Genomic DNA, 288,358 nt, shown 5'->3' with positions numbered 1-288,358 from the left:
GCAACTCAGAAATAATAGCTCTATTATCATGAAGCTAAGGTACCACAATATCAGGATATCTGTATGTTAATTGCTAGGTGGAAAGAGTAATAACAGTTACAGTTTCTTTTATCCTTATAGTTATGTGAATTACTGCTAATGAAAATATACAAAAATAATAATATTGACACCATTTTGAAATGGTGTCATTACATGGTAATGGACAACAGTGGAACATACTTGTCCTTCTGGTACTTATTCCCATGTCCTTTTCTCCTGGTATCACACAGGTCTCCAGTTCTGTGCCTGCCTGTGCAAATTTAGTCTGGTTAATAGAAGAACTTAGTCTCTTCAATAACAGATGGCACAGTTCATATGCATTTTATTTGCTCTTTGCTTGTATAACAATGAAAAGGGGTGGACTGGTGATCCAGGAAAGACAGTGATCAAGAGAAGGGTAACATCACTGCTGTCTGCTGCATGGCCTACAGCAGAGTTCAAAATTTCCCAGGAAACAAATTTTGGAAGTAGAGGATAGATCACATGAACTCTCCTGGCAAGTTGCCTGAGGAACTCAGCCTGTAAACTGAGAATCCTACTTCAAAGAGCAGTGCCTTTTCTAAAATAATGTACATTCAGAGTTCCTGAAACTTTCCATCATCTACAAATATAACTACTTTTCTCCTATACTATCTGCAGACCTGCTCACAGCCTTGTCACACACAGGGGAGCTTATCCACACCTACAAATTTTTATGCTAGAGCAGTATAGGTGTTGGGACTATGTGTCAACCTGCCAAATCTCTCTTTAATTTTGCTCATGTTTGGATAAAGTTCAGAAACAGACTGTCATAGCACATTTGACAGATAGCTATGTATCAGCAGAACAAAAGGAAGATTTTAGGAACTACTGATGCAGTCGAATAAATCCTACCTCTTTCTTCAGATTAGTTTGTGTAGTTTCTGTAGTGGTCACCCAAGAAGCAGAAAAAGAAATAGAAATAAAATCTATATATACTCCATTTTCCCACTTGCATTTTATTTTGTCATTAGCAACTCAGGTCATGCGGTCAGGATATTTCTGAGATCTCTTTATCTGAGTAGATTGGTCAAAAGATACTTTGATGCAACTATGTACATATTTTGAAGGAAATGGCACACTGTGGATACACTATTACATTTTCCGTACAGATAAAATAAAAAGCAGTAAGTGCAAATAGAGTAATACACGCATTTCCTTGACACTTCAAACATCTGAACACACACACACACACACACAGAGAGAACATGAGCACTTGAGAAACAGGAATGAGACTGACTGTCAAGGGATAGGGAAAATAATCACTTGGAGTTTACGTTCCAGCCAAAACAATATATAGAAAAAAATAAATACTAAGATAGATGATGTCATTTATGCAGAGCATTTGACATTGTGCCGCATGACATCACTTGTCTTTAAATTGGAGAGACACAGATTTGATGGATGGACCAGTCGTTAGATAAGGAATTGGCTGGATGGTCACACTCAAAGGGTTGCTGTCAACAGCTCAATGTCTGCATGGAGGGCAGTGACAAGTGGTATTCCTCAGGGGTTGGTATTGGGACTGGTGCTGTTTAACATCTGTGTCGGCGACATGGACAGTGGGATTGAGTGCACCCTCAGCGTGTTTGGTGATAACACCAAGCTGTGTGGTGCCGGTGACACGCTGGAGGGAAGGGATGCCATCAAGAGGGACCTTGACAGGCTTGAGAGCTGGGCCCATGCAAACCTCATGAGTTCAACAAGGCCAAGTGCAAGGTCCTGTACATGGGTCAGGGCAATCCCAAGCACAAATACAGGCTGGGCAAAGAATGGGTTGAGGGAAGCCCTGCGGAGAAGGACTTCATGGTGTTGGTTGATGAGAAGATCAACATGACCCAAAATGTGCACTTGCAGCCCAGAAAGCCAACTGTTTCCTGGGCCACCACAAAAGAAGTGTGACCAGCAGGTCAAGTGAGGTGATTCTTCCCCCCTACTCCACTCTCGTGAGACCTACCTGGAGTACTGCATTCAGTTCTGGGGCCCCCAACAAAAGAAGGACATGGACCTGCTGAATGAGTCCAGAGGAGGGCCACAAAGATGATCAGAGGGATGGAGGACCTCTCCTGTGAAGACAGGCTGAGAGAGTTGGGGTTGTTCAGCCTGGAGAAGAGAAGGCTCTGGGGAGATCTTACAGAAGCCTTCCAGTGCCTAACAGGGACCTACAAGAAAGCTGGAGAGGGACTTTTTACAAGGGCCTACAGTGACAGGACAAGGGGTAATGATTTTAAACTGAAAGAGGGCAGATTTAGATTAGATATTAGGAAAAAATTCTTTACTGCGAGGGTGGTGAGGCACTGGAACAGGTTGCCCAGAAAAGCTGTGGATGCCCCATCCCTGGCAGTGTTCCAGGCCAGGCTGGATGGGGCTTTGAGCAACCTGGTCTAGTGGAAGGTGTCCCTGCCCATGGCAGGGGCGTTGGAACTAGATGATTGTTAAGGTCCCTTGCAACTTAAACCATTCTATGATTCTGTGACAACAAAGCAGATATTCCACCCCCCCACCCCCCACCCCCACCCCCCCCCCCAGGTCTTTCTAAAGACCCTGAGTACAAAAATAGAGACAGAAGTGAGTATGTGCAAAGTTGCTGAGTATTGCTGGTCTGATCCACCTTAAACTGTCAATCTGGTCTTTTTACACCTTATTCATATTTTACCATTGCAATGAAGACTAAACTGCAGTATAACTAAAGATTGGGCTGACATAGGTTTAGAAGCATAGTCACCAAAAGCAAACAATTTTAGAGTACATTGCCTCCTCCATCACCATACTGAATAGATTTTTTATTTTCAGGTTTGGTGCTACTGGTCTAGCTAACAATCCTGCACCATACAGCTAGTGTCTAAACTAACCAGTATATGCAAAATATTTTTTGCATAAATTTTGGAAACCAAGCTTTTAGAGTTCATTGTTAAAAATGAAAGAATACACTTTTCCTTGGTAACTTACTTTGTTTATATAATATGTTACTTTAAAGTAGCAGGTTAGAACTTCAATTAGTATACAAATATGGGTATTATCACAAACACCCTGTTATTTGATATGTAATGCTGGGAACACCTGCCAGTATTTTCATATAAGCCATGGGATTCAGGTCATAAATAATTTAGAAAAAAATCAAGAAAGCTTAAACACTACTGAAGTAATCAACCTTCCCCTTACATAATGGTTTTCTAATACTGCTTTTGATGCATTCTGTGAATTTAAGATCCAGATCATACCTTCCCTGATTCAATTTGCAGATCCATCCATGGACTGAAGTTTATACTACTTCTTCCTCACAAGTCTCTGTCAGAATCACACCAGTTGATTCTGCCCAGTACAGACTTCTACAAAAATATACAATCCAATTTCCTTTTGCCAGAATAGTCTTCCATGTGTTCAGTCTTGACACCTTCTAAAAAGACGTAAAAGCAAAATAGCATATTGAACATACTTGATAACGCCTTTGAGGAACTTATCTCTACTGAAGGGAAGATATGAGTGTGATATAAGCACAGAAAGTAAAAGACAAGGAATACAAACACCACTTCCTCTAAAACTGTCTAAATTATGTTTCCCATTGCTCAGGCTGTCCCAGGAATAGCTAAGACATGTATCTACCACTCACCAGCAAAAAAGTACTATAGTATAAAGCTTTGTCTGCCTGCATTGCAAGACTGTATTGCACGTCTTCTTTTCCCCCATCTTCCTGCCCCAAAATAAAGATGAAAGAACTGAGAAGATGAAAACAGAGGGAAAACACAGGAAAAACCCACCTATATGAAACTTTGGGCTCAGCTGCATGAACATGAGTCAGTTAACTGAGCTGAGAAATAAGTGAGTGACAGAAATCAAGACAAAAGACAGAGAACTTCGTGCTCAGGAGGAGTAACATTACCCTGCAGATAAGCTGAAGCAGCTCTCAGTGTTACAGGCTGATAACACTGTGTGCATTAAAGACCTCCTCTGAAAGAGAAAAACAATGTCAAAATAGAAGCACATGCTAAGAGCAGAAGCAGCATACTAACAGTAAACCAGGTGTGGTCTAACTGTCCCCATGGTGCTAAAAGTGCTACAGAAGTAAAATTCAGAAATGCTAATGAACCATTTACAGTTAGTCTAAGCTATAATATTCTATAATGCTCTTCACCAATTTAAAATAAACTGCAAAGTTTAAGCTTGGCATATACCTTCTATATTATTCACCTTTCAGGATATTAATATGTGCCTGTGCTCTGAAATCCTTCACTGACTGTCATTTATTATGTACTCAGGTGAAGCTCTCTGTGGGACAGAGAAAGGACTGAGATATTCTTCCCTCCCTTCCCTTTAGTAGAAACTGTTCTACTAAAGCACAGGAATGTGTTAGAAGCTCAGTGCAAGAGTTACTGTATGAAATTATAAGGCTTATGTTATACAGGAGGTCAGACTAAATTATCATAATGGTCCCTTCTGGGTCTTAAAATCTATGAATAATCTGTGTTTCCATCCTAGTGTAGACTGCTACTTCATCTAGTCATCATCATATTTCTAGTAGAGGCTAGCAGCTAAGATTTCAGTGGAAATCAAATCCCCTTTCGCTCTTCTAATGTAACTAGCTAATTACACAAGGCCAACTCTGCTAGCAGCTAAGATTTCAGTGGAAATCAAATCCCCTTTCGCTCTTCTAATGTAACTAGCTAATTACACAAGGCCAACTCTTGTAGGCTATCATACTATAAATGACACTAAAATACTTGTTTCCTTTCTGCTGTAAAATATTTTAACTTGTTAAAAAATGTATCATTAAAGTATTGTACTTCGTAAGTACACACGCAGCTGCATCCAGTAACCATTTAGTTGATACTAGTGGGCCATTTATGAACCAAACCTTAATTGGGAGTTTTATGATGGAGGAAAATTTTTAGCAGAGAGGTAGCCAAGAAAAGTTCATCCACAGTTCATATAATCCTTCCACAAATTCATATTAGAGCACAGCTGCACAGAGACAGCAGCCTGAATCTGAAGAAGGGTATCTTCCCTGCTGTATTGCAGTGTCAGGAAAGACTACACCAAATAACAATGCACAGCTTTGCTGTAAATATTTGCGTATTCAAGGACTTTTTCATTTTCACTTTATTTTTTTATCCAGTGTTGGAGTGTTGCCATATCACACCCTCAAGATGAAGTATGAGAGACACATGCTGAAGTGAATTTTAGCATTTACGAAAATGCAAAGATGGCAGTGATACAGTGAGATCTGTACCCATAAAAGAGGCTAGGAAAAGGTACAAGATGAACTACCAAACTAGTCAACAAAACAGGGAGAGAAGTGGTCAGCCAAATTAAACACAACATCTTCAACCCAGCCGCATCTTTCTACCATTATTTCAAGACAAATTAAGGACAGGCAATTAGCTGTGCAAAGCCCTTAGTTATTCTCTCAGCATGTCTTGACCCCAGGGATTAAAAATTATATGAACCCAGTAAGCTTGTTCAAATTGCAGAACCCCAAACATCAGAGTTGCAGTGCAGCAGTTCCTATTTTTTCCTGGATGGAGCCTTCTTAAAGTACCCTGATCTGCTCAAACCACTGCTACTGTTTGAGGGAGTCCATTCGCTATGGTACAAAAGGAACTTATGACACGTGTGCTCTGTTAGAAACTCTGGTTTTGTTATTCTTTGTCTTCCTGTTTCTTATAATGCAGTACCGTTCAGAGAAAAAGCGTTCTCCTTACATCTAGAATGCAAACTTTGGGTATAACTGAAATTGCTTCTTTCACTTCCCAACCATTTTTGCTGGATCCACTGAAAAATCCATGATCTAGAAACCACAGCTAAACACATCTACTAGGTGTCAGGAAATGTAATTGAACTGACACCTGCACACAAAAGGGACTGGAAGGTAGGGATGAGATGAGGGCAGCCATCTGGACAGGGAGAGCCATTTCAGTCTGTGTATAAAAGCCTGTGATGTTAAGTCACACTAACAATTCCTCAATTCATAGTTTGGTGAGATCTGACTTCTAACATCTAGAGCACATGTTTATAATTACCACAAAGAAAGCATTTCAATTCCATAGAATCTGCAGAGCTGCACCAGGAGACAGGTCTGAGAATTCACGCAGCTACAGGCTCCTTTAACATATTTCTGTTGCTCTCTGTGCACCTCCAAATGCAGGGTAAGGGGTTCTAACCACACCTTTCCTTTGTGCAGACAGGGTGATTATGACAATGGAAAGAGAATATCACAAGAAAACATATTTATAAACCTAAAACTACATTTCATTAATCTTCAATAATATATACACTTTTCGTATGCCAAATGTGGGCTTCTACCATCCAATTACTTTTCTTTTTCCAAAAGAGTTCTGAAGCTAAACATTTCTCTTCAGATTCTAATGATAGTAAAATGTCTCATTTTCTCCCAAAATCTGTAAGAAATGTGAAATTACTACAATTTAAATGGACAGATTTGACAGCCTCTATTTTTTTCCCCTTGGACTGTACAATACAAATAAAACTTGGATTACACATCTAAAAAAATGTATTGTCTGTATGAGTGTGTGTATCATTTCTTTATCTGATACATATTCTAATAGTGATTTAAGGTATTTTTGGAATTTATATTGGAAAGATTCGTTGTAAGTCATTATAAATACTTTCATATTTTGAAAAAAATTATATATGAAAGCATCAGTATTTTCTCTGTATCAACATATGTATGAAAATATACATCGATACTGACACACATAAACACAGTCACACAGATTAAATCCATGTTTCCATAATCTCCTTGACAGAGCCCAGAAGAAAGTACAGGTTTACTAAAAAAGAACATATTTAAAGGTCATTTAATAGTGATGTATACAGTTTGGATATTGATAAATTAGTGTATTTTAGTGTGAAAAGCTGCCTACCAATATTCAAGAAAACATAGAATAGAAGCACCTGTTCTTTCCCATGTAAAGAGAAGTAGTTCTGCATTCTTATACGCCCAAACTGAGCCAGACCACTTCACTGCAAAGCACCTCTGAAATGCTCCCTTCTAACAAGTGTGTACAATGAGTCATTGAGCTGATCATCTTAGAAATCCATATGTGCTAATGGAGAAAAAAGACCGGGATTTAACTGGGGAAGTGAGAGAGATGGCCAAGAAAGCACAGCTGCCATGAAATATGTAGTAGGGAGCTTTGGTCTATTCTGGAAACCACAGAATCAGTGTGGTTTCTTTCTGCTTTCAGCCCAGCGTTCTGGGAGAGCTGCCAAAAGCAAAAAGAACTGTGGGATGATAGTGAGGCTGACTGTAAAGGAGGAAGACAGTTAAAGTAAAATGGGTTTTCTCTGAGAGGGAAATCTGCAGAGCACGTAACCTGCTGGTAGGGTCATCAAATGATGAATGAAATTTCTTAGGCCAATAGGGCCTCTCCTCCCAAATGGAAACTGGGGAAAGATCCCATTTCCTCCCCAGTAAACAATGCCCAGAATTGTTGATTTTCTGGGCTCTGTCCTGGAACCAGGATTTGGCAAAAAATCATTTTGGAGAGGAAAAGCTTGGGATAAGGCTCTGGAATAAAGACAGCCAGGTGTTGGAAGGAGTACTTCAGGAAAAAGAACTGGAACAAGGTGCATTTGGAGTGAACAGCTGCATCATAACTGATCATGAAGACTTGGATGAGATGTGTGATGGACAGACCTCTTGGCTGCTGAGCGGGGGGTGCGCTGCTTCAAATACACACCCCGTGTTAGAGGCAGTAAACCTCTGCATGGGAAACAAGGAATTGTGAGGAAAGGATGTTGATGATTAAACGTTCGGAGAGGCTGTAGCTCCAAAAAAAAGGCAGAACGAAATCTGCGTAACTGAATTAACCATCATAAGACAGGTGATTAGTTCAAGTAGAGGAATGCAGGCAACGGCTTCATTCAGCAGGTGGAAGGGCAAAGTGCCTGAAACACACTGAGCAAGATGCAGGCCATAAGACTACTACAACTTCTACAGCACTTCTCTTCCCAAATGGCAAACTGGGAAGGTACTGCACTTCCATGTTAAGCGGTGCTATTTGGGCTCCCCTGGAACCAGGTTCTGGCCAAAAATAAGACATTAAAGCAACAATGGAAAATAAATGCTATTAAACAGCGATGCTGTTATGTCTATTACAGAGGTTCTTAGGTTCTAGAAGGTGATTTAGAAAACACGGTAAATGTTAATTTTTTTTGTATCGTTGTATATATAGGGGCAGAAGGGTCTCCTTTATTCATATTTTTTATATCATTCCTTACTCCCAAGACAGGGGCTGAATCACAACTCTGTAACAAATTGTGCAGCACTGTAAGACTGAATCTGCAAACTCTACTCCAGAAGCACTTAGTATGTGCATACATCAATGTCTTGTCTTAAACAAAAACAACCTTCTGTGCTTCACTTGCAGAAGTTAGATTTGAATAAATTCTGCAGAGCAGGATTTGGAGGACAATTCAGCTGCTAACAAACAGAAGAAATATTTTTAAATAAAAAATAATGAAAAGCATGTTTTATTGACTAATACAGGATAGACCATAGGTACTCTTCGAAGAAAAAAGCAGATACATTTTAAATAATAATTTTTAAATAACCATACCTGAAATAACTGCCAGATTGCTGATTTTTGAAATGTAGATAATGGAAGTGTGTGAGTAGGAGCAAAACCCATTAACTATAAAGAAATAACTCTGATTTAAAATAATATTAAAGGAAATTAATACTATTGAGTACCATTATACCTGATATTAAAAATGCTCATAAGAAGTTTTCCTCATTCAAAATTTCTAGTAGTTGTAGCACAGTGGCAGTACCACTCCAAGCAGAACTGCTGGCAGGGAGACAGCAGAGGAAAGTAGGATGGACCTGCAGGTGACCTTGAAGATGGGGGCTTTTATCAGTCAAGTACTTCTGACAATCTTTCTTTGATATGAAACTTCTCTAAAAGCACAAGGCTCTCTTTTACTGTAGTGCTTGTCAAAAGAAATTCTGAACACAGGTTTTTAGCAGCTGCATTGGCTAAATTAATAATTTTAAAGTGTTCTTTTAAAAATCAAATACTTTCTTAGTCCCAACAATCCAATACTCACTAATTTCAGTCACCAATCTCAGTTATTTATTTCCAATTGTATAACAACCAGCAGTGCTCTTATCTTTACTTAATTAGCTTCGATTTCTAATGTTAAATTCCTGCATTAGATTAAAAAGGCCATGGTAAGCCACATGCTGTCTGTAAATAAGACGAGTCTGTTGTGAAAGGTTCATATTCAAGTGCACACTGTTGATGACTAGGAAAGCTACGGGTAATCAAGGCTGTAAATCTGTCATTGCAACATACAAGTAGTGCTTAGCACCACACTTAGTACAAGGGCAAATATGAAAGTGGAAAACTTGAAGATGAGTATTGTGACAAAAACAAGCAAATAATGCCAAACACTAATTGGAGAGCTCTGGTTAGTTTAGGGGAGTTAAACCCTGCATCTGAAAATTACCATCTTGGATTCACTACAGATACTGAAAAATTCTGTGATAAACCATTTGTGTGTTGAGAATCACTGTCAAAATTGATACTGCTAGATAATTATCTCATCAGAATGAGCAAGCATTTCAGTTGGACAGATTGGACAGATACTGAAATGTATTTTGTATCTGAAAATCTTTGCAAATGGAAGGAGTGAATCTGATAAGATGATATTCATGAGTCCTTTTTATTTATGACACATGCACACCTGGGCTGGGAGAATGTCACTGTTTTCTCCATTTTTGTGCTTGAGATAACTGCTATCTTCTTCTGCCAATCCTACTAGTTTTTAAAGATATGAATACTTATTCCCAGATTCCTCAACAGACTGATCTGATTATTAAAGTTTCTGCAATATAGATAGAGCTGAGTAGGGGTAACTAGAAAGGCCACTTCAGGCCCTGTACATGCCACATAACCACATTTATACATTTATATGAGGTCATATTCAGTGGCTGAATGAACCACACAGTACATCCTCTGTTAAAGAAAGTAGAGAAAACTGATATTTGTGCAGAGTGAGAACCTGCCATTCTCCAGCACACTGCTGTATTTTATTACATGCCTTCCATAAAAGATGTTATGATTTGGTATATCATGACAGCAGTGAAAATCCTAGCAGTAACAGCCACTGAATCAAGCTGTTAAAGCTGAAGTTTTATGATACCACAAGAATTACCTGTACTCAGGTAATCAGGCAAATCACTGAGAAAGGCAGAATTAGTGGCACCTAATAAAATGCTTTAATGTCAACCTACCTCTGGCCACCATATCCTTTGAGGGTATTCTCTAGTCTTATTTTACTTTCTGGCACCTTTCAGTTGCTTCCCACGTTCACACAGGACTTTTTGCTGCCATCCAAAGGCAGTACAAAGTATCAAATAGAGATAATACAAAGTACCTACAAAATAACAAATGAATAAAAAAATTAATTAAAAAATCCATTCCCCTATTTGTCACACATTGTCTATACAGATACAAGAGGAAATTACTATGGAGTAAATGCTGTAATGCCCATGATGAAGAGTATCTCATACCTTGACTAATTTTATTCATCTCAGTGTGACTGAAGGTCACAGTCTCAAACTACCTTTTTTTACTAATGCTATCTCACATGGTCAGTTTTACCAAAAACTTGAGTGTGCTCATATTGTTCTTGCTTCAAAATTAGTGGTCCCTTCATAATTTTGTAAGCAAAAGAATAGGAAGAAGCTATGAGTCATTTTGCATTTGCAGTTTTGTAAACAGAGAGAAGAAATGTCCATCGAGCATTCTCTATCCAGCTTTTGATTTACTTGAGAAGAGGAACAGACATTTCTAGGCTTTTAATAAAAATGCCAACGTGATTTGAATACCACATGCCACTCATACAATTCTCTAAAATTGCAGGATTGGTATTCACATTGGAGAGAGTGCATGGAATGACTTGCCATTGAAATATTATTAATAAATACTTCTGCAGTGACTCAGTTTTGACTGTCTCTGATGATTCATTACATTGATGGATATGTAGAAAGCAAGAAATAGGTCAGAGTCAAAGCAGGGCTGTTCTAAGGAACGAATCCTGCATGTACAAAGGAGCATGAATTTCTTCAGACCAAATAAGCATATGAGATTTCCACCATACTGACCATCTGAACTAATCAAATTATAATTTTTGTGCCCATTTCTGAAAGCAGTAGTATTGTAGGCTGAGCTCTTGGGATAACCATACTGAGATTAATCCCATAACTAAATTATCTCAGATCTGACAATTCAACGATCAGGTCTTCCTATCTCTGCACATCTGTCTGAGGAAGGTACTTTATTATCACCAAATGTTATCTTAGCCTGTCCTGAGACTCTGACTGTACTTAAGTGATACTGCTGTTTACAGTGTAGTTGCATCCCTAAGACAGATACAAAAGAGTGAAACGACAGATCAAAGCTCTGTGGAAGTTCTTCAGGTAATGTTCTTAATCGCAGCCTATTAAAAAAAAACCCAACAAAATCCTGTCTGACTCATGGAGCAAGTGACCTGTAAATGATGCTGCCTCGTGAACTCTATGGACAGTTCTCTGTTTGCCACACACCTTTTGCTTCAGAAAATTTAGGTCGATTAGCTTTTCAATTTTTTTCTAGCAGATTAAATTGGGTCATGTTCCTAGAGAAGTGGGTCATTTTTCCCTGTAAATAAATAGTTTCATGCCTGCACATCTTTAGTTCAAAGGCTCTATTGTTTGTACTCAAAACTGCACAATTCTTTTGCTTAGCCAAGAGGCAGGGATTTGGTTTTGGTTTTGTTTTTTTTTTTTTTTCCAAAGGGCAGTCTTTAGCCTGACCCAGTAAGACACATGGTGTTTTTCAGTATGTGACAGTGAAAAGTGTCCCTTTTCTGTCTTCCCATCAAAACACTGACTGGGGACAAAACCTTTAGCCAGTATTGATTGATTTGCTCCACTGACTTCAACAGAGCTGTTCTGATTTGTATCATGTGGGAATCCGTGCTAAAAAAATCAGTGTCCAGTGCATAAACATAGAAAAGTTTTTGTCAATTTTCTAACACAACACAAAAGATTTTTCCCACATACGTTCAGGTGAAAATAAGGACCTTTAGGAAGAGAACATGGTGCAACTCTCTGACAGGGTATTCTACCTGTAAAAATTCAAGCCAAACCAGTGATTCAGCAGACAAGGCTTAGTTGATTTATACAGGGTGGTTCAGTTAATTGTTATAACAAACAAAAAATCTAATGAGGATATAATCTTCTCTCCTACTTCTTTTTCTATATTTAGGCTTATCAGTGACATTATCATTTATGTCATCATGAATGAAAACATGAGAACTCCCATATTCCTTAGGTAAGAATTGCATACTTGTCTAATGACCATGGATACAGCCAGCTACTTAAAGGCCACATATGTGAATATTATGTAAGGTCATTCTTAAGCCAACCCTTCCCCAATCCTTTGTGCTCTTTTTCACAATTTTTTTCTAATGTCTAATGTCTACAACAATTTTTTCTGTGTTGTTAGCCTTTCACTGTATATCTCACAGAAAACCCAAGGATTGAAACATTCCTTTTTTTAATTCACAGCTCTCTTTCTCCCAAACTGACATTACAGTCATGTGCCTAATAAACCCCAGAACATCTACTTTTTACAAGTTAAATTCCTCTTCATATTATTTCTTCATTATCAAAAGAGGAATGGGTTCACGTTAAATATAAACAAATCCAAGTTTATTACTACCCCAAATATCTGCAAAGATAGGTAAATTAAGCACTTTAAAAGAGCATCAATTATTGAAAAAGTAACTTATTTTTTATCATAGGAATAATGTTTTTTAATTTTTATTTTGTGGAAAATCTAGTCCCACATTGTTGATACAATTTAATTTTTTATCTTCTGTACTACTTTACATGCTTCAAGAAAGACTATATAATATATTTAAACTGTAACAGCAACAGACATAAATTATATTCTTACTCTTTAGTCACAAATTTAGTCTACTTTTAATAGCTGATATAATTTCCATATATATAGCAGGCTCACAGAATCTGGTTTTCTGTGGGTTTTGGAATCAAACTTTTGAATAGAGACATACCAACACCTGCTGGTTTGGAAAGTCCTTCCAATATGTCCTAGAATTTCCCATCTTCAGAGATACTCCAGAGGGAACTCACCATATTTTCAAGATAAATGAAAACTACATCCAGATTTGACATCATTTCTTGGTTTGCTAAGATTTTGCCATAGGTATCTTGGTATCTTTGGCCGTATGAACAACAAAAAAACCTCTACTGTTAGCAGTGTTTTCTAAAAGAATTTGAAAAAAAAAAAAAAAAAATCCAGCAACTGCACTGTGTATTTTCAGCGATTTTACTCTTAAAATATTTGTTTAGCTACTGTAATGGACAGGAACAGAATAACCAACATCAGTGAATCTCTGCTTCTGAAATTCTTCTAAAGATAAACAAAACCAAAATTAGCTTTATTCTTTGTCAAAAGAAGGTTGTAGAATAATAATGTAATAACCAGTCTAAATTCAAATGACTAAAAGAGTCCTTTTCAGATTAGTTTTATGATACCCATAATCTTATTCTGGTGATTTTTACTCCATTTACTATGGAAAGAGGAAAGGTGGCAACATCTGTGAACATAAGTAGCCTGTGCGGATTAGATTGAAGAGAAGTAATTCTTCAAGAGGAACACAGCACATCCTGCAGAGATATGTACTGTGCAGCCTCAGGTGATCACCCAGAAATACAGACCAGAGCAGCTGTGTCCTCAGATGAGGTCCTCAGCAAGTGTGTTTCATGATATACCTTTGTTTACCTTGAAAATGTGGTTCTGTATTAGTATAAAATGGAATTTGCAGTTTTGCAGATAATAGCATTGGACATTCTCATATCATGACTAGATTACATATCAGATGTGTGATAAACTAAATGAGTCAAAGAAACCAGATCTCATTCCAAAAGTATACGAATCAGTATTTTTATCTGAAAAATGACAGTGGGCACCAATATGAGAAAACCAAAGAAACAAAAATCTGCACACAAAAAGACAGAGATGGAAGCTGCACAGTCCTAAAGGCTAGCACTGGATTGTTTCCCAAAATTAAGGGTTGCATGCATCTATTCACGTAACTAACAACCAGCAGATTGAAAAGGCATTGATATGAAGAAACCAGCTCTTCAAATGGATGCAGTGAAATAGAATCTAAATACAGTCAAGGAAGGAGATGTAAAGATAAAGTGTGTCAAAATGAGAACCCCAAATTTGGCCAAGATTTTCTTCTGTGTTTTGGTGGTGATTTATCAGAAAGAGGAATATAAATTCTGAGACTCTCTTCAGAATGAAATTTGCTAGAAATGAAAAAACCATAGTAGTGGGAGAGAAAAGAGCTAAAAAAAAGGACTGAATTAGACATACTTATGAAACTTTAAAAAGTTCTTAGAATTCTTTTTAAATGGTGGATAATATGTGATAGGAACTAATGGGTATGGGACTACATATGCAAGCAGATAAATCATGACTTTGTTTTCCCTTGTGCTTTCAAAACTGAACAAGAAAGGTAATAGAGTAGCCTCAGCATATGAAAAAAGGAAAAGGAAGAAAACATAGAATTGTATAAAAAATTATCAACAAAGCAAGAGGAGATTGAGGTATCAAAGGAGCAAACTGGCTTGAGCATGGAGCAAAAATTTCAAAAGGATAGTTTAAGAGACAATACTGCTGGTAACCTTAGAAATTGAAGAGCTTGTATAGGAGAGATTTGGTATCTGTGTAACTACATTCCCAATACTGAAAACGCACCAGGACTATCCACCACTTTTGGTAATATTTGTGAGGTTTATGCCCCCATCAACACTATACAGCCCAGTGTTGACCAAGACCACTATTAGCCAAAATCAAGTTATGAAAATAATACTAAATCTCTATTTAACAGCCTGTCATAAAATTTATTTTAATAGCACTTTTAGTCAACAGCCTTATCATGCTTTTACCAACAGTGTGATCAATATGAGCATTATATCTAGCCTACAATTTCACCCACCACTTCAAAAGCTTCATAAATCATCAACTTTTATAACTTCTTGATTACCTCTTAATGTTCATACAAAACAAGGATAAAAACAAAAATCACCCTCTGATGAAAGCATGCTGAGCACTTGAAAAACTTTTATTAAATGATATCCAGTTAGCAACACCCTGTTGGGCCATCACTGTGTAGTGATGATTATGGAGTGCTCTTTCGCATAAACTGAATAAATCTCATAAATTGTTGATGGAGGTGCTTTAAAATATCAGCTATTGACCAACTTTACCCCAGCAACAGAAGAGAATTGATTTAGTTTGCCTCTCTTCTAAGAAATTTTATCCCTAGCCTGGGGCTTGGGGATTGTACAGCAAACAGATCAATCCCATGTACTTTCAAGGGCTGGAGAAAACTGTTCACTCCATGTCTGGGTTTCCTGAAAGGTCTGCATCTTGCTACCTGATTTAGTGATGCTTGCCCACAATATGACAAGAAAGGGGGATGAGAGTAACCCATCTTTAACATCAAAGAGAATTTAGATAGGAATGATTAAAGCTAAAATTGTCAGGCCAGTTTTTATGATGAAGATGTCTCTACAGTAGACATGTAATGGAATTCTAGTTCCACTCCAGCCCCATTTCTCCCTGTCCCTTCTCTGCTTTGCCTTGACTGTTCCAGGGAGTGTGCAGAAACAGGCAGTGCTGCACGACACATGGGATCTCTATGCATACAGACAGGCTTCTTGGGCAGTGCAACTACACCCGGATTGCAACCCGAGGACAGAACAAAAACAAAACGGCATTGCAAAGGAGATACTAAGACCAGAAATGTCTTATGTTGCTGTTCCACCTCTACAAGTTTTGTGCTACAGATTTGTTCCATAATACTTTCTGAACCTGCATAAGGTATGGGAAATGCTTTTGTTTGCCCACAGCCTTCAGTGATTTAAAAATGCTACCAGCATTTTACCCCAGTTCATGTTAGACCTTTAAAGAAAAATCTGGTTTTGCCACTTTTTAATCACTATTGCAGATGAAAAACTGAAATGTCTCTAGAGATCTTCAATCTATTATGCCTCTATCTTTCTCACCTCTGTGAAAGCTACCACCTTTGTGATGCTGCTTTGTTAACATAGCATGTCACCATAGTGAAAAAAAAAATAAAAAATGCATGGACAAATACTACTCAAAAAAAGTTTGCTGTGGTAAGATAACTAAACAAAAACAGGTGAATTCAACTGCAGTAAGGAGTCTTATGTCTCATCAGTGTTGACCTTCCAATAACATGACGTCTTACATTTGGGTAACATCTCACGAATACAGAAGGAAAGCCATTTTAGACATTAAGCCTATAAGCACATGTGACAAAGACCATTGGCTTCCTTGGGACTGCCAGTGCATTTGAAATTAATGGACTTGTAAATGAGACAGGGTAAAAAGATGGAAGTCATCTAATACTTGACTGAACTGTCTTTTGAGCTCTGAAACAGGTGCTGAGGGACCTCTGTAAAATGCTTGAGTAGAATTGTTTTCTTTATAATACAATCCACAAAAGTCAACTTATCCAGTAGAAAGACTCCTATGTGAAATAATGAGAAACACCTTAATAAATGCCCAGATTAATGAGGTGCACATTGGAGTCTCTCATGGTTGTTTATTGATCCAGTCATGGCATTGCCTGGAGACTTGCAACTCCAGTCTCACCCAGCTTGCGATTTTCCTTTCGCTTCCATCTGATCACAGGGGGTGGAAATAGACTTGAATTCAGCCTTTCAGGCCTGTAAACACACAGGAGCATGATTTTCAGGATTACCTTCAATTTTACTGGAAGTAGAAACAATTGATCCTATTTGAAACTTATACAGAAGTAACAGTCTGATACTGTAAGGCGGTTCTTTCATTCAGATAACATTTTTAAATAAAGTGGCATCTCTAATATTATATTGTCTGATTGTTTCTTTCTACATCTACATCAAAAGAGTTCTCATTTAATCAAAATAATTCATAGCTGGCAAAGGTCTTTGGCTGCCTTCCTACCAGGCAGTTTAACATCCAGAAACTCTAAATCCCCATTAAAATATACTTGGAAAGGGAAGAAAACCAGCTCTATTTTAATTCAGGAGTTCCCAGCTAAGGGAGTAACCCACCAAAGAATGAGTTTTAAATTTTCTGTACTCCTTAAGCTAGGTCTGCCTCCCACTTGGGAATTAATCCTTCTTCTCCTCCATAAATATGCACCAGGTGGCTTAGGAGGGTCTTAGGAATGCCTGATAGGGCACACTACAGAAGATCTGTAGTGTCACATTCAGGAGGCACTGAGTACTCCTTTGTGAAACCTACTGGCTCTTCCAGAAACTACCTTAATGTTGTGTGGGAGGCTGGAAAGGATTAAATTGACTGCAAGTCAGTAAACTATGTTGTGAAATGACATTAAGTGAAAGATTCTCACATAGCTATACAGCTACACTCTTAGAAGAAATGGAAGACAAAAATAAATGTTATACTGACCTGATGGCAAACAGGTCTGATTCTGAGTATGTAGAAGGACTTAAAACATGGTACAAAAAGGCATCAGCCACTTTTTATAGTACAACCGCACTCAGAGAGAAAACAGACAACTGACAGCAGACAACAACAGAGAACAGAGGCAGAAAGCATATTCTTCCAAGCACAATTCTGCCAAAGGAACAGCATGCTATTTGCCATGGAAATGCTGCTTCCTTTCCTCTTCTCTTAGAGAGACTTCTTTTTATTTCTCTCAGTGTAGCACTATGTCTAAGGCATATTTCCTCAGCTATTTGTAGATGTCTATGACTAGTCTCTTTTATACTTGGAGAGGCCATAATATCAAGTTCCTAGCAGGATCACAGTGAGGGAAGACAAGGTTTCAGGTTTAACAGGAGGCCCAGGCATATGGGGAGAACATGAATGTATCTGCTGCAGTTTTGTTACTGCTTGCCAGAAGCCACCTAAGCCTTTATTCTCCTTATTGTAGGCATGGAAGGAACAGAAGCCCAAAAGCTTCCAGTACATCTCCAATTCAGAGGCAAGAAGATGCAAGTTTTCAGCTTCCAAATTACAGCCAGAAGTTGGCTAATAATTTACAGCTAGGTACAGTTGACAAACCCTGAAAAGATGGGGTTCACCAATGCAAAATATAATGGCTAATCCATTTTTTTACTAGTATCATCTATACCAAATCCAGGGTTGTTCTCTCCTATTATCAATAAACTGGTTTAAATCCAGAATCAGTTTTAAGAGTTCTTAATGGAAAAGAACAAATCAGAATGAAACTTTAGCATGCTACTTTTAAAAAAGACAACAGTACACAATATAGTCTGAATCAAAATTTCTCAATGGCAAGTACTGCACTTCTGTGCTTCTGAGAAAATCTGCTTTTTCTTTTCAGTATTTGAATAAGAGCCAAATTCTTTGGAAAATTTATTAGGATATTACCTTTCAAAAGCATTAATCAACTCTTGTTTATAACATTCATCTAATGAGCCAAACTGGAAATTATAATTTGTCTGAATACTTTTGCTTTAATACCTGCACACAGCATGTAATGGTTAAGTCATTCCCTCTCTTCTTTGCACCAACTGGTTCAAAATAAGTACATGCCTTCCTACACTTCACAATTTTTCAAAGCTGTTCACAGATATCTGTATACATATACAAACTCCATTAACAGGTAAAAATGTATGCAAGTACCATCTACACACTCCTTAGAAAAATGCTTCTCTCTTTAACTTAAGAAGAAAGGGACGATCGCTGTGACAAGAAAAAAACTGAACAACAACAAAAAAAAAAAAGGCAGCCTGGATGATGCTATGTTTCAAATGTAAGAAGGATATGGGTCACATAACTTATGTGTAGATAAAAGTTTCCCAGAAGTTATGATTGGTTTGGGTAAAGGCCAAGGAGGTTCATATCTGAATTTCCTCAATGCTCAGAAATTTTAGAATCAATAGTTTGGGATTGGTCCATTTTCTTTTAGTGCCTTCATAAGCACTATGTGTCATATGACAAACAGGACATCACTGCATGCTCACATCTTTCAGAAATAAGCCTAAAGGCAGAATAAGTAGTCCTTCAATTGCCCATGTAGTAAAATTTAACTGTGGGATTTTCTATTTCTTAATGTTTTCTTAACATGAGTTCTCATTCCCAAAATTACTCAGAGCTGGTCATTTTATCACATAAGATTTGCTCTATCAGACTTGCAGATGGTAAACTGTAAATGCAGCATGAAGTGTTTTGATCTGTTACTCTACTTATCCTTACAGCCTAGTGAGAGTGCTAAAGGGAAACCATTATCTGAAAAGGTGTCAGGTCAGTGCAGAACTGAAAAAGAACTGCTTTGAAACTTGTATCAGAGAAATGTGATGCTTAGTCACAAATTTTTTTAATGTACACATGACATTCGCCCTCTGGATTCATATTGGGAATGAGGCTAACTAAGATTTTCTAAACATTCCAGAAACTCTTTCCAGTTTACTTCATTGCAGAGAGCTTGTTCAGGAGGGAACAAAACATTTTCTCAAAGTCTTTGCCTGGCACAGCACAAAGGAAAAAAAAAAAAAAAGAAAAAAAAGAAAAAAAAAACCCAAACACCACAACCTAAAACACAGCCTTAAAGGTCAATACTCCCATCTTGTGGCTGATGAAGAAAATGCACATATCTAAATAAAAATGAAAAAAAAAAAAAAAAATCCTGTAGATAGCTTATAAATAAGAATTTACTGGAATGGAATTTTTCTTCCATGAGGTAATTAAATTTGGATCTTAGAACTGTCAATGTTCTATTCAGAGGAGGAAGGATGTGGGATTTTTTTCATCCACACTTAGTCACAAGATGGAGTTTCTGTAGCAAATTCCTAAGTTGAGAGGATGAAATCCACTTTTGCCATACTTTGAATTCAATGGCTCCTGATTGAAGGCAAGGATGTGATGGAAGTCCACAGGCCAGTGGGGCAGTAAGTAGTACTAGCAGTTAAGGATACATGATGGAGCAGAAAGAAGCAGTTCGTTCATGGCACCTCGATGCAACTCTCATTTCTGCAATTCTACAAGCCTCAGAAGCAGGGGTATGTCTCACTTCTCCTAGGTCGTCCAAAGGATTTTTTTTCTTGATTCATTAGCTATCTGCATAAGGCTGAAATGAAGAGTGTGTGGCTGATGTGCCTCATTAAAGGTCCTATATGGGTCCTATGTTAGGTACCCATATATCCTACTTACTTATACAAACAATTGCTGAGTAAACTTGTTTCCTCTATCATTTCACTGTCTCCATACAAGTCCTAAGGCAGTACATATCCTGATCCTAGATTAGCATCATAAAAATAGCGATAATGTATAATGTCTGCTAATGCCAATATCAATGTGAGAGTGTTTCTGCTCTGTTTGGAAGACACCAACACTGAGTTATTTGCTTAATGTTTGGCAAAGCCAGATCCTGGGAAATGCCAAACATACAGTTTCAGAAGATAATGTTCTCAGTGCAAACACAGGTGGAAGCATGGTTGTAAAGTTGGAATGGATGACAAACCAATCATAACAAATCATGGATTTGAACATCCTTTAAATATGATCAGTCACATAATACAACTAAATATATAGAATGGGAAGATGTAGGGAACATTAAGGCTCAAGCTCATAAAGACTATGTTTTATTCTCACATACTTCCCAATGTGACTGAAATGACACCAAGGCCCAGTCTATTGACTTAGAAATGGGACTACTTGGAAATACGTGAACTGTGCGTGTAGTAAGGGGTTCTGTCTTACCAAAGTGGAAAGGGTGAAACACAGGGAGCTCTCCTGCAGATTAACAGCATTGACAGCAGGTGAAGCTGGCCTCGAGAGCAAGCTCAGTGCTCAACAGACATGGTAGATGTAACATTTCAGAGCAAAAGATTCATAAAGTGCACTTTCAAAGACAGCAACAACCAGTCAGGAGGGCTCTAATTGTTTGTTAACAAGCCTGCTGGCAAAAATGTCTCAACAAAAGTGCTCAGCTATGGTTCCCAACCCAGGAATTACAAGTCCTCAGGTGAATGGAGTTCTCTGTCTGCAAATTTGCTTATAAACCAGACCCCCAAAACAGTGTAAAATTATGAGGGAGCACAAGACTGAAGTCAGGGCATGTCAGCTTCAGATTAATGAAATGCCATATTCATGGGATACAGACCGTAAAAAGGGAGAAGAGACACATGAAAAGCAGCAACAATAACAACATCTTCAAATCCCTACACTTCTCTGTAAGTACACAAGCTAAAACACGTTGAAGGGATTAGCAACTTTGTTTAGTGTTTTGGTTTGTTGGTATGTTTTAGTTTGAGTAAAAAAAAGGAGTCTTCCTTTGACACAGAAGCTGTTCAGCGCTTATTGAAAATTGTGGCTGATAACAACTAAACTGGGCATGAGGGATGTTAACATATTTAAACATGAGTGAGGACTGTACCCTTACAGTACGAAGATGAAACATTTGCTGGGCTGTATTAACAACAGTGTGGCCAACAAACTGATGGAAGTGACCATGCTGCTGTACTAGGCACTTGTGAGCCTGCATGTGCAGTACTGAGGTTAGTTTTAGACACCTCACCCTGTACAAAAGAGATACTGATAGACCTGAGAGAATCTAGAAGAAAGCCAGCCACTAAGATGATCAGGGACTGGAGAACATGCTGTTAGAGACACAGAGGGAACTCTGTGTGTGCGTGAAGAAGAGGAGACGTAACTGCAGATTCCACTACTGGAAGGCGCATTCTAGCCTTCTCTTCTGAGCGATGTATAAGAAGAAGAGATCGTGGTCAGAAGGTGCAACACGGGAATTTATAATTGTCCATGAAGAAAAAATTTTTCTTCATGATAGTGCTGAAGCACCGGAAGGGTTGCTTGCAGAGGGTGTGGGACATCCATCCTTGGAGGCTGCAAAACTCAATTGGACAAGGCCCTGCACAACCTGACCTAATCTTCACATTCATCCTGCACTGAGCAAGAGCCTGAAGTGACAGGAGTCTGCACTGAGTCCTGCACTGAGGCCTGACATGCATTCTGCACTGAGCAAGAGGCTGCAGTTGAAGACCTGTAGAGGTCCCTTTCACCTAAATTTTTCTATGACTGCATATTTTAAGAGCTCAGGCATAATGCTATAAGAAATATTGTAAATAGAATAGAGCTTAAGTCTTATCAGGGAACATTGTAAATAAAAGTCATTGATGGGTCTACAATGTAGACACAGCATCCTCAAAGGCAATTTGCACAGCTTCTCTGTCAGTCTGGTCTAGTCTCATGTAAGATCATCAGAAATCACGTCAACCATATCCCAATCCAACATGGTAACCTCAGTCCAATGTGATAGATTGGTTAGAACCAGATGCCCTGGTTTCAGCTGGGATAGAACTAATTTTCTTCCTAGTGGCTGGTGTAACATTGTGGTTTGGATTTAGTGTGAGAATAATGTCAATAACGCATTGAAGTTTTCAGTTGTTGCTAAGTAGTGTTTAGACTAACTCAAGAATTTTTCAGCTTCTCATGTTCGGTCAGCAGGAAGGCTGGAGGGGCACAAGAAGTTGGGAGGGGACACAGCCAGGGCAGCTGACCCAAACCGGCCAAAGGCGTATTCAATGCCATGGGACATCATGTCCAGTATATAAACTGGGGGGGGGGGGGGGGGGGGGATTTGGCCAGGAGAGGCAGATCGCTGTTTGGAAACTAACTGGGCATCAGTGAGCAAGTGGTGAGCAATTGCATTGTGCATCACTTATCTTTCTTGGGTTATATTCCACTCTCTTTTTGTTATTTTCCTTTTCATTATTATTATTATTAATTATATATATATTTTAGTTCAATTATTAAACTGTTCTTCACTCAACCCATGAGTGTTACTTGTTTTCATTTCTCCTCATCCCAGCAGGAGGCAAGGAGGAGTGAGCAAGAGGCTGCAGGGTATTTAGTTGCTGGCTGGTGTTAAACTACAACAATGTCAAAGATAAACTGAGGCTAATCATTTACTTGCTGACTACAGGCTAAGAATGCTACCTTAATAATTAAAACCCACTTTTATGGTCAGCAGAACTAGTAAAGTTTTGTTTCAGAAGAATTTATGTTCTTTGCTCCCTCGTACTATTCAACACACATCTAGCATATCCTCACCAGGGAAAGAATCAGCAGTACTGTGACTGGTCTGAAGGACTAGCTGGCAGCCATCTGCTGCCAAATAAAATGTGTAACAGTTGAGTGCTGCCTCCACTTTGTTCTGGGGATACAGTGACCTGGGTTCCACTCCCCTATCCAGCTGCTGTATTTGTAAAATTTATAGAAACACACTTACTGTTGAGAGTACTTCCCTCCTCTAAATGTGATTGAAATTAGCTAGCAATTTCAAATCTGAGGGTGTACAAGCAAACTGTTGATTACATAAGCCTTGTTTTCTAGGCTCAATACAAAAACTTGTATTAATATATATTTAATAATTTGAATCATAGCATTCATGCAATAGAGGCAGGTGAAAGACAGCTGAGAAGACATTTTGACCATGATTTTTTTTCCAATTAGAAATCAGAACAAAAAACAATTCTGCCATGAAACAGAATTTTTCAAAATGTTACTTTGTGTCAGACAAGCTGTATTTTTATAGCCTGTCACTTATTTCAAGTGACAAGTAATTTGAACTAAAGAAGACTGTGTTTCATTTTCATATTGCTAGGAAATACTGAAAGACCAGAGAAAGTCAGAAAGCTTTAACTCCCTTTAAGCAATATTTACAAATTTTTTGTCAGATTAATATATTCCTATAGAAAACATAGATTTTCATGAAACGTTCTTCCTGTAGAAAACTTTACATCAGAAAAATACTGTGCAACTCTAATGTGCCCAAATAAATGGATCTTTTAGGACATAACTGTTGTTAGAGGTAGTAAGTGCCACGCTGTAACAGTGCAATAGATATAATGGTCTTCAGACTGAGGCAGCTCCTGAGGTCATATCTTTCTACTCCAGCTATTGTTGAAATATAGATACCCAATGGGGATATACATAATTACCAAATTAGCACACAACTGTCTCAAGTACAGAATTCCAAAAGGCTTCCTGCTTGCTGAATTATGTTACTAACTTCTCATGCTAAGAATAGAAATAGAATTTAATTGCTAAGTAATACCATAAGGTTTCAGATCTTCAGGTGCAACATGAATTCTACATTACTAAACAGGAGTGTTGATACCAACACACACTGTTAACTGTATTACAGAAGGTTACATAGATCCTATAGAGGCAGATCATGCTTCCAGGCAAAACATGGAAGCAAACCTGATCCAATTGCTAGATCACCTGCCTCTTGCATATCAGTTATGAAATCAGGGTCTTAATAATTCAAAGAAAATCTTTTGGGTTTGGTGAAATCTTCAGGTCTATATTCTCCCTGTGTGGATGTTTTTCTTTTGGTTTTGTTTGGGATTTTTTCCCCAGAGGAGGAAACAAGTGTATTTGGTAGAACTTGAACTGACAACTGGCAATGCTTGCTCCTCCACAACATGTTACTGGGGATTTTCAGGCTTGTTCTCTGTTTGGCCTGACATTCCATAAAAAAATGAAATGAAAAACTGTATGCTCATTTGCTTATCTGAGACAGGCTGGTTTGGGTGCTGAAAGCAATATGTCATACCTGTCTCTCTCATAATCACACTAGGCAAGTGTTTACTAGGTCAAGAAGTTTCAGTCCATCAGAAGTTAAGAATCTAGCGACTCATTTTTAAGTATGACACTCACAGTGGCAGAGTGTCAACAACAAAACTGAAAGCAGTTTTCCACTATGCAAAGCTTATCATCTGCTAATGAAGAGACTTCTTGGGAAGCGGGAAGCCTTCAGGCAATGCATATAACTGAAATGAGTACCCTAAGTAGGCAGCATCCTAATAATTGACTGTTGGATATTTTAGCTTTGTTTTTTTACCAAGTCGTGATTGTCGCTTCTCTTTCACGTTTTGTTTTTTGACAGGTATATAAATTTAGCTTTTCATCTTCACGGCTTTGTGTTTGTTAACAGTAACGAAAATGGAAACAAAATCTTTCAGGTGTGATTCATTTCACCTCACTTCAGATTTCTAACACACAGATTTTACATCTGAGCCTGTCCTTGTAGGCTCTCCCTATAGGCAGTGCAGAGAAACAGACGCTTTTAAAACAGGATCCATCTGACCAGCTGTAGACACCTATTTCAGAATTACATTAACCACCACATTCCTCTGTGGTCATGTCACAGATCTTAAGGTAGCTTAGATGAAAATACATCTACCTGTACCCAGATGAACCCTTCATGCTAAGGAAACTTTTGGCTAATAATTTCCATTATCCATGTGAACATAATATTCTTTGGATGAATAAACTTGCATTATTCAATGTAGTAATGGGACTATTATTATCATACACTAAATGTTTGGGTTTATTACTGCCCAACTGAGCCTTTGAACTGAAAAAAATGACAGTTTGCAGTGTTCTACCCTTATGCCATATGTGGGCAATCATAGTGTGTAGTTTCTGCATCATTGTTAATTGTATTTATGGCAGTGCCTATGTAGGAACAAAACCAGGGCCATTCATAGTGAAAACAACACTCTATACCACACAAGTCAAGTGAAAAGCTGGAGAAAAACAAATAAGTAAATACAAGCAATATGCACTGTAACACTGCAGACTGCATACACACTTTACAGTTCAGTGGTTAGGTAGGTTCAGCGGTTCAGAAGGAAGAACCTAGACCAGCAAAGGTGGACTAAACAGATGAGAAGAGAGGAAGGTATGAAGGGACTGAATCACCAAGCTGATCTGCTCAGCAACTTGTCAGAACTCTAGAAAGCACTATTAGGATCTTTTTCTGCTGTATTTAAACCTATGTTAACAGTTGTTTTGCCAGCTGCTGTTTCTTTCCAATATCTTATCTGCCAGACTGGGAGTATTGTCTGGGTACTGGTTTCATAATGATGTCCAAGACTGCCCAGACAAGACTGTATCTGTATCTGAGGGATATTTCAGAGCAGTGGGATGAAATCATGCGGTCTCCATTTCAGCTTTTTTTCTCCCAAACTCAGCAGTACAACCTCACCAATTCCAGCAGCCACCTGAACAGATTTTGTCTTTAATTTCAGAGTGCATTACAAAATGACCAAAACTCAAATATTCGCAGCCAGTTCTATATAAAATAGAAGAAAGCTGCACTCTGGTCAAGAAATCAGCTGGCCAATTCTTGGCCATTGATGGCACAGGGGCAAAGAAGGAAAGTGGCCTCTCTTGCCTACCATCTGCTTAAAAAAAGTTAGAGACTCTTTTTATAAGCAAAAGAAAACCCAGACTGACTGGAAATTGTATAAATACATCTCTCATAAAGTAATGCTCGTAGCTGTAAAAAACATAAAAACAGAAGAGTTTGCTTCTATAATAGTCACATAACGCAGTACCACAGAATTCTGGAAAATCTTTCCAGATACTATATTGTTCTATTCCTTATCCTACATAGCCAAGGAACTCCTCCATCTTTTAGGGGAGCAGGTCCTTCAGATGAGAAGGATGGGAATTTTTAGTAGCAGTTGTGCTTTTTCCCTTGCTGAAGAATGAGGACTAACTTGAGGAGAAGCCCATGAGCTACAGAGAGAGTCACAAGTCTGAAATAAATTCACCCTTTGCATCAAAATATACTTACAATCAAATCCCCTCCATTTGGAAATCTTAATTGATTTTAGCTGCTTTAGTTGATCCACTCATGAAAATAAAAGAAATCAAAGAGAAAGCTCCAAGCACCAGACAGTTGCAAAGACGTTAATAAAAAAACCCAGTTTTCATGACAGACTATGTATGTAATTAAAATAATGGGAGCTGAAAATGAAAGAGCTTTCACTCAACCATGTAAAGATGATTCCATGTATGAAGAAACAGCTGAATGCAGCTGCTGTTCAGCTACTTAAAACAGGATGTATGGGAAAGCTTGGGTGAGAGCATTTTCTAGGTCTCTTTCTTGTGGTGGCAAAATTTTAATCTATGATTTGAGATTTCCATCCAAAGAAAAACTATTTGGCCATCTCTTTTTGAATACATAACTTTCATACCTAGCTCACACTCTTAAGCTTTGTCCTATTATCGTCCAATGCCATCCACGCAAAAATAATATTCTGTCTGCCCTCTAAGAAACTCTTGCTCTAGACTGAAGAGAGAAAAGTTATAATTCTATGTCAAAAATTAATGAGGTACATAAGATTCTGTACTAACATATCCCATCAACCTAAATGGGATTAATATACATACTAAGCAGTTTTTAATCCAAGCCACCCAGAAGTCATGTTTTAAGGAATACATCTATTTTGACATTTTTGAAAAAGCAGAGTTTCATATTCATGGTTTTGCTGTGTTATCATTCCTGTCTGAGTATTTCTGGTACCCTGCCATTATGAATGACGTTAGGGCTACAGTTCTTGTATAAGAAAAATAAACAAGGTATTTTAATTTTAATTGTAGAGTTTTGGCCACTTTCAACATTACTGATAATAAATAACTTTCTTTGTCAACATGATGTAGCTATTAAGAAAAACTTGGTATGTAATTTGATCAATGGCAGTAAAGACCGTATGTTGATTTTGTACTAAATAATGTACATGCCCCTCCCCTCTAAGATTTGTTTTCTATAATGCAGAAGTATCTTGCCACTAAAAGTAAGCAGTGAGATAAATTGTGAATGAGATTCGATAGCAAAGTAAAGCCTATACTGTGTACTTGTCTTCTACAGTAAGATGAAACAATAGTTTGTACACCAGCTGAACATTTCCTCAGTATAAAAATATAAGAAAATGTTTACAAATTTATATTCTTGTACAAATATTGTGTTCAGTGACTGCCCGTACAAATCTGCAATTATTTGCCTCCTGGTTTACATTATATTGTCATTCCATACCTAAATGCCTTAGTTGTAACATGAATGGAATATTTTTTCCTTTTTTATCAGCAGCTTCCCCAGACACAGACACTTCCTGAAACAACTTCTGCTGCATAATGTTTCCTTAATTTCTCACTGTCTGACACTGACCTGTACTTACTTCTGTGTTAAATGTGCTTCTGTCAATAGAGAGCAGGACTTTGCCCTTCAGTTTCAAAAGCAAAAAATTGGTCAATGTTTAAAGTACAAAATAGTACTGAAACGAATACTTTGGGCTTCTAATGGAATTTTGAATTGATAACTCAAAAATGAATGTTTTTTTCTTCTCTTGTGTTAAACAGAGATCTTCTAAAGCTCTCTCTTTCTCCAGCATGAGCCTTGATATCTCTTAATATAATACAAACACTTGCAGGAAAACACTGTTGAGAGGTTTAGTTAATGTGTTTTTATATAAAGTACAAGATGAAGACAGTTCATCCAGCAAATCTGATTCAGTGCAACACAATGTGGAGATTATGAAGGAATGGCTTCTCTGCATATTTGGAATATCATAAATAATAATGATTCATTGCAGTAATTTATGATTAGTGTAAATATTAGCATGAATAAATTACTGCTCTAGAATATGGCTTGAAAATTGTTATTAAGATGCTATTCTGTCACTATTTTACACTACTTTAAAAGCTAATTGACTTATTTGAACTGCTCCTGTTAAGAATAGCTACAAATACCAGGACAGATCTAAAGCTGCTTTCAATGAGAATATGTCTTTTGAGGTCATCTGAAGATGGACTAGCGAATAGAGCTATATAAAGTATTTCTCAAAATACCTGCAACAGAATGGGATCCTGGATATTTGAATTATCTTACTGTTGTTATTATGGTTAGACTGAGGCTAGAGACTATCTCACTGTTTCTATGCTATTTAAGTATTAAGTCAGTGATGCTTTAATACCAGCATATCTGCAATTGGACATCACAAATTGGGAGTTCTGAACACTTAGGAATTCAAATAACATTTGAGTAATCTGTTCAAAATTAGGTAATTAGAAAGGCCCAGAGATTCAAAGTCGCAGCATAGTAATTCTTATGATAAGCCATTTATACTAATTTTAATTAAGTCAGTATAAGAAAAGTTTCAGTTAAAATGGGTTATGCTGTCTCTTTTTACTACTAGACAAATGTATGTCTGGGCATATGATGGACATCACACTACAAAGCCCTCATGTAAAGAGAGAATAGGCTAATGGAGAAGTTCAGCTTTCCAAAATCACATCTTTCTCATGCCTAAAGGTCCACAGGAAGACCTTTCTAGAATGTCTCAAAGACAGCTATGGGTCAGTTATTCACATAGACTGCACAAATGCTTTACACTGTGCATTGCCCAAGAACTTTGCATTGACAAATAAGTATGACACACATGGTCACTGTAAGTGCCTAGCAGGCGATTCCTCTGAACTAAATGCCTTTTTCGTTTCAAGAAAAGTAAAAAAAATATTTAAAAGGAGGACATGTAAGAAGAACTAAGGTAGGATCTACGCAACACTGAGGCACATAAAATTCTGATCCTGAAGACATACAGTTTCTGTGACATCTAAATATTAATGTTGTCACATTTTTTGGTTCTCCAGGATTATGTATGGCATTCTCAGTTGTCCCTGGACTGCTCTCATCAAAGTCTGAAATATGTTCAGGCACCAGAACAGCAGCAGTGCAAATTTCCCCTCCATATTCTGTTTCTGTGCTTCAAAAGTGAGACAAATGAAGAATGAGGAAAAGAGAATTTATCATCTCTGACACTCAGCCTCTGATACAAGAGGGTTATCTCTTCACTGGGGAGGGGTCTAAAATCAAGTACAGTATTCTGGATGCAGTTTAACAAATGCCAAGTGGAATGAGTATAAATATAATGGGGAATTTTATAAATTAAACCACTAAGGAGATGATATTTCAAGTTACAGCCACAAGGTAGCAGAATAACTTTAATTTGAGACACCTATCTAATGTAATGGATGTCCAAACAAGTAAGAAAAGCATATATTAAAAAAACAAACAAACAAACAAAACCCAAACAAACAAACAAAAAAAAAACGAACCACATAGTTCCCTCCTCCCACCCTGAAAAAACAGCCCCCAGACATTCCCTAATGACATAACGGTAACATTTACCTGTGCCTAAAGTTCAGTGATGGGAAAATTTCACAATTCATGAACTACAGTTCTTTTTCTCTCTTTAAACTCTTAAGAGGGAAAAACAGATTTTGGACCTGAATATCATTATCATTCAATTATGTTCTAGACTTCTGAGGAATTCTAGGTGTCGTACTGTCTGTGCTTGTGCAATATACTGCAGAGTGAAAAATATTTGTATTTAAGTTGACATATTTTTTTGTCTCGTTTTGTTTGTACTTTTGTCTTGGTTTAACTCCAGTCAGCAACTAAGCATCACGCAGCCACTCACTCACTATCCCCCCTGCCCAGTGGGATGGAGGAGGAAATTGGGAAAAGAAGTAAAACTTGTGGGTTGAGATAAGAATGGTTTAATAGAACAGAAAAGAAGAAACCAATAATGATAACGATAACACTAATAAAATGACAATAGTAATAATAAAAGGATTAGAATATAGAAGTGATGCACAATGCAATTGCTTACCACCTGTCGATCGATGCCCAGTTAGTCCACAAGTTGCAATCCCCCTCCCTCCCCCCACTCCCCCAGATTATATACTAGACGTGACACCACACGGTATGGAATACCCCGCTGGCCGGTTTGTGTGAGCTGCCCTGGCTGTGTCCTGTGCCAACTTCTTGTGCCCCTCCAGCTTTCTCTCTGGCTGGGGATGAGAAGCTGAAAAATCCTTGACTTTAGTCTAAACTCTACTTAGCAACAACTGAAAACATCAGTGTGTTATCAACATTCTTCTCATACTGAACTCAAAACATAGCACCATACCAGCTACTAGGAAGAGAAGTAACTCTGTCCCAGCTGAAACCAGGACAACTTTACATTATGTTACTATTGCATTTCAAGATTAGGCTTCCTCCTTGCCTTGCTCTGAGGCAATTCAGATCTTAGATGACAGGAATCACATTCTATAAGTATTTAGAGAGAGAATTTAGCCCCCATACAGAACACTTCAAAATCCTTCATTTTCATGGACAGAGGACAGTTCTGCAATAGATCCATTAAAATTGTAACATTTGATACAGGATTCTGGACTTTTAACTTGTAAACTTGTTAAGCTTTTTTTTCCCCTATTTTACTAATTTCTTGGAATCTTCCCCAGTTCCTGTATTCTGGAAGTGAACAGGCAATTAGCTTCTGTCTGCTACCAATCTGTACAGGGTCACATGAACCCCTCACCTAAAGGAAGTAAGAACTGCTGAGATTTTTTTTACTGATTATTTCTTATCTGCAACTTCTGGGCATAGCCAGATGGGCCCATCCAATCTGATCCTTGTGATGATGATATTTTATATGAACTATATATAGCATAAAAATCTTTGCATAGTATTTGGGCATGAGGGCGAGCAAAGACATGGCAAGCAGAAGGACAACAGAATGTAATTACAAATCTCATGTGAAATCAGCTCAAAGAAAAGTAACAGGGAATTAATTTTTAACTTATTAAGTCTGTAATATTAATTAAAGCTGCTGGCAGATTTTCATGCAAGAGATCATTTTAAAAGATATTTTATCTATCTTTGCTTTCAATATAACCAAATTCATGTCTGGTGTCTGATTACAAAAACAAACAAACAAAAACAACAACAACAACAACAACAACAACAACAACAACAATAAAGACAATTACATTTCTACCTTATAAAGAATTACCTAGATTTCAATGTGAATGTCAATGGTTTTGTGGCTACAAAGCTTGTCCAGGAAAAGGGAGACTTCTTTTCTTTAAAAAAAGGCAAAAATTTCTTTCAATTTTATATAGTTAAATCATTGTTTCTTCATGTGATCTCCCACGGAGATATGAATTGCTTTTGATCCACTGTTACATGGAAGAGCAGATTAAGCACTTTTGCCTAGGGCAGGGAGGGGGACATTCAATGCTGAGGATTCCTTAATGCAAACTCATGAGTCAAATGACATGGTAAATGTCATTGATATGCCAGAAACCAAGGAAAACACTGCTTTTTTGCACCTCTAATTACCGCAAGCTGAAATTAATACTTGAACTTAAAATTAAATATAGGTAATTATTTAAACATTTTCATCCTATTCTGTGTTGCTGAGTCACTCCTGCGCCATGCTGTACAAAAACATCAGAAAGCGTTGAAAAGTTTTGTCTAGTCATTCACTTTACTTATGTTATCACTTCTTTACAGAAAATCATATATTTCATTTTTATCAAGGTTGGCCAAAAAAAGAGAGGAGAAAGTTAGAAATCCTTCTTTTATTGCCTGGTTGGCAGGGAAGGGAGATGAAGTGGTGAAGTGTTACACTAAGCAGTCTAGGAAATGGGGAAATAACTTCTGATTAAATGCAGATGCTGAACTAAAAGTTGCTGCTAATCATACCCACTGGATCCTGCTTTAAAGAAGGAAAGAGTAAAGACATGACCTCCATCCACTTACCATTTACTTTACTGCCACATAATTCCTCATGCATAAAGGCTACGGTGAAATAACTTCAGTCTTCTACAAATGTTTCTACACATAAGCAGGGTATTACAAGGACAAAATAGAATGACCATTTGTAAGAAGAGGATAAATCACAAATAGATAATAAGGGTCATGAAGCAGCAGAACCCTAGTAGACATTAGAGATGAATTACTGAAGAATAAAAGGAATCCATTTAAACATGCAGAATGCAGAATAAGCATTAAAATAAAATATATTTTAAAAGAGATCAATATGATACTAAAGAACAGAGTTAAATATAAAGTTTTGTGCTAACATGGTCTGATTGAAAAAGAATCCATCATTATTTTGTGATGACTAGAAGGCTGATCCAAGACCAAGGAAAATCAAATCAAGGTTCCCATTGATTTCAAGGAGTTTGGACCAGGCATCAGAAAAGAATCAAATTCTGGATTTTTTTTTTATTTTTTTTTTGTAAGTTTTAAATATTAAAACTTAATTTTGTAATGTTTCAGCAAAACAAACCAAAGGAAAAGACACACAAGCTTTTCTAGAATTTGTTCTTGCATATACCAAATGAACAAGTACAGGTTACTCCTTTGAAATGCTCATAAATCAAAGAATTCTCACCCTGTAACGCATGGCACTGTTTATCATATCAAGGCAGAAAAATTGCTAAAGGGGTTATGGGATACTATCAGAAAGACATTCAAAATGATATATCACTGACCACATGTTCCATGTTTGGAAAACCTTCATTGTGCTACTCATGAAGCTGGCGGGGTTACATATTTGGAATCCAGTCCCACAATTTAATCTGTCTGGGTGGACGCTTCTGCTTGCACTGAATTTCACTGTAAGGCACTTGGGGTTTGTCCATGTGTATTTCATCTTAGGCTGGGAAATGTTTTCTTTTAGAAAAACCATACATCATGTCACCAGAATTCTCTAATGATTCTATTTTAAATGCCCCAGTGAAGACACCTGGTATTCAGAAAACTCTGATTACCCACTCTGGGCAAATGAAGCCACTACAAAGCAGAGCATTGGAATTCCCATATGAAAATCTTACTTCTAAGCACCTTCACTTTAAGGTGAACACTTCCTGCTAATTAAATTATGGCTCATAGACAGACAGACAGTGATACAATGAGATCACTGTTCTTTCATAGAATCACATCAGAAGAAAATGAGTGATGACACATATTTGTGGTGTGTATTTCTTTTTAAGGTAAGGAATATTTCATATATTTATATTTTATATATAATGTTTGGTAAATTAAAACTATTTACTGCATTCAGTAAACATTAAACTTTTATTCCTAAATCATAGTAACATTAGAAAGCCATTCCAGATGACAGCAAAAGTCTGCCAAACCCTGAGCCTGGTCTTTGGTAGGGATCACAGGCAGATGCCTAAGTATGAGTAAGAACAGGGCAAGGATATACATTGTCTCTCCCTAAAACCCTCCAGCCTTCAAGTATTTTCAGCTCTTCATGAGCAAGAAATGGTTTCTATACATTTAATAATCTTCAATGAATGTCTATTCCATTCAATTTTCCATTTTCCTCTTGAATCTGTGTAGATTTTTACTATCCACAGCATCCTTTGGCAGGGTGTTGCACTAATCAGCTACCTATTGCATGAAGAACTACCTCTTTTACTTGTTTTGAAAATGATTCCAATTGGTTTTCTCTTGATCTTCTCTCCCTCCTTCCACCATCCCCCTTTATCCTACAGCATTGTCTACAGCATTACCTACAGTCTACAACATTATCAAAACTGAATTAATAATACATAACATAGCTGCAGCACAGTATTTTACTACATGTCTGCTGTTAAGGACTGATTGCTCTCATCTTTCAGAGGTAGAAAACAAGCTAGCTAAACTTTATGCCAATGTAAATATATGAGCATTGTAACTACCCCTAAAATTGGCTGCTTCTTAATCTACAAATATATATCGATTTGTAAAGTCTATATGAAGAAATGACACATCCCCTTTGACAGGAAACCTTCCGGCTCTTCTTCACTTATCACAAGAGAAATGTAAGTGAAAATACTATCTGAGAATTCATTTTGCAAAAACATAGCAATTCTGTGAATGATTATCTTGTTCCTCCACCTCAATCATTTCTAGGAACAGCACTGTATGAATCAGAAGCTTGAAAGACATTAATTGATGTGGTGAAGTGGGAAAAACTCCAAACCGAAAATTACAGAGCTTGATAGCCACTGCAGAGGTTGGATCCTGCAAACAGTAGGACACTGAGCCAAAGCATACCATCCAAAGGTCTATGACCATTCAGTTTGCTTCCCCATAACTTTGTGTTGCTATTTGCATCAAGATTTTTACCGTATTGTTGCACAAGAAATAAATGTACTGAGGCCATTTCAACTATAAAATGTGCTTAACATTTTTAACAATTTTCCTGATGTCTGGAAATATTCTCCATTGTTTTGAAGGCCAACAAATCCAAAAGATGTTTTCTATTCCAGAAAACAGCATTAACAGTGTAAGTGGGGAAAGGATAGCGTTACACACAAGAACTGAGAGGAGAGGCACAAAAAGGAAATAGTTTGTCACATCACAAGGGTGAAATGCTCCTCCCTGTTTGGCTGTATTAAAATTCCCCAAATATACCAACAGACATCAACTTTCATTAACATCTGCCAGAGTGTTACTTTGAACAACAGCAAGATAGGATTTGAGACTAATTTTACTCTGGGTTGATCCCATTTTACTTTTTTGTATGGTTTTGTCTCTGTTTTACTATATTTTGCTCAGTGCTGGCCATTTAAAACAGGTTGCCTTTTTCTAGCACATCTAGATTAGAAATCTCTTGGTTTGATAGCATGTTTAGCAACTGAAACTAGTTGATCTAACAGTGCTAGAAAACTTAATTTAAAAAGCAGCAAAGATGAGCTAGTCTGCTAGAGAGATTAGGGGCTACCTTCTTACACATAGCCTGTTCCAACTCCCATTTGGAGCCAATGGGAACCTTTCAAATCACTTCAACTGGAGATTGATAAATTTTTCTCTCAAGCATACCATCAGCTTGGGAATCTGTGCCCAAATATGGACTTCATGATGAGAAGAATGTCTCTGAAGCTGTAATCTGACCAAATTCTCCCCACAGATAGAAGCAGACAATTCTCAACAGTCTTTAAAAGACCTAACTTCTGAGACAGAATTACTGTCATTCAAAAGCTTTTGTATTTCTATTAATTGCTTCTGCTATTCTTTCATTAGCATGTAGTTACTTTCACAATGAGATTTTTGTCTTGGCCTAACCCAAACCCACTAAAGCTAATGAAAAGAACACCCAAGTTCTCCCCAAAATTCCAATTCGCTTTTAACTATATTTTGTATTACAAAATATTACTGCATTCTGAATTATTTGGGCTTATATACGGTACTATCTGTTGTCCTGTGGAAGTATTTCAGTTTGTTTACTACATTCTTTTATTGCAGTGCAATTTTGAAACCTGTTTCTGTGAAAATAATTAATGTGAAGTCACTGCAACAGTGATACACATTTTCACAATGCACCTATTGCTTTCATAAATAGAAGTAACCCCTCAATTTTTTAGCAGAAATAATGTCTCTCCAGAAACCTTCAACTCCAATATGAATTCTAAGTGTTCTCTGTGACACCACTGATCCTTAAAATAACCAAAGCAATTTTCAGTAAATCACCTTATTATTTGTATTCACCTTCCGTATTCCTTTATATCCAGCATGCTTCTTTTTTACTTCATTACTTTTCTTTTTTTTACTGACTGTAGCTGTTCCAATTTCCCTTGCAGAAAACTAATTGTAAGCTACTATGTGTCACCTCAGGATACTTACTAATTTTAATAAGTTTGTGTTTATCATCTCTCCTTTATTGCTTCACCCAGGATATTCTGTCTTCTTCAATAATTCATCACACTCAGATGCTACGGGTTTGTTAGCCTGAGATGTAACACAATTAGATTATTAACCTCTGCTTTAAGACTACCCAACAGCTGCCTCTCCAAATAATCATGTTATTCAAAAAGAAGGGACCAACACACCCTCAGGCCAATTTGGCCCTTGGGTAATGTTAATTGGGTCAACAAGGTTGTGTCTCAGCTATAACTGAGAGCAGAATTTGTCCCTATGCAAATGTACAAATTAATCTGGGTTTACATGCCTATTTTCTTTGTATTTGTAAATACATTTTCGTATCTATGAGTGCCTGTGCTAAAGTTCAGTTTACCTTTTCAGCTGCAAAATTTGGGGTTAGGGAGCACCAGCTCCAGTCCTCCCCAGAAATTCCATCAAGAAAGCAAGAATAGGCACTACTTGGTAGACTACAGGGACACTTCACAAACTCTACATGCTTCTTGTGATACTGACAGCATTGTGCTGCATACCGTGTACCTTCCATGCAATAAGCCTACTGGATTCATTCCTACTTTGGGGCAGCCCTTTGTCACAAACTCATATTTAACAAGGTTTCCTCAAAAGAAAGAAAAACACAACAAAACACTAAGAGCATTCTATAAGAATCTTCACAAAGTTACTGTGGGACTGTTCATCGCCCAATTCTTCCTAAGGGTATCCAGAAAAACACAGCTGGCGTTAGAATTAGTTCTCACTAGTCAGAAAAGAGAATGACCAAGTTCAATTCTCTGAAAAATGTCTATTCAATGATTGGCTGAGGCACAAAATAAAATTTTTAAAAAAATACAAACAAACAAAATAAAAACAAAGTTAGAAAAGAAATGGAGAGTAAAGGAGAAGCATCATTATGTTAGTGAATAAATGAATGCTGTATCCACACACAAAAAGTATTACTCAGTGCTTGCTTTAGTTCCAATATTCCTGAACTAAATGTCTTTGGTGGCCAGTCAGAGAGATCTAGGTTACGTAGATCATGGGCCTGATGCAGAATATCAACACTGTTGTATCATCGTTTTATATACTAAGATCCCCCACAGAAATGCTTGATCAAATCTCAGATAAATGTTTCCAAAGGAGGGTATTTGCATAACTGCATCTTAACATCTGTGTGCCACCAAATCAGATAGTTTTGTAACTTGAGAAATAGTCCTCTGTGTAACACAGTTCATACCTGCTTAGTGTGTGTGCTTCATCTGTCACTGATAGTTTACCATCTTTACATGTTTTAGATTTAGCTGCTGAACATGTTTTCCAGATTACAATGCTGTAAAACACGATTAGTTTGCTGCTTTTATTTTGAATACCAAGCTACAGTAATAATGGTTTAAGTCTTTGGTTTTTCCACTTTTTTCTTTGCAAACTCCTTTGACTGTAGCAAAAAATCTCTATTATTATTACTCCATTTATGCTACTTCTTAATTGATTGCTTAAGTACTCCATGTTCAATTTAGTTAATTTCATTTTCCATGTTTTCTTTTGAAAGGCAGGCATTTTAAACATTTTCAAATATTGGTGCTCTTAATTGCCCAATACCTGTCTCTACTTTCTGATTGTTCTTCCCTCAAAACTCTTCTTTCCTTTTTTCTTTCTTCCTAGATCTGTGTGTTTCACTACTTAATAAAATTTTCTTTCTGTCAAACATTTGCTTACTTCAGACAATTCTTCCTTCCTATGTTCACTCATTGTATATATTACACCCTTAGGTCTTCACTTCTTCTCCCATTAATTAAAGACTACCTGCATAGATTCCAGCTATTATTTATAGCACTACATAACCCACTATTTCCATTCAGCTATTTCCGTCAAAATAATTCAAGCAACTCCTAAGCTACATGTCTGTGATGTCAAGTTGGCCATAAATTCTTTTAGTGCAGCTCTTTTAATTTACTCATGTTGGTAATGCCACTCACTCTATTTAAAAAATGCAAAAAAAATTAAGAAAAATATTTAACATCTTCTCCATTAAACATGTAGTCATCCAACACAAGTATTTCCACCACATGCACTATTTTGTTGTGCTTGGTGCTGTTCCTGGTTACCAGGGCTCTTTAAGAGCCCTGCTGGAGTCCAAGCTCTACGTTGTTTACAAACACAAAAGAAAATTACAATCCTGGATGAAAAAATGTCTTGCAGTCTACAGGAATCAACAGATGGAAAGAGCCAGATGAAGCAGTACAGGCAACAAAGATACTGTCTTACTATCTCAAGCAATGGTCTGCGTGTCAGTAACATAACAATTGCAGATGCTCTTCACAGACTGCTCCAGCGTGGGTCCCTTCCACGGGCTGCAGTCCCTCAGGCACAGACTGCTCCAGCGTGGGTCCCCTGTGGGGTCACAAGTCCTGCCAGAAAACCTGCTCCAGTGTGGGCTCCTCTCTCCATGGGTCCACAGGTCCTGCCAGGAGCCTGCTCCAGTGTGGGCTTCCCACGGGGTCACAATGTCCTTCAGGCATTCACCTGCTCCGGCGTGGGGTCCTCCCCGGGCTGCAGGTGGATATCTGCACCCCCATGGACCTCCATGGACTGCAGGGGGACAGCCTGCCTCACCACGGTCTTCACCATGGGCTTCACCATGGGCTGCAGGGGAATCTCTGCTCCAGCACCTGGAGCACCTCCTCCCCTTCCTTCTTCACGGACCTTGGTGTCTGCAACAGTTTCTCTCCTCTCTTCCAACACCAGCTGCCAATTTTGGGCAGGATTTTCTTCCCCTTCTTATATATGTTATCACAGAGGTGCTACCACCATCACTGTTGGGCTTAGCCTTGGCCAGTGGTAGGTCTGCCTTGGAGCCAGCTGGCCTTGGCTCTATTGGACATAGGGGAAGCTTTCAGCAGCTTCTCACAGAAGCCACCCCTGTAGCCTGCCCCCCCCCCCCCCCCCCCCCCCCCCAAGACCTTGCCACACACACCAAACCATGACTGGTTAGGAATACCATAAGTATTCTTCATGCTCACTAAACTGTGAAGTATTCTCAGTGCAGAGGCATCATATGTTCCTGAAACTCTAACAGGTCTTAGGAATCCATATGCTTCTCCTATTCTGTAATCCAGAAAAGAAATTACTTTTTTGCAAATCACAGTTCTACAAGAGTTAGGTTCATTTGCTGAATTTTCTGCCTGCAATCCCATGGTGGTTCTTTTCATAGCAATTTTTTTCTTCCTCTCACCATGACTCCAGTATTAGCAGCCAGATAGCAGCTTGTTGTGTGTGCAGGTCATGGTCCAACAAATTGTATCCTATGGTTTCTCAGACAAATGTCCTTCAGAGTGTTTGAACTGGCAACACTGTTCTGATATTCTAACAATCAGAAACAATTCCCCTGATGATCTGTTTTGGTTTTATTTTGGGAGGGCCTTGATGTCATTTAACATTTAAAGCTTCCAAGGGCTTTCTTTCATAATGGGATTATGTGTGTGATTACTCCCGAGGCTCCTCCCCGGCGATTATCCTTCGTGCAAGTTTGTTAGTTACCTCCATGGCTGAATGGTTTGCTCTGCAGCTGATTGCTTGGGATCACTCTGATGTCAGGCTGTAGTTGATATCCACAGGAATTTGCTGCGTCCCTTTTCAGGAGAGCAAACCTTGCCTCTTCCTCTCGCCATTTGGAATGACTGAGAAGAACCCTCTAACAGAGTTTGCAGAGATTTCTTTATCCATTATGCTGCACTGCAGGTTTTCCTATAGGAGGGGTGCTCAGACTCACCTCTCTCTGTCTTTAGTCAAACCATCTGTAACAACAGCAGAAATTTGATTAAATAGCTGAGAGTGGGGAATGACTGCTGTTTGTTTAGTTTTCTGGCCTGTTATACTACTTCCTGCACAACATTATCCTTGTTTCCAAGATGCGTAATACACAGCACAGCACGATCATGTAAGCACAAACAGTTTTCCCACAAGATGTTCTACTGGTATCTCCAGAAGATCCAATCTGCTTGCTTTCAACTTTTTGTGTGTTTGGTTGTGCTGAAAGAATTCAGCACCCTCTAATTCTGGCCTCTAAAATCTCAACTGCAATAGAGAGATTCTTGAACAAAAATAATTTTGAGCCTCACACCAGCTGCTGTCAGGACTTGGAAATGTGTATGAGGTGGCCATATAGCAGCTGCAAACTAGAACTTACTCATCTGACCAGTAAACTGTAAAAGACCAATACCCCACACCCCCAACCTCTAGAGGCTCTGCTTCATTCATTCTGCTCCCAGCACTGTTATCTAGAGTCCAGCCATACCATAGGCAAGTGTAAATGGAGCTTCCAACCCTCTCTTAACTTTCTGTGGATTGGGACCTAAAATATAACCTACCACTAAGCCAATACTGGGAATGTCTTTTCTACCACTCTCTACACTTCAAAATCCATCCACAAGTCTAGGTGTTTCACACGGTATCAGATCTTTGTTTTCTTGTAAAGTTGCTACCTAAATAGTAAGGTCTTTCGTATCATACAGAGAAGAACAAGAAAGAACATTCCTTTAATTTGACACCTTTTTCTCTTGAGATCTTTTTATGGCCCAGGCAGTGGAGCATTTTGGAGTAAGACCTTATAGTAGCCTTCTACTGCTTAAAAGGGGTCTACAGGAAAAATGGCGAGGAACTCTTTAACAGGGAGTGTAGTGATAGGATAAGGGGTAATGGCTTTGAACTAAAAGAGAGTAGATTTAGATTAGATGTAAGGAAAAAATTCTTCACTGTGAGGGTGGTGGGACACTGGAACAGGTTGCCCAAAGAAGCTGTGGATGCCCCATTCCTGGAAGTGTTCAAGAACAGGCTGGATGGGGCTTTGAGCAGCCTGGTCTAGTGGAAGGTGTCCCTGCCCATGGCAGGGGGGTTGGAACTTGGTGGTCTTTAATGTCGTTTCCAACCCAAACCATTCTATGATTCTATGATCTAAGTACTTTTCTTTTGAAGCTGGTTCCATTTTTATCATGCTTTTTCCCCTCTTTTTTATGACACAGCCTTATTAAACTTGATCTCAGCCCTTACTATAGTGGCTGATGCACTATCAAGGAGAAAGGAGTTCTTAGGCAGCCATACTATCATGACAAAAATCAACCTTAGTTTTTAAGCCATGTTCATTGTCACAGTTCCAAAGTTCAAAGAAAATGGCTAGACAGATGCAGCTAAAATCTTGGTCATACAGTCTATAGTACAGAGTACAAAGAATAGTTATTCTTGTGCTTTCATATATTGAAGTAATAATTTTGTAGTGCCTGCAGAGTTATCTGAAGAACTATCTTAGGGCATCATTTCTTGATGCATGACTACAATAAAACATAAGTTTAGTTTATGAAGTAATACCATTTTTTTAGATTTAGCAGTGTCACACAATCTAAACATAGTGAACTTACAGCAATTCTTAATTTGCCAGGTGCAGTTTGGAAGGAATCTTCTCATTAAAATGACATCTACTTTCATTGGAGTCCTGATTACTAAGATGTGCCTAAAGTTTCCTTCAGTAATGTGGAGTATGTGCAGCACACTGACATCTTTACTGAGAAAATATCTGAGCCAGTTGGAGGCATGTCCGCACTCGGAAAGGTCAGCCAATGTGAAGTGTAACAGCTATTATTTTGGGCTTTCAAAGACTGGGAAGTCTGTACACTGTTTTTTCCCTTCTCTCCCTAGAGAAAGGATAAATACCAAATGGGCCCAGCTGAGATCTGTAAACTTAACAGCTAGAGATGGGGAATAAATGATCTCAGATCAGCGGTCACCACAGATTTTTGCTTCAAGACTAATTTAAGGGCACCTCTTCATGTGGGCCTGTTTTCCTTTCTCTTTTTCCCCTCAGGAATATTCAGCTATGGGATTGTATGTGGCCTTTTGCCCTGCGTTTAAAATCATCTTTCTTTTTTAGGTTTTTTATCAGAGAAGTAGCTTTACATTCCTTCTATGTCTCTACTTGCAGCCTTTCTTGTAGAGGCTTTCTAGCTATTACACTGAATTAACACATCTCCTACCCCAGTCAAGCCCAGAGACTGGCCTCAGTCTGGGTCTGTGGTAGCTGTGACTGCTCTCAAGATTCTATGCACATCAGAACACAAGATGTATCTTCCTACATTCACATTGTACTTATATTTGTTGAGCCTTCAAGTGCTCCTGTCACAAGGCAAATCTTGAAAGGTATAGCGGAGGCTGAGCACTTTCATTATCTCTTGCTATTAAAGAAAAATATTACAGTAGATGGTCCTCAGTCATCATTTTGGCATGCCTTTATGCAGATATTCTCATAATGCTTGCAGCAGTAGTTTACTATGGAGACATTATTTTAGCTATACATTTGCTTGTAAACACAGGCAATGTATGTAATGTTGAACCAGGTTTGCAGATGGGATGGAGAGCTTTTGTTCTTTTTCAGTTGGGTGAACAATCCAGATGCAGAAGGTTCGTTTTTGTGTCATTATTTAGATACAACTTCCAAGAAAATAAATAAGGAATTAAGATTTTGCTGTGTAAACTACACCTCCAAGATCCAACAAAGTGCCATGAAGAAAATAATCAAGTTATTATATCCAGGTAAGCAAGGTATATTCAGTCTGAGAGAATGAATACATTAATGAGTTTAGGCTGCTGCCAATAATCCCCTTTAGCTGTGTCCACAGTGCTCCGAACTGGACACTGACTTACAGCACAGCTTTGTTTTGTTCAACACTTTTGCAAGTACTGAAATAAAGGATCTTCTTAAGGTCTGACCTTCAAATTTGTCCCTTTGCCACTACTGAGATACAGCTGAAGAAAATATGTTTCAGGGAAGGTATTTCCGGAAGAGAAGGAAAATTCATGTTTCAGTCTACAGTGGAAAAGATGTTCCTGATTTAGTGGCTTAAAACTATGTTTTCCATTCAATTCTTCAACATTCTGCCAGTATAGTACTGCCTACTTGAGACTTTTAACTAGAAAGTTCTTGTATGACACAAAGACTACTGTTGACTCAGTAGAATTACCAATATACTTAACATTAAGCGTATGTATGAATGCTGTTGGGCAGAGATGTTAATATCTTATCTCTTGAAGATAAGCTTTCAAGCAGAAGCAAACAATGATAGAAGTAAGCAAGGGCTTAAATGCTACATGCCTATTATAGGGGGTTTCTACCCTATGTCACCACCAAGCTGGTATTTCATTCAATTTCTTTAAGTTTTGACACATAAGCTACCCAGTGACTTTTATTTTCTGTCACCTGGAAGCCATTGCATAAAAGGCATTTCTTCTGGGAACGTCATCACATGAAGGAAGCAGAGGTTATTGCCGTTAGCACAGATAGCTTCCAAAGGAGCAGGAAACCAAGACAGCTGTGGTTTCCAAATCCCCCACAACCATCCCTACAACTGTTTGGCATGTTGAGGGAAATGGCATGCGCTTTTCAAAAGCACAGACTCTTGTACTGCAGCAGTGGAAAATTTCTCTCTGCATAGTGCACAGGTAGTTGTTATGAAGCTAAATACTCACAATAACTTTCTAAAACAATTACACTGTGTCATTGTTACCAAGTGACTTCAAGGATTGCAAAGAATAAGAATGAAAAAAACTTGCTCAAATGCAAGCTCAATCACTTTTTATACAAAAGCACCCTCGGGAAGAACACAATTTATATTCATATATATTTTTTACCTGTTTTACCCTAAGCTTGATGGATGTCAGAATACTACATTTTTAGTAGACTTGCAATTGCTGGGGAACTTCAAAACACCCTATGATTATATGCTACAGGGCTGACAGCTGACATGCCAAATGGCCATTTGGCATTTAAGTCCTTCCAGTACCTAATGGGGGCCTACAGGAAAGATGGGGAGGGACTCTTTAACAGAGAGTGTAGTGATAGGACAAGGGGTAATGGCTTTAAACTGAAAGAGAGTAGATTTAGATTAGGTGTAAGGAAAAAATTCTTTACTGCGAGGGTGGTGGGACACTGAAACAGGTTGCTCAGAAAGGCTGTGGATCCCCCATCCCTGGAAGTGTCCAAGGCCAGGCTGGATGGGGCTTTGAGCGACCTGGTCTTGTGGAAGGTGTCCCTGCCCATGGCAGGGGGGCTGGAACTAGATGATCTTTAAGGTCCCTTCCAACCCAAACCATTCTATCACACTATGATTCTATGATTGCAATGCTCCTGGCAACGCTATTCTCCCTTTGTGGCAGAAATTCAGGTGCTTGTCTTCAGCTGCAATTAGCATGTCATGTTCAGAATAGGTTCTGGGTTCTCTCTTTCCCTCCCTCTACCCTTCTTTCTCTCTTTTTAGGCCTATTAATACAGTCAGAACACTGCATAAATTATCATTTCAGCCAGGCCAGAAAGCAGGTTTCCTACCACATTATTTGATGTTATAGAATTGCTGATTCCTTTTCCATTAAGAAAGGGCATAGCAAACTTCCCAAACTCAGAACCTTAGAAAGTTATCCAGGAAGTACTGGCAATGTATACATAAGAAAAAGTGAAATTAATATTTATGTAACTAGCAGGGCAACATTATTATTACCAATAATGGAGTGACTAAAAATAAAATGTCGCAGAGCCTTAAAGCCCAGATTAAATATATGTTATAGATACACAGTTATAGTAAAAGTGACAACTGTTTCCTCCTTACAACTTCTGAAAAATATTACATAGAAAATGTACAGAAAAAAAATAACTTTTTTTGTTGTTCATATGTAAAAAGAGAACCAGTAGATGGCAAAACAAGCATCTGTATTATCTATGTATTTGTCTGTGGAGATATTACATGGACCCTTGTAACCTGTGGACCAGGATTACTTTCTGATCTAGCAAGAGCTGACATGCAACTTCAGGGTGACCAGAAATGTCAAGTGCGGTTCTGCTGAACAAGCTATTTTGTACTGCAGTGATATATATTACAAGGCATACCATGTACATGGATGTCAGAGCTGTTCAAACAGTTACCATTTGGATAGGCACTAACTAACTCTAGAAGTTCCACTCAAAATCTTGTGCACGTTCTTGGAAGTTTCATACCCCATATCAACTTACTAAAACCTTAACAAAATCAGTTACACATCTAATTTGGTATGAGGCACCTAAAGCACTTTAACTAGATGGCACTTAACAATAATCAGGGAAGAACATGTCTAACCAGAAACTCAGCACAGCATTTTACTGTTTGCTGGTCTGACAGCATAGTCTAGAATATTTTACTGCTCCTGAGAGCACCTGTAACTTGTAACTAATGATTTCCTAAGCCTAGGCAAAACACAATAAACTTAACACCACCTTGATTTCTTCACCACTCCAATTCTTACTTTATTTTTAATGGCTCCAGTTTTGGAAAAGCCAATGAAACCAGTGCTTTATAGAGAATGACTGTTTGAAATACAGCTGTCAGATGTAAAGGAGAGACTACTAATGTTAAGAATTAGTTTTAAGGTTTGATCAGACATAAATAGGCAAGAAGATGTGGAGAGACTTAATCACCAATCTTCTGTAGGTTTTATGTATCCTACTTTGAACCAGTTTGTTTTGGCTAAAGATTGGACAGTTACATAGATTCTGTGGAGCACTGGTCTGATTTAGCAGGGTGGTTCCCACATCCATTTTCCTGGATAATTGAAAGGCTGACAATAGAAATTGTAATAGTTCCTGGGGATCTGTATAAAAGCAAACACAATGATGTATGACATAACAAATGAGGGCCCCTTCTAACATTTCAAATAATAATTGCATTTTTCTTGCAGAATGGGATTCCCATGTAGAATACAAGAGATCAGACAGAATCTAAGAAATATTAGGGTATTTTTAGAGAAATTTAAAAATACTTCAAAAAAGAAACTATACAGTAATAGCAATGGTCTAGCATTGACATTGGATCAGGCAGAGACATTTTTTGTTAGATTCTATAACCTTCATCCAAAAAAATCCCTGTTGAAATTGATGTCAATATGAATAAGGACTACTGCAGGGTCATTAGTAATAGTTCCACTATCTTAATTCTTTTCGGTAGACACTGTGCATCAATATGAAGCCTAGACATATTCAATATTCCCCAGACTACTTCTATTCAGGATGTTCTTTATTCTATTCCCTTTTCAAAGTAACTAGACAATCATGTAAAGCCAAAAGACCAATAAGTAATTGTGTCATATCTGTCATCTCCTGGGTTGACATTTTCATGGAATGATTAGCATGATTCCTGAATATATTATTTCTGTGAACAAATTACAAATCACAAATCAAAAGCAAATAAAATCATACCAACCATTACACAACAGTACCTGAAAATCCTATACCAAGTTGGTTCCTGCACTTTCCTGTCTGAAAAGCCTGCTGCTGCCCATGGCTTGCATCAGCAGCGCTGTGTGTAACAGTAGGTATGGGAGGCAGGAGAGGAAAATATCTAAGTCATATTTTCTACAAAAAACAAGACTGTGCCCTCACAGCCACGGAGGTTCCCCTTATACTAAGGAGGATACATTGATCTAAAGGCATTTAAAGACAAAAGGACAATCCATCTATACTATTCTTCTAGGTGGTGTGGCAGCTGTATTTTCTTTGCATTCCCAGGAAATGAAACTTGAATTCACATCTAAGTACTTTCCTGCAGACAAGGCACATGATGTGATTGCAATTGGAGCACTGAGGTTATTTAAAAATGAGGGCAGAATACTGAATTAGCAAAGCTGACATGCACACATTCTAATATCCACACAACTGGAGGTTTAGGGTAGACCTCAGTTCCCCCACTGCCATTCCAGGGTAATGCAATGCCACTGAAGTGCCAATCCACTGTTTTCTTTTGTTTGGTTTGGTTTTTAAATCTACAACTCAGAAAGTTTCTTGCAACAGGTAAAGAAGAGGAAGCACAAACTACTGTAACTGCAGTCAGTTTCTGTGATGTAAAGTGTGGCAGAAAACCAATTAAGAATAAGCATACTTCTGAACACTCTTTTCTGTTATAGATTGTAAAAGAACTAAAAGAACATGAAAAGAACTAAATGGACCTGGCTATTTACAACATAGATCTCCACCTTTATACTACACTTTAACTCATTTCTCAAGGAGACATATTTTGACGTGGCTGCAGTGAAAAAAATGTCAAAAAATCCCATGAATTCCCGGTTATATTAATAAGATTTAGAACAGGTACCATGAACATGGGAGTGAGGACAGGCTAAACTTCCATAGTACACACTGCCTCCCTTATAGTGTTACTTCTCTCTATCCTTCCCTTCTTTGCCATTTTTAAAATGTAAGCACATAGCTTTGGATCCATCACGGTGAAAATTCACCTTTTGCATTCATCTGTTGATCTCTTCAAAGCCCAGATAATACTGAACAACTGTGTCCATACACACTTGAATAATGTTATACATAAAGCATTTCAAAAGGTAACGGAGGACACTAAATATCTTTGCTTGCTTATTGTGGCTGGTGTGCAAAGTTGACCATGGCAAAGTTAATCGTAGTTATTTTGGAGTGGTTAGCAGACCATGAATAAATGTTAGCAGAAATTCTAACCTTTCCATGTTCAAATAAAAAACCTTCAATAAATTATTTAAAGTAACACCAGCAGCAGCTCAGACATGAGATTTTTCATTTTTAAGTTCATGTCAAAGTACTTTTGATGCATGCATCACTATTGTAGGTTCATCATAGTTGAAAATGACAAAGTAGTAATAGCATGATATGAAGTTCGGGAATTTACGTATGCTAGGATTTGATGTCAGTGTTACCTTAACCATATTCTTGCTTTTGTTATTGAGAAAATACATTTGATCAGCTTCATCTCTTGACATCTGAACATGCAATCTAGATTTTTTGGTTTAATGTTATAAGGGATGCGCCACTTGACCAAGTAAATGCTGGTGAACAAGGCAAATGGGAAGTCAAAGGGATAGCCTTAAGTCTCAAAGACACAAAGTATCTTTTCAAGCTGTGGCAACATGATTTTTCCCTATCTCTCAGTTAGCAAAGTAGTATGGGTGGTGGAATATACGAAGGACTAATTTCACTCATCACAGAAAGGCAGCAAACTCTGCTTTTAGCAGCTTTTTAACAACACAGAGGAACGCTGTACTACATTGCCTCTTTTGGTTTTTTTCATTCATTCATCTTTTATAAAGGGAAATGTTTGCTTTATCCACTGTAGGTATATAATCTCACATATGATTAATGTCCAAGCAAGATCTATATTTTCTGTAGTTCATTTGCACTATTTTTTAGGTTAGGGAGACATTTAGCAGAAATAAGGAGATGCTGCTGGAGTGTTTTCATGTATCTTAAAATATTTTACTCACTACTCTAGATCTCTTTAATTTTTACAATGTTGCATACAGCTTTGTAGTCTTAAAATACCTATTCTGCCTGTGCTTCATTATCTTTCTATTCTTTTGTCCTGTTCCCATGCTAGTTTAAATGAAGCTTTTACTATTCCTCTCCTTTTATATCAATCTGTTTTAATAGTTTAATATTTGAATGAGTTTACCCACTATAAATAAAAAATGGCTGATTTTATTACTGGTATATATCTTGAAGACAAAGATTTTGTATCTCCAAAAAATATTTCTCTATTAAGGAAAATATCTAGAGGACGTTACTGTCCAGCTGATGAACAGCTTCTGATAAGCCTTATATTTCTTCCTTTTTTCCCATTCTCTCCAGGATGCAAATGGTTGTCTTCTATGGAAAGTCCATTAGTGTTCCCATACATGTATTATTACCACAGTAAGCCAGCTGAATGTAAGATCTTATCTCCAGTCTTATATTCAGTTTGCCACAGCACGTAGCAGCAGACAACATATAGAAGAAGCCTCAAGGGGTTTCTCATAACCACTATTCTTCCACATCAGGAAGACTTCTCAACTTCAACATTAAGGACATTCTGCAGTTGCTTTATGCAGTCACGTCAGAGTCTGGAGTTCTGACCCAAAAGGCACTGCTTCTTAAGCGAGGTATTTTGAACAATAGCTGGGTATTGACTTCTATTCCTTAGAGTGATTCTGGTTATGAATTTTTAAGGAGTCTTTACTGATGCAGAGAACTATGTATGTCCCATTGAACACTAAAAGAAATTGTATTTTTTAGATTGGGGATATGGCAATAGTTGTTGTAACTCCTGACAGAGTTCCCTTGTCTTATGCTTTCCAGTTAATGGAAGCCAGGAAGCACTTGTAAAAAATGTAGCATTTCCTGCAGTCTGTGAACTGTTATTGAATCCAAGTTTTACATTCCAGCATATCGCTGTTTAAAGCTTGGTAATGGTCTAGCTGAACAGAACCAGTCTCCTGCTCAGCAGTGCAGTATTTTTGTACAAGTAGCTGGGAGGGGTCCAGGAAGCTCTGGAGGTGGGAGGGAGCCTGGGAAATGTCAATGGGAGTTTTAGCAGGTTGGAATAGTTCAGTGGAGGTCAGGGTAAAGAAAAAGGCTGGGAAGGCTTGAGGGAGCCTCTGGGTGCTCAAGATGCTGACAGGGGACAGTAGGATTTCAGAATGTCTCCCTAGAAGAATGAGGAAGAGCAGAAATGAGTGAACTGGGGTTTCAGAGAATGAAGTGGGCTTTGTAGGAGTTTCAGAGAACACTGCAGGCATCATTCAGTGTTCAGCATTATTCACTGTGCCTCAGGCTGTCCATCAGAGGGACAAAAGTTGTGAATTAGGTAATACATTACTATAGGCAATAATGCACTAAAACTAATGTTGCTGTTTAAGACATTTGTTGATTGTTTTCCTAACAAATTTGTTGTTCATACTGGAATTGAACTTTATCTAGCAAGTGAGCATAGAAAGTCCTAGATTTTATAACCGAGGCTAAAGGAAAATGAAGTTGTATGTGAAATGAAGATAACTAAGTAATGAAAAATATCTTTGTTTATAAAAGCCAACTCTCCTGCTAGCAACCAAAACAAGAGTTAGTACAACTCAGCAGGTACTCACAGTGACATTATATTCCTCTCCTAAGTTATAGTCTTGATCCAAAAGCCCAGTTGGGGTAGAGGGGAGAGGGAAGGGACAGATTCCCTAGATGCCAGCAATCTTGGTATCAGGCCTACTATATTGTTTTATTTTTCTGGGAATCCTACTGACAACAGAGAGTGAAGAAGAAATATTGAAAGAAAAAGAAGTTTGGCTACTGTGTTAGTTTACCTGGAGACATACTTAGATTTTCATAGCAAAATTGGAGAGAGACAAACCCACAGAGGCCATCAATAAATATACCCCACATTAATGTCACTGATTATTAAAGTTGTCTAAGAATCTGGCCTGAGACCACCTTGAAGTATCAAAAATATTTGACTTGCTATAGACACTATTGTCATTCTAACAGTAATGATAATAGAGTAATTTTCCCCAATTTATTTAATGGATTTTTGTCCCTTAACTCTCTGCTTCATTGACATCTACATTTTAAATGACATTATGTATTATTATACTCAAGTAGTATATTTATGGTTTAAACCAGCTAAAAATAAATAGATACTTCTATTAAAAAAAAAAATAAATCCCATCATTCAACACTAAATCTTGCCACTCCAGCTTATGTGAGCTGTCATTACTCTTAATAGCAGCAGTGGTCCTGCTCAGGTTAAAAAATCTTGTCTTTCTGCTAGATTAAAGCACTTGTTATATTTCTCCTGCTGCACAATCCACACACTGGCTTTTTCTTTTTTTTTTTCCTGGTTCACAGAGCATCTGGGCTCTGAATCTTCCCTGGGCCCAGAAAGGAAGCATTACTGTTTCTCCTCGCAGCCTGGCACATGTTCCTTCACAGAACTGGCACCCCACAGCCTTCAGTCAGTGCTTGCCTCCCTACTCAGCTGAAACACACTCTTCCTCATACAGTCCACCATGTCAGCACTTTGCATTTACACTGTAATAAGCAGGGGCATGAGGTAAGTATAGAACAAACCTTGTTTAGGATTCTAAAACAAAAGTATATTTATACATAATTTACATTTAATTTATATTTTAAAAATCTGACAGTAACCCATTTCCGTGCCTTTTTTCCACACCATGCTAAAAAGAAATTGGAAAAAAACAAACCAAAACAGTTGAGTGATACGAGGCAGGCAGGATGTCACCATGCATATGGCATTTGCCCAGAATTCTGGGCCTCTCCTCTCTCTCTCTGCCTTTCCTCCCCTACCTCTCCCCTCGCCTTCCTGCTTCTTCTTCCTCAACTCTCCATCTGTCAAACAGGAACATCTGAACATTTACATCATATAGCATCCCCACCTCTTCCCTTTCCCGACCCAAGCACATACTATGGATCACAGAGTCATTGCTGATCCAACCAGACTCTGGTTCAGAAAGCCTTACATCAGCCTTTTTCCCTGACTTGGGGATTTTCCATTCTGCAAAACTATCTTTGCAGAGAAACATGGTTGGCCTAGCTCACCAAATCTTTAGCATTCTGTTGTCCCAAGGCATTTCCTCTAGATTAGACAATTTTAAGTCTTAATGATTGACTTTTTATAGGCACATATAAGAGACTTGTCCATTCATAGTAGATTTAGACATCGAGGCACTTCTTAATATCTCTGTGTCATAACATCAAACACAAACTCCTGACAGAGCTCTTGAAAAGTAACAGGTTACTTTAGGACAAAGAACAAAGGATGGAAGCACTATTCATCTCTGAGCTGAAGGAGAGACAAGGAGAGGAAACAAACAGCCTTTCTAACACCCCTACCCAGAAGTATGGTGAATATTCTGCAACACAGACTCCACCCAAAGGAATGGACCTGGGCTTCCACCACCACTATTGGCACAATGGCTGTCCTCAGGCTTGGTACCTGCACAGTTCCTCATGGGAGACAAAACACTCTCTCCTCTATTAAGAGTCGTATTTTTTGGACAGATATTTGGCAAACGACAGAGGTAGAATAGCTTTACATTTTTATTTTCTTTAGAGCTAGCTAAACTAGAAACAGCCTGGCTGTCCTTTAGCTCCTGATCTGTTTCCTTGGGAGCTAAATCCTAGATTTATGATTTCTTCTCATTAAAATGGCCCTCTGTTTTTTATCAGCAATATCTAGAGCTGTGTATTCAGGTCTGAAAAGTTTTACAATGCTATGAGAACGGGAATGGGAAGACAGGGATTACTACTTTGTTTCAAGTTACTGCATAGCCTTGGGAAGCAAATATAAATGGTATATTACATATTTCTTCATTTAATACATGTATTCTTCACTAAGATGATGCTGCCTGCCCTTGCAGTTAGTTTCTGAAACACTTTCAATTACAGCTTCCATCATTCCAACTGTTGCTGTGTTATTTCTGCCAGTGTCCTCCCAGAAGTAAAATTGAGTCTTCAAACAGCAAATAGCATTATCAATGAAGCAAACCACTCACAAAAAAAACATAGGAAGTATACTATTCTCAGAATAAAAAAAAAAAAAAAGAGGAGCCAGCATCCTGTGTTACAAGGTTGTCATGTACAGAGAACTCCAGAGAGCTTACTTTCTCTGTTCTTCCAGCAACCAAATTTTATACACAAATGAGACTTTCATGCAGTTTTGTGGTACATATCTGTCAGGTAGCTCATGGTGAACTCGGCTTAGGCAACACTCAGAGAATTGTTGTATCAGTTCTGTCCCTTGCTAGATCACACATCAATACAAATTTGGTCAGAACTGCACAGCTAGCAAAATCAACCAGTCCTGTCTCTTGGGGGAGTCACCACGTCTCCTGGTACTCACACTGCTCCTTGTTGACAGTGCCTACTGCAAGAAGTAGAGCTGGAGGTCCAGAATTGAAGACATCCCAAATGAAATATCCATTTCCATTATCTCATCCCTCACTCTCTAGCTTCTCAGTATATCTGCATCAGGAGTAGTATACCCTTGTCTAGGTCTCGTACCTGCAGAAGGCATGGTCTTGGTGGAATTGGAGCAGGCTTTTATAGTGGAAGGCCTACTATTACTTCATGTCCACAAGCTACTCCAGGTCTGTCTGTGTGTGACAAGGATTCTCCACACAATGCACTCCGGTATTCCTTGGTTCCTTCAGGTTCTAGGCTGGTGGGATCAGAAATTACATTTTGGAAGTGGCTCTACATAAGGAAGTGGCTTTGCATAAGGACTCTGGAAAGAAGGTAACCCATCTGACAGTCCTCAAGGTCCTGTATATCCTTAGGACACTGTATCATTGCCCATAGCTACCAACTCTAATCCTAAGAGCAAAACTGAGCAAAGCAAGCGGAAAAGCAAAGGCTACAAAAGTGGGAAGATCACCAGAGTAGGAAAAACTGAGGGGGGGGTGATGTACACTTGAAGCTTACCCCTAAGCACTCTCCTTACTTGGAGGGCATGAAACCAACATGCCAATGGGCATTAAAAAGCTGATTTGATCACTCAGAATCTCACAATCCATATTCATCCCATTTCATTACAAGCTCATTTGGGATCAAAAAGTAGACAGTGAGTGTCACAATTAAAAAGCAACCTCTGCTATTTGGATAGTTCTTAATTGAGGCTAACTGTGGCTGATAGTGCTTCACTCATAGACAAATTCTGCTTTAGGTCAGCCAAGAACATCTGTGGTTCCACTTGCTCCCTTCAACTTGTCATTGTGTGACCTGGACGTTACAGCAGAGGTGACTAGGGAGCTCCAGGAAGCATAATTCAAGCAATGACTGACAAAGTTCAGCTGCCAAGGAACATAGAATGGAAACACACTCCTATCAAAAAAAGTTTCATATGCAAAATCTACCATAAAGTTGCAAAAAAGAAGCAGCTAAAACAAGAAATGGAGAGGCAATAATGTATCCACAGAAGTGTCTGTTGTGGCATTCAGGTTACTGCATATTCTGAACAACTTTGTTAAGGTTCCTGGCTCCCAGAAGCTCTCCTGCCTCTTCCCTGATTTCACTCCTTTTGACTTTTCTGCTATAGGTACTTTTTATTCTAGTTTTCCTCAGTAATCCCAGCACATGAAAACTGGTCTCAGAGATCATCCCACATTCTTCCTCATAGAAGCTCTGGTGTACTCCAGCGTGATGTCAGTCTCCCAGATTTAGCTGTCCCTTATGGTAGAAGGGGGTCTGTTTTGACTCCAGGATGTTCATTATTGCCTTTGGCTTTCTTCTAAACACAGGGCCTGAATTGATTCAGATAACTAATACCTCCAAAATACACTATTTCAGCTAGACCGCAAAATGACATGTGTTCCTAAAAGTTACTTTCCATCCAGATATTCTTGCCCACATTGAATTATATCTATAGTCCCCAGCTGGGATCATGAAAAACACTTGGGAAATGCAAGTTACTACTCTGTAGGGTCATAGAGCTCAGACTTCAGCTCCAACTGAGCAGCAATGTTTTTTTGTCAGCACTGCTGAATCCAGCTGTTGCAGCTGTTTGTTATCGGGACTGAGGTGGACAGTAGCCAGAATCAAAGAAATGGAAGGCCCTTCCACTTCCATGCCCTACTGAAGATGTGGGATAAAAGCAGTCTGAACAGAAGTGGTGCTTTTGGGTAACATATCAGAGAAATTGTCACGGGCGGGGCAAGGCAAAGTCCAGGTTTTATATGTACTCAAACCATGAAACGGGACATGAATCTAAGCCAATCTATATAAGCGTGACATCCTAAAAAGGGTTTATTAGAATATTTGGCTACAGCTTTTCTCCTTCATCCTTCGTAATCTCCAAGATGCAATTTACAGACAATTAAATTAATCTTTGTGCTAATACCTAAGCACCACATACATTTAAATTTCACTCAGTACAAAAGAATTTCATAGTAGTCTTTATAGCCACATGAAGAAAAGAGTTAGGATTCATCCCATTGTTTATAATGTTGTCCTCTACCTTAAATATGGATATAATTTTGTGGGATGAAGTTAATAGGAATCAAGTCACATTGCAAGTTGTTTTATTTCTTCTGGATGAAAACAACAATATATGAAAGTCTTTGTAGCAAACACACAAATCAATATGTAAATGTGAGAAAATCTGGTTTACGATCCAGAAATCTTGAAATGTTAGTTTGCTTCAATAATCTTAAATTAATCATTGATTTATATCCTGTATAGATCCAAACTAAGAAAAATATTTTATATTTGGAATTCAGTCCTGCAGTCTTTGATTACTAAAACAATATTTACTCGTGAATAAATCCAATTGATCTGGAAGGACTACTTGCATAAGCAAGAAGTAATTCTTCCAAGTATAAATGCTCTGAGCACAAACATTTGTTAATTACACAATAGAAATGACAAGGAAGTATATTGTTGTTGCAAGCTTGGAGGCAAAATGTTTTTTTCTACACTAGCATTGCAAAAATTACCTTGATCTATTATGAACTTTCTTGTTAAAAGGAAACTAGAGGTCATTACTTGACTCAGCAAAGAGGATTCCCACGCTGCAGTCAGCAGTCAGCTAAAACGTTCTTGTTGCTTTTAAAGTTCATATGCTATTTCAGATCACTCTTTTTGAAGAATGTCAGTATTTTCAACTATGTAGAAAGAGATTATTGAATTATTGTTATAATTATCTTGAATAAAAGTCCATTTAGAGCTGAAACAAGATCTCTGCTTATTAGCATACCCATGTTCCTAAGGATGTGACTTAACAGGAAGACTGAAGGTTTTTGTTCAGACCTGTAGTGTCAGTCAAAACCAAACAAACAAAAAGGAGTCAAAACAAACAAACAAACAAATCCCTATAATTTTGTATTGCAGTGGTCCTTAAACCCACTGGAATTTCCTATCAATCCCCAGAAGAAATCATCAGGTAATCATCAGCCAAGCTGTAACATATCCAGACGCTTTTCCCTCCACTTTTCTAAGGAAGACCACCTGAAACAGTGACAGCCAATGCAAGCTATTGAAATAAAACCTAAACCACATATTTCTTTGCAGTAATATTACAACAGAAACTGGCACAGCTTCTGAACATGGGGCACAGCCCACACTTGGTTGCCAGAGTGGAAGCAAGTCATAATTTCCTGAAAGAAATATTGTCTATGGTGCCAGTCCTGAATCCCTACTTACATTAAGATGGAGATGGAGGTTTCTTTGAAACTAGTGTTCAGGGACAGTAGTTTTCTGTTCTATTGGGTGAGAACCCTCACAGACAGGTATTTAATCTCTGAAATGCACACTGATTTCTGAAAATCTGTCAGAGACTGTAATGATACATGAATCTCCATACTCCAGTCAGAGAGTGACATGATGAACACATCAATAGGAGTTTCCTACTACATAGTTCTCCATGGAACTATTCACAGAGGGAGTAAGAAAGTAATTACCAATCTAAAATAATATTTTAGAAGAGCCATTGGCAGTTTTCAAGGAAAACAAAGGACACGGCTGTCACCAATAAGATTCCTTTATCTCTGAGGAGAACTCCTCTAAGGGACTGGGTTAGTCTGGGGTCAATATTTACATGTATATTTACATTTATATATCTATATTTACAATATTTACATTTCCTGAAGGCAAGGGGACGATTCATACTGTTATAATAGGGGCTAGAGCTTTGGGGTGTAACTAATCTTACTAAGTGTAGCCATCCATATGTTAGATGGCTAGTTCAATTCACTATTTAGGCTCCTTCTGCATTCACTTCCAAGAGAGAGCTTCTCCAGAGCATAGGTTCTCATAACACCTATTGTAAGATAGGAAGAATCAGTTCCTGGAGAAACTTTCCCTCTTCTTTAAGTATAGGGGAAGCCTAAAAAACTAGCTTTCACCACATTCTCAGATGTCAAAAATTAGATAAAATCAATCCCATTTTTGGCAAAATATACATGAACCCTTGAGTCAGTTTGAGGCTGAACAAACCTGAGGATTAAGGAATGTAGTATTTTACCATATCAGTGTCAGAAAAATCTTTTCAGATCTATCCAAGAACTGAAGCAGAAAAGACAATATTGCAAATTCTTGATGTTAAATTAGGAAATTCCTTTAATTCCAGTTCAGTTCTCCTGCTTAGCTGCTTGAAAACCTCTCAAATTCTCCTACAGTACATGATTCTAGGGTAATCAATTTTCCTACCACCCATGGATTAAATTATAGCTGCAGGCAAAACCTCAGCAGCTACACTTTTTATATTATCTCATCTTCAGCCTATTTGCCAAGCTAGAAATCTGACAGTAAATAAGGTTCTGTTTTTATTTTATAAATCACTGCAGCTCTACGCCTGGATGACAACCAATGAAATGTTTTTGCATCCCTGAATGTTGAAGCACCTGGGAAAAGGTGTGAACTGTTTTTATCCTGAATGCTCAAATGTGGAGTTATTCACACAGTGCTTTTTTAATGGTTAACAGCATGTGTTGTATCATTTCAAGAACTTGCCACATCATTTATTTTGGATGGGAGGTTCACTCACATTGTGTTGAAATCATGTTAGTTTATTCAAGGTCATGCATTGTTTAGATACTTTCACTTCCAATTTAATTAACTTGAACAAAAAGAAACACACCCAAACTTATGAACAATTTCCAAGAAAACATTAATCAAATTTTGCTACTGCAAAAGGGATTTGAAGAGGAAAAAAAAAGTGCTCCAAAGCTAGGGAACTAGAGGAGGGGGAAACAAGCAATAAACAAAAATGCCCATACGTACCAAATCATGATCTAGCTAATACTAACGGATATCTTCCCAATAACAACAATGGTAACACTTCCATATTACATACAGACATAGAAAGTTAACAAAAGGTAGACTTCAATTTCCCTACCTTTAACTATTTAAATGTTATATTCTTAGCCTAAGACAGCAGGTAGGCTCCCTCTAGAGTTGATGAAGAAAAGAAGGTGCAGGAGAGCTACTGTAGCCGTTCTGAGAAAAGTAAGACTAGATATGGGTAGGGGGGTACTTCATTTCACTGACTGTAAAACAAGCCTTGACAAATGGCTTAGATTAGACAGACACATTTTAAATGCAGAAGATGTATCTTACCATAAAATGCAGTGGCATGACTTACTAAGGAATCCTCTCCAATACTGAGTTTCAGGGTCAGGTCTCTTTAGAAATGTAACAGAAATTTAGATCAAAAACCCTGTACTTGATATGCACTGTATTGGCACTAGATTTCATCCAAGGCTGAATCTAATTAATTTGTGTCTGGCTTTTAGATTTTATGTCCCTTTTCCAGCTCTCAGAGGATCATATTTTTATTTTACTTGGTTGAATATGAGAATTCTTGTTTTTGTCAAATAATTTTATCACTTCAGATAAAAATTAACCTAGATAGATAAGACTTTATAACAATCAAACAGTGCACATTTTAGAGATAACTGATTCTTAAAAGGTAAAGAATTACTTAACTGTTCAATAGAATGAGGACTTTTAAAACCTAAACCACCATTTTGAGTAAATAAGATAAAAAACGTTATCTGACTCAGTAAAAAACAACGCCAGGGAAATTTCATTAAAATTATTTTATCTCTTATGGCAGATATTGTACAAACTTAATTCAGGAAACCAGTTTTTATATTCCAAGCAGTATGAAAAGCTTGAACTGTCCAGTATATGAGGAGCATGAGATGCAAATAAGATTGTTCAGTGGTCTGTCTGAGAAAACAAATTCCACCAAACTTCAAGACACTCTCTGCATTGACCTCTACACATTCTTTTAAATCTACCTATCTGTCATGTAAAACTCCTCAGAGATTGTTATTTAAACAAAAAAGATTAAACCTTGACCCTCCATTTGTCCAAGATAACTAAAATCCTTGTAAATGTTAGACCTGGGATAAAGAACTGTGGTTTCAGAGGTATCATACAATGCATTGTCAGGAAAAGGCGTGGATAGCTCACATACGAAATTTCCTGAAAACAATGTTTACAAGGAATTTGCTTTGTTATAAAGCTTTTAAATCCATTCCATTTTTTATTGAACACTGTTCTTTGGGGAATATACAACTCCCAATGTATTTGCTTCCTACAGCAAAATATAGTATATGGTTTTCCCCCACATATTTCTGTTACATTGCAGATAGAATTTAAGCTAGTATGAAAATTTGCATTGCCTTTCATAAGTGGGAACATATCATCTATTAATTATTATAGCATCTGCTTTTATCCTGACCTCTGTAACAGGAAATAGAGCACAAGCGACCCAATAAAGCTGGTGATAAAAAAATATAAATAACAGCTTGCTTTTTTGCTACTGTGTTGGCTTTTCTGCAGTTCTGGATAGCCTGTGCCACAATATAACTCACACAGTCCCACTGCAGAAAGAGACTGGAGGAAATCTGTGTGTTTATGGGCAAGTTGCTGGAGAAAGAAGCTGTTAAGCTGGACCTGAAAATTAACTTTACAAAGCTACTTCATCAGCTTATTTTGATAAGCAAATAGTATACAAATATTGTTTAGAAATATGATACAACTCTTCACATTATATACAACTATGTATTTGACTAATAACAAAAAATACATATTATAGTTATACCTCTAATTATAGATATTGTACTGCAATAATAAAAGTACTTCAAATTCAAATTGTGTAACTAATTAAAAAAAACATACTATAATCATACTGTTGAAGTCATCCTATTATTTTAATTTTAGATTCTCTCTTGTATTTTTTACTTCATAGTTTCCCTCTCTACTTCACAGTGAAAAAAAAAGATCAACAGAGACACAACCAGAAAAAAATCATGTCTCATATATGAATTAATCGCTGTTATTTCAAAATAGTATCTTTAGATCTTATTAGGTGGAACTCAGCATTCAAAGTATCTGACTTTTCTTCAGTATTATATGTATAAAAAACAGGAGGTCAATTTCTCTTCAAAATTTTACAATACATTGTTTTCCACAACAATGGGTGGAAAGTTGCAACACCTTTTTTTCATTAGTCTACCAAACTGTTCGGTAACTTTGAACAGATAGCTGTGCCTAGTCAGTTCCCAGATGTTGTCACAGAATTCCAGTAAATGTACCACAAGTTCCAGTCTTTTAATTGGGTTTCTTGTAAGAAAATTCCTTTACTTTCAATATCTAACAGAAAGTTGATTTAAGACCAAAAAGGTTTATTGTTTTTGAATTAAATTTTTAAATACAAATGAGGTGAATTATTTGTAATCTAAAAAAAAAGTTCTCTGAATAACAAAACTAATGAAAAATGGCTATTTTCTGTGAGTTTGTCTTGTAAATCTCTTCCCCTATTGTGACAATTTCAACGTCTCCTTCCTTCCCTTTGCCCACATCTCCTATCAAACACCCTTCCCCATGCATAAGACAACAGTGCTGTTGCTACACTGAATTCTTAATCACAATAATTAGCTATTTGGTATAATATATACTGCTTGATTGAGTTTTTAACATCATCCTACAGGGGAACTGGTGGAAAAGATGAGGCTCTAATTTACTGCTATTCGTCTGACTAATGCCCACAGTTCCCCAGACTTGTGAGACCATACTCAGTCCTCTGCTTCTCCTTCAAATGGAATCAGCTAAAACTGACTGCTAGGTTCAAAGATTACTCAGGAAAATGGCATATATGCAATTGAACTGATAAACTGACAGCATAATTGCATGATCTTCAACTCTAGAAGGGTGATTAAAACCAGAAAATTAAAAGCTGAAAAAGGAATATGTTTGTCATCTTTTGAAAACACCATTTTCTTGACCAAATGGGGTCACCACAGTTACTCAAATTCATTCTCTTGCATTTTAGCAGGGCCTTTATAAGGGAAAAAAAAAAAAAAAAAAAAAAAAAGAAAATGGAAAAAAAAATCCTTTAAATGATACAACAAAGGACTAGGCACTATGACTGTGAATTCTATGTATGCCATTTATTCCAGTCTAGCAATATAGACCAAATAAACATGTAAGATAATTTGAAAGAAAAATCTATCTGGTGGATTTCCAGTACCTTTTCTATATCATGATACCTTTTATTTATTCCTCTTCATGAGCATTATTTTGTTTTCTTTTTCTCTTTCGGTGACAGGAGAGCTCACTGCAAAACAACATTTGACCAATACCCATCTATTCCAATGAAAACCAATACTATCAGCCACCACAAAGACATGTGAAAACAGTATTTCTCGTAGTCTATCTTAAACCAAGTGGATTTTTTACTCTCTTCCTAATAATGGTGACAAATCTTCCTTTGTCATCAACATATGCAGAAAAGATTGGTAACTACTATAGGTACACATCCAGCACATTTTAACTCTGACTTATCTCTCTGAAAATGCCTGCTGGCATTCTTTAAATAAATCATGTCAGAAGTGGTTTCTCTCTCTTTTCACGATTCTTTGAACAAGGAAATCTCCATGTCTTTGTTATGTGGGCCACCACGTAACAGATTTTCTCCCTACCAATGAACACATAATGAACATTTGGCAGTTAGATCAATTGTGTAGGTGGAAAAGTAGAAGTAGAAAACCAGCCTTTGTAATCCTAGCTACCTTCCATATAGTGTGTACGTCCCTTTCAGAACACATGCTGACATTGTGTGTCCCTAATGAGGCCATCAAAAATTTGCCATGGATTTTTCTAAATTAAATATTTTATTCTCAGGATGGATTCAGCTCTTTAGTTTATATGTCTACAGTGTAGACTTCTACATCTCAGCTATCCACCAGAGTGCCTTATAGACAATAAAGAGAAAAAAGAGTGTTTCAGATCATGAGTTATCTAGCCTTTTTTAGATCCTTTTACAAAATTATGTCTTTCACACACTAGGAAAGCCTGTTTCTCTTCACTGATTATAAGAAAAGCCTACAATTACTAGTTCAGGTAAAGACATCTCCATTTACTCAGATAAATTTTACTCACAGGACTTAGTTCAGCTGCAGATAAAGGCAGCCAGTACTAGTAAGTTCTTTTGTGAACTACAAGTAGCTTCTATCAATGTAAAGTATACACTTCTTTGTAGTTGTATTTCCATTCTTCAGGTAAAATGGTCACAGTTTTCCTCTTGCAACATCATTTTAACTATCATTCCTAAGTAAACTTTGTCATTCAAACAAACCAATAAAAGAAAAAATAAATAGAATTCTAGTTCACAGGGATTGAGAAGGATCCTTTCTGTTGGATGCTATGACTATGTAAATGTTCAGACTCCATTTTTAGGAACTGATTTTGTAAGGCCATGACAGGAGAAAAAGTCAGAATTATTCACTGCCTGTTACATGCACGTCTGCTAATCTGTTTCCTCAGCTGCTTTAATAGGATTCTTTTACATGTGGAAATCTGATAAACATTAATGCAGGTTAAGTTAATGTTTACAGTTGTGGCGTTATTTTTTTTTTATATTGGGGAGCGGGTAGAAAACAGTCTGTTAACAGGAAACTAGTTTGAGTTCATAATAAATGCAGGACTGATGATGTTATTATTTATAGCTTAAATCTTTACCTCATGCTATATAAGATTATACTGCTTGCTCATTTTCTTCACAATATTCCTTACATTTTGAAGATATTCCAAAACTTATCCTTTAAGGCCCTCTCATTTTCCCTCTTGAAATCCCCAAGACCTACTCCAATCCAATCAACTTACACTTGTAGTCTAAAATACAGCGTCCATTCATTATATCTGTAAATTCTGATTTTGCATCATACCTCCTAAAAACAGTCAAAATACAGTCATGGCTGAATTCAATTGTTAATAGCATGAAACATGTTGAGCTAGTTTATGGACTGGTTGTAGTATTTTCATGTAAAAAGCTGCATTTCAACAAGAACATAACTATGCCTTGTTATACTTCTAAGCACATATTTGCTCTTATAAACTAGCTGATGCTTGCCTTCCAAAGTCCATGAAAAAGTTGAAAAATAGACCGTGATCAAGCTTACCCACTGCCTGCTTAGACAAAAGTTATTGGTAACGTTCAGAGTAAGGATTTTAATAAATGGATATAAATGGATATCAGTTCTAATTCTGTTCCTTTTTTGGTTCTCTAACTTCTTCTTCAACCCTAGTGGCTTGAGTTGAAGCCCCATCTGAAAATTCTCAGCTCTGTTGGAAAAGGCAACAATTAATGGGTTGGATAGATCTAAGATAAAAGAATTAAAATTTGTCTATTGAACTGGGGGAATTGTATTTTGTCTAATATTATATAAATGTATTTCATACTTTCATCTGACCTAAAGAGAAAATTAAACCAGAACTCTGTGCTCTACAGTAGGTCACACTAAACAACCATAATAATTCCCTTGGCCTTAAAGTCTGTTCACTCTGAAATAAATTTTTGGCCACCCCACTGGAAATACAATTCCTCCACTTTGACAGGTTTTCTTACGTATTTTGCAGGCATCGAGATTTGCAGAAAGTCAATAAAATATTTTTTGAAACACATGCAGTAAATTACTTTTCTATCATAAAATAACAGCATCTCAGGACTGCAGACAACATGATATGCAAAATATCAAATCAAACTGACTGAATAGCTTGGATTATTTCGAAATTATATTATATATTGGATTTTGAATGCTTAAAGAAAGGACAAAACTGAGCAACTATCTGAATTTAAAAGCCTTTTCCCCACCAAACAGTACTAAAGAATTTTAAACAATTAATCTAATATAATGTATCAAGAAGGGTTAAATCAAATTATAAGAAGCTGGTTTTATTATATAATGTTATCATCGTAGTGCTTGTCTTATTTGTATCTTACATCATTATACTACTTACTCTAATTTTAATTCTAAATGCACGAATTTACTATTAATCTGATTCACAAAACACTCCCTTACCTATTTGCTAATCAAGCTCTGTATGCAGACAAATTTTGGAAAAGTCAGTAGCTAAAAAAAAAAATCACCAAGTTCAGAATCTTCTTGACATTAATTCATAGCTTTATTGGTTCACAAAAAACACATCCTGATACCATGTGCAAAATTTCAAACAGAAAACAGTGTTTCATTAACTGGAAAGCTCAGTCTTTTTAGAAAATCTGTGTACCTACACTGCTACTACGTACCTAGCTGCATAATCCCTTTGCCATTGTAAATATGACTAATAACAGTAAAAAAAATTGGTCTCAAAGTTTGTTTCTCTATTAGTTTGAGAGACTTTGTTTTGACAACTTTGTTTTAGAAACCCTGTGAATTTTCAAGGCTCCCTTCTCCACAGTTTTGCTATTTCCACACACGAAACACAATGCTGATTCAGCATCATAATTACTACTATGAATCTTGTTGCCATAACTGCAGCTAAGATGGCTGTCTTATCTTAAATTAGATATTGCAACTACAAAGCACAGCAGTGTGGTGATCACTGTGGTCTAAATTCCCTTCTTTCTGCAGCCCTTTCTTTATCTTGCTACTTAGGAGGGTCTCCATGATGCTCTAAGTACTACCTGGCTACCTGGCTCAAACACACGAATATAGCTAGTTTAAATGTAACTATAAAACTAGCTATAAAATAATTCCAAGTGTGTCTACATGAGTTATAGGAATGGCTACAGTACAGACAAGGTAATCTACTCAGCTGTGTGTGAAAAGGTGATTTTTATCCTGTATAAATTTTTGTTCAAATTCATCACCCTTTTCTTATCCTCCTCCATGAAGTAAGTGAAACAATTCAGGCAGACCAGACCATACCTCCATACCATCACAGGCCTCACTTTCCTGATTAGTACAGTCCACCTAGCAGCCTACTTGGATCTATATACACTTGTATCCATGTCATTCAAGAAATTATAAACCTGGAAGCTGGGATTATTATTTTAGCTCCTTGTCAGACCAATAATCCACAAGCCTAGGAACCACATCTGACAAGGTGCTGTGAATCTCAAAATACAGCTCCTGGAGCTTTGTGATGGCTGGCCCCCAATCAGCTTACAAAGTGGGCTGCAAATGTCAGGTGGACAAGCTAGTGAGACATCAACTTTGGACCATTCCAGATATCTCATCTGCAGAATACTTTAAAATCTCAGCAAAGACCTACCAAAAATATTTTTCTTCTAGCTTTTTCAATCAGCTTTACAGCAGACATAATGGCAGCTGAGAACTGAGGCAACAGACTCCTAGAAGAAATAGAGTTTTGACATTTATGAGATATGTATTCCACCCTGGCTGAGTAAAATACTTTCAGAAAAGGACAGGCGAGGAAATGGGAATGAGAACAAACATGGTCAAGCACATAACCATTCAAGTTACTTTAATACAAGCATTCAAAGAGCACTGATGAAAGCAAACAAATGCTGTTCTTCTAGCAGTCAAAACTAAAGTATGTCCTGGTGACACAAGACCTTACATTAGAGCCTGGAAAGCTTCTAAAAGAGTTGAAGATCCCAGGCAGATAAATAAATACATGTTAGGTGCACAGGTATTTGATAATGGTGCCAGAATGAGTTAATCAAGAAGCTTCAACCTATGAGTTCTGGACAAGGTCAAAAAGGCTAGTTTGGCTGCAGAGTTTGGGGGGAATGTTCTCATTAATTGCTCCACAGGGAGTTATTTGGATTGCTGAGCTAGCTTTAAAGCCTCTGCAAAGGGTGCTGACCTGAACCAAGGTCTTGGCTCTGAGCCCAGCCCTATTGGAGAAACAAGATTTCCATAGACTGTAAACACAAATTAATCCAGGCGTAACACTCATTTCCACGGACTCACCAATAAGCACACTATTATTAATAAAATTAACTCTGCCTTTGACAGATATGTTGGTTATTTTAACAACCCCATTGTGGTCACTCAATGCTTGAACTCTGCTATACCCTAATCAACCATCTTTGAAGAAGGTAACACAACTTATTTAAAGAGGAAGCATATTACATAGTCTGGAGGAACAGGCTGATTCATTCATGCTGGCGAATTTGTTACACTGGCAAATATCTTGAGGATGAGGAAACATTTTTTCCTTAGACCTTTCAAATGTGTACCAAATAGGATTTTTTTTTTTTTTTTTTTTTTTAAATTCCACCTGTGCACAAAACCCAGGTCACTCTGAAGTTGCCTCTACTACTTCTGTTATCATCTGCATCAACACTACCCTGCAGTAGAACTCTGCATATCTGTCCATGGGATTCCTGGTTTATGACAGTGACAACCACCAGTTCTGAAAATTTCCACCTAAGAGATAACTTTCTCATTGCCCATTGAGTTTTGAGTTAGTTCTGGTCTCTAAAACCTGTTACCATTTCCTGCAAGCTGGAGGAAATATCTGCACCTATCTTTCTTCAGATTATGCTTCTACAACAAACAGAAAATATTTAAATATCACACAAGTGGCATAATTGACAGATGTATAGTATAACTTCTATTCATTTCTAACTCTGTTGCTGATAAGCTAGACAGGAGAATAATACAGCATGAGCAACTTTGCTGGGTTTCATAGTAGGTGAGTTTTAAGACTAAGAAAAAGCTACTAATCACAAACTCCTATTGTCAGAGCAGAACTTCCTCTTTCATTATGACTATATATATTAAACAATTTCTAGGAAGTGCTAAAGTTATATTTGTTATACCCAAGGAACATTTTACAGAAATGGAACACAGCTTCTTAAGTTTTGTATCAGCAAATATTGCCATGATTTGATTAAAACACTATAAGAAATCTCTCTCTTTTTAAATCAAACCCAAACTTATGCTTTCCCCATGATCTAGATCCACTGATAATAGTAAAGCAATTCCTAAATTAAGCCAAAACTTAAATCCAAAACTGTGATCTAAAAATTCTTCTTTCACCTCTTCTCTGAACTTGGAGATAATGACTGTCTTTCGGTGCTAACATATATGAGCCCGTAAGTTTCTCCAGACATTTAGCATTTTGGTTTTGCATGGCTAGAACTGTGCTTCTTCAACTGTGTGGTGTGCGGATCAGACCTTCAGACCAGACATTCTTCCCCTCAATTATCCTAAAGAGCCAGATCATGTAGACACACTCAGAGTATGCTTAGCACCAACTGATAGGATTGGTCTCCTCATAAAATGCAGTTGCCACCACTTCTTTTAAGGCATGGGTGGAAGAAGAGACTGTGTCTACCTTTTCTGTAATAGCTTAATGTTTACAGCATTCATTGGATTCACTTCCCTTCCCAGACTGGACAGATTCACAATGTCTTACACCCCAAGGAAAACGTGCCAACTTTTGAGTCCTTTGACAAGATGGCTAAGTTGTCATTGTGGTAGTAAGAGAGTCCTGATCTCTGGTTCCTTCTCCTCTTTGCATAGGACCATATGATTCTCAGGACATTCCTATGTAAGTGAACTAACCTGAAATGACTGAGTGGATCCAGACCACCAGAACAACTCAGCCACATTTAAGGCCCTCCTCCTGGCTACCTGAAGGCTGTTCGGATATGGTGACGGAGTAGGCAGCATACTAAATGGATTATCCTCACAGTCTTGTCTTTTGTCACCCTCTTTCATGAGGGCCTGGCAGCACATCTTTCATCGTATGATCACACGCATGCCTATCGTATCCAACAGGCATGATATGCAAAAGCACAATGTCATGGGATATCTGCATTGTACTCATCTGACAGGTTATATACATATGTATTCAGTCATGTGACAGACACATTAACATATTGGTTACTTGAGGAGAGCACACCTCGTAACATAAAGCTATGTAACTCAGCTTGCATGGGTGAAAAAAGCTCATTGTGATAGCTTCCAGGGTTACTGTTCTGCTACCCGTTTCTGGCCTGAAGAAACCTTAGTTCTCCAGTACATAGTATTAGTTTAAGCAGAATGCTACAGCCAGTTAGGCAAAAGCCTGCTGGTTTTGACATGACTCAGGGAGATTGGAGATGCTTTTAAAAAAGTTTTTTCAATGTGAAAAAGAACACCAACTTATAACTCCGACTTTGAAGCTGAGTGCTTTATTGGTCTGCTAACAAAATGATGTATATTACCTTCTCTGTCAGCGGTCCACTGTTTCTGAATGTAAAACCTACATTCAGAAGGTTCCAGACTCTGGCCTGGAGGTGGCTAGAGATACCTATCTGTCTGTGTCTTGCACTAAAATATCTAGGCTTGAAAAAGAGCTTGGATTTCAGACTTACCCATGTGTTTGATAATCATCTTACTTCTGGAAAACCCAATATAGGATAATAAAACCCAGTACGGGCTTCTATACGAAGCCCAGGACTGTCTTCTTACCAGAGTGACCTAACCACTAAGATAAAATCACCAAAGGGTTTCAGACCACAAAAAACAAATTATTCACATGGACAGACAGGTGGAGCAGTGGGATCTAGATTACAGGTCTCAGTAGGTAAAAATTATAGCAGCACCCCTGAAACAAAGAGTTATAGCAATCTACAGAAGCTGGAATCCCAACAGGAGTCTGGTTTGCAACACCCACTAAAAAAATAGCAACGTGTTGCTCCTTATAGAAGGATTGTTGCAAACCTGTAATTTGTCTTAAAATCACATAGTTAAAAAATAAAAGGGTAATCACTGCAAAAGCTGTCTTGTGTATGTGCTCGTGTTTGTTTGGTTTTGTTTTTTCAGCTACGCCATAAAACATATACTGGCACCATGACTAGGCTCATATTCCTGCAAAAAGCAAGATTTTTTTTCCTGATCATGAAGATTAAAGGAAAGCCTGGGCAGTGATCTATATTTAAATGAAGCTTTTGCACTAACTGAGCAAAATAATAGAAATGGAAGAGGAATGCATACATGCATCAAGGAAAAAGGGGAGAGTTAACACTTTTATCTATGTAGAACAGAAAAAAAAAATAGAATAAACTGAGAGTTTTCACTATGGTTATTGCAGTCATAGCCACCTTTTTTTTCTGTAACTGAACTGTAATAAGTAATTTTATTACACAGACCAGCTGTGAAGGCAACAAATGCAGTGCAATGCAATACAATGTAAAACTGTGCAGACTATGTAATTATTCTGAGAAATTCTTGTCATCTTTTAGTCTTCCTTGACAGCACACTCTCAGTAAGTCATTCTTTTATACAGTTTCATAATTGAAATCTACCTGAACAATAAAGAATATTAGTTATGCAACATACCATGAGAAGCATGTTTAAAAAAAAAGACACTTAATTGTTACAAAGCTGTAACAAAAAAAGAAGTGTGGGTGGAGTGCAGAAAGCCCAAGGTAATGATAAGAATCAGTTAATCCTCTGCCCCTAAATTCTGGCATCATTTCAAATAATTTCGTTTGTATAATGCAGTGGAGTTAATGCACAGATGGACCAACATTAGTTGGGATGTCATATGTACCTGTAGCAAAATTTATTGCAATTTCTAGTTCAGCCCCTTGATTTTGTACAATAAAATATGAATTTATTTCTTTTGTCTCTTTTGAAGTTACCAGTTCCATTCCCCTCAGACTCAATGCTGTAGCTGCAATGACTTCAGTACTGCAGAAAAAGTACTTCAAGCACAAAAAAAGGCTGAAATACTCAGGCCAGAGAGATCACTACCTCATGCAAGTTGAATAGATTGTGTTTTTCTATCTTTATTTGTAGTGTACACATCAAAGAAATACATGGTCATGTTAAAGTCTGGTAATATACTACAGAGGTCAAAAATACATTGTTGACATAGTAAATAGATAAGTAAATAAGCAAGCAAAAAATCTCCATGTAGCAGGAGAAAACTGTGAATCAGTATTTAAATTGTAAGAAGCTGACTCAAAGGAAATAGAAAAAGTGTAAGAAAAGATAGGAAGAGTAGAGTTATCATCTGCAAGAATCTTAAATTCTATTCTAACATAAAAATGCTTCTACATGAGTATAAAGCAACAATCATAAAATGAAGAGATTGGTGGAAGATTTATAACAGTAAGTGATGCCATACAAACTCACCTCCTCCTGGTCTTCTTGTATTTTTGTGATATAGCTAATTGTGATCTCTACAAATTTAGAATGAATATTGAACAAAATGCACCTAGAGAAAATGTGGAGAAAAAAAAGCAGCATGACTGAGGATGTGAGATACTTTAAATCTGATAAGGAGGAAAATCAGACTATTTTATTTTGGTAAGAATACAGACTGTATATTAATTTGGTTCACAACTACTCTATGATAGTTGGTATATAATCCAGAAAGGACCAACGAAGAAGACATAAAAAATACTGTAAAGAACAAATTTAACACAGAACACAAAGGGCATTTTCCATAACATTTCCTACCAACATTAATTAAACTAACACAAGCTGCAAGACAAAATTTTTAGGAAGATCCTGTTGTATAGTAAAAAGGATTTTTGGCACATTTGTACCACTGGTTAATACAGACGAAGCAGAAACATGGGCATTCTCCAAGAATATCAAATATCAGCTAAAAGCTGAGCTGTAAAACATGAAGAGATTTATGCATAGAGTATTGCTGGAACCATACCAAATCCTGCAAGGTCTTAGTTCTGGTACTTGAAGAAGGAGTCCTCGAGTATCTCAGACATAATAAAAATAAGACTACAGCCCCACAAGTTCTGCCAAGTGAATTCTAGCATGGTCCTAGAATCAGATAGGAAAAAATGGAGACTATGAAAATGAACAACAGAGTAATTAAGAAGAAAGACATCTTGGAAACTGTGAATAAGCAAGTGTAAGAAAAAAATGTAAATTAAAATTACCACTGATCTACAGTACAATGTAATCCATCAAAGATCATAATAACAGCTTTCAATAATAAATCTTCACTTAGAAGCTATATGAACAAGCTCTGTAGTATTTTCCATGCAGTGCATAATACAGTGCAATAACAACAGTGAACATTGCAGAAACGTTATGTCTCTCTTACAGTTATTGATGTTGTCATCCATCATTATAGGTAATGATTTTCTATACTATTATAATCCACTGAAACTAATAATATTTGTTATGCAGATATTGAAATTACCTAATTTCATAACTATTTGTGGGCCTGAGTGCACCTCATCTAGGGTCTGCTGCTTAATATACATGTTCCTTACTACTTATGTATAAAACTTTAAACTCCAAGAAAAGCATTTACTGATACGTTATGAACAGTTGCCTGAACGAATGCACCCAAAGCAACAAAGACTGTGAAAACATGCAGCACCTATTCTACAAGCAATAGGAGTTGGCTTCTTCCTGAATTAGTTTGGCATTCCAAAGTAAATAATGGTCTGTAAGTCTGTAATGTATTTTACTTTCTTGAATGTGCGCAAATTAATGAGAAATGCTAGCTCAGACCAGCAGTTCATCTTTTCTAATGTCTTGCTTTGACATTGCCTGATGCAAGATGTACAGGACACCACCACAAAAAGAAATTAATAATACTAAGAATAATTTGGAAGAAATTAGGAACTAGCCTACATCAGAAATGTTTCATTTTATTCTCAGGAAGTCTAATTCTCCAACATGATGTACACTCCCCACATATGTACCAAATACCACATATACTTCAAACAGGTTTGAGCTGATTATTTTAATCCATGTGTGAGTCCTTAGTATCCCTGTTTTTTCCTCTGGCATAGTTAATTGTATCACAGAATGAAGTCCTTCACGATGATTTGAAAGCAAACTCAACTCCTCAATGTGCATTTAGCTGAAGTACAGTGACAGAAAGGGAATACAAAGATTTGTTTTAAAAGAAACCCAAAACACAGCAAGTTATTGCCACCTTTGAAACTGGGGTAAAACCGGCAGTGGTCATACAACTCACTTGCACAAAAATGAAATTACAGCTTTTTCCAAAATCTCAGTCTTTTCGTTCGAATGCCATTTTGGCTTCCTTTAATTTCACGCATAAAAGCCTTACCTGGAAAAAAATGTGTCTAGTCTTTTAAACTGGTACCAGCAGAGCTCAGGTCCTCATTCAGCGAAAGTTACACAAGTGCTTAATTTCACCAACTTTGAGCAGTCCCACTGTAGCAATTAAATATGTTTTATAATGTGTAAAGTCAAGCATATGCATAAATTATTACTGAACGAGGACCTTTGATCTTAAACCCAGCTTTGAAATTGTGCACTGTTTTCTAAAATTTCCACCACTCTACAAGTAAAGGTACACCCGAAGTATTCTCATAAAATTAGGACAGAACTTGGAAGATGTATTTAACTATTATAGTAATGATTAACAGCTGCAGTTTATTAGCCTCAGAGGAACTTACAGAAATTCCATGAACTTCCACTTATTCACCAAATTCTTTGCTGCAATTCAAAGGAAAAAAATAGGGGAGTGTTCTAGTAGCACCAAGATCTCCAAACTCCTATAGAGTATTTTGATTTCTCTCTGTCTTGTTTGAGGGACCATGGGTTCTCTTGCTTTAGAAACAACAAAATGATTTTTCACAAGGTCCAGCACGAGGACTCGTACGCTGCTGAAGGGATGTCACTCCACCTGAGCATCACTCTGGTAAACACAAAAGAGAAACTCCTGCAAGCTGCTCCTTTACTGAGCGTTTAACGAACCCTGAAAATCCCTACTCACAGCCGCGAATCTGGCTAATTATTACCTCTGCGACTTATGATTTATTAGTGAAGTCATTCGGGGTGGGGGGGGGGGGGGGGGGAGGGAAAGAGGGGGAAGGGATGCCATGCAAACGTTCGGTAGATGAGGGCAAACAAAGGCAGCTGTCTGGTATTTACTTCCTCTACGCAGCAAAGCACAGGGAGACAGAAAGACTCGAGAAAATCGTCCCCCGTCCGACGCGTTACTGCATCCCCCGAGCCGCTGAGAACGGGGGGGACGGGCCGGGCCGGGCCGGGCCGGGGCTGACTTCCTCCCGCAGGCAAATGACCCGCCGAAGAGCGAGCGCGTTTTTAAGGGGTGATGTAAGGGAAATTAAGCTTGACCAGCCAAGCGCACCCCCTACCTCGCCGACGAGAAAGGCGAAGAGAGGTGGCCGTGGAGCACGCCCAGCTCTCTCCTGCCCGCCTGGGAGCGGGACTGCCCGGCGGGTGACACTTACTAATTAATTATGAGCGGGCAGATGTCCCTTTAAGGTCTGCTGCGCTCTCCGAGGGCTGCAGCTGGAGCCTTGCGGGGGGAGATTTGGCTTTATTTGTACATCTCGGCGCTGGGCTAGTTCTATGGGGAGGCTTCCAGACGCCTTTGGGGGGGTGGGTGGGAGGAAAGTTGTGTGCGGGGGGAGGAAGCTAAATTCTTCTTGATGAGAAGAAACAACGTAAAGACTGAATAACAAACAGGAAATGCCTAACTCGGCTGCGAGGCGGGCGGGCGGCGCAGAGCGCTGAGCTCCACTCGTAGAGCCGCACCGCCGGGCGCGCCGGCGGACGGACCGCTCCCGCCACCCCTGCCCTGGGCCCGGGCTCCCGGCCCCGGGCTCGCAGAAGCCCAGGCATGGCTGTCTCCTACTGGATGCTGACAGGTGAGGAAAGCCGCTCCCTTTCTGTCTCGCTCTGAAAACCCAAGTCCCGAAAGCAGCTCTGCTCCCTGCGGGAGGGGGTGAAGCTGTTTGGGGGGCTGGCACCCAAGGGACCGTGTCCCCTCTCCCCCTTGCCCTTGCCCCTGCCCCGGGGGTGCCCTGCCCGGAGCTGCCCTTCAGCTGGAACCCGTGAGGGACTTCTTCGGTTTGCTTCTCTCCGGGAACTCTAATCCATAAACCAATCGTAGAGCCCGGAGGCGGGGGAGGGGGGGTGGGGGTGGGGGGCGCTGCTAGGTGAGGATGACTGGGTGAGAAATACGATAATTAAATCTGGCTTGGGAAAAGAGGTGCGCCTGGTAACTTTTTTTAAACTAGGGTAGCTTTTCTGTTTTCCTCCGTTTGGCTTTCAGATGTTCTGAGCAGTCAAATGGGAAGTGAGGAAGCAGTTAACTGCACCGAACTAAGCTCAAAAAGATGAGTTCATCCGGAGATGGAATATATGTAGTATTTCCTTTTAGGGTTTCATTTATTGTTAGGGACTTACTTGGTTTTTTTAGTAAAACAAATACAGCAAGTAACAATCCCCCTAGCTAGTCAGTCTGTAATAATATTTTGGATCTGAAATCAGGGGAATCCAAGAAGTGGGCAAGAGGCTAAGGCAATGCTGGGATTCATGTGCTTGCAAACTTGGACACTGAGCTCCCCAGCAGCTCTTGCGCTGGCAACTAGCGCACAGTGAACCTGAGGCAGTACAGAGGAAGAAATCAATTTCATAAGAACTGTCAAAATGCAGGTGGCAGCAAGCGGGGAAAAGGCAAGACTGTCGTTTTTCCCTCTTCACCCTGTGCTTATTGTGCAAGAAAGAAAGAACAGATACAGGAAAATGTGAAAATCTGAATGTCGTACTTTGGTGTGCCATATTTAGCCCTTGTTCATAGATGTCTTGATTACTTTCATTACACAGCTATATTCTCCAAAATATGTTTTTGTGTTCCTTCACAGAAGGAGGCTTTGTAAAGTGGCAAAAATTTAGTGTGCTGCAACTTCCCTTTGGAGTTGCAAAGTTGCCACTGGCACTGCTGACAGATAATTGACCAGTGCTGACAAAAAGGTTTATTATCAGGTAGGAAAACAACTCAAGGCTGGGTCCCATCCAGATCTCTCAGGGGCTTACTAGTTTTTACTGGGGTTTTTTTTGGTTGTGGGGTGTTTTGTTTTTTGTTTTTTTTTTAAAAAGTTGGTGTGAAATAGACTATACTTAGAAATAAGAGGAGGCATTACAGATAGCAGCAATGGGATTCAAATTGTCTCAGATAAATAAGAGAAGTATTCCTACATAAACAAGTCAAAATGTCACAAAAATACAGACAAGGATTTTTAGAATTACAATGGAATAAAAAATAAATGCAAACTAATTACATGCTCCTCTTTCTTATAAAGGAAAAAAAAAGGGCAAATAGTCTGGCATGTACTAGCAGACAAAGCCAATCTAGAATAAAGAAGGTGCACAGGGTTTTTTTTAATTATTCAACTTGGTATTGGTGAGGCTTCTGAGAATCTTCAGTACAGGAAGTCTGACAGAAGCAAACAGGCAGAAGTGCACAGAGAAGTGACAAGCCTGATAAGAGCTGAGGAAAATGACCTAGGAAGAAAGACTGAAAGAGTTAGGCTTGTTTAGCTAGAGGAGAGAAAACTAAGGGGAAAGTGTTGAGCATTTCAAATATGTATTTTTACCAAAGTATTATTAGTGAGAATGTTCTTCCAGATGTCAATGTTTTCTTTGTTTTGTGAGAGCACTCAATCATTATTGTCTATATTGCATATGTTGGTTTATAAAGAGATTGATGAATAGTTGGTTCTCCCTGTCCAACAAAGGCCAAGAGAAAATCAATGTAACTTGCTGTGCAAAAATCTTAGGGAATATTCAGAACTTTCTTACTCTTCAGGTAATGAACTGCTAGAACAGGCTACCAAAAAACCCCACCCTGCATAATCTTCTTCACTGAAAGTTATGATCAAGTTGGATAAACACCTGTGAGGGATGGTTGAGGTTTACTTCACCTAGCCTCAGTGTAAGTGGTTTGACTAGGGATCTGCTGAGGTTTTCTCCAGCCTTATATTTCAACAGCAGAGGAAGAAAGAAATCAGTCCCACAGGTACCATTACTTTTTAGTGGTTCTTCATTTACAGTTTTATGTGTAGCCTGTTCCCTCCTGGAATTCTCTCCTCATTGATGATGACCATGTTGTTGGTAGCTATTAAGAGTACTCATAATATAAAAGACCAGTAATCATAAAGACAGAACTGTATGCAGAAAATGAAGTAGTCTCTGTCCAGAGCCTGCAAAGGCAGGACAGACACAGGATAAAGGGAAAGCATGACATACCCGTTTTCCCTCTCCATCTTTATCTTTTAACTTCCTTTGCTCTGGCAACAGTAATGTCCAACATTCGCAGCAGATTTTCCCCTATATTCAAGATTCTTTCACACTAGTTTTTCTCATCCAGGGCTTGAGCATGTTTGCATGAATTCTAGCTAAAATGGCTATATCATGGGGGAGAGGGGGTTTCCTATGAACATGACCTCTCCTCGTCTAGAATCTGTACACAACCCATCTTCTTCATAAAGCAGCTGATCAAGACTTGAAGATATAGCTCAGCGTGTTTCAAATGTTTTCAAAATAATAATCTTACAAAAGCAGCATGGCTCCAAAACGCCTATGAATATACGCTATCACCATTTTTATCTTGTCTTGTACCACAGTACCAGTGCTTGAGGTCTGAAAATGCATGCCAAATTATTCCAACTATTAGTAACTATAAAATTGTTTTTAAAAAGTGATAAATTGCAAAAAATGTCAGGTTTTACACTTAGTCTTAATCTTTTACCAAGACTGGAACAGACCATATAATTTTGAACTTTTATGTTAAAACTGTATGTAGAGATAAAAGTATCCGCTTGTTTTGGCTCACTGGGGTCAAATTCATCTCTCTCCCTGACATTAGCAAAATTGGCATGAACTTTAAAAATTACAGTTACATGGTTCTTACATTTTTGGAAATGTTGTTTTTCTTCTACTGCTCATTCTCTGACATATTCAAACAAATAACAATACCCAGCACTTGCTTTGCCTACTCTGGTAAAAAGTATCTTCACTAGTAAATGTTCTCCTTTATAAGCTGACAATGGTCTTGCTAATTGTGGATGCATCACTGAAGCTTACAGTTGCCACTAAATACTTGTGGACCACTGTTCATAACGGTATAAAATCTCATGATTTTTTGAGAAAGGACTTCAGCGCATCTCAAAATGTCTCCTTCTACAACAACAGTCAATTTAGTAAGTTGTATGACAACTTTGGTTTCAAGGTTGTTGTTCTTTATTTTGGGTTGGGTTTTTTTTGTGTTTGTGGTGGGTTTTGGGGTTTCTTTCAACACAGTAAGTCACCTGCTGGCATGAATGTTTCTTTTCCACTGGATGGTACTGGATGCCAGCTTGCAACCTTTATCTCAAGTATATCGCATCTCCAGTGATGTGAGGCTGCTTGTAAGAATTAGACTGGAACCAACAAGCAGAGAAAACTTTGTAAATACACAGCAGCAAAAGAATACAAAATGAATATTAAGTTGGAAGGTAAATATGCACTACAGCAAATTTCTCTTGAAAGAATTGCATGAGGTCAACCCTTGCAATTTTATAATAGCAAAGAATGTAATGAAGAAAATTCACCACAAATTCACCATGCAGCATTTACATAGATAAGTGAAAGGAACGCCTAAAGAAAAGCTGAGTGCACGCTCTCTGCCTAAGCCATGAAACATCAATACAAAATTGTATTGATTACGTACAAGCCCAAATTAAACAAACAGTTATTTATACATGTGCTTATGTTATATTCCCTTGGGTGGTCCAGCTTCCTTCTGTGAAACTATTCATGCTAAGAGTTAAGCATGTGTGCTAACAGGAAGAGAGTCTGAGGTCTCGTAAATAAATCCTATTATGTAATATCTGATAAAGTTGTTTTTACATCAGTATCAAGCTTAGAAACAAGGAACGCACACTACTGGGCCAGATCTGAGTTCAGTGTCCCGTCACAACAACTGACTAGTGGTAGATACTTGACAGAAATTTGTAATGGGAGACATGGGATGATTTTTTTGCTCACAGTAGCCTTGTATCTCATTAAATCCTTGACTCCAAAGCCTTTCCAAGTCAGGAAATTCAATAATCCACAGTGGTTTTTTGTTTTGTTTTGTTTTCAAAAAAAGAAGTAACTGAAAGAGACCAGAAACTTCCTATTAATGATTCTAAATTTGCCATTTTCTCATCTCTAAGATAATGTCCTCTTGCTTTTTGGTTATCAGACCCATAGTGTAGCCACTCCAAACTTACTGTATCTGCTCCGGTAGCCCCGATACACTTATCATGGCACGTTAGTTTGTCTACTTTCTTCCATATTTTTTTGTTCTTTTGAATCATTCTGCATACAAGCATTTTTTCTATGCTCCGTTCTTTTCTTTCCTCATTCTTTCTCCGTTCTGAAATGGAGATTTCAGTGTCATACACCGTTTCAAAATAAGCTGCAGCACTTGCATAATGTTATCCTTTTTAATATTCTTTCCGGCATGTTAAATTTGCCTAGGCTGCAAATTGAGCTGTGTAGCTATTGTTCAGGTCCCTTTTCTATGCAAGTATCATTGAACAAATCTGTGTGTTTTTGCAAGCCACGTTACTTACATTTGTCAACATCATACTCCATTTGACAGGTGCTTATCTGTCTGTCTCCGACGCCTCTCAGCACCCTCTCATTCTGACTAACTAGCAGGTTCAGGAAGCAGCTCAAGTTTCAGTATTGGCTGAAGCGTTAACTTGCAAGTTTAACCGAAAGACTTTCAAGCTGAAGTTCGGTTTAAAAGCCGTGCCAAAGTAACGGTTCCGGGTCTGAGGTGGCCTGGGTCTGCTCTTCATGCCACTCGGACCAGCAGCCGTTAGGTGAGGTGCCCCCGCCTGCCCTCCCCGGCTCTCGAGGGGCCGCGGCCTTCGCTTACCGCACCCCGAAGGCGGGCTACTTAGCCGTACCCTCCTCACCTCTGTCTCGATCTGCAACCACAACCTTCCACAACTGCTTAAGTTTGGGGGCTTTCTCCCTCTTCTCTCCCTCTTAGAAGCCTCTGCAAGTTTGAGCCGTCGCTGTAAAGAGCTAGAGGGGAAGGACCGGCGCGGGCCGCCCCGACCCCCTGCCGCCTCGCTCGCGGAGGGGCTGTAGCGGGGACACGCACCGATTTACAGTCCTCTCCCGCCTCACAGCACACGGCAGCATCGCGGCTGCCCGCTAGTCCGTGTCCCGCCCCCCGCCCGAAGGTTTCCCTCCGGAGATCCCCCGGCTTGCGGCGTCTCCCCTGACGGCGGGGCGGAGGCGGCAGGACACGCGCCCCCCTGCCCCCCTCCCCCCCGCCGCCGCCGCCGCCGCCGCCGCCGCCGCACACAACACCCGCCCGTAGGCGCCACTTCGGCGCATGCGCCGGGTCGCCCGGCAGAGGCGCCGGGGGGTGGGGGGGAGGGGAGCGGCCGTGCGCGTGCGCGTCGGGCGCGGAGCCGAAAAGGCGGGGGGAGGCGGCGCGTTCGGCCGGCGCTGTTTAGGACGGGCGGGGCGCATGCGCTTTGGGGCGGCGGGGCGCTGCGCATGCGCGCTGGGCGAGGCGAAGGGAGGGGGCGGCGGTGGTGCGTGCTTGGAGGCAGCCGCCGCGCCGCGCCTGAGATTCAGCCCAGGCTTCGCCGCGGGCCCGGGGCGGGCCGGTGCTCGGGGAGGGCCGTTCGCCGCGGCCCGAGGTAGGCCGGCCGCCAGCGCTCGCCGCCTCCTGCTGCCAGGCCTTCTGGGGTAGGTAGGCCTAGCTGGCCGCTGCCGCCGCGGTTGAGGGGAAGCCGGGAGCGGTGCGGAGGCGCAAGGAGCCGCCAGGATGAAGCTGGTGAGGAAGGACCTGGAGAAGGATAATGCCGGGCAGGTGACGCTGATCCCCGAGGAGCCGGAGGACATGTGGCACACCTACAACCTGCTGCAGGTGGGTGACAGTCTGCGGGCCTCCACCATCCGGAAGGTGCAGACCGAGTCGGCCACGGGCAGCGTGGGCAGCAACCGCATCCGCACCACCCTCACCCTCTGCGTGGCGGCCATCGACTTCGACTCGCAGGCCTGCCAGCTGCGGGTCAAGGGCACTAACATCCAAGAGAACGAGTACGTCAAGATGGGGGCCTACCACACCATCGAGCTGGAGCCCAACCGGCAGTTCACGCTGGCGAAGAAGCAGTGGGACAGCGTGGTGCTGGAGCGCATCGAGCAGGCCTGCGACCCAGCCTGGAACGCTGATGTGGCAGCCGTGGTCATGCAGGAAGGGTTGGCTCACGTCTGCCTGGTTACGCCAAACATGACGCTTACCCGCGCCAAGGTGGAGGTGAACATCCCTCGCAAGCGGAAAGGGAACTGTAGTCAGCATGACCGGGCCCTAGAGAGGTTTTACGAGCAGGTGGTGCAAGCCATCCAGCGGCATATCAACTTTGCGGTGGTGAAGTGTGTACTGGTGGCCAGCCCAGGCTTTGTACGGGAGCAGTTTTGTGACTACATGTTCCAGCAGGCGGTCAAGACTGATAACAAGCTTCTGCTGGAGAACAGGTCCAAGTTCCTACAGGTAAGGAGATCAGCAGCCTGCAGAGTGGGTAGAAAGAGGCTTAAGAGCTGTCTGTGATAATAGACAGTACTTACAAGGGTGATGTGAAATAGTTCACTTATTAGCGGAAAATAAATTTATGTCTGTGCATCATAGGGAAATTATTCTTACGCCGCCCAAACTGCGAGGCAGTTATGCAAGACACAGGTATGGTTCCTTCTTACCATACCTTAATGTGGAATAGGGAAATCATTAAATATTTCAAACGCCCTATAAAGGCGTATTTAATTGTAAATTAAGAGTGAAGTACAAGTTGGAAAATGGTTTACTCGTAGTGTTAATCTGTCATGCTGTTTAGCATGCATGTTTAATAACAGCTTTCTAAAGATTTTTAAAAAAAAAAAACAAAAGTACCCAGATGTGGTATAGGCTAGTTAATTTTGTTGTTAGTTTTGTACTACATAGTTAAAGATTATGCAGACCATAGCATTTTTTTCCTGTTCCTTAGTCATTGATTGAGTGGGTGGTGTTTTTTGCCTTTCACCAAAACAGGCAAACTCAGAACCTAAAAGAAGGGGTTTTTTTCATAAGGATAGTTGTATCTTTTTTAAATTGGGAGTAGGCCTTTAATCTCTGCTTGCAAAATGTTGGGAGGCGGGGCAGGGGGGAGCATTTCCCAATACTTAATGGTCAGAACGTTTAGACACACCTTGCACCAAGAAGCCTCCTTTTGCATTTGTCGCAAAGTGATAATACTACGTATGAAAAGTTTTAATGTACTTCAGAGCTTTGCAGGCCTAATAGATATGCAGTTGTGCAAGACTTGATGCTTTTGCACTATATGTCTGCAGTCTTAAGAGGTCTTCCCCTTCTTTAAAAGGGAAAGGCTTAAGTCTTAGTTTCTCAGTAGTTTCACATGGCCCTACCTTGGGGACTGTCTGCAACAGCTTGCATATTTAACCCAGTCTTTGAATAAGAGAAACAGCTTTCCTGCACTTCTTAAAATACAGTTTAAGGGATTTGGTATAGATAGGCTTAGGGTTGCAGGAGAGATCCTTTAAGAAAAGAATCGTGAAAAGAATCAAGAGATAACTTCCTTGAATAATTATCAAGATAAATATTATGTATAGTGGAAGCTGTTTGTGATTGGCTAATCAAGAAAACAGTCCTTCTTTAAAAAAACAAACACCTTTGACTTCTTTTTTTACTCTAGGTCCACTCTTCCTCGGGACATAAATACGCATTGAAGGAAGCCCTCTGCGACCCAGCTGTAACTAGCCGTCTCTCTGACACTAAGGCAGCTGGTGAGGTCAAAGCTTTAGATGACTTCTATAAAATGCTGCAGCATGAGCCTGACCGGGCTTTTTATGGTCTAAAACATGTGGAGAAGGCCAACGAAGCCATGGCCATTGATACCTTGCTGATCAGTGATGAGCTTTTCCGGCACCAGGATGTGGCTACACGTGCCCGATATGTTAGATTGGTAGATAGTGTACGTGAGAACATGGGCACAGTACGCATTTTCTCCAGCCTTCATGTGTCTGGAGAGCAGCTTGGCCGACTGACAGGGGTGGCAGCCATCCTGCGCTTTCCTGTTGCTGAGGTCTCTGACCAGGAAGATGATTCTAGCTCTGAAGAGGATTGATAACAGTGACTTCATTCCACAGTTTCTTCTCCAAGTCATGTTGAAATGACATTAAAGGCCCTCCCTTCCTAAATACTGTGTGCAGATGTGCCATGACATGTAATTTAAGTTTTTGATAGTATTTCCTACAGTGTATAACTGCTCAGCACAGTAATGGATATCTGATCTATGGTAATGATTATTGATATACTATGCATTGGAGCTGACTGGTTTTGTAAGTTACACCCTGGACCTCCAGCAGTACAAGAAACTTGGCTCCCCAATACTGCTCATTCTGCAGGTTAAGGCAGACTGGCAGCTTAGTGTTTTGGAATGTGTATGAAAATTTAATAAACTAAGAGGGAGAAAATTATGTCAGGCTGTATTATTTCTGTTCAAATACCTGAAAAGAGTATTGCAAAACATATGTAAAACTTCATGCAAGACCTATCAAAATTGTGCTTGGATCTTCTTAGGAACTCACTGTTCTTCCTAAAATGTGGCAAAGGAGTGGGATCAACATAATCTGTTAGGGTTTTTTTGTGGTGTTACAAGTGTAGCCACTTAAATATTTCTGTGAAACACTGGAAGCAATTGTTCAGAAACTACACCCTTTAAATTAACCATTTCCTCCCTAATATGATAGTAGCTGAAAGATAAATTGTGAAGCTCAGTGTACCCATTTCAGTTATCTCTTTGAATGCTGTTACCTTGGGAGATTTTCCTGAGGGCTAACAAGGTATAATGTATCTTGTCATTGACTATATTCTGATAAATTGGCATTGGGATTATTTAGCACCCAGTTCGAAGAAGGCATGTGAAAAGGCTTACAAAATGAGACCTTAGTTTCCATGAAGAATCTTTTGACAACAAGTAGTTAAGTAAATTCATAATCTGGTATTTTTCTATTTGTGTGCCTCTTTAAAAACACACATAAGCTATGATAGGAAAGTAAAGGTTACAAATTTATAAATTGAACTTCAGCTTAAGATAATGACAGCTGTAAAAATCAAAATTAATTTTCCTATTATTTGATCTGCTCCAAGTATTGAGAGCCACTGTGAGTTTTGTTTCTTCACTGGACAATAAATTTTAGGCTGAGGAAGCAGAAACTACTTTCAGATTCTGACATACCTACAAGGGGACTGTTCAGTTTAAACTGGTGTTTGATGGTGTAGGTTTTGTATGTAAACAAGCATTCCTTTTTTAAATGTGGTGTCAGAGGGGGAACAGGAGAGACTTGCCACAAATAAATTTCATTTAAGAAAGCTGTGGAAGCCTTCTGAAATACGGAAAGGAACATAACAATGGAAGATTAAAATCACTGAAACTTTTAGTCTGGGTAGAATAATTTTAGGAAAAGCATTTTTAATGGTACTCCCATATGTTGATGGGTGCCAGCCCTGTGAATTTGATAGTATCTAATGCTAGCTGAAACATCAGGCTAAACTTGATAAAGAAGTACTTTTGAGTTAAAAGCCACCTCCCCTCTTCCAATCATCCACAAAGTCCAAGGAATGTATGAACAGAACTTACATTAGAGGTGTACTTTTTATTCTTCTCTCACTGAAGACAAGCAAGCCCATTAAGACAGTTGTTTAGAGTCAGCTTGCACAGATAAACTGTTTTATTTGAGCTTCATGTTTTTGTTGTGAATGGTGTTGAGTACCACATGTCATAGAATGCTCAGGTAGGCTTCCTTCAGCAGTTAGGACTGGTTGAGTTAAAATTCCTTTTCTTTTTCCTTTTAAAAATCTGCCTAAGCTGATTATACACTTATGAGCTAAAAAGCACCCTCATTCCTCCTATATACAGAGTTAAATGTAAAGAACATAGGAAAGAGGTAGAAGAATCTGACCTTCAGTAAATGTTCCTTATAGGCAGCAAATTATGGCTTTAAACAGGCTCGTAATGTCTAAACAAAGTCATTATTTTCTTTAAGATAAGCTGGTCTGTTAGTATTTCCCTTCTTGTAAGTAATGTCAATTTGTTGCAGTTATACACAGATGACACTTATATTCAAAACTGTAGTACACCAGGAGATTCTTAGTTTAATTCTGAGCAAACTGAGAGACAAATCAAACTGTTCCTTGGTTGTGGATTGGTTTGCTATTTTATTAGACAAAATTGATTCCAGTTATTCCATTTTAAACAAAAAATTATGAAGAGTTTTTGCTGTGTACTGTAAGAAGTTTACAATGGCAATTCTGCAAGTCTGTGTTGGGTCCTTGTAGTAGTATATCACCAAGGAAAAGAAGCAGCCATTTTGCTGCTTATTTGGTTTCTTTAAGGTATAACAGCAAACATCTGGTAAGAAGATATGTTAATAGTGATTCTTTGAATTATTTACACTTAAAATTCAGCACTGACTTTACAATTCATGAATATTTTTCTTTTTTTAGCTATTGCTATCATGGCATTAAGTCACCCAAAGTATGGAAGGGTGGGGATTTCTTTTTTTTTGGTAAGCGTTTTTTAGTAAAATAAATATACAGTCACTATGTAGACAAATGCATCCTGTTTCAGGAAACAGCTCAAGGGCTTGGTATTGAAAGTAGGCTGTGTTCAGTAGTTGCAGATGCTTGACCTGGCAAAGTTCCAGGGTTGCTAGTATCTTTTACATTTAAAGGCATTTTGAATAGTTGAAAAGTCCGCATTGACAAAGGTGCTTGCTTAACACAGTTCATAATGTCTTGAGTGCAGATAACTCACAGAAGATGCATGTTATCTGGAGAACAAATGAGTAAGTGCTAGAGCCATAGGAAAATATTTTTTGTGTCTTTGGAGCTAAACATACATGAACTAAAAAATGTCTGCAATGTGAAAATGGTTCTATTGCACCATAAAGTATTTAGTAATTTTGAACAGTGTCTTAGCTTAGTTCTGATTATGTTCTGACATAATTCTGTGAATTAGTAGCATGGTTTATCTTCCAATTTTTCAGTTTTCAAAATAAATGAATATACATTGTAGGACTTCTTAATGTTTGTTTCATTTCACTTTAAAAAAGTATCATGAAATCAGCTTAGAATCATAGAATCATTTAGGTTGGAAAAGACCTTCAAGATCATGGAGTCCAACCATCAGCCATGCCCACTAAACTATGTCCTGCTACGTGCTTTTTTAATATCTCCAGGGATGGTGACTCAACCACTTCCCTGGGCAGCCCATTCCAATGTCTGACAACCCTTTCAGTAAAATTTTTTTCCTAATGTCTAACCTAAATCTCCCTTGCCTCAACTTGAGGCCATTTCCTCTTGCTTGATCCTGAACCCCGCTGTGCTCTTCAAAGATTAAAATAAATTCATTGATTTATGCCATAAAGCCTCTCTTGCAAACTTATACTTTGGAGGAGGCCCCAGTTTGTTAGTTTTGTCACCTTTGGCATTTAAATTCAGTTATTATTATATAGTCTCCTGTAGTTGTTTACCAAATAAAGTTTGGTACAAAACGTGAGGTCACCACCAAGAGACCAAAATAGTCCTACTAGTTATAAAGCAGAATAAAAGATAAATCTTTCAGTAAAACTGTAAAGCATTTAACAGTATTTGACCAAGGGAATTCCTCATCTCCCTCCTCGTGTCTTCAGCCTTATACACTAGATGAGCAAACCGCTGGTAATAAATGATGTTTCGATCACTCCCTGACCACCAGTCTAACAGGAGCCCATAGCTCTTCAGCTTAATTTGTGATGTTACTAGCATGATGTTTCTTAAGCCATGTAAATGTCTGAAGTAATTTTCATTTGCTACTGTTCTCTCAAAGGTTAAGTAGCCCTGAAAATTAAAACTATCTTTCTTACCTTTTGAAAATTGCTTAGTTTAACTTCTGAGCTGCTGACCTTGGTTTGCCTTTTTGTGTGAAGGTATGTTATAGCTACCTCCTCATTTGACTGATTTATAGCTTAAGCCTCTCTAATTTCTTTCTGGAAGCTGCATTATCCATCCAGAAAATGCGCTCAGTTTCATAAAGGCAAAGTGGGAATAAAAGTTTTAATCATGTGCATGTGATCTTTTTTAGTCACCCAGTCCATTCACTATTCTCAGGTTTTCATATGTCCATCTGTTTTTAAAGAAAACAAGCCTGTTTCTTAAAGGAATAGATGCCTAGTTTTGCAGGAAAAAACATGTTCTCAAAGTGTTTATGCTGTTGTTTTATCTGAAGCCACATTTGTGCAGTGTGTGCTCTATTGCTTCTACAGAAGATCTAAGAAACCAATTTTGAAAATGTGAAATTGCAATTAGAAGGTCTGCAATTAGGAATCTTTGTTTATAACCCAAAATTGGAATTCTGCAAGACACATAAAAAAATGAAGGAACAACTTAAAGCTACTTATCTGTGTACTTTTTAGATACGGCAAAACTTCAGGGGTTTTTTCTTGCTTTCTGATACAGCAGTTGCTTTTACCAGTTCCTTTTTTTTTTTTTTTTTTTTTTTTTAAGCTGTGCTAATACAGATCTGGGAGTCATTCCCTTCTTAGTTCTTGTTCAGTATACACCTGCAACTTGCTACAAAGTGAATGATAAAAGTTTTTATGCTGTTAGAACTTGGGATTTCTTAGTTTGGGTTTGATTTAGAAGACGGTGGGAACAGAAGAGAGACATGGCATTGCAGTAGATTATTTTACAGTATCTGTGGTTCTCCTACAGCTGCCACAACTTGCTTTTAGAGACTGTTGTATTCAGATTTTGTATAGGAAAATAGTGTATTGCAAACTCATGATTCTGCTAATTTAGAATTAAGAAAATGCCTAACTGTTTGGTTCCTGTGATTATTTTTATAATTCTTAATTCAGACTCTGACATGGGCTGAGCCTGGGCTTTTTCAGCAGTGGAAAGAGTAAACATAGGCTGTGGAGCTTCTTGTGTGACAGTTGCCCAAAGAATTGCTTAATAAGCGTAATGTTTAGTCCTGCCACATTTTTTATGCTTGACTCAAGTAGGGCATTGACTTTGATTTGAGCATAACTGCTTGCATGATACAGAATATAAAGGAAAGAAATGTCTCCAGTCTAACAACCACAATGTAGTGCATATTCTCTGTGAACTTCTGAACTTAACTGTTTTAGAAATGCAGCATAGCTTTTCTGTGAAAAAATTGTCTCCTAAGGTGTCTTAGCCTAAAACAGAGTGTGAGGAAAAGGTCTCTGAAATCATACTTGTTTATTCTGTTGTCTGAAAATAATTCTTCCTCTTGTCCCACTTGAGAGCTGTACAAGAAACAGAGGGGGGGCTGATACCAGAGCAGCACTTTCTTCCAAGTCATTGTCTTCTGGGAAATGCAACATGGAGCAGCAGCTTTCAAGTCCTGCCAGCTCTTGTCAGATTTAGCTATACCGATCTCTAATTTATTGCCGTCTTTTTGGGAAATGCTACATTCACAGCTAATGTAATTGCTCTCATGCTGCTCTAATAATTACTTAGAAGTCAAATTAGAGCTGATCATGAATCCTCTGACAAAATATCTGTTCCATTAAAGAATGTTAATTAGTTGAAACCAGTCCTCCTTTTTAGGAATGTACATACCAGACTTGATGGGAAGTGTTTTCTCTGGTCCAAAATGGAATTTCTAATCAAAACCAAGCCTAGAATAGCAAAGAAAGAGTCCAGGGCTTTAAGGAGCCATATGGGACCGAAGATACAAAGCTTAAGACCCGCTTCTGTTTCATTGTTAACACTAGGCTAAAAATGCTCCCTTTTCTGCCAGTGTCTTTGGTAAGTACAATTCCACATATTATAAGCAAATAAATATTTTTATATTTTGGCCAAGATAGCTAAACCACAACTGACTCAGGTGTATCTCTTGGGATGTTGGAGAAAATGTTCAGGTTTCTGGTCTGGATGGAAAGTGATTGAAAGCTGAGACTGTTCCCACCTAACACACTCCAGCTGTAGTCTTCGCGTTTCAGAAAAAAGCCTTGAGTAGGGTTCCATGTTTCAAAAAGATTTTGAAGGCAGGCAGGTTATTTCCCATGCAGCCTTAATACATTTACTTTACTTAGGACATTTACATTACTTAGGACAAATGCTTTTAGCTGAATTTTTAGTGAAAGGACTTCAGAACAAAGAAATGAAACACAAAATGTATGTAAAGATACATATGTATGTGTGCATAAAGATGCAGTATCCTCAAAGAATGCAGTATCTTCATGTAAAAAAAAGCTTAAGAACTCTTAGCCTGTAGTTGCTCTGGTAGCTGAAAGAAGGATGCAGGATGCAGGCTTGTTATCTTCAGGCCTCAAAATTTGTTTATGGTAGGAGGAGCTTGGTAGCAAGTGCTACATGTAGGATGTCTAACAGTTGGTTGTTGAATGCTCATGAACGTCCCCTCCAACGGTTTCTGAAGATCTGAAAGCTGCAGCAGGTTTTGCTGAAGAGAACTGCCTTCACTTGGACCTGCCGTGTTCAGCCTGGTGACTTCAAGTGTGTAATACTGGTATAGGTATTTCAGTTTAGGTGTGAGAGAAATTAATTAACTGCAGTTGTGTATTTTACACAAACAGTTGCTGTAAGACCACTTCCACTCCCTTTGGTAAGGAGAACTGGTTTATCCCATATAATTTGTTCCTCTCCGGAGTGGAAATTGGTCTTCTACGATAGGGTGGCTAAGAGAAGCTGGAATGGACTTTCTTCAGATATAGTGCTGGGAAACCATCAGCGGTCTGCCAGGACAGCTGTGCCTCCCACGGCAGTGGCTGTCCACGGAGGAGCTGCTGGGACAGCAGTGGTGAGAGGCAGAGAAGCAGCAGCTGCCTGATGAGGGAGCTTTTCCAAGTTCCAGAGCCTTGAGGAAAGATGAAAAGCTATGGTTCAATGGAAAACATGAGATGCTGTGTCGGGCATGTGAGTTCTTCCCCAAAGAGAGCTGCAGTGGATGTCTGAAATATCTGTACTTAGTTCTAACAACTCATCCCCGTTTGAGGGTAAGATGCCAGATGTGGTTAAGCTTGTGCCCGAGGGAGAGGAGCCTCGAGCCTGGGGCTGAGACCTGAAATTGAGATATTGACACCTTGCTAATCCTGTCACTATGGAGTAACTAATTTCTGACAAGCCTGCTACACAGGTGTCACGCGTGGAGTCATTGCTGTAGCTGAGGCTTGTGAAAGACTCTGTTTCTTTTCCTTTCATACCTGTCTGAAAGATGCCTTTTTCAAAACTAGTATGTAGTGCTTTGAGTGTTGCATTGGCAATTGGCGTGATAAGCAAAGGAAAAATTTCTAGTCAGACATTAAAAAAAAAAAAAACATAACAGAAACTGATTGAAATAAACTTTCCAGAGTTTTGGAGGGGGTGCTTAGTGAGAAGAAACGGTAAGAGAAGGCCAGGAAAAAAATAATGTTAAAAGGTTTGTTTGGTTTTTTTAACAGTGTTTCAGGTTGTTTCAACCAAAGCATGGTTTTTTAAGTTAACCAGACTAGTAAGTCAAGTCAGTCAAATGGCAAGTTTTTAGACTTTTTCTCTTGAAAGCCTCAGAGATCAGTTATTAAAACACTTATTAATACACAGTCAAGCATTGTGATCTTTGTAGACAACAGATTTATGACTGCTTAAGCCATCTGCATATGTTTTATCCCAGTCTACTTGCATGCACCTCTGTATTTTTGTTATGAGACAAAAGTCCTATTAAATGTTCAGAAAGAATGAAATTAACGTTGGCAATTAATGCTGACAGCTGCGAGTCTAACCCTTCCTAATCTTGAAAACTTGTCTTTCTAGCATAAAAAGGTTACATAAGTTTATAATAGTAGGGTTTTTTTCGGGGGAGAGTACTGAAATTATCACTGAAAAATGCTTAGGGCCTTAGGCAGTAGTATTTTGAAATTGAAGTTTTAATTTTTACTTCTAGAACACTTTAAATCTACTTTATTCCCTAGCTTAAGCACTTCTATTTTGACATAAGAACTGGCAAGAAATAAATGTATGTTGGAGACCAGAAAGTTCCTACTACTGGGAAAATGAGAAGTTGGAACAGCCTTCCAGTCATAAAAACTAGAGCAAAAGGTCGCTTGTATATGGAATTTGTTTACCCTGAAAAATATGATGTAGTTGCCAGCAACAGACAGGAATCAATTCAGCAATCCTGCACCCTATGCTCTGAGCAGAAGCAGAGCGCTTGCTGTCGTTGTTTTAGTGGAGCATTGTGTTGCCCTGTTTATATCGGTCCAATTCTTTGCGCGTGTGTTTGCACCACATCTCAACAGATGAACCACATTGCACCACAGTACTGACCTCGTGTCAGACAGGGATTAGCAGTCTGGGCTGGTGATGCAAAAATGCTTAGATTGGGTACCTGATATGGGTTTAATGAGTATTTTCCTTTCATCCTCTGCCAGTTTGATGTCCTCCAGGAGCTTTAAAGATCTATTAAAAAAATAATTTCTGAGTCTTTTATTTGTAAACAAGCATTAGACTTAAGTCAATGAACATTAAGTGTGTTTCCTTTAGAAAGCACCTTTTCTCCAATGATTCTGAAGCGAGCTGCTGTGAGTTGGTCCTCTGTGTATACGGGCACAGTTTAGTTCTAAGTCTGGTTCACACAAAGGCAACTGCGGTATCCAAAGAGCTACAGACCAAAGAAGAATAAAAAGAGAGCACAGCATCAGCACTGCTGGGCTGCCTCATAGCTGGGCTGGAAGGAAAGGCTAGAAGTGATCCATTGCTACTCTCTGCTGCTGAAACTGTAGTTGAGGTGCTACGTGCGTAAAGCTGATGTTAAATCTGTGATAAGGTAGCACAAGTATTTGTACAAAGTATTTGTAAAAGGAGTATTGTGGGACATAAGGTGGTAAGATAGCACGAGGGTCCCTTGTGCCTTTTGGGGAAGTCCTTTTTTAACACTCGCAGGTCCCATTGACTACAGAAGGAAGACTTGAGTCACTCTTAAGTAACACCAAAACTGACCTTAGCTTTGAAACTTCAGTTTAGCCTGGACAAATGGCATCTACACAAGAAAATAAAATTTCCTCACTGTTAGGCTTCCATGGTACTTTTGTGAAGTTGATGCAGATGTTTGAAAGAAAGAGTAACAGGCTCTTTGTGGAACTCCTGGTAACACCAGAATACTTTTTGAAGAGGCCTGGGCCGGACAGATATCTTAAAATCACAGCTGTACTTCATGTGCTGAGGGTGGGAAATGCAAGTTATTAGCGCCAGTAATTCATGTAGAAAGCTCTATCTTAAACTGCATCTAAAAAACAGGATGTTTTTCTACCTCTGGAGTCCAGCTTTAATTTTTTGGGGGGGAAACAAACCTTCCTCTTATAATCTCTTCATGGCTAGTTCCAAATTTCCCTGAATTGTTTATTGACCAGTAAAAAAGAACGTTTGCAGTAAAAAGACCTGGGATTAATTCCATAGTACTTTCAACTGGTTTACCAGTAAAAACCCTACACCACCAGTACAGCAAAAGAGGTGCGCATGCTTTTACTCATACTTGACTGTCTTAGTGTTTAAAAATTAGTAGATAAAGTTGATGATGCATTTTATTATGCTAAAGTTTTCAGTATGTTGCTACTCAATATTGATAATTCATGGTGATATACTGGCTTTTGGAGAATTTATTGAGTTTTTAATTAGAAAAAGAAAGTATCTTGACTATAAAAATATACCACATAAAAGAAGACTATTAAATCCCCATGAACTTTTACTGCAATTTTAAAAATTATTTCCCAAACTGCACTGTGAAATGACAATGGTAGCGGCACAGCTCTTGATCATATTCCACTTCAAACATGTCACACATGATTATTTCAGGGAATGTTTCTAACATACACTAGCGACGTATCTCTTGTTCTTATTTCAGCTGAGTGATACTGGCGTGAAGCTGGCATTTTGGTTTTGTCGGTTTTTCTGTTGGTCTCGGGTGAACACTGTATGCCACTTCCTGACTTAGTGGTACATGACTCCATTTACAGAAAGTTTGGTTTTATGTGTTGCCTGTAAATTGTGTTCACATCACAGGTAGACTGGAGATTAGCAACTAACATATAAAACAGCGAGCCTCTGAAAGTCCTTGTGATTTTCTTAGACCATAAAGTAAGTAAAGCTGCTTAAGTAAATAAATACATGTAGCAGCAGTCTATGAATTGCCTGGTGCAATATTAGTTGTTCTTGTGGGTTTTTTTTGTCCAAATGAACAAACCTTTTTATTGCTGATCTTCAGTTTTTTCTTAGGGTGCAGTGTCTTTTGTGATGTGTATGTGGTGGTGGTTTTTGTAGCCTTTTCTAGATTAGGCAGCTATTTTACAGTTGTTTATGTTCATGGAAGATTGGATTTAATGACCACTGTGGTCATTTGCAGTCCCATATGCTTGTCTGCTTGGATTTCTCAGTTAAAAATGAAAAATATGTGTTGCCACAGAGCCATATTCTTTAAACCGTCCAGTGCAAGAAAGGCTATCTTATCATGGTTAACAATTCACAGATAGAGACAAATAGGGAAACAGGCTGCTGAGGATTATCTTCTCTTTTAGCAGTGAGCGGTCATAAGTTTCAAACCAGAAGAGCTCTGTATGTCTCGGTAGAGAGCCGATACCATGATTACCCATGCTCGTGTGCTTGACACAGGCTCAAGATTTTGCTAGTGAGCAGGTGAGAGCAGGTCTGTGCAAACAGGTGGTGCCTGCTACTCTGCGCTCTTGCAGGACGGAGCTGGCGTTCCCTGCAGACATTTCGATGCTGTGCAGTTGGGGATGAAAGGGCACCTCCATGTGACCTCATGGTGCAAGACGGCTAGCATCTGGGGACCATTCATGGTGGAATTCTAGCATTTCAACAAATATGCGACTTATTTTCCAGTAGTGCCTGTAGCAATTTCTTATCAGCTGTATTCTTCCTGTAGTCATTTTTCTGGTTACTGATAGGGAAAAAAGTTTTTAAAAAAATCTTGAACAATATTATTGGCAGTACAGTTGATTCATTGCAAAGAATTAACACATGCAATAGCAAAAGAGGAATTGTTTGGATAGTTGTTCTTTTTTTTTCAGGCTATGCTCAATTGCAAGCATTTTTGAGCCTTTCAAAATTCACTTTTAGCAACAGTAGGTTTCATCCCTTACTCTCCAGTTCTGCTCTCGGAAAACTGCAAGTATGATTATTTAAATACAAAAAAAAATTGGTTTAAACTTTACTAGGATAATTACGTTTGTAGAAGTGGTTTCTATCTTAGACTGTTCTGGCATCTCCCTGTGCCATTTAAATGAAGTTCAGTTTTGTAAATATCATTTTGATTTACACTTTGCTGGAACCTGTTATGTAATGACTTTGCCTGAAAAATAATGTAAAACTTTGTGCTAAGAAGTGGTTTAAGAGTTTTCAAGTCCTTGTTGAAGTACAGCAGTACATATTGTGACCAGGGAAACATGGAATTCTTTTTTATATAGCCATGACATAGGAAGCTGGAGCAACACAGTGGTTCCCTCTTACTCTACTGGAAGATGGCTCAGATAAAGAAAATGAATGTTCTGTTGTGTTCCAGTGAAAATTACCATAGATGCTGTATTATCAGAAATAATAGGAAAGGTGTTCTCTATACAACTCAACTGTAGTTTGCAAGCTCTTTTTTTTTTTTTTTTTTTTCTTTTAATATACACCTCTGAGATTTAATTCTGAAGTGTGTCCATCCCTGCTTGGCTCTGGAATTTTTGCTTTGTCAAGCTTTCTGCTTGCTTTTGGGTTTTTTTTCCCCCCAAATCACTGCATAGCAGAGTTGTATGTGACCAAAGGAGAAGAAAGATATTTGTAAGCTTCCATCTTTTCTCTTCCACAGTTTCTTGGATCACAGCTGAATTGATAATGAAGCATTTTATAGATATAAAATATGAGCTGTTGGCTTTTGGTATGCATGTTGACTGTGTATGTTTCTGCAGTAATATATAAAAACTGACTTGGACTTAAGTTCTGTGGTGCTCTTGCTAGCTGGGTGTGGGAGGGTCATATCAGGGTATTTGCACTTCCTTTTGGAGGATTTCTTCCTGAAGCCTTGAGTGATTTGATTGAGAGCAAGCCAATGATTATGCTCAGCATAAGGCAATGAAAGACAGGAGTTTGCAGCCATTGTGAAGCAAAGCAATGGAAAAAGTTGCTGCTTTTCAGAAAGCCTTTATTGCCACCAAACCATTTCCACTCTCATATTAGCCTTAAGACTGCTGACCTTTGAGAAAAATTACCCAACAATCCCTGAAAACAATTGGGGGGAAAAATTAGCTAACAATGATACCAAGACAGGAAAGCAAAAAAAAATAATTGTCCTTCATCCTGGTATGGAGATAGTAAGATGAGTTTTCAGCTAGGCATGATTTCTCACATCACTTCTCAGATTATCACATTTCCCAGAATGTTCAAAAGGAATTTCTATCCTGGGGCATTTTATAGATGGGTGATTTTAAGTTTGACAGGGTAGACCAACAAACTCTAGACTGATCATATAGACTGGGGTTGGTTGGGTTGGGGGTTTTTTTTGGGGGGTGGGGAGGTGTAAATAACTGCATACTGGCAATATATCCAACCTCAGAAGTACTCTGCAGAAGTTCTCTGCAGTGTTTGGCAGTTTTCTCTGATTTTTTGACAGGATATTTTTATTTTATTTTTCAAAGATAGCTTGCTAGCTGGCAAGACAAAACACAAGCACGAAGGATGGATTCAAAAGAGACTTAAAAATATGTAGAAAATGGCTTTTGCAATTCACATTTGGACACTGAGAGGTAGTAATTTCCTCCAACTCACAGGATTCACCAGTGCAATAAGTATTCAGTGCTTTCTTTCTCCTTGATCCTATCTTAGTATACTGAAATTATGAAAGATGTAACCCATCTGCATCTTCTCAAAATAAATCTCCTTTGGATGGAGAATAGGCATGACACTTACTCTTGAATAGATATTACACTAACATCTCTGCCTCAAAATTTCTGATTACTTTCTACAAGCTTTCACATGTTTTTATCATGAGCTTCAAGTCCGATACTGTAAAATAAATCTTGATTCAAAGATGCATTTAGGTTAACTGATTAACCATAATAGAGTGGTGCTATGTAAGGATGGTCATACCATTTTTTTAACAGCTAGTGATGGGTTGACCTTCTTAACCAGTTGTGCTACCTATTGCACAATCCAGGTATATCTTTGGATTGAATCATAGGCATAAAGTTGAAGGAACTACTGCTTGAAGTGAGGTGATTTATGTGATTACATAAGCTAGAAAAGGTATGGGAGCTACTTGCTTAAGAACGAAAAAAGATCGGGTTTGCTTCCTTCCATTAAGCAAGTGTTACAAAATTTAATTTCTTAGGAAATCTGAAAAGAATATTTATAAATACTTGGGAATTATTTCACATGATAAGAATGATAACACTTTGGTTACTCAGATAGCATCATACTCATTTAAAAGAAACTGTAAGATTCTTACTGGATTTACTTGGCCTTTCATTTAGCCTAAGAGGAACAAAATTAATTGGAAATACATAACGTATGCTAGTTAGTGTAGGAAAAGCAGTCCAGTTAACCATATGAAGTCAAATGAAAAATCACTATGGAAGAAGTGACTTTGGGACTTGCTAAGGATTTTAATGTGTGTTTCCCACAGCGATAGCTGTACCTGGCTTACCATGCTGGTTTCAACAAGGCTACACAGTGGAAAGATTACAGCAGCAGGACATCGGCCTGCAAAACTGGGATTCAGCATAATTGAGCTAGTAGAAAGCTTGTAGAAAACCAACTGAAACATCGTACTTGATTCTTCCCATGAACCTAGAGGCATTTTGTGCAGAGGAAAACCTACAGATTGATGAGAAGTTTTGTAGACTATTGTGAAGAACACATTTTTCTTTAGGTTAAATGTCCTTGTTTATTCACTTTTTGCGTGAAATTATCTCTTGCTCCTTTTAAGCTTCTGGTTTTATTTCAGAAAATAACATACACGTTCATTTTAATTATGCTTTCTGTGTGAAATCTGAGTTAATTATAGATTACTATAAATACCTTCTATCTCAAAAAAAGGTCAAGAGATAAAGGGTCCTGGTGGCTTATAGATAAAGCGAGATGGTAGGAAACAAAAGTAATAGTGGGATGTTCAGGAGGAAATGGTCTTTGATAGCAAAGGAGGATGGGTCTAGAGGGGAAGACAAAGATTATAGGAACTTGAACAGACTTAAGTGTTGATGGAAGAACTACATCCAAAAGATGGACTGGAGATAACTGGAGACAAGCTGAAACATTTTCTAGGAGTTGTTTCACTTACATCAAGCTGCTAAATTTGCTAAGCCTCTGCACATCTGTACAAGTCTAGTAGCTGACCACACAAAGTTTTCTCTATGTGACTGCATATTTTTAAGGCTTTTTCTCCCTTCTGTGAGAAACTGCAAAGTGCTAAGAATTGTGCCGATGAGAGGACTACTCTCCAGACTCTGAACAAAATAGTTTTATTCTGATGACTGGCAACTAAGTGCAGCACATATTCTTGGTCTCTGCTATTGTATTTCCATAAGTTTTGCCTGTTACATTGTGTTACTCATTCGGGACCACATTACAAAGCATTGATTCAGTATATTTTCAGGCTTGACATCGCATTATAAAGCTATTTTCCAGTACAAATTATTCAGTACAAAACCAGCAAAGGAAGCTTTATTTAATGAGTTGTACAAAGCATTTAACTGGTTTTGAAAAACATGTGGCTACTGAACCTGGAACCACTTTCATATCGTATTTCTTGTTCTATTTAGGATATTTACCTACTTTTAATAAGAACTCTTTTTTTAACTATTTGGTCTAATTCCAGAAAGTCAGTCTTCTGCTCTTCAAAGGTTAAAGATTAAAGAAAAAATGCTGGAGGCAAAATTATACAAACACTCTTTTGTAGCCCTGAAAAATAAAAGCCTTGATTTAAGCAGTACTGAAAAAGTTTCAGAAGTTTAAACTTTTTTTTTTAATATACAGCTTTATTTGAAACGTGCTGATATTTAGCCAGCCAGAACTGCATGCAGCAGGAACTCCTATTGCAGCCTCCTTGGCCTTCCACAATAAGGCCAGAACACTGTGGACCCCAAGCTCACAGATGGCAATTGTACCACGCCGTCATATTTTCTTCCACTTGGGATGTCTGCGACTAAATCTCTTTTTCATAAGACAAGACCGTATAATTCTGCAGTGACATTATCCCAAATGAAGCAAAAAATAAACTGTGAAGATTCTCCCATGTGCTGGTCCAGCAGAGAATCCACTTTCAAGTGTTTGAGCCATGATTTCACAAACAGCGTTTTTATAGGTATGTCTTTGCAAGCAGATGCATGTGTAATCTTCCCTTGCTACCAGCCAGATGCAGTTGAGCCCTGAACCCAAATCCACGGTGTTGTGTTGATGCAGCTAAAAGATCTGGCTTTCAGGAGGTTTTATTTGCTGAGGCTCAGTGTTGCACTTACTGAAGGACGCAGTTTGTCCCCTGCTACTGGCTTGATTCCAGCCAGCTGAGAGCAGCAGCACAGGCTTCCACATGCCAACACGCAGTGGTATCGATTTCCTGAAGAGACTTTTCTAGTTGCAGAGGATGATACTATACACCACTGTCTTGAAAATAAGCTTTTGTGGGAGGCCAAGCCAATGCTTGCAGTCCTGCTCCTCTCACTGAGTAACTGTCACCAGCATCCCAATTCCTTCCTTTTACGCTGTTTGCTTCATATGTTTTCTAAGGTCACAACAGAGACAGGTAGTCTTTTGCAATATCAGCATAAAATACTTTTAAAGGCAACCAGCTATTGCTTTATGAACTAGGACATCCAAATACCACTTAGCTTTCAGTACATTTTGATCAGATGCACTGTTCTGTGTTGCTGTACTGCACTCCTATGTTTGCAGCTCTTTAAAATATCCTTACAACATCACTGGTTGTAATATGTGCTGTACAAGACGTTAAAGCAATTTTGGTTGGGTTTGTTGGGGTTTTGTTGGTTTGGGTTTTTTTTGCAAGAGATCCAGGTATATGAGAACTCCATAGAACATTTTAATCTTAATTTGATCTTCAGCTTAAATTTCTCTATCCTCTTTTATTTTCCAGGATGGAAGTAGCCTGATTTTTTATTTTTTTTTTCTGCTAGTAACTTTTTTTGAGTTTCCCAATATTTGCCAGTTGTGCATAATTTTGCAAGACATTTCTCCTTGTTTTGTTGTCCTCCTTGATTGCACGTAGACCTGTTTTTTTCAGTCTCTTCTTGCAAAATGCAGCAGAATTCATAAGGGCATCTGAAATGCTATAGCATAAGTGAAACGGAACAAAAATAACACTTTGACCACATGCTGGTGGGGAGAAGTAGCGTGCAACCAACTTGTAAGCCCTGTTCAATGCAAAGTGTGAATTTGTCCTTTCCCATTTTTGCAAAAAACATCTGTATTTCTCAGAATAACCACTATTTACAGAGGATGCAATTGCTGTTTGCTAGAGACCATACACAAATTAAATATCCTAACTGAATTTACTCTCTTCTCTTGGCTAAATAGTCTTCATGATGCAATTTATTGTGGGTGATTTGTGGTGATCTATTTTTCATCAGTAAATAGCCAAGTGTTAGGCTTTGTTATACAGTTCAGGTTTTGTTTATATCCATCTGTTCTAGGAAAATAAGGGTGCCTATTCTGCAGTTCTCTGTTTGCAAAGGTTAGAGTGGCCAGGCAATATGCACATGGACAAGTGCCAGGGAAATCTAGTTTTGCACAGTTTAGAGGCAGAATAACCAGGCAGACAGCACGAATGTTTGGTTAAAAGATCTCACTAAATAAAACATTAAAAAAGGTATTAGTGGCTACTGGACAAGTATGAGCTACTACTCTAGGTTTGTAATAGAAATAATATTTGGGTTGTTGTCTTGGTGACTGAGTACTAACCTTACACGTATAGGTACAAACTGTGCTCAGCAAAGAATGCTGCATGCATCAGCTAGTGTTCTCTCCTCAGTTTAAATCGGTAGTGATAGGGACGTTGTCCCAGGTTTTCTACAGTGCCTCATTTCTACTAGAACATGAAGTTAAAAGCTAGAACTGCAGTTTTATCCTTTCATAAACATTTATGTTCTCCATTTCTGATCTGTATTTTCAGTCATTCTGTTAACACTATGTGAAAAAATTCAAAAGCATAATTTAACTTACCTACATTTTTTGTTGAGTATATAGTCAAATACTATGTACCTTAGAAAAAAATGGGGGTTTTTCTCCTTAATCCCATAACTCTCAAAAGAATACTCTCCAACTTCCTGTAGCTCTTCTTTTTCCACTGCTTCTGCCAATAGTCTTTTTGATTCATATATACAAGTTAGCTAGAAACAGATGAGAATGCATGCATCTTGGACAGAAACTGGGAGTTTTGAAGAGTGCAAGCTAGATATTGTTATTAATATAAAGTATCGCTTTCACAGTCACAATCAGTGATATTTTTAAATGTTCTGAATCATCAGCTCATATGTACAATGTTCTATGTACTGAAAAATGAAACAAGATGTGAAAGCCAGGTTGTCATGAGTCAGTAGATTATTGTTAGTTAACAGTGTAATGTGGGTCTCTGTCAACCTCACTTTTCCATTTGTCATCTGCAGATTTGAGCGTATCTTTGACTGGTGAGATTTCCTTTTACAGAATCTGTGGAAAATGTAATGAGATGCCTTTAAATCTATTAATTATTTATAAGTTAATTTTACACTGCTTATGATGACCCTTACTTTTATTCAGAAACATTATGCTCATGATGTTTCATAGCACATGGAAGCTACAGAAGGTCATGTAATATATTTGCACATTAAAATACACCACAAAGTTTGTGTGTGAAGTCAAATTTCAAAGCATCTGATTTCTGGCTAAGATAGAACAGGAAGATGTGAAACCAAAAGGATAACCATACTGGATCAAATCAAGACCGTGTTTTTTTCCAGTATCATGTCTGCAGGAGTACATGTCAGCTGATAGCTAGAGACAAAAAAATAACTGAGAAAGCATATATAATATTCCTCCTTCAGCTTCCAAATATTTCCAGCTGAGGGGATTTCCTGAACCGGATGTGCGTTCTGAATGGTTTGTAAGCTGCAGCGGTTTTGTCTTCCATTACATGACTCAGTTACCCATTGAATACATAAGATTTAGCATCCGAAACATCCTTAGTTGACAAGGTTTACAGGTCTATTCCCTGCTGTGTGGAGTCACCTCTTTTTCATTTCTGACCAGTCTGGCCCATTTAGCTTCTTTTGATTCCTCTAGCTTTATTTTTTAGAAGAACATTTATTATTATTGCTGGTTCTAATTTGACCTCAGTCAGAGTCACAGATTTGGGAGATTAGTAGAAAATAGCTGGCATTTTTTATTCCTCTTCTAGTTTGCTTGGTTAGGCATTTCACATTTTCAAACTTTCCGTTATAGCTACAAGGATTAGCAGTGTATTTCTTAATATCATGAGATTTGAGTATATCGCGTAACAGATTCAGGAAACTTCAAAACCATTTACTATAGTGAATACACAGTAAAAATCACAATAGTTGTGAAATATCAATACTGCATCATTGTGAAGAAATTCCTTGTCTATCAGCGGGTGATGGCATGATGATGGAGGATATCATGATGGAGTGTACAGAGCACAGAGTGCACATGTAACCGTAGGCAGCTTTAAGACAAAGTAAACTGGAAGAAATGAGCTGGAATCTGTGGCCTTTTTCATACCGTAGTACGTTTTAAATATCATCATAAAGTGAAAAAAAGGGAAAAACATGCCTCTGAAGACCTCTAGGAGGATGTTCTGCCCATCTTTCTCAGGGGCTAAAGTGAACAGACTTCTGGAGATCTTTAAGAGGCAAGTCGACATGGATAGATTTAGCAGCTACCTCTCTTCTTCAACTATATAATGGACTTAGACACTTACTTTAGCAGGCAATCTCATTAGAACCGTATCATTGTCTAGAAGGTAGGTTGGGAGCCTAAATGATGTAGTTTGAATCCCACACATGGTGACAAAAATAATAATAGCAATTATTTTTTCCTTTGAAATTTAACAAAAGAAGATTTGGACCAGTGATAACTTTTCTGAATTTTTAAAAATCGATTTTGCTGATTTTAATTATGGTTTGATGACCGAGAGTAGGGGAGGAAAACACCTACTGCACATGAAGAGTCATAGCGGAATTTCTTTAAACGTGTTTAAGGAAGACAAAAGATGCATGGATTACTTTTCCAGCAAATTATTTCCCTTCAGACTGTCAGCTGTGATTTTTTTCTTATCATTTGCAACAAATCTTTTCTAAAGAATAAAAATAAACTCTGTTTTAGTTTTTTCACTTCTTTATATTTCCTGACTGACTGCAGGAAAGAAAAACTAAAGTAACACAAATGAAAGTTTTCCTTTTTTTGCTGTCCAGTGAAACTGGAAATACCTACTAAGTGATAAATAGTCTTCTGTGATAATTTTACTGCATTAAGCAGGAAATAAGATGCTGAGAGAGACAGATTAGCATTGACCACTTGGGAGCTTAATTATAGTAACAGGATTTCTATGAGAATATCATCATCTCAATGGTGAATAACACAGATGTATTTTAGTAACTGGACATTATTTAGATGCTTTGACATGCAGAAAGTATTATGGATTGGGGTATTTTTGTGTAACTCTTAAATGTCAGCAAATGGTCATGAAATGCTTCTTTGAAATGAAATGAAAGTTGTGTATAATTGTGGTTTTAAGTAGTCTTGATGTTCTACAAATTCAATTAATTTTTGGCTCTTGTGAATTAAATACACAGTTAGCTCTGCAGCAGTGTTGTCAGTGATTGCTTTTGAAACTGACTTAAACAGGGCAAAGGTGGAAGAGATGCCTATAAGAAAAAAAAATAAAGAAAATATAAATAGCCTTATTTTTATATATAAACAGTAATTTTGGCTTCTTAATGACCCTCGCGGTAGGTTATGATTATCACTTCAAGCTGGCGTTTTCACCCTAGATACTTCATTTTTCTGAAACTTGCTATACAGTCATATTTTTTACACTATTTTCCCTGATGATGATCACTGAACTTTAGGGTATGGGAAATCAGTCTGAAGGAACATCTGCTCTCATGACTGGCCTCATCATAGTCGAACATCACAGTTGTAGAGAGACTCTTCCTAAGCGGGGAAATGTTGGTTTTCTGCAAATAGTCACATACAGTTACTTTTGAGATAACAGCATCTGGTTGCATTAAAAATTTATTCGGTTATTTTCCAATATGAAAGGTTTACTGGTACTCTAGAAGAGAATGAAGAGAAAACTATACACTTTTTTTTTTCTCTAATATAGATTAAATTTAAATACATCTGAAAGCTTTTCCTCATTCTTTTCCTATGTGTGTCTTCTGCAAACAGTTGAAAATTAGTTAATTCTCAAATTTATGAAAACTGGACAACTACTACCTTGAATGAGGGAAGGAACATTTTGTGTAAAATTCTTACATTAGAAATGCATGGAGCTAAAAGGAGTAAAAATAACTGAAAAATTATTTTATTTACTATTAAAGGTAATAATACTTAATGTTATTTGAATTGTGATTTACAAATGAGTGATGAACTTTGCAAAATGGGTTTTGGATAGAGAATTCCAGTTGCTAACATCTCTGAATTTAGCTGCGTATGTATGTGTGAGGAAGCTTACCAGCCGTGATAAATATGCCCCAAATGGCACTTTCAATCCCTGTCTTGTACCCCCAGTTAAGTCATGATTGAACCGTGATTTCTTAAAAGTCTTGCGTTTTATGTGTATTGCTATATATTACTTTTTTTTTTTAAAGCTCTCTTTCACCTCGTCGGCTCTTCCAATGTTGACGTGAAAAATGCAATGACTTTCAGTGGGCCTCTGGAAGACATGTTTGGGTACACAGTCCAACAGTATGAAAATGAGGAAGGGAAATGGTAAGCTGTTTTTCTTCTCTTAAATGGAAACTCCAAATGATCAGGTATTCAGTGACTCAGGTGCTATGCTATTATTTGTAAGTATGCCCGATATGTAAGGGTCAGATTCTGTCAGTCATATTTCTTAAATTAATGCACAGTCCTAAGGAAACCTGGAAAGATTGGGGAGTGAAAGATCCAAATTTATAACTACATTTATTTCCTCAAAGACATAAATGAGTTCACAAAGTGGGTAAATGCCTTTTTTGATGGAGCTGAGAAAGTTTTGTGTTATGCCTGAGCCCTCTTTTTTCCATTTATCAAATAAAATCATTATTTATCTTCTCCTCCAGTTAACGCAGTGAAATTGCTCCTGTTTTACCTAACTAACCTGTATTATCTATTTTTTTTCTAAAGTTTTCTGCCAGAGGTTGTCTGTACAGTGTTTTAACTGGTGGGAAGATTTTCCTGTCAAAATATTTATTAATACAGTACTCTGCCTTCCCTTTTGGAGGGCTAATTACGTTTTGCAATTGGTAATATATTCACATTTGGGACTTGGAGTCTTCTTCTTAACATGTCTTTTCCTTCTTGTTCTCCTGAATTAGAAGTTGCATTTTGGCATGCTTACTGGTATCATTGCTTCTTGGTCTTTTGATAAACACCTGCTTATGATTGATTTTCGCTTGTGAGAACAAATTTCACAGGCTAACCACTGGGCTGGAGGACTGAAATAACGACTGAATGGTAAAAAGTTTGGGAATCCTGAGATCTCCACCATTCTTTGCAGATTGCCCTGGTTTTGCCAGAGCTTTGCCAGTAATTTGACATTCTTGGTAAACCCAGGGACTCCGGCGAGCAGCCTGGGATGACAGACACGTGTCTGCATGACAGCCAGGTCTCGAGACCCTTCTGCAGTGCCCAAGCACTCTCCCCTGCAAGCATCAGGGCTTTCTGACTCCGAGAGGCTGTCCACCACTGCAACACAGTGTTCACCATTAGCCACAGGGGATGTTCACAGATCATGAAACTGCAGAGCCTGCTTTTGAAAATGCTAGCTCTCGATTGCCCGGGTTGTAGGATGTTTAAATATATATCTGCGCGAGGGTCGTGGGAGAATAGTATTGACCTTCTTTGAGCTAATTTAGACCTTCAGGAAATGGTATCCATTCTAGGAGCTGGGATTTTGCAAAGTAAGCTATATTGCTGTAAACTGTCCTGAAACCTCTCAAGAGCAAAAAATAATATGAGCTGGAAATGGTGACTCTTCCAGTAGCTGAAGGAAGACAGGAATCTAAACTAGTGTGCTAGATCTGAACGTCTCTGAAATTAAACGCCAGAGCTGCTGTTCAATTGTCAAGTTTTCAAGTTGCTTTCAGCCTAGCAACATCCAGAGCAGGAAATCTGTAGGTGGACAGTTAAAAATAAATATACAAAGCATCCCTGTGATGCTTTGTCAACTGCTATAATGCTAGCTAGATACCACAGGTGGAGCTTTTCGGCAACAGGTGTTCTGTGAACCTGACTGCGGTTGTTTCTCAGTAAAACTGGGGTCCCCTAAAAAAATCCCTGTGCAAAAAAAGACAAAGTAGCCTTTCAGACCACTTCTCTCTGTTCATGGGGCTCTTTCTTTCTGAGAAAAGAACAGCACGGGGACATGATCCTGCTGAGCATTGATCACCTCCCATGGGACGTCAAGCACAGTCAGTTTCTCTGCAGTTAAATGAAAGTCAAGGACGCATGATGGGCTGTGGTGCCTGTTTCAAAGTTTTCGTGTATAAAATATATACATTACAGCATATAGCTTGAAAAAGCAGTCAGATCCAGTATACACTTGTAGCATTTTATTTTGCTTTAGAATTAATTAATTTAATATTATTGAAAAAAGTCTTAATGGGTCACAATGAGCAATTCCAGGAAGGTTTTTTTTTAGAAGCTGGATTGTGTACTGGGATTAAATTCTCCTTTCTGTCTTTTCTAAATCCATAGGCTACATTTTACCTGTTACAACATTCTATTCAAATATCTTCTGCCTGGACTCATGAGTTTATAATTAAAGGTTGAAATGGCTCTCTCACTAACTCTTCACAAGCATCTAAGTGTCCAGGAGCAAATCTTATTGAACTATTACTCTTAATGGCAGGATTTCTGTTCCCAGTGTGTGCTGTGAATTCTAATTTGATCAAAGTTCTTCCTTACACATTTAATGGAGCCAGTTGTTATCTGCTTTGTAATGCTGGACTATTTAGTGTAGCTAATGAAGATCTGAAAACAAAAATAGTGTCCATGTCTAAACAGTGTTTCCTGCTGAAAACTGGATGTAGGAGTGGATGCTAATTTGTCATGCTTACAAAGTACTATTTGAGAATAGTGATTTTTGATCACATCAAATTTTGAAAAAAAAATATGCAAAGAATAAAAATCCTTAACATTTTAAAAGTTCCAAATTTCTTTTAACAACCCTTTTAATAACTTTTTTTTTTTTTAATGACAGAAAAATTGTTGTATTTTACACTGCTGGCTCACATTACTTAAGACTGAATTCTTCCGTGAGCTTGTGAGCTTTTCCTTTGGCATTTGATCTGTCAGCATTGAAAAAACATTTTTCTTCTAAAATATATTAAAGATCAAGAAGATATTAAATAAAATAGATATTTCCTTCTGTATTACTTTTAATACTTGTCATCCAGCCACCAATACTGCTTTTATTTTCCACCGGAATTTTTTCAAATGTTATTCTGTTGTATTATTTGGTATATAGGCACATTTCCTTTCTCTGTCCTTACTAAAGAGGAGATAGAATGGCTGCTTTTGCTTGTATCTGAACTGGCATAATAGATACTTTTCTTGCTCTCCATCCTGTACTAGTACAGAGCTTGCTGCAGCTCTGCTCTCTCTGTAAGTTTTATTTGCTGACTTTCATGGCTTTTAAGAAACAAGACATTTCAGGTAACTTTTTCATTTGCAGGATCCTTATTGGTTCACCGTTAGTCGGCCAACCTGAGAAAAGAACAGGAGATGTATACAAATGCCCTGTAGGGAGAGACAACCAGTCACCCTGCACAAAACTGAACTTACCAGGTATGAAAGAAAATAAAGCTGTGACACATGGAGGAATAACAGAGGCCAGATATTAGGAGATTTTTATCTAGTAAATATGGATTAGAATTGTTTATAGAGAGAAAATTTACTTAGGAGCCCAGAGCCAAATGTGAATGAATTTTTGTTTGTAACATCAAAAATCATTTTATTCTAAAACTTTTCATTTTCCCATGGAAAACATACTCATAATTTTAGAATAGGCATTTGGCTGTGTTATCAAAACTTTATTATGACTGGCATTAATTGACTGTGATTGGCAGTCCTGGCCATGGAGCCAGAAAGGCCATGGAGCATAGATTCATGGATTACCCTTTCCAAAGCTCTCTAAAGCCAGCAAGAGCCTTTGTAATGCCATCAGTGAGCTTTTGATGAGAATGCAACTAGCCAGAACCAGGCTGATGCATCGTAATATAAATAAGGTAAATATTAATAATTTTCTTGTTCATGTCAAGAGATACATGATGTAATCAGGAAAAGACTCCCTGTTAATAGGAATTTCACTAAATACACCTGTTGTGCTATTTTTTATCTCCTCCTTTCCCTTGAAAACCTAAATGTCAGTAATATAACGTAACAGTAACAAATATAAAAGCTGTTAAGTCATTTATAGCAGGACAGGGTAAAAAATGAATGTTTGTTTTCTAATTAAAAAAAACCTATGTGAACAGTAATCTCTTGCTTTCATCGTGCTGTTATTTTTACTATTTTTCTTTTTTGTGGTTCAAGAAAACTATTTGAGACAGCAAACCAGACAAATTTTCTGGGATAAAAGCCAGTCTCAGAGATTTTCTTGATTGTTGCAGTTGAAGAAGGAGGAGGAAGAGTGCTAAAATATTTGATGAAAGCAGTGTCAGTCTGGGTTTTATTTTAGAAGCTGGAAGCTCCATGCTAGGGGATATATACTTTAACATTTTGTTTTCATGTTCCCAAATACTTAACATTTTAATCTATTTATAGCTTCTACTTCAGTTCCTAACATTGTGGAAGTAAAAGAAAACATGACTCTTGGAACAACCTTAGTGACTAACCCAAAAGGAGGCTTTCTGGTAAGAAAGGACTTTTTGCCAATTTTAAAAGAAGTCTGTTTTTTTCCTCAGGTACTATAACAAAAACATTTCACCCTTTTTCATATTTTAAAGGCATGTGGACCACTTTATGCTTATAAATGTGGGCGTTTGCATTACACAACTGGAGTTTGCTCTAATGTCAGCTCCACTTTTGAAACCATCGAGGCGATTGCTCCGTCTGTGCAAGGTATGCATGCCACAGGCCACAGGAATTCTCCTGTGTGTCCGAAAATACAAAGTGCCAAACAAGACAAATGTATACACACAGGCATACCAAAAAGTATGAACTGATTAACTTAGCTACCAGCATTACCAAGTTAAGTAAATGTTTTCATTGTCGCTATATAACCTAAATTCTTGCTACTTTTGGAATTTTCCTCAGTATAAACAATCATTAGAGTGCTATGTAACATCTAAACACAACAGCTAAAAATAGTTGCTTATGTTTTTTACTTATGGCCAAAAGACTCTTTAAATAATGACGACATGTTAAAACCTAATACAAACCCGATTTAGTAATATAGATTAAAATCTTAAAGACCTGGTCCTTTGGAAAAATTGAAGAACGGACTGACATTGAAGAAGGGAGGGGTCACTGGTAAATGCTTCAGTTACATGATCTTCTAATCCCATTCTTAGATTTCTGCTTATGAGAGAGTGCCTTGCTGATAAAGGGAACACAAACCATATAAAATACGATGCAACAGTTGATGAATGACAGTTGGCATCAAACATGTCAGTTCAGCTCCTCTGCTGAAGGATATGCATTTGTTACACAGAAGTAACTGGAGCTGTGAAATATATTTGATCTTTGTTGGTATCAATTCTTACATGGCAATTTGTGTTGCAGAGTGTAAAACCCAGTTGGACATCGTCATAGTTCTCGATGGGTCCAACAGCATTTATCCATGGGAGAGTGTCACAGCCTTCCTAAACAGCCTCCTGAAAAACATGGATATAGGTCCTCAGCAAACACAGGTAACATGGTAGATATTTTATCGTTGTTTAATCTGCAAGGAAGAAAAGGATTTACAGGAAATTATATGAGAGCATCATCTATGGAGCTCTTCAATTCCAAGAACTTATGGCAATGGGGTACAAAACCAAAATAGCTGAAACCACAAATAATTCTGTCTGCTGCCAAGCAGCGATGTCAGGGAGGCTCTCCCTCCCCCCACCGCTCAGGCAGTCTGAAGAAAGCAGCTTTCCAACCTAGAGACAAAAGTTAAGTGCATTAAGTGAGGCTGCTTGAACACTGTCCTTTCCCACTTCCTTCCTCTCCACAACCACTTCTTGTCTTTTGTACTTCATAGCACAAACATTATTTCTGCTCCTCCGAGGCGCACAGGCATGGTTCAGACAGCCTTTGATTATAACCTTTTTTGGAGCCGTGTTCGATATTTTGTACTGTGAAGCGTTGAGCATACAGCTTTTAAACATTTGAAGTCATAATTAATGAGTGGCTGTTAAGCCTCATGTTATTAATGACAGAAGCTGCATTTACATAATAAGTGGAGAGGGCCAAATTCCCAGCTGCTATAAATCAGTGCAGTTCCACCAGAATTAATGGAGCTACAACCAATTACCCCGGCTGAGTATCTGACATATGTTTCACAATCTGCCGAACAGAGTATGTAAATAGCAATTCCAGCAGAACTCTGGGAAGGGGGAAACATGGACGCTGAGATACATTTTAACAGAGAAAGCTTTATTAAACAGCAACAGAAGAAACTGGGCCTTCTTTTCGCTTCTCCCTTTTCCCCCTCCCAAAATCAAGGATTTTCTGGGATCTTGTATAATATTTGCTACTTCAAGTTAGCTCCTAACGTTCAGCTCCCGCCTTCGCAAAGGAGACTGTGAGAAGGTATACAGGATATGTCTGTCTGCAGAGAGTATCCCCATCATTTTCCAAGTTAATTGGGGTTTGTGAGCTACCTCCCAGCTCCCCTGATAGCTGTACTGAACACTGGCTGATAAAATTATTACTTACAAAGCATCAACTTTACAATTATGTTCTGTTTTTTTAAACATGCTGTTCTTCCAGATATTGTGAGGAAGAAGGAAAAACACTTTGTCACATTTAACAGAAAGGAAAACAAAATAATAGATTCTTCCTGGTCCCTTATGCTGGTGATTACTAAAACATGTGCCATCTTGGGAAAATACTTAAACATGAACTTACCAGTACAGGGCAATGGCTGCATGGAAATCACCACTGCCTCCTTCCCAAAGGGCTCCAAGGAAATAGTACACAGGGCAATCAACTGTACTGCACTCTCACCCCTCCTCCTCACCCTGCAGTTCCTACATTTTTACATTTCCACATCTCTTGTTACATTTGGTTTTGGAATCCTGCCTTGTCTGTGCAGCTCAGCTTGCGTACAAAAGGTCCCTTGCTGGCCTGCACTCCCGCAGTCGGCCATCTCCACCTACAAAATCCATTCTGCCCAGTTTGGCATAGCTACTCCTTCTCTCACACGTAGACTTATTGACTCAAGAACGTCAGCTTTGGCATCTGGCTGCTACAGAGCAGAAACATTTGAGAGGGAGATAAGAACAGGATAAGGAGAGAGGCTGAAAAACTGGAAATGGAAGGCAAAAGCTAGGGGGAATTTTCTCAGTTCCTCTTACCTTCGTCCCCTCCCCAGGACATATCCCATCTCTCTCCTCTCCTCTGAGCCCCGTGCTTGGGAACCTTGGCACAGCCAAAGGTAGCACTGAGTTTATACCATCTCCTCCACCCACGCTGTCTCTTTTCTCAGAACCTGTGTTTGAATGGCTGTTGGATGGGGAAGACAAGAAATAACAGAGCAGGCTTATTTCTCCCCTCTCCTCTGAGAGCACGGAATAGGAATACAGGAACAATTGTTTACTTTTGTCTGTTCAAATTGATTTGTCCATGTTCATCTTTTGGGGATTGTTAAGCACATAGAAATCAGTGGACTTTCAGTGACTTCAGATTGTTTTCCCCTTGCACAGGAAAGGAATGAGGTGATTACAGAATAACTCCTTAGCAGCTTGGGTGTGACTTGTTCAAAACTGTGTTTTGATCAGAGGCTTGCAAGATTATTTTTTTTCCACTTACCCCCTCCGTGAACAATGGTCATTAGATTTGTAGCAAGTCAGAAGAGAAATTCCTCAGTGTCCCATGTTTGGCATATTTGAAAGTGAAAGCCAGAAGATTCGGATGCAAAAAGCCAAAGTTTATGGTATAATTCTTTCAGAAGTATTTCCTTCTTCCACTTTCCATTCTCCAGAAAATCCACGACACCATACTGATAGTTAAGCTGCATACCTGGAGCTTAGGGATGAGAGAAGTAAAGGGAAAGTGATGACAGGAAAGAGGAAAAGGAAGAAGGAATTAAATGAAAAAAAATGGTACAAGTAGGAACAAAATATTTCTCCTGGCCTTATTCCACATTTTAATGTAACTGCAAAGCAAAATAGTTCATTTTCCTCTTTTTGTTTAACTTTTGTAGAGATAATTGACTTTTTAATATGAGCGTGCATTTTTTAATCCTTTACATGTGAGCAACCTTGTGTGGTAGAAGAATATCAAAAGAGAAAACAGAATACTTCCTAAGTTCAATTCCAGCTTTAACGCTATGTTAGAATGGCCTTCAGAAATTTTCAGACAGGTTTTATTTCTCCATTAATATATGACATAGGCAGTTATAGGTGTTTGGCCTGTAACTTACTATATCTCCAAAGGGAGTGTATCAGTGGACTAATAAGTCATGCCATGCCATATCTTATGATTAGTTTTATCTGCAGAAGAAGTGTACTAAAGAGGTATTAAAAAGATTCATGATGAAGAAAGACCTTTGCAATAGTTTACAAGTAATTTCTGTCTGAGTTCCTGGGAGCAAACAAAATGTAGCAGAATTAATTCAATTTTGCTTTGATTCAGGTATCTTTAGTAAGCCCTCCATATGATAAAATGTATTATCCATTAGTGCTTCCCAAGGCATCTCTGCTTTTCTTTTTTGTTAAATATGATTTAAGTACAATGAATAATATTTCTGATTTTCCTCCACATCGCAATGGTGAAAATCCTAGCATATCATTCCCATGTACTGAATGGTTTTCCTTTTATTTTGTTGTTGTTGTTGTGTTTTTCACCAGATGGATTTGCTTAATAATTTATTGGGAAAGCCAGAATGTACTTTCCAAATAAGGGGCTGTATTCACTTACAGAACAACAATTAATAATTGTCCTCAGAAATGTTTTGTCCCAAGGTAGAACAGTCCTTCACTTGCCTATTCTCTAGTGCAACACTTTCAAAGGCACTGGGGACAATTAAATAATTATTCCCTTGGGTAATATAAAAGCCATGGAATGCTAGGGAAGGGAACATAAACTTAGGAATTACAAAGATGTTCAGTAGATTATGGTCAGTAATGCTTGGAAAAATATTAGGTTTTCTGGAGCAGAGCAGAATTGTGTCCTTCTGTGTAGTACTACTGCATTTTCCAGATTTAAATTAAACAAGCAATTTAAAACATACACCTGTAAGCACAATTCTTAGGGGCTTGCTGAAGTTATGCAATTTGAACAGGTTTATTGCCCCATAAAGGCACATTTGCATCATGTAGATGAGTCATTTACAGTTTTCCATTAGATTAGAAGGCTGCAAAAGCTCAAACCTTCATTGCTATCTAAGAATAGAATTCTAATTTTACAAGTTGCACTTGATTCTGTCATCCTGTAGGAGACTGGGACATGAAGCCTAGTAGTATTTTGTCAGTTCTGGGAAGCTTTTCGTTACCCTTTTTTTGAGGAATGGGTGCCATGAAATATGTAGAACATGATGATCAGTGTTTTCAAAGCTACTTCTAAGGAAGGGTCCCACCAAACAATTGTATCCCATAAGATAACCATATTCTCCCCTTCCTTCCTGATTTACAAGCTATGCAACACAGTGCAGTTTTCCAGACTCAGATGTTCTTCCCATTCACTTCCTCAGAAGGAAATGCTCAAAATGTTTACTTGCTGTGATCATGGACAATGTTTCCTTTCAAATAGGAAATGATAGACCTCAATGTCAGCCTGTAATCTTTTTTAGGAAAAGGACAACACTAACATAGGTCTCTAGAATCATGACAGATTGTGTCATGGTTTAATCACAGCCAGCAACTAAGCACCACACAGCTGCTCACTAACTTTCCCCTCATCCAGTGGGATGGGGGTGAGAATCAGAAGAAAAAACCTAAAACTCGTGGGTTAAGAACAGTTTAATAGAACAGAAAGGAAGAAACTAATAATGATAATAATAACAATAATAAAATGACAACAACAATAATAATAATAATAATAAAAGGATTGGAATATACAAAACAAGTGATACACAATGCAATTGATCACCACTTGCTGACCAATGCCCAGTTAGTTCCCAGGCAACAATCCCTCCCCAGCCAACTCCCCCCAGTTTATATACTGGGCATGACACCACATGGTATGGAATACCCCTTTGGCCAGTTTGAGTCAGCTGCCCCAACTGTGTCACCTCCCAACTTCTGGTGCCCCTCCAGCCTTCTTGCTGGCTGGGCATGAGAAGCTGAGAAGTCCTTGACTTGGTCTAAACACTACTTAGCAACAACTGAAAACATCAGTGTTATCAACATTCTTCTCATACTAAATCTAATACATAACACTGTACCAGCTACTAGGAAGAAAATTAGCTCTATCCCAGCTGAAAACAGGACCGACTGGCAGATACTTTTCACACTGGCAGCAGTGAACAGTTGATTTAATCCTTGGTACCAATAAAATCCTCAAAGCTGTGGATAAGGAGCCCATGGATTAATCCACAGCAGTGGACTCCCTGGTGTACAATAGTCTCTGGCTACACTTGTGCATGGTCCTGGAACATTTAAGGCACTCCTCCTGCTCCAAAAGACAAACATAATGAAAACCTCTTGTTTATCAACAATTAATGGCAGTCTTTTTAAATGACTGGTAGCATCCTGCTCAGATTATGCTGTATGTCACTTTAGATGCATGCTACAAAATAGTTGCCTTGGAGGGAACAGGTTAAAAATTCCATCTTCATCGTGGGGTTTAGTCGGTGCCACATGACCGGTCTGAGCAGTAACACAGTGTGTGTGTGCCCGCCCTGCCCTGTTGTGCAAACTCTGTGCAGGATTAATAGGCTGCTGCCCACAAGAACATGCAGCCTCCGGATGAGCTCACCTACAGGTGGAAGAGGGCATGCCTCCAAGAGAGAATTAGAGTTTCTTAAAAGGGAGCAACTTGTCATAACTTTGAATTTACATCAGTTCTTCCAGATCTGATTGTATTTTCAAAAGGATACAGAAATTAAGTGGGACAGATTTTGCTACCATATACCATTATAATTATAGTCCCATAATCGTATGTAACTAGCTTTTCATAACGATTGTGGTATTGATGTTTAGTATCAAATATTCATCCAGCCCTAACCCTTCTAATACAAGCAAACAAAGGTTGTGCAGAATCTGACAGGCTATGAAAGTACCTGAAAAAAACACCTATAAAGCAATTGCTAAGTACGTACTAAGCCACTTCTAAAATAATGTGATGGCATAAACATCCCAGAGGTCTTATTGATGTTCAGTACCTAAATGCTAGAGTGCTTTTAATAATAGATGAGTGAGACATAAATGCCACGTAATACTGCATTATCCTAAATAACACCTATAAATTGCCACGTGTAACATAAAACTGAAATATGCTAATGGAACGTTGTGTGGATTCTTCCCAGTAAAAGCTGTCAGGAACCTGCCAAAACATTAAAACTGACAGAGATGAATGAGAGAAATTAATTATTATTTAAGAATATTGCTCGTCTTTTTATTCCACACTTGTTTTTGCAGCAGGTTCCCTCAGGCATTTGTGGTGGGGTTCCAATCCCATGCGTTGATCTTTTGCACAAAGACTTGTCCTGCTGAGGTCATCTAGAGTCTTCCCATCCTCCTCCCCCATTCCAGAAGCCACCATTTTATTCACATTGTCCCCTCTGGCACTTGTCAGGTGTCTTGCTTTGGCTTACCTCTTGCTGGCAGAATGGCCATGTCCTGGACTGCCCTGCTGTTTTCATCAAGATAAGGGTACTTCGGTCTTCCTCTCACCCTGAGAGCCTAAATTTGTCCTTGCAGTGCTGTTTCTAGGCTAGGTTTAGAGTAAATAAACTATCAGGTGTAGGAATATTATATATGGATGGAATGAAGAGAGTTGTGAGTGAACCATGGCCTCGTATGCTATAAGGAAAACTATTTTGAGAAGTTGTGACTGGTGATTAGGGCATTGGTCTGCCTTGGCCTAGAGGAGAGTAAAGCTGCGGCACAGATTCCCACAAGTCAGGAAGAGCAAGGAGTTGAGCTTGCTTTTGGTTTTGTTCCTATTTTTAATAAAAACGGTTTAGGAACTTCATAATGTTTCATGAGATTGCGTGTCTTCTAGCCAGTCTTGCTCAAATGCTTATAGGTGTTTCATACTGAAGGAAACACACAAAGTTCAGTCGTTTTCCTGGCTGTAGGTACAGATGGGCATTTACCCCACAGCAGGAGACACAGATGTTTTCTTTAAGGGTAGTTGATTTTTAACATGAACTGTGTGTTTCAGGTCGGAATTGTTCAGTACGGACAGACTGTAGTCCATGAATTTTTCCTGAATACATACTCGACAACAGAAGATGTGATGGCTGCAGCCACAAGAATACGCCAGCGGGGTGGCACACAAACTATGACAGCCCTGGGAATAGATACGGCAAGGTACACTCACAAAATATTGTCCTGCATGTGGTAGAGACAAACATAAACAGATATGGTGATTTTCTGATTTTATAAGTTAAAAATATGATGTGGCTGGCATCTGACTTCATTTTAGCTAAGCAAACAAAATTTAGGAGGACAGTGGATAAACAGACTGTCTAGCATCAAGACCAGTTGTGTATAGCACCCTGGAGAGGCAGCTGTCTCCTGAATGGAGGAAATAGGGAAAAAGAAGAGACGTGGAGCAAGGTTGTAGTCCTAAACAAAGGGATGACAATCTCTGATGTCCACACAGAGCAGGTAGGAACTGTGCATGTAGAGGGATGAAGGAAATTAAGGTTTTCAGGAGAAACAGGAAAAAATAGAACTTTTTAATGTTAAATTGTCTCATTCTGAAGTTAGTATTATTATGGGTTTTGAGCCCACAGTTGTCAGAACGCCTAGAAATTTTATATCCAAAGACTTTGAAGCTTCTGGATCACTGGGAGTTAAAGATCTGTTGTAGCAATAGCATTATTTAGAAATGCTTCCTTTATGAGAAAAATAAAATCTGACGTTTGTAGAACAGACTCTCTCAGACACTTTCAAATCGTACAATGTTGTCCTGGTATCTTTTTCCTTTTCTACTTTTTTTTCTAGCAGGACAGCATGATTTTGCTCCGTAGAAGATTGCATTTGCCCTTTCCAAACAACCATTTTGTGAAATATGCAGCATCTTTCTGATTAACTATTTGATTATCTGACCAAAGTTTTGTTGATATGATGTCTTAAATCCAATGAAATTCTTACATATTGACCGGTAGTGTTTTCCTTAGATGCAAATAGAAGCTTGAGGGAGTCTGAACAAGTTCATGAAAGGAGGGCCAGCTGAAAATTGCCAAGTACTTAAAATCCACATGTGGTTCAGAAAGTCCCTGTGCACCACAAACTGCTGCAGGCTTGTATATAGGAAAACTTATCAGCAAAAGCTTCCTCTGTTCTTGCAGTCTTCCTATCCACCCACTTTTGGCCATCATCAGCAGTAGATCTTAGCTTTCACTTGTGTGGCCAGTCTTAGAGTTCTGTGGTATTTTTCTAAGAGGAGGAATCCCTGCTTTGTTCCTTCTCCTCCAGAGCCCTGATCAAGCCTCCCCTTTTCTGGTCCCCTCCAGAGTCTGGGTGAGCAGCTGCCCAAAATCTCAGTGTCCGTTTGCCCATCTGCGTCTGTAGAATTCAACTGGTCACCCCCACCTGCCTCCAGTCACCTGCAACCTACTTCTGCCACATCCCCAACACTGAGTCTTACTGTAGGTGTGCAGAGGTGTGCTGGTAGCTGAGTAAATACTTTGACCACTTGAATTGCTGCAGTGGGGTGGAAATGTGTGGGGGTTTTATACAGGGGTTTCATGATGGAGGGTTGCTACTTGGGTCTTTTTTAAGGTGCCAGAAGCTGTTTTAATGTGCCAGAAGTTTATTTGGAGAGGGTAGGAATTTTTCGCTATCCAGCATTGTATTTTCTGCTGTTTCTCTCAAATGAGTGAATAATGAATGAATGCTTGTTAAATTCTTTGGCTGTGAACTAGCATGTGAACATGCCAATTGTTGTTATTTGTATTTGCTCATGGTTAATATTAATCTCCTTTTCCTGCTTCTTAGTTAATATAAAGTCTTTGAGTTTATGGTTGACTATGCAAATACAATGCATGCGCTAAATGCTGACATTGCCTTTCTCCAAACGTTTTATGGTCCCTTTAGGAAAGAGGCTTTTACTGAGGCTCATGGTGCGCGAAGAGGAGTACAGAAAGTAATGGTTATTGTGACTGATGGGGAATCACATGACAACTACAGATTAAAAGAAGTGATTGATAATTGTGAAGATGAAAACATTCAGAGATTTGCTATTGCTGTAAGTGAAATTTAATGGGAAAATTCAGAATCTTAAAAGCATGTTTCATCTTCCAAATGTAATTTCTGTTTAAAAAGTTCATGTCACAGAAACTTTATGGAAATATAATCATTTCAGAGAGGAAAAAAAGAAAGAAGCTGAAAAAAACATTAAAAATTTGCTTTCTGATTTTATAGCACATAAGAAAAAGCAATCTATCTGTCTTCCTAGTGATGACAGGTATGTGTGTGTGTGAAGAAAAAGGAGAAATAGTTTGAGGGGCAGTATAAAATCAAATGCTTTTTGTTAAGGGCAATATTGAACAGAGTGGATTAGTTCAAATCTTCTGAGCAATTTTGAGAGACATGTTACCTACTTTTAAAAAAAAAAAAAAGCAAATGTAATCCACCAACAAAAAACAGGTTTATTATGGTTGTTCTGTGTGCTGGCATTCTAAAGTCATCTTCATGCTAAGCAAACTTTGTAGCTAAATGAGAGCATGAACATGATGGAGGTTAACCCATATTGAAAAATATGGAAACATTAATGATATATTTAGTGTGAACTCTCCACTGTATTTGTGTATTCTATACTCAAATCATCTGTTTTCTATCATTAATTATGAAGGTACATTGGATTGTTGCTTCTCTGTTCCTATCTTTCTTTGTTTTAGTACAATGAGGTGGTATGGAACCATACTTCAAGAAAGATGTTATCTTTAATTTAAAGAAATACATAAAACAGAAGTTGAATCCAGGAGCACACAAATTTTCAGTGGTTTCCCTCATAAAGCTAGAGATTATTAAAGAAAAATTTGTCCTTGAAGCTGCAATATTTTTTAGCAATAAAATCCCTGTTCTAGAACCAAAATTGAATTGCACCAGTGTCCAGAAATGCTGGAACATGGGAGTTTGTTATTTATTTCCATCTCAAAGCAAGTTATGTGTATAGAGTGCTTTTTTTTCTGTGAAAAATACTTGTCAGTCTGTGAATTGGAGAAGCGAGTCATTTTGTTGTGAGACATGCTGAGTTTTTACAGCAGTGGTGTTAAAACTGCAAACCAAATCTAAGGTCGTCTACTGTGATGGAGTTAACACCTAATGCAAATATTATTCTTATATGTATTTATAGGGCAAATCTGCACACTAAAAAGAATTATTTTATGCCTAATCAACTTACCATTAATTGCTTACATGCCATGTTATGAGAAGAACTGGTGGTATTTATGCAGAAGCCAGTGCAATTGCATATTCTGGTTTGGGGGCTGTTGTGTTGTTTTTTTCCTGAATTAAGGCCTACTTCAACAAATCGTAGAATCATAGATAGATCATTAGAATTTTGTGAAGAAGGGAAAAAAAGGACACATAGCAGACATTACACCACACAGTTGCTTTCTTTGCTTTTGTTGATATGTTCAGAAAAACTGAGCCCTCGTATAGGTCTGCTCTCATTGGAAAAGAGTGGTTTCAAATCAATTTGAGGGAGGTTTTAACAGAACAAATTAAGGTTAGATATGATTTCCCAATATTCTCTGACAACCTGCCTCAATGGTATCTTTTAAAACAGGTTATAAAATGTATCCTTGACTTCTTTTTCATTAATTCTCTTTAGATTCTTGGCAGCTACAGCAGAGGAAATTTAAGTACTGAGAAATTTGTAGAGGAAATAAAATCAATTGCCAGTAAGCCTACTGAAAAGCATTTCTTCAATGTCTCAGATGAATTAGCTCTTGTAACTATTGTTGAAGCACTTGGAGAGAGAATATTTGCCCTGGAAGGTACGACATTTAAAGTTTACTTCATGCCTGCAGTATGACTGAAGCAAATAGAAGACCACCTGCTTTTATCTTCCTTTGCAAAGTATTGTGCTGCATAAAACATATTATGTAGGTATTTTTTTCATGCTGATCATAAAAATATTTTACAATAGGCATCAAAAACATAGATAATAATGTGAAATGTATTCAGGTGGGTTAGACCCTATGGAGACAATAGTCTAAAAGGGTAAATAACCATTATTGTTTTAGCTGGGGTAAACATGAAGTTGCCTTCCCTTAGGTAGAAATATCCTGATTACCCCATGATAATATATTTGTCTGCCTATATACCTTTAGGTTCTCTTTTGGGTTCATTATTAGTTACAGCATATTACTTTGCTATGCAAGTTAACATCGACTTGGTGTATAGAGTTGACAAGATACATTTTTCCTTTGGAAATATTCACGATACTCAGATTTTAGCACAGAAAAGTCATTCTCTCATAATGTCTGCTTACATTCCCCATCCAAATTAGGCAATGCTGTCCAAATCTCTGTTTCAAGCACACTACTGGTAACAGAAGACTCAGTTTATTAGTTATAAATTATACTGGCCAACTCTGAAGGGATTTGTGTCATACAAAGAAAACATCCATCTGTTTTTTTCCAACATCTCAACTTACCAAATAGCTGGAATAGTGTAGTCTGCAGCTGAAACAAAAGACAACATTGACTTGAATGTCAAGAAATAGTACAAATATGAGAGAGTATTTTAAAGTTTTTTAAATTGTAGCTGTTTTTCTCAGACTTATTTAGGTGGGTTTTTTTAGTGTATCATTTACCTTGATCAAATATTACTATTGTCAGCAGATTATTACTAAATATTTTTTTCCAGTTTATATGTTCTCATCTTTTTACTTTCTGGAAGATTTTGTTTCCTCACTTTTGAAACAGATTAGTTTGAGGAGAATTTAATCTCTCTAAAGCCCAAAGTTTAGCCTACTTAAACTCACTTAGTACTTCAAAGTTCATTGAATAGGGGGCTCTTTCCTTAAGTCCCTGTTTACTAAGAAGAATACACTTTTACTAGAAAACCAGTTGTTCAAACAAAAATTGAAAACTTACTCTTCAATTTGTGCTTTGTACTTCTAGAAAAGTGAGAAAAATTGTCTTTCATTAACAGAATAAAATGTTAGTTACACCTATTAAATATAATAGATATAGAATAAAATGTTAATCAATTGCTAGTCATGACAACAGACGAAGGATATAAGACCTAACGTGACTGAGTTTCTGGACATCTGTGTACTCAGATTCAAGGTTTCATGCCATAGCTCAACACTTGGAACAACCAGATGCCACTGGAAGAGACGGTCTCATTTTGTCACACTCCACCTTGTCCCTTTTAGCAATGAGTAGCCATTAGGTAGTTCCTGTCTGTCACATGAAACCCCAGCCTCCAAATATTAAATTGTATAAATGTTATCTGTTTATATGGTAGTCAGCTCTTGAGATGACTAATCCTCCGCATCATGTCCTTCAGTATTTTGGTACTTTAAGCATATTGTACTCTAAGTATCAACAAGTAGTGCAGTACTCATTGAATTCAGATTTAATTTTCTGCAAAAGGTGCAGTAATAAATATCTACTTCTTGGACATTATTACTTTTTATTTAACATAAACCAATTATAACCTGTTAGGATATTTGTGCCTTGATATATTTGCCTTATTTTCAATTTTTATTTTATATAGACATGGCTGTATTACAAAAACCATATATTTTAAATGAAAAAATGTGGAAAATTCTTTTCATCCATAGCATAAGTGATGAGCTAGATAATTTCACCACACTCAGAAGGCCTCTTGATTTCCAGTAGGAAGTCAGAGATGTGCTAAGATTTCTATGTAAGACACCTGTGATATGAGACATGAAATGTCACCTCCTCCACCTGTGAAGTCCCAGAAACCACATAATCTGGCTGCAAGGGAATCAGCATAGAAAATTAAAATGGAATCTTAGCTTTTTGTCAAAGCATTGCGAAGTTGGGTTGCTCCAATGGGTCGAGCTAGAAGATGCTGACTAAATCAGTTTCTCTTGATTCTTCAGGGATGGTTTCCTCTCCCCTCCCAAAGCATTTCAGAAGTTATTCTAGATTTGCAACTGTGTCCATGGATGCATTTTTGTGGCGGCGGCGAAAAAACAGATTAATTCTGTCCCGCCCAGCTTTCTGGTGATAGTCCAGCTTATTGGATAAGAGCAATGTGGATTCTCTCCATATATTGTAGCTGAACTAACTTCTGTGCATAACATGGAGGTCACAGGAACATTGATTCTTGGAATTCTGTATCTGAATCTGTTTAAATTCTCAATCTAAATAGCCTCTTGCTAGTATAGTAGTACATTTGATCTTTTTCCTTGGATTTGTTGTTTTCTTTTTGGTTTTGGCCTTTGAAAATGCAAAGGAAAATTGAGAGAGAGTTGAAAAATCAAATCCAACAAAAACCCATACTTGACAGCCAGTGGATTTTTACACATAATCTTTTTCATATTCCTCTGTGTCTCAGGGCATGGACTTCTGGTTTTAACAGCAATTTTATGTTTTATCCAACCCGTAGGCAGGCACAAATGTTTTTTCACAAAATATCCTTTGTAGGATGCCTGGCAGCTTCAAACTCAATGGAAAATTAGACTGAGGGCTGTTATCTAAGCAGCATTCAGAGCTGCACACACCAATAGTACTGGCATTGTCCTCTGCCTCAGACTGTGAAAGTCCCGTCTTTCTCAGCTCATTAAAGAACATCCTTTACTGCATGAAAATACTGTTTATCAGCAAATGTGCAACTTAAGAGTTTTATGCTTAAAAAGGACTTTTTCAGACTTAGCAAAGCAGCTACATCTCATGAAATATGGCAGCCTATGTTTGTGTGCCAAACATTTTGCGTTTGAGATCATGTCTCCTTCTTATGACTGGCTATAAATCCGAATTAGCAAAGACTTCATGTCCCAGGGAGCAACCTCTGTGGTTTAGTTGCTGAGCATCAGAAGTTCAGTATTATTTAATAGTCCAGCTGCCTAAAATTCATGCAGCCATGGCTTGCTATGCCTCAGTTTCATTCACACAGTTGGAGGTTTGCCTCAGCACTCAGCCGGTAGCAAATCGTGAACTCTTCCTGGAGAAGCATCAGAGCAGATTTCATAGTTCCCCTCTGCTGCCCTTTACCTTATCTCTCTCTCAAGGAGGAATCGATATGTAGAATATAGTTACCTTACTTGGCCACTTAAGGTGGCAAATAGTCCTTGAGTATTGCTTTTAAGTAGAGGAAGAGACAGGCCTTTCTCTTTTCTGATGATATTTCAAGGGTACCTGGGAGCAAAGCAGTCCATCAGAGTTTAGTAACTAGCGTATGACTCCCTGACAAGATATGAAAACTAGTACTAAATCACCTGAAGCTTTTTTATTCAAATTCACTTAAGAGAATTAGGAAGATTTTCCTGTAACTTTCTGGGCAGATTATAGTTCCCAAGCCCTTCCCTGAGGCTTATCAATATTGGACAGCTGAGATTTTCCTATGTTGTTTTTCACAAAGCTTCATACAAACATCAAGTGTTTTTCATGCAAAGTTCCTCCAGCTTCTACGAATTTTTGTTTGCTTGAATACAAGGCTGGGGCTATATGGCTGGTGTTTTATTGTTCACTTAGCTCAAGTGGAAAATGGCTTAACCATATTAATCAAACATTCCAAACATATTTACCATCAGCCTGAGGTCAAATCTGGTCAGCTTTAGCCCAGAAATATTTGTTGGACAAGTTCTGAGACATGATCCTAAAATGGAAACTCTTGTACTTAATGGTAGCATTTAACACAGATCGTAATTTCTGTGTTTATTACAAAAATCTACAGCAAACTATTTTCACTGAATATTCTAGTTAATTATGCTATCCTTTACTAGCGTATGAGCATTTTCATTACACTATTTAGATACTTTTTCAGTTTGAAACTAATTTATTTTTGGAATTTAATTCTTTCTGTTTAATAGCAACAACAGACCAGCAGGCCGCCTCATTTGAAATGGAAATGTCTCAAGCTGGTTTCAGTGCTCATTATTCTCAGGTAAACAAAATATTTGAAAATAGAAGTTCTTTTTCAAAGTAGATTTCTGTTGTTGATGGCATGAATTTGGAATAAGTGTTTCAGTATTCTTTGTATGGTCCTGTTTGCTGTTGAAAGTTTTGGACTTTCCTGTAATTCAGTTATATTTTTGTAAAATATATGTAAAGAATGATTATAAACAATGAAAGCTTAAGACTGTAAGTACCTTCTTCACATGAACTCTAAATTTAATGCTCCCATAGCTCTTTCTATCAGGATAATAGTCTATAACACATTAAGAAAGACTTTTTACCAGGGTCTGTAGTGCCAGGACAAGGGGCAACAGTTTTAAACTGAAAAAAGGTAGGTTTAGATTGGATATAAGGAAGGAATTTTTTATGATGAGAGTGGTGAGACACTGGAAGAGGTTGCCCAGAGAGGTTGTAGATGCCCCATCCCTGGAATTGTTTCAAGTCAGGCTGGATGGGGCTTTGAGCAACCTGGTCTAGTGGAAGGTGTCCCTGCCCATGGCAGGGGGGCTGGAACTGGATGATCTTAAAGGTTGATGATGATCTAAAGGTTTTCCAGCCCAATCCATTCTATGATTCTATGAACTATAAAACTGTTGTCTCTAAATATTAATGTATAAACTGATACTGTGCTGTATTGGTGAAAGTGAGACAGAAGATATATAAAAAGGATATTTTTGTCATGGATATGATCTGTGTTTTTAGTAGCACAACATATTCTTAGTTCTGTTAACACACTGAATACCTCAGTTCTCAGGAGGTAAATTTATATTAAATTGGGATCCCTGAGTATTTGTATTAGCAGAAAATCATTCCCTGAGTATTGTATCTATTCTTGAAAAATCAAAATATATCCATTGTGATGAGCTGCTCAGTGTATGCAAATGAAATTAAAATTTAACATGAGATCAAAAGAACTGGGAAAAGTTAAGCTTTAAAGATACAAAAAAGTAGTGACAGTGGAAACAAGCACAAAAGGAGAGTAACTGAACAAACTCCAAGCAATCCAAGAAGAACTGACATACATAGGAATACCTTCAACATGGCTTTGTATACAGCTCAGTATATCACTAGTAAAAAAGAGAATAAAAGACCTTCAGTATGATTTAACATAAATACTTTATTGCAGAAGTACTCTCTGTTCTTTTTCACTCTCTGCAGTACATTACACATGGTGCTTCAGATGCTGTATCATACCTTAGAAACAAGTATTATCCTGCTAGGGAACGTGATGATTATTTATAAGATTACCTATTTGGCAGAGCATATTCTTGAAGTTCACAAACAACTGACCTGCTGTTATCAGAATCTCATTTCAGAAGTGGGTCTTGGTTCATTGACAGCTCAGGGTCTGTGGTGTCTGTCTTATCTAGAAGGCTGCATTCATGCCTTTAGGCAAGAAAGGTCAGCAAACCATTTCTCAGTGACAAAAGGTTCTTGGACAATATACAAGACTCAGATTCAACAGTGAAAGGTTCAGGTTTCTGAAACTTTGTCTGGGAAATGCATTTAAGTGTTGTATTTTCTGATTAGCTTTGCAAAATCTCTTTTGTCTTTCTATTTGGCCTGGAATGGTGGGCTGAAGTTGTAGGAGCTGTGTTTTACTCTGCTGCTTTTCCTCTTTTTTTTTTTAATGCCCCCACCCCACTTTTTTTTAAGTCGGGTGCATTTTTAACAAAAAGTGGCTGACATAATATGATTGTAGGGGCCACACTATAGTAGGAAAAGCAGGGCTGAATACTAAATATACAGAAAGCATTACCCAAATGTATCATGATCAATGAACATCTATAGACGATTCACACAGAAAACAGGCTTTTTGTTTTTCTCTGCATAAGGATTGGATCATGCTTGGAGCAGTTGGAGCATTTGACTGGAATGGCACAGTGCTCATGGTGAAGGACAGTGGTTTTTCAATGCCAACTAATGACACTTTTCGTGACAGGCTTGCAGAAAAAAATGAACCCCTGGCAGCCTATCTAGGTAAGAGAAATAGCCTATCTTATGACACTTTTTGACAAATGCTACCAGACCTCTCTCAAATCTCATTCACAAATAGTATCTTACAGAATATTATCTTATGTTGTAGGAGCCTGGGAAAATTTATAATGTATGGACATGTCCACTGTATGATTTTCTTGTTTTTAAAAAAACAAAAAACAGTTAACACTTTTACAATCAATAAAGTAGTCCAAACACTTACAGAGCTAACTGTCTCTAGACTTTCCCCAACAGACATGTCTAATCTGTTCAGAGAAGATTTCACAGATTTTTCTAGTATTTTTAACAAGTTTTTCTATACCTTGATAGTTAAAAAGTTTTATCCAATATTCACCCTAAATCTTCACTTAAAATTAAGCTGATTTCTGTCATTCAATGGACAAGAACAACAGTTTATCACTATCTTTTTTATAATAATGTTTTGCATATTGACAGGCTATTGTTTTCCTCTCAGCCTTTACTACCAAAAAGCATCAATGGCCTTGCTCTCTCCTCTGGGTTTTGCTTTCTACACCTCATGATTCAGTTTGCTCTGTTACCTCATTTAAGCCATACTTTCACTGATGAAGAGTCAAAACTAGAATAATTTCTTTTTTTTTTACCCTAAATACATTGTCTTCTTTGCATAATGCCATCTTCTATTTTTTATCTATCTCAAATTTAGTAAAGTAATTTTAAATTTAGATTCTATCCTCCATAATACTTGCAACCCTGCCACAGCTCTGATTCGTCTCGAAATTTTTTAAGTCTTCCTTCACCCAAGTTGTTAAATTGTTGTTAATATTAAACAGAGCTGTGTTCAAAATGCTCCCAGAATCACATCTGGAAGACTCCATCAGTTTGACAGTGAACCAGTAACAACTGTTCTTTGCAAGTAGCGTTTCAACCAACTATTCACGAGTTATTTCATCAATACCATCATCTTCTTACACCATGCGAGAATGGCACAGTGAACATGACTCACCAGCCTGTGAACAGGTTTAACACAGTGGTGTTCATGGCTCTGAGGCAGTAGGCAAATACACATCCAGCCCTTTTAACTAACTCTGCTATTATTCTCTAGCATAAGTAGGGCTAAACATCTAGTTGTAGAATAAGTCTTAAAAAGGCTCTGAATTGCAGCAACTATTTTTGCATCTTGACTTCTTTTCTGCTTCCCAGGATACACTGTGAATTCAGCATTGACACCTGGAGGTGTACTGTACATAGCAGGACAGCCACGATACAATCACACTGGCCAAGTTATCATTTATAAAATGGAAGGAAAAGACGTACAAGTACTTCAGAGGTTAAATGGAGAACAAGTAAGTATGCATTCATGATTAACATATGAGAGGAATATGGCATGAGAAATAGAAATAATGATTTCAAATGAGAACTGTGCATCAGAAGAGCAAATGAAACCAGGAGTTGTAAGCAAGATCAGAAGGAAAGGTTAGGTAGATGCTCTGGTATAGTATGGAAAGTGGACCCTACAGTAGTCAGAGACCCTTTGAAATTTTCTCTTTGAGGGTTTACCTTCACTAATGTCAAAGTGGTTGTAGCCATCTCTGGTACTTGAAATTTTCACTGTCTGCTGAGTGGAAGGGGTATGTCACTGAGAGGAAACAGGTGCGACAAGGAGGGTTCTGTGCAAGAGCATCAGCTGGGATAGCATGAAATATTAAATAGCTGCTTGTTATACGGAGTTGCAGCTCACTAAGAGCTGTTCCTGCAGGAAAAGCCCAACATGTCATCACATAATTAAAGATAGTAGTGTAATATTATGGACATATGAGTGTTGAAAGACCTGCCTACTCGGGTCTCCCCAGGCTGCAGTACAAGCTTCTTTCAGGAGAATTCAGGTTACCTAATTTTCACTTATAGCTGATGTCTGCAACTCAGCTAATCAATCAATCCTTTGGAGTCAATGAAGAAAAGTAGGCGTTTTTAAGGTTTGAGGGATCTGGTCTACTTGAAGTATCTTCTGGGAGATGAGGTGCATCTTGCACTAGAAGAGACTGCTTCTCATGTTGAGTGTAAAGGAAATGCAGGGTGCCTACTTCAGCTGTGAAGTGAATGTAATCAGATAAATCCACACCTTGTACCCAGCCCGTGAATGTATCTAGTTCTTTGTGTAGATCTTGTTCCTCTGCATTTAGTGGCAACTTGGGAATTTTGGAGACTGCCTGCACTGTGTTGCCTCGGAGCTTTTGTCCACCATCCTACCTTTTTCCCCTGGCAAGCCTAAAACCACTGATTTTGCTCCTTCTATGTATTATTGTTGGGACTGAAGGAAAAACTAGCTTCCCCAAGACACTTCTATTCAAGTGCTCTCTTAAGAGGTCCTACTTCCCTTGGCAGGTAGAAGGCACCATTTGTACCTTTCAAACTCAGGAGAGCTGAAAGTCGAATGGACCATTCTTAAATAAAAAAATCTGACAACAAACCCTAAACCAGCAAGCTTCAAAGGCAAACAGACCAAAAAGATCTTCTAGGTACCAAAGAAAATTTCTGCCTAATGGTTAACATTTGGCATTGTTGTAAGCAACCGTGAAACAGGTCTCTGCATAGGAAATGTTGCATGATGTTGCTGACTCTGTCTCTGATTTATACCTTATGTTTTCCTGCAGATTGGGTCATACTTTGGGGGTGTTATTACCACAATCGACATCAATAGGGACTCATTTACAGACCTCCTTCTTGTTGGAGCTCCTATGTATATGGGAACTGAAAAAGAGGAGCAAGGGAAAGTATATGTTTATGGTCTGAACAAGGTAAGGATGATGCTTATTGACCAGGAACAGAACATGCTCCTTACTGTATTCATATCCTGATTTTAAAGAAATATGATAATTTGAGTGTAGGGAAGATGGCCTGTTGAAAACAGAGAAACGTGATTTTGACAACTGAGAGCATCATACAGATTATTTTTGAACTTTCTTCTCAAACTCTTGTTTTCTCAGATTTTTTTCTAATGGAGTTGTGGTGTGTTGACCCTGGCTGGACCCCAGGTGCCCAGCAAAGCCACTTTATCACTCCTTCCCTCAGCTGGACAGGGAAGAGAAAATACAACAAAAGGCTTGTGGGTTGAGATAAGGACAGGGAGAGATCACTCATCAATTACCATCACAGGCAAAACAGGCTTGACTTATGGAAAATTAATTTAATTTATTACCAATCCAGTCAGAGTAGGGTAATGAGAAATAACACCAAATCTTAAAACTCCTTCCCTCCACCCCTCCCTTCTTCCCAAGCTCAATTTCACTCCTGAATTCTCTACCTCCTCCCCTCAGCGGTACAGGGAGACGCAGAATGGGGGCTGTGGTCAGTTCATCACACATTTTCTCTGCCGCTCCTTCCTCCTCAGGGGGAGGACTCCTCACACGCTTCCCCTGCTCCAGCATGGGGTCCCTCCCATGAGAGACAGTTCTTCATGAACAGCTCCAGCATGGGTCCCTTCCATGGGCTGCAGTCCCTCAGGCACAGACTGCTCCAGCGTAGGTCCCCTGTGGGGTCACAAGTCCTGCCAGAAAACCTGCTCCAGAGTGGGCTCCTCTCTCCATGGGTCCACAGGTCCTGCCAGGAGCCTGCTCCAGCACGGGCTTCCCACAGGGTCACAGCCTCCTTCGGGCACCCATGGGGTCCTCCAGGGGCTGCAGGTGGAGATCTGCTCCACGGTGGACCTCCCTGGGCTGCAGGGGGACAGCCTGCCTCACCATGGTCTTCCCCACGGGCTGCAGGGGAATCTCTGCTCTGGCACCTGGAGCACCTCCTCCCCCTCCTTCTTCACTGACCTGGGGGTCTGCAGGGTTGTTTCTCTCACATCTTCTCACTCCTCTCTTCAGCTGCAGTTTCTGTTGTGCAATAACTTTTTTCCCTTCTTAAATATGTTATCACAGAGGCACTACCACTATCGTTGATTGTCTTGGCCACGGCCAGCAGCAGGTCCGTCTTGGAGCCGGCTGGCATTGGCTCTGTCGGACACAGGGGAAGCTTCCAGCAGCTTCTCACAGCAGCCGCTTCTGGAGCGCCCCCCTGCTACCGAAACCTTGCCATGCAAGCATAATACAGAAGTATATTCTATAAATAAGCCCTATATCCTGTCAGCTACAATAGGGCATAGATGCAAATTTATAGGATTAATTTTCTGTCACATGTTCTTTTTGCTTTCATGGATTAGGGAACAGTAGGGCTCATCCATCCTAAAAGCGTGTGCTCCAGTATCCTTGTGACTTGCTCACCGACTTAAACCCTGTACATCCAACAGCTTTTAAACATCCAAATATTGTTATGATACTGTACTTCCCTGTGACCTCTAACTTCAAGAAATATGCAGAAGCATCTAGATGTAGAAAGAGAGGGAGCAAGAATGTATTTCCCACCCACTGCTCAGAAAGAATATTTATTATAGTTACAGAATCACAGTTTCTACAGTGCAGTCAATGACTAGGAATAGGATGTAATTGTTTAATTTAATTCATCAGTTTGTCTTCTGGACAGGAGCTCTTAAAAGCCTGCATTGCTAAAATGATGATGGAAATCCACAAACTCTAAATCTGTTCTTTCACAGACGAAGTTTGAATATCAGATGAGTCTCGAACCTTTAAAGCAAACATGCTGTTCACCGTTAAAACAGGACACCTGCAAAGTTCTTAAGAATGAGCCTTGTGGTGCACGCTTTGGGACTGCGATTGCTGCAGTGAGGGATCTCAACCTTGATGGATATAATGACATTGTAATAGGTTCTCCCCTAGAGGATGATCATCGGGGAGCTGTTTATATTTATCATGGCCGTGGCAACACGATCAGTAAAAAATATTCACAGGTATGAAGTAAAACTTTACAGATTGGCAGCTGCTGTAAGTGTATGTAGTACAAATCCTGTTTTCCTGTGTCTTCCCAACGTAGTATTAAACTGGGACTTGACCTGTCATGATAGCTTCTTTTTTAAAATGCTCTTACTTTTAAACTCATATTGATTTAACCAAATTTGACTCCAATATTGTTAGAAAATATATTTGCATCTTTTTATTAGAAACCTTCTGACATGTTCTGTACAGTCAGAAAAGTAGATATTTTGCAATTCTGAAAATTTGTAGTGTGTTCATCACCATGGTAATCATTTTAGGAATATTGTAATGAAAATTTAATATATTTAAAGAGTCTTAAAAGCCATCTAACTGCCAAAAAATACATCTTGAATGTTGTTGTCTTTCAATATGCACTGCATAAACCTCTTAATGCTTTTCACAGCGTATTGCATCAGGTGGAGATGGGGAAAAAGTGAAATTTTTTGGCCAGTCTGTGCATGGAGAAATGGATTTAAACGATGACGGGCTGATCGATGTCACCATTGGAGGCCTTGGTGGGGCTGCCCTCTTCTGGTAGGGATACTCACAGCAGCTGTCTGGCCAGAAAATAACCCTTTGTTTCGGGATACCGGTGTAACGTGCATGTACTACTGTTTGGACGGTTGTGAGGATACTGTTTTCATCTCATGCTTTGACACTGGCTGTGAATCTTCATATTTTCATGTCTTTCTGGAGGAACGAATATAAGACTTAATGGATAAGAGTAATGAATATAGGAATATTCTACAAACCTTGTTAGCCTAGTATGAAGACCTTGTCCTTCTAGACTATATTCAAAATAGAAACTGATTCCTCTTGTGGTAGTGGGTAAAATAGAAAAAACCCTTAAGTGTTCTCTTTTTCGCACTATATTGCATATTATCTTAATAGCATTATCAAGGACAGGTTCAAATATAAAGGGGTTACTAAGAAAACTCATCTGATTTCCTAATAAGAAATGTCTAGTTGGACTCCCTGCAGAAAATATTGGAAAAATTTAATTAAACTTTCTGATTAACAGTGAATTAATTTTCTTTACAAAAGAGCATGATTCAGATGACATAATGAACAATATACTTTTTTAGGGAGAAAAGTACCAGTAAGAGAAATAAACAAGGTAACATGTAATCCCTCATTTCCAAAGCACAGAAACGATTCCTCTCTGGTAAGGCAATTGCTAAGCCAGCTCCTTGCTTTCCCTGTCCTGCTGTTCCACCTAACTCACCTGCTGGGTGATCAAGTTTGTGAGGTCTTGCTACCATCCTCAAGCTACCAGCTGCTCCTCACCTTCATCTGGTACTTTGTCTTTCTAAAAGTTCCACATGTGAATGCAGTGAGATGCCCCTTCACTGCGTTATTTAGATCACAAATGTGAAGAAATGTATTTTGCCAGCTGAATTTTCTGCTGGTTTAGTATGCTGGCATACTCTGTCTCAAGGCCAAAAGCGAGCTGAGCCAGCATAAAGAGAGGCAGGAATGCATTGCAGGGACAGGGGCAAAGGGGAATTAAAGTGAAGCAAATTGGTAGTGAATCTCAGCCTGTTTATCTACCCAACAGCCTGAGAGATGGCACACTACCCTCCAGCTTATGTATAGTAATATGTTCATCTGTGGATACACTTGAGGATGGGTCTGGGCCTTCAGTCTCTTTTAAAATTGAACTGGCTCTATAGAGTTGCTTAAATGCTTTTGAGAATATTTCCTCTCACCTGATATCTGTTCTGAAACAAGTACAGCACTATGGAGAACCCTGTGGCCATTTTCTCTGTAATTTGTTGTTTACTAGTACTATATAGAGAGTGTATAGTTAATTACTTGTCTAGACCATCACATATGAATATTTTAATATTGAATGTTGCACTATTTGTAGGTTCATTCTTAAGTTAAAAAAAGTTGCTGCTATTATTTTCAGGGCACTTTCTCTCCTTGTGTTTTTGTTAAGGTCTCGTGATGTGGCTGAAGTAAATGTTTCCATGCAATTTACACCCAAAAGCATCAATATCCAACAACAAAATTGTCAGATAAATAAAAGAAAAACAATATGCATAAATGCCACAGTTTGTTTTAAGACCAGACTAAAGTCGAAGGAAGATACATTTGAATCCAGTAAGTAGATAAGCACTAAGCTATGGAATCTTTACGCACTAAAACTGCTATGCTCGCATTTGTTTATTTCTCAAAAAATGGAACACAGTTCTTCTAAATTCACTATTAAAAGTGCATTTAAGATACTTCGGGAAAAACAGAATGTGTAGAGGCAATTTGGTTGATAATATTGATCTCAACTTCCTTTGCAGGTCTGCAGTATTGGATTACTCTTGACTCACAAAGACAAATATCTCGAAGTTTGTTCACAGAAAGCCATGAGAGGAAGATGCAAAAAAATATAACTATCAAAGGGTCAGAATGTATTAAACATAACTTCTACATGTTGGCAAGTAAATCATTTAAAGTGTTTTTCTCATGCTGACATTATAATAACCCAGATGTATTCCATTAATTGTAAATTAGGCAACAAAATCTGTGTCCAGAATTAATCTTAAGGAGTGTACCTAAAAATTGCTTACTACTTAGGATTTGTGTATTTGTATATGTATACAGATACAAGCTATTTACTTATATGTATGGTCTATTTACCTTTGTCTCTTTGTGTCTGTCTTAAGAAAGAGCATAAAACACTTGGTGGAACCAACTAGCTATCATGGTTAGTAGTTTAGGTGCATTCAAAACTCAGCAGGAGCATGTGAGCTAGAATTGTAGTTTGCATATTGGTGCCATTCATCTTGCTAAAATGTAGTAAAAAAACCTTACAGGTTAGGTTTGGGATAGAGAATACTTACTCACTGCAAAACAGAAAACTAACTAGCAACTGTGAGCATGAAGTTGCCCAGATTGTAACTAATGTGCAGAGTGACTGAAGATGCATATTATAAGCCACTCACATTTAAAATATTTAGTAACTTCACAGTTGTATCATAATTCAAAACTAATGATAAATGATGCCCTGAATTTGCTTAAATTTACAATACATCTTCTAACAGCCGGCCTCAGTTTGACCTCATACAAGGTGATACTGCTGTTGTTCATCTTACTGATCCTTTAAGCACAACTAAAAGAGGAAAGTCTATGAGTGGACTGTTCTGAGACATTCTTAAATGAAACTGTGTTGGATATGCTCAGGCTATGTGATGTTTTTATGATGAGATGCACAAAAACATTAGTAGCTATTTATAAGGATTGGCTTGCACTTTAAATGCTTTATCATCAATTGCAAGCATTCAAATGCTTCTCTAGCAAGGATGGTGACAGAGTGACTGAAAAATATTTTACCTCGGCACTGTTTGGGTTTTTCTAACCTCCTTAGATATCAAAGTGAATGTCCCTAACAGCAATTTTTTCTTTCTTTATGTTCTAGGATAAGCCTGACTTTCAGGACTCTGTAAAGGTTTTGCTGGAGTTCAATTTTTCTGATCCAGAGAGTGGACCTGTTCTTGATAGCAACCTGCCAAATTCAGTATCTGAATATGTAAGTCAGCAAGATTCTGTATTAATAACCAAAGTATTTAAGGTAAAATTCATAGCCCACACAAGACCTGAAAATATTGTCCACAGATTGGCTAAAGAGGGAGGGTTGTTGAGTGTGTTGAGAAGATGTTTCCTCTAAATGAGTCTTCAGGAGTGAAAAGCTTGAACCAATATGCTTCGGTATCAGCCTGGGGTTTTAAAGCTTTCCAGAGTTAACTGAAGATAGAAGGCAGTACAAGCTTTACACAGATAGAACAGGGGGATGTTAGTCATTTATTCTGATGGTGCTTGGCATCATTCATACTTCTCCTATTCCCTCTTTTTCTAGTCTAGATGAATCACTCAGGAGGGAATGAGTAGAAAGCTTATGTTTCCTCTGTGCATTTTACAGGATATTGGGATGTTTAACTGATTAATATTAGGGAAGACTTCTTTGATTGTCAAAGTCAAGACCTTATATAAAATTAGATAATGAATTAAAATGCAAGTATTTAATTTTAATAATAAATGTAATAAAATTGAGAATAAAAATACTATTGTTGCAGATTCCTTTCACAAAAGATTGTGGAGCCAAAAATAAATGCATTTCAGATCTTGTTCTGAATGTAAAAGCGAGCATAGCTGGAGACAGGTAACTACACTGGGTTTATTGTATCACTTGATATCTACACAAAATTTCTATGTAAATTATAAATTCTGTAGTCTAATAAGATAATGCTGTGGCATAATTTCCAAATCAGAAACAATATAGTCTGGACACTGAAAGAAGTTCCTATTTATGTTAAAAACAGATTCAAAAGTTAAGGTGTCCAACATTTTTACTTTATTTTACAGCTCTTCTCCATTCCTTGTAAAGTCACGCAATGATAAGTTCACCATCCAGCTCTCTGTGAAGAATAAAAAAGACAGTGCCTATAATACCAGGGTTTTGGTTCAATATTCTCCAAATATTATTTTTGCTGGCATTGAGGTAGGCATTTTTCACATTATCCCATTTATCATAACCTACATTGCTAGAGAGATCTGAGGAAGCCTTTTTATTAAGCCTGAATTTCACTGCTCTGGCATCATCTCATTTGATTGGAAGAGATTCCCTGGCAGTGCTATCCTCGCTTTTCCCACTAAAAGACTGTATTTATTTTGACCGGAGTGGACTCTTGCCTAGCCTCCATTAACTACAGACGCAAGTTTCACAGTGACACTTAGACAGTAAGTGCCTGCATCTTAGATGAACATAAGCACCATGAATCTTCTGTACATCTGTAGCCAGAAATGCCTCATTACTTGTCAGTACAGCTCCTGAGCCTGTAGAATTCTCCCTTTGAATGGGTATAGAAAAAGCACTGTCTTGGCAGGGCAGCATAGATGGGTGCCTGCCTCATCCCTACCTCAGATAGCATTTCTAAAGTAGCTGTTTTTCTGCCTGCCTCAGCAGATGTGCTACGAATTCACCTCAGTTCAGGTGGGAAACATTAGGAGAAGTTTGTTTTCTATCAACAGTCCTGATGGTGCACATTAGGAGATGTCAGGGACCCATAGCACTGTTGCTGACCCTGTGGCAGTAATTTATGGAGTATGAATATCACTTTTATTGCCAAGTTAGGAACACATTTTCAAAATCACATGTAAAAACTGTGTACTTATACATATGCTGATCTGCTAGACCCCACGACTAATTTGCATGATGTCCAGTTCATCTATAATTGCTGATGTTCCAAACACTTTCACTGGAAGGGAATAATGACTACTAATTGATGTAGATATCCATTGGTGGAAATTGTTTTGCAGAAGTTGTGGCTTCCTATTTTTGTTCCACTTCAGTTAAGGCTTTGAGTCTTACGATGTTTTGCCGATGAAAAGCAGCAATGGTACATATGTTCAACAGGCCTTTCCTGCTTAGTCAAAATTTAAAAAGAGTTTGCACAAGGTCATGATTTCACTTTCTTTTTCCTTTAGGATATACAGAAAGATAGCTGTGAAACTAATTACAACATCACCTGTAAAGTGGGATATCCATTTCTAAAACCTGCAGAAGAGGTAAAAAGTCCCCTTGCATGCAAGTTCTCCTTGCTCCATGTTGTTCTAAGGCCAGGGCAGTCCCTATCACCTCTGAATTTATTTTGTCTTATGGTCACCCCAAAACCTGTCCATGCACGTTTCCCAAGCTATCCTTGGCATGAACTGCACTGAGCCAGATAGGAAAACATCAGATCTTCAGACAGCTGTGATATGTGAGGAGGTAGTAGGTGCATATTGCCATCCTTGATGCTGTCAGAAGGCAAGTGGCACACCTGGCCAGAAGGGTCTGTCTCCAGGTGTATAGGATATTGGGTAGGATATACTGACAAGACATTAGATACTGTGGCTTTCCAGAGGTTGGAGCCTTTGACTTTAGTTATTTTGTACAAAAAATTTAGTCAGTTGGTTGAAAAGAGAGTAAGTTGGTATGTGGAAATGCTAACCTGGATCTGCCAAAGCTGGACATCAAGACTTCACGTCTGCTCTGTGAGGAGTGAGAGGCCCTTCCAGCAAGCAGCCCACTTAAAATCAAGCTCCACTTGAACAGCTCCAGTGATAAGTCTGTAGCTCCTGCTGGAATGGCGAGGGAGATGTAGCTGAACTAAGCCTTTCAAAGTATGCATCTAAGTCTCACTTAAATAGTTCTGATACTGAATTGGGAAATAGCAAATTGCATGCAAATAAGACCAGCTGTCTTTCCTGGCAGTTTCTTCTCTGTTCCTCTGTCATATCAGGTCTGTGTTGCAGATGCATAACAGAGGGAGGATCAGGAGAGATGTCCTCTTACATTGCCTTCCACATACACGTTCCAGCTTGTGTCTTGGACTTGTAGGAATTAAGCCAGCTGTTACTTTCTTGCAGCCAAATAAGCATACTACCCATTGCTAGTGCCCACAATGCTCCATTCCCAGCTTCACGGGATTTTTAACCTTTTCCTTTCACGCTTGGGTTGTTAGTTTGTCTTTAGCTATAATCCCTAAATTTAGATATTTCATAGTCTCCTTTGCATTCAGAAATCAGTTAATCTCTGATTCACTGATAAGCATCCCTAATACATCCCTTTTTAAAGCCTCTTCCTGGCTCTTTTTTTTTTTTTTTTTAATGTGAAGAAATATCTAAAACAACTTTCTCTGGGTCACTTTGTCGTAAATATTTGTACACATTAAAGGAAAAATGAAAGTCTGAGCTGAAAATCCTGTACAGTAACAAAGAGTGAAACTTTTGCTTCATATAAAATTACCCATAAGTGTCAGGATATGAAGAGTGGCATGTTTGGGACAGTCTTCCCAAATTCCATGTAGTGCCAAATTGTGATAATTTGTCCTAGTCACAATGAGTAGGGAATTTTTGTGAGACCTAGTAGTCATTTATTTACAATGTAAACAATTATATTTGGTATTCTAGGTGTTTTACTACTTGTTAAGTGAGATTCCAGCTGCCCTCTATAGACAGCTCATCTCCATTGTAATTGCCAGGCTTTGAAGCTTTGTTTCTAGCTCATTAGAGAAAAAATAAATATGGTTTTGATAAATTGCTTGCAAGTTCAGCTGGTTTCTATTAAGAATTATTTAGCTATGTATTTCTAATATACAATATAATAAGTTTTACTGAGGTTTCTCAGTTCTGAAAGTTTGAGGCTTCTGTTTAATAAGTGATAACTGTTAGATTTCCTTCTTGGTTGGGACAAATTCAAAAAGAGTGGATTCATTCATAGAAAAGTGTTAAAATGTACGTATTCCATAGATAAACATAGCAAAAATTTACACATTTTTCACCAGATCTAAGTGTATTACTGTACTTTTATTTCTTTTTTTTTTTTTCTTTTAAAATATGTAACATATTTCTCTAAACAGATTTCCTTCAAAATATCATTCCAATTCAATGCATCATATCTCCTGGAAAATGCTACTGTTCATGTATATGCAACAAGGTTAGTTGCAATCATTATTTGTTTACCTTCTGATTTTTTTTTGTTTTTAGAAAGCTCTACAGCTTTGTGTTTTGTAGTAAAACAAGGATGACTTTTCTGAACTCAGCAGTAGTTAAACAATCTGTAGAGCTGGCAGCCGTACAGATGTACTGGGTTCAGCAGTGGACTCAGTGGACTAAATAAATAGCTGTTTGCCTCTAAAGCCTGAAAGTCACAAATGAGGCATAATTTCCACTAGTTTTACCTTCAAAAAAGGTTTATTGTCTTACAAAATTACTACGTACTTTAGCATGAATCACAGTTTATGCTAAACACAAAGGTCAGGCCTTCAAAGAGCAAGAACATTGCAGAAGTTGTCTGTGATAGAGTAAAGGGGTGCACTTGCCCTCAGTGTTGGCTGTCCCTGCAAAATCGAGAGATGGTGTGAGAGTAGTGGCCCTTCCTTGGTCCATTTTTATTCAGTCAACTGCAGTCTGTAATTTTAACAAAGATGCATTTCTGACTTAACTTTTTAGTTACTGGAAATAGTCTTTTGAATTTATTTCTAGGAGACAGTAATTAACTGGAAATGAGTAGTGTGTTTCTATATCCAGAGCTGTAGGTATTTCAGTTTCTTAAGATCCCTTCTCACCTAGTAGTCATGTTGCATCTTCACAGTCTGATCTGAGTGGCATATGTTGTTTTATTTTAGTGACAGTGAAGAACCACCTGAGACCCTGAGTGACAACAGAGGACACATTACAATTCCAGTAAAATATGAAGTAGGATTAATATTTGTAAGGTATTGATGCTTCTCTGTACTTTATTTGCTAGCACAGTAAATAGGAGGTGTTCAAAGAGAATATAGTATCGCTTTGTTGTTGAGCTGTGCTCAGTATCTACAGGTGACAGCTTCTAAGCTCATGAACAGGAAACACAGGCTTCATTGAAAAGAGCAGTTACATGAAATAATGGGGTAGTTACTGTCCCTATCTTGATGTAGCTCCTTTTTACCTATTTAAGTTTGATGTGCAGTTTGCAAGTACAACAGCAGCTCTTGTTGATTCTTGTACTTGGCTCTATTCATTCAAAGGTGTTTCAGGTACATAAAAAAGCAAATACTTCCAGCTTCCTGATGGCCCTGAGTTTATATTACTGTGATATTGCATGGCGTGCTGTTTAATTTCCAGCTTCAAAAATTAGCCTTAATTTTAGATTCTCAGGGGTTTGTTTTTATCAGTTTGGATGTAAACTTTAATGCAGGTCTTGTAGTACACTTTATTTTCAGAAATAGCTAGAATTCAATTAAATTCCATCCCTGAAAAACATTATAAATATTATCAGTAGACTACATTGCATGGTGTGCAGGTGTAAATAATTAAGTCAAATTCATTTTGGATGCATTTCATGGTTCAAATCCAGCCTTTGTTTGTCTCATAGGGAATAAGGTTGAATTTAGAACATGCTGGTTTTGTTCTCCTTTTACCTGGTTCTGTCTTTTATAGGACCCTGTCTGTTTTATATGGCAATACTCAGGATAAGGGACTGGACAGCTAGAATAAGAACAGCAAAATCAGGCCCTGATATATTATTTTGGGGAACAATATTTGCTGGTTTTGTAGTTTTATCTGAACAAAACATTTAAAATGTACATAATAAAAAGTCAGTAGTACTCATAAAATGGATGAATTGAACTTCAGTGGAAGTAGCAGTGCAGTCAATTGCAAGACTAGTCCTGGAGGATTCATGAAATAATGAAAAGACCTATATTATTAACTGCTAGAGTTTTTATGAAGTTTGTGTGCTTATGGGGGATTTTGTGTTTTTTTCTTAACCCACAGTGTTTTCAAAGAGCACCATGTTATAATTGCAGCAAATGATACCGTCCCTACTGCTATTAACACAACAGAACAGATTGGGGATGAAGTTACTCTACATTATAGGGTAAGAAACAGTTAAAACTGTATGATACAGGTACTGGCTTCATCCTTTTTTTTTTTTCTTTTTTTCATTTGGTTTGAATCACTTAATGTGATAGCCTATTACTTTAATAACAGCTATGCTAAACCTTCTACATGGGTATTTTGTGGTTTGTGTTTAACACCTTTTTTTTTCTTGCTTGCTTTGGAATAAGGTGAGTCAGAGGTTCTCAGACTGGTCCATCCCTGCAAAGTAGTTCTGGTGGTGTTTAGATCCGCTGCCCTCAGCAGGGGAAAGAGAGAGCATGCCCCGGTGAATGAGAACTTGAGCTACGTTCATTGAAGTGTGGAACAGATATTTCCAAAATCCCATCAGCTTTGAAAAAGGCAAATGCCATGCTCCAAGAAGGCGGGTTTTTTCTATTTTTTAGCCCACCTACGGTGCTTTACTCAGCTACTATTTTTAGCCTAAGAGTTCAAATCCAGTAATCTCGAAGCTTTTGTGGATGTTTAAGACATTATTCATCTCACTTCAAAACCTTTGTTTTCTGGATGTAAAAGCTGGTGAACTGCAGAGCATACCATTTATGATCTTGTAAGCAAAACTTGTCTCTGCAAGCAGCTTATCACAAAAGAGCAGTCAGAAGAAAAAAGTTAAACGGGTTCTTGACTATTTATTACGCTCATCCACTTCAGAGACAGGATCACCAATTCCCCTGCCAGCAATTTCACCTAGGCGTTTTCTCCGTCCTCGGCCACAGCAGGCCTGTTCAGAAGGAAGAGCAGCGTACAGATAGGAACTTCCAGATATGACCTGTGATCTTCTCAGGGAAAACAGGGGAGAGGAGCAGCTGAGCAGGAGGGCTGTGGCCAAAGCACACCTGAGAAGAAACCAGCAGGAGCCACTGATGGTACAGTGACTCCTCTCCCATGTTGAAGTATTTTGGGGGCTTTATTAAAAATTTAAATGAAATTACCTTAGATAGAAGTCCCAGATGATAAGAGGATGCAGTAAACAAGATAACAACAAGGAATTTCTGTCAAAATGGCCCCTTTCATCCCATTCATTTGATTTCCTTCAACAGAGCATTGTATTACCAAAGACCACAGAAGAATGTGTCTGATAATTCACAACAGTTGTTCTCGTGGGAAAAGTAAGAGTTCATCACTTTTTGCATAACTGTGGAAATCTAAGAAAACACAGAAGAAAAGAAAAGCACGGGAAAGGAAAAAACTCACATCAAATACCCACAAAATAAGGAAAGCACTAATCAAAACATTTTTCTTTCTTTTTTATAGATTGAAAAAGGTGAACAATTTCCAATGCCAAACCTTACACTGCAGATCTTATATCCCAATGTAACAGCAGCCAAGAACACTCTTCTCTACCTTACCGCATTGTCACATTCCCAAGTAAGCTAGGAATTTGTATTTTTATGATTAATGTAAATTTGAAAATTTTGTTGTAAGGAATTTAAAAATGCAAACATTTTGGATTATGCCTAGCTTCAAGGTAGATATTACTTTTTTCGTCTAAAAGACAAGATGCTGATGTTTTAAGAGTATGTACAGATATGCATAAGAAGACAGAGAGATAAATTTTCTGAAAAGGAAACAAGCAAATCTAAAATGGTGTTGAACAATAACTGGACTATTACAAGGGTAATTTGATATATTGCCAAGTGATGAGAGGTCCAGGCTGAGGTATGAGTGACAGGATTTTCTTTCATAGTTTTGCCTACTGAGCCTCAGATTATCTCCATTGCTAGCAGTGTTTATTGTAAATGCTCTAGTCCTGCTGTATACACCTAGGGCTGAATCTCCTGTTCAGTCCTCTTCTTTCTGGTACTAAAATTAGCCTTCCTGCTCTCTAGCACTAGCAGTCCTCTGCCTTCTTCCTTCTCTGTGGCACTGAGACATCTTGAAGGGTAGGTCATGTCTTTCAAATGCTCTTGAAAGGTCTTGAAAGGTAGGTCATGTCTTTCAAATGCTCTTCACTGCAGCCCTCATTTGAGTTTCTCCATTTCACTCCTCCAGAGCAGCTGGAGGAGATCACAATTCTGGCAAATCCCATGGTTTCAGATCCGTAGATATTAAAACTAGAGCTATATCAACAACTGGATGGCTGAAGAACCCAAATATCACTAAGTGGTGACCTAAACCTCTTTTTTTTTTTAATCTTCTCCTCAGAGACAGAGACACAGGCGCACCTCTCTCAAATATTTCACTTAGTTTTGAGCTGTAACACCACTGAAAAATAAACCAAATTATCTAAATGAAAGTTCAAAGTTCACTTTAAAACAAAAGAATCTAGAAAACCCCAAATATTTCATGTTTAGAATACACAGAAGTTGTGTCTTTTCTTAAATTCCTTCCCCTATTATTTTCATTCCCAGTCAATCACCACATTTGACCCAAGTTTGCACATAAACTCAACAAATCTGTGCTTTTTCTGTGGGTATAATTCACCTACCATGAGCTACACCCTAGTGATAGTAGTGTGCCAAAGCGTACTCCAGCGGATTTGCAATCTTCTTCATGCTAGCAATCTGAAAGTGAATGACCTGACTGAAAAAAAGCAAATTCCTCTGCACCAAAGACACCAAAGGATTTCCCGGATGCCTTTGAAGGAGCCATGGAGGTCTAGCCGTGCTCCAGCACCCGCACCCCCTCCCTGGGCACTGCAGTGGAGGCTCCTGAATCCTGCACTTAACGTGCCTGTCTACTTGCTAAGGCAGAACCTCTGCGGATGCAAAAGCTATTTATCTGTTTTAATAGCCAACTCTTGCTGGTTCATGTAGTGGTCATCTTGCAGGAAGGTCTTGTTTGCTTCTACAGATGTTTAAGTAGCTGGATAGAGTTTAGGTTAAATTATCTCATAAAAAGCTCATTTGTTTTTTGAATAATGATACTTCTATACCTACATCATCTGAATTTCCTATCCTGCACTCTTGCAATATGCAGTTTTATTGCATTTAGCGGTTAGTAAATATTATTAATGCCATTAAATATTAAATATTAATGTTGGCTTGTTTACAGAGCATTTTTTTGTAATGTATTGCATATTCAGACAATAAGAATAATATTTGTATTTCTGCAAACAGAATGCCATCTGCCAAACTAGTTACCCTGTAGATCCCTTAAAGATCAGCACTGGGAAACCATTTGTGTTGCCAAAAATAAAAGAACCTACAAAGGATACAATTATGGTAAGCCTACATATATATCCCAGATATTAACCCAGATCCTGGAGCTGAGTACTTCTGCAATAAATACATAAAATCTTCTCTCAAAATGTATCCTATGGAAACTCATTTTGTCTTAATAGCCTGAAAAGCCATCTTTATGCAGACTAGCTATAGTTTTTATTTGGCTACAAAACTGTATGTGGAACTGAATTTGGGGTGGGTTGGGTTTTTTTTAATTTAGCCAGTGTGTAAATAACAGTAGCGCATTTGACAGCTGAGTAAATCTTCACCTTCCATATTCCCATTGTAATTAATAAATAGTAATATTTTAAAAGCTCATCTCCCTTGCAACTTTTTTAGACATCCAGTTGAAAATACTTTCAAATGCTAGCACTCTGATCTGACAGATTTTCCGTGCAACCAGTAGAAATGTAATTGATGATCCCATTTGGAAAGGATTAGCCTCTCACATTTAGACGGAAGAGGTGCGAAGTAACTTTGCTGACTTAGTTCTGTTGACACGTCAGGGGGAAAACTGTAATACTACCTCCTCAGCGTAGAGGTACAAGTTGAGTTTCTTGTGCAAGTGAAACCATGCCATGAGAAGAGTATTTTGCCATGATTATCATAGTCCTTCATAGAGGGGATAAAGGTCTAGGCTAAGCAAATGTTTCTAAAGTGTTGAACATAATTCTGCTGCCCTCCCAGCTAGCAAGTGATAACTGGCAAGTAAAGGTACTTAAGTTTTCACACACACATCCTGCCCTGCTTGAAAGATTCAGGTGTCCCACGATTTGAAAGGATCAAGAAACACTGCAGAGAAGCTGTAGCTGTGTTGGCAGAAAAACACTTGCTGTTAAAGGCTGTGCCTCCTTTAGGAGCTCTGCTGATGGCTTTTGCTGCACACCTACAGTAACACAGCTTCCTCAAGGCTAAGCGAGCCTGCAAAAACCGAGCCTGTTCCACCACAGCAGGAGTATCTCAACTCGTTTTATATACTGCAGTGTCATTTTTACATAAAAAGGCTCAGTAATTAATATCAGTTTAGCACTGGTGTCATAGCACGTCTATGATCTGTATATATAGTTGTTTACGTTTTTTTATTTTAGTAATGTGAAAAGTCTCTTCCTATTAATTCATGCTGGTGCTTTTTAAACAGGACTGTGATACATACAGCTGTGCATCTATTAATTGTGCCCTGGTCCCATCGGACATATATCAAGTGAATGTTTCATTAAGAGTATGGAAACCTACCATCATAACGGCAAGTAAATCCCATTTGTATTCAGAATACTCTTGGGTTTGAGAAACTTAAGCCAATGTTTCTAATGTCTATTAAAAATATACCTTTCATTTTCTTAAGTCTCCACAGTCCCCTAGTATTTGAAATTGTTTGTCTTCTATTTTAAAATTTCCTCAAAACTAAGTGACATGCATTTCATTATCCTTAAATTAAGTACTTAGAACTTAGCAGGAATTTCAAAACATGGCAAGAAGACATCCCTTAGTTATTCTGTATTAATGGTCTTTTTTTTTAATAGCCACTTATGCATCCACAAATTCTAATTCAGCAGATGTAAGGAGTGGTACATAGAATCATATAATTTATAAATAAGTTTTAATGTGGAAAAATTTCTTATGTCCAGAAAGGGTTTTTTGATCAAAAAGAGCAGAAGAGCAAGTCCACCTCAGAGCACACACATCAGTATTGTCTGATGGTTACAACAATGACCAGGCTGTGGTCCATTTTGCTCAGTTGATGAATTTCTGATGCTGAGTTCCTGTTCTGTGTCTTTATTTTTCTCTGGAAAATAACAGGACAGGAGGGGAGATACAGCAGAACTTTAGAGAGCCCGAATCTGTCCCTGTGGCTGAAGTAGTATTTCTTTGAAATCTCTGCTCTCTACTCTTTCAAGCTGTATTGCTCTCTTGTAAAGAGTGATGTGTGTGCTGAAGATGACACACATGAGCAGCTTCACTGACTTTCACCTTTTTCAGCATCTCCCAGATCTTTAGCATTAAGTTTTGCTTTCACCCTTCTCATTTCTAAAAAGCTTTCTACTTCAAAATACCTGATTATAAACCATAGCCATTCCTCTCTTCTTCCAGGCAAGTATTCACAGCTTAACCCTTGTTGTGAAAGCATTACTTAGGAGTGAGAACTCATCACTGATTTTGAGAAATGACCATCAAAAACTGGAGGTAAGGACATGATAATTCATGGATTTACTCTTCATAGGATTTATTATGCTACCAAATCATTTATTTTCATTCACTACTAATGAACTGTTACCTGTTGTAATGTATTATCCTACTCTAAATAAAAGTAAGTGATTTCATATTACAGTAGAAATGTCATAATTAGTCAGATAATGATACCAAAATCCCATTACCCACCAATGTACCTGGGTGAGAAGAAGTACTGTCCGAAGTATTTCTGCCTGCAGCAATATAAATGCTTCCTGCATCTATGTAAATTAGAAGCATAATTCAAATTCTTTTAAGGAATCAATAGTATTTTTAAAATTTTCCTGGGTATTTAGAAGTGATCTTACTTTGTTTGTTGTATTTTCTTTGCGTTTTTTTATTTGTTATTTCTTTCCACTTCATTACCCATGATATATATTTGAAACAGGTTCTTTTATTTTTCAGAAGTTCCCTGTCACTTTCTTAGATAAGAAAGTATGTAACGTTATAGTCGTGGTGTCAGTTATAAAAAGAAATGTCTTTAATTTTGTTAGAGTTGTTATTTACCCTTTAATACTCTTTATTCCAAGACATTTATGATGGCTAATGCACTGCTTTTCTGAGATAACTTGTACATGCAGGGGCTTATTTACTACAATGTACATTTTTAAGCAAAAGTCTTATTATGTGTTATTATTGTTAATACCCCCAAAATTTAGAACAGAGTAATATTCAGTGTGAATCATATCTTGTGCAGAATATTTTTGGAAATACAAACATCACAGGTCAACTATTAGCTAGTATTGTATCCAGGCATTTCTTCAAGTGATAGATTAAAATCCAATCTATGAGTGAAAACACAGCTGAGAGGCTTGCAGATAATGAGAGCTGCCTTTACAAACCAAGGAATTTCAGAATTAAGTTTTTTTAAGACATAATTTCAAGTTTAATTTTTAGTATTCAGCTCTTCAATGCTTTTTTGAACAATAAAGTTATGTACTTAATAAATTCTTAAGTTAAAATAATTCAAACTCCTATGTGGTCCCATTTATTTAAATGTGAATATTCCTTATTTCGGTTTATTTTACACAATATGCTTAATTTAAAATCAGATCAGTATCTACACAGCCTTTTACACTTATTTCATTTAATTGGTTTAGAAGCTTGTTAATCACTGCCATCTTTCAGGGAGGCAGGCATTGAGTGATGAAGAATATACTGAAGAAACTCCCTAACACATACTTCAACTACTCATGGTTTTGGTACTGCATCCATTACAACAATGACTACTAACTTATAGCAGGGCTGACCCTCATGAAATGAATGCACTTACAAGTACAAGATGTTACGTAAATATAGGTTTTCATGTTGGAGGTTATTTTCTCAATGCGCTCCTACAAATTCCTGTACTTAGAATGAAGTGGTACCCTGGAAAATCACTGCAGACTGATAAAAGTCATGCTGCTCTGTTGATATTTTAGAAGGACAAGTTATTTATTGCTTACATTTTGAACACTCTGCAGACCATGATTAAGATTTCCAAAGAACTCCCACCAGGTACAGTCCCCTTATGGGTTATCCTCCTGAGTATCTTCGCTGGACTATTGATTCTTGCACTGCTTATATTTGCTTTGTGGAAGGTAAGATGCACATTATTGTCTGCATGAAAATAAACAAATATGCTTAAATTCTGTGCCCTGTCCTTCTCATAACTAGAATCTCACAGACACTAATATTATCTAATAAGTAGAGTGAAATCTTGTAGAAATGACAAAATAACTTTTTTCTGATGTGTAATATGTAATGCTAACCAATTGAAACCTGTATTTCCAGTATGTTATGACAAAAAAAAAAAGATATTATAGTATGATTAAGGGTTTATTAAGCTTTTTTATTATTATTATCTTTGGCTATGGCCTTTGCTAATCAGGTTTTCTCTTTGTGCTAGGTGCTAGGCCTGTGGTGTAAGTATTGCCACAAGTGGGCACTCTTCTCCAAGCTAAATATTTAGTTCATACTTGCTTTAGTAGGTTACAGTTTATAAATTTCAACATGCAGAATCTCTTGAAAAATTTGGCAAGTATAAAATAAAGTATTATTTATTCAATTCAGTACTAAATATTATTAAGTGTTTTAGCCTTTGACATTATGTGAGCATAACAATGATTCAGCAATCACTCACTATGTATTATCTGTACTCCTGCTGTCTGCTTTCATGACATGTCTCTTTAGTTTTTCCATTCCAGGAAAAACAATGTTGTACTTCAGTGATAAAATATTAAATGACGTTTTACTGTACTGGAAGTATTAAAATAGTAGTAAGAACCAGCACATGAATGCTACCAATATGGGTTGTATGCTTTGAGAAGTTCTTAGTCATTTTTTTTCTTTTCTCCAGGCTGGATTTTTCAAGAGACCACTAAAGAAGAAAATGGAGAAATGAAGGGGGGGGTTTGGGGGGGTGGTAAGCAGAAATTTTTGCTCAGGTCTGCCTCAAAAATGTTACTGTAAAATTATAAATTTAGATGCAGTGGTCACAATGTTTTCTAAACTCTGGTGCATTAAAAAACAAGCAGCAGAACGACAACAAGCAAATCAAGCACACATGCAAAGGAAGAATAAAAAGTCTTACGGCATTTTGTGATACTCAAGGACATACTTTCAAATGTTACTCACTTTTGGAGTAACTGAGTTCAAAGAATCTAATGTTTTTTAATATGGAAAATGCGTAATCATATTTTTATATACCTATGTAAGTGGAATCATTTTTCATTCCAAATTATGCAACAAGTCAGCTTGTATGTAGCAATCCCAGTCTTTTTTATCACCTTACCATTTTCAAAAGGAAAAAGCATAATTTTCAAAATTTCCTCTTTATGTCAGTTCTGTGAAAGAAAACTGACAGTTCATGAAGCAGAACATGCAAACTTTGACAATGCACCAAATACTGTATGGTATCTGATGCAATGACAATTCAGAAGATAGAAGCACCTGCAGAATTTTGGGTGAAAATTACTGAAATACCGTGGACTTCGCTTTCTGCTCATTTTAGTGTGTCCAGCTGAACCTAGGATTTTTATGGTCAAGTGGACCATGAAGGATTGATCCACTAAATTACACAACTGTTTGAACTTGAAACAGATTTTTGGCAGGCCTAAAAATGTATGCACAAAACATTCAAGCCCATTTGATTGCACACTGTACTCAAATAAGCAGGGGGATAATTGTATCTGCAAGTTGAAATGTCCATATTTGTGCAGAAAATGTTTAGAGGTGCCCTGAAAGTTTGACTCTTGCTGTATATCTTGGAGTAGCCAGGAGGGTGCTTCATAAAATGTCACTGTAAATTTATGGTGTAGCTATTTAATCCAATGAGTTTAAAGTGTACAAAATGATAATTAACAAAAGAGCACAGATAGGAAATTCAGCACTGGCAAGGTTCTTCTAGTATTATAAGTCACACCTCATCTTTGTTACTTATGAGTTTAAGAAGTGATGAAGATTTGCATACTAAATACGCACTTAACTAACGATGTTTATTTTGTGTCAAAGATTACAATTTTATATGAGAATACACTGAAATGTAGATAGCAAAAGATTTCTTTAAGAAATTTTTTTTTTTCTATTTAGACTATTTAGTTTCCTCCCTTCTTTCACATACTTGTCTTCCTTCCATGAGGATCTCTCCCCAGGGCTCTTGGGCTGTGCCTTATCCTTGAGAGCTTTCTATATTACTCGCAGCCACACAAAATGAACAGAAGAAAGTGGAGTTTTGCTGGAAAAGTGCAATGTTGTCTCAGCATGAGACGACTTGGTATTGATTGCCAATAGATCAGAAAATGTTGAGGAGACGTACTCAGTTCTGTTAAGACCTACTTGTTTGCAGAAACACTTCCCCTTGCCAAGGAAGCCAGGAAAATTTGCTCCTTCTCTTGGTACAAAAGTCACTGAAATGAAAAAAAAAAAAAAATCATTGCAGTTTTCCAAAAGGTTTTAACTTAGCACTGACTTTATAGTAATAGCTTAAAAAGCAGTAATATATTTTATAAATAGTTCTTTTTCTTTAAGAAGAGACCATAGATTGGGTTGAACATAGTGGCAAGAACAGCTCTGGAAGTGTGCCAGAAGGTGCTTCACTGTCTGAAAGATGCTGTCACTCTGCAGTCCCTTCCATTTAGTTCCTATATTAGAGAGAGCAGTTACTGAGCAGGGCTGAGAGCTATGTGGATGCAGCAAGTAGGATTAAGTTTGAAAGTGTTTGCAATTTCTCCTCGTGTCTGTGGGGAAAGGTGGTTCTTTCACAACAACAGCCTGCTGAAGGTAGCAGCGTGACTCAGAGGAGAGGGCAAAGCCCTCTCTGGGAGCGCTGTGGGTGGCTGTGCTTTGGGGAGCCTGGGAGAGCCACCGAGTCCGCAGACTTGCTTGCTGTGCTCATCTGCACGCCTGAAAGTGCACCCTGTCTGGAGGGGCACAAGGTGAGTTGCCCTGGTTCTGAGCACAGAAGGAAGACTTGAATAGAAGCAAAAAAATTACATAGAGGGGTTGTGGATAGAATCCCTGCTTCACTCATCGTGCAAGTCAAATAGTCCTTGAAGGAAGGCAAAAATCTATTTGTTGAACAGTGAAGATAAATTAATATTCGCAGAGGTGTTTTCAGTCCCATCTGAGATGCAGGTTTTGTTTTAAGAAAACATATGATTGTGCCAATTTGTTTGAAAGGTTTAAATAGCACTTGTCACCCACCGTAGCATCTGAATGCCTCAGAATTGTAAAAGTTTTTTCCTTATAGTATCTCTGTAAAGGCATAGCAGTGCTGTTATCCTATTACAGTTTTGTAAAGGAACAGAATACGAAGGAATTGTGACTCACCTATGCACATAGAAAGTCTGTGGTAGCAGAGGAAATACTACTATTTATTATTATTCAGCCAGTTTGTTAACCATGAGGTTTCCTGGCTTCATAAAATCATTCAGAAGTTGTGCAAGCCACACATCATTTTTATGCAGAATACTTTTATTTTGTTTAAGTGTTTCAGTTTTTAGTTATGATAAGCTGTTAACCAGAGCTTTTTACTTTTCTGATGACATTTCATGTCTCCTTTTAAAGCATGAGCCTAACTGAAAAAATATAAGTCAATAGAACAGTCTACTTCCCTAGTTAAAGACTATGCAAAAATACATAAGTATTTTATCAATGCAAAGTATGTTTGAGATCAGTGTTCCATTCTTTTTAGTCTTGCTTTGCACTGTAAAAACAGTAATAAGCTTCATATAACCACACTGCTTTCCTCTTCGTCATGATGCTTTCTCCCTTTTCACATTTGTCCTATTATCAGATTTTCAGTTATTTTATATATATATATATATATTTAAAATATGAGTATGTAATGGGGATACTGCTATAGCACATTATTCTTACACAGGCTAAATTAGTAAAATCACTGTTTTTATCCATAAGAGCCTTTCCACACAGTACTGCAAGAGCAGTATTTTACATCTTTTCACTATGTACAACAGAAAAGCCTACTGAAAGCAATATTGCAAACATCAGGAACATCTGACTGAAATTTGGCAGGCAAAAAAAATATTGGAACACCATGTAATCTGTTTTGTTCCTATAAAAAGGCACATTGGGGTTGTAATATGATTCTAATAACTAGCAAGCTAAACATTTTTTCATTCAAATAAAAGCCTGTAAAAAAAAAAAATAATAATAATAATAAAAAATTGGGTCTATAACCAGAGCTTAAGCAACAGAGGGAGTCTGACCCAACTCAGTTCCTAACTTCAGCACTGAAGTAGCTAATCTTAGAGGGAATGGACAAGCTACATTTCTATAGCGTAGAACTTCTCTGGAAAGAAACAAGAGCTTTAAACCATCACTCCTGCTCCAATCTGAGGCTGTTTTAGAGGTTGTTGATCCTGTACGTAATTAATTTAGAAAACTTAGAAAACAGCATCTACATTAGAGCGATCTCCCTGGGCTGCTGCTTATGTTCCTGCGCTTGTCTGGTGTCACTCTAGGTCTGTATTATGAGCCCTTGCTACAGACACAACCCACATATCCTGACCCCTTACCTGAACCCTTTAGTACATATCCTGTGCTGACTCATTCTGAGCATGATATTTCTCTTCTGCAGAACTTGAGTCAGGGGAATCCACCTTCAACTGGAGCCAAGAGGTTTCATCTCACTTGGCACTGAGAGGCTGGAGTTAGGGTCACACTCATCTAATAGATTTCACATAGTCTAATTGTTTTAATTTCTTGAATTAACTATTGTATAGATGATGATCCCATTCAAAAATAAAAGCAGAGCAAGAGAATCAGAATGTACTGTTGTTAATTATACCACTTAACAGGAATAAGAGGGAATTTGCATCCTTTTTAAGAAAATCACAACATTCTGCACAGCATTTTCTTTTTCCTGTAAAATTATTCTATGTGTTTTATTGATTAAAAAAAAAAAAAAAAATAAAGAGTCTAGCAAGCCTCCTTTGTAGTTTGTTTGCTTTTCACTGATATAAGAATAATATAAAGGCATCTTAGTACCTAAAACCAAATCCATCTACTGGTCAACAGAAAGCTATTGTAGAAATAAGCATTCTTGCACAGCATAACATCAAGGAAAGCTTGAATGTGGTCAAGCTGTCAGAAATACCTTGCCATTAATTGTATGGATTCTGTACTGTTGTGTTTTAAGACCAGCTGGTAATTAGGCACTACGCAGCCACTCTCTCGATCCCCCCAGTTTATATACCGAGCATGACGTTCTATAGTATGGGGTATCCCTTTGGCTAGTTTGGGTCAGCTGTCCTGGCCGTGGTCCCTCCCAGCTTCTGGTGTACCTGCTTGCTGGCAGAGCATGGGAAACTGAAAAGTCCTTGACTTGGGATAAGCGCTGCTTAGCAACATTATTTTCACACCAAATCCAAACCACAGCACTGTACCAGCTACTAGGAAGAAAATTAACTCTATCCCAGCTGAAACCAGGACATGTACTTACAGCCACATTTGAAATTTTTCAGAAGACATGTGACTTCCTGACATAGATTTGTTTTCATGACATTACATACATAAAAGTTGAAGACACATTCATTCATCCAACCATTCTTCCTATCCAGTGATTTTTCTGTACAACTTACTCCTGTGATCCAAACAGTCCATTGTCTTGCAGAGTTCTAAATGATTCACGTCATCCTCCTTAAAGCCTACTAAACATTTGCATCAAAACTTCCTAGAAGACAAAGATTACACCTTTTATATCACAATTAACTTTTAGAAAACATTCCAAACCATGTAATTACCTAACTGTTATCTCATCGGAGACTACTTTGATGGTGAATCACAATTCTCTAATAGCAACATCCTGTGTAGTCACAGGGGAGTGCTTACCGAATGTCCTACTCTGTACATATATGATCATTAGAGTTTGTTGGACATTTTCCATGAGAGTATTTAAACGAAAGTCAGAAAAAAAGCCACTTCTATTTTTGTTTGGTTTAAATTGCTTTTCAATGGAATTAAAAAAGAACTAGAATCACTTTCTTACTGCAAGAAGTGTAATATTATGTATCATTTGCACAAAACTGGATTATAATTCATTGTAATTAGCAGAAGCAACCCTAACACCTCACAGTTCAGGGGCAATAGCAGTTCATGCAGTGGGTGTGGTTTGAGCCCTGTAAGAATGAAGAGTCATAAAGATTAAAGCACTGATGAAGTTTTAGTAACAGCGGGCTGATACCACAGTTTAGACAGCAGAACTGGATTCTGTTTAAAGAAGCAGATGATAAAGCGAGCTATCCTCAATGCAATAGTGTTTTAATTACAAAGACTGACACCCCAGAGATACCGGCCTTTGCTCATTCAGTCAAAAAAAAAGGGTGAATAAAAAACCCTCAGGCAGATTTTTCTTCTGACTCTAGTACAGTGGGGCATAGTGCTCCTTTACTGCTTTTCCCCTCTCATGCACTTACCCTTCTGCCCTTCTCCTTTTCTCAGTGTTGTAAGTCTTCTCAGAAAGGACAGACATTCCTCAAGGGCTCACTGAATGTTGCACCTCCCAGGGATTTTTCAAAGAAATGGGAGAGAGAGCAAAAGTATTCAAAGTGGATTGCACATTTAGATCTGGTGGGCCAGCTGTCTTGGCATACTTTGTCCATCCCCTTAGCACACTCTGTTCACTTTCAGCAGTGGCCATGGTGAAGTCCAGCTTCTCAGTTATGGTTCAGTTTGATTTGGTACTAGAAGTTCATATTTATTGTAAAGCTTCACGTATCTGGTTCAGCATTACATATGGTCCTTAAGGTTCATGCATGTTAAGGGTGCCATTGTTCTTCCTCCTGGGTTAAAGGCATAGGATCTATCGCTCGCTCTAGTGAAAGTTTCTTCATGCTGTCTTCCATTACAGAGCCTTTTCATCTTATCAGAGAGGATAAGATGAAAAAAAACAGAAGATCTCCACAGTTTTCCCTAAAAAGCATTTGAACTTTTGCCATTTTGTGACAGTAGACATAGTCTGAGAAAACTAATTCATTTGTTTTTCCTTTTGGGAAATTGTATACACAAACCTTCTGAGTATTCTCATCTAACAGCCCAAATTAATAGCCATTAATAGCTCAATTTCCTGTTTGCCAGCTCATAAAGTCTCACTGACAAGAGCTTATTACTCTGGCCTCAGTCATTTTACACTATGCCTGCCACAACAGATGCTATTGCATCTCAAAACTTCTAGGGTTCAGCTGAAAATTCCCATGACCCTGCTAGCCAGAAAAAAAGAGTTCTGGTGGTATTGGTGGTGTATGTTTTGAGACTCTCAGGAGTGCTGAGCAACTGAGTTGCTTTTTGCCATTTATCTGAGGGATCTGCCAAAATTAATTCACAGTCTCTGGCCTCCTTTATGTCATGAATTTCCAGTATTTAGAAAGATGCCTATAGGTCTCAGTAAACAGCCATTAGCAAGTATATTTAGAGAGCAACATATGTCTTAACAAGATACTGCTGCAACAGAGTTCATCCTTTTGTATAAAGCACCTTCAGGTTTCATTCCAGTTATTGAGGGCTGGCCTGTTTGCCCCCCCAAGAGAATTTTTCTTACAGGATGAGTAAGATTTCTGCAATCTGATAAGGAACACTTTTGTACACCTGGTCAACTAGAGGACACTTGAGCCCATTACCACATTTTATCCCCTACCCACCTGTGTGATGATGTTTAACTCAAGACTTAGTAGCTAATGGCAGATAATGTAGCAAACGATCAGTTGAGAATAGGTCCATAACTGTATATACAGTTATGTATATACCGAATGGTATTTTTTAACATATTCAGGATTATATTTTACTAGCTTAACACATTTAAACTGCAAACAATATAAGAAGGAAAAAAAAAAAAAAAAAACCAAAAACAAAAACAAACCAAAACCAAGCAATGCATCAGGACAAATTAATCTCACTTAATTAATTTTAAATTCACTGTGATTCAGTAGGAATTGTTAAGGGAGTCAGGTTTGCTAAAAAATGCCTACCAAATGACTGAGCAACTTTTTGTGACAGGCAAATAAAAAGGAAGAATGGATAGGTCTTAATTCCACAAACCAGAAAACAACAACTATGTTTTCAAAATAGGAAATGTCAAAAATGTAAATAAAAGTATATTCTGAGGAGACAGAGGTTCTCATCTTCTCATCATGTGCTTATAACTCCTGTCTAGTATTTTCAAGATACCCTCTATTTTTATGAGTTCAAGTGGTTGTTGGACCTGTATCAAAGTTAATGCTTTGGTAAATGGGCTGAAGTTGCTGGGGTAACACACTGGCTGCTGTAAAGAGCATGAAATTACGTAGGCTGCATTAGCAGGCTCCCATATAGGCCCCTCACTTTTGGGGATCACAGGTGAATGGGAACATTTCTTCACTGGGTACCTTATTTCCCATTAATATAATTTCCCCATGCAGGCACAAGCTTTGTTCACCTGGAAAAAGAATCGATAAAAGTATGTATATTCTCTATGCTAGGTAGGACATAGTTCAGTCAAAACAGCATGAAATAGGTAAATGTGTGCTGGTACATCTAGAGTAGAAAGCAGTGCTGCACATCAGAAGCAAGACCGGAGCATGATACAGCTGTTGCTTAGGACATGACACCCGTGCTACATGCCTTTTGAAGGTTTTACTTTGAACCCTGTCTTGAATATCGATTTAACATTTATTTTTCAGAGGACAGCCTCACTTCAAAGGACATGAATATTATTCCTGCAGGACTGCTCTTCAGATCAGAACACTGGCACACTTGTCTTTGCCTGTAGTAAAACGGAGCACTGAACTACCTACGGCTGCTGTGTTTTCTCCCTAAAATCCTGATTCCTTCAATATTCAATCCCATTTAGTCCCTCTATGGTTCATATTACCCAGTTAAGAAACCAAGTGCATGCTGACCCGGCCAGACTTTCAAACATTTTGCCATGGTCTACGTTGAGTCTTTGTCATCTCTATTAGCCCTTTTCTGCTCATTTTTTACAGCTTTTGTGGAAAACAGGTTACTTGGTTTAAAATTTTTACTCTGGGTTGGCATGTGTAAGGTAGGTTACTCTGGATAACTATGCAAGAAAAAAACAGCTTCCCAAAGTGGATTTGGATGATTCTCAGAGAGTATCTCAGAGGGTTTGAGATGCATGGGGAGGTAAAAGAGGCAACTCCATGGACTTTAAACTGACCTGCCTTTTGTCTGCTTTTGTAACTTCTGCAACTTCCTTTGTGTCTGTCTCTGTGTGTGTATGTCAGCTTCCAGCCGCAGCAACCCCCTGACTGCTTCGTTACACCCTCGTACAAGTGCTAGTGCCGCCACCAGCAGTGGAGTTTGGAATGCACAGCTGGGAAAAGAGATGACTGAATCCAGACTTACCTTGGTTTAACAGCACAGCCAAAGAGTGAGGCAGAAAGAACACATCCCCTATGGCAGGCATGATCTGTACCCTGCAACTTTTCAACTGTGAACACCTAGGTCCGGAACAGGCACTGAACCCTGGGCTCAGTTTGCTTCACACAGAATGTGCAAGTGTGTGTGCCTGGGGAGGGGGCTCGACACATCACTTTACACGTTACTCTACAATGCTACATACTACTTCAGGTGTCTGACACACCAGTCCTCCTGAACTATATGACTGCCTTTCCCTTCAAGTCAGCAGCACAGTATTTCTGAAACCTACATAGAGGGAGTCTTGCCGCCTGAATTAGCTGTCCAGACTTTGCTTGCAGAGGCTTTCCAAGGTAAGCGAGACTACAGGGTATTTTCAACTGTCACTAATCTTCTGCCCTCTCTGCAGATTCCCAGTAGGGGAAAGCAACTCTCTTCTTAATAATACAATATGAAGAATACAGAAATATATCTATTAAAGTCAGATCAGCCATGATATTCTCAATAATGGCTTGGAATTAAATCATGGAATGAGCTAAATACTAAAAATAACCAATCTTTATATGTACTAAGAAGTCTGTCTTCCTGCTTATTTTTTATAATTAAACCAATTGAATAGAAAAACTATAAATTGGCCCAACAGCAGAAACACATAAAAGAACCAATACTGGGTCAGACCAAAGGTCTATGCAGTAGCAAGTCCTGTCTCATGTCAGTCAAAGCAGACACCACGGGAAAAGCGTAAGACCAAGGCATGCAGGCAACCAGCTTCCCACAAGCACTCTTCTAGCCTCCAGTCTTTTTGGAGCTCAGGGTCTTCATAGGCTGGGAAGGTTTCAATGTGTTCAGCAATGCTTGGCGGATTTCTCTTGCCTGACCGTGAGTGGGAACCCAGGTTATCTTTAAATATCTGCCACCCTACAGCACTACAATCTGCACCTGCATGCTCCCCAGGAGAAGAATCATCTTCTGTTTGTGCTAATCTTGCTATGTGGTAGCTTCATCAGACATCGCTCCCTCGCATATTGTAAAAGACAATAAGAGTACAAATGACACCATCAGCCTGATCCATGCCCCTTCTAGTATATATTTACTCTGTCCTTTTAAAGGCATCTCTTTTTCAGAGCAGAGAGTCCTAATTTACTTAATTAGCCCCAGTGTTGAGGTTATTCCCCACCTTCCTTACTCTGCCTCAACTTTTTCTAGTTCTACTGTGGCATTTTGAGATGATTTAACCAAAATTGCACAAAGTGTTAAAAATGTGTGGTTTAGACAGTACCATAGCAAAGTGCTGTTTTATTTTCTACTCATTGCCTAAATGATTTCTAAAATCTCATTTGTGTATTTTTGACCTTTTCCCGTTTAATTCCAAACCTAAATTATTACTAATGTCTAAGCTACATCCTCATGGCTGATTTTAACATTTCCTTTTTAGATTTGTTTTTTTTTTAGTAGCTTTTTCTTTTTTCCTTCAGCACAGCCCTTAATGTAACATTTTTATTACAGACATCATGTGTCTGCCAAAAATAATAACTGATACTTGGTAGCCCTTCCCTCTAACATCTTCAGACAAAGGAGTGACCTGGAGCCATACACCTTGGCCTCCCATCTGTAAATTACAGCACCCTCTCAAGAGCCCCTCCCAGAAATACATTAACAAAAAATTCCTCAGTTTTGCATACCACAGACACTCTGATTCTGTGGCCACCCCTCACAGATGACAAAAATGGAAATACCTGAATGTTTTTCTGAGAAGGTTGGCATTAACTGTACATTTTGTCATCACATTAAAAACCTAGGATAACACCTACTAGTTGTAAAATTCCACAGTAAAACTGCTTATTAAGTATGTGTTCACCAGGGTATCTTTTAAAAATCAAGTATTTGCTCAGTATCTTCCCTCTGCAACTTCTAATTTTTCTTGAAAATGCAAAAATTATAGTGATCTTTTTGTATTGGAACTGATCAAGCGACTTGCTTCCCACAGTCTTTACTGTGAAGAAGAAAGTTTGTTTGGCCATTGCCAACAAAATATTTTTTTCTAATGTGCAACTAATCTGTATTTGCATAGAACCAAGCCTGGAACTTTGCAAACTAGCTCAGGCAGATACGGAGTTTTTGGCAAGTATCCCTGTGATCACTGACAAGCAGACACAACAGGCTCCTACAAAACACGTCGTTAAACAACAAGGACATGTAGAGCAAACGGTGTGTATCGGGCCCCATTTTAAATTGCAGAGGTAAAGAGCACTAGGCAAACTGTTCTCTGAATAAATTTTTTGTGTCAGTGTAGGTGAACTATAACGAACAAAACTGTTTCTGAATAAGTGTAATATGTATAAAATAACTGAAAAGCATCAAAAAGGTGAAATACTGCACAATATAGAAAACCTTGTTTTCTATAATATAAAATATACAGTTCAGGATTTATGAGGTTTGTTATCAAATTCCTTATAATATATTTAAAACAGAAGTATTCATCTAAAGGAATATTGTTAACGCATACAATAATTCTCACGGTATTTATTCTCCTATGACCTATTCTTTGTAGATACTGACAAATGTTGGTCTGAGAAGCAACACCCTGGGAGACGGCCTTTGTGTGTGAGAAACTATTTTTCAACATTGTGTCTGGATGAGGAAGAAAGTTTCATATCCTTAGGGTATATTTAGAATTAGAATGATGTAACTGAATCAAAGACATTGGTTCTTAGGAAACTGAGACATCTTAAGTCTCCAGAGGTTATTTTAGAGCGGGACAGAGGGGTATTCTAGGTTTATTTCATCTATTAAGAAAACATTTTTCTCTATGTTTTGGATTTTTTTTGTTGTTGTTATTGTCCTTTAATTAGTATCCATTAAGTAGTGTTCTTCCTTGTGGAAGTACGGATTTTCCTCCTTGTCCCAGAGCTACACACTGCACACATATTTATACACTCAGCGCAGATGGAAAGAGAAGGGGCTAGAGCTGCTCTCCAGGTGACAATTCGCCTGCTGGTCACTGCATCGCACTCGGTACTGAAGCTGACATTTCTGCCTGAGGTAGCTGCTGCACCTTGAAGTTTTGCAGGGCTGCTGTGGCATCGTGAAAAGGAAACCCAGGGACTGCCCCGAGAGACATGTGAGCCATTTCTGGTAACGCCTGACCGAGGGATTCAGAGTTTGGAAGTGACAGTGTCTTGGGAAGTGCTCACAGCGAGTCCATGTGCACGTTCATGTGTTAGGATGAGTAACATGCCTGTGTGTCCTAAAGGAGTAAACACATGTAAGAAATCAATGTGAGTTATGCAGGGACAGGTCCCCGCTGTACTTCCACCAATGACTTCAATGTCTGGCGGAGTTTTCTTGAACTACTTGATGTCCATAAAGAACCAATGTCCAAATAAATACCTGTTGAACAACCCCACCTGTTCACAGGCTTCTTCACTTTAACTTCCAGTTCAGATTCAGAATTTTAAAAAGAAATAAGAAACTGAGAGAAGACGTGTACTTTTATAGCACTTCCGAGATAAAAGGTGCGGTCACACTTAAATGACGATGACCTAGATGCTGAGAAAGGGGAAGGAAGGAAGCATTTCTCTTTCAATTTTCCAGGCAAACTGCCGTTTTCATTACACAATGTTAACGCCAAGAAGGTCAGAATTATTCAGCAGAAATCACTGTTACACAAAAGAATACATCCCATATGAAAAGCTACCGCCACAGGTTTTGATATTTACCAGAACTGTGGGATGGAGAAAGTGAATGTTTCTCAAATACTCTGAACGCACAGCATTCAAATAGTGCTGACGAGGCTAGACAGGCTGAAGGCTGCACAGCACAAAGGTGCCCTGCACTTTGCGCTTCTTCCTGATCTCTTAGCGAGTTGAAATCCTCACCTCCCTTTTTTTACTGGCTTCGATTCACACTGTCTCCCCTGGCTACTGGCCTGGCACCGAAGCCCACGTAGACAGTATTTTGCACAGGCAATACATCCTCACCATCGTTGCCAACCTCGGCTCGGTTGCGCGGCGAGGCTTCTGGATCCTGTTACGCTCCTGCATAGCTGAGGACACATTCTGCAGGAACTTCATTTAAAGGAGAAGATACAGCCTCAGTGCCATTTAATACTCGAGGAAGACGGCCGCTCTCGGCTGTAACGCAAATCCACGTTTGACCAGGGCTCTACACCCTCCTGACTCCAAAGCTGGGGAAGAGGCATCCCAGGCACACCCCCCGCCCCAAGCGCTGTCTCCGGGTTCCCAGGGCTGAGGCGGCAGGTCCTTGCCCCGCAGCCCTCCCCTGCCAGCGCAGCGCCGAGGAGCGACCCCGCAGCCTTGGGCACGGCCCGCCGGGACAGCGCGGGTGTCTCCTCTAGGGACTGAAACGGGGAGAATTCTCCCAGGGGGACAACCCGGCTGCAGAGGCTGCAGGGGACCGCCGGGACCCCCGCCGGCGAGTACAGCGGGTGCGGGGCGGGGGGGGGGGGAACTGCCTCCGGCCGCTCCTCACCCACGAAGCGCCGGGGGCGTGGAGGAGGAGGAGGAGGAGGAGGAGGAGGAGAAAGAGGAGGAGGAGGAGGGGTATTTCGGGGCGGCGAGGAGCAGGTGGAGCTCAGTGCCGCCCTGGGAAGCGGCCAGCTCGGGAGCGGCGCCGGCCCGGCCTCCCTACCGCGCCATGGGCTCCGCGGCCGCGGCGCTGCCACCGCTGCTGCTCCTCGCTCTGGGTAGGTCTCTCTCTCTCCCCCCCTCCCCAGCTCTGGGAAGGTCTCTCCCCCCCCTCCCCAGCTCTGGGAAGGTCTCTCTCCCCCCCCTCTGGGAAGGTCTCTCTGTGGGAAGGTCTCGCCCCCCCCCCCCCCCCCCCCCAGCTCTGGGAAGGTCTCTCCCCCCCCCCCCAGCTCTGGGAAGGTCTCTCCCCCACCCCCAGCTCTGGGAAGGTCTCTCTTCCCCCGCTCTGGAAAGATCTCCCCCCCCCTCCCCCCCACCCCAGCTCTGGGAAGGTCTCCCCGCGGGCGCGGGGGGTCGCCTCCGGCGGCGGCCGGCGCTGCCGCCCCTCACCGCGGCGCCGGGGACGGGGCAGAGCCGGGCGGTGAGCGCTGGGCTGCGAGCGCCTGGGTGGTTTCTGGGCCTTGCAGCGTGTGTGGCTGTGGCCGCGCGTTGGAGCGCGATGCGTCGGCGGCGTTTTTAAAGCAGGTTAAACCCCTGAACTCCTGGACTGGCGTGGAGTTCGCCTTTCCATAACATGGAGCGTGCGTGCGCTGGAGTTGGGGGGAGTGGGCGCAGTTTGATGCGTGAATTTACGGTGATATGGTGGTTATGCCTTTTTAAAGGGGATGGTATGCTCGTTGTGAATGCTGTTCCTAATTTGCAGGAGTCCTGTAGGTCTGTTCCCACCCTGTTGGGCAGATGTCGCTCCTTGGAAAAGGACAGGGAAACTTGAACCATCTCCTCCTTCTCTTGGCTGACTAAATTGCCATTACATATCTTTTCCTGGGAATAATAAGCCATCGTATTCACTTGCCATGAGCAAATTCCCAAGCACTTTCAGAGTTTTAATATTACTGTATACTCTCGCAAACCCTTAATTAGCAAGTCGCTGAAGACGCAGCATAAAAATGAGTTTTCACTGATGAGCTGTTCCAACTTGTTCTTTCAGTAACTATAGCGAGCGCCGCAGTGGAATGTGCGGCTGCAGGGTATGAAGTCAAATGCTGAAATACTAACCTTTGATGAGATACACAGTATACAAACAACCCGGTAATTTTCTTAAAAAATTCTTGAAGGTATCAGTGGGCAAAACATTCACTCTGAACTTTTTCTTAATCCAACCTTTATTCTCGTGGTTACAGTTGCTGCACACCAGGACCATTAACGTGCCCCGTAATTCATGGGGTCTTAAGACTTGCAAAGGTTTGTAGCGCGGTGCTGAAAGCAGAAGACAGGGACTGACTGCAAGAGGGGGAACCCTGGCAATGAGACTGACTAGTGGGATAGGTCTGCCTTGTTCAGGCACAGTCCATGATTTGTCTTCATTTATACAGTTCAAAGCTGTCATTATTTTGATTTCAGATGTGTCATGACATTTGATGTTAGCGAATGTAATTGCTGAGTTAATACTCACTCACTTTGGCCTTTCTGGTCTTGTGGAAGCAGCAGGGAAAAAGAAAGTTTCAGCACTTGAGCACTTTCCCTGAGCGATTTGGAGTCCTGCTGTGGTGGTAGTGTTGTAACTCTCCCATAATCATTTTCAAATTGATTGAATTGTAATGAACTGTTTTACTTTCAAAGGCGATATTCTTGAATTTAGTTGGGCTAGCCTAGCTGAATTAGTACTTCAGGAAAGTATGCCAAGTTCATTTTAAACTTGATTTTATGTCAGTATATTAACTTCTGAATTATCAGCTATATTAAATGGACCATGTAGGGGTATTGCTTTGTTGCGTCTCCAAACTCAACTAAAGGTAATACAGTGGTTAGTAAAGGTGTGGGTTATTCATTGTTGGTGTGTACTTTTGTGTTTGGAAAGTCACTAAGACTTTGTAGATGCTACAAGAAGAAGGGAATAGAAATGCAATAGAACTACCATCTTGATATTATGACTTAGCTACCAACCTTGTTACTCATTGACCAAAAAGTATATAGCATAGAGAAGTAGATTATGTTAAGAGGAATAAGTGAAGGACTTACAGGGCAACCTATACAACAAAGCCTGATGCTTTCCATTGTAACACACAGTTCTTAGCTGCTTATGAATTTGCCACATCTAGTTCTTTAAATTTACATTTTAAGCATCCAGTTTTTTCCTTAGCCTGTACTTAAAAATCAGAGCCAAAATAGCCCAGCTCTTTCTGAGTGAGGCCAGTGGAAAATACAGTAGCTTTCCTAGGCTCAATTCTGGTAACATTTTCTTTGGAAAGCTCTAGTGCCCTTGTGCTTCAGAGGAGAGATTTGAAATTTGGCAGGAGGGTGCTATTTGCATTGTCTTGAAAATCTACCTAAATTTCGCCAAGTAACAAATCTTTGGAAAACTGCATTCCTCTGGAAAGGAGTCTATTTTTATCAGCTTGATTCTAACATAAATTCTGTCCATCCTTGGTGTGGAGCTCGGTCAGACTTCCTCTGCTCTTGGAGTTGCAGTGGGGTGTAGCTGTTTCTTTGGGAGGTCTAGCCTACCCTGCAAACGTACAAACTCTTTCTCTTGTGTTCTCATGTTATTTGGTATTTTTACAGCAATCTCCATTGTTGTTTGAGGCAGTTTGCTTTCCAGTTTGCTTCTGGATCCTGGTCTGCTGATTGTCCATACTGCATGCTGTTAGCTGGTTCCTGGGGTCTGGATGAATCAGCTTGTTCTCCCTTTTATGACAATAATTCACTTTGGAGTCAATTCTCAAGTGATAGCTTTGGAGGACCATGCCTAGAGGAGAAAGTAAAGTTTAGTGTGACCTCACCTATACTATCGCAGCAGGCCTTCACATTCAAGCCCACCACACATCTTCCTCCAGCAACCCAGGACGTGAATGATATAATGCTGACATGTTCTTAAAATCCCCACTCTGTGAAGCACGCATCCCTCACGGTATAACTCTGAAAAATCACAGCTAAATAAGGGTTATGCCTTTTGGGCCACAGGTGTACCACCTGAGGACCACGAGTTCTCAAGCTTCCTTGTGGGACCCAGGCAGCTTGGAGGAGAAAGCAGCCCTCTCTGAAATTGGGAGGGTGGGGTTTCTCTGGAACTTTGGGTGGAATCCAGAATTTCCAAGTGTAAACCCTTTTCTGTTTGGTACCTATCTGACTGACCCTTGCTGATTAAAACCATCTTGTTCTGGGGACCTTGTTGGCAATGGGCTGTAGAGCTGTATAAAGGGATAGGAGAGGACCCCACTAACATAGTCTTTTTCTTCAGATCACTTTTCTTTAAACTGGGATGAAAGTTGTAATAAAAGAACAGAGTTTAACATGCAAAAGTTAGGAAGTGCCTGATATAAGTTAGCAACCTGGATTTGTCCCTTCTGTGCATCAATGCATCATGCTGTTGCTGCCTGTGGACAGGGCAAGGTACTGTGATCACAGAAGAGGCTGGCACTCCTGCCTTGCTTAGTTTTGAAATTAGAAGGTGCTCTATGAATGAGGAAGAAAGGTAGGATGAAGAGAAAGGAATATTATTTTTTTTCCCTTGCAAAATTGGATTCTTTCTCTCCCATTTTTGTCACAAAAGCTGAGTGCAGTTTCAGGCGAGTCATTTAAATCAAATCTTTGACATGTGGTTGGAGCTTTTGTGTTCCTCTCTTTCTCTTTGCTCAGCCAGGGGTTCTCAAAACTGAAGCTGCGTTTTCACGATCTGGTTAAGCTGACCTGAATGTGGGGCTGACACTGCAAGGACATTTCGTCCACTCCTGATTGCATGTTCTCACCACTTTCTGGGGCTCGGTCTGGGGAACAGGTCAGGGACCCATTTGCCTGAGTAATTTTTTCCCTTTTTTGGGCCAGGTCAGTTTTGGAGATGAGCTAAACTGATCCTGTTCACTTGAGCAATTTATGTAAGTGTTAGCGCTTCCATAGGGGACAGTCAGAACTCATGGCCAGAGGATGGAAGGAAGCTGGAAAAGTTCCCTCTTGCTGGTAGCCAGCACTTCCACTGGCTTGAGCTGGTCGTGGAAGTGCATCTTGACATGCAAAGCTGCTGTGTATTCACAGCTGTGAATGAAGTCAATGGAAATTGTATTTCAAATGTGCTAAGTATTGTGAAAAAATAAGGTTTTAGCTGTATCAGTAGATATTCAAAAGTGGTAGGTAATTTTGACCTTAATCTTTTTTTTCTTTTCTTTTCTTTTTTTTTTTTTTTTTTTTTTTTAATTGGGCCTAAGGATGGTCTTTCATTTTATTTGAGTGTTGAAAAAATAAATTCTCTGTCACTTGCAAATACTTGTATGCTTGTGGTCAAGATATGTAGAGATGAATCCACCAGGAAGCTGTTAATTCAGTAGGTTAAAATAGTATACATAAAAAGTACAAGGCCATGTACTGAGCGGCAAGGACTAAGCTGATAACTGAATAGCAAGTGAAAATTGCACATTTGGTGCAATAAATGAAGCCAGAAGTCCAGGTCAAAATGCAACATATGATCATAACACACATGCACATACCCCAACTTAAAGCTGTACAACTCATCTTAATTTCTGCCTTTCTCCCTTTTTGTGATCATCTTTAGTTACTTTGCTGTTTTATTATTGTGTTTGTGAGTAATGTTGATGTACAAAACCATTCTAAAATCTAGAGATTGTTTGAAAGCAGGACCCAACCATTCTAAAATCTGGAGATTGTTTGAAAGCAGGACCCAAATGTGAACTCTTCTTAAAATAAAACTGTCTCTGGTTTTTCCTACTTTAAGAGAGTTTGTCAGCTGGTAGGAGCATTATTATATATTATTTTTTGAGTTTCGCCTTTCACAGCATTGTGCATTGAAGTAAGGCTTCATTCTTACTGTATTACAGGACTTGTATTTTGTACAAGCGATGTTTATTTTAGAAAGCATACAGGGTATTACCATCACACTCCTAAACCCATTAACAGTTCATACTTATTTGTGCATAATTTGGGCAAAATCAACATAAGACCTTACCAACAAGTTTTAACTGTGAGCTGTCTGGCTCTGGAACAATTTTCAAGTTGCTCTTTGCTTTTTTGATTCAGTGACACAGAATTTTCATTTAAGAAGTAAAAGGACTGATGCTCCTTGGTTTTATTGTGTTACTTAGCCACTATATAAATGTTATTCATTGTGGTCTTTCTTCACTATTGTTAATTTTGAATGAATGAAAGTGGGTTTACATGTTCTTCATGTAATGTATTTTCATGAAGGCTAATAACTGGAACTGCCAAAGTAATGACTTAATGTCAAAACAGCTAAAAGTGAATAAAATACTTTCCTTTAGGGTTAATGCAGGTAAAAGGGAATTTCCATGTCTTCAGACAAGTAAAGCAAGTCATCCTCCCCAGCAGAAATCTTGGGCAGTCTCTATCCAGTGTTGTTATTTTCATTTAAAAGTTCCCTTTGTTAGGCTCTGTGCAGGCTGGTTCCCATTTCCATGGTGACCATGCCGACATGCAGACGGGACACAGACTGGATTCTCATCGGCGCAGCCATGTACTTGCATACCAACACATGTTATCTGCTTGGCTTAGGACATTTCCATTAGCAGTTTTAAAATACAGGACTTCTTTTTCATATAGTGATCTCTGGCCCTGTGATACTGCACTGTGTTAGGATTTTAGACCCTGGATGGCGAGAGAAAGCAAGTTGATAAGCTTGTTTTTTGTGTAAAAAAAAAAAAAATAAAAAAATAAAAAAATTGGCTGTACTGTTCCCATTCAGATTAGTCAAGGACATCAGAGAACTGTGTCAGCCTTGGTTTTCGTTTCTGTTAAAAAAGATAACAGAGAAGGATTTTTATTTGTAAACCTTTAGCATGTATCGGTGCTAAATAGTTGCCCCCTTCTCAAGGCACTGATCAAAGGGTAATAAAAATAAATGAATATGTTAACTGATTGTGAGTGCATCCCTGCAAAGCAATATGTGATGATGTTCTTCCTGCTCATGCTGCACTCGTTTTCTGGAGGTGCAGAATACTAAAGTCGTGTAGTGGAGCCTAGGGAGCTCTCTCACACACAAGCTGTGTGAGCATTTCCATCGCTTCCAGATCAGGCTGGGAGTTCTGAATTACCAAATAAACTTAATATACTGAGTGCTAGTAATTGTTACTTTGAATCAGTCCCTGAATAGATTTCAGGATCTTCAAAGGACTAAGTAGTTTTATTTTCTCTTGGAGATGCGTATTCTTTAAAAAAAATCTAGTAAGACTTGCATATTATTCAGGACTTAAAAGAGGAATTATACAGGCAAAGAAGTAAGATCAACACAGACTCTTTGAATGCAGGATGAGCAAAGACATTTTGTTCATAACAGAATGGCATCTGCATGGTTGAATGTCACACATGATGAATGTCACGGATTCTTTTGTCCCTTTTAAATTACTGGTAGACAGGGTGAAGGGGTTGGGAGTTATGCACAGCCCTGGTGGAACTCTCTTGCCTTATTCCTGATTTATTCTGCCCTTTGAATCCTGCTTCCAAGTTCATCATTCTTCCTTTATTTCATACAGGGTGTCTTTTTAATCACACAAATCTCCTTGGCTGATTCAGTTGGTTATTTCTAAAGAACAGACAATGAAGAAATCTTGAGGAAAATTACTGTTAACAACACACTTCTGGAAGAGAGCGTATCACACAGTAGAAATACCTAAGGAAATAATAAGAGTTTGAGGATGGGAGTAGTGGTGGGGAAAGACTGAATGAGGTTTTTACCTTTCGTCTCTCTACCAATCTATCTATCTGCCTGTCTAGCTATATCTCAAATATAAGTGACCCTTAAGCAAGAAAGCTGGCAGCAGTTGATGCTGTGTTAAGGCTGCAACACCAAGCTGTATGTAACGATAAGGCTGCAGATGCCCAGGCTGCTTGACCCACCGGATTACCCAGTAAATAACTACCTCAACCAACTGCAAGATCAGACTTCTTATCTGAATGAGGACTAGCTGACCGACGCTTGGCTCACGTGAGCTTAGTGCAGCAATGGATGCCATTATGAGAAGCTGTGAACCCAGCACTTTGAGGGATGTGTTTGTGTCGTGCTCTATGCTGCCTGTAGGAAGGCAGCTGCCCGCAGGTAAACCAGCTGGGTTAGCTAGCAGGTTGTCTGCCTTTTCCACATACTCAGCAGTCACTTCTCAGTTCTGGTCACTGTTGTGTTCATGTCTCCCTTCAACTCCCTTCAAGCACACCGGGTAAGAAATTGTACTTCATTAGATAATCTGCTAAAACAACAAATCAGTAACTTACCAGACTTTAAGACTAAATTTACTCTTCGCTCATCCCATTCTCTTGGGTAAATGTCTACGCAGGTGTCCAAATCAGGGCAACCTGTGTCAAGCCTGGTTTCTTAATAGTAACAATAAGGAAAGTAAAACAGAAGAATCCTCTTGATAAAGACCTGGCTGAAGCAGAAGCAAGTGAGGTATCTTGTCCCCAGGCATGTCCTAGGTGGTTACCAAATATCATTGCAATGGAAGGTGTGTGACTCAAATGTTTCTATGCCTGTATCCTTATTTGCATTTTCTATTTGAGGTGAAAAGTAATTGCTAGCTGAAGACAGGAAGAACATTTTATTAAATAATTTTTCACTGATTCTACTTTCTTAACTGTAAAGTCTAATAAGACAGTGAGTGCTCTAATAATGGACATGAGAGCAGTTTAATCCAGTATTTCTACTGCGTAGTGTAAAATTCAGTTATCTTTATATGCAGTACTTCAAATGCATATAGAAATGATAGGATTCATAGATATTAAATTCAGATTCAGCTGAAATTTCTTAAATGAGAATTTAACTAACTTTTCCTAAGTGGAAAAAATTTAAGTGGCCTGACACTTCATCTAACCATGCTCACCAAATGGAGTTCCTATTTAAATATGCCTGAAATACATATAGGTCAAATTTAGAATAGCAGAAAAGACTGAAAATTAAGTAACTCTCTTATTAAGATAGGCAAGACAATAAACAGAGGAAAAAATCCAGCAGCACTGCTTGGATAGTAGTCCTTTAGTAGCTGTGCTAATAATAGTTATCCACTGGACTCTAGCTAAATATCCTTTCAATTCACTGTCTCTTTTTTCTGCTTTTGTTTCTTTTCCAAACTGCCCAAAGCCAGTTCATCATATTGAACAGTAAAAAAATACTGTAAGAGTCTCTGGAGTTGTCTTTCTGAGAAGTTGATAGCTACAATAGACTTTGCTTCTCTGAAGACAAAAAGCAACTGTTCTGCTTTTGTGGAAGCAAGTATTATCTCCAGAAAACTCTTCTTAAATGTACATGGCCCCTTCTCACTGACCCCAAAATGTACAATGGCTGCATTTTACGACAAAGATAACTTCTTTCCAAACTCTGACTAGAGATACAGCCTGTCACCCACCTGACCACAGGCATCTGGATATACCAGAGTCTAGTCTGCAGGCTGAGGGCTGGGAGAGTGCATGCTCCAGCCCCACTTCACCTGAACCTGGTCCCTGTGCCCCGGAGTGCCGAGTTCGGTGCCTTGGACTCAACAGAGACATTTAGCTGCTTTTAAAGTGCACAAAAAATATTTGCTTGCAAAGCAGGAAGGCTCCTGCAGTTAAGCCGTGGGTTGAGGGGAGTGTTTGAACTCCATCCTTCTCAGGCACCTGCATGAGGTGCCTCCTTCCCCTGAGGTCAAGGGTGGGGAAGAATTTTGGGAGGTAGGTGTCTAGTTCAGCTTTTTTTCAAGAACTAGCTGCCTGAGAAGTGATGGTAATAGTCACCTGGAAAACGTGGGCTTAATTCTCCCTTGAGGCTGAAGGTGATGTAGACTCGCCTCTCAAAATTTTCCAGAAGTGTCTTTGCTACCAGGCAATAAAGTAGTTGGAGAAGCACTCTCTACCTCTGCTGTTGAAGCCAGGTCTTAGCTCATCCCAGGATGCATATTCGTGTTTCCAGGCAGACAAGCAAAGACACATCTTGCCTGTGGCCTAACATTTGGGGCACTTCGCTGAGAGAAGAGTCCTGAGTTGGCCCTTTTGGAGTGCTCATGCAATTCACATTTGGTAAATAGGCAGTGCATAAAGAGAAGTTATTTCACTATTTACTTAAATCATTTAATTATTTAGAGCAGAAATTATTTAATCAACGAAGCATTCATCACCTCTGGCCATGATATCAGAGTGATCTACAGTGGGGTAGGTTACCTTGCTCTTAGACAGATGTGCCTCTACACTGCAATCATGTTATAAATTTTTATGCAACTTGGTGCTAGGATACCCAAGTGACACATAATTTGAAGTTCATTCTGGGTTAGGCAGCTACTGAAGTCTGGGCTTCCTGGATTGTTTTCCTGATTTTAATGAGCCCAAATTCTGCCTAGGTCCTATCTGGTGCCAGAATTGATCATTTCAATGTGCATTAAGGAGGAATTTCAGATGAGTGATTGGGGCCACCTACCTACCATTCAGGCTGCCAGGCCATGAGCTCCCATTACAATCAGGGGAGAGAAATAGTTGTTAAGCTTGCCATAGGAAAACAAAAGTTCTGATAATTATAGCTCTTCCAACTATTGTATTATATATCCTGTGGTGCTTTGGAGGTTTTCTTCAGGAAGCTGATGTAGCAAACTTTTTACAGCTGGGGGCTGTTCTTGTTTCTGGGGTTGTCTGCGTACAGTGCAGAAAGCTGAGCTACTAGCTACCTCTTGAGAAACTGAGAGGGAGGAACAGGGTCCTAAACACAGTGTCCTAAGTGGCATGGTGGCAAGGTTGTTCTCAAGCTACTGCAGTCCTCGTGCCGCAGGCTGCAGAACTGGAGCAGGAGTAGGATCGATGGTGATGGCAGGTCTCTCGCCTTTTTCTAATTCAGCTTTTTCAGGTCACATTTAACAGTGATATAATATGATACAATACACTAATATATAATAATACACTGGAATTTTCATATAGCCATAAGTGTGATATGGGTAGGGAAATACAGATGCCATTGGTTGCTTTCCCATCTTGATACCTGCGTGCAAACATGCATTTTCTTCTGTACAAACGTTTTCATAGCAGCTGAGACAAGCAAATGTGGCAAATAGGGTATAGAGATAGCGGTCACATCAATTTCTGTGTGATGACATGCATTTCCTCTCTTACAGTCGTAATGTGGCTCATGCTTCTCTGACTATATTTGGAAATACTGCTGGTTTTAAAAACAGGCAAACGACTGATAACGTGGACACAAGGGATGAGAATTTGCTGGAGTGAAATGCCTCTTGAAAAGTCGGGTTTTATCACAGGGAAGCATGTGAAGTTTTTTTTATCATCATTACTTGTGAAGCCAGTGACTTAACTGCATATATAACATATATGTGTGTACAGTTTGTTAGCCTCATGTACTTTTTAATCTCTTTGTGGTATTGTTGAGAACAAATTGTGGTACTCTAAGGGCAAAGTTAAAACAATCCTGCTTGTTGTGCCAAGATAGAAGAAAAACTCTAGGTCATATTAAAAAGATGCAATTTATGTGGATTTTCTGTAAAACCGTTTTTCCCACTGAACTTAATGGTGGGAACATGCCAGGATATTAAATCTGAGTAGGCTTGAATACTTGCTGTCTTTATTAAAAACACGTAGGAAGTTGTCAGTCTTGCAGGAACTGCTCTTAAGCATTACTTTGGAATCAGTCCTTGTGTGTACAATAGGTTGCTGAGATTTCTTAACTGCAGATGAAGAGGAGCTTATTTGTCTACTCTGGGAGCCAAGGAGGGCAATGTGTGGGCCACAAATAAGGATTTACCAAGAGAAAGACAAGTCTTTCAGAGTAAGTAATGCAGTCATAGGTAAATTTAATTAGATCTCTTACTCTGCAGCAGTGCCAGAACAGTAAACTAGACAGCACCCAGCCATGTTATCCCAATCTCTCCAACTTCTCATTCACAATTTATGTGTCGTATCATGTTTGGGTTGCTTTTGTAGCAGGTTATTGGTAACTCTTCAGTGCAGCTTCTTGGATCATAAACGGTTGTAACTGAAGGGCAGTGACTCAGGTTTTCACACACCAGAGGCTTTGAGGCTGGAAGCTGACCTACTTCCAGGAAGAAGCAGTTGGGCAGCTAAGCTAAGAAAACTTGTTGGAGGGAGGGAGGGAAGAGGGGAGGAAAAGGGGTGGGAGGGAGGATTTATTACTCAGTGAGGCTTTGTTTTTCTTTTCTTCTGGGTGTTTTGATTTGGGATGTTTTTTGTGGCCTATAATTTATTTCTGCACTAAACTTTATAATCTCTGTTAATTATTAAACAGTTTGAGATATTGTAGCTGATGTGAGGAAAACGTTGGCCTCAAGATAAGAGAAAGTAAACCAGATGAAGCAGTAGAATGAAGACTTGCCTTTTAAGGCTTCTGTAAACATAATGAAATATCAACAAAGTAATTGAAGTGAGCATTATAAAATATTCCGACTTTTAGTACAAAAAATCCAGTGTCTTGCCACTTGCGTTCTTTGCCCCTTTTGATTCCTGTCAGAGATTCATGTTGTCTTGATTTAGAAGGTTGTTCTCAATAAGAAATCTGTTCCATTTAAAGTAAAACCAGATTAACTGTGATTAGAAAACTGCTGTTTCAGTGCATAAGCTGAAGATACCTACTTGCCATTATGAGTATATACGGATGAGGTTGTGCATATTGAAGAAAAAATTAGAAAAAAATAGAGAAGTAAATATACAGAAGACTAATGAGAAAATATTTGTGACTTACATTGACTATATTGGGTAAAGGTTAATATATTTTTCCAGACTGAATTATAAGTAGTCCTCTATTTTCCCTGCATTAAGTGACTTGGATTCCACATAGCCCTGACTGAGTATACTAAAGATATAGCAAAAAGGTATTTTATATTTATGTTCATTTACAGAAAAGCCCCAAACAGTGCAACCAGTATAGAATTACTTGTTTTACATGAAAGGATCTTGATTTGATGTCATTACCTGTGCATGCACACAATGCATGTAACAGTAAAGCGGATCAGGCTGAAGACTAATACATTAGCAAAAGGAAAAAAAAAAAAAAAAAGTGTTCCCTTTTTTGGTGGCAGATTTGCTCCCTGAACAAGCTCATTGCAGCGAGAATTGCTCTGTGGCTTCTGAAAGCCACAAAGAAGAGCATCTGCACTGTAATTCAATAGAATAAAGAAACTGCATGCTGACTGTTTTGTTCTTCATGTATTCACAGTCTTGTCAAGAAAATATTCAAAGCACAATGTATTAAGAAAGCTGTTCAAATTATGGGTTTTTTGTTCTGTAAGAATAGTTGACTAATTCCATTTGGATTATTGCTCTGATAACATATTCTGAATAATAAGGGAGTAATTTTTAAACCAAAATGTTGTTTCCTTCTAATAAAAAGCAGTAAAGTAACACTAAATGTATTTAATGTGAAGCAAATACTACTTGACTGCCCTCTTTCATGACTTTATTACTTTCCCTTCCTACCTTCATTGCACCTGCTGCCTAATATTTGAAGGACAGTAGGTGATGATATTGTGAACGGTATCTGTAGGTGCCCGTACCCCCTTACTAACTTTGGAACCTGTGAGCCCGTTTCAACAAATTTTTGCAGACGTATGAAAAAAATAACCATTTGGGTATTGGAGTGAGACAAAAGTGCTTTTACAAGTTCCCTGATAACTAAGGACATCCACTGTGACCTTGCACAATACGAAACACCAGAAAATCCACACCAAAGAGTGCTCTTAGAAATACTTCAGTCATGGAGAAAGCTTGAACCAGAGTGTGCAATCTGGTATGAGACAAAGCCAGCGGAAAGCAAGAGTTATGAGTTCTCTCATCCCTTCCACACCCTTCTTTTTTTCTCTGCCCCCAGCAGGGTCTGGCAGGCTTTCTTTGGAGGAAGAAATCTTTGAGACCAAGGGAAAATTTTCATTGAGGAATTTGTAGTGCCTCTCTTGGAGCATATTAACATAAAGGGCAAAGTAAAGCCCTCTTCTCGAAAGAATAGATACTGTAAAAAATGGTAGACTGAGTAATTAAGGCAACGTAGGCTGTACACATCTTACTGGCTGCCAATCTGTGAAACTGCTTCAGGAAGCAGACAATAATCCAGTGGGATTTTTTTTGATATTTTTTTCCAAAACAGTTAATGGACTAAAAAACCCATGCAAGAATGCATGTAATACTATCTTGGTTTTACCATAATGCCAGGTCATGGCCTTGCTCTTTAGTGACTATAGGCTTACCCTTTCCATCCCCAAATCCCCCAGCATGCTGATGACTTTTGGTTTGGGTTTGTCAGGGTCTGCTGCCCTGTTGGAGGTGCCAGAAGGGGCAGCAGTTGTAGCTGTGGCTGTGCTACCAAGCAGAGGGGAGCTGCCAACAGGGGCTCTTTCTGTTCCCTCTCCTGGCATCGTTACTGGCGTGAATGCTCACTCACGAAGACAAATGGTCACTTAGTTGAATTATATAACGAACTTTTTCTGTTTTATAGCTGGTAGTTGTTTCAAGAAGCAAATGCTGTACTGTTAAGGAAAAAAAGGTGATAAAGTTTCCTTCATTGTAAAGTTTCCTACGGGCAAGGTTAATACCAGATAAATTTAAAACTAACGCTTAGCGTGAGGTGAATCCTTATGGACTCAGTGGTCGAATTCCATCATGTTGCCTGTTTTCATTATACTGTGATTGCTAGACCTGTTTGATGCAAGCTGTATACAAATGACAGCAGCAGTGAATGCCCCAGTTTGACTGGGTGTTTTAATGAGAGCTGAGACTTGGCATAACTGAGTCTGTATGATTATGGGATTCTATCATGCTGCCATCTTAAATGGGAGCATCACCTTTGCAATGTAGTATAAAGTGATTGAAAATTCAGTTTTACTATTTAGACTGAAAACAAAATGACACATTTATTATGACACACAAAATGCAGACTAATAATACTTTTAGTATATTTATTAAACTTTTATAAACTTATTTCACAAACGAAGTAATCAAATACACAAAACCTGATTTAATTTTTTCTCATCCAATTAAACAGTTTTTTGTTATACTGACTAATCTGAATAAGGGGTTACAATCGGAGAACTATTATAATCATGGCATTGAATGATTCATTATCCAACAGACTTTTTCTGCTTGCTCCCTTTAAGCTGTGAGCTTTGCTTACAAAATCAAAACAATTATTAACTGGGTGTACCTAATATGAGGTATTACTTCAATAAACTTGTTTCAGCTTGTACTTCAACGGCAGCAAATAGAAGGCGTTATAGCCATCATTAGACATGTCATTTATCGTTATGGAAGAATTCTCACACGTTCAGGCTTAGAGGTGCACAGTCAGAACATGTATTATATTTCGACCTACTAGGAGCAAGAAAATGGTGGTGCAGAAGTATAAAAGCAGCTGTACTCCTACACTGCAGCTCCTGTGGTATATACTGCAATAATGCAGTTGCTGAAATATGGGAATTCCCAGAAAAAAAATACCATGCAAAGAAATACTTCAGTTTATTGGAAAGCTTATAGTTCCTTTTATCCCGTTAAGGATTTTTTAATAACTCTTCTTGTCTGAAGCTTTATGTTGGGAGCTACTCTGCTTAGTGAAGCTGTCCTCTTTCAGCCAAAGTGCCCAAGCCCCCCTACCCAGTCAGTCAAGAGGAACTGCTGCTTTTGAAGTCTTCAGAGGGGCCTTCAGAAGTTTTAGGCTTGTATCTGGCTTCATTTGTTCCATGCAGTCTGTTTATTTGACTGTAAATAAAGTGCCATTTACAGACAAAAGTTAGGAAGTGGATTTTTACTTGCCCAACTAATCTCTCATCATGATTGTAAGGTCACAAAGTAGAAGTCTGTCACCAAAAGCTATTAAAATCTAGATAGTGAACTAGTTTTCTTTATTTCAGGATTCTTAAATTATCAAAGTTCATTGCCTGAAGGCAGCAACAGATACTGAGTCCTTCCAGCCTGGAATATACAGTACTTTGAACCTAGATGCTCCAATGATTGGCACCCTTTTAATGCATAAAGAGACCCTCTTATTCTGGCACAGGCTTAAAATAGGTTTGAAGCAAACTTAGCATTTTGTCTTTTTTTGGCTACAAATGCTTGAATTTCTTGTTCTGAATACTGGATTTAGATAAATGTACAAAATGGATAAAAGATGTCCTTCTAGTGTAAGTACTATATAAGATGAAGGAAAATGGCAGGAAAATGCCCAATATATTATTGCAAGTATATACTTGCTACACCCAAATCAAGTAAGATTTTTGTGCATTAGATCCAAAAAGCAGAAGCCTGCTAATGATTATACAAATGTGGAATTTAAAATATCTGTGATTGAAATAATGCTGAAACTGTGGTTCACTTGATAATGTTCATGGTGAGTGAGTGTATTTGCCAGCTTTTCTACTTTGATTTTGCAAAGCACTCATGAGTGAGAGGCAGAGATGATCCATAAGAATATTGTAGATGACAGCATATCTTCAGAGGCAGGGTTTTCTTTTTTGCTCTTTTCTTTTCACCATCCTTGGCTGGCTGCCTGGCCAGAAAGTGAGGATGATAGAGGCAGTTCTGAGAAGATACCTGTCCTCTAGCAGACACTTTTCCTATTATTCCAGGTAGAAATTCTTGCCCTCAAAGAGCAGTGCTCTGATGCTGCAGTAGTGCAAATGATTAAAAACAGTACAATCAGGCCCCAGTGGTAGATGAGAAGGATGGATAAGATGGTTCAGTGAGGAGATGAGATGGGAGGCTGAGGAGAAAAAAAGAGCATTGCTCCCATAAACCGTGATGAGGCCCAGAGGAACCACAAGGAGATGAAGCATCCCCAAGCTGGGCCAGGTGGTGTCTTTGCTTCTTGGAATCAGCCACCATCTTGGAGAAGGCAGGAACACAACAGCAGCCCTGGAAAGTCCAGGGAGGGATGCTACAGCAGCAGTGGGAGGGCGCAGAGGGGGTGAGCAGGCAACGCATAACCCAGTGTGTGTTGTGTTGACCCCCATCTGACTTGTCACAGCGCCCTAGGAGAATTCAGACCAGCACGGGGACTTCCCTTCAGGCTGTTGGCTGTGACATGTGGTCTGATTAGTTTTATCCAGTTCTGGAAATTTTTGCCTTGGCAAAATAATTTAATAAAACTCTCACCTTGGACACAGTTCAGAAGATCTTCCATGCGTTTGCACCGAAGTTGACCAGTGCATTTAGACAGAAGGCATTTAGCAAAGAGTTTTTCGCTAGATGTCATTGGATTTGGAGTCAGAATGGAAATGTTTATCATTCTAGAATACTTTTGGCTCTTCATTCAAAAGCCAGGGTTTATTTCAATGTGCACCATATAACTTGGAGAGTTATTCTTGTTCTGTATTTACATGCAGGATGGCATTGCAAGTGTAGTCTTCTATGGCCTCTAAGAATGGGGCACTGCTAAATTGTGCTTGATTTCTGACCAAGTGTAATATAATTTGAGGACAACAGACCCAAAAATAAACCTAGGATGTGACGTGAGCAAAATACTTTGATAAAATGCAAGTTTATTACATCACAAAAGAATTACTGGCAATAGTTGATATCCATCTCTGCTCCTCTTTTTCCCTTTCCCCAAAACCCAGACATGAACTATGAACATATGTGGTTGTGTTTAGTGTCAAAAACATTGCAAAACACAGTGATATGTCTGTACACATTCTCTTCTCCAGTCTTAAATAACATGACTCAGGAAATATATTTATCTCTAAGGATGTTTCTCAAGGAACTATACTTTTAGCAAAGGGTGATTTCTTGCTTTCCAGAGGCCAGCTGTAGATAGTGGTTGTTTGAAATAACTAATATATGATTTCCTGTTTTGAATTCGTGGTAAAAAAGTAGTAACTTGTGTGAGTTCTATTTAGTCTTCTGCTAGAAATGTTTGTGTTTTCTATTCTGTGGGTGAAGGTATAAAATTCACTGAAACTTTTTACATGTTGTGAACTTTGCTTGCAAACCTGTGGTTTAATGTTCTCACTGTGATGTTATTATTGTTATTACTGTTACAGCTGTGCTACTGTGATGGGCTGTTTTATGCTGATAAAATCCCTGTTAACCCCTCTTCCAAAGCTGGTTTTGGGACCTGGAAGAGAGTGATATTGACAATGACCTTTGTGCCCATCAAAACTAGAGAAACGCTTAGAATTTAAGCTTATATTTTTAAGATGCCAAAGATCGGCACATCTCTCCTTAAAGGGTCCCTGTTATAAGGGATTATCATAAAGGCTGCCACTTTACTACACAATGACTCATACTAAAAAACTATGGTGAGGCATTTTTTGTGTGTAAAGCACATAAAACTCATTCTGTCTGGGCACACAGGAAGGGAGGGGAAACGAGAGGTGATGTTTAACCCATGAGCAACTCCATGAACCTGCCTCGCCTGGGAACCTTGGGCAGTAACTGCACAGTGCAACCACAGGTCATGATTTCTTCCATCACTGCTGTTTTTGGAGGGTTGTCAGGAGTCCAAAGGTGTTCCTCAGCTGTGCTGTAGCTTGTTCCTGGCATCCCACCGTTGTCTCAGTCCTTCCACCTCCAAGCTGGGGGAAGAGTTATCTACTCCTGGCTGTTAGGCGACTCTGGCCCTTTTTCTGCAGCTTCTTTAGTGGACATTCTTGTAGATGTCCACCTACAGCTCTTGATCAGAAAAAAATCAGGTCCCTTATGAATGAGGAGTGGGCCCCCATGCCCTGCAAACTTGTGACACTTAGGACCTTGTCCCTGGCCCACACTACCAGTTCCCCCCAAAATGGCATGGAGTGGCATACCCTTATTCCTAGGTACACAAGTGCCCAAGGAAAAGCAATTAATATCATAACCCCAGCAAACTGGAGTTTCAGTGTTAAGTGTCATGATTTATTAATGCAGTTCTATCTTGTATGTTTGTATTTCTAAGTTTTCCTGTTTGGACAACTGTTCAGACTGTTTGGACTGAAAACAAAGGCTTCTGGCATGATAATGAAATGACTCAAAAATGGAGGTTTTCTGATGCAGTAGATAATCTGATTTTTGTTCCAGTGCTTGAAACATTAGGTTGGAGGTAGGCGCTAGAAAACAAACAGCATTAGCAGTTACAGTCAGCACATTTGCATTTTGATGAAAACTGGCTGGATGGCTGGGTCCAAAGGGTTGTGGTGAACGGAGTTAAATCCATTTGGTGGCTGGTCACAAGTGGTGTTCCCCAGGGCTTGGTGTTGGGCCCGGTTCTGTTTAATATCTTTATCAATGATCTGGATGAGGGGATTGAGTGCTCGCTCAGTAGGTTTACAGATGACACCAACTTGGACAGGAGTGTTGATCTGCTTGAGGGTAGGAAGGGTCTACAGAGGGATCCGGACAGGCTGGATCGAGAAGCCGAGGCCAGTTGTGTGAGGTTCAACAAGGCCAAGTGCCAGGTCCTGCACTTGGGTCACAACAACCCCATGCAGCGCTACAGGCTTGGGGAAGAGTGGCTGGAAAGCTGCCCGGCAGAGAAAGACCTGAGGGTGCTGGTCGACAGCCGGCTGAATATGATCCAGCAGTGTGCCCAGGTGGCCAAGAAGGCCAACGGCATCCTGGTCTGTATCAGAAATAGTGTGGCCAGCAGGAGCAGGGAGGTGATCGTTCCCCTGTACTGGGCACTGGTGAGGCCGCACCTCGAGTCCTGTGTTCAGTTTTGGGCCCCTCGCTACAGGAAAGACACTGAGGTGCTGGAGCCTGTCCAGAGTAGGGCAACCAGGCTGGTGAGGGGCCTGGAGCACAAGTCTTGTGAGAAGCGGCTGAGGGAACTGGGGTGATTTAGCCTGGAGAAAAGGAGGCTGAGGGGACACCTTATTGCTCTCTCCAACTGCCTGAGAAAGGAGGTTGTAGCGAGGTGGGTGTCCATCTCTTCCCCCAAGTAACAAGCGATAGGATGAGAGAAAATGGCCTCAAGTTGCACCAGGGGAGGCTTAGATCGGATATTGGGAAAATTTCATCACTGAAAGGGTTATCGAGCATTGGAACAGGCTGCCCAGGGAAGTGGTGGAGTCACCATCCCTGGAGGTGTTTAAAAGACATGTAGAGGTGGCACCTGGGGACATGGTTTGGCGGTGGGCTTGGCAGTGCTAGGTTAACGGCTGGACTTGGTGATCCTAAAGGTCTTTGCCAACCTAAATGATTCTATGATCCTATGATTCTAATGTACCTCAGCAAGCCGTTGATGTGTTTGCCCTTAAGGTGAGGGAGGATAACAGATCTCTGAATCATACTTCTTGCCTCCCTTCAGCTAAAACATTCCCATTAGTAATGCTGCAACTTTTGTTAAGGCAAACTGTGAATGAGTCATTGCTCCCTGCTCACAATATTGTAACATGTAAAGAGTGCTAGACAGGCATTACGCATGGGCAGATGGGTACTGTAGGGAAAAGGCTGTTTTTTTCTTGCACATGCCAAAGGATACATTTTATTTTCTTCTGTTGTGGGAGCTGGCACAGATCAAGAGCCTTTTTCACTGGGATCAAAATTCTTCTTTAATTGCTTCTGTGATAATCATAATCTTTCTGTTAACAGGCATTCTTCATAACTGCTGTGAAGCCTACAATGTTGGGCTCCTAGAAGCAAAAATATTTTCTGGTCCATCAAGAGAGCAGTTTGGATATACAGTTCAACAGTTTATAAATGAACAAGGCAAATGGTAAGCAGTTTGAACAGCTTGTTATATGTCTAGTTAAAAGCTTAAGGAAAAAATGTTGCAACTCAGTTTTCTTTTATAATTCCACATTTTATTTAAATGCATTCCAGTTAATTCCTTTTTATATTAGAGTTATCTTTTTATGAAGAAATACTTGCATTATTAAAACAAAGGTTGAAATACTCTAAAGATGTATGCATGTGAAGCTTCAGGCTTTTTTCCGTTACACAGTGCAATCTGAGGTCTTTCTCTTAATCTTTTACTTTCATCTCCAATACACCAGTTTCCTCAGACTCATAATTTCTGTAGAATTTTAACTCTCATTTCATTCCTTCCTGTACCAATAGCATCTTTGTTACACATTACATGTATGTGGGATATTTTTCCATTTTAACATTGTAGAGGTTAAAACAAATTATTAGGGCTGGGAAGGTCTAATTATTAATATTAAAATGAAGTGAACTTAAATTTATATAATTTTGTGTCTGATGCAGTGTTAAGTGTTCACTTCTCAAAGGACAGCATATTTGGATGTATCTAGTAACACAGTCCTAGCAAAGGCCTTGTGTCTGCTGCATCTCTTCAGCCATAAAATTTGATGTGAAATCCACTGTTGCCACAACATTGGGCTTGATGAGTAATTAGTAAAATATTTTTTCTAGTAATGTTGGTTTCAGAAAGAACCAGAGTAAGCCCCATTAGTAGAAAACATGTTGTTTCCTCTTCTGCAGCCTCAGCAACCACAGAGCGTAAGGTGTCTTTCATGGCAAGGACTGTATGTCTATAAATAATTCAGTGGCACTCAACTACTTTAAGTGATTATTTGTCTATATATGGCTTTAAGTCTATGGGGGAAAGTCACACAGGTTGTATGTATTATCATAAGCTGAGACATTTTAGATGTGTCATTCTCCATAGATTGAAACAGTGTCAGAACTAAAATAGCCACAAACTGGCATGTTTAAGTGATGATGGACGGATAGTAAGTAACTGAACTTTTTTCAGTAAAAAGAAAGTAAGATATAAAAATCTGAAAGCCATGGAAATGCATATGAAAATGTATTTTACAGTTAAAGTTTGGAAAAGCCCATACAAAAATATTGAGGTAGCTGAAGCATTTATGCATAGCCATGCGCAGAGATACAGTGCAGTTGCAATTGGTTGCATGTGCAAAGATGGAAGACTAGCTAGATCTCACTGCATCTCTAGTGTTACTGTGTTTACCACCAGTGACCAGGAGGCAAAGCAAGAGAAGAGCAGAGTTGTATCCTCTGAACTAAGAGCTCAGCATTTCCTCTCCCTCTGTTGGGTAGGCTCCCAACTTACACCCACTCCTCGTCTGATGTTGTGGTGTCTTCTCACTGCGTTTCTGCCTGCTTTAATTATGTGTTTAGTCACCCATAGATCAGAGCTCTCTTTTTTTAAAACTTCTGTGTGAAGTCATTGAAGGATAACAAGAATGTCTGCCTGAAGTGAATTGAATGCTTTGGCTCATACATGGAGAAATTATGTCCTGGTTTTATCCTTCTTGTAAGTTTTTCTACAAGCTTGCAACAGGAATGCTAGGTTCCAGACTCACCCAAGCTATTTATGTTTTATATTTCCCTGTTATATTTTTAATTCTGATATAAAAACTCCCCCACTACCACTTTCTTGGATAATGTGTGGTGGAGTTTGGGAGAGGAAGTAACTTTGGACTAACATTTCCTGTCTTCTCCCAACTATATGAATAATACTAATCTGGGAAACTTTTATGTAGATAGGCACATCATCATTTGTTCCTTCACAGAGTGTCTGACCATAGCTCCAAAAGTCAGGGGCATTTTACCAGCTCTTGTTCTAGTAACCATGACCTGTTAGAGACTCTTCAGTGAAGAAAAGCTCTTTTCAGTCTCCCTCAAGAAATCATTAGACAGGATTAAAAAAAAAAAGCCATGGTTTACTCTCTTGTTCTCTTCATTTCTAGGCTATTTTGTTTTTCTTGGGACAATAAAGCTTTTTCTTGTGTGCAATATTTAAAAAAAACCCCAATACTCAAGCTGTTCAGTAGAGTTGCTTTCTCCTATAAGCAACACACAGGCTGCAGTCCATGTTCAAAGCGCTTGTCGCTATGGCTGAACCAGGAGTGAGATGAACAGTCTGAGCTTTGCATAAGATCAGGATGCTGCTTTCTGTCAGAGGCGAGCATTTATCACCATATGTTTTTATGAAGAGACCATCGTTGTGCAGCAAGAATGTGATGCACTTGAAAACTCTGTTCAGGCACAGTGGGGCTGCTCACCACATCAAATGCTGCTGGGTGGCACATCTCTCCAAGGGAGAGGTTATCCAGAATCTGAGATCAACCTGAAATTTCATTACTTCCTAGACTTTGCTTCTGTTAATGAAATCACATGGTGCTATATTAAATACAGCTTTAAAAATCCTCCTGTATGCTCTCAAAGAGCAGAAAGGAGAGATACAGAAAAAACAGCAGATCCTAGTTATATTATTCAGCTCTCTTTCTGTGAGATATGTCTCCTGAAGTAATAAGGGCTATAGAAAATGATAAAGAGGAGATTTTTTTGCAGAATTGGGACTGCGTGCAGCAGTATGTTATCACTTTTGCTTGGAGATGAGTTCAGAGAGAAGAGGGAAGGCAGTCCAACCAGGAGTGCAGGGCTATAGAGGGGGCTGGTACGTGTTGGGAAGCTGTGACACAAACCAGCGAGGCAGCCCTTTTTGTGTAGAGTCAGATGATCCAGGATAATTGGACACTAGTCTGCTGGGCATTGATGGCATGTGATGCTCGTAAATAAGGACAAACTTGCAAGTCAAGCACAGCTCAAGCTTTTCATGGTGTCTGGTGGGAATTTCAAAACAGGAGCTCTTTAATGAACTCAAGGGAAATTGTGAACACGAAAGAAACTCGTCAATTAGGAAAATTTAGGCAGTCCACCACACAAGTAATTAGCCACAACAGAAACATCATTCAGTTTATGCTCTGGTTCTCCCTGTCATGAGATCGTCTGGTTTTGAACCTTAAAGTGAGACCAAATTCTCTGTTATTTTATAAATATAATCTTTTAGAAAGACTGATTGTACCACATTAAGTTTGTCTTGAATGTGCATGCCCTGAACAGCAGCTGATGGTACATTCTGCAAACCTAATAGTACTTACTCCATGATGAGATTTGGGTTTATGTCTGTCTTGGGTGCGGAAGATTGAATAGCTGTGTATAGCTGTTAAAATGCTTTTTCCTACCCATATGTGTCTTAAGCCTGTGGATACAGTCTGCTTATGAGGTACTGTTTGGTATCCAGTTGTAGCCACCCTGCTCAGTTGTGTATGTGTGCTTAGGATTTGGAATTTTTGAATTTTGTTTTGGAATTTATATTGCGGGATTTTTCTTCTTTAAAATACTTTGTTTCATTCCATATCATGTCAATAATGACACTTTAATATGCACTGCCCTTACTGATGCATCATATAATCATTGCACTAAAAATCATTGCATACTGCTCACTACTCATCGAAGCCCAGCAGCCTTTCTCCTGAGGTGATGTGTTGCCTCTTCAGACCAATAAGATATTTTGCTGAAAAGACATATTTCTGTAGCAACTCTTGTTGAAATCAATACATTTTCAAAGCCTTCTGATTTTAATGAGGAGGGTAATTTCTGCCAACTTTTTTTTTTTCTTTTTAACAAAATGCTGCCAGTGTTACAGTTCCTTCTTTTCAGTGCCAGCACCACTGCTAACATTGATTTCTTTGCCTAGCTTTTGCTTCCCCCAACTGCATGCCCTACAGTTTGCCTTTTTCCTGCTTGAAGCAGCAGCTCTGGCTTCTGTCTTCTGAACCTTTTAAGTTTGTCAGTCAAACTCTCTTGCCATTGCTCACTGTGGTTTTTGGAGTTTTGAGTCTTGTTCAGAGGATTGAAAGTTTTAGGTAGTGACAGGTATTTTAGGGTGTGCAGAGAAGCATCTATGAGAGTGAAGTGTTTTCTGGTCTTCATATCTATTCATCACTTCCTGTAATTTTAGGGAAAAGGGCCACATGATTTAAGAGGTCCTTTCTACTTTAATTTTCCTATTTCCTATTAGCCATCTTTGTGTTTAAAAAAAACCACACTAAAGAGCCAATGCATGAAAAGAAGAAGAAAAAAAAAAAGAAACCAGAAAATATAAAATGTGCTCTGGCAACAGCTGGGAATTCAGCCCTTCACCATGAATTCTGATATTGTTTTCTGCTACATCACACTTTGCCAGTTACTAACTTTGTCATGGTGTAATTTCCCAGAAATAATTCCTGTTGCACTTTGATCTGCCACTCCTGCAGCCTGTGTGGTATGGCATTGCCACTGAACTTTGTTTGACTTCATGTAGTTCTAGTGCTTTGTAAACAGTGTTGGAGACTGATTAAGGAGTTGAATAATAAAATCAGTGGCAATATTAAATGCTAATTGCTATAGTATTGTGTAAAGACAGTCTACAATGACACATAAGGAAGTTTTGTAAAAATAAATATTTAACTCATGGCTGAAAAAGACCCTTAATACGCTATATATGATAGTACTCATTTCTTGCATTTTTTCCTGATACCTTCTGTTTCACTCTGGTTCATGTGCATCCTGTTTAATCATAGTAGACAATAATTTTGTGGTTAGCAGGATGCTAGCCAGATACTCTCTTGGTTTCTTAATTTCTGATGCTTCAGAAAGATACACATGCATTTTCCCAGAGTAGTATTGTGTAACTCTCTACTGTAATGGTTTATGTTAATTTTCAAAGGCAAGTAGGACCTGCTGATTTCTAATATAGATTAAGGCTAGTATTAAGCTCAAGTAAAGCTCAGGGTACAAGAGAAAGAATAACTAAGTTATTTTCTAGGACCTTTAAGGTGGGCAATTAAAGGTAGAGGGCTAGGCTTGGCAGAAATTGGTCAATAACTTTTTTTCAGGAGTGTATTGATAGCAGGTTAGACTAGTTAAGTCAAATAAGTGAAGGGGTTTAATAGCTCTGTTAATTTCTGAAAATCACTGTGTTGGTAATTGTCAGTTCTAAGCGTTAAATTCTGTGTATAGAGTGGCATTTTTTGGCCTACAGCATAGTTATGTCATTGAGATTTGTGGACCCTGCAAATCTACAAGGAAAGCTAATACAGCAGGGGGGGAAGGTAGTATAATAACTTCCAGTAAAGTATGAGGAGTGCAAGCTAAATGAAAGACAAAATTAAGTTTGCTTTGGGCACAGTTGGCGTAGATTTAGATCTGGGTTTAAAATTAGAAGAGTTTGTCTTCTTCGGCTTACTTTTTCTGTTTGTACCATGCAACAGCTACAAGGTTAGTTTTATGGCTAGCAAAAGTAAAATACAGTTGTGAATCTTAAGTTCTAGAAGTGAATCAGGTATAAAGAGTGATGATTCCTTGGTATAAATAGATTTTTGGGTTGGTGTTAATGTTGAGGCTGGGGAAAATAGGAGTTTCAGAGCCCACGTGACTGCTGAGCAGCATAAAGCCCATGAAGTAAGCACAAATAGGCATGTGCCTATAGGGTGCCTCTAGGGAGAGAATTGCATTTTCTAAACTCCGTGGATGGTGTTTGTCTTTAGTTTATGCCAATAGCAAGGGTGAGGGTTGGAGATAGGCTTGGAATTGGGCTTAGATTTGGGAACAGCTAGCGCTCAAGCATGCTTCTCCTCCTCTGCCTCTTGCTCTCACTCTGTTCATGAGTGAAACTATTTGCTTTGGGCTTCAGGACTCATGGCTGCAGAGCGATGCCAGTGCAGTGGAGAGATTTACAGCAAGTTTCATGACCAGACAGAGTGGTGCAGGGGTATTTCCAAGATCCATTAAGGTCATTCTTTGAACAGTAGCTGTCCTCCTGCAGGGACTCTGAAATACATTTGCCTTCTGGGAAACTTAGAAAAAACATGCAAATATTTATAAATGTACACAGTGCAATATTTAGTTTGACAGTTAATGCTGAAAAGCTGTTCCAGTTTCAGATATTGCACATGCAGTGCTGCCATCCTTTTTAAAACTGTTTTGTGTTTTCATGAAAACTGTTAGCCCTTTCTCTCTCGCAGTTAGCATTTTATAACTGTAAATAACTGTAGTATCTAACAAGGGGGAAGACTGTAACACCATGTCTTCCTCCTGTCGATCGCTATTGACTGGCTCCAGCCCTCTGTGTCACTACAAATGTTTGCAGGTTTTATCATCATTCAGCACATGACCGATGGAGTAGTTTCTCCTGATGTCTTGAGCTATGGTGGTTCTCGTTTTGCCTGTACAGAAAAGGCTATATTCCTCAGAAAATAACAAGAGGATCAGAGGCCTCCCTCACAGTCAGTGTAACGTACACAGTTTTTATATGGAGAGGTATATATATGAACCTGAATTGCAGGTTTAGAGATGCTAAAAGTACATAAAATCCTGTTCCTACTGCCTGCATAATCACTGTTTTTCAACAGGATGATTAAGAAGGAGGTAGGTATTTTTAAAATATTCCTACAGACAGAAAATAGCATCTGAAGTTACCCCAAACAAACTGGTAAAACAGAGTAACATTATTTGTGCTCTTAAGTTTGTGTTTAATTGAGATGAAATAAAATAAAAAAAAATGCAGTTAGCAGTATTTTCTTTGAGAAAGCTAAAAAGGACTTAAGCTCTTGCTTGTGCATCTAAAACTATTGGTTTTTTATCAAAGCCATTTTATTCAAACTAGTTATAAAATTGCAGTAGTAAAATCAGATGATCCCTGGAAAGTTAATATGATATATAGCAATTGCTTTGAAACAGAATAATTTCATAATATGTGTTCTTTTTATAGTGCAAGGTGTGTGCATTAGCTACCTATAAAATTTCAGAGGATGACAATTTTGCTTTTAGCAACCTATTTGACCAACTAAAAAAGATAGTTTCATTTGAAACTCCTTATCCTGTACTGGGGTCCCATTGCTTGTCCTTTTAGTGTCCCATAAATGTATTAATTACTACCATAGACTGTTCTGTATGAAAGGAAAGTCATATTGCTACTGGAGCAAATATCCACAGTCCCTGCTTTTAATAATCTGTTTCATTTTTGCATATCCCTTGAGATCATCTTCCTATGGTCATGTTTTGCCTTACCCTTTTTTCACTGCATGTTAAACTGTATAAAGAATTGTCCTTCTCTTCCAGCCCTACATGGCCCTATACTGTCTGCTGGTTTCACTCTCTCAGACAGTTGCGCTGAAAAATAGGTGTTCTTAAGCAGTATTCCCAGAGGTTGAATTAACTGGTTTTGTGAAGGCTTTCAGATAAAAATTAAAGGGGTCTTGAGGAGCAAATATCAGAGGGGAAACCTTATGGCAGATGAAGGAATGAGTCAGTGAATCACTTTATACTGAAGGCACAAATTATTTTAAGTCTTAACTTTCTTGTTGGGGATTAAATACTTCATGCAGCAGACTGTTGTCACCTGGAGTATTTTCTTTCTGACTCGGTGTTGCCAAGGTGTGGTAGTGTTCAAGCTCAGACATAAGCATTTGACTGTCGCTGAGCAGATCCTGTAGGAAATGCTTCTTACCAGTTAAAAGAATAACTTAAAAGGAATCAGTTAACCATTAACTGACAGGACAATATGTTTTTTGTCTTTCAATCCCCAACGTATATATTTCTAAATTGTATGCATCTGTATATATTAATATCTTTGCTGTATTTCTTCTGACATTATGACATAATGTCACAGAAACAGCAGTACACATATTTGAGGCAGCCTAATCCCCAGAGGCTTCTCCACCGAAGTCGCCCCTGGTGAATCCAGTGTACTAACATGCAAGTAAAGCTTCTGAACAGCTCTGGAGAAGACTCCTGAGTGCCTTAGGTGCTCTATCTGGAAAAGCCTCTTTACCTGTTACCTGCGATATGCTGTGCCACAGTGCTGCTGGACATTTCCAGGGTCATCAAAGACCTAATGAAGTTCCTTTTACTTCAGGTTGTTGGTTGGTTCACCCTGGAGTGGCTATCCCTCTAACAGAACTGGAGATATCTACGCATGTCCTGTTGGCATGTCCAAAACCACATGTAAAAGACTGAATTTACAAGGTAAGTTATAACAAGTAATGCCTTGCTACAATTGTTCAGTTTTTTCCTGTTTTTGTACCAGGCCAATCTATTTGTGAAAACTGGTGCCTGCCGCTGGAGTTGGGCCGGGTGTGTGGGCGCCCCGGCCTGTGGTGCCAGCTGCTAGAGACACGGGGGTCTCAGTGCCAGCTGCTGGAGCAGTTGGGGTATTTAGCCTCCAGCCATGGGGGCAGGAACGGTGTGTGTCCCAAAACCGGCTGCTGGGGGGGGTGAAACCTGGGCTCTGTGTCAGTGAGGGGCTCCGCGTCGGCGGCTGGAGCGGGACCGCAAGTCGCAGCCCAGGGGGCCTGGTGCAGCCTGCTGGGGCGGCAAGTGTCCGTGTCTTCCCCAAACCAGGGGTGTGTGCCTGTTCACTAGCAAACTTCCAGCTGGATCTTAGGGGGGCCTCGGGTCCAGGTAACACACAGGTGGCGGGTCTGTGTTGGTACGCTCAGGGGGACTTGCAGATGTGGAGTGCATGAGAGACAAGTGTATGAGTGGAAATGAAGCCTTTTCTGCCTCTGTGTGCTTGCAAACTAAGCATAAAATGGGATTCACTTTTGGCTACAGTGAAAATGTGGGGAAGCAGAGTGTGCTGAGATGCCTACTTTATTTGTGGTGCGGAGCATTTCTGTCCTCCACTGCTCCTTCCAGGTTTTTTTTTAAAGCCTGCTGCTGGATCAGAGGAGTCTGGTGTCCTGTGGAATGTAACAGTAGCTACATGGCTGCAGCTACTCAGCCAGACAAAAATACTCAATAGGTAGACCATTTCTTCCTCTCTTTTGCTTTCAGCTCTATTCTGGGCAGGTATTCTAAATGGCCATACTTAATTCATGTCTATAGTTAATGGTTAGCAAATTTTTGGCAAAGATTAGCTTTCCTTTCTTTAGTCTCGGAACTGTATGCAGTCATTTGGAAAAGGCATCTTAGCTTCTGAGAAATCAAGCTTTCGAAAAGGAATTCTAACTTACTAAATCGCTTCTACATCTTATTTACTCTTCTTTCATGACTTAATCTCCTTTTATTTCAGCTTTAATAAATATTCCAAATGTGACTGAGATAAAGGAAGACATGAACCTTGGCTTGACTCTGATACAGAACTCAAAAACAGGGGGATTTCTGGTACGTATCAAGGATGTATTCAGTACACACAGAACTTCCGGAGGAGAATGAAGAAACTAGAATTCTCCACATTTTTTGATAAGTCCAAGCTGAATGTACTTTATTCTGCCATGGATTAATACATATTTTGCATATTTTAAAATATTCCATCCCACTGTCATTACCTAGGGCTCAAAATCTGGAAAATTATGAATTCTGTCCTTTGTCATTTATCTAAATATCCTATGGAAGGGCACATAATTAAAGATTCTGTAATTTAAGTCAGACAAAATAGGCAAGAATATTTCCACAACGGACATCTTTAAGGCAGCCTTGTATAGTTCTGATTATGCTTTCAAAAGACAGTATAGGATCTCTCCTCCAACATATGCACTTGGACAGTGACTGCTCTCCTGAGATGTTAGGATTTCTAGTCCCATGGATCTGCAGTATGTTTTCTTTGGTTAGTGAGCTGCAGGAGGATGCATTTTCTATGTGTATGTTCTGCAAACCACTTTCCTTGGAGCTTGTAAAACAGATTGCGTAATTGAAAGGAAGTTAACTCCTGTTTAATATGCTTTTTTTACAGTCTTAACCATAAGCATGAAAACTGTTGGCAGTGTAGGTGTATTCCAGTTTGATGCATACATTGTAGGCATGTGCAGTAATTAAGTGAAACAAGAAACTACAGACAAAAGGGCTTTGAGACTCACTTTAAGCTTTGTATTTTTCTGTTCCGTCTTCCTAGTAATTGCAAAAGTATTCAAAAGTTTATTATCTTCATTACCACATAGCCCAGTTCATTGACATGCTTAAAAGTAGGTCTAATTCCAACCTTTCCAGCAGCTCTCTTCGAGTTTAGTAAAATTAATCATAACTTCAAATACAGCAACAGTGCTTTTCTTGATTGTTGGCTTGAGAAGATATTGATAAAAAAATCTTATTCTGTCTCTTGGTTAATATCTTTAATTACTGTTAATACTATCTTATTGTCCTGGTTTCAGCTGGGATAGAGTTAACTGTCTTCCTAGTAGCTGGTATGGTGCTATGTTTTGAGTTCAGCATGCAAAGAATGTTGATAACACTGACGTTTTCAGTTGGTTCTCAGTATTGTTTAGACTATAGTCAAGGGTTTTTCAGCTTCTCATACCCAGCCAGGGCACAAGAAGTTGTCACAGGACACAACCAGGGCACCTGACCCAAACTGGCCAACGGTGTATTCCATACCATGGGACGTCCCGTCTAGTTTAGGAACTGGGAAGTGGGGGCAGGGAATCGCGGCTCAGGTGCTAGCTGGGTGTTGGTCGGCAGGTGGTGAGCAGTTGCCCTACGCATCATTTGTCCATTCCAATACTTTTCTTACTACTGTTGTCATTTTATTAGTGTTATCATTATTAGCTTCTTCTTTTCTGTTCTATTAAACCGTTCTTATCTCAACCCACGAGTTTTACTTCTTTTTCCCGATTTTCTCCCCCATCCCACTGGATGGGGGAGGGAGTGAGTGAGCAGCTGCGTGGTGCTTAGTTGCTGGCTGGGCTTAAACCACGACACTTATGCATACCCACTTTCAATCAGTATCAGGAATTGCAGCGATTTAAAACACCTCGTGCAGAAAAATTTGTATTTTCTAATAATACTTGAACTTCTCTCTCTTAAAAAGAATTTCATGATTCATATGTTATTGACCGACTCTCCTTAAATTCCATAAAGTAACAAAAAAAACCCTTGCAAGCTAAGACATGAACAGTTAGCCACGTCTTTGGCAATAGGAGTTCTTTTTGACATAAGGAGAATGGGGTATTGGAGACAGGTGCTTAGCTGTGACTCGGCCTCAACAAATAGCAAAAGCCCCATGACTTAGCTGTGGCAAGAGTTGGACAAGCAGAGACTGTCTGCTTGTAATTGCCAGCTGCTGCCAGCCAGGACACTGTTCTGAGACACTGTCTCTGGCAGCTGGCCTCTTTGATGTGCTTTTTGGGTTGTGCTCATGGCTTCCTCCTCCCAGCTCACTGCGCTCCTTCCTCTTGTGGCTGCTTCTCTCTCAGCCTCCATCTACTTGCACCAGCCTGTGCTGCATCCATGGGCTGCTTGACTGGAGCATGACCCAGCCTGGCATGTCTGTACTGTATCTTGTGAGTCCTGCTGGTTCAGCTGTTTGATGCCATGTGATGGCTTCCTACCTTGAGTACAGGGCAGTCATTTCCACATGCTCATGACATTTTTCTGAGGCATGCTTAGTCCTGTTGGAAAGGTGCTTAAGAATTCCACTGATGGTTAACAACTTTTTTCCAGATTTCAGATGTAAGTTAGTACCTGTTAGTTGAAAGGAACAGCTCACATCTCCCTACATGTAAAATCTCCCTTCTATATTTAACACCCCACAATCATTCTCCTTTGTCCTTTGCTTTGCTAAACAAACACAGAGTTTTGTGGCTGAAATGCAACTTGTTAAAATACACTTCTCTAGAACATGAACAACCAGATCTATGCCATATTCCACCTAAGTCTTTTCAGGGCTCTATATAGTGTATTTGGTATTTCTGTGTCTCAACTGCAAGTGCGCTTCTTGTCATGTATTTCCTTTGGATGCTGGCTGTATGCTTATGGTCACCCTGCAATGAGCCAGTGCCCAGTCCGCCTGCTCCTCTCTCCCCTACTCAGTGGGCTCCCAGTTTATGCCTGCATTTCCTAACATTAGTCCTTAAGGGCAGTCTATGCCCCCTTATAATGTTGCATTTTTCAAGTTCATCAGTTCCTGATATGTGATCTCGCTGTTTTCCCCTGCATTAATGATGCATCTTAAATTTCTGACTCTAACAATGCTAGAACATTAGAGCTTTTCCCTTTTTTTGTTTTAAAGTGAAGATCAGCAAATTTATTAAAACATTTCTCGTTTTTGCTCTAAGATTAACATCACAGTTTTGAGTAACCACTAATGCAGAAGAAAACTAGAAAATGGGCAAATGAGATTGATCTAAAAAGGACTTTAAATTAAAAAGAACTTTAAAGACTAGTAACTCTCCTTCAGCTTCATAGTTACTAATATAGGTGATTTGTTCTGTACCTTCCACCTCTGTAAATATCCATCTTTTCCAGTAAAACTAATCATGCCGCATGTAGCAGCAAAAAACAGTGCTTATTTCAAGATCAGATAACGTAGATATACTTCCTTTCCCTTGTATAGAAGATCTGCGATCTTTTCAAGTATGTTAGAATAGTTTGATGTGGTCTACCACTGGTAAACCACTGTGTGATTTAGCTCAATTTCCATTTACTTCTGCCTTTAATTACCTTTTTCTCAATATTCTTGAGAAAAGGGTAATAGTGCTGTTCACTTTATCTTCTCTTCCTAAACAGTGATGCTGCATTTTCTGTTTTCCTGATTGGATAGGGCAATCAGAAATTATACGTGATAAAGCTATCATTTCTTTCAGAACAGATGAACAGAGGTTATGTTTTTTTCCTTGAGTTCCTAACATGATTTTCTTTTAAAAAGAAAATCCTTCCCTCCCAAATATCCTCATGACAAAATTCTATCTTTTTCATGTAGGTACTTTTGTACCTATCTTTCTAATATCAGAAGTGTGGCTGTCATGCAACCAGCTGGTTGATCCAGCTGAAAATGTTTCTTTTTACAGAGGCCATTTTCAGCAAAGAAGCAAGATTATTTTCCCCAGAAGGCAACAAAACACGTAGCCATAGCATATGTGAGGCCAGGGCCAAACTTCCTCTTTTAGTTGCAGCTAAATAGGACAGTGCGTACTGTGAGGCTGCACTCTCACGTGTGTGTCCGTGTCCGTGTCCGTGCGTGTGTGTGTGTGTCCGTGTGTGTGTCCTCTCTGCGTTTTTGCGATCTGCATGCTCATGGTTCTGATGCCACCTTCTGGTTAGTGGAAGTACTTCTTCGCACGCTTATGAGCGATGTGCAAATACCAACCCTAGTTTTAAAACAGTAATTTGTAGAGCAGGTGGCCTAAAGCAGCACAGATTCCTAGCAGACCAAGTCACTCTCTTTAGATGTTATAGCTGTGCATATTCTGGAGAGGCCAGCTTGCAGAAGGAGGCACTAGGATGATCATGAACAGAAAGTACTTTCAATGAGAAAGTCTGTGAAAGGGGTTACACTGTCACTGTGATTGCAAGGGATTTGGTCTGATAACCCAAGAGGGCTCCTCTGCTCCTATATACCTGTAGTCCTGCTTATTGTGCTTTTATACGTGGTTAGGTTGAGACAAATATTTGTTGTTTTTATAGTTTTTTTTTGTTGCTATTTTTAAGACTTGTGGTCCCTTGTGGGCACAGCAGTGTGGAAGCCAATACTACGCAACAGGAGTCTGTTCTGAAATCAGTCCAAGTTTCCAGATCCTAAGAAGCTTTTCTCCTGCTGTTCAAAGTAAGGCAACATGTGCAAAACAGATTCAATTAAAAAAACGTATCAAACGAAATCAAGATATGTTGTGTTGGGGACTCTTAATTTGGGATTTTTTAAAAGAAGTATATGCAAAAACAAAGTCCTGTGATTCACACATAAGAACTGACAAATCGTGATCCAATGCTGATATGAGTATGGACTCACTCCTCTGAATTCAGGAGACTGCACCCGCGCAGGCTCAAAATCTGCGTATGCTTCTATTGAGTCCTCATTCTGGCAAAACCTTCCTGATCTGAAGTGTTGCCTGTGTTTGACCTAAATATGCACCTCTAGATTTAGTCAAAGAGTTATAAGTATATTGAGACTGAAAGTGCTTTTAGTGTCCACTTTTTATTTTTGTTTTAGAGTGTTCCTCTGTCATAGACGTTGTGGTTGTCTGTGATGAGTCAAACAGCATTTATCCCTGGGATGCAGTGCGGGCATTTTTGAAAAAATTTGTACAAGGCTTAGACATAGGCCTTAACAAAACCCAGGTAAGTCAAAGACATCGTTGAGAAAGACCAACAAAAAAAACCAACCCAAAGGACAATGGGTTTTATTAGCAATTTTAAAGGAAACCAAATGTGCTTTAGCATAACTACAGTACCTCTCTCAAAGCCACAGATTACGCAGTTGTCCTATGTCTTTCAGTATTGGGTTTTTTATCTCACAGGTAACCTATTTCAAAATGAATTAGTAATTTGATTCAAAACATAAACCAACTGAAACAGAAGTCTAGGTTATATCTAGGGGAGTCAGATCTCTTTCATGCATTAGGTGTAAAAGTAATTAAAATATAGTCTGTGGGGATGTGGTAAAAGTAGAACAGATTTTTTGTGGGCTTTTCTTATAGCTCTTACTTTCCAACTACTGCACCTTTAAAATAGGAGTTTTTCCTGCTTGGTTACTATCTGATCTTTGAGTTCTTTTTTCCTTTTAATTTGATGATGGTAAGGAAAATTTTATTGCCTTTTTTTTTAAACATTTTCTGTCTTAACAGTTGTCAATTTTCCATAAATAGTTCTGGGAACAAAGACTGGAGCACTGGAAATCTCTCTCCCAAAGCCTGCCTTCTTCCTTGGGCTACTTTGGAAGTGAGGTGCTTAAAAGCTAGGCTACCTGCTCAGTCCTTTCTGAACCTCACCTTTAGCATCTTCTTTTTTCTTTCGTACTAAATGTACATCTTGGTGTATGTCTTTAGCTTCACCTGTATTAAAAATAAATAGGGTTTGCAGTGCTGTCAAGTAACTAACCTTTAGGATTTCCTTAGAAGAGATCAGACTGAGGTGCTGTCAGCTTGTAGAATTTTTGCTATTTACTCATTTTTCCCAGAGCTCTCTGTATTATTGCTATCCATCAGCTCTTCCAGAAGTAACCAAGCAAATATTTAATGACTATTTCAGATTGTTTGCATTAACATATTGTAGTCCATAACAGATTATATAAGGTGCATGAGCATTTTAGCTTTCTTTGTTTTCCAAATTTGTTAATATTAATTGCTTTCATATGTGTTGAAAGACAGTTATAATCCCATGTGCATCTGCAGATCTTTTACTCCAACCTGATAATAAATCATGATTCTATGTAACTGATTGTAATGCATGGTAATCTAACATAATTTCTTTATTGTATAGGTGGGTTTAATTCAGTATGCTAATGATCCCCGTGTAGTGTTCAACTTGAATACATATCAAACAAAGGATGAGGTTGTTAAAGCAATGGAGGGAACATATCAGAAGGGAGGAGATCTCACTAATACTTTCAAGGCCATTGACAATGCAAGGTAAAATACATGGATGATTACTGTGCAGCTATTGTTAACTTACCTTACAAGGCAGCGAGCACATCCTGAATTTCATTCCCACTGAGAGTGCACTTGGAGCCTCTGAGGAGGTTTCCAGTGCCAGACAGAATCCTTCAGGTACATTTACAGTGCCCCATGCAAAACAATACAGGGATACGTAAACTAGACCTGCTGAAAAGCAGTCTTTAACCATTGGGTTAAACTCTACCCTAAAGTAGTTCTGGTACCCAACAGAATTGTTTGGGCTGTCACAGATGTCTAAATATGACAGTGCATCGAATACCATGGACAAGCTTTTAGGAAAGATACAAAACCATTGAAAGAAGTAAAGTTTATCTAGGGATTCAGTGGGACCAGTAACATTCTTGTTCGCAGGTCAGACTTTGGTTGATTGCAGGGAAAATAAAATCTCTTGTCTCTTTTCAGTTTGTCACTGCAGCACCAGCAGCATGAAAAATAGGAAAAACTTAAACCAATGTGCTATGACTCTGAATACTTATACAAACCAGGTCTGTTTCTCAATAGAAAGATGCTGTTTTGCAGTTGAATAAAGGACAGAACTTTAGGCCAAAATACATGCTGAATCAAACGGCCTTGAAAAATTTTGTTTAGGAACAGACTCGGCTTTCAATGGAATCAATATTTGCAGTAGTATTGAGGAACATATTAATAACTCTTCCCCTTTTGTTTGAACTTGGTGGAGCCAATTCCTGGCTACTCTGGTGTTAAAAAACTTAATAGTTATGACAAAAAAAATACTTTTTATTTAGAAGTATTTGTACAAAAAAATATTACTTTTCCTGGAATGTACATTTCTATCAGAAATACCATCCAGTCCTACTTGTTTTTTTTTTAAAATTCCTTGATTACATTTCTGATAGCTCTTTGAGCAGTGCTTTGAGAAGAAGCTATCAGGAGCATAACTGAAAATTCTTATTGAAGATTGTTACTTTACAAATAAAAAAAGCACTGCAGATGCACCTTGTTCTAAGTCAGTGATAGACATCCATTACACTATACATACCAAATTCCATCCATTATATATTGACATGTGATAAATCCAATATTTTATAACAGACAGTATGCCTTCTCACCTGAATCGGGAGGACGTCCAACAGCCACAAAAGTAATGGTTGTTGTGACGGATGGTGAATCACATGATGGCTCCAACTTGAAAACAGTGATAGGTAAATGCAATGAAGACAATATAACCAGATTTGGCATTGCTGTAAGTAATACTATAATTATATATATTGTTGCAATTTTTGAAAGATTATTTTGGTGTGTATGTCTGAAAGTGCATGTTCTATACTTAAGCTGTATATAATGCATGCATTGTTACACTGGTGATACTGCAACTAGGTGAAATTAATCTTTATGTGTTAGCGAAATATTTGTCATCTTTAACTGGCTGAAAAAGCAAAACCAGTATTACCTGAGCAACTTCCATGGGTGTCTCCTTTGCTTTGGTTTATGTATTTTTCCTGTCTGAATGGTGCCTTGAATAGGAATACAGTCTGATAAGCAATTCAGTAATATGAATAAAGGTAATTTTTTTTAATATGTAGAATATTTACTCAAATAATACAGAATGAAATGGAGCAACACTATGATTTCCTTCACTACTCTTATTGTGTTCTTTTTTACTGAAGGTTTTGGGATACTTAATCAGGCATGAACTTGATACTAAAAACTTAATTAAAGAAATCAAAGGAATTGCTAGTCATCCAACAGACAAGTATTTCTTTAATGTGTCATCTGAAGCTGCACTACTGGAAGAAGCAGGAACACTTGGAGAGCGGATTTTTAGTATAGAAGGTAAAATACTTATTGTCTCTGAAAGATTAGGTCAGATTCTTTCAGCTGATAAGCTAAGGATTTTATTTACTTTCACCTTAGTGTAGCACTGTGAAAACGAGGGGCAGCTGGAGCATGAGCTAGCTGTTCCCTGCTCCCCAGGAGGGCTCTGATTTGCACAGGTGTTCCCCCAGCTACCCCACCCCTAATGAGCCTGAGCTTCAAGTTAGTTTCTGCAGTTTGTGGGAAATATTCCCTAGTTTCTGAAGTTTTCAGTCAAATTATGGGCTTCGGATATCCCCTGGGGGCTTGTCCGTATGCATCTAAATGTATTCAGAGCTATTACCACTGGAGGAGTAAAGGTATCTTTATGCTTGTCAGATTCACCTGTGTGAATGCTAAATAAGTGTAAATTTATAAAGCAAATCAGAAGACTAGGTTACTGATAACAGAACCAAAATGCTACAGTAATGCAATCTTTGTGGTGGGCACCTACCAGGTTCTATCCCTAGCATCACCCACAGTACTCTGTCTACTGTTTGGAGGAAGGTGCTGTATAGGTGATACAGAGACTCTTCTCCCTCAGAAGCCAGCTTTTTAAAGTCAAATTTAGACGTTGCTTGGGAGGCTTATAACCTGCCCTTAGCCCTCCCTAAAGAGCTTTTCATGGCAGCAGCCTTCCTGTGCTCAGGATGAAATCTTCCCTTCTCTTTGACCTCCATCTGTTCTTTACCAGACCCATGCTGCTAATCAAGTCAAGGGATCAGTTGAGCTCCCTGTCTTGGGTTTTGCTGAGTACTCCCTTTGAATTCTCATTAATCGAGTCCCACCCATCTAGCTTAGGAAATACTCCTGGACATCACAGTATTTTTCAAGACAATTACAACAGGTTTTTTATAAGTCCTATATGACAATAAATATTCATATTCTATTTGAAAGTTATGAATATACAGTTCTGAAAGCCGCTAATTTCAGTGTATTATTAGTGCTTCCGAGGAAACATAAAAAGAGTTTAGCCACAGTGACAAGACTGTGCAGACTGATTCAAGCCATCTTTATCATCATCTTCTGCCTTTTTTTGGAAGAGACTCATAGCATCATGGCTTCATCTTATCAAATTGCCATTAAATCCTCCAAATATTTTACAATTTATGAGATCTTAGATTTCCATTGTTTGTAAATGTTGGAAATGCTCTAACAGAATTGGTGGGTTTGGAAAAAATAACATACAATCCCTATATAGCTACACTCAGAGGCAGCAAGATGGGATCTCTTGTGTGGTTCTATAGGGTCAACCGTATGTGAATATTTTTTTTACCAGGTACAGATCAAGGTGATACATTCCAAATGGAAATGTCACAGGTGGGCTTCAGTGCATATTACTCACAAAAAAAGGTATGTGAATTTAATTATTTAATGATACAAATAGATGTACTTACATAGATATGAATGTTTAGAAGTGCAACAAACTAAGACTAATAAAACACAATGACCAATTTTAAGATTTTTTTACAAGCAGGAGTATGTCAAATTGTCGTCTTTTTTTTTTTTTTTTTTTTACTTGAATACCACAAAAATCACTTCTAATAGATGGTGTATATCTCTAAAATGAAAAAATATACATTAATATGTGAAGTTACATGAGTAACAGTTTCTTTCATGTAATGATTTTGAGATGTGTTAATCTAGTGATTTCGGTGATTTCTGAATTCACATAGCATGAAAAATTCAATTGCTCCAAGTTAATATTTTGCAGTTGAATAACTCAGAAGAATTGAAACCATACTGTAAAGCTGGTATATTTCTAGGCAGTCACCAAGATATAAATGAATCAAGTCTGAAAAGAATTTATCTAACATTTATAAAGTTAATAATATTTATTTAAAGCATATTTCACTCTAGAAATCAGAAATAATAATAAATCAGATACATTTTTCATGCTAATGATGTAAAATTCAAGTGTGGTTCAAGCAGCTTTCAACTGAGAATACAGGGAGGTTTTTTCTTTCTCGTAGCCCTTAAAGGTGAATGAAATAATTCTTTAAAAGTCCTCTGTATTTGCACAAATTGAAGTTTTAATTTACCAAGCACTTGGTGCTAGGAAATGGCAAAAATTAAGAAAGATTTGGGGGTTTCTTCAGGAAAATTACACATCCTATTTTTATTGCAGTTTTATGTAATGGTATCTCAGTTCAGTGAAGAATTTTAATGTGAATAATCTAAACTATGTTTGTTTTCTGTGTACAATTCTAAGATGAAGAAGTATTTCTGTATTAAATATTCTGTATAATAAGCTATATTAATTTGGATTTTAGATTTAACTGTTCTCTTAAGGGCATCTCCCTAGTTAAAGAATGAAATTTTGAAGCTCTTCCATCAGCTTCTGTGTGCTGTCATGGCACTTCTGTTGTCAAAAAGGGGGCTTTAGCTTTTTCTTAACAGTTTTGTTTGTGTGATCTTCAGTCTTCTGAGGATCATGAGTGCATAAAAGCATAGACTGGGCAAGCCCAACCCCAGGATGGAGAGGCTTAGGAAAGTAACACAGTGTTTAAATAAAGCCATTTTATCTTGAGTTGCAGTGCCATGGGAGCTAATGCAGTCACTTATCCTCTTGCAGTAGAGGGTGACAATTCCTCTTAATAGGGCAGTAAAGTCCTGCATGTAAGTGGTAACTATAAGCAGCTCCAGTCAACTGCTTGCAGTCATTAGACTGTGCATCAGTGCCTTAAACACAGTGATGTAGGAAATATGTATACTAAGTTCAGCTTCCCTCACACTTTTTCTAAAATAGGTAGCTCTAAAATACTGATTTTTATTTTTTAAAGGATATTCTGCTGCTGGGTGCTGTTGGGGCCTATGACTGGAGTGGAACAGTAGTTCAAGAGTCTTCAGACAGAGTCACCACCTTTCCAAGCCATGTATTTGAGAAGATTTTACAGGACAGAAACCATAGCTCTTATCTAGGTAAGGGCTGAAATACAAATATGGAAATGTGTCAAACCTTTGTTTGTTTTTTTTTTTTTTTTTATATTAAAGAACTTGGAAAATTCTGCTCTAGCTAGACTTCTGTTAAGAATGGATTTGAGAATATGAAAAGAATTATGCATCCAAAAAGATTTTATTTACTGGTTAACAGTTGGAATGGAATGAAATCCTTATTGTGGTTTTCAAATTCTACTCATATCGATGTGGTAAGCTGAAAAAAAATCAGGCTATGTCACAGAGACATAAGAAATCATGAGGTTTGAAAAGGCTGCTTAATGTATCATACTGATCATTATGGGTACCTTTTCTTTTAATATTTGCACATACTTCCCCAATTACACATGGATGAGAAGCTGATTGACTTGCTGTTGTTCCATCTGTGCTTGCTCTTTCCTTGGCCTTTCCCAGTTCAGTTTATAGTTTTAGAAATATTGCTGCAGTTTAACAGAGGTCTTATTTATAACCCACATATGTTTTCGGGTGCATGTTTTTGTGACCAACTAGACCCAGTCAGTTTGTATTCTTAGTTCATTTAAATGTTTTCTGCAAAGCTACAACGTGCTTGCTCTGGCGATTGATCCCTGAATAATGCTCCTACATTAAGCACCTATGACTTTCTTATCCTTGAAGTTATTTAATGCAATGCTAGTTTTGCAACTCACATGCTCTTTTCTCTATGGCTTAGCATTACTTGCATCCAAAACAATGAATAAACTAAACGTAACATAATGAGCAGTAGCTCTTTTGCATGTGTGACCTCTTCAGACTTTCTATTCCTCCCTTTTCTAGAATAATTCTTAAAAGGTCAGGTTATTCCCTTTCAGCTCTTCTCCACAATGCACTTTTAGAGTATTGGCCTTAATCTTTTTGGAGCCAACAATGTTGTTGCGTTTTCTGTCCTTTCATTTCCCTTCTACTTCCTTCTGTCCCACACTAAGACCTCTCTGTACTAGCTCGCTCTCACTAGCTAAGGGCTGCTAGTACATCACAGCTCACTAGACTGGCCCCCATTCTGCACTGCACCCTCTCACTTCAAATGGCTGTATGCTGTATTAATTAGGAATGTGTGGCCTTCACTTGCAGAATAAAATTTTGTTTTGTTGTTGCTTGTTGAACTTCTAGTCTCCAATCATGTTCTCTGCCTAGAAAAACAGTGTCCGAATCCAAATCTGAATTAGACTGGTATATGTAATGACCAAGGTGTAATCCATTTAGGCTGTGCTCCTCACATTGTCCTGTAGCTTGCTAAAGCTGCATATTCTGCCCAGTCACTGGATTTTGTTGTTCAGTTTAACTATAGTCTTTATAAAGGATGATTTTGTTTTCTTCTGTTAAAATAAATTTGCTGTAATTAAACCACAGAAATGTAAAATATGTACTAATGCTAGATTTATTGTGCTAATACATGTTTAAAATATTTGCAGGTATTAAAAGATGTTTTCTGAAAGCAAATAATGTTAGAATAATGGGAATGAGGATTAAAATGTTCAAAGAAGTTCAATCAACCTAAGCCCTTCAGCTGACAAGCTATTAATACAGCCTGTTCTATTCAGCCAAAGCACTGGGCTGTGGTTTGGTGAGCTGTGGGAAAATGCACTGCAAGCTTTGCAGAAGCTAGGTGTTCCTCCCTAATTTGAAGGCTGGCCCAAATGTTCACCTCATGTTTCTCTTTATTTCTTCATTCCAAAGATATTCTTTGCACTCTTTTTCCTATCTCCTTCACAAGCATGACATTTTTGTGGTCTTACCGACCACATGTTTTACCGAACAGGCTAAACTATTGTCCATGCTATCCTGCAAACTTGCTTCAACTTGATCTGTGTGTCATTGTTCTCTCCAGAAGACTATTGCAGATTTTACACATATGTGACAGCTTAACTTCCTGTCTGGAAGCATCATTCTCTGCAACTAACATACCAGATTGACTCATCCTCTGTGCTTTATGGATAACCAACTGACAACTTGTAGTTAATAGCTTCTCACACATGTTAAATGTTGGCTTCTCTCCCCAGGTTATTCTGTTGCCGTTCTCTCAACTCAGAACTCTGTCTATTTTGTTGCTGGCGCACCAAGATCCAACTACACTGGCAGAGTAGTGGTTTATGATGTTGACAGAAATGGTAATATTGCAATTGTGCAGTCCCAGAGAGGCGAGCAGGCAAGTATATTTTGGTCATGAATGCAGATTTTGCAGGCATCTGTTTTTATTGACACAGCAGTAAATTCCAATGCATTTGTTTTGAAAATTCCTCTTTCTTCCAATGCATTTAGAATCCACTTGAACTTTTCTCTGCCACTAGACAATTTTAGTGAGGTTAACTGAACTCTTAAACAGTATTTTAAGAAGTCATCCAATTAGTGATAAAAGATAATATGTAAAACTACTTAATGTATTATTCTGTCGACACCTCTAATTGGGAGAGACTCAGTAAGCTCCACTCTTCCTGAGAAGCTGTGAAGTAGATGACATCAAAAGAGAGATTTGGAAGCTCATTCTCTTTTTCTCCATTTGGAAAAGAACAATGAATTTAGATGGGTTTGGTTTTTGTCTGTTAGACAGACAGATCTGAGAGTAAATCAGAGATTGGGTGGTTTCATGTGCACAGTGTAATATAAAAAAATATACCTCCCATAGTTTATTCTCTGATTGCATTCTTATTGGTGAGTGATAAAGCCATAGCAGCAGCTACTGGGCAGAAACAGTGGACACATGGTAAGGATATGATTCTTCAAACACTGGAGTATGTTATATAGTAATTTCATTCCAACAGGCAGTTTAATTCATTAGTATTGGACTATTTCTGGGTTTAATTTTTCTGAGTCAGGTGCTAAAATATTACGCTTTACAAAATCTATTTACAAACATGACTCTCTTACTACCGGTTTCAGATTGGCTCCTACTTTGGCAGTGTGGTGTGTTCAGTGGACATTAACAGGGATTCTGTGACAGATGTTCTCCTTGTGGGCGCACCAATGTTTATGAATGACCTGAAGAAAGAAGAAGGAAGAGTATACATGTTTTCCATCACAAAGGTAAGAATGGCACCATAGCAAAGCTGGAATCGGCTTCCTGCCTCTCCGTAATAAGTGCTGATATTTTCACTTGCAGCTGGAGGGATTTACTGTTGTTCCCTGCACTACTGTTTTACCAAGGAAAAAGCAGTCCAAACTGCAGTAGTACTTAGTGGCAGTGTCTGTTCTGTTAAATCAGGGAGTGATCAGAAGAGCGGTGCATGGTCCCGCAGCCAGCTGGTGCAGCAGACTCGCACAAGCCGGCATTGCTTTGGGCAAGCTTCTTTCAAAGCAAACTGGCCACATGCATGCTAAAAAGCCTTTGGCCCTGGATCTCTTCAGGGCCTCTAAGAAACTATTTAGTGTATCGTGTTAGAAATATTGCAAGTGGTGTTCTGGTAATGAGAAACGGAGCATGTCTTTTTCCTGGAGTGTGGCATAAGGGCAGGGGTAAATAGTGCCAAATCTGCCTGGTTAGAGGACTGCGGACAGAGCCCTTCCCAGTGCTATCTTGCCCATTCTGCTTTTCAGGAGCAGCCGCAAACTTTCCCCAGGACAGCTTGTGAATGTAATCTGGGAATAAAGCCAGCTGGAACAGACCAATATGGAGTCAATAAGCAAGTTAGTCGCTAAGCACTATTGGTGACTAGGGGCCTGCTGCTCTAGGTGGCTCCCTGGTCCTGGTTCTAGGCACTGCGCTAGGCAATGTACACAAATATAACAGAAGGTTGACCATTTCACTGAAAAACTTAGCTCAAGGCTTTTGCTAATTTATTGTTTCTGATTTGATTTTGGCAAGTCTGTTCAACACCTAACAGTATTCCCAAAACAGTTCTAATAAATGCTCTTCTGCCAGTTTTTTGCATTGTTTTGTAGACTTTCACACTAGATGGTTGCTATTATTCATGTTGTCTCCTTTGTTCAGTGAAGCTATGTCATTTGTCCAATTCTTGACTGTGTTTTTCATTCAGACCTGTAGTCGGTGATCTCAGAATATCTATATTAACAGTTCTGAAGCCTCTGGCACTTTTGAACAGTCTCTCAATCAATCAGTGGGTGTCTGGATATGCAAAGTAAATTAATACCTACCGTCCATCAGAGAAAACAGAACATGGCCTTTTCACTAGGTAAATTGCAATCAAATAAATAGAGAGGAAGGAACATCCATCCTCTTCAGCGGCTGCTCACAGTCATCATCCTGGAGCAACAGGAAACTGTACCCTAAGGCAATTTCAAGGTAGATGGAGGTGCTGGAAGTGGTACTGCTGGAAGCTGACATTGGCCTTTGTGACTGTGGAATTAGACACAAAATATGGAAGAAAAGAAAAATGAAAGGACATTTTTTTCCATGTTTTGAAAACTGAATAAATTGGAAGACCATCCTTACAACCTTTAGTCTTTGTCAAATCTTAGGTTTAAAATTATTAAAAAGTTAAGAATAATGAAAGACTGATTTAATTTTTTTTTTAAGAACCTGAATTTGTGCAACTTGTCCATGTTGCACAAATAATACTTTTCTGGTCATTTTTAATAAATAACTTGGTTGGTATTTCTAAAATTTTAAGCACAGTGTGATAACTGAGGTTAAAGATGAGGGCGATACTTGCCAGAGAGTTGAATTTAAGCTAGTGTAAATGTGATCATTTAACTATAAAGATCTCCAATCTTTCTTTCTTCATTGGCACTGGAGAGGTCAGGAGTTTAGCATTTGGACACATGTTTTTTGCATTAGTTTAGTTAGGAAATTCCATTTCTGTTTCAAAGAATTATGTCCAGTTACATAATTTCCATTCCCTCTGCATAAAAACTGGTAATCCAAAACTGGAAACTGTATTTTTCAATGTATTGTGAAACTTTCGGAACAGTCAGATGAGGACAGTGAGAGCATTTAAGCTTCATACATATGTTATATTTGCTGTTAGTGCTTTGCATAGCATGCTTTGATTTTGCTGTGTAATGCTTGCCAAGACTGTAAGACATAATGCAAACTGAATGGGCAATACAATAGGGAAGGAATTCAGGGTTGAGCAGTCCAAGGGGAATGTACTGGAAAACAGAAACAAAAAACAATGCACATAGATACTGCTCCTAAGTGTAGTCTGGTGCAATGATAACTATGGTTTTGCTTTTTCTTCTTTTTGCTTTTTAAAAGGGAATTTTGGATCAACAAGAACTCTTGGAAGGTCCACAGGGGTCAGAAAATGCTCGCTTTGGATCAGCAATCGCAACACTTGCAGACATTGATTTGGATGGCTTTAATGATGTTGTAATAGGCGCACCACTGGAAAACCAAAACTCTGGAGCAATTTACATTTACAATGGATTTCAAAAGACTATACGTACCAAATATTCTCAGGTAAATAATTTTGTTGCATAATGCTGTACTCAGTGCCTTTAGATAGCTAGAGGAAAACAGAAAGATTTTCTATCTTTTAATTGGCTACTGTTTCATACTCTTAAAGGAGTACTGTTATTCTCATGGCTTATTTCAAGTTTTGTGCCTCTCCTTATTTCAACTGTCACCATACCCTGGCTGATGTTGTAGTGCTTATAACTGAAGCATATAGGTGAAAAGGACTTAGAAGATGCTCTGTCTGAGCCTCTCAGAATTTTTGGTGCCTGCATATGAAGTAATTTCCTATACATTTTTTGACACGCATTATTCAGGTTTTTAGCACTGATGTACAGCAATGAAGATTAGATAAATTCCAGCTCTGTAAATTATAAATATGTAGTATTAAAGGAAAAGACTTTCAAAGGAAAGGTCTTTGCATATCCTATATGCTAACATAATGGCAATTTTAACATCACTTTCCATGCAGACTTTCTGGTTGTAGAAAGTATTTGTTAGAAGTCCTGTTAAGTTTCCTATTCTTTGAGTTGCTCAATGTGAGATGGAAAAAGTTTCCATTAAGTACTAGCTGCCATACAGCATTCAGTTGGTGGATCTGCTCCCAGGACAGAAAAATCTAGTCCAATGTCTGCCCAAACAGGGAACGAAGTGCTTAAAAGCATCTGAGATAACATCCACAAAAGCAATTTGTTTAAACAATGCCTTGCATATACAGGGAGCATCAGTGAAAATCGATTGCTTAGGCTGCTATATACAGACTTAAGCATGCTTGTGGCAAACTCAATAACCAAACTCTCTTTCCCAGAAAATTTTAGGATCAGATTCTGCTTTTGGACAACGGTTCCAATTCTTTGGAAGATCAGTAGATGGCCACAGAGACTTAGATGATGATGACATTACTGATGTATCAGTTGGTGCTGATGGAAATGTGGTTCTGCTATGGTTGGTAAACTCTTTCAGAAAGGAAACGCTTAATGATTCAGATGCAAGTTGAGCATTTAGTTAATTAAACATCAAAACAAACAAACCAAAAAGCTCTTTCATTCCATGTGTTCAGAGCTAACACACTTATTGCCTCATTGCTGGTATCGTAGCTAGCTGAAAAACAGCATTAGACTAAACCTCTTTTAAGCATGTGTCATCAAACCATCAAAAGCCAAGGCAGTGTGGGGGGCAGAGTCAGGGCACGCAGGGTGAAGCCAGGTGGTGGGGGCTGCCAGGAGAGACTTGGGCAGGGATGGGGAGGGCCAAGAGACACCCCTGCCTGCTGCTGCTGTGGTCCAGAAGGAATGGGCAGCAGCAGGGAATAGGCCTTGCTTGAGAGTATTTGTAACAGCAGGTTGTACAGCAGTAGCCCCAGTATAATTTTGGTAGCTGAGCTTGAGACAGATGAAACCACTTCCCACACAACCTGCGTGGCCTTTACTGACCGGTAGGCTGATACGGGAGAGAGAGTTGTCCTGCAGGGTAAGGACAGAGAGCAGCAGAGAGTTGGCACTTATTTCTGGCAAGAAACCCATCTTTTCTGGCATATGGCCTTTGCCAGAGCAATCTGAGTACTTTAACAAAATAGAGAAGAAAGGCTTCACAGAACCCAAATCTTTTGCCTCTCTAAGTACTGTTCACTTTCTACTACTTGCTTGAGGAGCTAAATTAAAATGCAGCTTGCTTTCCTATCTGTCGCCTGTCTTCTCGCCTGAGGCTCCCCATTGTATGAAGAACAACATCACTGAATTGCTACTTATTTCATAATGAAACAAGATTATTAAAAATGAATGGTCACTTTAGACCTTTGACCCACAATAGAACTGCTGCTGGTGCTGGCAGGAATTTCATTAAAGAAAATTATGCTCCTTGGAGTACCAGAATTTATTTAGATTTGATTAATGAAGATGCTCATTCTTCTTTCACTCTGGCATTTGGTCTGATTAATGAGTTTCACTTTTGATTAAAGTGTTTGTTTTTGCATGCAGGGTTCCTTTGAAACTTCTTCAAACTCTTGATTAATTACATGAAAGTTGTTTTTCTGAAAAATAAGATTGTTAATTAAAATGAAGAATTACCCTTCTTCGCCTTCCCAGAGGAGCTCAGTAACTTGGCTAAATGAGCAGAAGAAGGTTACTTACTGGGAAAACAGGACAAGGGCTTCGTTCTCTGTTATCTTAAGGGAAGGATTAGAGCATTAGTATAAAGACATTGATTACCCATTAATTTGACATGATAAATTACTGTCATTACTGAAAGCTATTGTATCAACAAATTCACTTATATGCAAAGAAAAATAATTTTACCAGTGCCATTAAAAAATGTTTACATTGGGAACCAAAAAATCAATGTTACATTTACAACTAGTAATAGACAACAGCTTCTGCATTACCCAGTGCTCTTGAAAATCGCATGTAACCTTTTAAAAATATTTTTCAGGTCACGAAGCATTGCAAATGTGTCCATAATTGCCTCATTTAAACCTGAGAGAATAAGTCTGCTGAACAAGAACACAGAAATAACTGTCAAAATATGTTTTCAGGCTACATTTAGACCTGCTAAGAGAAATAATCAAGTGGGTAAGAGTATTTCAATGACTTGTCGTATATTAATTTCTTCAAAAGTCCATTATTAAAATGAGTAGTGGAAATTCTAAAGATATATTAGATTGAATGTCAAGAAAGGCAAAATCAGTATACAACTTAAGTGCTTGAGAAAGTGTTTTTAAGACTTACTTTCATCACTGGCTCCATAATCTTTGAAAAGTGAGGAATTAACAGTATAAAGGAGAACTGTATCCTTGCTGTTCAACAAATCCCATAAATGTCATTACTGAGAAGCTGATTCTTTTCAATCTGCTGGTCTCAACATCAGACTGCAGACTTTTGTTCTCTCTTCAGAAAAAAAGTAAAATAAATTACAATTTCCATAGGTTCAGTGCAGATGTCAGTGGGAGAAGTTCTTCTTTCCAGAGGACAGGAGAGCACCAAATATTTCTGAGACCAGTACTGGCCTCTCATGAAGCTATTTAGTTAAACGTCATGGATAACACCAGTTGGATTGCTTCAGTGCTATGTATAGTGCCTTTAGGAACTCATGATTGTGAGCTATAAAATAACAGTGAACTTCCACAGTGTATTAGTCATAATCTGAAGAGGACAGAAATTATTATGTGATTGAAGAGAAGATGCAGATTCTTTATAATGTCCTCAGAGTTCAGGGATATTTTTGCAAGGCCCCTTTATCTAGCGTAATCCTGGCCCTGCTGACTGGCTTCTTGCCTGAGCTGCAGGCTCAGACATCTGCAGTAGAGACTGGATTGATGGCCATTTAATGTGCTCTCTGTGGATGAGAATTTATGTCAGGATTTAAACCTGTTTGACTGCTTTGAAAAACAGAAGAGAATCTTTTTTTCATTTTGAGACTGCTCTGTGTTTAGCAAGCTACAAACAAAGTAAAATATTTAGTGTGGTTTAGATAGCCTGGTCACTCTGTAATGTTGAGTGTAGTAATGAGATCATGGGCAGTCATACTCAGCAAAAAATGTACTGTTATTCTTCTTGTAGCTATAAAGTACAATGCAACATTGGATGCAGATCTCCAGTCCTCTAGAGTGACTTCTAGAGGATTGTTCAAAGAAAATAATGAAAGGTACATGCAGAGGGATCTTGTGGTACGTCATGAGGAGAATTGTGTTCATGACGTATTCAGTGTACAGGTAAGTGCAATTGCAAGCAATCTTGTGTGACAGAAATGATCAGACAACGATGTTGATGGATTTTATGTCTGTAAGATGAATTTCATGCATGGTGTACTCAATGATTCACGTTTCTCAAATCCCCCACAACTGAAAAACACTTAGTAAGGTTCTGATTTCAAAGAAACTGTCAAATTCCGCACAGATTTTTAGGATAGAAGGAGTAGTTTTTAATCATGTAATACAGCTCTGACATAACACAGAGCCTATAGTTCATAGTTTCAATAGATTTTAATTTCCCTCTGCGTAGATTCTTCTGTAAGAACTAAGACACGTATGCAAATGTTTTTTTTCTCAAACTAACATTTCAGGCAGACTTCAGGTGCATGCTAGACCTAGGTATACACATAGGAAAAAAATAAAAATAAGCAAGTCTCCATCTTTCTCTAGAACCAAAGACCAAACACAACCCTGAGAGTTGCCTTAAGCAGCCTGCGTGATGCTAGGTCAGGTGGAGGACTTCAATTCCTGCTTTGCAATGCAGTGCAAATGTCTTTGACTTGTTCATCACATTTAGTGCCATTGTGGACCCATAAGCTATAGCGCTAGAAGAGTATTCATCCAGTACAAAGAAACAGAGGAGACATGAGGGATATTGTGTTTTAATGTTGCTCAGGCCCAGCTGCTCTCTGTGATGGTAAGTCGGAACGGAATAGGAATTTGACTTCCGCAGCCACGTGAGAATAAAAGTCACCTGGTGGTGACTTTTGAGGACCACCTTCTGCAGCTGCAGAGCATCCACATGTTCCTTAGCCCTACAAGAGACTGTGATGAATAAAGTCTCCAGGAATCCTAGGAAAATGAGTTTTATCATGGAAATGGCACTAAAAGCTGTTTAGAAAGAGGAGCCCACATGAAGCAATCTCACAAAATTAGTTTCAGTCAAGAAATGAAGCTTTATACTGTTACTTCTTGTTTAGAACAATTATTATTTTACTATGCATTCTCAATTTACAAGAGAATTACCAGTTTTACCCTGTTTGCTGTGCTGACAGCTATCATGTGAACCATGTCTTTTACAGGAACCTTCTGATGCAGTGAATTCACTTAGTCTCCGCATCGACATTGGCCTTGCAAATCCTGGCTCCAGCCCTGTCCTTGATATATATTCTCCTGCATCTGTGGCCTATAGTGTAAGTATGCAGACTTAGTATCAAAAAATGCATTTCTATACACACGTCCATAATGTGTGGCCCCCACAAACACCAAAGAGGTACATGCAAGTGAAAATTGGTGTTCTAGTTAAGTCACTGGGCTGAAAACAGGCACCTGGGGGGTGCGTCCTCTGTTTCCTTTTATACATTTGTCTGTATAGCATGGGCTTGCTCACACACACGCACATCAGCCACCACGGCATAACAAGCTATGTTGGTTGAGCCATGTTGATGTGAACTTCTAGTTGATGGCAAACGTGAACTCTTTTAGGTTAGTTTATCCTACAGTAAAAGAGTACGTAAAAGAGAGATGGAACCCCTTTGATTACATCACATTTGTTGTGGGTTAACAATAACCTGCCTGCACCATTCTTACAGATCAGTTGACATGTAGTAACATGTTACTCAGTGTTAAATTGTTCATGTGTCGGAGTTTTTAATGCCATTCAGGGGGATTTTCTTATCTGCAAACCAAGAATGTCCTTCACCTCAAAGGTGTTTGTGCTCTACTGTCTGCAGATAATTTTAAAGTTAAGCCCTGTTATTCAGGAAATGTTTTTTGTTTTCGTAGATTCCTTTTATTAAAGACTGTGGTGAAGATGAACTTTGTATCTGTGATCTTGTTCTGAATGTTCAGCGGAAGGCAGATGATGGGTAAGAGCTGAATCAGTGGATTGTTGGAGTTGAGTGTTAAGTTTTCACCGGCTGGTTTGTGTGTAGGCTTTGGATGAATTTCTAGATGAGAATGTCTTTTTAGTTCAACATCTGCTTAAAAATAGCAGGGATAAAAAAGCAATAGCATTTCTTTCTAAATAGCTAATCAAGGAAAAAGAGATATGATAGGAACGCAGATACAGAAGTAGGACTCTTGTCAGCTTAGACAAACCCTGATTTTGATGCCTTACGGACGAGGACACAGTGAGCATTCAGAAGAGTCGTGTCTGGTTGGCTGCTGTCAGGAAAAGGAGCATACTAGGAGGGCAGCAGCAGCAGCAGCTGTCTTGGTCCCTCCCACGGGGAGCACTGAGGATCCTGCAGCAGGCTGTGCAACTGGGGAGCTGACGTCAGCCATTTGGGCAGTATATATTCCAAGCCCATATGCAGATATACGCATACGTGCAGAGTACACAGAGAGACAGGTCTGCTTCTTCCTGGAGCTGCCATCCAGGTCTGCCACCTACTCTCTGCCCACCTTCCCACCAGGGTATAGCCCTTGAAAATTCAGCTAGGTGACTTTGACCATACATAATCAAGGTCCTGCACTTCAAGAAGACGCTAATTCCATTTGGTTTTAAGAAACACCATCACAGAGTTTCTTATGGCAAAGGGTTTAGAAAGCAGAGCCTTTAAGTGCATAGAATGTAGGAAATGTCTTGCTGTGCTTGTTATTTGTTGTTGGCTACAGGCAACATATTTCATGATCCACAGCTGTTCTAGTACCTCTATTTACAACAATGGACTTTATTTTCCAACAGCAAACAGCAGTTTGTTGTCAGCAGCAAAACCAGAAGACTAACATTCAACGTGAAATTGAGAAATAAAAAGGAAAATGCATATAACACCAGAATCCAGGCTACATTTTCAGACAATTTGTTTTTTGCTTCATCGTCTTTACCGGTATGAGATACCCAACCTCACTGTTTCTGTTATTGCTACTGATTTTCAAGGTTCTCAGAGAATTTATTTTTTTTTCTTTCTAGTAAAGAAAGGAAAGGAATGTGTGTGCAAGCCTCTCTCCCAATTTATTTCTTGGATACCTGAATTATTCCCTTAGGCATATCAGTTTATTTAGGTCAAGGAGAGTCACTGCCAACTCAGCATAGAAGTTGGCAACCTGTTGAGTTTGACCTCACCTCAGTATTTCAGTGATCTTTTCCTCACTTTAGGCCTTGGCACCCACATCTTGTGCATGACTCCCAACAACAGACCTGAATGCAGTTGCTGTGCCAGAGGGAATTTGTATTTGATAAATCAAGCATGCAGCATCGATGATGCGGCCTTAAAGCACAGACTTTGGATCTAGAAATATTGTTACTGCCAAGGCCATATGTTCCAGCTAGGCAGTTAATCAGATTGAAATGATTGCTATACCAGAAGCTCTTCTTCTAATGAATTTTGTCTTAGAAAAGGGAAAAGAAAGGAATTATACATACTATTTTGGGGAATGCAGTAAATCTATAATATCAGCTGTTGCTCCCAAACAATTCATGAAAGATGAAGTCCAGACTTCAGTGCTTGGCTTATGTGGTCTGGCTGCTACTGGAGAGGTGCATGATAATCCTAGGGGTGAAATGCAGAGCAATCCCTATACTGAAAGCAGAGGAGGGGTAGGAGCATTCATCACTGCCCCAAGCATTTTCCTGAACAATGAACTGGCAGAAGTACTCCACACAGTGCTGAGGGTGCCTCTCTACCTCCCCATCCTGTTGTGCAGCAAAATTGCTCATTCCACTCATGCCAAAAGACCACACTGGAGCTAGATTTTTCTTTTGCTTTAAAAGCCCATTTGCTTAGAAGTATTTCAGCCTGCAAGTGAAGCTTTTGACCAAAAATGTGCCTGCTTCAAAGCAGGAAGAAAAGCATAAGCTGAGAGTGTATGGGTGCTGGTTTTTGGGTAGCGTAATTCATGAATGGTAAATGTCTGCTAGGAGTGCTTGTAACAAAAGACAGTACATTATAATGAATTCTTTTCAAAGTGATGATAACTGGCTATGGTCTATGAGTTTGTCTTTGATGTAGGATGATGACATACAAGATGCTCTGCAAAGTAGTAAATAAACTCTTGTGTATTTTAAATTTCCCTACAAAAAGTACGATAGAGTTCCCCTCTGCACACTAACTTCTGCAGTGGGAGTACTTAACTACCTGTCAGGTCATGTAAAAGTGTCTGAAAAAGTTCTCTAAAAATGCTGTAAAAAAGCAATGTAGGAGTTCATGCCGGAGGTGACCTGTACTCTCTAGCCTATATTTCTTCTTCCAAGCCCAACACAAAATTCTAACAAGATAATTACAGCTCACAAGAAATTGCATGGGACTGGTCCTTGTCCCACCTTTCTCTTGCCTTTCTCCTAGCCCTGGCTATGCCCTATGCTGCATCTCTAGGAATTACTGCCGTAACACCTATTTGTGCTGCTCCTTAGCATAATACATGTCCTGTTGAAAATACAGACTGGGAACTTCTCTCTGCTTTATCAAAACCTGATATTAAGATGACTTTTCTGTCTGTTTCCTCTACAGAGTGATGGGACTGAAGTCTCGTGTCAGACAGGAACAGCACAAAGTACAGTCATTTGCCAAATAAGCTATCCTGTTTTCAGAACAGGACAACAGGTACAGCTAGCATGTTTAAATAACCTTGAATGATACCCAAAAGCTTTTTTGTTGTTTTTTTCCCCCTAAATCTGCATTTACTGCTGGTGAGGATTTCTTAGATTTGGCAACAGTTAACTTCCCTTTGGATCTCAGAGGCATTAAAAGAAGCAAACTAAGGGCTAAACTTTTGTGACTCCCTGCCAGATTAAAGGAAAAAAGGCTCTTGAAGCACATTTGTCCCTATCCACAGCTTTCAAATGCTACTGTAGCTTTGTAACTCTTGGAGGGTGAGGGCTGGGGGCAGAAGCAGAAAGCATCATCGTGTAGCATCCTGGGAACTGAGCATGGTTCCTGTCAAAACCCTCCTGTTGCATGAACCTGGGGTAGCTCCCTCGCCTGCTCTGTGAATTTCTTCTCTCCAAGAAAACAGCATTGCTTTGAGAGGAGATGGGCGGCCCACACAGCCCTAGGATAGATTGTGTATCTTTTTTTTTCTCATATACACCACAAATCTTGGGATATCCATGGTTTTATGGAACTTAATCTCCTATTCCTCAAGAGCAGAACAGAAAGAGGCTTCCAGCCCCTAACACAAACTGGAGCAATAAGAAACTTGCTAGAAATAATAGAAACATGATGTTCCGGGGAGGAAGGAGAGCAAAATAAATAAAAAAAAAACAAAAACCCACCACTAATTACATATAAAAAGTTAAGTTTATTCTGAACTTTTAATGGCATTGGTCAAAGTGGACCTGTTAGAAAAAATCGAAGACAAGCGTGAATACAAAGCTTGTTTTAGTGCTAGTGTTCAAAAGCCTGTAATTGAAGCAATCCTGAACACCTTTTGTTGCAGCTTGTAGCTAGTTATACACAATTTTAAAAAGCAAATACCTCATGTTTATGTAACAGTGCCAATCTGTAGGGGAAAGTGAGACCAAAGCAATTCTGGAGTATTAGAAATTACTGAAACATTACACAGAAATCAGTGGAGAATTCAGATACACAGGGAAATTCTAGGTTGTTGCACATGTGAATAATTATGTTGCTACTGGGAAGTCCTTTGAATGTTGTAACGTCGACTCATTTACTTTGTGTTCCTTGTCTCTTCCATAGGTATCCTTTGATATTAGTTTTGATTTTAACCTGAAAAATCTTCAGAATGTGGCAGTTCTAAATTTTCGTGCGTTGAGGTAAAGTATATAATCTTACGAAAGCAAGTTAGGTATTAATATCTCATTTGTATAAAATAATACTATAACACCTGACTTAAATGTGTTCTGATGAACAGTGAAAGTAACGAAGAACAAGAATTGGACAACCAGGTCATCTTACCAATTCCTTTGCGATATGATGCAGAAATTCACTTCACAAGGTATGCTGAATAACGTAAAGAGTCGCTGTCGTTTTGCCAAGGCATTTGAATATACTAACAGTCTTGAAAGGCCACTGAAAAGACAGTGAAACTTTGTTTTCATTGTGGAAGTCCTAAGAAATTCCCGCTTCATCAACAGTAGCAGAATTTTATGTTCTTCCAATAAGCTTACATGTGAAAAATGATGGCATATACAGTAAGAAATCATGAATGCATGTTTACCTGTGCACAATTGTTACACTTATGTGAATGAAGGTGGTATAAAAAACAAACAGCACTTGTGATTTTGATAATATAATTAGCATATACTATATAATAAGGTTGGGCCTCTGGGCTCAAATGTAGTGACATTGGATCAAATCTGGGGTTAAAGTGATCAAAACTAAACAAAAGAACAACAATAAAAAGAAAAATATGCCCCAGCTCAAACTCTCAGCAAAGGTGGAAAGAAAAGAAAAAGAAAAAAAAATTGTGGACATATCTGCTGAACCTGGACCAAAAATATAAACTCCTACTAGCAGTTTGAGATATTGATTTGAACTAAAACCTGAGGTGGCACATGGCAGATTCCCCCTTGTTGCAGCTGTGTTGGCATTGGGAGCAGCACACCCTGCTTTCCCATGCTCCTGCCCAGAGATTCTGGCTCACACCTACCCCTTCCCTCCTGGCGTCAGCCCTTTCCCCTCCCTGCGGAAGGCAAGTTGGGGCTGTTGCAAGAGGGACCCTTTACCCTGGGAAGGGCAGTTTGTAAGGAGAGACAGCTGGGCGGGCAGGGGGAGAAAGACAGACAAAAAAGACTGATCTTCATATCATGTGCTTGAAACCTCTTATCTTCAGCCCTGGAAACTCCTCATGGTTTGGGGAGAGAGACAGACAAAAAAGACTGATCTTCATATCATGCGCTTGAAACCTCTTATCTTCAGCCCTGGAAACCCCTCATGGTTTGGGATGCACTGAGATAGTAATTAGTCTGTCACTGTTCCAAACAAGAATGATGTCAGCTACAGTTTAACTTAAATTAGAACTGAAACAAAAATACACTGGTTTGACTCTCAGATCAAGATAGGATATTTTACTTTGCATCAAAGAAAAGATTTGTTTATGCTTCCCAATTACTGAATTTATAGGATAAACTACATGTAGTTACATTTGATGCACTTGGTCACCAATTCTTTGTGAAAAAATGCTTTTGGATTCTGAAGCACTCCAAAATTTGTAAACATAAAACTGATAGAAAATAAATAGTAATTATTCAAAGAATGACAGAAATTTGAAAAAGAGGAAGCTGCTTAAAAATGCGCAGCAACAATGAATTCAGGAAATAAATATTCAAAGATCACCATAACTATAAGAACTGCTGGCTATGTAGGATGACCTGAGCTGCAATAGGGACCACAGTACAGATTAGTTTAATAACCTGCTTTGCAGCAACAGTTTCACAATATTTGGAGGCCCTGCATTCACCACAGCTAGGTGCACCAATTCTGGAGTCATGCAGAATTTTTCAGATTATTTTAATTGCAGAGAAGCATTTGAGTCAGCAATGCAAGTTCTTTTAGCTCCCTGAGCATGTTGCATGAGACTTCAGCAGAAGCAGAGTGTTTGTTACTCAAGTTAGCAGTGGCACAGAGACTACAGGAGCATCTGACTGGGGGGCTAGCACAGCAGCTTAAGCAGCCTCCTAGGAAATTGAGATGGTGCAAGCAGATTTAATTAGCTGAGAAATACAAACAGAAACTCAATGCTTCAGAAAAGGCAGGCATGGAGTCTATGGAGTTACTCAAGGAAAACTCAAGGAAAAACGGGTTTGAATTCAGGCACATCTCCTGAGTATGAGAAAATATGATTTCATACACAAGTCAAGGCATGAAGGAATACCTGCTGCCAGAAGAGAATTAGTTATTCTTGGAGATGAACCAATTTAAAAGAACTAAAGGAAATACACTAAAGGAAATACACATTAAGCCAAGGTACAATTTTAAATGCTTCCCTTGGAGTTAGCTCATTTTTACACTCTTCTACTTAGGAAATACCTATCTGGAGATAGTTCCTTCTTGAGGCAGGTAATACAGCTGAGGAGCAACCTCTTAAAATACAAGGCTTGAGAAAAAAGTGTGTCTTGCTGAAGTGAAGCTTTTCTAGGGAGAACCTCCTAATCTGTTTCCAGAAGAGGTGGGCATCAGTCTTACCAGTGACTCCTGCAAGGACAAGGAAGCTGATGCTGTGCATCCTGGAAGGACTGGAGATTTGAGCAATAAGGAAGCAGAAAACGCATCACATGGGTTCCTAGGTTTCCTAGGAGTCCCTGTGAGGAGGCCTTTCAAGGAAAGGGCCCATGGGAGGAAGTATGGAGGATCAAAAAGGATCCATGATGCAGTATGGAGGAGCACAACTGATCAGGAAGCACCACTGCGAGACTGCATACATGTTAATTTGGGACTGTACGCACCAACGTTAACCAGGTTAAACGGGGAGCGCAGCACTGGTAAAGAGGATGGATTTGCACCTTGTACTACAGGAAGAACTGATATAGGAATCACGATAGCCCCTGTTCCTTGTTAAGTCACTCCCTGGCTTTCTTTTTGACTGCTCAAATTAGCATCCTAATGAAAGCTAATGGTGAAGAGTGGACACAGGTCTGGGACGGTTCAGTGGAGGAGCTGCTCACAGGTAGCAGCACATGGATGTGATGCACTACACAGGGATGCTTTCATTATCTTTGAGCATGGTCCCAGCTGGCTGAGCCCCTTGAGCATCCAAGGGGCCCTTGCACCACATCCTTCCATCACACACCTGTAATTTCATGCTATGGTGGGCTGCAACCACCCTCATGTTACTTCGGAAATTTTGGATTTTGAAGCCCATAAATAGTAAAGAAAGCAGCCCAGAAGAGACCGAGAGCTATGTGATATGTACCATGCACACAAGCAGGCTGCTGTGTGTTTCCACACTTGGGCAGTGTGGAAACAAGCCTGCCTGTTGTCTATGGCATTAGGGCCCAGGATCTCCCTCAGAGTCTGCTGGTATTTGCTGTTACAGATGTACTAAGGGGGACCATAGAGGGGCCCTGTCTGAGGAGGGAGGCCAGTGCAAGGCTGAAAGTCGCCTTTTGTGCCCAGGAGAGGAGCTTGCAGCATGGCAGTGAAACACCACAGAGTGCTGGAGGCTGAGCAGAGCCTGTATCTCACACAGCCCTCCTGTCTTACCTTCGCATGCTCGCCCCAGCTCCAGGCTTCAGTACACCATGTATTTTCTTAACCAACTTTGTAGAATTCAAACAGCAGTACAAGTGACTGATTTTTCCTATGACTGTACTTCTGACCTGTTACATGAATGCACATCCAGTAACGTATGTTTTCAAAGCAGCTGCCAAACTGAAATGTATTGTTTTATGGTTGTTAACTAGGCTTGCCAACATCAACTTTTATGAAGTATACTCTGGTCAGAACATTCCTTCCACTGTGAATAATTTTGAAGATATTGGCCCCACGTTCAACTTCTCAGTTAAGGTTAGTAAATGTTTCTAGTTCTGCTTCGAGAAGCTGCCTTACCTCCTCCTCTAGCCTGGTCCCAAAACAGTTGAAAAAACATTCCTGATTTCTGTGTCTGATTTTGATGCTTTTGAATCAGTCAAGTAAGGAGAAAAAAAAAAAATTGCAAATATCTGGGGGGTAAATGCTTACAGTCTCTATGAGATTAAGGATGAAATTTGCACTTACTGCACGAGTAGAATGGGGGAGGGATTGGTCCTGCACTGTTTACATATTTAGAAGATTGTTAATGCTTAACTTTAGGTCAACTTAGACTTTTTTTCCCAGAGCATATTTGTCCTCTGCTGACTTGATAAAGGAAAACAAGTCTTTGCAGGCTTGGACTTTGAAACTTGAAGTTTGGCAAGGGTTAAGTGCTCAAACCAGATGCAAGAACTAGCCAGATCACAGAATTTATTACATAATTCAGAAAAACTTAGATCCAAATATGCAACGTGGAAGAAACGTAAATTATGTTCCATTTATGTTCCTGTAACTGCTACTCTAAAGGACTAATAAGAGGCCTATTGGCTGTGGCAGAGTATTTGCTTTTCAAAACATATTCATGCAGTTAATACAAGCTTTGCTAAGGAAACAGGCAGGGACCTGAAGCTATACAGTACACTTTCTGCTTTACTATTGGCATAATGTAATTACTACCCTAGTGTCTTGGTATAAAAAACATTGATACAAAAGGAGTCCAGTTCTTCGATACTCATCCATGATCTCTGATTTTCTTGCTTTACGAAATAATTTATGCATATGTAAGTATAGCTACCTGAATGAACTGTGAGTTATTTGCTTTGCAGGTAACAACAGGAAGTATTCCAGTGAAGATGGCATCTGTAGAAATCTATCTTCCAGCATCAACCAGCAAAGACAACCCACTGATGTACATAACTGCAGTCACCACAGATCAGGTGAAGAACTGAATTACATAAACTGCTGTGTTTGAGGGTTTAATCAGTACCATAAACATCAATTATTTCCCTCATAGTGTGGCTGAGATTCAGAGAATCTATGCCCTTTCTCCTTGTCCCTTCCTCATAAAGGGAAGGGGGAGGACCATGACGTCAGCAGTACACTAGTCTTGTTACTTGGCAGATGTGGATTATCTTTATGGTCCATGGCTGACTTTTCGTGTGACTCTGGAACTGTTCAGCTAGGTCCTTCTCCAAGTTCCTGGGAAGGCTATAGTAAAAATAGGATTTTTAGATTGGGTAGACCCTTCAGGTCAATCTGTGGGGAAAAAAATTACTCTTAACAGCCGGTTAATTCTGACCAAAACCACATACAGTCTCAGTTTCCTAAGTATCCAGTGTTACGTAATTCACCATCTACCCTTTCACAGCCACCATCTCATCCCAGAAATATATTTTATTATGATGACTATAAACTTCTGAGTATGATGTCATACAATTTCATTCCTGCTGTCTTTCCTAGGCCAGAGGTGTTACTTGTCAAGCTCAGATAAATCCACTGCAAATAGGGAAAAGACCTTATTTGGCATCTTTCACGAGAGAGAACTTCAGAGCTTCCAAAGAACTGGTGAGTAAGACTCAGGGCTTCTCAGGGCTTTAGTACTGCAGGACAGGGGTGCAGAGCTGATCCTTATGAGCCCACTGCTGTACCTATGGGAACATCTGTGGTGGGGGTGGCATTCCTCATTCACAGTGCAGGAGTGCAGCCTATGGATGTTCTCACAAATACTGCATCTGCCTTAGAAGAAAAAAGTGCATGTTCTTCACAGCCTGCAAGCACTTGATTTGTATGCATAGAATGGCAAATGCAAGGGCAAAAAAATCTGGATATTAAAAGAACATTTGTTAAAGTGTATTTTTAATGCATGCTCTTGCCTCTCCATGCTGTTTCCCCTGGAAGAACTGTAAGACTGTGAAGTGCAGCACCATCACATGCAAACTGGAAGACATTATCCTGAAGGGAGAGTACTTTGTGAATGTGTCCACCCGAATCTGGAATGGGACCTTTGCTGCTGTGAGTATCAGCTGCATCTTCACGAAGGATCCAATACTCAAGTATTTCCTAACTCCTGATATTTTTCAAAGATCAGTAAAAAAAGGCCTTCCAATCTAGAAAGACCTTCTGTTACTTTACACTGTTGTGTTTTCCAGATTGAAAACTTGAATCTAAAAGTAAAGTAGTGAGGCTGCATAACTGAGCTGATAACCTTCAGTCCAACACAAAACCTAAGAAAATTCTGTGATAATGCAATCTTCACAGCTGAAAAAAAATTTTCTGCATCTGTTAAATTAATTCAGGGGAAACTACAGTTTCCACAAAACTCAACATAGGACAGCAGAGTACAGTATCGTCATAACCTGGAAAATAGTGTTGCTTTTTAGCTTTTGGAAGATCACAGACTACATAGTGATCATTTTAAGTCACATCAAAATATCAAGAGCCTGTAAGTGCTGCCAGTTATATTTGCTAGAGAAGGTATGGAAATTTTTTTTAATTGATTTTTTTTTTTTAGAGTTGGTGTCAAGGAAACAGTCCTTGCTTAAAGACCTACAGGGTGTTTAAAAATATCCAATAATATCTTGACTTTCCCACTTTAAATCACCATGTGTCCTCCAGGATATAACTCATCATGAATTACCAGACTTTTGAAAGGAGAATATGTTTGCTTCTTAGCTAGGCAACCAACCAAACTGTCTTGGAGTCCTAGGTTTGCCTAGAGTGTCAGGAACATGACGCAGTCTCCTTTGTCTGGCAAGTCTAATGGCAGGTACTGACATTTTACAGCAGGGCTGTTGTCAGCTTTAGCATTCAGCTCTTAAAAGGAAAAGGTCAGGTTGATAATGTAATATAGTCAGCAAGTGTGTGAAGGAGAGCATCTGTCTGTCTTTAAAGTTTGAATTTTTCCAATCATCTGGGTTAAGACCACTTGTTAGTGCATCAGGTACACAGAAGGTGGAGACCTGAACAAAAGGTTGCTACCCTCGCACGAAAGTAAGTGGAAATGATTTGTTTACCACTGGGCGACAGGAAGGAAAGATCACATGTCACAGTTTTCCTCTCATCTCCCATTTTGTTATTTTCCATTTGATTGATTGTCAATGGTCAGTGCAAATAATCTTGCAAGCACTCAATAATGCTGTCGTGGTTTCAACCCGGCCGGTAACAAAGGACCACGCAGCCGCTCGCTCACTCCTCCGCCCCCCTCCGGTGGGATGGGGAGGAGACGGAGGAGAGAAAAGAAAGAAAAAAAAAAACAACTGGAACCTCGAGGGTTGAGATAAAGGCAGTTTACTGGGACAAACACAAAGAGGTTACAACAAGAACAACAGCACTAATGAAAAAAGTATACAAAACGAGTGATGCACAGTGGCACTGCTCACCACCCGGGACCCGACGCTCCACCACTTCCCCCACCGAAAAACAGAGAGCACCCCCCGGCCCGCTCCCCATTTATATACTGGGCAGGATGTCACACGGTATGGAATAGCTCCTGGGCTAGTTCAGGTCAGCTGCCCCGGCTATGCCCCCACCTCCCAGGTTCCTGTAAAAATTAACTCTATCCCAGCTGAACCCAGGACAAATGCACATAAATCAGCCTTTTTATTTAGTGGCAATCAGTCACTGTCCAAGACGGGGATAGCAGGCTTGTTGGTATCTGGTAAGCAAAGAAAACAAAGATGTATTTAGGAATAGCGAGGTGCTTTGAATAGTGCTGAGGTGGATTTCTAAACATTTAGGAGCGCAGGACAGGCCACTTGGTTAGATTGGCACAGTGCAGGTGTGTAATAACTTTATGCTGCAGGGATGGTCAATTCGGTGTGAGTCAGCTGCTGCGGATCTACGGTTGCTCACGTTCCCTGTGTCAAGCCCATCATACCTGGCCCTGCCCCAGAGAAAAGGCTGAGGAAGCAAAATGACAGAGCAAAGTGACAGAGCAGGCATTGCATTTGGTACGGCTGGCAAGTGCTCCTGTGCTCCCACGAACCTGAGGCTGTTCCCAGTGGTGCTGTAGGACACAGGGCTCTCCATGTCTGCCGCACGGGGAGAAGAGCAGCCGTGAGCTGGCAGTGTCTGCACAGCCATGCTCCTCACACATGCACAGAGGGAAGTGGGATCTGGCACAAGGTCCCTTTTCAAATGAGAACTGGCCTAAGATTGTTGTCATCTTTGTTTAAGATGAGGGAGACATGTCAGAATTTGAGCAGAGGAGAGGAACAGATAGTGATAGGAGAAAATAAATGGGGAAAACCAGAAGCATTGGATAGATCTGGGGAGGGCGGGCAGGGAAGAACATCCAGTTTCCATTTCTTTCAAAGGCCAGAGATACATCCCCATCTGTCTTTTGTTGCTGAGCTATTTCTCCCTTTGTTACTTCCCCCCCTTCTCTTCCCTGCTAGCAGCAGTGACAGCTTTGAAATAACTACAAAAATGGATATATAATCAACTTCTCCTGTTTTGCTTGAACTATATGTTAAAAAAGCCAGTTCCCCGGTTTCATTGCTAATAAGTAAGAACAGAAAAATTAAGGCTGGATTACTGATACATTATTACTTTCATAGACACATTAGCTTGGGACAAATAAAAAGATCATTTTATTTTTCTTAAAAAACACTGGGTTTTTTCTGGTTCTGAAGTCTTCATTTCAAAACAAGAGAATTATTTTAGGATGTCTATATTCTAAGTTATGTGCCATGTAAAAGAGCTTTACAGTTTTTTTAATCTTCTCTTTCAGTTAACTTTCCAGACATTACAACTCTCTGCAGAGGCAAAAATTGATACGCATAATCCTGACTTATTTATAATTGGAGAGAATACCCTAACAGTAAGTGATAGATAAATACATTTTTTTCAAATTCTCTGTCACTGTATTGAAGTAGTAATATTTAATTTTCAGTGTCCTTTAGGAGTACATAGCAAATTTCAAACTCTGATGACATTTGATTCCATTGAACTAATGTATCCTTTTGGCTATATACAACCTCCCTTAAGGTCCCAAAATGTTTTCATTTCAGTCAACTACTATATAAACCAGACTAGTTAAAATCTGTAGATCTCAAATAAATTGTAGAACTATCAGCGAAATTCAGGTAGAAACTTCTGAAATTCATTTAGCTTCCTGTTCATGCAAAGATCAAAATTTGGACTTCCTTCTGCAACGGAATTAATTGTTGTAGATAAATGAGCTCTGGGAGACATTTTTGCAAATCTGAGTTATAGTCTTACTTCTGTGAGTGTATTTGGTTTGATGTTTGTAGACAGATGTTTGGCATAGGTATCGAGCAAATATACTTAATCTCATTTGTAAACTAATGTGGAGTATTTTTTGCATTTGGAATGGCTGTCCAATGGACAATATGGACACAGATAATCTCAAGAAAAGTCTCCAGACCACCACTTTATTAGTGTAGAATTCTTCTCCCAAGGTTTCCATCTGCTATATACAAACATAAACAACACTTGAAGAATACATTAGCACTGTAGTGTTCTTGTAATGAAAAGATACCTTGTTCTCTTGGCCTATCAACGGAGGAACACTTCCGTTTGCAATACTAAGTTTAGATTTATTTTTACAGGACTTACCAGCCTGTTTTACCCATAAAAATAACCAAGGCCACTGAAGACCAAAATGCAAGTTAGTAAGGGAGTCAAATATCTGTGACAATATGTGGCATAGCCCATTTACAGGGGATGGAAAATTCAGTTAAATATGTACAAAAGCGGTTATTGATTGATCTATCTCAATGTGGAAATAAGACCATAATTCAATACTTTTTTTTAATATTGTTTTCTCATGGATCACTCCATTTCTTGTGAAGCACCTCTAAATAGACCCATTTGTATTCAGGGAAGCCTCCAGTGACTGAAGAAGTAAAAGGAATATATAAGTAGTTCTGGAAATAATGCCATGTTTTTGCAGAAAAATTACATGCCTGTATTTGAAGTGTGCTGAGTGCCTCAGGTTTGCGGCATAGTATTATTTCTGTTAGGAGAGGAAACTCATTAATACACAATGCAAATATTCCAGTTAATTGCACAGGCTTTTTAGGTAGCTCATAAACCATGTATTACTAGGTATTTTTCCACAGCTGAAGCATGATATTGCTAAATTTACATTATCAGCAGTTCTGTTGATTTCAGGAGAACCAGAATTTAATTATTGAAATGACTGTTAAGTCCATTGACAAATAAAAGGCAATTTCTGAGCCAGCCATTGAAACATCTGCAGTTGGGCCTTTTACAGCTCTGAGGCAGTGGGTGAACAGACCCTGGAAGTTATCCACAGGGCTCCTAAGAAACAGTGGCTTTTGGTGAGGTTTACAGCCTGATCCTTACTCAATAGCCTTTTGCCCTGTAAGAGTTTTTGGAAAATGTGCCAGCTTATGGAGGTACACTTTCCCTAAGGCAGACACAGTTTGCTTTGACACTTCAGTGATGGAGTCAGAAGCCAGCACTTCATATACTACTTGATAGACCAGCAGCAATACCCAGTCTTTGCCCTTCACACTTCCTTGGGAATAGGACAGTGCAGAGACAATATTGAGTTTATTTCCCTACTTACCCTGTTATTTTAGACAGGAGTGGTAGGATTCATCCAACTTAATAGCTACATTAGTCATCCACATCAGAGTTAGCCCTTCTATAAACCATAATCCATAGAAAGAATAGGTATTTGAGATGCAATTCATCTCATCTTAAAGATGATCCTGCAAATAAGAAGGGTACATTAGGCCCTAAAAGACCTGGTTCTCCTCCATTTGAAGCCAAGGAACTATATAGTAGATGTAACACTAGATGAGATGAATCCCAGCCGTGGTATCTTACTGACCACAGCTTGACTTCAGGGAAGATGTGTGTTCTTAGCCATTGATTTACCTCTCCAACAGTGCCACTTCACTGTTAATCTAATGGAGAAAGTATTACTAGGCAAACTGCACATACATATGAGATTGGCTCTTTAGTTTGGATGAGCTGGGTTGCTGTGTAGCCAAATGAATTAATATTGCCTTCTGATACTATGTGGAGAAGCTGCTTAGGTATCTTTGCGTAAAAGCTTTCCGATTTTTTCCAAGTTGGAAAGGACTGCCAGCTGGAGGAGAGAATGTTAACCTGCTATAATCATCATCATGGCCATTCTGTTAAAAAATACACAAAACCATCCTGCCTCAGTGAAATGAATACACATAGCCACACCTAGCACAACATTGTAGCCTTCCAGGAGAAATGACTTAAATCACTGAGATGTCAGTCCACTGCAAGCTTCCCAGAAAGCTTAAGATTAAATTACACCAGACAAATGCATTGAGCAAGCAATCCTGAGAAATTAAACCAATATGACTTCTTTTATCATGTTTCAGGAAGGAAAAACCCATCATGCTAAATGCATGTCATTGCAAGATTAAATCCAAAGATTTGACAGTTAATAAATATTCCAGCAATGTCTCCCTGAGCAACTATGTTATATTTAACTATATAGTTGGTCATACCCATCCAAATAGATAGGGTATCACCTGAAAACTAACTTCCAGACACTGTATGCTGTTGTGGGAGATCTCTGATATTGCTTGTAGCTCAGGAAGCATAGGTGTGCTAGAAACACTCCTGTTTGACCCATCCATCTTACAGCAAATTCATGCAGTTGACTCTGAAGAACACAGATTAACATGAGAAGATCTAACAATTTATTAGTGGTTTCCCAGAAGGTAGGAACAGCAGGCAAATGAGACAGAGGTACCGGCCCAGCAGCAGGGGAGAAACTTCAGCAAACGCAGTGCATGGTGGTATGTGGCCTCCATGATTAGTGTTGCCTCCTACAGCTGCCCACCACAGGTAACAGGCTCTGACAGCGCTTGGTTGGAAGTAGTTCTTCTCCAGCTGATGCAGTGAAAGTCTGTTTTGAGCAGATGGGGCTCTACACCAGGCTATTCCCCACCTGCATGAAAGCTACGTAGTGATGGTGTGTCCGTGATGGGAAGAACTCTGAAAGACCTCCTGTTACTGGAAAGGCAGACAGCTGTCAGGAAGAGATTGTTCCTCTGCCTGTTGGGTATGGCCAAGAGTGATGAGGGCCCCTAATTCTTAACTGGCACTGTCACGTGCCACGGTGCTGCAGCCAGGTACCTGTGGACACCAGTGAAAAGGCTGTAATTGCCTGGTGTGTTCCAGTTATTGATGCTGGAATTGTGCAGTCCAGCTATTCTTGAGTACAAATCCTACTTCATATACAGTTAACATTAACCCCTAACGCGCAGCCTCTCTGCTTTCAGATCCCAGTTACAATAATGAAGCCGGATGAGAAAGCTGAGATACCAGTTGGTGTTGTGATTGGCAGTATATTGGCTGGACTCCTCTTGCTGTTAGTATTGGTTGCCGTTTTGTGGAAAGTAAGTAGGTGTTTATATTCTTAAAAAGAAAAGCAGAAAGGGATAAATACATTTGGGCTATTTTCTTTGGAATCTCTCTTCTCTGGTGCTGAACAGAATCACACATGCGGTTTGGTGGTGTTGTGGTTTAACCCCGGCTGGCAACTAAGCACCACACAGCTGCTCACTCACTCCATCCCAAGCCCTCACACCCCAGCAGGATGGGGAGGAGAATAGAAAAAAAGTAAAACTTGTGGGTTGAGATAAGAACAGTTTAATGATTGAAATAAAATAAAATAATAATGATAGTAATTGAAAGGAAGATAACCAAAAATAAGAGGAAAAAAACCCAAGAAAGATAAGTGATGCACAGTGCAACTGCTCACCACCCACTGACCAATGCCCAACCAGGCCCTGAGCAGCGATGAGCAGCTCCTGGCCAACTCCCCCTAGTTTATATAAGCATGACGTCCTATGATATGGAATATCCCTTTGGCTAGTCCAAGTCAGCCATCCTGGCCATGCTTCCTCCCAGCTTCTTGTGCAGCTCCTCGCTGTCAGAGCACAGAAAACTGAAAAATCCTTGACTTAGAATAAGCATTAATTAGCAAAGGCAGTACTTAGCAACAACTAAAACATCAGTGCGTTCTCATACTAAATTCAAAATACAGCACTGTACCAGCTACTAGAAAGAAAATTAACTCTGTCCCAGCCAAAACCAGGACAGGTGGTATGAATAATACTGCATTGGCATTGCACCCTTGATGGGAGCATTTAGAAGGGCTCTAAAAATAGGTCCCCATAGAAATGGCAACGTGAAGGTGGTAAATGAATTTCCAGCGGTTCAAAACAGGGGCTATGGCATTTACTTTTTTCCTTTTGACACTGCCTGCCTCCTTCCATAACTCCCCAGCTGGGCTCTGAACTCCCATGATAGTCCCAGTGGGCAAGGCTGGGGATGAGAAGCAAAGAGGGAGAGGATATACACTGAACAGACAAACAGAGAAAAGAGAAGGGTGAGGGAAAGAAGTAATTTACAAAGGATACCTAGGTTAAGGGAAGAGAAAAGTTTTCCTGTATGCCAGGGCCTTGGTGCTTGAAGGGCTCCTTGGCACACTAAGGCAACATGGAGATGCCTGTATCTTGGCAGGGAGACAACTGGCTACTCAGCACTGCTGTTCTCGCATTTAGTTGCACCAGGCAGGAGTTTAAAGCCTAGCTCCTTTCAATTTAGAGTCAGGAATTGTCTACAAATCAAACACTGTATATGTGTGCATGCACACGCGTATTTCTATCATCACACTATTTAGCTTAGCTCAGAAATGTAACTATCAATGACTTACTGTGATATGGTGTTATTTTAATGCTTACCATAGCTTGGCTTCTTCAAGAGACAGTATGAGAAAATGACACAAGATATAGAAGATGTCGATGAAATTACAGAACTCACAAAGGACAAAGACTGAAGATAATGAGTTACGTGGATAAAGAGAGAAAATCTGAGCCACCAACAGTAGTTGTGATCCAATCGGTTCTTCAGCTGGAGTGCCTTAAAGCTTAGTAACATTTAAACATTTTTAATGGAAGTGTCTTGTTATAGATAAAAATATTTTACAGATTCTACTCTATTATAAGAGTAACTGCAGGACAGTTCATTTTTTTTCAAAAATGATTTATAGTGCCTTTTCTTGTAAATTTTTGCCTTTAAAACAAGCTTAGCCCTTAGAACTGGCAGGTCCGGAGTTTACAGTAACATATTGTGCCAGCAACCTTTCTCCTGCTCTACTGCAGAGTGAAACAGAGCAATTTATTTCAGATTACTGCGGAACAGCATCAGTTCGTAATTCAGTTGACAAGTACCATATGTGTAAAGGACATTTTCTATTAAGTTGATGATGAATGGGTGGTGAATTACTGCTTCCAGACTGGGAGAAGAAAACCCATTTTTCATTGACTAACTCCATCTTTATTGTTTTAGAGAAATAATTTGCACCAGCAAACCTTTGTCTTAACTAATCTATAAAGTGGGAACTGCGTATGAAGATGTCTGTCTGGGTGCTACAGGACAACCGGGTGGGCAAACTGTTCCAAAAGTTCACCATATTCCTTGCACTAAGGTCACAACTAAATTACTGAAGTACATTGCCTTGGGGAAATATTGCCAAATGGTATGTGTAACTGCCTTCTGCATACTTTCTCTCTGAGAAGAAAATAAGAATTTAATAATTTACAGCATTTTCTCTGCAATGTTATGATTAGTTTTCAGACTTCATCTTGAGACGCACTACCACTACTGTTGCACTGGGCTTTACGCTCGCAGTCGCTCTGACACTAGTTTCGCTTTTGACATAAATACGGAAGACAGTCAAGATCTTGCCTTTAATTCTGTACTGAAAGATTTTGCAAGACTAAGAGCGTGAAGTGAACTAAAGGGGATGATTACTAAGGAAGTATGCACATTGGGGCAGAGGACAGTGAAGATCTAAGCTCTGTAAACGGTTTACTGCATTTGTTTCTTTTAGCATCTCAGTGCCCTCCAGGAGACCAAAGTTCAGTACGACCTCCTTAGCTGTCACATTTTACTTGGTCCCACATGTTCCTGTCTTGATGAAGATAACTTATGTTTTATACAGTAAAGTACTGTAGTGCTCTGGAAGGAGCTCTGAGCACAACACTTGGGTTGACTTAAGTTGGTCACACACCTCAAGTTTATCACATGCCATTATTCTGCCGGGTTTTAATGAAAGCTCAGTCTTAAAAAGGCACATGCTGTAAGACTGCTAACAGTCAGGGGAATTGGCCTTTTGGCTGCCTTTCTCTCTCATGCCTGGCAGTTATGCTTATAATCAATTGTGAGAGAAGATGTGTGTGTTGTCCTTACGTACACTGCCATGCAAGTGAGATTGTTTCCAACTCAAGGTGATTTACTTGAAGAGTAAAACACTTAAATGTACCTGATTCAGACCCAAAGTCATGTTTTCTTTCCCCCAAAGCTAGATTGTAATTTTGCTTAGGCACCTTTCAGATTATTTTCTGAGGGACTTTTCAAAAACTAGGCTTGAGCACATTTGAAAGTTTTACTCAGTCTTTTTTAATCAGCAGTCAGGAGCCAACCATCTCTTTGGCAAATAACAGCTTCATTTGCAGTGACAGCTGGATTGTGCTCAGTGTAGTTTTATATGTGTTTTGGATTCATTTTGTATCTATGAACAGTTATGTTTTGGGGTGGGGTTTTTAAACATTCTGAAAAACAATCCAGATTCTGATCTCAATTGTCAAACAAGACTGTTGCCATCAGCTGAGTTTGTGACCAAAACAATTATGTAAGAAGTAACAAAACAAACAAAAAAAAGTAGCAATTGCATAAAGCTAAAGAATAAGCTCCTGACTTGTAATTGTAAATCCCAAGGGAAAATGCTCTGAAAGTAAAGATAAAAAATTGTCTGCCTCAATTCTTATATAAACTTGTGACAAGAAAACAAAACCCTATACCTGTATGTGTGAGAAGCTCCTACATAACCAGGGTCATGCACTCCAGGCCAGAGGGGGAATTTCAAAATGCAGCAGATGGCAGCATCTTTCATTTCTGGTGCTGCTTGCAAGGGAAATTTAGGCATTCAGCCAGATTTCCTTCTTCCACCTTTGGTGGGAGGTACAGGTCAGTATCTGACATACAGCTTCTTTGGGGATTTAACAGTTTATCAATCAGGTAGCAATGACTCAATCCACTACTCTTCACTGGGTTTTTTGTCCCAAACAGGAATTTCCCCCCAGCCTGGACATAATACTTTCTCCCAAAATAAAGGGAAGGCATAGCAATAGATAAGGTTTTTGTATCCTAACCACTTCAAGTTACTAGTTTATTTTTCTTTTACAATTAATACTTAAATGGCTAATTCAGTTTTTGTAATGGGTGAGTCTATTGCACTTTTAAGTTGGCACAGCCGCAAATAATGCTGGAAATATTATGTATATTTTGTGTTAGGCGCAAGGGGTTGGTTTGGTTTTTTTAGTTTTACTTTTTTAAAACAGCACATTACAGGTTAAATATTATTCTGAAATGTTGAGCTTCAGCATGTGCTTCTGTTTGTGCTTGCACAGCAAGAAAAGTCAGGAATACCTTCAGCAAACTCAACTTGTATCTGATTCTGGTCTTGAAATCTAGCTGCTGACTTCCTGAAGTACTAGAATCAAGTCCAAAATCAAAGTTAGTTTCATATGAGCCTATGTATAGATTTGGGATGTACAAGAGTTTATAATCAAACTGACTTCTGAAAGCTAGCATGTAAGCTCTACGGGAGCAGGGACTGTATCACTGTGGTACCTACCTGAGGGCCTAACAGCGTTACTACAATAAAAACAAGAATACTGCTGAACACAGACTCGTTTATTTTTAAAGAGCACCCTAAAGCAAAGAAATGCTACTGAAAAAGCACGACATAAAATGGGGCCAAATATGTCTTTGTTCCAGTAGCACACAGTGAAAACCCTAAGGCGATGACTCTGCTAGGTATACAAAGAAGCTGCACTTGGAAGTCTTGTAGGTTATAGTCATGAGTATAATACTACCGGTAAGCTATATTGTAGTGTAAGTCAGTTTGCATTAGTGCAAAATAGCTGTGTATTTGAATAGCTGGTGTTAAAACCTTATCATGGTCAGGCCTTCCTATAAGCATGGGGTTATCACTGGCATCTAAAATTACACCATATTCTGCCAGTCTCATGCCCTGCACTTTATATTATGTACAGAATTGGTCAGCAGTAGCATGTCCTGACACCAGCTCTAGCTGCTCCGCACCATACATTGGAAAAGCCAAATGCAACATTTCAGCAGGAGCACGCTGGGAAAGGAAGAAGAGGAGAAACTTGGCTGTGAAGAGGAAGACAATAGGAAGACAGTCATTGCAGTAACTACCACCTGAAAAGTAGCTACTTTCACAGAGCTTCCTTTTTTTCTTTTTCCACATAAACATTCAAGCTACCAACTTTAACACTTCCATAATACAGAACCACATGATCCTAATCTTAAGGCACAAAACTCCCATCTTTCACCAAGTCTGTGTTCTGCAGAACTGAAAGCCAGATTCCTTATATACTGACTTGTATTACTCTTTATATCTAAAACTGAGGTACAACAAAGGTTGCAAATTAAAAGACTAAAGAAAATGAAGGTATGAAAATACATCTCAATCTATAGCTAATTGCCTCAACTTTTTATTGCCTTCAAAGGTAAGAAAGTGTACATAATTTTCACAGCCTCAGAAAAGTTGAGTCTTATCTTTTAATAAGACAACCTTTCTGCCCTCATTTATGATCAATTACCCATATGCAGTCACAGGCTTTAGTGTGCTAGCAGTTTTTAAAATGTATTTGCCTCTTTCTCTTAAAATAGTCGAAATGGAACTTTTAAAACAGAACTGCTATAAAGATACATGAGGATGCTAATTTCTTTAACACTTGATATAATTTTATGGTTGGTTTGCTTTTAAAAAACAGGCCTAAGGTACTCAAAGAAACTGTTGATTTATAGTCATGAGCCTATTCTCAAATCTCTCTCTCTTCAAGTACCGCCACAGGACACTTACTGGAAGAGCTCAAGATTGAGTTTTCAAAGCTTTTTTGGGGGCAAGGGGTAGCACTGTTGGCTATCACAGGCAATTTCACTTAGTTAATGATTAGTTTTAGCAGTTTTTTCCTTTTAATGTTTTTTATGGAGCAAATGAATGTGTTAGTCTATAAAACTACAAATTCCTTGAACAGCTATGGGAAAAGTGAGTTGAGAGAAAAGCCAAAATCTAGCTTAAAGTTGAGCAATCTAAAGTTTTCATTCCTGAGTGTGACTGTCACTTTCATGAGTGACAGGGGAAGTGAACACCAGTATTTCCCAGCACAGCTTGCACCTGGGCAGACTGGGAGCTGTTCTTCTCACGCAGTCGTCTCTCGGCTGCCATCTCCTGGGTAGGCTCCTTATAACACAGTTCGTCCCCCTTTGTCGTCCCCCCCGTTTATTTCATGCCAGTTCATCAGCTGCTGTTTTCATAGTATGCATCAGGCTGAGCTTCTCTTGAGAACAGAGAATGAAAGATCAAAATCAGGAAAGGAAACTCTTAAAATTAAGCAGTGCTGGTATACGGACGTTCTGCCAGACAAAAGGATAGATCAGTGTATTCAAATGTTAGCAACCAAGACATCTTTTCAGAAGGACAAATTTTCAATCTGAAGACATGTGCTTCCCTTCCACAAATACCCCGCATCTGGGAGATCTCTGCAGGAATTGCCTGGTGATTCTTCAGTCTGAAGCATCTGTTCCTGGGAACATCTGTCTGCACCTGGAGCCACCACCTCTGCAGGACGCTGTGACACAGCTGAAGAGCCACAGAGGGGTGGCATTAGCCTCCCCTATAAGCCAAGGCAAGGAGACAGCTGGACTCGTCCGAGAAAGCTAGGACTGCATTGTATATTGATCTGTAGCTGCTATCATCCTACTCACGGACCTTACCAGAACACAAGGCAGCCCTCATCCAGCAGCCTAGTCCTGCATGTGTAGAAACCAGGACATGAGCAGCCACATCTTTCCCTGACATGTAGTCAGGCACAGCTGGGATTCATCCCCTGGCCTGGAAATTTGGAAGCATTTCTGGGTCGCTCCAGACATAGCCTTTGGCAACTGTATTAGAACAGAGTAATCTGCCCTCTTACAATAATACTGCCCTAGCAGAGAGGGTAGCCCTACAGAGGGAGCCGGAACACTGAGCTCGGAGAGTGGACTTAAAATTTCAGTGAGATACATTTTACCTCCAATTATGCACATTATCCCTCCTAGGGGCATTTCCATTTCGCTTTTAGATGCCAGCTGAAGAACCCAAAGTTACACAAGACCAATACATCATTGTTCCAGAACAAAGCAGTACTTGCCTCATGCACAGCTAGGGACACAAAATGACATTTCATTGTTTTGACCATGGCAGCGTACACACATTGTAACACTCAGCTGTGACTCAGTACAACATCTCTTCCATTCATTGTTCCTGGTCACTGTGGGGAAGTACACAATTACTCTTTCTCTTTTCTGCACTCTCTTTCCCAGCTGCATTGCTGATGGGGAAGGTGCACTTAAGGTCACCCTGGAGAAATCTTCCAGGAGACTGCAGCACTAGAGAGACACTAGTGCAACAAAGGAATTGCTCCTGATCATAGGGCCCCAAGTACAATTCAAGTGTTCTAAATACCACTATTTTTCTGTATGAGAGCACAGCACCAGTATGCAAGCACTGCATAGGTTTTACTTCATTCATAAACCACCCACTACAAGGCAAGCTAGACATTTATTTTTGTGAAATTAATACACTAATTAGTTGCATGGTAACAGCAAACATGAATGTGGAAAAATTAACACCAAAAATGGGAAAGTTTATGTATTGCTTTCTTCTCTAAAAACAAAAATAATTATTTGACAGAGGAAGTGATCTGTACTCAGGATTCTGTACAACTCCTGGTAAAAATGACATTCAAATGGCAGAGGGGTCCTCTCCAACCTCCAAAACAAAGGAAAATGCAACCTTGAACTTGCTCAGCCCTGCCTAGGTAATAGGGCCCACGTGGTTTGGAGGCTGCGTATGTGTAAGCACACAAGGAGCAGCTGCTGTCCTGCAGAGGAAGGACTCGCTCACTTCCATTGAGGGAAGCGTATCAGTAAGTTAACAGGCACAGTTTAACATACAGCCTGAAGCTGTATGCTTCACTGGAATTTACTTAATCCAGATACAGTAACCATCACTAAATATTATAACTGACTGAGATCACTGGGAGAAAAAAGATCATCCCCTATTTGTCTCATTTTATTTTGTGCAGCTAGCAGCTCTTGGTAGATTTTTACTGCAGACACAATGAAATGGATTATACAGCTGAGGCTTTAGTGTTCTGTGATGTGATAATATACAAACTTGAACAAATAATTTTACTTTTCTTTACCTCATTTTCCTTGCTTTATATCTATCTTGTCTACATTGATAATGATGACTAGATAAAACTGCCTCTCAGCATTAGTAAAAATGCCATACACAATGGGATTTTGAACTCTTAGCATCTAAACACTATCATCGCACAGTGCAGTAATATAAATAAAATGATCTTACTCAGATGAGCAGCCCATTGTTTCCAGTGGGAGCATAGGCATACTATGTCAGTCTTTCTCCCTTTTAACTAGGTTTCAAAACAGTAACGAGAAAAACTGCATTAAAAACATAAATGTGAATATAAATGCATATATAAACTGCAGAAAGTTCAACGGACTCACTTTCCTTTGAAAAACTAATCCCTTTCTAAGACTTCAAATCCTAACATCTCTAAAGTCAAACTACTAAAACTAATTAAACTTACAGTTGTCTATTTGTAATAATAGCTAGCTTTTTTTTCTGCAGCACCATACAAGTATACAGCCAAAAAAGCTTCTTCAAAATTAATCATGTCTAGACATCATTAAGTAGTTACAGGTTTGTGTGTTATTGCTAATGCAAGTTTGTTGCTGGTGGACTATTAGATCTAACTTTGAATCAAGGTCTGTCCATTCTGTTTTAATACAATGGACTTGTAATTCAGCTGCACAGTAAAAATGTCTCTGTGAGACAGAGCTACTGGAACGTAACCACTACTAAAACGTTAATAACTCTGGGGTACAGTTTGTATTTTCTTCTCTGTCTGTTACAAAATGTTTAATCTACTTCAAGTAGCTTTCATGTTACAAGAATGTCAGAATAGCATAAAGCTTGTGAATTGATTCTACAGTCATATAAAATTAAACTACTCAGGACTTCCTTTAAGATTAAGAAAAATCCAATTCACCTGTTGTGACCTCCCATGCAGACAGTGAACACAGACTACCACTGTAAAGGCATTACAATAGTATATATCACAGTGGACTAAACACCTTGCAACCAAAAATTTTAGGGAAGATTGTTTTAAAAACTGACTCTGTGTTGAAATGCACAAAGAGATGACTTCAAAGGAGAGTCAAGAACACTTAAACCCCCTAATTCTTACTCATTTATTTCATTCAGTCCTAACTGAATTATTCAGATTGAAATGTCTATTACAGCTACTTAAAAACATATAGATTCTCTGTAAAAACAACTCAAAGCTAAACAAGTATGCTCATTAGGAACAGTAACATTTTATTTTTAAGAGAGTACAGTTATTTTTCTGAATTTGCCCAAAAGCATTCCTTGTTTTCTTTCCAAGAATATTCGTCCTCATAAATCTCCTGCAAATATAAACAAAGAATGGGAAATATTGTGGAATTCTGCTACATACAGCCACAAGCAGGCCAAACAACTCAACAGCCATTCTGCTATTATTTACTCATCACAACAGGACTACACAGCACTTGGCTGGCAAACAGAAAAGAGGGTAGCACCCTTAGAACATACTGACTTACACGTGGGCAGATGCTGAACCTTGGGCTGAGCCCCATTAAATTTAGAAGGGCCCATCTATACTGCAGTCAATTCAAGAAAGACATCTAGAAGAAATGATGTAAAAGCTGTAGAATACACAGCACTCATGTCTGAAGCTGCCCTGTTAAAGTGTTGCCATGTTAACCTACTGTACCAGAATTTTTAGGAGAGTAAAGTGTATACAAGATGTCCGTATTAAAAAAATAAAATTACAATATACAAAATACAGTAAGTATTAGATCTTCAGGACAGACTGGACTACCCAGCAGCAGTCCAGACCTAAGGAGCAAATGCAGTAGGGCTCCAAGCCCCTGACTATTCTTTCTGACACCACAGAACTCCAGTCTCCTGAAAGAGGTGTCAGAAAAGTGTAGTAATGCGGAGAACATCACTGTTACCACATGCCAAGTTCTCCCTGGGAGAGAAGGCAGAGGTAGTGCTCATTGCTTGCATGCAACACTGTGGTTATGCAATGAGGCTCTTTCTAGACCCGGGCTGGTCTCTCCACACATTGTTGTGTGCCCATACTAGCTTTGGGACCTCTGCTCATCCCTTCATTGTGTGCTGTTGCTTAATGCTTTGTGCTTTCTCAAGGCCACAGGGACGAGGGGAAAACAGAAAGACAAGAAGTGCCACTCTTACTTGCACACTGCAATGCTGTCCAAAGCAAAGCTGACTCTAAAGTTCTTCCATAAGCCTGTGCAGAACTGAGTTTTGCCACTCGAAAAAGGAGAGCTCAGGGCTCCTTCACTTTGACCCCAGTATGGCGTTAAAAGGAAGAGGAGCTGGATGGTATAGGCAAGAGAGGGCCTTCCAGGTGCCCTACCTGCCACAGATGGGTCTAGCTGCATTAGAGGAAACCCACTGGTGCTAGACATTGGCATCCCAACAGGAGCAACTGCTGCCCATAATGCTTCAGCTGCTTCACTTAAGAGCAGCGGCTTTATTCCAGCTGTCTAAGACTCTGGCACAGGCCTAAACTCAAATTTGTTCCCAAACATACCTTTTTCCATATTGGGACGGATGCTTTTAAGGTATTGATGCAGTACATTACAGCTTCAAGGGATTCTGTTCTGTGTGGAGAGGAGACTGCAATAATTACACTTGCTTCAGTTATTGGAACCACACTAGGGAGAGAAGAGGAACAACAGCAGCTTTAGCTAATGCTTAACATCAAGAGCACCCAAAAGCTGTGGCCATGTCACGTCAGTATTCTGGCCACACGCTCTCCTGACTCATTCATACTGAGCAAGTGTCAAGCCATGTCCAAAAGATTATACACTTTTAAAAAGAAAGAAAACCACAACCAAAATCAGTACCAGATGTGAGAATTCCATGCTTTAGAATAAATAAACCCACCAGACATAGGCTTTTTTCTTCCATTCTTTTTTTTTTTTTTTTTAAATAAAGTCTATGGAATTAAGAGGGGAAAATTGCTAATTTGCAGCAGTGCATAGGAAACTCACTGGAAGCTGGCTTAATAATGAACAGCAACAAGCTAGAACACCCAGTCCTTATCTGAAAACCTAAGAAATCATCTCAGGATTTGTGAAAGAAGAAATTAAGCACCTTGAACTAGGCAGATTTTGCAATAAAGCTTAATTTTTGACAAATTCAAATTATGAAGTTTTTCCTGTTTGGTGTTCCAAACTTAACAGAAGTAGCACAAGTGTTTTGCTCCTCACAAGGGCAGTATTCCCAAAAGCTGCCTTCCAACCCTCGCTCCACAGTAAGACTCCTCTGGCAAACAGTTTATAGGAAATATCTAAGCTTAAATGCTTTGAGCTGCCCTCAAGAGAATCACACTCTGTGTTGACTATGGAGGAAATCTAAGGAAACTACCCCTCAGAGCTAATGTTACCCTTTGAGATCACCTCCTAAGCTCCTTCTGCTGCGAGAAAAGGAAACAAGCATTTGCAACAGACTGCAAATGCTGCTGGTTTCAGTAAGAAATCTGGTGAAGAGTGAAGGCTCAAGAGTATGTCAGACACTAGTATTCCATGTTCTGAACCCAACAGAAAATGCTTATCCAAGACTCAAGGAACAACAGTAGGTTCTCTGACAAGTATGGCTGTCAATTACCATGCCTCTCCCCTCCCCATAGTCTAAGCTTACAGGTTCCCTATGGCATAATTTGACTTAAATCTGACAGTATGAACATTCTGCGGCACCTCAATGGAAGAGAGAAGGAAAAAGAAAGTGCTGCCAACTTCACATGTTTAAAAAAAGACAAAACAAACCAACAGCCTCCCCTTTCCTGGAATGAAATCTCAATCTCTTCTCCCCACTTTCAAACCATTACACCAGCATCAAGGATCCTGCAGGCTAAATGTGAACTCCAGCAAAGAGTATCAATACACACATTTTTTAAAAGACCTTAGCTCTGTAGCTAGAGCTTGATCCTGCAGCCAGCTTTGCTACATTACAGTTTGTAAAGACTCCTGCATGTCCTGCAACTATGTAAGCATAGTCAAGCACCAGACAAGGATTAATACTCTACTTGCAGAAGGATGGGGCCTGGCCATACATACCCAAGTCTATGGTGCACTGCAATATGTTTGACTGATGGCCATTTCTGTCTAACATCTCTGCAGATTTTCTTTATTTCGGTCTCTGCCATTGAAGTATATGCTTCATATTCTAAGTGAATCACTTTTTTTCCTTCAAAATTATTTCTTGTAGTACCTAAACACAAATGATTTATCAACAAAAAGCACTGAATAAATAAACATGTATGTTATATATTTATTATATATATTATACATTTATTATATAATAATATATTATATATAAATAGTGAGTAAAACCCAGGATCTCCTGCTATGGTCAAGGTCAGCACTGTGCAAATACAAACAACCGCTCCTAGTCACGACCATGTAAAGAGATTCTCTGAATAAGAGAACTCTAATATACAAGGAAGAATTTAGTTTACACATTATACAAGTCTGCAGTCTGTAATGCAAAAGGCTGGGATATCTGTGTAACTGCTAAGGTGCTATTACTGCATTTGCCCATGCAATGTTGAAGTGTTCAGTATTTAGGAGCCCAGTAGCACTATGGTTTAAGCACAAAGCAATTTCAAGATCTGTACCATGCACATTAAGCAACAGGACAGAGCTATCAGCCTTGACTTTCACCAGCCCATGGGTAAAAAAGTACTTTACTTTCAACGAAGATCTGCATCTGAGTTGCAGGAGCTTTCATACAGGTGTGGATAATCCAGGTTCCATTTATTAGACTGTTAACACACCCAGAGATCCAGCTCAGAAATATTAAACTCACCAATGAACAGAGACACTGCCCCACAGTACGGTGAAATAACCAGCTCTGACACTTCATCTACAGAGAGCTTTTCAGGTTTGAGCTTGACAAAATCTTTTGGCACATCTTCGCTTTCATCCATAGTTCGCTAGAAAAGCTGAAACCAAAGAGACTCTGCTGTTGGTTTTGGTGATACTAGCATTGGCCAACTGCTTTTTATCCAGTGCTGATGTCCCACTTTATGCAGAAAACATGCACCATCTACTTCCTCACCCCAAGAGACCAGTCTCCATGGCATGTTGACTTCTCAGCAGTTTCTCTCAGACTTGCTGAGAGAATATTAAATGCAAATATCAAGCAATGACCTGTTTTTTAATGCATACAGGTTCCTTCCTGGTAGGAAAGTCTGGTCCAGTAGGACGAAACCAGAACTAATGAGGCCCCAGTTTAACAGTACAATCAACCAGCATGGACCACTGTGCTAGTAAATCTGTGGCAAGATTGTCAGCCGCTCCTCCCTATCTTATTGTGAAATCAAACACAGTTTAAAACAGAGATTTCTGATAAACATGGATTGGGGTTCTAACCCTAAAGTTTAATATGCTCTTCAGGACCTCATACTATCGGTCTGTTTCAGTGACACAGGAGACCCTTCTAATTTCCTGAGTACAAACCAGTCATCAGTTCATCTAAGAGTAAGGAGGAAAAGTAGTATTTTGAGCAGCAGCAATGGAACAAGCTGCAGTAAACACATGGACTGGCACTTGAAACCACGCAAAGAAATGAAGCTATTCTAAGAAAACGTTCCTTTGACAGCAACAACAACAACAAAAAGAGTTTTTTGTAAGCAGCAGTCAATCCTTTTCCTGTACAATCTTTTCTGTTAAAAAGTGGCAGGAGGTTTTTCATTATTACCTTATTTAGGCAAGCTGGGTATCTCCTGGCAGTCAGAAACAACTATAGAAGAACAGCAAGACCTGAAACCCAAATTCAAAACAATGCCTGACCCCTTTGACAATTTTCTTCCATTTACTGCATATGTGTTAATCATTTATTGGTGCACCAGCTTATAGTTTCTGGTGAGCACAATGGCCCTCTCCAGCAGGAAACGCAAGTTATGCTCTCTCAAAAGAGTACCAGGGTGGAGGGAGAGAACTGCAATCACATCTCTGGACCTAAACAAAAAAAGATTATTGGAACATTATACAGAATTCATGAGATATTTTAGCACAGGATGACACTCCATATGAAGCTAAGCAAGAAGTGATACCTACCCAACAGAACCTGAGCAGATTCAGCCTCCACTAATTGGTGGGATAATGGCAACCTCGTCTCCAGGCTGCAGGACCAGGAGCTGATCTCCAAGAAGCACGTACTCCTGCCGAACAGCAAAAACCACTTGATCCCGGATGACAGCAAGCCTGAGGGGGAATGGCAGGAGCACAAATAGGTTTCTAAATAGACTGTTTGGATTTAACCATGAGATTTCATTAAACAACAAACTGGTGCGCAGTCTAGGGCAGCTGAGGTAAACACCACTGAGACTTATGCAACTCTGCTTCCAATACACTTTCAAAAATACAACAAACACCCACCTCCTACTACTGGATTTTCTTGTGGTGGCTAAGGAGAAACCAACTCAGTATAATTTTCAGAAGTCAGGAACTATATTTGTCATAGGCCTACATGAGAACGAACCAATGTATACCAGACCCACTTCAGCAGCTTCTAACAAAGAAGGAGGCAACTCAAGAGGTAGCAACCATCCAACTTGGGATTAGAACGAAACATTCCCTTGATTCGGTCTGGCTGGGCTGGAGCAATTTTCTTACACACAAGAAGCACTGCAGGATGCTGTTCATGACACCTTATGAAGATTCAGTGGTCAACGAGTTGTTCTTGTTGTGTAACCTCACAGTTTATGAGGCTTTGGGTCTTTCATATCTACGGGTCTGAAATTTGCTATTGATAAGGAGCAGCGACAGAACTAAGAGGGCAGATATGGTGCATTTTCTGGCAGATCTTCTATATATTTTTTGATTCCACATCTGTGAGATGTTGCTGTGAGAGTCTACACCTCTGGATACCGTAAGGCAGGCAGGGAGTCACCTTCATGACTAAGTGCAATCACACAGTGAGTGAGGGCAACACCAATAAGACACCAGAAAAAGAACACCAACATTTTACTTAGAAGGTGCAAGCATGATAACTGTTACTGTTTGAGACTAAAAAATCTGGCACAGACAGTGGAGAGCTGTATTGCCTAGAAACAAGCAAGCACGCCAAAATGGTACAAGTAAAAATCATCTTATTTCCCAACAGCCAGATAGACAGAAGCAGGCAAGGCACAGGCTGAGCAAAACACAGTAGCACTGACTCAGAGGGCAGACTGAAGGGAAGAACTGTATGAAAGCACAGCAAGCCACTGAGGAACAGAGCGCAACCATAGACCTGAAGTGCCCATTAGGATGGGCTCTAATTAATGTCACTTGCAAGTTAATTCATTGGGGAAAATGGGTGGAACAGAAGAGCTTTGTCAAGTATGCTCAAGCTGCAGTCTGAATATCCATTAGCAATGTGAATAGAAGTCTGTGGTCAATGCCCTACAATTATGCTGAGTTTTTCCAGAAAAGCTAGGAGCAGAAGCATTTTCCAAGAAGGCCGCTGTGAAGTAACTGCACATGCAAAACGTACTGCCCCCAAGTCACCATTCATAAAAGGACAAAGCTGATGAACTATGGCAAACTGATCAAAGGTGCTGCTGCTGCTTCTGACACTGAGTAATAGGCTGCAAAGTAAAACACACTCATTCCCTACTGCCTCCTCCCCCAAAACACAATTAGTCTCAATTTTCTGTGAGGTAAAGGCCCCTGGTCTAATAAAGAAGGATGGTGCCTACAGGAAGACTTTGGCACCTAAGTCCAAAGTTTTGGAAATTCCAGTGCATCCCGCACTAAATCCTGAGGACTTCAACCTCTGTTATACCTTACTTTTTTTTTTTTCACGCCGCCGCTCGCTCCAAAATGGTGTTGCACCTTTCTCTATCAATCAGACTCACTCTTGACAGGACTGAGCACCTTCCCTCAGCCTTAATCTGAGGGGGAATTTCTGCTGACACCCCCAAGAGCACCAGTGCCACAGGGGTCCTTACAGCACACACCTAGTGCTCTCTCAGGACCTGCCTCCCCGTGAAATGCAACCACCAGCGCTGGCGGGGTTTTTTTTTTCAAAGCAGAGGAGGCTGAAAGTGGCTGAGCATATTTCCTATGTAAGTGTTGAGTGGCTGGAGGCCCGTGGCAGGGCTTCTGCTCCCTTCCTGACCTGCCTTCCAGAGCGTGCCAAAAGCTCCAACCAATGGCTAACAGCACAGTTAAAGAAAAGTGATCCAAAACACCTGCATGTTATCATGAATTGCTTATTTATGGCCCTGCCTGTGCTCAATCCCTCCTCGAGACATCTCGCCTTCCCGAGAGATTAATAACCCAGCTCAGTTTTGATGCGCGGCGGCGGCGCCATACCATGGCCATCCCGGACAACGGGCCACGTGTCCTAAGGCACGCCTCACGCTCAACTTTTGGGTATGTTTATGGGACCTAGTCTTTCCAAGCATACAGCTAGAGCACTTCCAACTGGCCCAAACACGAAGCGTTTGCTGCAGGTTACAAGAACAGGAGAAACGTCACAGTTTTCACGGTAGCAAAGGACTGATCCTCGGCTCGGAACGCCCGATCTGCATCCACCAAAAAAGCCCCAAGCAGGTCCAGCTTTGCGCGCCTCAGCAGGGCGCCTTCCCGATTACCTGGGGTGAAGCCTGACGATCTCCTCCCAGAGCTGCAGAGCGGTGATCTGCCGCGGCACCGAGAGGGTCTCGCAGCGCAGCCCCGCCAGCTCTGCGCTCCTGGCGAAATACAGCACCGAGACCTGCTCGGGGAACAAACGCCCGTCAGGGGAGCGGGGCCTACTGCGACAAACAACGGGGAGAAACACCCCGCTACCGCACGTTAACTTCCCCGAAAAGACCAAAACAAACAACCGAAACCAAACCTGCGTGACGAAACGCTTCCCCTGGCTTTTTTTAACGCCCGCGAGCTCCTGCCGCGTCCCTCCGGACCCGGCTGCCAGAAGGAGAGCGGGGAAGAGGGGTGCTGGGGGGGGGGGGGCGGGGGGTAGGTCAGCGCGGATCCGGGTGCCGCTCCCGCCGTCCAGGCCTCGCCCACCCTGCGCCTCCGCCCGCCGAGGAGCGGGGCTGAGGGAGCCTCGCCGCCCTCCCCGGCGCCCGCCTCGCCTCCAGCCGGGGCCCGCTCCCCAGGGGCGCCGGCAGGCTGCACCTACCTGGCAGCGCATGGAGCCGCCGTCCCCGGGCGGGCAGCCCTCCGCCCCGCGCGGACTCACGGTGGCGCCTGCGCCCGGACGGGAGGCGCCGGGCCCGGACCGCCCCCTGCGGCCTGGGCTGGCGGCGCGGCGCCGTCCCGCTCCGGCGCTGCTGGGCCTGGCTGGGCCTAGCCCCGTTCCGCGGCCGTTTCCCCGCGCGGGTGGCTAAGGGAGGTGGGAGACGGCCCTCGGAGGGTGCCGGGGGAGAGGGGGGGAGGCCGTGGCTTTGCCCCCCCCCCCCCAAGTCCGGCCTGTAATTTTGGGGATGGCACCTTGAAAGCCAGATTTTCTCGCAGGCTCCGACCCCAGAGTGCATGGGGATTGCAAATGATTGCAAACTTCATGCCCCCGCTGCCTTGCGTGCATTATATGTCCACTGCGTGTACACATCATAGGGTACACCTGAGGAGTAAAAGCCAAAGATCCATCAAAACGCTGATAACGGGGTTTCTGGGGTGGGTTCTGTTTCAGCACGGAGATTGCCGTGGCAGTTGTCTCCCCGCGGACAACTCCACGCCTTCAGCGATTGCCCGCCTGGAAAGACAGCGTGGTGGAAGAACGCTGTCCAACCTCCTGCAGTCTGGTACCGGGGTCTCGGGGAAAGCAGCGTGGGGTACGTGGCAGGTGCTGCGCAGAGACCCGTGGCAATGGTTCCGCGGGGCACAACTGTGCCCCAAACCCGTGTCCTCGTGGGTGGCCAGGGTTATTTCAGTGCTGTTTGCCTGGTAGCTCTTGTAACCTCACAACAGTAAAGGTAGAGCTCGTACTGTCAGCCTAACCAGGGGAACTCTGCAGTTGTTATCAGCAACGTGGAGGTTGTGGTCAGTAGCTGCGATTCAGGCAGGTGGTCAGGTGGAAAACATCCGTCCTAGCTGGATGCAACACTGTCAGCAAAAAAAACCCAAAGGTCCTCAAATCAGGAGCTACTATCCAGTCATTTCAAAAGATGTCTGAGAAAGGAAACACATAATAATTCTTACCTCTGAGGTAAGAAAGTTAAAAGTGTTAAGTTAAATGACAAAGTGAAAGTTAAAGTGATAAAGTTTTCCAAAAAATGTGCCATAGAAATACAATTATTTCCGTGGAGTATGTATTTTGTACCAGTTAACCAGTACACCATGTCTTAATCATCTGCTGTGAGGAATAAGTAAGTTATTTTTTAAAACCATATTCTTTTGTTTGTGAATGATTAACTACTGTTACAAATGGAACTCTCCTCAAGACAGCATGTGTCAAGTGAATAAAATGACTGCTCTCTTTTTTTCTTTGGGCTGTGTAATTTTGGATCTATAAATCTTAAATTAAATAGATCGCTTTGACAAGGTGTGTATGACCCAGGCAGTAGCTAGCAAGTAGCTGGTATGTTTTTCCCATGCAAAAGATGTGCCACAGGTGTCTTTCTTAAGAGTGAAGTGGGTGAGTGCTGGGCTCAGCTGGAGCAAATTAGCCTCTCAGACCAGAGAACAGTGAGCTTTGAAAGATTTATCCATGCATTTAGGATTGAATTTAGAGTTAGGTCCACTATGGAATAAGAAGAGAGGAGTTACTGAATTTCTGGAGTTTCTTTATTTAAGCTCCAACTAATGACTCACCTAAGCCAATTCTTGAGTATTTTCCAAAGGATGGGTCAGTTTTCAGCCCTGTGTTGCATGACTTAGATAAAGGCAGAATTTGTGCTTAGAAAGCACCGGAATAGAGTAGGATTTGTGACTCTGATTATCTATTAACTATGTTCTAGAACAGATAAAAAGAGGTTAAATTTTTTTAAACAAAACCAGAAATTAAGCTGAGGTGTGATATGAATGTCTAAACCAAAACTCTCCTCTCTAATACCTCTTCATTCTGGAGGTCCTTTCTTCCAGGAACACCAGCCTCAGCAAGAGGTGTGACTACTACACAGCTTGGTTTGCATGGGTGAGTTTTATTCAGGTTGCTTTTTTTGTTGTTGTTGCTTATTTGGCTTGTTTTGTGGTGTTTTGGGGGAGTACAGATACCTATGTAAGATGAAGTGAGAGATGCTTCTATAGCTCTGGAGGAGATATGTTAGCTCTGTAGAGGCTGGTATTTCAAACCCATCTCTTCTCTATGATTTCTATAGGTTAGCTCCACATGATTTCCCTTAAAATATTTTCTGGTTTGGATCCTTCTTTCAGGCACCATTTTCTTCTTGCAGCTTTTGGTTTGGAGTGTAATTGTGAGTAGCTGCGATGTATAACGTCTAGTTCAAAGTGTTATTTATTGAGTCTAGTATTTTGAATTAAATCTTGTCCTAAGCCAATGGGGCCTTTGCTTTAGCTAACAGGTATGCATGCATCTTCCCACACCAATATGTATATTAGCCTCTCAGGATGTATTTCTTTTGGACATCTTTAATTCTAAAAGCTGTGATGAAGCTCTCCAAAGCAGACATTTCCTAGTCTGCTTTCCAACCTTTCTTTGTTTTAGTAGTGTTTAATACTGAAAAAGTGCAAATCTCACTGTATGGAATTCACTTACACCACCCAAATAGAGCATGGCTGAAGAGATATTCAATTCTAATAATACTAAGGAGAGGCAAAGGGTGAGGAGCTTTTATTCCTATTAATTTATTTCTTACTTACCAGCAGCAAACTTTGAACTTGAAGATCTAGCTGGTGTATACCCAGACAGTAAGCTTGCGGACTAAGGCACTGATTCCTCAGTGTGCTGTTAAATGGAGAGAACCACAGCAAAGTCAATGAAACTTAAGTAGGTACACTAGTCTGCTAGTCTTTAACTATTTTTGTAATAACTTATTACAAGAATTGGTATAAAACATGACTGGATGCACTGGAAAAACCAAAGAGGAATGAACTGGAGACATACTGTTAGTCTTTATTTCTTTTTACCCATGGTTTACTTAATGTCACTGCAGCAAAAATTACTCTTTGGGATTGTACAAGATTGTGATTGTCTAACCTCTAGTAGGTTTTGTGTTTCATTTTGTTTTCATTTTAGACCTTTTCTCAGGACTATTTGGCATAAATCATGAATTACTGCTCTAAAGTTCAGATTTATACTTAGGAAGTCTTCAGAGAGCTTGTTTTACTCTGGTTTTACTGTTGGGAAGTGTTTAAGTTATGTTGGTGCTAGACCTGAATGCATCTTTGTTACACACCCAAGATGCAGATATTGATGCCAAGCACTGTATTTAGAAGAACAGACACCCTTCCTTTACTTTGAGATGCCTGAGATAACCAGGAAAAATAAAAATTATCATGATCTGGAATAATCCTTCATTACCTGTTGCACCCTTCATTTGTCTTGGGTAACCAGCCAGATCTGAAGTCAGTTTAGCATTGATCTCCTGCTACTGAGTTCATTTAAAAACAAATGAACAAACAAAAAACCCCCCCAAAAACAAAAACACACACACACCACACACCCCCCCCAAAACAGCAAAGCTGTTTGGAATAATCTACAGGAATTCAAAAGTAGAGCAGGTATAAGAGATATGTCACCATGAATCCAGTCATTCCACTGAATTCAGGTCTGAATTTGGCCTCATACATGTCAATGCTGGTAATAATCTGGAAAATGTGTCCTTCCTATTTTGGGAGGAAGGAGAACTGTTCCTTGAGCTTCCGTGGTGGAACAATGGAGAGAAAAAAGTGAAAATATGAATCTGTCTGAGGCACTATGACCTCTAGGATTCCTGTGTGTAAGGTATATGTGGCCATTTGACCAATGTCTTTAACATTCCCCTTGACACTCTTTGAAATTGTCTATTACAAAACAGATGGTGCAGTAGTTACTTTTTGAAGGGCCAGAAGAGCATGACCACATCTGGAATTAATCTTTAGCTCCCTAAACCAATAGATCACCCAGTTTTAAGAGGGCCTTCCAATATTAATGCATTGCACAAGTACAGAGAAAGAATACACAGCTTTAAGGCAGAGTATAAGCAGTCTGGAACTATAATTCATAGGCACACAACTCTCTGTTCAACTGTCTTCATTTATGGGCAAGTCTTTTCTAAAAGAATTTCTTTTTATTTTTATTGAGCAACAGCAGTAAGTGAAATATGTAACTTCTTAAATGAGAGTTTAAAAAAGTCCATAAATTTTCAGGTTTTGTATAAAGTATGTTCCTTTTCTGTTGACAGCTACAGTATTCCTAAAGAGATGACCTCTTTCATTTTCATACTGTCGTTTCCCCCAAAGGATAGCTAAAGGTTATGGTAAACCAGCATGCACGCCAGCATCTTTCAACTAAAACTAGCTATGGAGTTTTGGATGATCAATAAGCCATATAACACATGCTCTGAAGAATGAGAGCAAAGTACATTAGGGCATTCAGTGATGATGCTAAGGTAAAAACTTTCTGCAATCTTTGATGTCGAGGGAAAGAACAAGTTTTAACCCATAGAACTTCATAATTTAAAGTGCCTGGTACTGAAATACCTGGCTAATATTTGATCTGGATAATCTAAATGTTTAAAATATCAAATGTGTTACCTGTCATTATGGAAAAAAAATTTGTAATGTCAAACATGCATTACTTCCTGCAAAGGCCCCAAATTTGTGTAACGAGTAGTTGTAAGGACAGAGAATTTTGAACACTACCAAATCTACAAGTCACGTCTCTGATATTATGCTAACAAAGATAAAACTTCTCTCATTGTAGTATTATGCTTGGCTCGTATGCTTTTCTGTCCTTCTTTTGTAAAGCACCTAGCACAGGGACACATGGAATGCCTGCAGATAAATAATAGAGTGTTAGCTTATATTCCAAAATTAAATTGTTGGCCACCTAATTATCATAATGAGTAAGACTTTGAAACATTGCACAAGGTAGGAAACATTTCACAATATGGATTTGCTGAAGCCAGTGGAATTCCACAGGAGTTACTCTGATCTGTGGGTGGCTGATGAAAATAAAACCAACTTCTTTACCCACCAGTTCAGAATTTGGATTTGGAGGTAGACACTTGTCATATCAGATTACAGACTGCAGGTACCCTGCCTATCAGTTCTTTATAATCATTGTAGCTGCTTTTCAGCTTGAAAATGGAAGTTTTGCTGAAGTTTTTACAGTATTTCAGTTCAGTATCTTTACCTCTGGGGGCACACACAGCACAATTATGATAGGATATGCTGCAAATGGCAGTCTAGCATAGGTTTAGATTCTGGTTGTGTCACGTGGTTAATTCTTTCAATATCTGTTAAAGTATTCTAGTTGGTTTGCCTTCAATCTTTTCCTTACACTTAAGATGTAAAGATTAGATAGCTGATTCTGTAGAATGCTGGGCTTGTATTTAATCATCCTGATTAAATCTGCATTAAAGTTTAGCACTTGTGAGTAACAGAGTCAAAAATGCGTACACTTTCATAAGCACTCCAAAGAGACAGTGGCACAAGAGACATGAGATGTGCGCTGACCCTAGCCCAGGGATTGGCTGCAGCTTGCATCGTACTGTGTTCCCATACCTACCTCCTTGCCATCTACCTAGGACCCTTGCTGACAGTCTGCAGATGTTCATCGTCATACAGTCAATATATAAAACTGAGTCAGTATTCTTATTGGAATTGTTGTATGCTTTTCACTCACCTGTTTTGCACATTTTGAGAAAAACTTAGCTAGATCTTGAGTGATAATTTCTTCCACTGAGGTTGATCAAACTGGAATTATTTCTGCTAGCCTAGATGCCCTGTGCATATTCAACTCTTCTCTGTGTTGGCTGACATCTGGAATGCTTTTTTTGTAAATAAGAAAGGCATTTTTTCCGAGAAAGGTTATATTCTGTTGAAATTTCTCCAAACCCTGGAAAAAAGTTGTGTGATTAGTTCTGGAAGCCAGTCACTTGATTCATATTAAAAAGTAAAAATTATCAATAGTTTTTGTGAGGGAGATAGATTGTGGCTGTTCAGAATGACTTCAGTTTTGTACTTCAAATTTACAGTAAGAGCCATGCTATATCCTGGCATCTAGCTAGGAAATTCTGCATACAACTAAGTAATATGGAATTGCCCACACTGGAAGCAAATAATGAAAGCCTGTCTTAAACAAACTGTCCAAATTCTGTGCACATAACTGAGATGCTAAAGTTTCTATGGCTTTGGGCTAGAATTTTCATTTTCTATTATTTATAACAGCACACATATCCACATGAGGGCACCAACTGACATCTTATTCTCAGACCAATGTGTAATCTGTTTCTGAAATGAACATGTCAATCAATGGTCACTCCATCCTTATACTTGCAGAGCTAAAGTAAAGATTGAACTGTTAAATGTTAACACTTCTCAAATTTTGTTTTATTCTGGTTTGATTCTTAGGGCAGCAATATGTTTAATTTCTCTAAACTCTACATTCAACAGAAATCTTGAAATAAACTTTAATCGCATAGAGATGTGGGGATGTTAATTTTTTAAAAGAAATAAAATTAAAATTCTTTTTTTAACCTGGCTGAATAATGGAATGTAAGTGAGTTCACATTAAAATTGGTAAAGCTTATTATTTCTTAGCTTTGAAAGGAGAACAAAAATCCCAAGGTTTAGCCTCATTTTTATTAAATCCATAAAAATATGCAGTCAACACCCATTCCATTTGTAGAAGTTACACAATCTTTTAAAAAAAGCAAAGAGTAATTAGTGTTCTACTCTGGGTTAGGCTGAGTATTCAGGACTAAGATTGTCCTCTTCCTTTCGCCACTGAACTCCAAGAATGTTGACCAGCGTAAATACAGTACAGGAATGACTGCATTTCCTCTCCCAGCTCTCAAAGCATCAGGCAATCAAAACTGCAAAGGCTTGAGGCTTTCTTCAGGGGCCAGTGAACTGCATGCTATAAGGAGAATGTAACAATATTTTCGCTAAACAGGGAAGGTTACCCAAGCAGACTGCACAGTTATTTGACAGAGGTGACTGCACACATCATGAAGCAATGTAAAGGGTATTTTAATTTGAAATCAACTGGACAGCATTTTGAAGGAAAGCTAAACTTGTCAGGAACTTCCAAAATGCTTCAGATGGTATTCAGGAAAGCTGTTTTAGCCTAGTGAGGCTAATCTCCCTAGACTTTAAGCAGTGGAAACCCATAGGCTTTTCCAAAGAATTATTCATAAGAACCAAATTAACTTCTCTTGCTTGTCCCTGGCCGAAGCCTGTTTCTCCATTGACTGTTGGGGTGGTCTGGAGAAATTGGCCACTCAGGGCTAATCTTGGTCTTAGTGAATACTCTCTTCTGGTGACAGAGACACAAAATACCATTATTTAAAGATTAGAGATATCATGGTATGATATAGTCCTGTGGAGTGGGGAAAGCCTAGGAAACGGTTTTCTCAGTAGAAAGCCGCAGAGTTGGAAAAGTCTGAAAAGGTGTTGAGCTGAGGACTATCCTCAGTCCTAATGGCAACACAGATACATGGAAGCATGTTTCATAGCATGAGAACAAACTTGAGCGTTGGAGCAGACATTTAAAATTTGTGAAGATGTGAATCTACTGGAAATCCTGATGGAAAATAGTGACTTTAAAGAAACTTTAGGGTATTTTTTCTAAGAAAAAATGGTAATTTGGAAAGACAATATCCTCCCTTTAGCACAGTAATTTACTCTTGCAAAATTTACAAAAGTACTCTCAGTCCAAGACCCTCAAGTGACTGTTTTTGGGAAAGAGGAAGAAGTTAATCTGTCAGATCCCTCCCTGCATCACCTAGGCACTGAAAAAGAAAAGTTCTCCATGCAAGTGTTTCATGTCCACTAAATATAAATCAGATGCATACCAGAAAACGTTAAGGTATTTATGTATACGTACCTGTATTTGGGGGTATTGTTTTGGCATCAGAGCTATGTTAAGTGATTATTTCCTTTCCTTGGGTATTGCCAAGAGAAATGCCAGAGTTGATTAATGGATGCTTGCTTGTTTTAGGCCCCAGCAAGTACCTGTGGTATCTCAATGAGGGCTGTATGTCAGGGGATGGGAGGAGGGGATGGAAGTTGTTTGTTTGTCTTCTTGCATTGCTTTTTTTCCAAAGCACTTTTAAGGGAAAGTAATCAGCAGAAGAGCCAGTAAGTGTTACAAGCGTTACAATAAAAGAGGTTCTGGTTGATCAATAAAGTACTTGTTCAGCTATCTAGAAGCCTGAATTAGGTGAGTATATATTCATCAACTGAAATGCCTGATGCCTTGGAGACACCAGAAGACTTCTAAAGATCCTGGGTAGCTGATTTTAACATAGGTCAGACTTCAATTTAGCTCAATGTACCTGATAATACAGGAGAAAAGAAAATTTCCATGTCCTGAGAGAAGATGACAAAGCTAATAATGCGTAACAGGGAAACTTGAGACTTCAGCATGTACAGTGAGACAACAGAAATAATGCAGAAAATGTAGCTTTGTTGCTGAGTAAAACCCTGAGAGGGTCGGTACCCTAAGCGCTATAGGAGCGTTCATACCTGAGGGGAATTGTGAAGCTGATAACGCTCTGCATGCCACCATCCATTTGGTACATGTGAGTCACGGCCTCTTGAGTCTAAGTGGCTCTGACAACTCAGAGGAGTTTCTGAAGGCATCACAGGAACTACAAGAACGAAGATAAGGATGAAAAATAAAAGACTGTAAACTGAAGCTGTAGTGCAGAGTGGTGGCAACACTGGCTAGAGTAGCAGCAATTTCTGGGGGGAGCTTCTGAGCTAAGGTCTGTCAGAAAGGATGGGAGTCATTTGACCTAATTTTAGCTGTCCGAGGGTTATTTAATGAGCCTTAATTTGTTGCCTAGCCTTCTCCTTTAGTTAATGAAGAGGTAGAAACATCTTCAGAAAGTGGTTCAGGTCTTTTACAACAGCGTAACTTTGATACTTATCCTGGATAAGATAGCTGCTGTCTAGAGGCAACTGTGGAGCTTCACTGACTGTAGAAGGATCATCTGGGACTACATTAGACACCTAAGTTTTAGACAGCTGAAGTTAAGTGAAATAGTCCCATTAATTTTTACGTGGTATTGTGCATTTGCAGCTCATGTCTGAATAATGATCACTTCTATGTGGCTTATAACTCTAAATGAGAAAGTTGTAATAGTTGAACCCTCTCTCCTATTTAGTATGTGGAGACCCAGGTACTAAAAATGACACCAAAATAGTGACACTAATGTGGAACAGGAGAAAGCAGTGATGTAGACAAGCAGTCCAGATGCATTGTCATGCATGTGCGAACAAAAAGTGCAGGCTTTGAACACACAAGATTCTTTGTACTGGGAAGCAGCAACTCTGGAAAAAATGTAGAAGTAACTACAGCGGTCATGTGTGGTGTTTTTGTCATCAGCTGTCTCTTACTAATAGGTATTCAGTGAGAGCGTGGATCTTCCTGTATACTTAGAGTTTCTCTGCCCTAGCACTTCAGTTCACAAATAAAGTACATTGGTTCAAATGGACCATTTCACAAACTGAATCCAAATATATTAACAATATGAAAGTTGTGTGATACAAGCCCGAAAGTCTCCTAAAAGGCTCCTTCTTTTCCAGTTGCTGTATTTTGAATAATGCTATTCAATAATCAAAATAAACAGGAAAAAAAAAACCCAAAAATGTGTTTATTAAAAGAATAATCATTCCATGAGCAGAAGCACTAATGTGCTTTCCGTGGATTAACTCAGATGACTTACCAGCTATCTCTACCATGGAGATCAAGTAGCAGTATGATTGGTAAAGATATTAGGGCAAACTGCAGTTATGGCAATTTTTTTCCAGCTGCCAGGTAAAGACAAACATTTGCTAGTATAAATGATATTTGAGTAGAATTACGGTGTTACTTTTTTTGTTGTTGTTCAGGGCACATCCCAGTTGTTTTTACTCAGCACATTTCAGCTCAAGGCAGTCCTCTGGCCTCCCCTTCCTTAGTCTGGACTTCTGGCCTTCTCTAATTTTTATTTTTAGTAAATATTTATACAATTTTATTTAATAAATATATTTACTCACAGCCAGGGAGCTGCAACCTCTTTTTCCAGGCAGCAGGAGGACCTGGACATGCTTGCTCCTGACTGGTGTTTGCTCTGAAGGACAGACAGCAGCAGCCCTTTTTACCCATCTTTACAATGAGTCCAGATACACTGCAGAATGCTTCAGGAGTGTGGTAGAAGTGCTGCTCATAGCAGCTTGAGAGAAGCATACTCTGTACTGGTGTACAGCAACTTTGTAGGGCTCTGGGAATTGCAAATGTGGGTCTTTTTTAGAGAGCTGATGTGCCTCAATTAAATTCTGCAGGACTGTTTCAAATGGAAAGTGAATATTGATTAAAATAAAGGAATGTCACTTTTTCTTTCCATTTTAGATGCAGGGGTAAGACCACTACTGAAATTCAGGTTTTCCTGGCTGGCCAGAATTTACAGCTAATCCTAAGAATAGTCTTGTCACTTCCTCTTAAGCCTATATATCTAAGTGAGAAGTAAAAATAGCTGGAAAGTTTGAAGCATACCATGTCTACTTAATACATGCAGGGTGGTATCTGCAGGCTTGAGTTTCACACAGCTTTATGTCCTTTCTGCAATGAGGACATTTACAGTCTCTTTTGAAGAATTCACACTTACATGTCTGGTCAAAATTCATAATACTCTTAAAGTATTGCAGATAAACAGCTAGTGATTACCCCTTTTTTGATAATGAGCAGGTACATTTCAATCAAGCTGATGCTAATGATTACTGGCCTTGTATTAAAAGGCGAACAAAAGCATTTGTTGCTGTAGTATGTACACGTGTAACATTTCTGATTCTGTAAGCACTTTCAGTTAGTGTAGCCAGCCTCGCCATCAAATGTGGTAACTGCTGAAAGCTGTCTAGCCCCAGCCAAAAAAAAATATTGCAAATAAAGTGTTTCAGTTCACCATGCAGCTGCACGGACATTGATGCCAGCTCATGAGAGAAGGTACGGGTGGGAACAAGCAGTGGGAAGGTGGGATCACTTATTTCAGCAGCAGTGTGGGCTTTATGCCAAAATAAACTGTTCATGGGTCTACTGAGTAAGGGTTGCCAATATAACAATGATATGCAAGTAAAACACACACTGATAAAGTCTTTTGTTAGTCATTCATAAATTTAAGAACAGAAAAGTGAAGCCAGATTTCAGAACTTCAGGTGTCTGATACCAGAATGTAATTGTTCTCTCAGTATTAAATTCAAAAAAGAAAAAGTTTAAAAATTTGTGCATAAAGATGGCATGCTGTTGTCAAAGAAACTAAGGTACAAGTTAATGAAGCTGAGTGCATTTCATCTGCTGTCCATGCATGCCATCAGCTGACCTATACAGCTGGGGTCAGGGTGCTGGTACCCCCAGACACAGGCTGTGATTGTGGGCAGACCTAGGGGTGGTTCCTTGGAAGTAAAATATTTAAAGAATAAGTCTAGACCTGTGATTGGTTTATCAAATTAAAAATTCACAAGTGATCATTTGAACTAAAGAAGTGGTATTTGAAGCTACAAGGAGAAATCTCTAGAATATCAAGTAACCTCCTACCATTAAGTGAGGGCCTATGGATTACTCAACTAATCTGGAATAAAGCTTTCCCTGTAAAAGTAAACTTTCCAAAGTAGAAATTGATACAGAATTTCCTTTGGGCTCAGTACTCGGGTATCAGACCTGGGAAATGAATGTGATCTGTAACAAACCTAATAGTGGCTCAAATGCTACACAATCTCCTCCAGTGACCCCGAGGTACTCATTCTTCAGTGCTTCTGTTCCTACTTTTCCTTTGGTAGAAGCATCTTGGGAATGCTTCTCAGGACTGAGGGAAAATGCTTTTACTTAGACCTCTTCTCCTGAACTCTCTTCTCAGTTTCACACAGCTCCAGCATCAGTCCGATTTAAAACTAGTCATGTCCAGTTTTAGCCTCTTTATTACTAAGATTGAATGATGCACACACTTATCCACAAATAAATTAATATGGTTAGTGGGAGCCTGTAGGTTATGAGCCTATATTAGATCTGAGCTTTTGCTTTGGACCTTTTCCTTGGATTTGAACAGAGAGAGACTGGAGCTGTTTGTGATATCTTTTTCAAAAAGTTGTTGCTCAGTGTAGTGATGCTTTTTCTCTGCAGAAGGGTGAGTAAGAGTTGTTAGTTGAAAGAGTTTTACAATTTAGCCTATGTGTGACAAGGGATAAAGTGTACATGAGGAACTGTGGTTTGGTAATCACTTGTCCATTGTCTTGTCCATTTTTATTCTCTTGGTCTGTGACAGTCCTGGTTTGTAGACTCTCTTGGGATCTTGGAGATTGTGAAACTGAAGGTAACAGGGCCAGAATTAACTTCAAGTAATTACTGACCAGTGTTAATATAACTTATACCTTGCGTGTGCCTGTTTTAGCTTTTCACAATTCTCTTTGACCCAGCAGAGATAAAGAAAAATGTAGTGCTTGATGCAAATTACAGCATGACTTTTGCTATTCATGCAAGCTGTGAAAACTTTTCACCTTGGCATTGCCTTTGTATGTTGCTGAACAGAGATTTGTCTTTTTGCCACTTCCAACTATGGATCCTTCTTCTCTTTGGTCTCTTCAGGAGGTTAGGGCAAATTATAGTACATTGCTTTTGGCAGCTCTGAAAGAAAATTCATGTCCTCACATTCAAAGACCAATATTTGAAAGGACTGTATATAGATATACCACATATTACCAGCATATGAATGAGATAAAGCAACACTTTCAAGAAGTAGGACCTGGGATGGAAAAGCAGAATATCTTTCTTTCAGTGAATTTGCATTACCACTGTTTCTAAATATTAATCTTAGAACTTCTTCAGTTCTGTCTTGACCACTGTCAAAGATGTTTTATTGTTAAAGTCAGACTACTGGGGCTTCAGAGACATTGCTACAGTTTACTAAACACAGAGGAAGGTATCTCAGCTTTAACTATTAGAAGAAAAATAATGCAAATTATCAAGAACAGATTGTACTTCATTCTGTAGGAACTAAAGTACTTCAAATAGAGTAACAATCTTTTAAACTATTTCCCAGCATTTCACAGTATTTCTACCCAAAGAGGAAACTTTAAATATGATTAAAATACATAAAATGATGCCAGTAAGTACCCTTTTTAAGACCACATGCAGACTAAAGTGGACTAGATCACCATAATCTTAAAGCTAAAAAACATGTCAAGCTGGAAGGAGGGCATGACAGCACAAAAGTCCCAAGCAACAGAGCCTGTTAGCATTCACGGAGGGTGTGATACTGAGATGTGTTCTAAGGGGAAAAAAAATCACTCAGATGCCTTTGGCCACACTATTAAGTAAAGCATATATATTTCTGCAGAAGAAGCATAAGTATAACACCACTCAGTCTGTAGGTGAGAAATCTACATGGCTGTTTTCTGATGTGTGCTTGTCACTGACATCTGCTGCAAAACTCTCCCACACATTGGTCATTGATTTGCTTGGAATTCACTAGCCTTCCCCAGAGCAGGGGATGACCATGGAGATCCCCAGCTCCATTTCACTGAGCAATGCCAGGGGACTAGAATCCCCCTGGTGGGACAGACAAATTTGCAGACTATATGACAGGAAAATAGTAGGTATTGATAATATGCGATTATACATATTATAAATTTTGCAACTATTTTGAGTTCAGTACCTTTGCTTGGTAAAATTTGCAACTGGGTAATTCTCATGCCGCTTACTTTTAACTGTTGGCATGTAGCAACAGTAGTGGCCATTACATCAGTGTTAACTTAGTCATGGGGAAAGAACAGGATAGTTGCTGTAAACAGTCTCGGGAAACGGGGATCAATGGCAGAATTGATTTAAACTGACCCTGACTATGAAATGGTCTCATCATAGGGCTCTGTAGCCAGGGCCCCTTAAATAAATAATAATAAATGAAATAATTGTTTATTTTCCTTGCTGTTTTTGAGACACTGAAACTTTGTCAGCCTTGAAACAGAATGAACTGCCAGGAGTGTAGTTGTAGATGGCAGTGATGTCTCTTTTGATGTTTGTGTCTAATTCCAATACACAACGCTGAGTGTAAACCACAAAAATGTAGGTTACTCTGCAACAGGTTTATGCAAAGAAAACAAAAATCTTAGTGGCTCTGTTATCTGCGCCTTTTATTTTAATTTTGCTCTGGCATCTCTAGAGTTTCCAGGTATACCAGTTTCTGAAGAGGCTGCTTTTCCAAGAACAACTTTCTCAAAATGCAAAAAGAAGAAGAAGAGGAATTCTGTAACATGAATTTTCAAAGTTTCCAGAAAAAAAAATAAAATTACTTTTCTTCATGTCTTCCAGGAAAGGCTTAGGCAAGACTTTTTTTTTTTTTTTTTTTTTTTAATTTGTAGAGCAAGCACTGGACCTTGGAATCAGTTCAAGATAATTGGACACCTGCTATTACTCTGGGAATTACCCCTTGAAGATGCTAAGGAAAACATTTTCAGAACGGGATCAGGCAAGCACTGGAAAGAGGTTGCCCAGCAGGTATGTGGGGTCTCCATTCAAAACTCAACTAAGCAAGGCAATGAGCAGCCTGACCTGATGTTGGAAGTAGTTCTGCTCTGAGCTGGTGCTCAGACTGGGTGATGTCCTGAGGTTCCTTCCAGTATCAGTTCTTCTATGAGTCTGTTATTTTGAGGACTTCCACAGAAACTGCTAATTTCTTCAACTCTTGCCCTTCAGTTCTCAACAGATCCCTGTGCTCAGGACCACACATTATTGCCTCCTCAAACTTGTCAGCCCATAAATGGGCCCTTATTAATCAGTAAAACAAAATAAATGACTGTGGAGGAGAAAGTGGGAGAGCTAGAGGATTTTTAAAGATTAAATGGGTATTAAAAAAAAGTGGAACACTTTTCTTAGGAACTTAGGTAAGAACAGAACAGAATAATCTTGATCACCAAATATAGAAGGTGAATTGCTTTTCACAAAAACTACCTTACAGCAGGCTAACACTATTTTCTTGAATGGGGTTAACACTGATCTATATATTCTCAAGATCAGAAGCAGATCATTGTTTCTTAGTAGCCTGGATGCTAAAATACTTCTGTGTGCTTGCTGTTCTGACTGCAGTTTCACATGGTCAGTGGTATTAAATGTTTGCAATCAGCCCTGAGACAGAAAAAAAACATCAAGTTCATGTTTTTCTTCAGCTGAGACATGGTCTAGATTTTTGCTTTCTGTCCAGGTATTAGGTTTGGACCACAAAATGCTGATCCGCAGGTGGAACTAGCCCAATGTTCAAGGCTCTTCCCACCCAGATTTTTTTTCTTAACCCCTTAGGTTGCAAACTGTTGCAGTAAATGTCATTATTTGTGTATCTTCATCAGAGAGTGGGAGACCTGGTTCCACAGTTTGACCCATTTTTGTGGGTTGCTTTCAGACCTCTCAAGATTTGTTTCTTGCTGGCTGAGTCTCTGGGGATGTAAGAAACAAAGACCAGCACTTTTTTTGCCTGTGGTCATGAGCAGCGCAGTGGCTTCTCTGGTTACCATATGTCCCAACAGGCAAATGCATGGTGCCAGCTCATGCAATGACATGTGCTATGCTACTGGCTGAATAAAAGTGTCACAGAGGATGCAGCTGCATTACTTTCTTGCCTGCAGCTCTACACTTTTTCCTCTCATTCTTCCTCAGTTTTATGCATGTAGAGTTAAAGGTTTGTGGGTCATGAGCTGAATGCAAAGGTCTGATTCACCCAGTTTAACTGAGGGACTTAAATTAGAAGCATATTTGCCCTAGGCTACCTCAATAGTCTGTTAAGAAAGAGACGTTTTTGGGAGGGAGTTAGGGGTGAGCTGAATAACGCTCTGGAACGATTTTCCCTTCTCTTTCAAGAGGGAGCTAATAATGAATACATTCCCAATTAAGGTACCTGTCCCGCTACCTGGAGTTAAATGAGATGAAGCCAGCCAGAGTACAGATGCTAACAAGACCAGCCCTAATCCCAGACAGTCCAAGCAACAATCTTATTTTCCTAGCAGCCCCTCAGACCTGGCCTGTTTAACCTTTCTTCTGTCCTTCAATTACCATACGCCAATGGCACTGTCCTTACTAGTAATGTCCTTACTAGTAATAGTACCCCACAATAATTCGTTCTTCTTTTGTGGAGGGGCTGGCAACAGCAAGCTACCTGGCATCTCCCAAGGTCCAAGCCTGCCTGCAGGAAGGTGCCACAGACCAGAGAGGATGGGAGCAGAGGCATGGAGTGGTTTTGGGAGGCAGAACACCAGTGAGCAGAGGGGAGAGAAAATGAGATGTTGAACTGAGGAGGTGAAAGACAGGAGGAGGAAGGTGAGGGGGTGGTAGAAGGTCATGGGTTAGGAGAATATGCATCTGGGCTTTTGGAAGCAACGTAGAACCCCTAAATCCTGGCGGGGGCCAGAGCTGTGTGAGGTCTGCCTCGCTGCAAACAGCTGCTCTGAGCATCACTCTCTGCTCCAGCCCTTCCACTCTGTTACAGAATCGAGTCCAGCAGTAGCTTAAAAATGATCCATGAGGTCGAGATCCTGGTTTGGATTTGATCTCGCCACCCTCAAATACTGACTGATAAACTAGTTTAGAAGCACCGAAAAGGTGAAATATGAAGAAGCTAAAAAGAAGGAAGAAACGCAAAGTTGACTAAAGAGGAAAGGGGAATTACAGCTGATGTGCGCTGGATTCTGTAGGAATTTCTTTTTCATCTCTTGGTTAAGTATTTCCAGATCATATACCTAGCTGTCATTTTGGCAATATTTAATAATTGTCCACCAGTCCATACCAGGTGCATCTTGCTAGCCTCCCATAATTTTGGGGTCAAAGAGAGCTTCCTCTAGCTGCTGTCAGGTTTATCAGGTGTTGCCCACGCTTTTTCTAGGAAAAGAGTTCCATCTCCTGCAAAGAAAGTCCTGCAGTGGTTTGAGACTCTCTTTGTCCAACTGAAGCTTGTGTGCGTGATTAAGTGCAGTAGATCTGATGCAGTCTTTTTAACTGCTGAGCCCACATTCAGGGCCATCTTGCATCTCGTTAGAGACAGACAGCATCTTGTAGTGTTTTAAATTTCAGTGTTTTCTAGAAGACATTTTGCTTCATCCATAAAATGCCATGAAATGAATATCCTGGCTTGATATGCCAGACTGGCTAATAGAAGAGGGAACGGGGCCTAGCAATAGTATTTAGGTTTTCGTCTTAGGTATTTCCTAGTTTGTCTCTGACCATCTTTTTTTGTCTATGATTTTTCCACTATTAACCTTGTTACGATACCAGATTAATTTCATAAATATGCAACTAGAGGTGGGCCCAGTCCAGCCTGAGCATTTGTGTGTACGTTTGTGTGTTTATCTTTGCCTCTGTGTGTGAGGCTCATTTCCAAGGAATCCAAACCTGGATCCAAATCCAAAGTCCTCAGATGGTCCCTGTCACTGCAGAAGGCTAAACCAAAACAGCTGAGCACAGCTTTGAAGACATTTAGATTCTAAATCCTGGTCCAAATTACTTGAATTCCTCTCCTTCTCCAATCCCTTTAATCTAGATTAAAGATAAAATCTTGGGAGCACAGGAAAAAGAAAAGAGAATATCAACAGTTGATAATAATTGCCCTCTATCGATCCCTGAAGGGTTCTCAAAATATTTAGACAATCTGATGTGAGTAACAGCATTAATAAACGAAATGTGAGAAAGAGAAAAAGCTGGTAATTACAGCAGAGTTTAAACATCACATTTGATAAGTAACAACAGACCTGTAAATATAACAGATAAAAAAGATAAAACAGAAAGCATGGTAAAGAAAAAAATCAAAGCATTGTCCTCGATGCCATAGAGGTCACATAAATTAAATAACTCTAATGTCTTTCCAGAAAGAAAACATCATTAAAAGCCTGGAAGAACTGAGTTCTGAATTAATTCTTCATTGACTTTCAAAGCACTTCCCCCTCGCTTCCATCCCAGCATTTTTCCTAAGGCCTCTTGCCTGACCCATAAAAACCATGTAATTGTCATAAACAAAAAATAAACTTCTGAACATTAATGGAAGATTAAAACTTTGTGAGAAGTAGCGTGGAGTAATGAAGCCTTAAGCCAAGAGTACATTCAAGGTCTGAAAGAGGCTCTATAAACATGGATGTATGAAATTAATTGATTTTATTATTAACATTATACACTGTGTTTGCTAGTCAGTTATATTTGTTAAGTTATATTTATTAAATATTAGCAGATTTATTTGATTTAATTGTAAAATAATTGTTAATTCTTTATGGCTGTTCTGCAAAATAGTAGAACACGAATTTTTACTGAGAAGATCCCAGTCAGTGCAATTTGCAAAAGCTTGTGGTGCATTAGCTGAACCCAACTTTTTGGAAAATAAGTTGTGTCATACGTGATTCTTCTTTTACTGGTCTTGAATGGACAGATGTCTAAAAACCACTTTTATTCCCACCATACAAGTCATTGGGGCAGGCAGCCCAGCAGTCCCTTCTCCCTCCTGCTGAAACCTCCTCACCTTCTTCTTTGTTGCTTTACTTCTGCTGATCTTCTCTTTCATCAGTCATTTCTAACAAAGTGAAGCAGTGGAGTTTAATATACTTCACCCTAAGGTAGCAAATATATTTTTTCTGGTTTTGCTTGCATTTACTTATAAGAAGTTACATTTCAATGCAGCCTTACAATATTTTCATTAAGATGAAACACTGGGGGCATTTCCATTGAGATGAAGGATATGTCACAATTTTAAGACTGTTTCTCATGTGGTTCTTCAGTGACATATATTTTTTTCCTGTAAAAAAAAAAACCAAACCAAAACAAAACACAACAAAGGGAATTGGCCTGGGGAAAATGCCACTGAGATACTGTTAAGAAGTCTGACTTAAAGCCAAGCAGCATATGCAGAGCGAATCCTCAGTCCACCCATTGTGCTTACCGCCACAGGGGGCTGAGAATAATACCCTATGAGATTTTAACCAAAGTGTGGTAAAAATATTCTGGTATAACTGCCTCTGTTTCTGAAATCAGAAACCTTAGTTTTTAATTTAACTTATACTATGTTACTTTAACATAGGTTTTTATTTCTATGTTAACACTGCATTATTATGCATTTAAAGAAGAGCTGTGAAGAAAGTGCAGCCTGCCCCTTAGCATACAGCAACTTTAATAACTTTAACCCAGGTACGACTCATTCCAAGGCAGGTGATGAGCGTCTGATAAAGAGTCCACAGCTGCAGATGGACATGGTGCATTTACCAGCTAGTTCTTTCCCAGCCTATGAAGAGCTATTCCAGTCTAGCCTAATTTTGAGCAATTTTCAGACTGTTTTTAAGTTGGAGGAAGGAAAGACCACATTCAGGCATAGGCCAGAATTAGGAAGGTGAAGAGAAGAATCACCTTTGTTCAGTGTTAAGTTCCCTATGCCCAGAACAGCATGGTTTACCGGAGAATCTGATCCATCTCTGACAGTTTTTCTTTTCCTTTCAGTTAAAATGAGGATCATAATTTAGGGCCATCTGATAGGTTGGAAGTGTGGAAGTGCAAAGCGAAGAGGGGACAGCATGCTGTGCTGGCCGGTCTCCCATGAAACACACCCTTTAAGGGGAAGAGAACTGGTGTAATCACTACCTTCTCACATCATCAAGGTGGCCAAAGCAGAAGGTGGTTCCCAAAATTTCAAGCACAGCTTTGGTCTTTGCTGGTGGCAGTGCAGCAATGCGCTGCCTCTTGCTTAGGGCTTGGAGCAAATCCACCATTCAGCCTCAAGGAAAGGAAAGTTTGTTAGCTAGAATATTAGCTACAACCTTCAAAACAAAACTTGTTATTATATTGTCACAGAATGCCTGTAGATTTATGAGGCCTTGGGAATACAATAAATTAATCACAGTAGTACTTGTTTGTTTGTGTAAAGATTTGCAAAACAAGTAATAAAGCGTTGATGCGATATTTTTTTTTATTTTTTTTTTTTAGTTGGAAATCCATTAGATCTTGTTCTGGGTCTAGTTTCCTTCTTTAAAATGAGCTGTTCTGGAATACATCTAGGAAGCCCAGAGTTGGTTGAATGTGATTAGGATGTCAGGAGTCACAGTCATAAGTCTTATCAAAATCATTCAGATCCTAAGTTTGATCTTCATTGTATTTGTTCTTCAGCTGCAACTGTCTTCCATAAATTTTACAAAAACTACATGATACAATTTATAGCATTACAAAGAACTAGCTGGGAATAAAAAGAGGATTATTAAAGGTAAAAGGCACTGACTTTCCAGTAAAATAAATGGAAATAACAAATGGTTTTATTTTATCTCTTGAAGTAATGAATAATTGAATAAAAGCTTTCTGTTTAAGAAGACTCAGATGTTTTTTATTAGGACTGCTAAAAAGCTTAGCAAACTGTTTCAGAATTTGCCAAATTACATCCATCTGCATAAACTAATAAAATATAAATGATCATTTCCAGTAGTTCTGAAGAGGTATTAATTCAAAAGTTGATATATTAAGTATTCTTCACAATGTAATTCAGTTCTTATCTTTTATCTCACTGTACGTTAGAAAACACAGTGTTTTACACCTAACACACACTGAAACCCCAGATGTCCCTTCATACTATAAGCAATGCCAGCCTGAACTCCTGGGGACTTCCATGCTATCAGCATGCTACATTGCCTCTTGAAGAAGTCTGTTTTCTCAATTGATGACATTGCACAGCTTTTATTTTTGGCAAGGCTTTTTCAATAAAGTGACATGATGTGAAATAGAATAACCTGATGAAATACAATAAGTTAATAATAGTGTTGTACACAGAGCACCTTTCATCATGACAGATCCCGAAGAGTTTTACAGACTGTACCTATAAAAATCATTCTTCACCCACCACTGAAGTGCAGTTACTGCTGGAGAAGAATAGGGTAACCATACTATGCCAGGAATAACAGCTTTTTTGAGTAAGGGAAGTTAAGAAAAATGTCTTTATATGAAACAATAATGGGAATATTTAGGGAGACTGGATCTAATTACTAGCATTTGCATTTGGTCAATGTGTTTAAGGGACTTCTTGTAAATACATGAATCAGTAATAGGGATATAGTATCTGTAAATATTTCATTTGTCACAAGTTCTTATGACTTCATTTCACCTTTTCTCAGAAACAGCACCTTAGGCAGCAGAAAAGAAAAAAAAGAAAATTTGTTTAAGGGTTGTTTCGATATTTACTCAGAGGAGAAAATGCCATTTAGTCACTAGAAGCCGTCTTCAAAATTCTTAGATTTTATCCCAAAGTACTGGACCATTCCAACTGTTCCATCTGGTGTAATTCAAATAAAAATGCATTTGGGGTATGTCCAGGTAGAATCCTGTCACACCAGAATCTGAGTCAGGGTGTTATTCATTGCAATACAATGCTGGCAGTGGCAAGACTGATGTTATATTTGCTCTTAATGGTTCATGATACATATACATACATTGGTACTGGGAACGTCAGAGCCAATGGAACTGTAAGCTATAAGCATTTACAGTATAGATTTATCACTCTTGATTCAAAAATGCAATTAAGTTGCCATAAGTCATCCAAGCCATGGTAACTGACTGTGTATGTTCTCCCAACCTTTACTAGTTGCAAAGTCATTGAAAAGAACTTAAACTTTTTCCCTTGCAGATTAAGTCTATTTGCTGTGGGCTAACAGCACTCCCCATCAGGGTGTTCATTTGGTGTGCTGCACACTTTGCAGCCTGATCATGTGCTCTTGCTGCAAAGAATTATTGAAAAATAAAAACAATCACATCAGGATAGTTAGGGAGAGAGAGAGGAATCATAGTATCCTCTGTTTATTGTTACTTATTGCAGCATGTAAATCAGTATCAGTTATTTGTATGGTACTGTATATGGAGTAAATCTAGCCAGATATGAGAGAGGAATTTGTTCATTGCTTCTTGTAAAATTGGAAAATTATTGGATATTGACTGGGAAGTGAGTAAGCATGTGATAAGTGCATTCATTACCTGAAGAATTATAAATGAAGAGTAACAGTTAATGGCAGTAGGTTAAGCTGGTGGTAAATTATACATACAGTGTCATAGGGATTAGTTTTATTGCATGTCAATATTGATGCAATGGAAAAGGATAGTACAACTACAGTCATTACGTTTGGGAAGTGAAGTAAACATGAAGGAGGCCAGGAGTAATAATATAGTGCACACTGAGAGGTAAGGAGTATGGGTTAGAAGTATTAAACTGTGATTCAGCCTGAAAAAATGCAACCTAATATAACTAGATAATCTAGAATTTCTGAAAATTAGCAAAACTGAAAGGTAGTAACAATGGACAGCAGTTTAGATATGTGTAATGTGATCTACTGCCTAAATAAAAAGTATGTTTCAGGGCTAGACACTCACAGGAGAACAACAGAAGGCAGTAAGGGGCAGCAGGGGCTGAGTTACAAATCAAGTTGAAAAACTAAACCTGTCTGGAGCTCTGCCAGGAGAGCTGACTGTGCTGTGTAATAGCCATGTAGTGCTCTTAAGTCTGATATGATCTGAAAAGTGAAAAGCATCACTCCTGTGGTTTTTTTGCCCACTGCTATGAGGAAATTCTCCCAACCCCTCCCTTCTTGAGGCCTCGCTTGAATTTCTATCTGACTGATATCACAGAAGTTGCCTTCATGTTATGGTTGTAAACCTATTCCCCTTATATCAGATTTCACTCTCCAGCTTCTTCCAGTCTTCCATTCTGGGAAAAAGCCCTATAGACTCTAAAAAAGGAAGTAAATGTTTTTTATAGAATTTTTGCCAACTCTACAGAATTCCCCAGCTTGAAAAAGCTCCCAGCAAACACAGTACTGAAGGGGGGTGGGGGGGAACAGGCAGTAATTAAGGCTTTAGACTATGATCAGGAAGGTTTCAATTCATACCCTACTCAAGCCCAGATCACCTACTTGATCCCAGCATTGTTCTGGCTGTTGTTCCTCATACTTAAGAGGGATTTAATAGTCCCTCTCTACATCACAGAGGTCTTGTGAGAATAAATATGCTACAGATGGTAAAGTACTCAGATATTAGAGTCCTGAGGGCCAGAGGAAATCAAAAGTTATATCCATGTATCTGTCTTTGGAATCATTTGAAATCGAATGGACAAAACTTTCAGAGAACATGCTAGAGACAATTGCCTAACTTACAGCACATATTTTATTCAATGAACTTAATTTCCATTATGCTTATGAATTGTCCGTGAGTGGTTTAGGAACACAAGAATTCCCATCCCACCAGGAGGAGAATTTAATAGAAGGCAGGCATTGTGGCACTGCAGCGGGGAGAGCAGCACAGTGCACAGCCTCCCCCAGCACCAGCCTCCCAGTTCTCCCCTGCCTGCGCAGGACTGACTTCCACAGTTAGTGGTTTTTGCACATATATGTTGTTCAGTTGATTGCATGTAAAGTTCAATCCCAATGTCATTTCCTGGAATGTTTTCCCTTTTTTTTTTTTTATTTTTAGATGTCTCCAGGTATGCCCTGCAGCTTATTAGAGAGTTGAAGATCCCAATGGGAAGGACAGAATGTTTTTCTCGGAAGAGAAACCAAAATGAGCCCATTACCATCAAGCTGTTGCTAACATGGATGGAATTTTATGAATACCTCATCCCACAACGAGAAGCATCTCAGCATCATCCAGCCCCCTGAATGAATTTTAGCAGTGATGCTCTGTGTGTGGTAGTGCTTATCTGTATGTTAGCTAGCACATTTATAAACTTGACCTATTTTCTGAGACTAGTCAGGATCTGTGTTTGAGTGGATTTGGGGCTTGGTGCAAATATTTACAAACAGGGCCTTGCTTTTTACTAGGAAATACTACGTCTGCATTTCTAATCTGGAGCTTCTTTTTTCGGTAATAGACTTTCTATCTTTTCAACACTCTGGTTTGACCAAAAGGCATTTTTTTCTTGATTAAATCTGTTTTCTTTAAACCAGCTTTTCATCAGGAATAGACTCATTCATGCTCAAGATCACTTTCTTGTTACACAAAACTGCTGGTTGACCTTATCAACAGGCTTATTGTTATTAACTAATTCTTACAATAAGCTCTGAGATCATTATCCTCTTACTGAGCTGCTAGGAATATGTGATACTTCTCCAGGCCACAAAGAAATCATTAGCAGAAGGCAGATTAAAATCCTGATTCCTTGTCCAGTATTTAGATGATGCCTTTTCCTTGCTAACTTATCCTGTTGTTCAGTGTGCTAATGCAATACAGCGTTTCTTATAGCACTTGAGTTTTGGTCCAGTGTTTGAGATGAACCTAATGACTACAATAATAAGGGCTAACCCTCTTGGATTTTGTGCAGAGGACAAGAGAAGAACTGAAGGAGAGATAAAGCACAGCCCTGGGAGTGGGGCATGGTTTTGATCATCTGTAAGGTGAAGTTGCCGAAACAGATCACTAGGCAGTAGCTAACTATGATTTTTCCAACTTACTGGAAAATAAACCATCACAATTGTTTCAGAACCACAGTAGATCTGTCTAGTTTTACAGAAATAATCCTAAATTGCCCCCCTCTAATTTGAGTGCTGTTTTTTCTAGAAGAAATGGTGACTTCTTCTGCAGAGAGATATCTGCAAAACTCTACAATGTGCTATATAATCCTTTTTTTTCCCAGTCTTTATTTTAAAAAAAAAAAAAAAAAAAAAGAGAAAACTTTTAGGTCTTGGCTACTTTTTCCTATTAAATATGTCTTGGCATTTGCCTAGATTATGGAGTAATCGCTTGCACAACATCATCCTTTAAATAGGTCAGCCAAAACTCTATATCCAAATACACTCTTAGCATTGCTCAGATCTCACTTAGAGTTTTACAGTTGGGTTCTGTCTCTCTAATGGTCTGAATCAAAACTGTGGATACATCCAAACACCCTGAAGCAAGGGTATTGCAAATGCAGATCCAGTCTGTCTGGCACAAGTCTTTCCTTTTCAACTAAGGCTTCTTCTTTTTTCTTCTCCCCCCCCCCTCCCCCCCCCTTCAATTAAAGCAAAAACGTTGTTATTTCATGAAATCTAGAAGAGATTATTTTCCAGGAAGAGTGATATTCATATGTGAAAAATGATAAAGAGATTAATTTGCAGTGCATCTTGAGTAAAACTGACGGAGAAGAGTAAAAACATGGAAATTCAGCACATATGTTTTGTAAAGAAAACCTATTGTCCTCTCTGGGAGGCTTTATTTCCCCAGCTTTTTAGGCAATGCTTCTTTGGCCCATAAATCAGTATGGAGGAGGTCCTGGTGCTCAAGCCTATGTTATTAGCTACAGTTGCAGAAGGGTTGTATGTGTAGTAGGATGGGCACCAAGGGTCTGGAAGAGACCTCTCAGGACATTATAGTAGTTGTGACTATTTGAGGCAATCACATTATATACAATGCTTATTGTTTTATTGTGACTGATATTTGGCTTTCTATCTTAAAAGCAGAGTCAGAACTCTAATTAATCCTGAACCATCACAGTGATAAATTTTCCAGAGGATATGTGAACTGAGACTAATTTTTCCATGGCTTTGTAAAGTCTCCCCTTTTACTTGATTTCTTTTTTAACTCTGTGTTGTTGCCACAGACAAGTATAGGATAAGATCTCACTATTTGTTATGTCTTGCCCTCCAGGATATAATTTTTCATAACTATCTTTAATTGAATGGAATTAACTTTACTTTATAAGTCTACAAAATATAAGGTGTGCTCAGATGCCTAAGTACATGCATTAACATTTGTGTTAACCCAGGTCTAGTTTTGTGAATGAGCTGTCTGGAACAGCATACCAGAGCTTGGTTTTGGCATACTGGAACCTGTCTTCTGGCCGCAGGTATTTATATTCTGGCATTTCCTTTCATAAAAAAATTTAACTTCATATTTACAAATTATTCTGTGCATAATGACAAAAGGGATTTATAAATACTTTCTTCTTCTATTGTTGCCATTTTAATCATCTGCTGAGCACTTAAATTTGCTCTTTTTGCATTGCTGTCTCCCTCTACCCTTCCTGCAGTGACAGCTTTGATGGCCCATTCGTCTCGCAAATACAGTTTTTCGCACTGCCTCAGATCTGGGCTGCACCTTTTTCTCACTGCACCTTGATCTGTCCTCACCATTGTGTCCCCCAGGCCAACAAAGATGGACTAGAGTGACAGCTTTACTTCTGTGAAGAGTAGTGCTGGGAATGTATCATCCCAAGCTGGTCACATGCCTTCTCTAACTACCAGCAATTTCAGTACTTTATCTTGCCCTTCATCTTCTCTTCATTCACCACGTCTGCTATCCCTTTTTCTCTCATCCCATCCAAACTCAGATAGTGAGGGGTTCATGCCAAAGGCAGCTTTCTCCCTCTGCTCTAGCTCTAGCGCACCTGTGGGTGTTGATAAATAAATCCTGTTCAGGCAGATAGGGAGGCACGGTGCTGCCCAGAGGACTGCACGGGCTGAAGGTTTTAACTGTTTTGCTGTCTGTGGCATGCTGGCAGAGTGTTGCTCTTCCCCATGGCTCAGCACCCACTTCCATGTCTGGTGCAGAAGAGTGTTTCAGGCAGATTGACCTTTCCATCTCATTGCATGGGTGTCAGAGCCAGTGGTAGCACTTTTGTACTGGGGCAATGCCTGCGAGTATCTCTGAGCTGCTGTGCACTGAGCAGTGCACATAAACACTGTACAAGAGTAGCCCTCACCCCAAATAAGTCAGTCTTTGTTACCATGGTTTTTTTTAATTTAGCTCAAGTACCAAAATTAGGACAGTCTGTGCATGAGACCATGAGAAAAGAGATGCGCTTCTTTCTTACATTCCCATGCTGCAAACGCCAAAATCTGACCATAAGTTTTGCTGCTTTTTTTTAAGTCCTAGTTATTATTGGCATGATTCATTTTTTGTTTTGCAATACTACCCAGATGTCCCAATCCGGGTCCTGCTGTGCTCAACACCATACAAGCATATAAGAAGAAACAGGCTTTGCTCTGCAGAACTTAAAATTTAACTTAGGAAGCAAATATAGGACTGTAAACAAGGTGAGATGGGCATCAGGGTGACTTGGTTGCTGTAGGCTGGCACTGCTCGCCGAAGAACGGTGCTAAGTCATGCACCAGGACTTCTGTGATGTAGGAGAGTATCACTCAGCGTCCCACTGTGGCTCTGTCATCAGCCATTAGCTGGTGTCAGTCTCTTGCAGGCTTTGCACCAGGAGTGAGTCCTGAACCAGAACTTGAAGTCGATAAGATTAATTTAGTAGACAAAGCCATTCAGACTGAGGGAGAGGCATATAGCTTGGTTACTTTTTTTTCCTTTATTGCTGTAATGAAGGAACAGGAGATCCCTGGCAAGGTAACGTTGATAGGCTTGAGGAGCAAAAGCTGTAGAAAAGTATTAAAAGGGGGAAAAAGGCTCCCTGATGCAGTAATGAAGGGGGAAATCCCAGTTCAGATAGGAGATGTTCAGCTCTTAGTGAGGGCACCGTGTAATAAAGACTAGAACTGAAGGAATGAAGAAGACGAAAGGGGTTTCAAAAGGTTAGGCATTTTTATTTAATCCAATAATAATTCCCCTTTGGATCCGAAATACCTAATTTCCTATTTTTTATTCCTGAAATACTAAGTACTGTATCAAATTTATTATTTTATGAATAAAAACATGTTTTACTAACAGGCCACCTAAGTAATCTCTGGGAATACTGGTCATTTTGCCTAGCGTACAGGGGAAACGAGTGCTTTTCAGTTAATCGACCATTTGGTGGCAGTACGCGTTAGCAGCAATCCCTCACTTTTGGGATCATATCATGTTACTCATTACAGTTGTATCTCAAGTTTGTTCCTCTCAAATATATCAAATGCAGGAGCCAAATCTTGATATAAAGTCTTTAATGCTAAGGGATGAATGCCTATTCTTAAAGCCCATTAAGAGAAACAGGGAAATGGGACACTCATATGAAGAAATGCATGATGAGCCTTTCACTAACATTTCATAGTACATCTTTCAGCTACAGTGGAAAGAGTTCATTTTTGCTTCCTACCATTGCTCCTTCTAAGGGACTGTGACATATTTTCATAGGAATTATGCTTATCACAAAGTATCAACAGTATGCCGGCATTGCTTTCTTCTTTACATGCAAAAATTAAATGAAGGCAAATTAAATAAAATTAATGGCATGCACGCAAAGAAGAAATTCCATTCATATGGAAAAAAGCCATAGCCAGGATTTCTCCAGGGACGCTCTGCTGTCCTTGGTAAGAGGCGTGTGTTACCCACACTCCTGCAACGCAAAGTACACTACACCCTGAGCGAACAGTTTTATCTGGTACAGTTTGGAGAGACGCACAATATCCTGTTTTTAATGCAGCACAGGTGTTGGCAGATCGAGTTACCAAGTCTCATTAAATCATATATACATAGTCATGAAATCAATTTTCTATTTCTTATACTTGTGTACTAGATCAAACTGTTAAAACTAAGAGAAGGGAGGTGAAAAGGGGCCAGTTATGGTGCTCATAGGGGTTAATACTTGACTTGCTAATCTGTTTTGATCCAAGCAATATTTCATTTGACTGTTTATTTTCAGTAAGATGCTTTTTGAACTTATTTATTGAGCTATGGTGCTTCTTGGGAAGTGTTTCTGGCTGTGGACAAATACCATCTGCACTAAAGTAAACTTGTGTATAAAAAAGCTCATTAGTACAAACCGAAACCAGGAAAGGATCCTAGAAAGGGCCTGAGGAGGGAACCTGTAAGAGTAATGGCAGGATGGAAGGGCAGGACACTGAGCTTCGGGACTTTTACCACAGTCCAGCTTCAAACTGAACAACATGTAGTCAGCTTGTATTAATGTTACTGTGTGCTCTGAAGCAGACTGCAGCCACCTGCAAATCATTCTGGAAGCAAGAGAATCTCTGAAATACAGACATGGAGGAGCAGAATGCACAAATTATGTATCACATATATATCTAAATATATATGCACGGTAATACATATCAATATAAAAAAGGAGAGTATGAGCTCTGCATTTTCAAGTCACTATGAATTTTTAAAATGTAGTTCAGTATATAAGCACCCAAGTTAACAGTCTCAGCTTTGGAAATCTCTCAGTTTTCACTAAGAGCTACAGGTGCGCGCTAGTTTCCAGTAGCTGCCGGCACAGCTAAATGCTTGGATAGAGAACTGGTTGTTTAATTTGATCTTCTCTGGTTTGACAGCCTGGCTTCCTATATTTTATAATGTTTACATTTTCTCAGTACAGAACATTTATAAAACCTCACAACACCTCTCTGCAGTAGGCAAGTGTTACTACTCCTGGGTTTGGGGTTCTGGGAGTGAAAGAACCAAACCATTAAAAATACTGCAATGCCATAGAGTGGACAGAAGTACAGAAACAGCCACAGTCTGGGGGTGGGACTCTACGGTAGTTTCTTAGTCACATCATCAATATCCTTCTTGCTTTTGCATCCAATTAATATATTATACTGAGAACACTATCTGATGCAGTTCAGAATTTAGACATTAAATTAAACCATATTTTTTTCTAGTAGCAACCTGATTTGAACCAAAAGGTTCTGAGTATTATTGAAAGTTGATCAGTATTTTCTGAAGAGGTTTGGACGTACTTAACTTTATTAGCAGTAATTGCAATGTTTGAGTACTACCTGCAAATACTTATTTTGACCATTGGGAATACCCAACTTACTGTAAATCAGAGAAGGCTTGGGAGATTTCACTGAAGACCTCAACAACAGAAGAGGTGGAGCTGCCACCTTCTCTTCACCCTTAGCAGCTGTAAAGGAGCTCTTCTTTATCTCCTAAAATAAGAGGAATTTGCTAGCTAAGGAAAAAATTATTAAAGATTACAGTTCCAGCAGTTAAAAGGAAGATAACAATATAGCAGGCACTGGTTTAATGAGCTATTGTTTGTAATAGATGGTGTCTGATTTCTTAATAAGCAGGTACTTCCGTCGAAAGAGTGATTTGTGGTGTAAACAGGGAGATCACCGTGGAAGATGGATAGACCTGTTGCACACTTACGCAGTTGTTTTGTCTTCATTAGGAAGGAGGTGAGTTCCCTGAGCTCGCCTACACCGGGACTTGTCGCGTGAACTTGTTACCACATTGCTGTGCGTTAGCTTGGCCGCTCTGTATTTTTCCTTGCACACAATACTCTCTGGGAAGTACAAACTAGCTTACTCCGGCTGCCAATAAGGAGTGAATTTCCTGAAGAGCAGGCACCAGGATAGTTATCATGAGCAGCTTTGTACCCACACTATGCTTGTAGTGACTTGTTTATGTGCCAAGAACCAGAATAAACATAGGGTAAAATCCTGCTGAAGACAACGCAGCTTCTGTTTCTATCATGAGGCGGCTTACCCATAGCCATAGGTTTTCCTGCTGTCTGCACAACCTACCAAAATGTGTGAAAACTATAAGCTGCCTTGTCTTCACTAAGATTTTGTATTGTGGTAGTCATAGTGTTTTGGTTAAGAACAAATCAGTTCTCCTGGTAAAGAAGCACCATCTATCTGTTTTCCACCTTTGGAGTGGTATAAACCAAAGACTTTCCATACAGATTTTTGTCCTTTCCATACTGCTGAAATAGTATAAATGATCATAAGGGTTTTTTTAAAAAAAAACCCTAACTGCCTGATTTTTCAAATTAGTGAGTCTGTCAATAAGAATAGTAATTCCAGCATGTATCTACTATTTGCTGATTGGGGGAACCAGTATCTTTAAGTAACGCGATTCTTGGTCAAGGGCTAGAGAAACCACAAACTTTACCTTGGAGGAATCCTGGTGAGCAAAAATTTCTATGTTTTCAGGAAATCCATGTCTTCTCACCTGCAGTGGAGCCATCTGGGCTCACATTGGTTGTGCTTAGCCCTTACTCATGGTTATAAGATTATTTGGGATCAACACTGCAAAGATCAATTTCTGCCACTGCCCCAGCAGTGAAACCACGCATTGGCTACTGCTATTTCTGCTTTAAAGCATCCATATCATGTTGCTTTGATATGTGGCTATGTTGCTGCAATGACATGTTCTGATCAAATACTTGTGGGTTTTACCCCTCTTCAACAGCTTTTGCTTCCTGGCAGTACAGTGTCAACAGCATATTTAATGAGTACAGGGTATCCCACATGGCTACAAGGAATAGGCGATACAAATTAGTATCTCCCGATTCAGTAGGAAATGGCCTGCTTGCATGTAATTTTAGATGGCATTCAAAGAGATCCAAATGTAAAATCCATCATCACTCTGGGACACTGCTGGTTTTGTGACTCCAATGCCCTTTGTGCCCCAAAATCAACAAATTAATTACAGTCATCCCTCTGCATTATTTTCAACCGTGAAAGACATACAGCGTGGCTTTTATTGTGTTATGGTAAGGTGATAAATAATTTGACTCCAAACCCATCTTTGAAAATGACAGGTTCAGCTATGTAAAACTTCACTTGCAGCCACCACTCTGCGCTTTGTCCTGTGCAGGATTTGGCCGGTCAGAGACAGGGTGAGAAACTGTCAGGCCAGGGTGCAGGTCACTTAGCTGTGATACTTTTTGTCTGAGTACACAGTGGGACGCATCTCCTTTTTGGTAGTACAGGAGGTATGCTGTACATAGGAACACCAAATCAGAGAGAAACTCTAAGTGCTGTGGTGATGGGCAGCCTCTGTGTGTGTAAGATCATTCTACGTGGAAAAAAAATGAACCTTTTGGACCTGATACTGTCCTCCTTTTGACTATGGAGCTCTCTATCTCGGTTCCTAAAGGCAGCATCAAGGACTGCAATTAATGATCAATGACAGGATCAAGGCAGATCAGACATCCACGGATAGTGGCATGGTCCTGTGAGCTGTCCATAATGGTACCTGTCAAAAATGGTGTAAGAGCCAATAACTCCAGTTGCGGTATTACATTTGGCGGTTTTATTTCAGGAAAACTAAAGCTGTGAAGAAAACTTGATCTAAGTATTGAACACCTGGTTACATCTTGCTGAATCAGAAAAGAGCCTGAAGTAATGATTCCATTGAACAAGAACAGCATGTGTGCAAAGACATGGGGTTAAGCTCCAATAGTCTCTCCTTGGAGAGGGACCCACTGTCCTTGCATACAGCTGGAGGGAAAATGACCACCATGTGCCCCGTTTTCAGCCTGAGCAAGCAGCTACATCCAGTCACCAGTGGGAATACTGTAACGCTACCCCCTTTATGTCTACATGGGAAAAGAAACCCAGGCACTGGGGTTATCGGTTCTGGTACAGGTTTGTTTTTCCACAAAGTAGGATGCTGGGCCTCAGTTCAGGAATGACACCAATGAGTATCAGAGCCAGAAAGTGGTCTGAACGACCCCATTTTATAATCAGTGTTTAGATAGTTACGGCACTCTTGCTGGACCTTTGCTTGGCTAATACTGGCTTGACACCAAACAGAAAATCCAATCTCTCCATGTGTATGTTTTAATCAGTTTCATTTCCATATAGGACATTTGAGTCCATCTGCCTATCTACCCCTTCACGACTCAGCCAGCCGGGAGCGAAGGGCTTTTCTGGTGATTCTTGGCCCCCAGAACCTGGCCAGAGGCGTTGCTGCTGCCTGCAAGGGCAGACACAGCAAATTAACCTTCCTGTGAATCTTTAACGTAACAAAGGCTCTGGCTCTGCACCAGCCAATGCGAGCACCCAGTGAGGCTGGGACACACCTACTCTGGGTGACGTCATTGTGGAACCGTTGTGTTTTAACCAATGGGAAGGGTAAACGCAAATGAGGTGAGGAGAAAGGGGGGTTGCCTCTGATGACATGTCTCAGCTGCCCTCCCTGGGAGGAAGGGAGGAGAGAGATAAATATGAAAATGAAGGAAAAAATAATGGGGCAGAGACCGAGGGACTTGATCTGGAGCCACGGTCTTGCCTACATTCTCCCTCTCACTGGCACGTGGTGGGAGAGGGGCAGGAAAGGCTGGAGACACTGAGGAAGGAGAGAAATTTTAGTACTCCCATACCACAGGCTTGACTAATTTTAAATACTCAGACTGGGTTTTCAAAACCTTTCAGACATCTGGTACCTCAGCAGGAAAACCAGAACCCCAAATTAGTTGTCTATAAACTGTCCGTGCAAACTTAGGCATCTTAGAATGACAGCAAAAACCTAAGAGCAAGCTAAGCCAGGAGCTACCTTATGTTCAGTCAGCATACAGCCGTCAGGAGCCAGCAAAAAAAGAAACCCCCAAGGATATTGTGTGTCTTAGATCTTGCCCTTTACTCAGGGCTGCAAGAACTGCTTTTATGCACTCAATCCACAACAGCCAGGACCCTCTCTGGAAGGTGTATGTCTCTAAAGAACTAGGCAGGGCTCATTTGTTTCTTTTAAAATGTAGCCAGAACTTGTGCTGTGCCCTTCAAAAGTAGTGAGAGCACTCAGGGAAAACAGACTCAATTCTTTCCTCATCTCAAAATACTTTAATCCCTCTTTTCTCACTTTCCAGAAGATGAAGATCACCAGGAGGTTACCTGATCCTGATAGGCTAATGCAGGAGGTAGAAAAGGACTCTTCCCACCTCTTTGGGAAAATGGGACTGCTGTGCCGAAAATATGAAAGACTGACTAGAGAGGCAGATCGTGACTGTATAGTCTAGTGGTCAGGCTTACAGCTAGGGACCACGGTTCTACTGCCCATTTCCATCATCATTCCTGTATTTTATCTGTTTAATCTAAAATGCAGACATTGTCTTGGCAGCAAAAACCAGAACTCAGAACTTTCCCTACTGAGCAAAGCCACTTAATCTCTAAACTACTGAATTGTGTTTGGCCACATAAACCTTGAAGTCTTGTCAGTGCAGTGGCATGGTGGTAGACCATACATCTGCCCAGATCAGTTTATAGTCTGGTGTCAGAACATTTCCCTCTAAGGGAGGAGTTATAGCTCTGAATTAGCTCATAAAGAAGAGGGAAATAAACTTGATTGCCTGTGTCAAGATGGGTCAATGTAGATAGGCAAGCTGAGCAACTTTGGAGGAAAGTATGAATTTAAAAAAGTCTACTGCCTATTAACCCCAGGTGTCTCCAAGGGAGACAGGTATTTTCAGTGTCATTTTTTGGACTTAAGCTCCTAGATTCCCCCAAAAGTGCTTAAGTCCTTTTTTGGAGCTGGCCCAAAGTCATAGTTAGATCTGAACATAGCATTTACATTAAAAGTCACTGCTTCCTCACCTTAGTTTTGGGTGCAAAGTTCACTGAGTTCATGAACATAAGCCAATGATCGTGAAAGTTTGGCAAACACTAGCGAAGGTGGTTCAGAGAGCTGGGAATCTGGCAGACCTACAATGCTCGGTTTCTACAGTTCATACATCTTCAAAGCAAGAGAGATTATGTTTACCCCACCAACCACCACCCTGAGCAGACTTCCGTGCGGAGAGCTGGGAGGACAGCGAAGGAGAGAGCAGAGAGTCTGACCTGGTAACAGTGTGCCTGTAAATGCTGTGACATTGAAGATCCCCTGCTAGCATTGCCTAAACCGCTGTGTGCACAGGGAGCTGCACTTCAACAAACCCACAAAGTGTTTGTGAGCACAGCATGTAATATCCTGGCACTGCGGCTGATTGCTTACCGGTGGCAAAGGAGACCCTAACATCTATGGCAAAAGCGCCTTTGCAGAATATTAGCCACGGTGGTGTACAGTGCAGACAGGTGACAAAAATGCACCTGCTTTCCTCGCTAACATGTATCTGTGCATTTACAAGGAAGCTGCTAAGGAGAATGATGGAAACAGCCATTGGAAGGGCTCTCGAGACATCATCCAGTCATGCCTCCCACCTGAAGGTTGAAACTATGGGGTTCTCTGCAGTGCCTTACTCTTACGAACTTCTCAGGCCCATTGCATGCTGACAAAGAGGTGGAGTACCTTTTGGGCACTGTGGTGCAAAAGCCAAATCAATGCCTAAATGAAAAAAAAAAAATAAAGAGAGAGAGGAAGAGAGAAGTCAGGAAGAGCCTCTAGTTTTAAAATGCATATCGAGGTTCTCAGGTAGTCTTGTTGCGACCAAAGTATGCGGAGCATTTTTGCCATTAACCTCAAGATGAGTGGCTTGCTCTAAAGACAGTAAAAATGCCATGTTGTGCAGGTGCCTCTATGTGTGGGTGGATTTCTCAGGAGGACGTCATGGCCTGTAGCCCCAGCATTGGCACTCCCAGGGGCTCTCTGCCGTCTGCGGCATCCGAGGGGGAAGCAGCTGCAGTCCTGCACAGCCCTTTCCCTGGGTCCTCCTCCCCATCACTACCCTGTTCGCCTCCAGACCTGTGTACCTGAAACTGCAGACTGGAGGTTGTTAAACAAAATGCCACCTGAATAGAGCAGAAGCTAGTAAATGAGCAATAGAGGAATCTGAACACCAGAGGGCAATTAGAAAAAGAGCTGAAATGGGAATAATTAGATAATATAATTCTAAATGAAGGGTGAATCTTAGTTAATCCTATTGACTCTTTATGATAAATAGAACAAATGGCTTGTCAAATTTCTGCTAGTTTTTCTATGGTCTGATAGATCAAGGTTAGTTACTGTTAGAACCACAGCATTATGCTTTGTTTCCAACTGATGAAGGAATAAGATTGATTTGAAACATATGGTGAAAAATACTGCAGCTCTTTGTTTGCATCTGTTATACTTTTACTTGTTAGTAATTGGTTCACAAGTTGCTTTTCTATTTTTTTGCTGTATTTTTTTAATATATTAAGTGAAAACAGAGACTTTTTAGCAGATGCACAAATGAGAGGATAAACATCTCAGAAAACTTTGAAGCTGTGTTATGTTTTTTTCTCCAGTTTGTTTTGTATCTCTTGGACTACACACAGGATTTTCTGTTGGTGAACTTGGGCATAAAACCTTTTTATTGGGTCACCTGGACCTGGTGAGAAAAGGATCCCTATCTGACATCCTGTGATAACATTTTTCACAGAAATAAAATTTTCAGAGAACTCAAAGTAGTAGCAACTTTTTCTGTGGTAAGTCTGTATTTTTAAAAGTGTTGACTCATATTGTATCAGAAGGGTTTTGAAGGAAGTCCCAGAGTGTTTATTTAGCAAAAGCCAAGGCACTGTCACATAATGAGTCCTTTTAAAATGCCTTCAAACTGTGAGCAGCCCAATATTTAAAGTTAATTCTTAGGGGTGCAATGCAGTGTATTCACAACATTTTCACATCTTTATTGTCTTGTTAGACCATGAAGAACAGCTAATCATAACCCCATGATCTGTGAGTGTATACCACAGCAAGCCTAAAAGTCAGTGGAAATTACAATGTGTGTGCTTCAGTACAATCAATTTTGTTTGTTATTTTAGTGGCATGATTCCTGTTTACAGCAATCAAGCCATCATGTTACACAGAGTAAATCAATAGGGTGATAATGTAGCTGTTTACTGTACTTACAGACATGCCTGTGACCATGTCTAGGACACACCATATCCTACAATGCAATGCTCTTCATTTTTATTTCCCTTTGGATCAAGGTCGACATAACTCACAGGTACTAGCAAATCCCACCACACTACAAAATGTAACATTTATAAGAGATACATCTGGTACATATTTATAGTGAGAAGAATAAGGAATTGTTTCAATTATGCATGTGGATTAGCTCTTTGAAGAAAAAAAAAGTAGGTGTTACTTCATGCCCATATAAATCCAGTGGTAAAATGTGCCTAAACCAAAACCCGCTTTACGTGCCGTTACTTGTACTTGCACATTAACATGTTTCAGGCACAGCTCTGAACAAGACATGCAGACATATGTTGCTATGAATCTTGGAGAACGCACTGTGCTTACATTTTTCAAGCTATGCAACAATTCCTGCAATAGATTTATGTTCTGCCAGAAAGGGACAGTATATGGATATCCTGTGGGCATTGAACAACATATTTTCAATATGCATCAAACACGTATAGGTAGACAAGCAAGTTACTCTTGCGTAAATTAGGAGGTAAACTTGGAGCATTTCAGTTCTTTGCGGCGGCATCCCATGCATGGGCTATTACCTACTGTATCTTGCAGCCTACTCAGGGCATCCTGTCAATCTTTCGCTAAGATGTAAACAACATCATCTCTGGTAGAGGACACTGCAGAGTCACAGTCCACTGTAACAGAATAAATGCTTTGCCACAAATTTACTCTGCAGCAGCTAACTCATTAAAGAAAAATTAACAACAGTAAAAGTGGGTCAGCTAATTACTATTAAGAGTTTGTGCATGTCCATTCCATAGGATGGAAATTGCAGACTAGGGGCCCACTTCCCTCTTCTGAGACGCGAGAGGATCAGGGAGAAGCAGGAGCAGAAGGACATCCTGCAGAAGAACCTCCACACATAATATCACTTCCTGATTCAGCATGTAATCTAGCAGATAATGGCATTGCTACAGATTCAGATTTTCATGATTTTCAGGAGGGCTATGTGCAGGCACTTTCCAAACCATATTGCGTCTAAAAAGAAAAAAAAAAAACAACAGCGCAGCTAAAAGCCTCATGATGGCAAAATGGACATTAATGATGACAAACTTTCTGCTTCCCTTATCTATAAGTTACATTTGCTTTGTGCATTGTCTTGAAATGAATTCATAAGATCTTGAAGACTCCTCTGTGTTATTTGTGGCATGAGCTTTTTTTGAAGTTAGTGACACTGATTGTCTCTTCCTGAATCTCTCCTATTTTAATTATTTCTAGAGCTCAGAACCACTGCCTCCACAGTGTGCCCATGGAAAGAAACTGCAGCATGTCATGGTCTGAAAACTTTACATTCCCCAGAGCATGCTAGGTACCAGCCCGTCTCCCTCTGTCTTCCACAGACTTCCAAATCTTCCCTGGAGGGGAGCATTCTTTGGCAATTCCCTAAGTAAACCTTGCTTTGTTTCCTGGGGTTTCTGCCTCCCTTCCTTGGGTTTTGCTTTGTGTGAATAAATTATAGTCCTGAGACTCTTGGCAGATGATGGCCCATTCCTACATATTCCTGTAGGGTCTCTTTCAGGGTCTGGATCATACCAGGTAGCAACATTTTCTTTTGGGTTTGTGATAGCTTTTCCATAATAACTTTGCATAATAAGTATTTGTAAAATCAGATTTATGTGTTTAATAAAATGAATACAATTTTTTTTCAGAAAATTTGACATTTTATGGAATTCCATTTATTTGTGTTTGAATTAGCTTTGTTAACGATGGCAAAGTTAGTAATGATGTTTGGCAATCAAAACACGTTATGAAGTATTTGAACAATACAAGGTTAGTTAAGTTAAAGGAGATGTTGTGCAGAGCATTTCAAATTGAATTTGGATAGTGGCAAGCATCTGTGTGTTTGGAAATCTCTAAGTTTCTGCCTGAAGGGTAAATTGAAGCTTATATAAACAAGAACTTGTGATCTAATGTTTGGGCTTTTACTGACACAGACACAAAGACACACACAGATGCACACACATAAACCTCTATGGGAGGTTAGAGAAGACAGGAAAAAAAAGAGAGAAGGGGTAGAGGAAGAGATGAGACATGTTAGCTGTCTATTTAATGTTTTTCACTCATGTAATACAGTCTGGCAAGTCTTTTTCCACAGTTCCACCAAGCCAGACCTGTAAAAGCAATTATCTGTCATCATAACGTGAATCAAGCTTGCAACTGCTGTGGTTCTGAAAAGCGTGACAAAGTTAATTGAAATTTAGGCAGTGAATAGTTTTCACTTCCTGAGATAAGGTGTGTTTTCAGGGGAAGTTTGTTGCTATGTTGGCTTTAGTTAACTATTCTTAAGTCTCTTGTTAAAGGATTTGTGTTATTTCTGTGGGTGGATCATAGTCTCATCCAATTATGACTTCAGTAGAGCCAAACTTTGTGTCATATGCTTTACTAGCCCATACTGGTTTCTACATTCCTCTCACTTCACAAGAAGATTAAAAAAAAAAGACATTAAAAAAATTATGTCTCAAGTGATTACAAACAGTACTTTGGAAGTATCAAATTTTACTGAAAGTTCATTTCACTCCAAAAATATCATTTCGGTGGCTTAGTGGTGTATTGTTTTAGTAGCTACAATAAAATTGTTTGAAATCTGGCAAAAAATGTTAATTCTCAGCCCAGAAGCCAAATGTGAAATATTCCTAGGTTTCCTTGGCTAGTTGTCTTCTAACCTCCTGACTGTAGAGCAGCATGCATTTGCTTTCACCTGGATTTACACCCTTTTTAAAGTGATCTCTGTATTAAAATGGCTTTCTGTTAACAATTGAAATTCTGAAGGCATTCATGGCATTGGTACTAGTGCAAGTAATGTAAGACTGTGGAAAGGAAACTGGAACTTTCTGAGTCCCCAGGGTATATTACATGCCTGATTCTCTTTTTTAGCCCAGTTTTGCTCTAATATCATTCGATTGACTTGCCGTGGAGTTGTTCCAGAGCATGATCTTGTAAGATGCTCAGCATCCTCAACCCTGACTGAAAGACAACACAAGAAAATTAATTCTCTCTCCATTGGCGATGGGGGGATAGGGGGTGGGTGGGGGAGGGAAGGCATTTTGGAACTTCTTGGTGCCAGATTAGCAGAAATATCAAAACTACCATTAGATTTTTGGGGAGGTTTTTTTTAGAACTGATTGTTTTGATACATTTGAAAATTTTGTTCTGATGTTGGCCCTTAGTTCTTGCTCTTAAGGTCTTTTTATTTCTCACATAGAGCAATTTTTTAGTCATGTTGAAGGAAGTAAAAAAAAAAGGCTCTGAAGAACTGATTCAATGTCACAGAAAAATCTGTATTGTGAAAGGAGAATTATTATTTCAGTGAATGTTTCCAGGCAAGATATACCAGTAACATAGATAGGACCTGTGGCTCTAAAGACATTTGCAGGGTTAAGCCCTAAATAAGAGGAGAAAGAAGCCTTAGTCTTCCTGTCAAACCCTCTATAACATAAAAGGCCAAAAGAGCATTAAATAATAGTTGTAGGAAGACTTCCGCTCAAAAAGACTAAGCCTCTTTATAGCAGCCTCCTGCAGCTCCCATTTCATCCTCCCTCTGGCGTCTAGCATTCCCCAAATATCTCTGAAGCAAGAGAGAAACCAAGAGTGAGGATGCAAGAAAGGGTCACACCAGACTCTAATCTAGCAATTTTGAGCAGTTATGAGGCTCCCAGGAATACTGCAAGACCTGACATCCCTATGTGAGGCTTAAATTTAATCTCACTGAAGTCATTAGGGTCCAAACTAATGCCATGGAAGTCAATCTAGCTTTTAGGAATAGCAAAAGGCTTTAGAATGTACAGAAAAGGCTTCAATGACCTAATAATTTAACCAGAACATGCGTCTGTATTTTAATTTTTTGTTTTCAAATAAGTCTGTAGGAGATCTGCAAGCACCAGATCTGCTTGGATTTGTTGGGCATTTGGAGCTAATGCTCAGAACTGAGCATCCCTAAATTGATTCTGAGCACCTGAGGAAAAGTAAAGCTAAGCATCTGAGCAGGTACCATTGGAGAGAATGAGCAAAAGACAGGCACACAGCTAACCCTGCAATGGTAGCACTCTCCTTTCCCACTGCATTAATTTGATTATAACAATTCTAATTAAGCCCGTCATAATGCAATGGAAATTTCCCAGGACAGACTTCATGGCTAGAAATAGGCTAAATGAACCTTCTGGAAGTGTTCTTTCCCTGTAAACTAGTTATACTGTCCTCCTTCTTGCTTCTGGTTCAAGCTCTAATTTTGGACATGCAAACAGCTTTCCAATTTTCCCCATCCTCTTACCCTATCCAAACTGTTGCGTTTTTGAACACTGAAGCACATGCATTATTGAAGTGTTACATTTCTCCTATCTGGCCTGCAGCCATGCCCCCTTAGGCAATGAGCTCACTGGATCTCATAAGCTGCGGCAGGGTTAGGCTAGGTCAGCAAGTACCGGAGAGGATCTCCAAGGAGAAGTCAGGTGCTGCAGGGATCGTGGGTCGCAGTTCAGTAGGTGGCACCCTTTCCATTGGAATTCACCCAAAATGCTGCTGCCGGATGCTGGACGGATCCACGCGTGTGGCCCAAGTTCCACTGGGGGCGTGTGGCCCCCAAGGTCCACGAGGGTTGCAAGCAGAGCCACAAGTGTCCTCTCTCTTTGCCAGGGTTGATGTGGCTGCTGAGCCCTGCGTGGGCACTGCTGGCAGCATGTCCATCATCAAGACATGCCACCATGCAGTCCCTCTGTGGGAGAACACCATGTGGGCTTGGAGATGAACCATGTCGATATGCTCCATCGCCTGCTACCCCCCACCTGCAAAACAAAACCTCTGGAGGAGCAGGGGAAAAGAAACTGAGGGAAGCTCTCCCTCAAGGATGTTGGGACCTCACAGGAGATGGGAGGCACCAAGACAAGATTAAATCTGGCCTAAGTAATGAGATCCAACTGCCCAAAATCTCCCCAAAGTGTCAGGCAGGTAAAACTTGCATGGCTTCCAGCCCTCTCTGCGACTCTTTGGTCGTGTTGCTCTGCATCATCTGCAGCTCTGTTTTGTCTTCCCTTGCAAAGGCTTAAAGCTTTCTGACTCCTATAGACACTGAGAATGTAAACCAGTGTCCAAAACCCAACTGTTAGTGGTTTTTTCCAACAAAAATTAAAGTAAAAGGGCTCCCCAACCCAATGGCTTCTCAGGGTTTTTTTGCTCCAGAGACCATTCATGCAACAAGAAAAAAATCATCCTTCTGGAGCACTCAGTTCCCTTCCCTGAGATCTGTCAGGTACGGTGTAGCTCCCAAAATGTTTAATTCCCCAGACCACCTGAGAGAGCCCCACAAACCACTGGTGGTCCATAGACCGCAGTCTGAGTGCCGCTGTGTTAGGCTACTGGTTAAAGGAAAGGAAATTAAACACAGAAAGCTGTTAAAATGACATTGCGTGTGAGTCATGGTTCCACATTAAGTAATGCTATTACTGAGCATTTGTCTTGTCCCCCTGGATGAAAGCTCCCCACCTTCTGTCTCTAGTCTCTACCTCTTAGTAATAAATATCATGTTTTATTTTTACAGAAATGAAAGAAATGCTAATGCTTTGTCTGAGAAACAACAAAGTGTTAGAAATAGAAATATAATGAGAGGTGTATGACTGAATACAGAACTTGTATTTCTGCTACTGACAGGCAATGGATTCTTTAAATTTCCATTTAAGCCCATTTAAATGAATTTGCCAAAGAACGCTTCTTTTTCACATTCTCTCTTTCCAAAGTGCACCCTAGTGCAACCAGACTCTGTCTCTTTGTTCATTTAATACTGGGCTGTAACAAGCTTGCCTCAGCCCTGCCTGCTAACTGGTGGGGTCATGCAGAGAAAGGGTCTAGCAGCCACAGGTTTGTGCAGTTCCCTGTCTGATTTTCAAGCCATTTTTAAATGAGCTAGTTTTTATGATTGCAGACTCACTTAGGCTTTAAAAAAAAATGGATTCAGACCTGGGGAAAGGCTGCCATGCAACAGTGGTCCATTACAATTGGTCTACTGTTATTCATCTTTCATCATTAGATTACAAATGTTGTCCCCTCAAACTCCAGATCTGAAGATGCACAACACAGAATGCAACCCTACAAAATGGCACCAGAAAGCAGCTTTTTTTTTCCTTGGCACCCTCCCACTTTCAGGTGTTGGACCCAGCAGATACTGCTAGTTTGCAGGGCTCTTTGCGAGATGTTTGCATCTGTATCGAGATCTCTCTGTTCAGCCCCTGCCTGTTGATATGCATGGACCAAGCAGAGCTCTGGATTTGACTGATTCCTTCTGAGAAGCAACGGGGCCAATGTCTGGATCTGTCATGCTTGGGACCTGCTCCCTGTACTGGATGGGATGATCTTGTGCAACTTGTGGCAAAGGGGAAGGGTCAGAATGATAACTGTCTGCCAGCAGGGATATAAAAAGATTGAAGTGTCAAAAATATGGTTAGTGATGCACACAGGATTACTGTCAACCCTTCGAAGTGGTAAAACCCAAATCTTATGTTTTCAGCTCAGCACCTCATCCCTAAGGCTACTGGTTACTCTCTCTCAATATTGCACTGGAGGTGTGGATAGACAAGGTAGTGCTGCCAAATCCCTCAGTTGCATGAGGTGCACGGAGCTTGGCAGGCTGGCAAGCAGGCTGGCAAGCAGCTGGCTGTGCTATCAGAGCAGTGGGACAATGATCCATGCCCTTCCTGCCCCAGGGCTGGGATCTTAGCCACTGCCTGCCAACAGAAAGGCAAGATTTCTGACTTTTGTGCTTCCAGGTATCTTCACATGAGCTGCTGCTTTTGTGTTATCATTTTGTGAGAGCATGACTTCGTTCACTTTTACTGTTTAGAAACAAAAATGTGTTTTTAAAGCATTTCCCAGCAAATCAGCTACAATGACAACATTTCAGCAAGACCTGGCAGCATAAAGCTGGAAGGAAAGGGAGGAGTGATGTAGGCAGGACTCTCCAGAAAAGCTCCTGTTAGGAATGACTGACACCTGAATGGTCCAGCTGGTATTTGTTGCCCATCTATCCAGCAAAGTTTTCACAGCAGTCCAGGTGATCTCAGACTGGAGACCACCAACACAGTTCCTCTGTGGCATGTGCACAAAGGGCTGATTCTGGGTAATTTGAGGGAATTTCCAGGAGTGTGTTGGCCACTTCTGAATTCTGGTATTGGTGTTCTGAGCTTGGATGGTAGGCCCATGATATCAGCTCTCAATGATAACATATTCCGTTAACAGTAGTAATAGCAACAGGAATAACTGATGGTAATAATACTAATGAACAGTATTTTTTTTCAACAGAATTCTCAGAATCACTGTTCAGTATGCAGATATGGAAAATTTCACTATGCTTCCAGCAAAGTGAACAGGATATATCCTAACCTTCCAGCATTAATGCTATAACATTTCTGATAGTAACATACATACATTTTCTTTGGTTACTTTTAGCAGATTTTCATATCAGTGTAATGCAAATGAAATGTCAAACTGCTGTTCACTGCCAGACACTTTACTATTTACACTTGGAAAAAAGGTTCAGAACGTGATTAATCTTGCATTTCTAATTTTTACTTTGATTAGGCATTTGAGGCATCTTAGTAGTGCTAGAGGTAGTAAACAGAAAATTATTAAGAAAGCACTGGAAAACCACTTCCAGAGCTTCTGGCATAAAGAGTGGAACTTGTGTCCCTGTCAAGTGGGGCAAAGTTAGCACAGACCGTAGTGGAACATTTTTTTCCCATGAGCTTGGCTTCTGAATTTGGTTGGCTTCCACGACAGACATCAGCATTAGAGCAGGTGAGGTACCCGAAGGACATCATCTGTGAAAGGACAGAGATCTGGCCATAGCTGCAGAGTCTACGGAGCATCCTCTCACACAACCACTGCCCAGATTGAATCCAAAGCTGAGGCTGCATGGACAGGGGTGGAGACCCAGACAAGGACCCAAGAACCTTGCACATCTCTCTGTGATCCAGCGACGTGTGTAGAGCAAGAGCAGAGATGCTCCTGGCTGGAATTTGAAGTCTGACAACTTTTATGTTCATATGGACATTCAGGAATGCCAGAATTCGGGTAATGGCCAGAATCTGTGGGAAACCATATACCCCAAAACACCAGGGATCAAGCTCCAGAACAAAAATGTTATGCTAATTGGAGACATTGTAGTGTAAGTAGGAACACTGTTAAATAATTCTGGAGTTTGAGAATGGGTTACAAAGTGCATACAGACATAGCCCACAGCAAAACTATTTGATGGATATTTAGCACTAAGTAAGTTCCACCATCTCCCCCATCTTAGTACGTGCAACTCTTTGGCCTAGGGATGGACTGGATTACTGTGGGAGCTAAATGAACCCTTAACCATAATAAATATGGAATGGTGCAGTATTGCCTTGTTTATTTCATGGAAAACAGGGCATGATAGCACTTACGACTTTCTTGCTTTTTTATATGGCTCTGTTCACTCCATGCACCTGGTGCCTTTTGATGATTCATTTTAATGTGTTCAACACATGCTCATACACAGACTGAGATCATGATAGAGAAGCACTGCAGCGTGAGTATCCAGGGATCTATGCCCAATCAGTTGTTGACAGTGACAGAGTGACAAATGCTGTCAATATTGTATAATGTGAAAAAAACCTACTGGAAAATTCAGTCCTGGAGAATTCTGAAAAACATAGTTTTTCCAAAGGTTTGGTGATATAAGCAAAAA

The 288,358-nt window shown here is 39.3% G+C and overlaps 5 protein-coding genes across 8 annotated transcripts; 3 read left to right on the top strand and 2 right to left on the bottom strand.

Moving 5' to 3' along the window:
* Positions 1-73,432: 73,432 nt before the first annotated feature.
* ITGA1 (integrin subunit alpha 1) lies at positions 73,433-147,993 on the top strand. 2 transcript variants are annotated; one of them, XM_049796179.1, is made up of 30 exons: positions 73,433-73,652; positions 102,709-102,829; positions 105,777-105,889; positions 106,868-106,956; positions 107,050-107,164; positions 107,828-107,955; positions 114,581-114,729; positions 116,464-116,614; positions 118,205-118,370; positions 122,390-122,463; positions 124,310-124,454; positions 125,634-125,776; positions 127,085-127,228; positions 129,025-129,279; positions 129,708-129,838; positions 131,247-131,410; positions 131,602-131,738; positions 132,720-132,830; positions 133,375-133,460; positions 133,664-133,799; positions 134,786-134,866; positions 136,702-136,778; positions 137,470-137,559; positions 138,599-138,701; positions 139,976-140,089; positions 141,781-141,885; positions 143,024-143,128; positions 143,974-144,066; positions 145,575-145,691; positions 146,450-147,993. In XM_049796179.1, exons 1-30 carry the CDS (start codon positions 73,625-73,627, stop codon positions 146,492-146,494), a joined length of 3,516 nt encoding a protein of 1,171 aa, XP_049652136.1. In that variant the 5' UTR covers positions 73,433-73,624; the 3' UTR covers positions 146,495-147,993. The 2 variants fall into 2 exon arrangements, with proteins under 2 accessions (XP_049652136.1, XP_049652137.1); XM_049796180.1 differs by lacking the exons at positions 145,575-145,691; positions 146,450-147,993 and adding an exon at positions 145,240-145,567.
* On the top strand, positions 79,302-82,308 carry PELO (pelota mRNA surveillance and ribosome rescue factor). Its single transcript, XM_049796181.1, has 2 exons — positions 79,302-80,332; positions 81,525-82,308. Exons 1-2 carry the CDS (start codon positions 79,607-79,609, stop codon positions 81,954-81,956), a joined length of 1,158 nt encoding a protein of 385 aa, XP_049652138.1. The 5' UTR covers positions 79,302-79,606; the 3' UTR covers positions 81,957-82,308.
* Positions 147,994-157,851: 9,858 nt separating the features above from the next.
* Positions 157,852-230,592, top strand: ITGA2 (integrin subunit alpha 2). The gene is made up of 30 exons (XM_049796178.1): positions 157,852-159,667; positions 179,094-179,217; positions 187,174-187,283; positions 188,332-188,423; positions 192,681-192,795; positions 193,180-193,307; positions 194,448-194,596; positions 195,695-195,845; positions 196,270-196,435; positions 197,736-197,809; positions 199,240-199,378; positions 201,412-201,557; positions 202,289-202,432; positions 204,564-204,767; positions 205,570-205,706; positions 207,189-207,328; positions 208,316-208,467; positions 209,529-209,639; positions 210,232-210,314; positions 211,136-211,277; positions 212,898-212,990; positions 214,086-214,162; positions 214,261-214,344; positions 217,751-217,853; positions 218,684-218,794; positions 219,318-219,422; positions 219,756-219,869; positions 222,589-222,678; positions 226,121-226,237; positions 227,593-230,592. Exons 1-30 carry the CDS (start codon positions 159,619-159,621, stop codon positions 227,680-227,682), a joined length of 3,540 nt encoding a protein of 1,179 aa, XP_049652135.1. The 5' UTR covers positions 157,852-159,618; the 3' UTR covers positions 227,683-230,592.
* Positions 230,593-235,365: 4,773 nt separating this feature from the next.
* On the bottom strand, positions 235,366-239,086 carry LOC126036439 (molybdopterin synthase catalytic subunit). Its single transcript, XM_049796183.1, has 4 exons — positions 238,951-239,086; positions 238,200-238,353; positions 236,672-236,795; positions 235,366-235,475 (listed from the first exon to the last, which is right to left on the bottom strand). Exons 1-4 carry the CDS (start codon positions 239,069-239,071, stop codon positions 235,407-235,409), a joined length of 468 nt encoding a protein of 155 aa, XP_049652140.1. The 5' UTR covers positions 239,072-239,086; the 3' UTR covers positions 235,366-235,406.
* LOC126036440 (molybdopterin synthase sulfur carrier subunit-like) lies at positions 238,220-243,343 on the bottom strand. Of its 3 annotated transcripts, none has more exons than XM_049796186.1 (4): positions 243,262-243,343; positions 242,729-242,850; positions 240,204-240,350; positions 238,220-238,353 (listed from the first exon to the last, which is right to left on the bottom strand). In XM_049796186.1, exons 1-3 carry the CDS (start codon positions 243,271-243,273, stop codon positions 240,224-240,226), a joined length of 261 nt encoding a protein of 86 aa, XP_049652143.1. In that variant the 5' UTR covers positions 243,274-243,343; the 3' UTR covers positions 238,220-238,353; positions 240,204-240,223. The 3 variants fall into 3 exon arrangements, with proteins under 3 accessions (XP_049652143.1, XP_049652142.1, XP_049652141.1); XM_049796185.1 differs by lacking the exon at positions 238,220-238,353 and adding an exon at positions 238,951-239,086; XM_049796184.1 differs by lacking the exon at positions 238,220-238,353 and adding an exon at positions 239,995-240,104.
* Positions 243,344-288,358: the final 45,015 nt, after the last annotated feature.

The sequence above is a fragment of the Accipiter gentilis genome, chromosome Z, assembly GCF_929443795.1.
Source record: "Accipiter gentilis chromosome Z, bAccGen1.1, whole genome shotgun sequence".
NCBI classification, from domain to species: domain Eukaryota; kingdom Metazoa; phylum Chordata; class Aves; order Accipitriformes; family Accipitridae; genus Astur; species Astur gentilis.
Note: the sequence above shows the minus strand (reverse complement) of the source record. Positions and strands in the feature narration are given on the sequence as shown.

Bases quoted from the DNA above. Each gene is read 5' to 3' on its own strand.
- LOC126036440 (XM_049796186.1), bottom strand. The intron at 240,351-242,728 runs GTAATCGGGAAG...ATTCCCCCTCAG, and splicing joins ATCGTCAGGCTTCACCCCAG to GCTTGCTGTCATCCGGGATC.
- LOC126036439 (XM_049796183.1), bottom strand. From the start codon at position 239,071: ATGGATGAAAGCGAAGATGTGCCAAAAGATTTTGTCAAGCTCAAACCT. The intron at 236,796-238,199 runs GTATGTATGGCC...TTCTCTCCCTAG, and splicing joins GCAGTGCACCATAGACTTGG to TGTGGTTCCAATAACTGAAG. The intron at 235,476-236,671 runs GTATGTTTGGGA...TTATATTTGCAG, and splicing joins CCGTCCCAATATGGAAAAAG to GAGATTTATGAGGACGAATA.
- PELO (XM_049796181.1), top strand. From the start codon at position 79,607: ATGAAGCTGGTGAGGAAGGACCTGGAGAAGGATAATGCCGGGCAGGTG. The intron at 80,333-81,524 runs GTAAGGAGATCA...TTTTTACTCTAG, and splicing joins ACAGGTCCAAGTTCCTACAG to GTCCACTCTTCCTCGGGACA.
- ITGA2 (XM_049796178.1), top strand. From the start codon at position 159,619: ATGGGCTCCGCGGCCGCGGCGCTGCCACCGCTGCTGCTCCTCGCTCTG. The intron at 217,854-218,683 runs GTTAGTAAATGT...TTTGCTTTGCAG, and splicing joins CGTTCAACTTCTCAGTTAAG to GTAACAACAGGAAGTATTCC. The intron at 226,238-227,592 runs GTAAGTAGGTGT...TGCTTACCATAG, and splicing joins TGGTTGCCGTTTTGTGGAAA to CTTGGCTTCTTCAAGAGACA.
- ITGA1 (XM_049796179.1), top strand. From the start codon at position 73,625: ATGGCTGTCTCCTACTGGATGCTGACAG. The intron at 107,165-107,827 runs GTATGCATGCCA...TTTGTGTTGCAG, and splicing joins GATTGCTCCGTCTGTGCAAG to AGTGTAAAACCCAGTTGGAC. The intron at 129,280-129,707 runs GTATGAAGTAAA...TGCTTTTCACAG, and splicing joins TCAGTAAAAAATATTCACAG to CGTATTGCATCAGGTGGAGA.